Source organism: Pituophis catenifer, unplaced genomic scaffold (assembly GCF_029215685.1).
Source record: "Pituophis catenifer annectens isolate HBS135680 unplaced genomic scaffold, rPitCat1.0.hap2 SCAF_8, whole genome shotgun sequence".
NCBI lineage: Eukaryota > Metazoa > Chordata > Lepidosauria > Squamata > Colubridae > Pituophis > Pituophis catenifer.
Window position 1 is genome coordinate 62,156,692 of NW_027256888.1, and position 279,108 is coordinate 62,435,799.

A 279,108-nucleotide genomic window follows, 5' to 3' on the forward strand; every position below is an offset into this window, starting at 1 on the left:
TCTCGTGAAATATATACACAGAAATGCTTTTCAAATGCAGCCAGGCTATCACGCAGTCTGATTAAATCCATTTTTTCTCATCAGGGAACGAAAGACGGTTCCCTTTTTGTATCTAGGATATATGCGGAAGAACATTTTCAACCACTTTGTTGGCCTAACTCTGGTAAACCAGGAGGAGACAATCTCCTCACCTTGGATTCATTGTTAATTAGGATTTCCTGCATATCAGAGGTGTTCTGCAAAATTCGTTTCCTCATGCTGCCTCTCTGTATTTAGGATATAAGCCACCCAGGCAGTTTGCTCTGTGGATGAATATTTTCAGAGCTGCATTACCAGTAATTTCATGAAAAATCATTAAGAATAATGGTTTGTGGTTGACTATGTGGTTCCCCAATCAAGATTAATAGCTTTAAAACTTCACACAGCTAGAAGACATCCTGTGCCATAGCTTACAAAATCCTTCCACAGAAAGAGGGAATTTTTTGTGAACTTCAAGCGTTGTATTTTCCTGCATTGTTTTCTTTCTGTTTCAGAATATCTCTCTCATCTATCCAGGGATCCAAAAGGGGATTAAGATGAATCCAGGTGATTAGGGTGAAAGGAAGATATTTGGTATTTTTTGATATACGAGACAGCTACCTCACAAAAATAATTCATAAAGTAATTCATTCTTGATATCCCTTGAGTAAATTCACCCTCTTTAAATTATAAATCTTCGCACGCTATATACTTTTCATATTAACAGTACTTGCCATTTCAAGCAGTAGGCCCTTGAAATGAAATTCTAAATTCTGTACCTTGGTTCTTTGGTTGTTGAACATTAGTAAAAATTATTATGAATGCAGGAAAACATCAGTTTTCTCCAATCTGTCACCAACAATTAGGACCGTTCAGTGGGAATTCTGGGCACTGCAATTTTATACTTCTGGGAGATGACAAATTGTTATGAAGCATAGCATCTTCCTGTAACAGAAAAAGAACAATAATAAGGTAAACAAAAATATCCAGGCCTTAATATACAAGGGGGAAAAAAACTAAACATGCATTTTTTTATTTGTTAAGTTTCGTTATTTTTATTTGTTCATATTTGTGTGTGTGTGTGTGCATGTCTGTATCAGATGGGAAATTGTCACAAGAAAATTCTGGAATTAAACATTTCATATCATAAATATTGCATATTGAAACTCAGTCAGAACATCATATGTTATAAATTTAAAAAGTATTTAAAATTTAAATTTAAATTTAAAATTTAAAATTTAAAATTAAATGTAAAAAGTATTAAAATCCTCCAATTCTATTCATAAATCCCCTTTTATTTATTTCATTGTATGTTAAGGGCTTGGATTACTTGGATTATTTTGCTGACCTTTGACACTAGAATATCTTTAAAAAATCTACCATCATCACCTACCGATCTGGCAGGCTTCCACCCAATTAGTCTTTCAGAAGACCATTAAAACTTGGCTCTTTACCTAGGCATTGGGGTAGTGTGATGGAATCTGTGGAGACTTATTGAGGCATCATGGCAGGTTACTCAAAGCACTAAGTTTTTAGTTTTAATACGTTTTATAGTTTTATTGTTGTGACTCATTAAAGAGCTGTTTCAAAATGGATGTCAATGCAATCTTTTGAAATAAGCAAGTTTCCAATGATCATGGAATTAAAACGAATCTTATCATATTTTGGATAATTTATGGGAAGATCCAGTTTCCTTCAGAAATCACAGGAAAAGTTGAAAGAAACAGAAGAGGACAAACTCAGCAAGGTAGATGAATTCAATTACCATGGTGATGGGTGCACCATTGTGAAAGCTGAAGGGCCAAACTGGGGGCAGATCAATAGCAGAAGACCTATTTATCTGTTTGGTAAGAATTGACATTGACTTGAAGGCACCTAATCGATCATCAAACAAAATGCCATGTGGCACTAAACACCATTATTTCTGAGCTTAAAGAATATACTAGACCAATTGTGCAGCTGGAGAAAATTACCTCACACATACCAGGCTAAGATTATTGGGGTCATAGCTGCTGCTGAGGTAATAATAACAAATCAATACAGCACCTGCCAATTGGGAGGAAATATTCTGAAAATGAAATCTGTGTCAATATATGGCAAAGCAGCATGAAAATATCTAAAGGAAAGGGCAAAACATACAAACACCATGGAGCTATCAATTATAACAATACTGACTGACTGCACAACCTGCAGCATCAGTTTAATATTGGTCCTAGCAGGCAACTCTTTTCTTGTGCAATAGCATGGTTTCTGTTCCCGCAGAACGTTCATAATGTCACTTTCTGCATCCAATGAAATTTATATCCAAAGTATCATGATCTGCCAGAGAACGGCTGTTTTCTCTCTGCTTCCAGCTTTTAGGGATGCTATAAATATTACAGCAAGGACAACGGAAAATACTTCCAGCTTTCTTTTACAGATGCTACTCAACCATTATCTTATTCTTTCATAACAATGTTCCTACATTCCTGAACAGTGGGATACCAGATCTCTCTTATTTAGATGACATTTTGACACAGATTACGAAAAGCCTTCCATCACAGTAGCTTTCTTCCTCCCTGTTAAAAATAGAGGGGTGGAAATTGGCCATGCCACTAAACCGAGTTTCTAGTTGCCAAATTACTGCAGAAACTGCAATGCAGTTAATAATCACACTTTGATAAAAGTTTGAGATGCAGTTCTCCAATCAAAATGTACTGATGGTACATGCAGGTAGTCCTAGACTTACAGCCGCTTGTTTAGTAACTGTTCGAAGTTACAACAGCATTGGAAAAAGTCACTGTAGACTTAGAATAAGTTTATTGTCACTTTGAATGTACACTAATTGGCATACATTAATTAAAATGAAATTTCATTGCATGCAGCTCTCAAAGGGTCACCCTTCCAATATACACTACATAAACATGACTAAATAAATAAATACAAAATTATGCATATACCCACATATATTATATAACACAGAGAAACAACGCAGTCTAGATCAGATGTATACCCGTACATGGCGAGAAAAACAAACCTTTTTAGTTTACCAGACAGATGGCATATGGAACAAAGCTGTTACAGAATCTGGTAGTCCTGCTAGAAATAACTTCAAAACCCCTCCCAGAGGGGAGTAACAGAAAAAGACCATAAAGTGGGTGTGCTTTGAACTCTAAGCACATAGCGCTTATAAGCAGTATCCTGAATAACGGGAAGTGAGCTTCCTATAATCTTCTCGTCTGTCCTTACTTGCTTCCGAGAATTGCTGCAATTTATTCAGCAGTGTTGAGCGCCACTCAGGAATTCAGTGGTTGTTGTTTTTTATTGCTAAAAGGGTGGTAAAGCAATGGGAGGTAAGGGAAAGAGTCCCTACTGCTAAAAAAAATGCATTATCTGAAATGGGTAGGCAACCTGCAGCTCTACTGTCCTTGCTGTCATGCCCCACTGAGCTGTTTCCAACCAAAAAATAAGATTCTTACAGGTTTAACCTAATTTCATTGTAGGTTAGGTTACAGAATCTTGGTAATTGGATAATGGTAATGTGACCCTCATTTATCAGAGGGTACATTAAGTTCAAGCTTCCCAATTACCTGTGATCTTTCTAACCTAGTTTTGATTTAATGGAGAAGAAGTTAATCACCTGTTTGATACCAAACATCAGAGGTGGTATTCAGCAGATTCTGACCAGTTCTGGAGAACCGGTAGCAGAAAATTTGAGTAGTTTGGAGAACAGGTAAATACCAGCTCTTACTGGCCCCGCCTGCATCTATTCTCTGCCTACTGAATCCCAGCTGATTGGGAGGAAATACCACCTCTTACTCACCCCGCCTGCATCTACTCTCTGCCTACTGAATCCCAGCTGATTGGGAGGAATTTTGCAGTAACCTTCCCCATGCCACGCCCACCATGCCATGCCCAGCAAGCCACGCCCACAGAACCAGTAGTAAAAAAATTTGAATCCCACCACTGCCAAACATGTATTAATTAAATTTACTGGACTATTCCCAGGTCAATTGCAACTCTGAACACTGTGTAGTATATAAAATTTAAAGCAATGCCACCCACACCATATAAAAGGAAACATCTGGGGAAAAATAGCAACTATAGTTTCACAGATCAAGCAACCCGCAAGAACCCAAATTTCCCATCTAGGCTATTTCTCTCTGCTCTTGTTCTCAATATTTTGGAATCATTCAATTTCATTCTCAGGATGAATCAGAGAATTCTATCGTATTTATCCTGACTTCAAAAGTCATCTGAAAGAAAATATTCTACATCTTGTGAAATGATTTGGTTCTCTTATTTTTGCTGTTCAGAAGAGTTAGGGTGAGAAAGAAAAGGATATCAAAGAATGAAGGGATGGGAGAGAGATGTCGGGGAAAAATATTAAGGAGAAGAGATCTTGGATAACCCCCTCATATCCATGTTGTTAATCCTCCTGGGAGGTTACACGAGGCTGGCTCCAGGGGATTATAACTGCTTCTCTGAGTGAGGGTGTCTTTCCCACTGCCTTGAAAGAGGCGATGGTGAGGCCCCTCCTCAAGAAGCCTTCCCTGGACCCGGCTGAATTAGCTAACTACCGTCCGGTCTCCAACCTTCGTTTTGTGGCTAAGGTTGTTGAGAGTGTGGTGGCACGACAACTGCCCGGGCACCTGGATGAAGCTATCTATCTAGACCCGTACCAGTCGGGCTTCAGGCAGGGGCACAGCACAGAAACGGCATTGGTCGCGTTGGTGGATGATCTCTGGAGGGCTCGGGACAGGGGTTGCTCCTCTGTCCTAGTCCTATTAGATCTCTCAGCGGCTTTTGATACCATCGACCATGGTATCATGCTGCAGCGGTTGAGAGGGTTGGGAATAGGGGGCACCGTTCTGCGGTGGTTCTCCTCCTTCCTCTCCGACCGCTCGCAGTTCGTGTTGGCAGGGGGGCAGAGGTCGACCTCGAGGCGTCTCGCATGGGGAGTGCCACAAGGATTGGTCCTCTCGCCTCTTCTGTTGTGAAGCCGCTGGGTGAGATCATCCATGGTTTTGGGGTGAAGTGTCATCTGTACACTGATGATACTTAGCTGTACATCTCCACCCCAGACCACCCCAACGATGCCCTTGATGTGATGTCTCACTGCCTGGAGGCCGTGCGGGTCTGGATGGGGAGGAACAGGCTCAGACTCAACCCGTCCAAGACCGAGTGGCTGTGGCTGCCGGCGTCCCGATATAGTCAGCAGGTGCCATCGCTGACTATTGGGGGTGAATCTTTGCCCCCCACAGAGAGGGCTCGCAATCTGGGTGTCCTCCTGGATGCACGGCTGTCTTTAGAAGAGCATATGACGGCCGTGGCCAGGGGGGCCTTTTATCAGGTTCACCTGATCCGCCAGTTGCAGCCCTTTCTGGACCGGGACGCCTTGCGCATGGTCACTCATGCCCTTGTCACCTCCCGGCTGGACTATTGTAATGCTCTCTACATGGGGCTTCCCTTGAAGAGCACCCGGAGGCTCCAACTGGTCCAGAATGCAGCCGCGTGGGTGGTTATGGGCGCAACTCGTTGTGCGCGTGTGACACCCCTCCTGCGCGAGCTGCACTGGCTCCCAGTGGTCTTCTGGGTGCGATTCAAGGTGTTGGTTACCACCTTCAAAGCGCTCCATGGCATAGGACCCGGGTACCTTCGAGACCGTCTTCTGCCACCAATAGCCTCCCACCGACCAGTCCGTTCCCACAGAGAGGGTCTCCTCAGGGTGCCATCAGCCAAGTTATGTCGGCTGGCGACACCCAGGGGGAGGGCCTTCTCTGTGGGAGAACCCTAGTGGGTACATTCAGATGAGAATAGATGTGTTTAGCATAAATTGTTCCTAATCCAACATTCTATTTAGCTTAAAAGACAATGGCTTCAATTCTGTATTCATTCATCACACTAAAGGAAAGGTATTTTTTCTGCTTCTGAATAATGGTATCCAATATTGCACTGAAAAGCATCACTTTGTGCTAGAAAACTAGCTGAAATCCAATAATCTCATAAAGCAAAATTTGTATTGCATGCAACACATAGCCTATAAAAATCACATTGAGCAATTTTTTTAACAAAAGTCAAAATCTTTTCATATAACATTATACTCAAGTAATCTAATTTAGCTGAGATTGAAATTTAGAAAGAAAGAGAGGAAAAGGTTACAAAAGTTGGTATCACAATTAATAGCAATAGCAATAGCACTTAAACTTATATACCGCTTTACAGTGCTTTTATAGCCCTCTCTAAGTGGTTTACAGAGTCAGCATATTGCCTCCAACACTTTGGGTCCTCATTTTACCCACCTCAGAAGGATGGAAGGCTGAGTCAACCTTGAGCCTGGTGAGATTGGAACTGCCAAATTGCAGGCAGCCGGCAGGCAGCAGAAGTAGCCTGCAGTACTGCACGCTAACCACTGCCCCACCATGGCTGCGCCACTGTGCTAATGATTGATTCACGTAGTGTTTGCACCCTAAACTAGATAATTGTTGAAGTGCATGTTTCCAATTAAGGAATCAAATTTTCAAATGTCACATGGTAGTAAGAACACATAGCTGTTCTGAAATATTAGTAGAAAGTAAAAAAGGTGACCTTGCACAGATATGCAGGGTCCATTACCAAAGCAATTAAGTGTGAAACATCTCCTACGTCCACAGCAGACAAATAATATTTGGAAAAGGTTCAGCCAGACACCTGCCTAATTCACTAAACCATAAGGAGGAGCAGGAGGACTGCACAATTGACCTTGCAGGATTCTACTATTATAGTCAATATCAAGAAAAGTAGTTTTAGCCTTCCTGTGGAGCAGATTTCCTGGCCTGATATACCTAGTGGGATTGACAACATTGTCATAACCTTCCTAAACAAACAGAACTTTGTTTGTAATTAAAAAGTAACAATAAAAATTATAGTTATCCATTCATGTAATAGCCATTCATAGCCATTCATTCACCACACATCTAGGATTAGTTGCAGGACAATCTTTCCAAGTTTAAGAGTTTGTCTGCCATGGAGGTCCTATGGAGTGGAGTGGAGTGGAGTGGAGTGGAGTGGAGTGGAGTGGAGTGGAGTGGAGGGTAGGGTAGGGTAGGGTAGGGTAGGGTAGGGTAGGATAGGGTAGGGTAGGGTAGAATAGAATAGAATAGAATAGAATAGAATAGAATAGAATAGAATAGAATAGAATAGAATAGAATAGAATAGAATAGAATAGAATAGAATCTTCGTCACATTAAATGTACACTAATCAACATACATTAAAATGAAATGTCGTTCATTCAGCTCTTAAAAGATAATCGTTATGCATATGCACGCATATACACACATATATGACTCAGAAAAAATGAATATAAAATAAAAACAGCACAATTTCATAAGTCGGGGCTAAGTTCAGTTTGGTGGAATTTTTTCCTCCCCCAACTATAACAAAAGATGGGAGAATAGCAGAGCTGGCCTACCTATTGTACAAAGTGAAGCAATTATCTCAGGAAAATACATTCTGGAAGGGGGCAAGGTTGCTTTGGAAAAAAAATAGCCATATTTGTGTAGCCTAAACTGTCCATAGTGGGTTTGCTGGGCCATACAAAAGGTTGCAAGATAGTAAAAGTCGAATTATTTTAAATTAAATTAAATTATAGGATTAAGAATAGAAATAACATAAGGAAATAAATTAAGGAAATACTGTAAGATGTTGGTATAGCTTTAACAATAACAGTAGGAATAGAATTAAAAACAGAATCTGAAGGACTACTTTTAAGATACTGTTAGAGGCACCTGTACGCAAGTAGAATCAGCTAAGAGCACTTTATTCTGAAGACAAGAACATAAATTATTCACTGCAACCATAAAAGTCATTGACAAAAATTTGCTATGCTGTTTAATAAGTTACTATCTTTTCTATCATCTGAAGAGCACAGACTTTTGACTGATGAAGGAGCAAAGTAGACATTCACCTTATTGTTTTAGGCCAGGCCAGACTTGAATAATTGCACTAACAATGCACAACTACCAAGATAATTTGTTCCATCACACACAAGGCATATACTAATGCTGCAGGCAATCTGGCCATCTGGTACCCTTCTAATATCTTTTACAACTCACTATCAGATGTTCCAACTGTACTTGGCCATCCTTTTGCATTTTCCTGTTCCATTAGGAATGGAATAATTCTTAGAAAAGTCACATAAGGGAGATGCATCTTTACTAAATTAGATCTTGGGGGATATTCATCTGAAGAATGGTAATTTAATCTTTGAAACCATAGTAATGCCAATGGTTACTTGGAAGTGCCAACAGTTTTCTGAAGTTTCATAAATCACATTTTTCATGATTTACTAGACACATTTTAATAATTTATCAGAATGTTGTGCTTATTGTACTTAAAGATTCTATTTTCCACATGGATCATGTTTGCAGATCAAAGTTTTAGAACATCTCTGTGACAACAGCCTACATACTAAATTGAAAAAAATACACATTTTGATCTGCCTGTGTTGGGCTATTTGGGCACCATATTTCTTCAAAAGAGGGTAGTTTTGTTGTTGTTCAGTTGCTAAGTGTTGTGTGACTCTTTGTGACCCAATGGGCCATAACATACCAGACCCCTGTCCTTCACTGATTCCCAGAATATGCTCAGATTCAAGTTCATTGTGTCAATGACACTATCTAACCATCTCATCCTGGGCTGATCCCTTCTCTTTTTAATAATAATAATAACTTTATTGTGTACAGTATACCCATACAACAAAATTCACTTAACACCCAAAGACCAGAACCAACACACATAACAATCCCCAAATACACTCCCACTCACCACAGTTCCACACCCCTAAACCACCCAAACATCCACACAACAGACCAAGTACTGTCCAACAGCTCACTGATGGTGGCCCTTTGTTCATTGTTGAGTGTAATTATAGCTCTGGGATAAAAACTATTCAGAAAACATGTATTCCAAGTTTTAATTGTTCTGTATCTTCTGCCAGAAGGCAAGAGTCCAAAAAGATTGTAAGCAGGATGGGAAGAGTCTCTGACAATGTTATGCAACTTTCTCAAACAGCGAGATTCAAAGATGTTGTCCAGGGCTGGTAGTCCAATGATATTCTGGGCAGTTTTAATGATTCTCTGTAGAGCTTTTTTGTCCGCTACAGAGCTGCTCCCATACCATGCAATCTTTCCCAACATCAGGGCCTTTTCCAATGAGCCCCCTCTTTTCATTAGGTAGAGAAAGTATTTGAGCTTCAGATTCAGTAACCAGTGGTGGAATGCTGCCACTGGTTACTGAACAATCAGTTTGGTGAGTGCGTGTGTGCTTAAGGCGCTTGCGCACAGCGCTAAATATGGAGCATTTGGAAGCTCAGCTGTTTACCTTCCAAGTCAGTAGCGGTAAGTAACAGTAAGGGGGAGAATTCAGCTGTGCCACATGATTGAGATGAGCTACAAAGCAGAAGCTAAAGGACAGGATAGAGCAGGGATGGGTGGGCAGGGTCAACTGATCGTCAGAGCTACCGGTTCACTCGAACAGGTCTGAACCGGCTGAATACCACCTCTGTCAGTAACTATCCTTCCAAAGAATAGTCATGGTTGTCTATGGAGTTTCTTAGGCACCCCAGGTCATGGTTGTCCCAAACTGAAGAAGTCAGAACTGAAGAAGCTTCTTGGATGAGAAGCGAATCGTCTTCAAGGAAAAACAAAATCCAGTTACCTTTTGAAAAAGCTCCTTTAGGGAAAAAGTCAGGGTGATTTCCTTTAAGATTGACAGATTTGATATCATTTTAGTCCAAGGGAATTTCAAAAGTCTTCTGCAGAGCCCCATTTCGAAAGCATCAATTCTTCAGTGTTCAGCTTTCCTTATGGTCCAACTCTGTTGTGGCCCACCAGCGGCCTGTGCAGCTGGTAGCTGTTTCCGACAGTGAGGAGGCTGGTGTGGTGATTCGCCAGCAGCCTGTGCAGAGATGGCACCTGAGTCAGACAATGAGGAGGCTGGAGAAGAGTTGGTGCCAAAAGCGTGGATTCAGCCAGGGCCTTCAGACTTCCAGAAGCTCCCATAAGTGAAGAGGAAGAAGAGGAGGAGCCTCTTCTCAATGCAAGGGCGCGGAGAGCTGCCAAAAGGTAGGAATGGCTCCTCAGGAGGAGGTCTCCTCAAGAGTAAGGCTTGGGGCTAATTGGCCACTCCCCTAGCCTATTTAAGGAATGACTACAACTGAGGCAATTTGCAGAAAACAACTTCGTTCATATTCCTTCGCGTATTGACTCCAGAAACGTCTGATCGGCTCTTGCTTCTCTCTTATCATTTTTCCTGCAAATTGCTTCTGGGCATTCTGCCAACCACAGTAAGCTTACGGTTAACTGAAAGACTGTACCTCAGAATTGAGTTATTATTTCTTGGACTCTTGTCGGCTGTTAATGAAGTTAAATTAACAGCCCTTGTTCAGAAAAGGCTGATTTAAACTGTATTTGTGTTTGAACAACTACTAAGAAAGCTCATTAGTAGTCCTTAATTAGTAAACTAAGGTTTGTACGGACTTTGTATGTGCTGCGTTCTTTGTGGTCCGTAGCTGGGGCAAAACAAACTCTCACAGCCATACAATACTACTGGGAAAACCATAGTTTTGACTATATGGACTTTGTCAGCATCATGATATCTCTGCTTTTTAGAATGCTGTCTAGGTTTGCCATCGCTTTCCTCCCAAGGAGCAGGCATCTTTTAAATTCATGGCTGCAGTCACCATCTGCAGTGATCTTAAAACTCAAGAAAATAAAATCTGTCACTGCTTCCATTTCTTCCTCTTCTATTTGCCAGGAAGTGATGGGTCCAGATGCCACGATCTTCGTTTTTTTAATGTTGAGTTTCAAGACAACTTTTGCACTCTCCTCTTTCATTTTCATCAGAAGGCTCTTTAGTTTCTCTTCATTTTCTGCAGTTTAGAGAGTACAGGTAGCCTTCGACTTATGTCCTCAGTTGAGCCCAAAATTTCTGTTGCTAAGTGAGACACTTATTAGGTGAATTTTGCCTCACTTGACAACCTTTCTTGCCACAGTTGTTAAGTGAATTACTGCAGTTGTTAAATCAGTAACATGGTTATTAAGTGAATGTGACTTTGCTTGTGAGCAGGTCGCAAAAGGTGATCACGTGACCCTGGGACACTGCAATTGTTTTTTGTTTTGTTTTTTGCAATTGTTATAGACATGAGTCAGTTGCCAAGCATCTGAATTTTGATCACATGACCATGGGGATGCTGCAATGGTCGTAAGTGTGAAAACTGGTCATAAGTCATTTATGTCAGTGCCCTTGTAACTTTGAATGGTTACTAAACTAACTGTAGTTCATTTAGGACTACCTGTAATTAGTTAGATAGAACAAATTTTCTATACCAGTTTGTACGAAGCAGGGTTGAAATCCAGCAGGTTCTGACAGGTTCTGGAGAACTGGAAATTTTGAGTAGTTCAGAGAACCGGCAAATACCACCTCTGGTTGGCCCCAGAGTGGGGTGGGGATGGAGATTTTGCAATATCCTTCCCTCGGGAATGGGGAGGGAATGGGGATTTTGCAGTAACCTTCCCCTGGAGTGAGGTTGGAATGGAGATTTTGCAGTATCCTTCCCCTGCCATGCCCACCAAGCCACGCCCGCCATGCCACGCCACACCCACCAAGCCACACCCACATTAAAAAAAATTGGATTTCACCACTGGTGTGAAGGCAATTCACGGAGGAGAAAGTAAAACCATAAGGACACTTTGATGGACATTTTGAGGTGTTTACAATGATCCACCTTCTCTTTGACTTTTGGCAGCTTCACGTCCATGCAGAATTTTAAACATTACATTTCATTATGCCAGATTTGCCCACATGCCAAACTTTAACTCCACTGTGTACGGTCCTTGGGATACAGTTTCCCTAGACTTCATAACTGAGCTACCACGGAGTTTAAGCCAGGGAACCTGATATCAAGCGCATTGTTACACATACCTGGGCTCCAGCTCTAATGCTAGAGAATCATATTATCTGTCAACCTCTCTGCTTTAGATAAATGTGAAAAGGGTAACAATGCATTTCGTATGCCATAAAGTATTATTAAAATTACTTGAAATTATTTAAAGTGGCTCTGCTTTTTCCCAGTGGAATACTGCTGATGGTTTGTTTTGACTTCAGATTTCTTTCTTCACATTCAAATGCCTAATTAAATGCTAAACATGTCCCCATTGATGAAGCAAGTATTTGTCATCAGAGTTTCAGGGCTGTAAAAACCCTGACAGAAGTAATGACTAAGAAGACAATTAATCTTCCTTGAAGAAAGAGGAGCACATGTGAAGGTAATCAGATGATACTTTAACTATAATTTTAATATCCTACAGTCAATTTAACCTTGAAATGCATATCAAGGCACTGAAGTGAGCCCTTCTGTTGCACTGACTACTGATGGTAAAGTGGCAATACAGTATTTAGAAGGCTTATCATTTTTACTTTTTTTATTCTGCTATATTCCCAATTAGTGTATAACTCTGGCAGAGATGGAAAATCTGTGGCCTTTCAGATATTATTGAACTGCAACTTTCAGCATTCCTCATTTCCTTTGCTAGCTAGGGCTGCTGGACTTGTTATTCAACAACGGGTCATTTGCAGAATTGTATTCCATAGTTTGATATTGGATACTATTGGATTGGATTTCCAAGGGATAGTTTGTTTTTACAAATTCCATTATAATACATGCACTGATAGAGCAAAGGTTGGCCCCAATAAAGGTCCTTCTTTGGGGTAGAAGAGCTTCCATCTCACATAAGACCACATTCAAGACAAAGTGTGACCACCAAAATCAAGTCTTTATACACAAGAACAAAGGCAATTTTCTCCTGCCCGAGACGTATTAAGGAGATTATCCTATCTAGAGTACATTTAGGATTACAGTGGGATTTAAAAATGGTCAATAAATATGATCAGAGTGTCGGAAGAGGTCATTTGGACCATCAAATTGAACCTTCTGCTACATACAGGAATCCACACTAAATTATTCATTAGAGATGTCTAAAAGAAAGTCCATATTTTTCATTATCACACTATTCTTTCTATTAAACAGTTTTTCCTCGTCTTTTCAACTGGAATCTGAATCAACCATTTCATGCTTCGTTAAAAACCAGGTCTTGATCTTCTATATCAGTGATGGCTAACCTTTTTGCCGCCGCGTGCCAAAAAGTGGGGGTCGTGTGGGGGGTAGCACTTGTGCGTGCCCTAACCCAAAATTCAATGTGCCCTGCCCCCAGCACAGACACACACACACACCCTCGCTCCCACACTTTTGGCACACGATGGCATGGTGGGCCCAGTAGGCCCGTTTTTCGCCCTTCTCAGGCTCCAGAGGCTTTTTTGTAGCCTGGGGAGGGTGAAAATGGCCTTCCCCTCCCCACCCCCCCAGAGGCCCTCCGGAAGCCAGGAACAGCCAATTTCCTGACTTCCGGTGGGCCCGGAAGGCCCGAAAATCAGGTGGCCGGTGTGCACATGAATGCTGGAGCTGAGCTAGGGCAATACTCGCGTGCCCACAGATATGGCTCCACATGCCACCTGTGGCACACATGCCATAGGTTCGCCATCTATATGATATATCTTTCACATGCTACTGTATTTGTCCTAAGATTTCTTATCTGAAAGCTAAGCATTCCCTGACCCTTTCAATTCTCTTCATAGGTGTTAAGTTTCTGGAGTTCTGAACAACTTTGTTGCTGTTCTCTGAAGTTCTGTGGGAAGAGAAAGTTAATTTGAGCAATTGCCTCATTCTACACAAGTGGAAGTGTGGCTGCCACAGAATATTTCAATATTTGAAGTGATCCGATGAAGAAGTACTTTGCATTCCAGGCAATAAAACAATTTAGCTAAAATATCATTCCAAGTGCAATTTGCATATTTAAAGTTCTCTGAACATTTTTGTTCACTTGACAATCAATTTTAGTAGATAAAAAATTGACAAAAATTAAACAACCTATCCTAAGAAGGGAAGTGAAATAAATATTCTGTTTGCAGCCTCTCAGTCTTAAACTCTTGATTATCCCAGATCAGATCACAGATCACCAGTGAGAAAAAAGATTCTCCACAGATAACTGAGATCATTTATAAGCTACCTACCTACCTACCTACCACCTACCTAATACCTGGTTGACTACTATGAGAAACTGGTTTGTGCTGGGCTAAAGAGGCTTTTGACTTGGGCTAGCAGGATCATCTTAGATCAACTGTAGTTCCATTGGATTTGGAATCATACTCCAATACATAATAAAGAATCATCTGCTTTTTTCTAAATTTAATTTTCTTATTCATTCCCATTTTTCTGAGTGTTTATATAAATATTTTTAATCTTATGTTTGAAATTTCATTCACTTTTTTCTGGACATTTTGCCTAATGCATTAATGGTGATAATTATAGTCTATGGTATTCATTGCACTCTGCGGAAGAAAGGAAAGGGTCAGATACAGGAGAGGTTGTCTATAGATCCATTGCAGAGTAGAGATATTGAAGAGGATGGGATTATAAGTGAATAATCAGGCATACAATTGGGAATACCCCAGGTAGTTTGCACTAGCAATCAGGAATACACCATGGCCATGGAAACATTCAAGAACTGCTTTTCTGTTGCTGAGCTTCTGCTTTGGGATAGCACACCCCACATTGAACAGTTTGCATATTGCTGGCCTTCTATTAGCTATCATAAACCAAAGTATTTTGGAAAGCATGTGCTGTTAAGTCTTGCTATTAATGTTGTTTCTGTAATTGTTCATATATTACCTGCTGACTGCTTGTCTTCATTTTGTATTATAGATATGTTATTGTATCTCTTGTATTGTCATTTTTATTTTTATTTTACTATATTACGGGCTTGTGAATAGATATATTGTAAACCACTAACAGACCTGTTGTCTGTGGTGGACATAAATCAAATAAATAAATGGTCCATTCTACACTCCCTAAGTCAGCAGAAATATATACATGCTGGTAAAATTGCACCGACCCAACAGTTTCAGGAATAAAGCTGCAAATGGTGCCATCCTTATGGTTTTAAGGCAAGTTTCAGAAAGTGATTCTGGACTCCTCTGAGTTTATCTCTCTTTCCCATCCAAGAATTGCCTGCAACAGGATAAGCAACCATCAGTTGTTCTCCTGATGGTACCTACTTGGGGAAGCTGAGCAAATACCTGGAGTAGTGTGTTTAGCCTCTCTTCAGGTTACCCAGGTGCAGGGGTGAAATCCAGCAGATTCTGACAGGTTCTGGAGAACTGATAGCGGAAATTTTGAGTAGTTCAGAAAACCGGCAAATACCACCTCTGGCTGGTCCCAGAGTGGGGAGGGAATGGGGATTTTGCAGTATCCTTCCCCTGGAGTGGGGTGGAAATGGAGAGTTTGCAGTATCCTTCCCCTGCCACACCCACCATGCCACGCCCACCATGCCACGCCCACCATGCCATGCCATGCCACGCCCACCAAGCCACGCCCACAGAACCAGTAGTAAAAAAAATTGAATTTCACCACTGCCCAGGTGACAAGTCAGAGGTCAGCTTGTGACCAATTATTCAGATTATTTCTGAAGAGAAGTCCTGCCTTTTTGAAACAGTGCTAAACCCATATCTGAAAATAGTCAGTTCACAAGCATTGCAGATGTTGAGAAAAGGCATACATGAAGTGAGAGGGCTCTTTCCCAGCCCATCAGAAGTGTACTCCCCCAAAAATAAACCTTTCTTTCTCTCCAACACAAGCATGGCAGGCATCGCATGCTAACAGTCCTCACTAAACAATTGCCCTATTTAGTGACCGTTAAGAGTTACGATGGCATTGCAAAAGTAATTATCTGAACATATGATCAATGATGCATCCCTGATGTCATGTGATTGATATTCGGGCACTTTGAAACTGGTGGGCATTTACGATGATGAAAGGATTCCATGGTTATGTGATTTCCATTTCCATAATTCACAGTTGGTTTCTGTCAATGGACAAGCCAGCAGCAAAATTGTAATTTAAGGTCACATGATGTCTCACTTAAGCACAGATGATTTTCTTAATGAAGTGATGTTTTAAGTCTGGCACCGTCACCTGATATTTTGCTTAACAACCACGCTCTCCTGGAGTCACCAGTCTCAATTCTAGTATGAGCAGATAAATTATATAAAACTAGCAACATAGTTTGTGTTTTAAGGTCCCAATCCATTTTATCTATTCACTCTAGCAGTAGCTTTTCAAATTTGCCTAGTGGGCGTATTTTTCAGACCACTAATGGGCTGCTCCAGTGATGGGTTTCAATTTTTTTTTACTACCGGTTCTGTGGGTGTGGCTTGGTGGGCAGGGCATGGCTTGGTGGGCGTGGCAGGGGAAGAATACTTTAAAATCTCCATTCCCACCCCACTCTGGGGGAAAGATACTGCAAAATCTCCATTCCCTCCCAATTAGCTGGGACTTGGGAGGCAGAGAATAGATGGGAGCAGGGCCAGAGAGAATTTTTACTACCGGTTCTCCGATCTACTCAAAATTTCCGCTACTGGTTCTCCAGAACTGGTCAGAACCTGCTGAAACCCATCTCTGGGCTGCTCCAGCTACGGATAACTTCAGTATATATCCTACTCACACAAGATAGCCAGCTATCTAAAATAAAAATTTTCAGAGGATAATTGTCTATCTGAAGGTGTTCCCCATGTTAAGAAGTTCACAGTCCAAGATTTAAAGTTTAAAGTGCCATGGAAGGTAATGGATTTGGGGCCTTGAAGTTGCCTGACAAAGGTTTAGAGAAGATTTACTTTAATATAGTTATCAGTGATCATGGGCTTCTTTTCTACTATGATGGGGCCATGGTATTTCTATTTAAGAATTAAAGTAATTATAACATTTCATTCATATATATAAATGTACATGTACACTTTATGCCTAACCTCTCTATGCCTTGTAATATTTATTCTGTGTGGGAATGGAATGATTTATTTCCTAATTATGGAATGGCATGGTTGGCCTTGCAAGCAGTATTACTTTGAGTTCTATGTGAAAGACAGATCTAATGAATTACCAAAGTACATCATAGCACACACATAACATAGCTCTGTCCTTTCATCATATAAACAAGGTTTGCCTGAGGTAGAGATAGAGAAATCTTGAGGGCCTATAGATGATGTTTGATGGAACCAAATCATGGCATAGCAATAGCAATAGCACTTAGATTTATATACCACTTTATAGTGCTATATAGCCCTCTTTTAAACAGTTTACAAACTCAGCATGTTGCCCCCAATAATCTGGGTCTGCATTTTCCCGACCTCTGGAGGATGGAAGGCTGAGTCAACCTTGAGCCTGGTGAGATTTGAACTGCTAAATTGCAGGCAGCTGGCAGGCAGCAGAAATAACCTGCAGTACTGTGCTCTAACCACTGTGCCACCACATCTTATATATTTGTATAATCACATTATTTTCACCACAGCATGTATCATCCATTCACTTATTGTCACGTACTGACACAAGCAAAGAGGCATAGAATTTTAGGATCACCCTTAAGAGAAGGGTAATGACTGAAATCCATAATCTGAGATCATCAGATTAATTATTGTACTAATTGTTGTAATCTGTTCAGATCTAAATAATTTGAGATGTTAATTATTTTGACAGAAATTTTATAATACCTCATTTTGCAGCAATTTACCCATTAATAGCTCAAGAAAGCTGTCAGAAAAAGAAGTTGCAAAATCATTCCAATGATTTCAATCTTTAAAGAAAAGGATGAACTCAAAATATAAAAACTACTTTTGATCCTACCAAAATCTTGCAGATGACTTAGACAGGCCATTACTGGCAAGTCAATGTTCTAAAAAAGATAGATACATTTCCTTTCATCTTTCTAATTTTTTGAAAATGTTTTCTGCACATATCCTGTCAACGTACAATTTTGAGGGGAAACATTCCAACAACACTGTAAGTTATCAGAATCTTAAAAAGGAATGAATCTGATGAACTTGTTCACTAAGATAAGGAAGCGCCAGTTGTTCCATTTAACTTGTGTTGGAAGAAATATCCATCTGGTTCAGTTCCAAGCAGGGAGAAAGACACTGAAAACATGGAGGCTGGTTGGAAAGATGGTTTATTGATGGATAGGACCACAAGGCTTTGAGGTCCTGGGCAGCTAACCACATGGAGTGGAGAGTGAGGGTTATTTATACTCTCTCTTGGGCCTTGCTCTTGAGCTCCTGTTCCTGTGCAAGAAATGTATTCTATTGGCTGTAGTCAGACTCCCATGGGGCCATGTGGGGTCATGTTTATCTGAATCAAGTTTGGTTAAAGCCTGGAGAGTGATGCAATGTCCCCAGGTGATTTTGTAATGCAGTGAGCTCTGCTGCTAGATAATCCTATTATGACCTGGAGGGTCATGTCTTAATCCCATCACCCTGGATCTGAAGGTCTTTTGTCTTGTAGATAGGCTGGCCCAGTCCTTCTCAATGTGCACCAAATATCTGCTGTGGGCAGGGAGCTAAAGCTCTGAGTTTCTGTCTCCCTTAAGATTTCTATTTCTCTTTTAGGGGAAATATAATATTCTGCCTTTTTAATATTTCCTAATATTTTATGAAATATTTCCTAAAATATTTCATTCTTCTAGGAGGGGTGGTTGCTAACTTTCTACACTTGGATTGATCAAGGATTGCCAACTCATAAAATAATAATAATAAAAAGAGGGATGCTGCTAAGAAGCCTCTACATTTGTGCATGAAGGTGCAGGCTATACACACACATATCTTATACATCTCCATCAGAGGTGGGTTTCAGCAGGTTCTGACCAGTTCTGGAGAACCGGTAGTGGAAATTTTGATTAGTTTGGAGAACCGGTAAATACCACCTCTGGCTGGCCCCGCCCACATCTATTCTCTGCCTCCCAAGTCCCAGCTGATAGGGAGGAAATGGAGATTTTACAGTATCTTCCCCTGCCACGCCTACCAAGCACGCCCACCAAGCCACAACCACAGAATGGGTAGTAAAAAAAATTGAATCCCACCATTGATGTCCATAATATACTATACATTAGCAAAAAATAAATGGAAAATCAAGGAAGGTATAGATTGAAGAAATTAATAGAACTGCCTACTCAAATGTCTCCCCTGAGCACCATGTATTATTTAATTGCATCCCATTAAATTGCCATGTATCTCCCTTGTCTGAGAGTCAGAGAAAGACTTAAAGTCCTCTAGGCAACTGGCTGTGAGCAGTAAGCTACTGAGGTGGAATAAAGAGTCCTTCAGATCTACTCCAACTGACCACAGGGGGCTTCTTTTCAAACATGGACCTGCTCTCTAAATGCCGCTCAATCCCACGAAGCATAGATGGCAGATAGTTAAAAATCTAGTAACAATTAGCAAGTGAATTCCTGCCTTGAGAAACAAGCCTCCTTGTAAGGGTTGATTTGTGAAAAAGATTATCTTACTGAGTTGAAAAAAAATATATCTGGTGGCCACAACTAACTCTTAAAACTCCAGGAACTTATAAGCACTTTAAGAGCCATACCGCTTGTTTCTAGGGCAATGTTTATATGCAGTTAGATCTCTGTTCACAATGGCAATTGGGACCAGAATTCCTGTCACCAAGTCATGCAGCTGTAAAGTGCCACATGATGTTACCATGGTAGAGAGGGTCAGATCCCCAGTAAAGTGTGCAATAAAAGTTCAATTAAATTTCAGGCTGTAGGAGAAGACTATAAACTCTTTAGCTTCTGAAATTGTAACCCCGAACGTAAGACAAAGCACAAGTCATAAACAGGAAAGATTTGCACATCCTACAGCTAAAAATGTATTGCTGAGACAAGAAGTGGATTGTCCAATGGCGACGTGTACTATTGGGAGCTATTCTGTAGCCCTGCTGAAATGACACCTAGGAAAACGTTGTGATTAATTTATGTACAAGCTTGGAACATTGGTGCTGCATTTATGCTAATATGGTGAAAGCATCATTGTAAGTGGTAGGGAAGAATATCTTGTGAGCCTGTGACGTTGAATATGATGTAACTTGTGGTAAATGCTGTACATAACCCACCATTAAATAGAATAGAATAGAATAGATTTTTTTATTGGCCAAGTGTGATTGGACACAAAAGGAATTTGGAGCATATGGTGCATATGCTCTCAGTGTACATAAGAAGAAAAGATGCATTTGTCAAGAATCATAAGGTACAACACTTAATGATAGTCATAGGGTACAAATAAGCAATCAGAAAACAATATCAATATAAATCGTAAGGATACAAACATTGGGTGGGATTACACAGGATTTAAGAAAGACCTGTGTCCTTCTGCAAAGAATAATGTACAGGTAGTCCTCGACTTACGACTACAATGGAGCCCAAAATTTCTGTTGCTAAGTGAGACAATTAAGTGAATTTTGCCCCATTTTACGATCTTTCTTGCCACAGTTGTTAAGTGAATCATGGCAGCTGTTAAGTTAGATACACGGTTGTTAAGTGAAGTGGGCTTCCACCTTGATTTTGCTTGGCAGAAGATCAGAAAAGGGGATCATGCGATTCTGGGACAATGCAACCGTCATAAATATGAGTCAGTTGCTAAGCATTTGAATCTTGATCACATGATCATAGGGATGCTGCAATAGTTGTAAGTCTGAAAAATGGACATGTCACTTTTATCAGTGCTGTTGTAACTTTGAATGGCCTTGAAATGAGCTGTCGTAAGTCAAGGACTACCCATAAAACATTGTACAATTTCTCTGTGTTCAAAGGGCACGCTGGCATGGGAACCCAGTGTTGAGCAAGGACAACAACCATGTCGCTTAGCAACAACAGTTCTGGTAATTTCTAGTTCCCATTGTTAAGTGGATCCGAGCAGATAGTTAATCAAAGCCACACGTGATTGCGACTTCCAACTTTCTGCCAGTTTCCCCATTCACTTTCTTTATGGGAAGCTGCCAGGAAGTGTCGGAAATCACAATTACATGACCACAGTTAGCTGTAACAAACCTATGAGGTGGTCAGAGAGGCTGGACTGTGATCACCTGATCATGGGGACACTAAATGGCCAGACCTCTTAGGACCAATTGTAACTATGGCTCATTCAGCACCGTTATAAGTCTGAATGGTCACTAAATGAATGGTTGTTAAACTGTATTAGTTTTCTGTTATTTTTGCCTTCCTTCCTCCTACTTGTTAATCCACCAGATTAACCAGCTGTTAAGAATTAGATGGCGAAAAACAGTAAGATTGAATTGCTCCAGTATGCAGTGGTTTTGGATTTGCAAGTCTTATGATTCAGGAGAAATGCTATCTTTGTTTTCAAACGGAGCTCCACTCCCCCATTCAGAGTTTTGTTTTGTTTTGGGTTTTTTTTGCAACTTGTGGGTCCTCCTAGAGCAGGGGTCTGCAACCTTAGACACTCAAAGAGCCATTTGCACCCATTTCCCACAGAAAAGAAAACACCGGGAGCCACAAAACTTGGGTGGGTGTGGCCAACTCAACGTCACTCACTTCCACCAGTCACATGACCCCCTAGCGACGCCTACCCAGCTAGTCATTAGGACAGAGAACCAGTTGTTAAAAAACACAGGGAATCACAAAACCCTTTTGATCTCTCTCTCTCTCTCTCCCTCCCTCCCTCCCCCCTCTCTCTCACCTCTCTATGTCTGTCTCTCTCCCACTCTCTCTGTATCTGTCTGTCTCTGCCCTGGCCACTTCTCCATCTCCCGTCATCACCCTTACCTTCTCAGGCCAGGCAAGGAGTGACTGGGAGGGGACGGAGAGGGGCAGGGCCAGCCAGTGATGGAATCACTTGACATGGAGCCACAGCAGAGGGCCCAAAGAGCCGCATGCGGGTCTGGAGCCACAGGTGACACAGCTCCTGCTCCAACAACAGGAGTCAGCTGTGGTGAAGTGGGACTTTCGCAAAGTTATACATTGTGTGCAAGTTGTAGCCATTTCTGAATTGTGAGGCCTTTTTATTTTTATTTATTTGTTTTATATTATTTTATTTATTTTGTCAAGCATGTATTTGATAACAGATACAAGAGTAAACATAATTATGAATACATGAAATGGATACGAATAAAAGGAAACATTAGGACAGGGACAGAAGGCACGCTGGTGCGTTTATCCACGCCCCTTAAAGACCTCTTAGGAATAGGGTGAGGTCGACAGTAGACAGTTTAAGGGTAAAGTTTTGGGGGTTGGGGGAAGAAACCACAAAGTCAGGTAGTGCATTCCAGGCGTTGACAACTCTGTTACTGAAGTTGTATTTTCTGCAATCAAGTTTGGATCAGTTTACCATGACTTTGTATCTATTGTGTGCTATTGTGTTGTTTTGGTTGAAGCTGAAGTATTCATTGACAGGTAGGACATTGTAGCAGATGATTTTATGTACTACGCTTAGGTCAGACTGAAGTTGGTGAAGTTCTAAATTGTCTAAGCCCAAAATTTCAAGTCTGGTGGCATAAGGTGCAGAGGAGTGGAAGACTCTTCTCGTGAAATATCTCTGGACTCATTCGATTGTATTAATGTCCAATTTGCAGTGCGGGTTCCAGACAGATGAGCTGTATTCAAGAATTGGTCTGGCAAAAGTTTTGTATGTCCTACTTTGCAGTTCAATATTACCGGAGAAGAAGCTTCACAAGATTAGGTTAACAACTCTTAATACTTTTTTAGCAATGCTGTTACAGTGAGCTCTGGCACTTAGATCACTTGAGATTATTCCAAGGTCTTTGACAGAGTGAGGGTTGTCTGCTAGGTCGTATCCACCCAGCTTGTATTTTGTGTTCTGATTTTTTTTTTTTGCCAACGTGTAAGTCTTACACCTTGTAAGTATGTATACACATACTTACACTCACCCTAGTCACTTTGTGTTTGGACAGCTGTAATGCATTGCTTGTGGGGATCCTCTTAGAGAACATTCAGATACTACATCTGGAACAGAATGCAGTTTACCCAGCAGTGATGTGTATATCCTCGCATATTTGGGTGATCATATTGCTTAGGAGCTGCACCTGGGGTGAAATCCAGCGGATTCTGACAGGTTCTGGAGAACCAGTAGCAGAAATTTTGAGCAGTTCAGAGAACCGGTAGCTGAAATTTTGAGAAATTTGGAGAACTGGCAAATACCACCTCTGACTGGCCCCAGAGTGGGGTGAGAATAGAGATTTTGCAATATCCTTCCCCCAAGAGTGGGGAGGGAATGGGGATTTTGCAGTATCCTTCCCATGGAGTGGGGTGGGAATGGAGATTTTGCATTATCCTTCCCCTGCCATACCCACCAAGCCACGCCACACCACGGCCACCAAGCCACACACCCACCAAGCCATGCCCACAGAACCGGTAGTAAAAAAAATTGGATTTCACCACTGAGCTGCACTGATCACCAGGTGGCCTCCAGGTGCAAATGAAGGTTTTGTTTGTCATTATTGTGGGTACTATGTGGTTCTAGAACTGGTTATTTCAGGGATTGTCTTCTCCCATATTCATCTGCCTATCCTCCAGAGCCCATCCTTCAATCCTGCCATCTGACAGGGTCTGGAAGTGGGCTTTTTCTAATAGCCTTTCCTTCATTCTGGAATTCTTTTTCCATAGAGATTCAGCCCTGTAGACACCCATGGAGATGGCCTTGAGGAAATATTCAGAAGCTACTACAAAAAACAAAATCCCTTGAGCCCTGGGAAAGTGGTAATATTCAGAAGACACCCGGGTAGAAGGGAAGAAAATCACTCAGAATAGCAAGATGCTTTTTCATTTAGCCTATCTCAGTAAAGCTGTGTTCAAGTTTCCCTGCAGAGTCTGTTTTCCGATCCAGACAAACTTGAAAGGCTGATAGTCCCTCCTGGGATTTAGGAAAGCTGTTCAAACTCACTTGTTTTATATAACATAGGAGGAAAAGATGCTTTGATTAGAAATGGAGGTATGAGTCACAATTATTCTTTTGCCTATTTTAAGTTTTTATTCTAATTGGTTTTCTTTTGTGTTTTTGTTTTCCTTTCTTGTTTTACACAGATGTTTTATTTTCATTTGGGACTGGGCCACATTCAAATTAAGTAATTTTTTAAAAAATCTCAACCAATTTTTAAGTTATAGTCAGCACACAGAAATACCATCAATACAATTAAACAAAATTGATAAAAGATTAAAAAGGTGAATCTCTGGATTAAGTTATAATAGCCTGGAGAAGGTGTCAGATAACTCATCCAATTAAACAAAATTGACAAAAGTTTAAAAAGGTGAATCTCTGGATTAAGTTATAATAGCCTCGCGAAGGTGTCAAATAACTCAACCAGTATGCTGGTATCTGCCTTCTTGATTGATTGAATATGGATCAAACCATGGTATCTTTCAGAAACTGCAAGCTCTCAGCATAATATGAGCCAGCAGTGTACAGCAGCTGACAAAAAACCCAACACAGTTCTAGGTTACCTTCCGCGTTACTGCTGGGGAGTAACATAGCTGAGGCGTGACAATTCACTCTGCCACGCGAATCAGCTGTGTGTCAGCGTTCCAGAAAAACCCCAACTCCAAGTAAAGACTCTGAAGCAAGCATTTTTCAAAGTTCTATTTATTCGAAGAGGTAAACTGGCACATCTGGGAAAACCCGAATCTGAGAAGTCCGGGTTTTCCCTCAGTAAATCAAAACCCCCAAAACCATCCCTTCACTCCTCAGTCAATCACATGCTCCAATCAACCGCCATCCCATCTCGAGACATCACTCCGACCACTCCTTCTCCAGATGCAGGATCTCCCTGACCTTGACCGACAGGAAGAATGCTATTATGTCTACAGACACCCCCTCTGCTAAAACCCCCCTCCTACTTTCCCACACAATGAGAAGGTGGCAGCATGGAAGCTTCCGGCCTAATATGGCTTCCAAAGCTGACACTGAGAAGATATAGGTCAGTAAAGCGCAGGGGCGGGCAGGCGGGCCCACCTGATCATCGGAACGAACCGGTTCACTCCCAGCTGATTGTCGGAGCTACCAGTTCACCCAAACCAGTCTGAACCGGTAGAATCCCACCCCTGAATAAACTTTTGTTCCAATACTTGCACATTTCTTCATATCTTTTAGGAAATGTCAGTCCTATAAAACAGAGGTTGTTTACAGAGAATGAGTTATCTTTTTCATTCAGTTTGCCTACTGAGGACTGATATTCTTCACGATTCCAGATTCAATAATTTTGAAATGGGAAAAAAGCCACCCTATGCGGGGGAGGTATAAATCCTGTTGAAGAAGAGAATTCCCATGAGTGAAAGGCATTCAGAGAATGCAGCAACACTTTGTCCCTCTGGAATATCATGCAACATAACAGTCTGTGTTTTAAATCACATCAATATACGCATTATTTCAGCATGGAAATTCATTTTGTTTACTGGCCATTGTAGATAGGAAGGCATTTCAGTTTTCTTCTCACAAATCCACGTTAAAATCTCAAGTGACCTGGATTTCATTTACTAACAAAAAAACCTTGCATAATTATGTGCAATAACGCAGCTAAATTCTTTTCAGTAAATAATTTCAAAGAGAATACAGTTCACGTCATTCTCTAGGACTCACTGTATTCATTATTGTTTCTTTTTTAAAGGTTCCATGGTGAATTATAAATTTCACTCAATCTCATTCTTTTCATAGCCACAAATAATGTTGTATTCTTTTCAATTAAAAACAGTTCATTTTCCAATTGTTCTCCTGCTACATTAATTTATTAGACAATACCATTGCTATACATGATATGTTTTCAAGTTGAAAGTGCTACAGATGTTGTTCTCAAGAACTTTACACCAGCCATTCTGAAGTTAATGATAAAGAATCAGCCAGGGTCTGTGTGTGTCTTTAACAGGATACCTGAGCCAGTGGTGGAATTCAAATTTCTTTACTTCCAGTTCTGTGGGTGTGGCTTGGTCGGCATGGAGTGGCTTGGTGGGCGTGGCTTGGTGGGCATGGCAGGGGAAAGATACTGCAAAATCCCCATTCCCTCCCCACTCCTGGGGGAAGGATATTGCAAAATCTCCATTCCCACCCCACTCTGGGGCCAGCCAGAGGTGGTATTTGCCAGTTCTCCGAACTACTCAAAATTTCCGCTACTGGTTCTCCAGAACCTGTCGGAACCTGCTGAATAGCACCCCTGACCTGGGCCTGTAGGATGAAAGGTTGAAGGGTACAATGTCCTTTCCCAAGCCCCCTCCTGTGTGCATGTCCCATCTCTATGTCCTGCATTTTACTTAATGTTGCCTTCACTTACCTCACAGGGAGAGGCATATACTTGGAAAGGCATTTCCCGGGGGGGAAAAAAATATAAACATCCATTTTCAATTTCAACTTACTGTAAAACATTCATTGGTAACGGAGATAAAAATACAGAGCTCTTTCAAATGTAGCATCTGGCAAGGGTCTCCCACAGAGAAACTATAAAGGACAATGCAACTACTGAGTTCATCCCAGGTTGATAGATCTGTTAAACAGAAGCAACTTGGAGCCAAGTTTCATAAAAGCACATGAGCTTGAACATACAAATATCAGAGACAAAAATGCATTAATTAGACACAGAAATTAAACCGATAAAATACTGTTTAGAACTAAGGAGAAATTTCCTGACAGTTAGAACAATTAATCTGTGGAACAACTTGCCTCCAGAAGTTGTGAATGGTCCAACACTGGAAGTTTTTAAGAAGAGATTGGGACAATCATTTGTCTGAAATGGTATAGGTCAATGATGGCTAATCATCTTTGACCAAGTGCCCAAAGTACGCATGAACCCTCAAAATGCAATGCATTTGTGGGCCCCGTTTATGCCCCGCACACACCGCGCCCCTCCCCCTGTGCATGTGCAGCAGAGACCCAAAGATCAGCTGGCTGGCGGGAAGTGTGCATGCATGCGCAGAAGATCTGAACTGGGGCAACAGCTCGCGTGCCATCAGAGAGGGCACTGCATGCCACTTCTGGCTCATGTGTGCCTTAGGTTCACCATCATGGGTATAGGTTTTCCTGCTTAAGCAGGGGGTTGGATTAGAAGACCTCCAAGGTCCCTTCCAACTCTGTTATTCTATTCTATTCTATTCTATTCTATTCTACCCTTACCCTTACCCTTACCCTTACCCTTACCCTTACCCTTACCCTTACCCTTATCCTTATCCTTATTCTATTCCTAGTCAAGAACTATTAGTAAAGCATATTTCTTAGTCTATTCTCTAGAATAGGGGTCCCCAACCTCTGGTCCATGGACCAGCACTGGGCCATGGTATGCCAGCAACTGGACCGCAGAAACAACCAAAGTCCCATTTGCAGGATGCAGGCAGCATGCAAAACCATGGCTCCTCCAGTCCGCGGGAAAAAACCTTTCTCCATGGAACTGGCCCCTGGTGCCCAAAAGCCTGGGGGCCTCTGCTCTAGAAGAAAAAGAAAAGTTAGCTAACCTTAGAAGAGGTGTCTATCTCTGTGCCAGTTTGTTACCTGAGAAATGAAACTTTTTTCAAATTTCAGCTTATTTTTGAAACTCAGGGTAGGTTTTAAATCCCACTCATTTCCAGAATCTCAACCAGCCTGATATTAAAAGGAGAAGCTTTTTTTCTGATTAGCAGAGAGAATGTCAAATTCTTGACAGTCAAGTGTGCCCAAAGAAATGACTTTTATAGAGGCTTCTATAACCAGATTGATTAAAAGAGGGGAGGGAAGGATTAAGATACAGAAATCTTAATAGAATATCTTCACTTTACACCCAATTTATATTGGCCGCTTTGCTAGAGCATCCTTTATCCTTTTAGTAATAATCCTTTCAAAACCAGGATTGAGTTGGACATTCAATTTTCAAATATAGAAGAAGGTGTAGATGACCAGATGGAGAAAATTATGATACAGTATGCTAAATTTAAATCAAGGAGCACTTCCAAATCACCACCTATTTCTTTCACAGCTTTCAGTGAAAACGGCAAATTATTCCTGCTTTGACTCCATTGTTCCCGGAGAAACAAAATCCTTCATCTCTGTTCTGTAAAATAAAGAAATGTTTTTGTTTGCTTGCACCCTCTTTTTTTCTTTTTCCTGTACACATTTCACTAACCGTATGTTTAAAAAATCCTAGCAGCTCCTATGAAGGAGTGCCACAAAGCCATCGGTCCACCTTGCTCCTTGAAAGATCTGCTAAGGCAGTGGAAGTCTAGTAACTGAGAGACACAATAAAGCAAGAGTTGGTGCAAATAGGACAGGGGTGAAATCCAGCAGGTTCTGACAGGTTCTGGAGAACCGGTAGTGGAAATTTTGAGTAGTTCGGAGAACCGGCAAATACCACCTCTGGCTGGCCCCAGAGTGAGGTGGGAATGGGGATTTCGCAATATCCTTCCTCCAAGAGTGGGGAGGGGACGGGGATTTTGCAGTAAGCTTTCCCTGCCACACTCACCAGAACCAGTAGTAAAAAAAACTGAATTTCGCCACTGAAATAGGGTAACAGTTCATCACTACAAAAATACATGCCAGCTTCATTCAGCTTTTAATAAACCATAGAGTAATTTTTTTAAAAAAAGCCTCAGCTCTGAAAACTCTAAATCGCCAAGACAGTCAACATAAGAAAGCACAATTGTATGTTCACTTGGATTCATCAGGATCATTTAGTATAATCGAACTTTACAATATGACTTTATGATATGTATTGATTATCATTTTTCAAGACCTTCTTACCAGCTAACCTTCCAGTTATGCTGATTAAAGGAAGGTAAATACTGACACAATTGTGTTCCTTCTTTAGTGTAGTACAGTGGCTTTTACTGCGAGTCACAATTTGGCTGATTTGCATTCAAATCCTAACTCAAGTTTATTTTCAGTTCAGCTCCTGTACCAAAGCAAATGCTGCAAGAACATTTTGTTCCCCCTATGTTTTCAGGAGGAAATGAGACAATTTACTTTTGGCAAGTACTTCCTCGGCATCCTACCTGCAACTTCTTGGGAGGATTTACCCTCTTACGATTACATATTGGCTCTCTTTAGTCTTCAGGCGGGATGGTTTTGTTGCTCCCTCATAGCATTTTTTTTTCTCCTGTGAAAATAAGATAACAAAGATAGTTTTATTTTGCCTTTTCAATTCAAGAAGAGGCCCACTAGAAGACTTGGCTGAATTTTTCTGTCGGTTCTGTGGGTGTGCCTTGGTGGGGTGGTGCCACCCCACCTTACTGTGAGTGATGTCAAATTGGACACGCCCACTCAGTCACATGACCCCCCCATCAAGCCACGCCCACCAAGCCACACCCACAGAACCGATAGGGGAAAAAATTTGAATACTACCACTGATTCCAATGCTTACGGGGAACAAGTAGCTCAGTCTTGGCAGAGCTTGGTCAGCTTGTTTCTTCTAATCCAGATTCTGATTGCATCCAGATACCAATTTAGGACTCCCGCAGCATTCATCTTAGCCTGAGGCAACAACATATAATTGCATGTCATCAGCATATTGGCAACACCTCACCTGAACCAGCAGGCAGCCTCTCCCAGCACAGCATGTAGGTGTTAAATAATAAAGGAGAATCCAAACATCATGATGTCTGCTCATTTTCTTGGCCAACAGTTTGAATCTTCCCTTGAGTGTTAATCAGCTGGCCTTTCTAACAGATGGTCCAACAGCTGTGGACTTATGTAGAACCTTTGCTATGTATCAGGAAAGGGGAGGGATGTTCAGTCTGGAGTCAGAAGTCAAAATCAAAATGAGGGGGGAGAACCAGTAGTGATAAATTGTCTCTAATCAGAATCACTGGCAGTGAAGAGCAAAAGGCTCAGAGACAGCTTTGTTGTAGATTAGTGCGGCTATTGCTTCTGTCAGAGTTGCCCAAATCTACATCCTACCATCTCTATTGAAGGGGTCAGTATCTTGTAGCAAAGGTTGTCATAAGAGAAAAGTATTTTGCAGAGCAGCTGTAGAGGGGGTGACAGAACCTGGGGGCAGAGTTAAAAGACAGAAGTCTAGAATTCTACTATAAGTAGCTACAAGTGGATTAAATCAGGAATTCTAGGCTGATCCCTCTTTTAACTCTGCCCCCAGATTCTGTCACTCCTTCTCCTGTAGCACTTCTCCTGTAGCAATAATGGGTTGTGGGCTAATTAGTTTGTTTTACATTTAGAATATACTAAGATGCATTGCTTTAAAAAAGACTCTGCTATATCCCATTGGAGCGTATTATTGACTTCGGCAGTATTTGAAAACTGTCCACACAATTTAAGATTTTTATTTACATACTCTGTAAAGTGTACCTGTGTAAATCCGACTCTACTTTTCAATGATGCAATGTAATGGTTCAGGTTTGAACAAGGAATGACATTTAGGCAAAGCTTATTTTTCACTAACTGTGACGATTTAAGAAACAGGCCCTGTTGGCATATAAATCTCATTAGCCTGTGATTAGCCATATCCACTGCTAATGTTTGGAGCTGTATTCCTACAACATTAGGGAATCTAAGAGTGAATACTACTTTTATTGCAGGATGGTACATTATGCTAGAATCCCAACTTATATTCCATCCCTTCCTGTATTTACTTTTTCTTTAAAAAATAATTCAATTATTCTATTAATAATTCATCATTTGCAAGCTTATGGTTCCATGGTTTCATGGAAACCATGAAAGTAGCATATAAATCCAGTATATATACGGTTTAAGAGTAGATATTAGTACTTAGCAATAGCACTTAGACTTACCCGTGTTTCCCCGAAAATAAGACCCTGTCTTATATTTTTTTGAACCCTGAAATAAGGGCTTGGCCTTATTGCCACGCGCTCAAAAGCCCAATTGGGCTTATTATCAGGGGATGTCTTATTTTGGGGAAAACAGGGTATATACTGTTCCAAAGTGCTTTACAGCACTCTCTGGGCACTTGATAATACCAGCATATTGGCCCCAACAATCTGGGTCCTCATTTTACTGACCTCGGAAGGATGGATGGCTGAGTCAACTTTGAACTGGTCAGGATCAAACTCCTGACAGTAGGCAGAGTCAGCCTGCAATACTGCATTCTAACTACTGTGCCACCACTAAATAAATAAAAAGGTCAAGTTTTCCCTGTGAGTTGTGTCTGACTCTAGGGCATGGTGATCACCTCCATTTCTTGGCCGAGGGAGTAAACAAATAAATATAAGTCAGGTATTCAACTATGTTGAATGGTTGAATGCATTAGCAAATTAAAGAATAATTGCTTCCAGTGAGACTCAGCTATGCTGCTAATGGTTCAAGATTTTCCACAAGACATCTGGAGATCAATGGGGCATTGATCTATTTTTATTTATTTGTAATTGTTGCTCTCTATTATTCCTTATTTTGCATGATGGATATTTTAATTTATATTGTGATTTTATTCTTCTTTTCATCCCAAATAGATTTAGCAGCATGCAAATCTAATAAACTATCTAATAAAAGACAAAATAAAAATGATAGTTAAGAATGCTAAACTTGCTGACACTCTAATGTGGTACACCATGGCAATATTTCAAAACATTGTAAAAGAGATGCAGAGGAAAAAATTAACTATCTCTGTGAAAAAAATATATGTCTAATTTATTTATGTATATGATTTATTGTAGGCCATTTTGTCACTTTTATGCCATAAGCAGATATTTGTGCCTCAGCAACTTTTTTACAAAAAGTGCAGAGAATAAAGATGAGCTTGGAGTTCAACTTCATAGCATATTAAACCATGGTTCTGTTGAGAAATGAAAAACATTTTCCCCTTTCTGGCAGACAGTCAGTATGAAATTCTGGAATATGATAGACACCTTTTGCCTTATATTGGGATCCTGATAGAATTATCTTTTAGTAATGCCCCTTTCTCCCCTATGGACAACCATGATGGCTTGAGTCTTGTCATATGCACCTCTATAACTGTCTGGTTTGGTTCTGCAACCCAACAAGACAGACACAGACTTCAGAGGATAATTAGAACTGCAGAAAAAACAATTGCTACCAACCTGCCTTTCATTGAGGATCTGTATACTGCACGAATCAAAAAGTGGGCTGTGCAAATATTTACAGACCCCTCGCATCCTGGACATAAACTATTTCAACTCTGACCCTCAAAACGACGCTATAGAGCACTGCACACCAGAACAACCAGACACAAGAACAGTTTTTTTCCCGAATGGCATCTTGATATTGTTTCCTGATTGCTTATTTGTACCCTATGACTATCATTAAGTGTTGTACCTTATGATTCTTGATGAACATATCTTTTCTTTTATGTACACTGCGACTGTATGCACCAAGACAAATTCCTTGTGTATCCAATCACACTTGGCCAATAAAAAACCCTATTCTATTCTATTCTATACTATCCCACATATAAAAGGATTAAGGTTCTTGCCCCCTACTGCATGCTACCTAATTACCTGATGATTTTACACTGTATACGATTTGACTTGACAATGGAACTAAAAAGAACAAAAAGAATCATACCTATATGTTTTCTAGGGAAGAGAGTTGACCTCTTCCTCTACATTCTCTTCAACCAGAATGCTTCTCATACTTAAAAAAGAGAATATTTGTAGCTTAGGGTTCAACTGTGTGGAGTCCTGGGTGCTTTCTGAGCTTGGTTGTTTTCTTCAAATGTTTCATTTCCCAGCTAGGTAACAAAAATCAGTGCTACCTCGAGAAATTTTACCTACATACTCTGATACATTATCTAGTTGGGTGATGAAATACCTGTAAGAAAATAACCAAATTCAGAGAGCATAAGGACTTCATGCCTCTCATTATTTGTTGGCTATTCAGTTCCAGAGTAAACCATCTTTCATACAGGAAGTTAGTATGGTTTCTCTTTACTCAGCATTTTCTGGAGTCCTCTAAATGTGTTAAGACCCAGCTCTCAGAATTCTCCTAAGTAAACTCCATATGCCTTAGCAATCCCACATATCTGAAAGCATCTAAGTTGAGGATGATTGTTCTATGTAATACTGATGAGTTGAGAGGCTGTGAATTTACAGAATTGGAGAATAACATTTCCAATGGAAGACTCCTTGCTCTGCAATCAAAAGGTATTGTTAAACTCTCGCATTCTTTTTTTATAAAATGGCTTCTTATTCTGATAGGAATTACAGAAAAAACATAAGGAGGTTTCAATCAAAGAGAACATCATCTGGATCTCTTCTATAATTCCATAAATGAGAGTAGAATAACTGCATGATAAAAAAAATATTTCCAGGAATATCCTTATATTTATTCTAAATGCATCCAGATTGTGAAAAACTGATCTGCACTTCCGCAACCAAATTTCATAACAGATGCAAATCATTAAAATTAGCTTTGATAAATAAGTTAGTAATCAATACATCTGGATGTATTTCATTTCATATGTCTCCACAGCTGATAATAAAAAAACAAGAGGTGATAATGTGTCATAGTCATTTTACAGTACAGGAGAATGACCTCCATTCTAATAAATGGAGTCAATAGCACTGCAATTCTATACATATTTCATATAGGAACTCAGATAGCTGACTCTCTGAAAATGCTAAAATGCTGAAATCCAGTGAATGTTGCTGGTTGGTTTTCACCCAAAAACAGGTGGTTAACCTAAATCTCAGCAGTGTATGCCTCCCACAAATTCACCTGTCATTCTCTCTGGCATCTCCCTGACCTCAGTTGCAGAAACCTGGTTGCACTTTTTCTTGGCAAAGAATAAAAGAAAATATAGTATAAAATGGTGTTTTTACCCTTGACAACTTTAAGATGTATGTACCAGAGGTGGGTTTCAGCAGGTTCTGGCTAGTTCTGGAAAACCGGTAGCGGAAATTTTGAGTAGGCCGGAGAACCGGTAGTAAAAATTCTGACTGGCCCCGTCCCCATCTATTCTCTGCCTCCCAAATCCCAGCTGATCGGGGATTTTGCAGTAACCTTCCCCTGGATTGGGGAAGGAATGGAGATTTTACAGTATCCCACCCCTGCCACGCCCACCAAGCCATGCCAGGCCCACCAAGCCACACCCACAGAACCGGTAATAAACATTTTTGAAACTCACTACTGATATGTATTCTCAGAATTCTCCATTCAGCCTTGCTTAAAAATTGCATAAAAATTTAATAAATAAAGACCAGATACTCTAATTTTGTTTAGAGCAGGGGTCTCCAACCTTGGCAACTTTAAGCCTGGAGGACTTCAACTCCCAGAATTCCCCAGCCAGCTTGGAGAATGGTTTAGAGCCCTTTGAAAGAGAATTTTTACTATTTTCCCAAATTAAGATCAGGCATTGATAAAGACATTTATTCCATTTGGATGGGACAAAGGAACAAAGTTTTGGAGTAATTTAGACGTGGGAAAAGTACATGCATGAGGACATATATTTCCCCTGTCAGCACTTCCCAGGCTCAAATGAATGGTTTCTTGGGATTGTATGTAAACCCAGAAAAATAAGACATGTTTTTAAGGAATTACTGACAGTTGTGGTGTGGTTTCCCAAGCAAATCATCATTTTCCCCCTTCCAAACTGCATCCCTGCATAGCTCTAATAATAATGCTAGATATAACGTTTTTTATCTGATCTACAGAAAACTCTAATATGTCCATTGGGGACAATATCAGCAACACAGAATTTGGCTTTCTTAAATTTTCAGTGGAAAAATACTAGTCATCTTTTTGAAACGAAGATCTACCACTTTTTGAAAGGACCATTAATTTTGAATTAAAAATATAGGCCTTCTGGTCTTCCAAAAGAATGCTAGGCTCATGCGTGCAAAGAGATGGCATAAAGTTTGACTAGTAGCTTGCGTTTAGTGCCATTTAGATGTTACATATGCAAATGCCTCAGTGGAACTTGGCATCTTATCTGCCTTGAGCCCATAACAAACTAGCTACTATAAATAGTAAGTACCCTGTTTCCCCCAAAATAAGACATCCCCTGATAATAACCCCAATCGGGCTTTTGAGTGCATGGCAATAAGGCCAAGCGCTTATTTCAGGATTCAAAAAAATATAAGACAGGGTCTTGTTTTCGGGGAAACACGGTAGCACCCAGTGACTGGAGAGGAAGAGACATGCCTATAGCAGCTGAAAGTGGCTGATGGGAACTAGGCAAATCTCAGCAGTGATTGCATTATCACCAAAAGCCTCAAACTTGTAGAACAGGGGTGTCAAACTCAAGGCCCGGGGGCCGGATCCAGACCTCAGGGTGCTTAGATCTGGCCTGTGGGGCCGCCCTGGAAACAGCGAAGGACCATCTTGGAGTGCCACTGCCAGCGAAAACGGAACTTGTGAGCCCGTTTTCGCTGGCAGAGTGCTCGGGCCACTACAGGCACCTCCAACACAAGTGATGTTGAGCTGGCTACGCCCACCCTGGCCACACACACACACACACACACACACCCCAAGGTAAAACACAACCCTGATGTAGCCGTCAATGAAATCAAGTTTGACATACCTGTTGAAGAATATTCACAAGGCTAAATTTGTGTTGACAGAAAATGAAAAGCACTATTTTAAAACTAGAATACCATATTTTTCAGAGTATAAGACGCACCTTTCCCCCCCCAAAAGGGAGTGAAAATTTAGGTGCGTCTTATACACTGAATGTAGCCCCGCCCACCCACTGGCCCCCACCCTTTGGCCTCTGCCTTGCAGGAGTTACCTCCTTGCAAGCAAACAGCAAGAAAAAACAGCTCCTTTCAGCTTCAGCACAGCCTAATTAGCACAAGTTGATTGGATTGGCCTCCCGACTCTCAGCTGTTTTGCGCAGGGCTCTGCTGCTTTGCTTGCTGCAAAGAGGTAAATTGCTGGAGCAATTTTTTTTTCCTTGTGCTAATCAAGCTATGCTGAAAACGAAAATGAAAGTAAAGCAGTCTGTTTGCTGTTTGCTGCAACGAGGCAAAATTGCTCAGAGGCAAAGGGAGATTTCTTTTTCTTCTTTTCCTCACCAAAAAAGGTAGGTGCTGTTCTGTCCCCAACCCCACGCACATACACCAACAGACGTTCAGGAGTTAAAGACCAAACCAGCCGGCAAAATCCTTTTCCTTATGATAACGGAACTTGGCAACAACCTAGTGGCTGCCTGCCAAGAGTTTATTATTTACAAAGAGGAGAGATAACTTCTCCCCACTTCTGATACATCAAAGGAAAGCAGCTCAATAATTATGGAATTAATCAAGTCCAGAGATACTCCAGCAAAGTCTTAAAGCAAAAGTCTGGCAATGCAGAATGGCGTGGAAGCTTTCAGCTTTGTTCGTCACAAGGTTTGACTGGCCACCACACTCCCTTTTATATCCTGTGGGGTGTGGTCCAGTGACTCAGCCTAATCTCAGGCACGCCTTTTCTTCTGTTGCACGCGCTTATCTCTGCAACGCTGGCGTGGATCCAGCCAAGACTCATTACCCTCATCACTGTCCATCTGTGGCTATGTGGACGTGCTTGGTCCCGGCCCTATCTCTTGCCCTTTGGCGGACACCGAAGGAATTGCCAGAGAGGAGGGTCCTGGAGAGGGAGGCCTTGCCAACTCCTCTTCTTTGCTCTCGGAGTCCTCTCCTGCCGATGACACAGGCTCAGGTAACGGAGCCACAACAGGTGGGTCTTATACTCCGGTGCATCTTATACTCCGGAAAATATGGTAGTTAAAAGTATAGGAATGAGACAAAGATGAAATCATGGGAATAGATCCTCTAGAAACCATTCATGCAACATTAACAATCATGTGGCAGTTGCAGCCAGGAAACCTTTTTCACAATTCATCAGGATAGTCACCTAAGGTTGGGCGACAGTTCTGCAATATTCTATGGGGTCTCCTTTAATAACTAATCAGAAGCTGCAGCTGGTTCACAATGAAACGGCATTTCGGTTATGGGCATGCTGTGAGCTGTGGTGGTGCAGTGGTTAGAATGCAATGTTGCAGAGGCTCAAGGTTGACTCACAGCCTTCCATCTTTCCGAAGTCAGTAAAATGAAGACCCAGATTGTTGGGGAAAATATGCTGACTCTGTAAACCACTTAGAGAGGGATGTAAAGCACTGTGAAGCAGTATATAAGCCTCAGAGCTGTTGCTATGAGATGCCTACCTAACATTGCTCTTCAAGTCTTGCACTGGGTTTACCAATAGGCATCCAGGTACAATTCAAAGTGTTGGCTGTCACCTATAATGTCCCCTCTGGCAGTATCTAAGAGACCATATCTTCTGCCCATCCTATATAATCAGAGTCAGTATGTTTTGGATCCTATTGATTAGACAGTACCATCTGATGGGAGTCAGAAAATGTACCTTCTCTGCCATAGAATTCCTTGGAATTCATATAGCTTGGCCCTAGACACTTATATAGCTACCAAATCCTGACTCCCTTTAAAGAAGCCCTTATAACCCAACTATTTCTCTAGGTCTTGGGCTAGAGCAGGGGTCAGCAACCCGCGGCTCTGGAGCAGCGTGTGGCTCTTTCATCCCTCTGCTATGGCTCCCTGTCGCTCAAAATATGCATCACAACTGCCAATGTGCGACACCCACCGGCACATGATTTATTGAGCTTTTCGACCCCAGTAGGCCAACCATGGATAAATCCAAGAAAAGAAAAGTTTCAGAACGTTTAATTCAACTACATACGTTGTTTTTGTGGCTGCTCAGGAAATAGTCAGGCATGGGAAGGGTTTTGTTCAGGGGTGAAATCCAGCAGGTTCTGACAGGTTCTGGAGAACCGGTAGCGGAAATTTTGGGTAGTTCGGAGAACCAGCAAATACCACCTCTGGCTGGCCCCAGAGTGGGGTGGGAATGGAGATTTTGCAATATGTTTCCCCTGCCACGCCTACCAAGCCACACCCACAGAACCGGTAGTAAACAAATTTGGATTTCACCACTGGTTTTGTGGCTCCCGGTGTTTTCTTTTCTGTGGGAAACGGGTCCAAATGTTTAAGATTGCTGACCCCTGGGCTTGAGTAATTGGTGAAGTTTTTGTGGAATGTTAGTTCTGGTAATGTTGATTTATTGTTTTCCAGGGTATCTATTTTTTAGGATCTTTGTATTATTCTATTTTTAACTGCCTCATATTATTGTCCCATCCAGTCAACCCAACTCAGAGAGATAAGGACTAAATCAAGGACACCGTGAATGCCAATGTTGCCTAGAGAACCGATGCAAAAGATGGCATTCAGATCTACCTCCCCGCAAAGCGTCCTTTGTGTTCCATTAGGTTTTGCAATAAAGTTAAATGGTTAATAAAAATAAATGTCTTTCCTAAACACACTCACATCTTCACAGGCTGTGTTCATGTTACAGATTTAACTGGGCTAAACAAGAAGTACTGTGTGATAGACTGAAAAGAGAATCATTTTAGTTCAGAACAGTTCTGCAATTATGCAGGGCCGAAATTATGCCTCCTGGCCACTTGTCTCATCCAAATAAGGATTAAAGGGTGAGCAAGAGCATTAACTTTCTCTTCCTGCTGCCAAGTAGAGAGAAGAAGTGCTAGAGTAGTTTTACAAAAACATAGTGAATCTGGAAAAAAGAAACAAAGGGGAAGATAACTTCGCCAGCATTGGCCACAATGGTGCATACCCTGCTTGGGCTTTATTATTTTTAATTTTTATTACCCAAAGTAAAAAAAAGAAAAAGCAGGAAGTGTCTTCCCCGTCATTAAAGCACAGAAGAATGTTTCCTGGGACAGTTGTAGAATTGTACATGGTTCAACTAGACTTGTGGATGCTCCATCGCTGGAGATTTTCCAGAAAATATTAGACAACCATTTGTCCAGGATGATACAAAGAGTTCTGCCTTGGCCAGAGGGTTGAACTAGAAGACTTCCAGTGTCCCTTCTGGATCTCTTTCAGCCAAGGGTGAAATCTAAAATTTGTTACTACCGGTTTTGTGGGCGTGGCTGGGGGGGAGGTAATGTGACTGGGTGGGTGTGGCCAACTTTTTTTTTTTTTACTTTTAAAAGGATTTTTTCTACAACCTTAAGAGGTTGCAGAAAAAAATGCTTTTAGAAGCCTCTGACGATCAGGCAACTCAGCTGGGATCGCCAGAGGCTTTTAAAGGCATTTTTTTTCCTACAACCTCTTCAGCCGAAGAGGTTGTAGAAAAAATGCTTTTAAAAGCCTCTGACAATCCCAGCTGAGCCGCGTGATCATCAGAGGCTTTTTTTTTACTTTTAAAAGCATTTTTTTTGGCCGAAGAGGTTGTAGAAAAAAAATGCTTTTAAAAGTTTAAAAAACAGCCTCTGATGATCACGCGGCTCAGCTGCGCATGTGGGGGGGAGGTCGCAGGGATTTTTGCTACCGGTTCTCTGAACCACCTACCACCATCGCTACCGGATCGGGCGATCCGATCCGAACCGGGAGCATTTCACCCCTGCTTTCAGCTCTACAATTCTAAGCATGATTGGAGGATTAGATCTCAAGTAAATGGGAGCACATTGGCCTTCTGAAGTTCTAGGCCCGTGATGGTGAACCTATGGCACGTGCCCTCTCTGTGGGCATGCATGCTGTCACCAGTTGCTTTTCTGGTTTCCAGCACGCCCAAGCACGCCGGTCAGCTGGTCTTTCTGGGCGCCGGAACACCAGAAAATGGGCCAGAAAATGCTAAAAAACCAAGCTGTTTTTCAGGCTGTTTTCCAAGATAAAAACGCCCAGAAAACAGCTCAAAAAATGGCCTGAAAATGGCCCCAAAATGGCCTGAAAATGGCCCAGAAACGGCCAAAAAACAGGCATGCGCATGCCATCCAGCTGGTCTTCGGGTTTCTGGCGCTCCAGCACGCACTCATGCATGCACATCCCAGTTTGGGCACTTGGTGCCGAAAAGGTTCGCCATCACTGTTCTAGGCAATCCCTGTTTATACGTTTCAAAGGCCACCATGCATTCTTTCAGACTCAAAGAGAAGTTGGGTTGTTTAAAGAATAACAAAGGTATGCTGTGCTTGCAAACTGTCTAAAATGATTCTCCCCAATCATTTTGGGAAGTGATCCATAGCATCCATGCCTGCTAATGTGTTAGTTGCTTTTGCAGGTTTAATTAGGAGAAACACCACCACATTCAACTGTATTTTTTCAATTGATCTTTTCTTTCTATCTTCTTCTTGTTTTAGAGTAAAAGACAGACTAGCAAAGGATGCTATGATTTCCCCTAATTCCCAGGAATAAGTCCCATTGCTAGAGTTTATATTCAGAAGGCATTACTAGGATTATAAAATGGTGGGGGATAAGAACTGGTTCTTCTTTTGCTTTGCATATTGAACAAATTATTTGTCTTAATATTAAGGATTAGGCATCTTAATAAAATAATTAATAGGCAGTATTTAAGTTGCTGATTTGTCTGGCAGATTTTCTTCAACGAAGAAAACAGTTTCTTCATTCACTCTCAAGAAAGCACTGTTCTATGTTTCAGAGCCATAACAGGTTGCCTTGGGAACAGCCTTATGTTGCTAACATCTGTTGGAAGCAGTTCCTACTGCTTCTAGAGCCCATTCATAATTTAATAAAGAATGTAAGAATCTCAAGAATCTCAACTTCATTCTATAGAGTTGTAGGAAATTTTCAATTTTTTAACTGCCTTTTCTAGAACAAATAGGTTTTCTGAGATAAATACAGTCTAATCTAAGTTGCCCAAATGATAACCATCTATATCTATATCTTCATATATCCATCTATTAAATTAATATTAAAGGTAAATGTTCCCTCGCACGTAAGTGCTAGTTGTTCCCGACTCTAGGGGGCAGTGTTCATTTCCTTTTCAAAGCCAAAGAGCCAGTGCTGTCCGAAGACATCTCCGTGGTCATGTGGCTGGCACGGCTAAATGCCAAAGGCACACGGAACACTGTTACCTTCCCACCAAAGGTGGTCCCTATTTTTCTCCTTGCATTTTTTACGTGCTGTTGAACTGCTAGGTTGGCAGAAATTGGGACAAGTAACGGGAGCTCACCCCGTTACGCGGCACTAGGGATTCGAACCACTGAACTGCCAACCTTTTGATAAACAAGCTCACCATCTTAGTTACTGAGCCACCGCATCCCATTTATACAGTCACCCCTTAATGCATGATTCTAGGTGACTAAGAGTCAGTAAAAAACAACCACCAAAAACATTTTAAAAACAATACGTGGTACTTGGAGTGGCTGAAAAAATATACTACCACACTACCAAGACAGGATCAATCAACAACCTACCTAGCCCAATGCCCAGGGGAACAACTAGGTGTTCAGTAGCTTACAAAAGGCGAGCAGGATCCAAACTTTGGGACTATAATACCCAAATACAATTGTTTTATTTGATTAAAAATATCACAATAATCACAATACATAAACGTGTGTTATGGAAAATGCCCTAATCAATAGATAACTTGCTTGAAATAATAATACTTTACAGATGGAAAGTATCATCATAATATTTGCTAGACAGGAAAAATGTGAATAGATATTAAACTTAGATATTGTACATTTAAGATATGTACATAAAATATATACAATTTGGATGAGGAAGTTATGCAAACAGCAGAAATACAATAAGTAGTAAATCAAAGAAATTACATGCATAGATTAGACATTGTCATAAATTTTGTGTTTATTTGTATTTTTTTGTATTTGAACTGTAAGGATGTTTGGTCTGGCACTTGGGAGGGAAGGATATGTTTCTAACTATGTTTTATGGATTTATCCTTACTTTTATGAAGCAGCTTTCACATCCTCATTCCTTTTCCCAATTCCCATTTGGTTGTGAGATTAATCTACTTTGCGATACTTGTTCATACAAGATTTATACTCTCTCTTCATAAAGTCATTCCATTTTCTATTTAGCTTTTTCCTTTCCTTTCCTTTCCTTTCCTTTCCTTTCCTTTCCTTTCCTTTCCTTTCCTGTCCTGTCCTGTCCTGTCCTGTCCTGTCCTGTCCTTGTGATTGAGTAAATACCAGAACCAAACTAGATGAGATACTAAATACATTAGAACTTAATTATTAGTAATTGCAAAATTGGGATTATAAAACAAAAAGGATGAGTTAAGCCTATAGCAAGATTGTTAAAAACTAACACAACTAAGTAGTTATTTATAGAAGAAAGCTTCCATTAGTGCCAATGCACCATTGTGGGCTAAATCAGGAAGAACTAGGTACAAGTACATTTAACCAGAGCCCTGTTGGGTGACCTATGCCAGTAATTCTTTTTCAGGCCAATCATCTAGAGACAAAATATGAAGAAAATTCCATGTATACTGCCTTGGGATCTCAGAAAAAGACAGTAATTAAATATAATAATGAATGACCTTTTTAAAAAAAATAATTTCTACCCAGCCATATCTAGCCACGATTGACTGAAATAACTTCTGCATAATTCTATATAACACAAATCAGTTGCGTTCAAATAAAATTTGTCTCTATATCTCTGGAACTCTATTCCATAACTTCATTTCATAAAAATGAGACTATGGCCATAGCAAGATTGACCTTGCCTAGAGATATCAATCCCATTAGGTAGACAGACCAGGACATTAACTCCATGAAAAGACTAGAACTATATTTTATTGAGATAGACTATAAGAATCTCTCAAGTCTGATTGTGCCATACCTCTGTCCTTCTCAAAATTCCAGTGAAAAATAAAGTCATCTGCCTGAGCTACTTCCAAATAACCCTTTGAGGTAGACCAAGCTAGGAAACCAACGTTATGAACACTAATACTATTTTTTATTATAAACTTACAGTAATAGAATATTGCAAGTCTAGAAGTGACTCCCTCCTCTCTGCCTTAATCTACAAGAGAACTGATGAAGTCCTGTTTTTCGTCTTCCTCCTGTTCCTCAAAGTTATTCTCACAGTCCATTGCATTATTGTTTTCCATGTTCCAAGGATATTTCAGCCCCTTTTGCCGAAGCTTGCATGGTCTGTCAAGAAAATCTTACTCTCAACAGACATGATTTCTTTACTGTGCAAATAATTTTGCATATAAATAGTATGCCCTTTATTTTCTTTATTTATTTATCCAATTTTAGAGGCCGCCTGTTTCCTTAATGATTCTAAATGTCACAAGAGTGGGAGCTACATAAATCTCTGGGGGGACATCGTTTTAGAAGGCAGACGTGGCAATAGAAAAGGCATGCTTCCCGTTCCATCAAGATGACATTGACAGAACTGGGGTGCACTATTCTGCCTGATCATATCAGAAGCAAATGGAAATAAGCAGTCTATCAGATGGCCAGAGTCCATGAGTTGAAAGGTTTTAAAGGTAAAGGTAATAATCTTCTCATTTTCAATTCCTTCAGTCTTCCTTCAAATGAATTATCTCCTTTTACCTTAAACAACCTTCTTCCTCTTCTCTGAATCTTATTCTCCTTTTTTTTTTTTTTTTTTTTGAACCTTAAGAAGACAATGTGTGAAAAAGAGAGCTTACCAGAAAGGGGAAATATTTTTCTAATAGTTTTACACATTGCTAGATTCCAGCTGTCTGATGAAATGGACACCCAGGGTGTTAAGTGATAAGATCCCCTCCTAATAAGGATTTGGGCTTAATATACTTAATACATTTTTAGAGGTGCTGAATAAAACCCAAATGGATGAAGACTGATGATGTAAGCTAAGATTAGTTGTGGCATCTTTTAAGTCTATAGGTATATTTTTTTTTTCAATTAATGGCATAAATGTTGAAAGGCTGGCTTTATTAACGCCCACTTCTATCTTATTGATCTACAATCAGAACCCCAACTCAAAGAGTCCTATTGTTTTCATCAAGTGGGTCAGAATTTGATTTATGCTTAATTCTCCAGTTAAGCTCATTAGGAAATCATGTTTTAATTTTTTAGACACAATTGGTAGTATTTTTAAAGAGTTTTCTGTTCTGAAATATTAATGTTATTGGGCTAGAAGCAACCTCCCTCCTTTTGATAATTTAGAAAGGGCTCAAAATATATTTATTTTCCCCAGGCCTTTTAATGCCACCATTTTAGTATTTGTGTTTAATATCCATTCTCATTATTTCTCTTATTTTACATTTCTTCGAAATCAGTGATGTTTTATTGCATCTTATAAATCGCCAAAAGTTGTTAAAGGAATAGGATTTTCTAAACATATAATGCTGATGAGATGCAAATCTATGCACCTAAAAATGCATAAAAAGTAGAGTTAGCTGATGCATTGTTTCTCTTAGTATCCCAAGTTGATGGTGAAGTTTCTATCTTTTCTCCTCCACTCAGAATCAATCCAGATTCTATTCTAAATCTGCTCTTTTGTTCTAAGCAGCAGCTGTGCTGACTATCAGCCCCCTGGAGAAGAATGGCTTCCCCCCTTAGTCCTAATAGCATTTCCACATGGGGAAGGGACTTTGAGTGGCTGCATTAGTTTTTTCTATTTTCAGCTGCACCACAGTTGCCATTTAACTTCATCAGCCATTGCAAGGTGTGTATGTGTAAGACTGAGCCTGCATCACACAACTATTCTTAAAATAGGTAAGTTATGGATCTTAGCAATTCATTTTCATTAAAGCTTAAGATTCTAATTGCATTTTTGATAAAGAGCCGAGGTGGCGCAGTGGTTAGAGCAGGGGTGAAATGCTCCTGGTTCGGACCGGATTGGGCGATCAAGTAGCGATTGTGACAGGTGGTTCGGAGAACCGATAGCGATGGTGGTGCAAGGCTCCGCCCACCTATCTGGGTGTCGTTACTTCCTGCTTTTAAAAGGTTAAAAAAAAAAGGCTCTGATGATCACAGCTGTGGTGCATGATCGTCAGAGCCTTTTTTTAACCTTTTAAAAGCATTTTTTTACAACCTATTCACCTGAATAGGTGGTAAAAAAAGGCTTTAAAAAAGTAAAAAAAAAAGTTGGCCACACCCACCCAGTCACATTACCCCACCAAGCCACACCCACAGAACCGATAGTAACAAATTTTACATTTTACCACTGGGTTAGAATGCAGTACTGCATGCTCTGTACGGAGACTCAGCAGGTAAGAACTGAGGCCAGACAGGTTGCAAATAACAACAACCTTTAATGCTGACAGAGTCAACAGCTAACGGGCTAAACTTCCGTGAAGGCAACAGCAACAAGTGCCGTCTGACAGCCGCTTAAATACGAAGCTGTCAGATGGCTGAACCAATGACAGGGCTTCTGGTTTCCTGCTTTTCAGTAGTTTGTGTCTTAGCCAATCAGGATCGCCCAGTGGCCGGCAAGTCTCTAGGTGGCATCGTAGTCCCGAGGACTTAACACTGCAGGCTAATTCAGTTGACTGCTAGCTGCAGTTCAGCAGTTCAAATCTTACCAGCTCATGGTTGACTCAGCCTTCCATCCTTCTGAGGTGGGTAAAATGAGGACCCAGATTGTTGGGGGCAATATGCTGACTCTGTAAACAGCTTAGAGAGGGCAGTTTGAAGCAGTTTATAAGTCTAAATGCTATTTCTATTTCAAGTGTATCTTTTTTTTAGCAGATAGACAATATTTCTACAGCAACAGTAGCTCTAAATTTTTTTTCTATGATCTCGGGAATATAGCTGACATAATTGTTTCCCTTCATGGACAGTGCAGAATAGATTAAAACTAATATAAGTCCTATTATTAAAACAAAAAAAAACAAAACTGCCTTGTATGTCCTACTCACTTTGTGTTCCTCCCAGCAGGTCCAAAATGGAAAACTGAAGCTTTAGCCTCCAGAAAATTGTCACTTCTACTCTGGAATAATATTTGCATCTGTCTCTGGCCCAAGTTATTTTTTAATTTGTCACATTTTTTTTATTTTCCCACAAATGTTAAGCATTTCAGCACTTAATTAGGACTATCTTACAAAATAAGAAAAATAAACTTTGCTTTTGTTTTTTAAAAATGTCTAAAGCCTTTCAACCTATACCATTATAGGTTGAATTATATTCAACCAGGAAGAACCCAAATCAAATGAATTGATGTCCATTCTAAATATCTTAATTCAGTTTCTTGAGGGAATAATTTGTGGTTTTCACAAGCCGGGGTGAAGCAAGAATAAATCAAAGAAAATTGAAATCCAGACATATTATGCAAAAAAGAGATTTTATTCTCAAAAACAAAAGCTCTGCTCTCAAGGGTAGACTATGGAGAAAATGGGCTGCACGGACTTGGTTTTATAGGGGGACTGGTCCTTTGTGTAAACTTGGGGTATGGTTTGTGTACGTGTTGGTCTCAGTGTGTTGTCAAACCCCTGCAGGGGTTTGCCATACCTGGGGGGGTGGAGGCAGCAGCAGCAGCGAGAATCAACGGTGAATGACAGTGGGGTTCCCGGCCACCGAACAGCTGGCTGGTAGTGCATGCTTCAGTGTTTCCCCAGTATGGCTGAAGGCAATGGCGCCGCTTCCCCTGCGCATCCAGCCACCTGGACCAGGTGATCGGCAGCGGGCTGGGAGGTCATGATCCGACCGCCAAACAGCTGACTGGCAGCGGCCGCAGCAGCAGAAGAAGCTCAATCAAACAGAGCTACATCATGGGACTGCAAGCTGACTGGGCCGTCAAGTCGACTACCGGATGGTGGTTGAGCGGCTGGAGGCATGTCCAGGCGGAAAGAGGGCGTGGACTCCACCTACATAAGACACTGGGAGGCAGAAGCTCCCAGCACTGACTTTGCAACAAACTTTCAACCAAAGGATTCAATGAGTGCCAAGGCTCCGGCCTAAACAAACCTTGTGTCAGATGTAAATGCCTTATTCTCTAATGTGTAAATAATGTATATATGGAACATCAGGGGTTAACTTATTCTTTGGACTTTAATGTATTCATAATTTACCACTCCCATTCCTGGCTCCACCCCTTGTATATATAAGGAGCCATCCTCCCCATTTTCCTTGCTTCTATCTTGAATATTCAGCGAATATAGAATGCCTATTATGATTAAAGAGAAATATATTTAAATCTCTAACTTCTATTATCTTTATTGAGTCTGATCCTGAAAATATTGCAACAAGCTGGTAGCAGAGGATGGTTAATTGACTCAATAAAATAAACATGTATAAGAAAGAAATAGAAAGCAACAATCTCAGATCAGAGATACTGAGAATAATAAAAATACAAAAGGATGACTACGATCTCATCGCGAACCTTCAAAACTTCTTGAAAGAAAACGAAGCAGCGAGAGAAAATAGCATCGAGACAGCTGAATTCAAAGAAACAAAAACGGTGAGCAACCCATCTATAAAAGAGAAAATAACGAGAAGAAAGAACAGAGATCCCGCTCAAAATTTCGAATGGCAGCCATCTTGTCTTCAACCGGCCACTGAGACAAGCAAAGCAGAGCCAATCACGATACACCATTCAAAATCTCTGGCGCGAAAAGAATCAAACAGTACAAAAAATAGTAAAGAAAATCTTTATTCTTCAGAAGAATCAAACACGGACACAAAAGAAACATCTATTGAACTGAAAGTTGAAGCGATAAAGAAACAACTATTTAAAACTTCTAATCCAAATTTAAAAATGGCGAAAAAATCAACGGAAGCCAATGACCTAAAAGTAAAAAGACAAGCAAGCAAAAGGAAAAACCAGAACATATCCAATTCAACTCGTACAGAAAGGATGACGACACCTGAGCCCAGAGGACCCTGCAGGTTTTTTCCCACACCGCAGACGGTTCCGGAGGTGGAGAGCTTCAAGCGGAGCGGCTTTGGCGAAAAGAGGCAAGCATCAGCCATCGGCAAGAAGATCAGGATAGAGATGGAGACCGAATCGTCGGAGGAAGAACTTTACGAAGAAACTGCAGCGACAGAGGCTCCCTGTGACAGCTTCGACAGAAATACAAACTATGCACATGCGCAGATGCATTCAGAGAACTACAGAAGACATTATGATGAAGAAAAACCACTCAGACTAATGCACAGCATACCCACTCCATCCTGTGACTTTCAACACTTAAGAGACCATGGACTACCCTCCGTTGTAAGTAGTGGGGATAATAATACTGGGGACTTACCTAGCGATTTTCCAAAACTTAGAATTGATGGCATTAATTTGCAAGAGTGGTATCAGCAACTCCAGGTTGCCTTTATGAAAGAAAACCTAATGTTTTTTATCACCAGTCCCCCAAGAAGACCTTGGACTTTAAAAATAGATTGCTTACACCATAGAGCATTTTTTCTAACAATATCTAGTGTGTCTCCTGCAATGTATCATAGCATCAAACCAAATCTAACTGTATCAGAAATAATTCAATGCATGTTTAATCTATTTCACAGCGATAGCGTAGCCACAACTACAAGAATGTCTAAGGATTTCTTTTCTTCTAAAGTGAAACCAGGGGTTTCTATAAGTGAGCATTTGATAAATCTAAACAAAATAAGAGCTGAGCTGCAATTGAGGGGGGAAGTGATTTCAGATCAAACAATGAAAAGTGTTATTATCAATTCACTTGATCCATCATGGGATAGCTTTATGTCACACTTAGATACCATTAATTTGGGATATTTATCAATAGAAAGTCTATCTAACAAATTGATAGCAGAAGACAATTCAAGAAAAAATCGTTCCAGTAACCAAACAGAACACAAATCTTTTAGGAAAGTAGTCTTTCAAGATAAATATAATGAGGCCTTTAGATGCCACAATTGTGGATCCAGGGAACACAGTAGAAGAGACTGTCCCAAAGTCCCAAGGGAGAGACATAGGCCAGAATATAGGAGCAAATACAATTACAGACAATCTTCCACAGATAGACACAAATATAGAAATCCACCAAATTACAGAGAAAGTAGAGGGGGTAGAGAAAATTCAAAAGAGAGAAAATCTGGGTCACTAAATGGGCTAAATAAACAAGACAGCACCAGAACACAACAAGATGAGAACAATAATTGGCTTATTGATTCTGGTGCAACAAATCACACCACTAACAACAAAAGTATATTATCTTCATTTACAGAAGATAAGTTTGTGATAAAGGTAGCTAATCAAGAAAAGGTTCAAGTATTAGGCAGAGGAAATGTGACCTTGCCTGGTTTAGGGAAAATAGAGGGGGTATTATTAATCCCAGAAATACCTCACAACATACTGAGTGCTATAAAACTAAGCAGAGAATCTGACATCAATATAGTTTTCTCAAAGGGGAAAGCAACTATAGAAAAGAACAAAACAAATGTAGGCACTGTGATGATAAAAGGGGGTCTACCCTATCTGATAACCAAAGAAAGATGGTTACATAACATTGATTCAAATATAGAAGATTGTATTGAAGCAGATGATGAAAATGTCAGTAACAGTGACAATGATGAATGTAAAATAACTCATGATAACAAAAATACACACAATGAGAAGAAACCAAAAATAGGTAAACCAATTCATGATGAGTGTGCTCACATCTTACATAGGAAGTTAGGACATGCAAGCTTTCCTGTAGTACAAAAAATGACTGAACACGCAGAAGGTGTCAAAATAAAAAATTGTGAAAATTATTTGGAATGCTCAGTATGTAAATCCACCAAACTAAAAACCAGTCCCAGACCAAAAAAATCTAACAGATCAACTAACAATATTTTTGATTTGGTACATATGGACTTAGTTGGTCCATTAACTCCATCAATTACCTATAGAAAACGTTACTTCCTAACAATAGTGGATGATTACAGTCGCTATGGTTTTGTTTACACATTAAAGCACAAGGATGAAACCTTTCAGAAATTTAAGGAATTCTACAAACGCATAGAAACACAACATAATATCAGAATAAAACAAATTATGACAGATAGGGGATGTGAATTCATGTCTAAAGAATTCTCCCAATGGTTAAAGGATAGAGGGATGCTACATTTCACGTCCAATCCATTTTCTGCATTTCAAAATGGGATTGCAGAGAGAAAGAATTCCACACTACAAACCATGATTAGATGCACATTAGAGGATGCTGGTTTAGGCAAACAATTTTGGTCAGAAGCCTTACATTATTCAAATTACACTCAAAATAGAACATGGTCCAGTATTGTGAATAAGACACCATATGAGGTGATGTACAATAGAAAACCCAAATTAGCACACATGCACATATTTGGAGTTACTGCAGACGTACACATACCTAAACAATTGAGGAGAAAGGGAGAAAACGTATCCAGGAGATTAAGATTCATGGGATACGAAACTGGAACCAAAGGGTACAGATTCATTGATAATAATAACAAATTTATAGTATCCAGAACAGCTGTGTTCCATGAGCAGGCCAATTGGTCTAAATTGCACCTTAATGAAATATTTCCTAATAAAAGCAAAGATAATATATCTTGCGAGGAAGGAACAACAGAAAATCAAAATATTAACAAAAGTAAGAACAAAACCAAAACTTGGACAAATAGTCAGCATAAAATAAAGACAGACACATTAACAAAAAAGGAAGCCAGATATTTGCATGACAACCATAGCAAACCTGAAAGAAATATTAGAAACAATAGAAACCAAATACCAAATAAATACAAAGATTACATAATGCATATGGATGGAGAACAAATAACACCCAATACATATGAGGAAGTATTGAAACTTCCCCGTGAGGAAAGAGAAAAATGGGAACTAGCTATGGAAAAAGAGATGGAAAGTTTACAAGGATTAAATGTATTCACACCTGCGATCGCACCTAAGGATAAAACAATTATAGGTACCAGGTGGATTTATAAAATTAAGAATTTAGAAGGAGGTAATACCTTATACAAAGCCAGACTAGTTGCACAAGGTTATGCACAAAAATATCCAGAAGACTATACTGACACATATTCACCCACAGTGAGAACAGAGAGTGTCAAAACAGCTCTTGTAGTAGCATCTGCACTCAATCTGGACGTGTTTCAATATGACATACAGACTGCATACTTACACGCAAAATTAGATAAGGAAATATATGTAAGAGCACCACACAGTCAATACACTAATAAGAACGAAATTTGGTTATTAAATAAGAGTCTGTACGGATTGAAGCAATCTGGCAAAAGATGGTACGATTGTTTGGTAAAAGTACTTAAGACCATGGATTTCAACGCCACCACTGCTGATAACTGTTTCTTTGTAAAAAAGAGTAATGGTCATATTGAATTTGTATTAATTTATGTGGATGATATTTTATATATTGGAAAGCATAAAGAGAGCAGGGAAATCTTTGTAAATAAGTTAAACGAACACTTCTCATTGAAATCACTAGGTAGAGTGAATAAATACCTTGGTGTACAAATTAACAAAACTAAAAGGGGATTCAAACTTACTCAGAAAGATAAAATCATTGAACTCCTAAACAAATGTAACTTAAATAATGCCAAAACATGTGACACACCTATGCAAACTGATTTTCTTAGAAACAATGATGAATCTTCCCCTGAGTTTAAAGACAACACATTTTACAGATCAGTTATAGGTTCACTCCTTTATATATCTAATTGGACTAGGCCAGATATTGCATTACCTCTCAATTTATTGTCAAGATATGTTAGCAGACCAACCTTGTATCATTGGGAAGCTGTCAAAAGAATTTTAAGATATCTGAAAAGTACATTAGATTTTTGTTTAATATTGGAACCCAATAATGACAAAGAACCAAAAATTACTTGTTATGCTGATGCAGATTGGGCTGGTGATACATCATGCAGAAAGAGTACCTCTGGTTATGTTTTTCTATTGAACGATTGTCCAGTTTACTGGTATACTGGTAAACAAGAACTGGTAGCCACTTCTACCACAGAAGCGGAATATGTTTGCTTGTCTAAAGCTGCAAATAACCTTGTATGGTTCAATGATTTGATCACAGATGTTTGGAAGAAACCTACTTTACCATTTATTATGCATGAGGACAATAAAGCGGCCATTGAAATATCTAGATCCGATGCAATTGGACAAAGGTCCAGGCATATTGATATAAAATTTAAGCACGTGAGACAACTATCTCAAGACGGATTCATCAAAGCAATACATTGTGATACTTCTAAACAATTAGCTGACATATTAACAAAACCCTTACCTTCTAAACAACACAAATATTTAACTTCTAAATTATATGTATTATATTGTCCTGAATCTGAATGTAACTGGTGTTGTATAACGAACCGGCATTTAGAGGGGGATTTGTCAGATGTAAATGCCTTATTCTCTAATGTGTAAATAATGTATATATGGAACATCAGGGGTTAACTTATTCTTTGGACTTTAATGTATTCATAATTTACCACTCCCATTCCTGGCTCCACCCCTTGTATATATAAGGAGCCATCCTCCCCATTTTCCTTGCTTCTATCTTGAATATTCAGCGAATATAGAATGCCTATTATGATTAAAGAGAAATATATTTAAATCTCTAACTTCTATTATCTTTATTGAGTCTGATCCTGAAAATATTGCAACACCTTGTTTCTAGTTAACAGTTCCAGAGCAATTGAGCTTCTGTTTTGGCCAGATCCTGAGTTTGGACCATTGAGACGTGTCCTTCCTATGCAGTTCAGGATGCTCCTGTTTTGAGCTCTGATCCTGTGTGAAATGCGGAAAAGGTAGGAACTTTGCCTTCAAATAAGAAGACTCCATCTTTGAATGTCTATGGAGATTCTCAGTCATCCAGGTCATGGTTGTCCCAAAGGTGCTTTTTCAAGAGGCAATGGGACTTTCTGGTTTTACTCTGAAGATGTTTCACTTCTCATCCAAGAAGCTTCTTCAGCTCTGACTGGATGGTGGCAAATGGAAGGATACCCCTTGCAGCTGTCTGTATTTCTATAACAGAACACACTATTTTCACTTTAAAGCTATCCTGCCACATTCAGCATTTTGTCCATAGTAGCAGTTACATTATTTTGTTACTTGTTTGAATTTCACACCAGAAAACATCATTGGAATACAGCTGCCATCTGCTGGACACATGACTTGCTATATTTTTCTATCGGCTTCTGAGAATGTTTTCAAATCAACCTAATTGCCACTTCAACTGTATATTATGCCAACTTATCTTCATGTGCATTGTCCTCCTTGAACTTGGAGTGCATTAGTTTCCTGCCAAATGGTTAGACCATTGGTCTTAGTTGTAGAACAGGGGTGTCCAATCTCGTCAGCTTTTAAGACTTGTGGGCTTTAATTCTCAGAATTGTCTAGCCAGCATGGCTGGCTGGGAAATTCTGGGAATTGAAGTCAACAAGTCTTAAAGTTGTCAATATCTCCTCCCTGCTCTGGACTTTCAAGCAAAAGAGGAAATACCATTTCCTTTATAAATTAAAAGTACTGTATTATACTAGAAAATAGTTTAGTCTTTTCTAATATACTTACATCTGGCAGGTAACTTAATATATCATTTTATAAAAATTCTCTTTAAGTTCAGAGCATAATATAAATTTCAGTCCATTTAGCCAGGTGCTTTCTCATTGTTCCATTTGCATATTATAAGCAAAGTTTTGGCCCCTTTTATCATACATTGTTCTACTTGTTTTTCTCTCTCGTATGTCAACAAAGATTGTACATTTTAGCAATAACAGGACTCATCATTAGCGTACCCGTAGCAACTAATTCAGTATCATCATTGGATTCATAGTTGACTAGAAACTCCTTGAGGAGTTTTTGCATGAAATGGGAAAAATGCATTTGTAACTCATGGCGATCAAACCAGTCAGTCCTAGAGGAGATCAACCCTGACTGCTCTTTAGAAGGCCAGATCCTGAAGATGAAACTCAAATACTTTGGCCACCTAATGAGAAGGAAGGACTCACTGAAGAAGAACCTAATGCTGGGAAAGATTGAGGGCAAAAGAAGAAGGGAGCAGTCGGTGTGAGCTTAAATGGACTCGAGAATGGTAGAGGACAGGAAGGCCTGGAGGAATGTTGTCCATGGGGTCGCGATGGGTCGGACACGACTTCGCAACTAATAACAACAAACTGATGGCTTTGATTATTAAAAATGGACAATAGAAAACAGCGGGAGGGCCTTTTTGCAACCAGAGTCTAAGAGATAATTTTGTTATATTTGCTGCAGAAGAACTAATAAGCTCCTTCTATCTTTTTATCGTTTGTTTCTCTCTGCACTGTTTAAAATTTTCCTTCTTTCTCTCTTTGTTATATTTTCTATGAGTGTTGTTTTTATGTTTTCTTTAAAACATATATTAAAAAAAAGAAGACAATGATGCCGTCAACGAAGCAATCTGGCTTATCCAGGGCATCCCTGTCTGTCGCCCTGAATCTCGTGGGGAGACAGGCAACGGATTGTGCTCACAAAAAAAAACTCGACGATCATGGGGGAATCAACTCGATCTGACTTCAAGTTCACGCCCAGCAAGTGAATTTCAGCACAGTGGGTGACCAACGCCCGGCAAGGCCTGCCTAACAGTTTCCCGATGCTGCCACTGGCGGCGCCCTTCTCCTCGCCTCCTCCGTTAGGAGCGTCGCAGCCAATCCGCTTTCCCTAGCAACGGTGCCCGGTTGACCTTAGCAACGCTTCTGCAAAGCAACTGCGAAAGGCGACGCGTCCCTGCAAAGGCGAAGCGGCGCCGGCGGCGGCAAATCCCTCGCTCGCCCGCTTTGCCAAATGGCAGAACCCCCCCGAAGAGCAGCCGGAGCCCCAAGATCAAACGCCCGGGGACTCCAACGTGCCCGATGCAGACGGGGTCCCCGAACAGAGTCAGCCGCCGGGCCCCGGCTCGGGTGTGATTCAGCCCCAGCGAAGCGTCGCCTACCAGCCCGAGGAGCCTCGGCTGAGCGTCTACGACCAGCAGGAAAGCAGGGGCAACGTCTACCAGCCCCAGCAAGCCAGAGGCACCCTCTTTCAAACGAGGGGCGCCACGCCGGATTCGAGGGGCGGCGTGTCTTGGCAGCAGCAACCGACGGCCAGGACGAACCTTCAACAGCCTCCCAGCTTCACCGGAGGCGGCTACCTGGATCAGAGGCCAGGGAACGCTTTCCAAGCCACGACGTCCAGGAGCAGCCAGATCCTGCAGTCCGACAGTCACGGCCCTTATCAGCCCCACGAACCCGGCTTCCCGTCCCAGATGGGGATGATGAATTTATACGAAGATCAAATTCCAGATCCGGGTCCTCGGACTCTGGCGATCAAGAATGCAAAAGCCTACCTGTTGCGAACGAGCGTCAAAACGGGCGTCAGCTTGTGAGTAGCAGAGGAGTGGGGGGGGGGAAACAAAACAACAACAACAACAAAAACCTCTGGGACAAGGAAACCTGCAACCGCAGGCGCCGGTGGTTTGCAAGGGATGGGAAAGAAAAATTGCTGCCAGTGTTGGGTTCGCTTACCATGCTCCGTTTAACTTTTTGGGGTTGTGGGAAGCCGGCCATTGTGAGTTTTCAAGCAACAGCAGTTAAACCAGAGTTTAACACATGGTGTAGGGTTTTCTGCCTGGGCAGGGGGTTGGACTAGAAGACCTCCAAGGTCCCTTCCAACTCTGCAATTCTATTTCTATTTCTAACTAACCGTGCAGGCAGGGGTCCCCAAACTTGGCAGCTTTAAGATTTGTGGACTTCAACTCCCAGAATTCTCCAGCCACCTATGCTGGCTGGAGAATTCTGGGAGTTGAAGTCCACAGGTCTTAAAGCTGCCGAGTTTGAAGACCTCTGAACTAACGGGAAGCAGGGGCTGGAAAGAAAGAAAGAAAGAAAGAAAGAAAGAAAGAAAGAAAGAAAGAAAGAAAGAAAGAAAGAAAGAAAGAAAGAAAGAAAGAAAGAAAGAAAGAAAGAAAGAAAGAAAGAAAGAAAGAAAGAAAGAAAGAAAGAAAGAAAGAAAGAAAGAAAGAAAGAAAGAAAGAAAGAAAGAAAGAAAGAAAGAAAGAAAGAAAGAAGAATGAATCTAGAGTTACGTGCTGCAGAAGCCTGATAGGACACTAGGTGGCAGCAAACAGATGGAAGGAAACTTCAGCCTTTTACAGCGAGACCCTGATATTTGCAACTCGGATCTGATAAATTGGCAAAACTGCAAAACTTACAGAAGTTGATCTTGTTTACCTCTAAGCCCTTTTATTTAAAAATATTACTCCCTCACAGCTTTAAAGATTATAGAGTACTGAGCTTTTGAATACTTCCAAGCTGAATAATAGTTTCCAGAGTTGCTGTTGGATTAGTTTGCTTGAGTAAAAACCTTGAGTTGTGTGGCCTGTTTTAAAAATGAATACATTTCATAAGTCTACTATACCTGGGTGGCAAATATTTGCATCACTGCTAAATGACAGCAGAATAACTTTCAGTATCCTTTTACTGATATCTAGATTTTTGAAACCCTAAATTATTTATTTATTTATTTATTTATTTATTTATTACATTTCTATACCGCCCTTCTCCCGAAGGACTCAGGGCGGTGTACAGCCATGATAAAATAATACCAACACAAAAATTAAAAAACAATTTAAAATAATTTATTTTATTTATTTTATTTGATTTATTTGATTTGTATACCGCCCTACTCCCGAAGGACTCAGGGCGGTTAACAGCCAACAATAAAATACATAAATACACAAAATTTAAAAACCCGATAAAATCAAATTAAACTTTTTGGCCCAGACAAATTAAAATACCCCAATAATTTAAAAACAGATTAAAATTTACATATTTTAAAAAGGGAAGAGATCAGGCCAAGCCCGCTTGATGGAATAAAAAGGTCTTCACAGCACGGCGGAAGGAGCGCAGATCCGGGATCCTCCGTATCTCCGGGGGGAGCTCATTCCAGATGGTAGGTGCCCCCACAGAGAAGGCTCTCCCCCTAGGGGCCGCCAGTCGACACTGTTTGGCTGACGGCACCCGGAGGAGTCCCTCTCTATGAGAGCGTACTGGCCGGTGGGAGGCTATTGGTGGTAGTAGGCGGTCCCGTAAATAACCAGGCCCTAAGCCATTTAAAGCATTGGCCTTATTTAAAACCCCTAGCTAAAACCCCTTTAAAACCATTAAAACCCACTTAAATTAATTCATTCGGTCAGGCCGGCTTGCTGAAACAATAGTCTTCAGCGCACGACGGAAGATGCGGAGGTCGGGAATCCTTATGTCCGGGGGCAGCTCATTCCATAGGGCAGGAGCCCCCACAGAGAAGGCTCTCCCCCTGGGGGTCGCCAGCCGACATTGTTTGGCCGACGGCACCCTGAGGAGGCCCTCTCTGTGGGAGCGTATCGGGCGGTGGGAGGCATGCGGTGTCAGAAGGTGGTCCTGTAAGTATCCCAGTCCTAAGCCATGGAGTGCTTTGAAGATGGTGACTAGCACCTTGAAACGCACCTGGAAGACCACTGGGAGCCAGTGCAGCTCGCGCAAGAGAGGTGTTACATGGGAGCGACAAGTCGCCCCCATAACCACTCACGCGGCTGCGTTCTGGACCAGTTGGAGCCTCCGGGTGTTCCTCAAGGGGAGCCCCATGTAGAGAGTGTTACAGTAGTCCAGACAGGAAGTGACAAGGGCATGATTGACCGTGCGTAAGGCATCCCGATCCAGAAAGGGACACAACTGGGAAATCAGGCTTGAGGATTATGCCATAACAAATTTAGCCCACTTCATTGGATGCATCAACTATTACCTTAAGAACTGGGTTACAGACCATAAAGGCTTGTATCTCTATTTATTTACAATTACATATATATTCTGTGTTTTGTAAAGGAGTTCAACACTGTACATAATGCTCCCACTTTTTGTTCTCCTTTTGAGATTGGTTGGGCCTGGGACAGAGGTTCTGTCCGAAAGTCACCTCACCCTTCTGTGATGGAGGATGAACTAAAAGCTGGTTCTCCATGCTCCGAGCCAGGCATCTTAACCAGAATAAAGTTCATTACATCCCCAAGTTGACATAGGTGTTCTTCTTTGACAAATAGTTGGTTTTAAAACTAATGAAGTAGCATGGGAAAGAAATGTGCCAGTGATTGGTGGTCCTAATTGGTCAATAGCAATTCTTTTTCATAAATACACAGGTATGACCATCTTTCTGACATGCTGGCAAAGATTCTGGAAGAGCGGCCTGAAAATCCAGCAGATATAATTGAGAACATCAGTAAGGATATAAAATGTGCTCGATTCCAAAAGAAATTGGACACCCTCCGAGATGAATTTGAAAAACATCCAACATTTGAATTGGCTGAAATATACAAAACTCTCTTCCAAAGGGCAGGTGGTGGAGATGGTGCAGATCAAGAACCAGAAGAGGAGTTGGTGAGTCAGTCCAATAAAATAGTCCTTCACTTACAACCACAATTGAGCTCAAAATTTATATTGCTAAGTAAAACATTTGTGAAGTGAATTTTGCCCCGTTTTATCGGCTATGGTACATGAATAGAAATAGAAATAGAAATAGAAATAGAAATAGAAATAGAAATAGAAATAAAATTCTTTATTGGCCAAGTCTGATTGGATACACAAGGAATTTGTCTTGGTGCATACGCTCTCAGTGTACATAAAAGAAAAGATACATTCATCAAGAATCATAAAGTACAACTCTTAATGATAGTCATAGGGAACAAATAAGCAATCAGATCATATTAGGAAACAGTCAACCCTCAATATAAATCGTAAGGATACCAGCAACAAGGTTACAGTCATACAGTCATAAGTGGGAGGAGATGGGTGATACAAACAATGAGAAGAATAGTAATGCAGACTTAGTAACTAGTTTGACAGTGTCGAGGGGATTATTTGTTTAGCAGGGTGATGGGAGGAAAATTTCATGGCTATGTATTACTTGTGAATGAATCTTGTTAAATTCAGTGTTAAAAAAAAAAATTCAGTGTTAAATTATAAATGTATTTAGGATTGCTCCAGTAAGAATAAATGCTTATATATAGTGAAAGAGTATTCTATTATTATGCTTCCTAATTGAAGGTTTTTCTCTTTAGCCGGAAACTCCTCTACCCAATGTCATGGAGACAGCTTACTATTTTGAACAGGCTGGAATTGGTTTGAGCTCAGAAGAATACTATCACATATTCCTTGCTCTCAAACAACTGGTTGCCACTCATCCAATCCAGACATGTCGCTTCTGGGGCAAAATCTTAGGTATTGAAGCCAACTATATTGTAGCTGAAGTTGAATTCCGTGAAGGAGAAGAAGAGGAAGAAGCAGAGGAAGAAGAAACCGCCGAGGAAGGACTAAAAGAGGGAATTGAAACCAGGGATGAAGATGAAGATGAAGAAGAAGAAAAAGATGAACCACCAAAACCCAACTACAAGCCACCACCCGTAATACCAAAAGAAGATTATCGGACTGGTGCTAATAAATACACTTATTTTGTTTGCAATGAACCAGGCAAACCTTGGGTGAAATTACCCCAGGTGACCCCTGCTCAGATCGTGAATGCCAGGAAAATTAAGAAGTTCTTAGTGGGAAAGTTAGATGCTGCCATTGTGGGCTATCCACCTTTCCCAGGCAATGAGGCTAATTATCTCAGGGCCCAGATTGCCCGCATTTCAGCAGCAACACAAGTCAGTCCACTTGGGTTTTATCAGTTTGGAGAAGAAGAAGGAGATGAAGAAGAGGAAGGCGGAGCTGGAAGAGACAGTTATGAAGAAAATCCTGACTTTGAACCCATTCCTGTGCCAGAGTTGTTGGATACCCTTTCAAACTGGGTGCATCATGTACAGAATATTTTAAAACAGGTATGCTTAGCAATATCTGCACTTGTTACTAAGTGGTGTCAAGAAAAACACCAGAACCCCAGTACAGCTTTGGTCCCTATCAATTACAACTCTAGTAATTTTTATTTTCTTAACACATTCCAGGGGAAAAAACCTTTCTTTCATAATTTTTTTCCATCATTTAAATTAATGAACAAGGATGGGAAGTTTTATTGGTGGTGGCATGTCTGATAATATAAGTGCTTTACATGATCAGTAAAAACCAATTCAAAAGAACTCTTTTCTGCTTGTGTTCCCCAAGCATTCATACTAAAAAGCATCAGAAATGGTATAATGCCAGAAATAATACAATATATTTTTGTCAAAAAGCCACCAGTTCCCTAATCTGCCAGTATTTATGAATATAGATCCTTCTATTGATGTAATCTGCCTCTCACCTGTTACCTGAATTACATTGTTAATAATATGAAACAGGTGTAAGATTCTGATAGGGAATAAGGATAGGACAATCAACTTTACTTTATTTAACTATGTTATGTAGTTTTATTTAACCTCTGGGATTAGACATATGTGGATGTTCCTGGAAATTGACTATTTTGCTCTATCTTAAAGCAATGAAAATATTATCAGAATGATGGAAATGGGATCATAATTATACATCCGCAGGGTGGATAAAAATCAATGATTTTTTTTAAAAAAATAAAAAAAAGGTTTAATTTAAATCTTAAATCAAGTTGATTTAAATCAAGCCTTTTTACTAGTGATTTAAATCATGATTTAAATCGTAACTTAAATCAACTTGATTTAAATCAAATCCACCCTGTTCATCCGTATGATGGTTTTACATAATTATCCTTAATGTAGTTGACAAAGTATACAATTAGGATTTTGTAGTATTCAACGTTCGCACCACTTCGGGAGAACCGGTTGTTAACTTTCTGAGCAGTTTGGCAAACTGGTTGTTGGAAGAAATCATTAGGGCAGAGAACCAGTTGTTAAATTACTTGAATCCCACCACTGCTTACAACCATAATGGAGCCCAGAATTTCCTTTGCAAATCATGAGGGTGATAAATCTAGGCACCCACATTACCAGACCCAACTTTTTTGCAGCAATCATTAAGTTAACATTATGATCATTAATTGAATCAATGTATTCCTATGAGTGCTTTTTGCTGGAAATCAGCCAAAAAGGATAGAAATCATTTTAAAAAAAACCATTATAAATCCCGGTCATGCAACTGAAGTATGCTGCAACCAGCCATAATGATGAGCCTGTTACTAGATGCCCGAATTACGGTCAAATGACCATATGTGCGGCTATTAAAACTTCAAAACTAGTTCTTAATAGCTTGAGGGGGTGCCCATTGTAATTTTGAAGTCATTAAGTGATCAATTGTTAAGGGGACTACCCATATAACTCAATGCAGTGAACATACCTTACACTCTTGCCTCTTATTTTTCCCCACAGTCGCCACCCTGTGAGGCGAAGTGGGCTGAGAGAGCCCAAAGTCACCCAGCTAGCAGTAGGCACTTGACAACAAAAATGTATCCACTTTGAAATAGGAAGTGTGTTTGAAGATATTTCATACGCTTACCAAAACGTTCCTGATTATATTTGTCATACATATATGACCAAAAAAATGTTCCATACACTCAGGTATGGCATGATTTTAAAATACCAGGCAGCTCACTGAAAAAGCCTGATTGAGGCGAGCTAAGATAAGGCACCGGAGACATCCAGTGGAGAGAAGCGTGGCATATATATCTGGTAAATGAAAAAAGTCATCAACTTTGCTGACTCTGGTTCCTTTGGATGCAGGGGCGCTGTACCTGGGTTAATCCCTATCAAAAATCAGAGGAAGAGGAGGAAGAAGAGGATGAAGAAGAGAAACAAGAAGAGCCTGAAGAGTTACAGGAAACAGGGCCTCCTCTTCTCACACCACTTTCTGAAGATGCAGGTACCACAGCAAAAATCTCACCTGGCTGATTCTCTTTTCTTCTTAAGTTCTGGGAACATGGATTGTTTGGGCAGTGAGAAAGCAGGCGATAGTCGACCACTGAGTGATTTTGTTAAATCAACTTATCATATGGTACATAATTAAACTTTTTTAATACTGTGTTTCCCCAAAAATAAGATACTGTCTTATATTTTTTGAACCCCAAAATAAGCACTTGGCTTTATTTTCAGGGAAGTCTTATTATTTTGGGGCACGTGGAGCAAGATGGGATTCCTCTTGCCGTCCTACCTGATTTCCAGCTCTGTCTCCCTAACTCTAAAGAGAGAAAATGGCGGGGACCGGCTGTGCATGCAGTTTAATCTTTTCGGCGTGAGCTTATTTTCAGGGGGGCTTATTTTAGCGCATGCACTCAAAAGCCCAATTGGGCTTATTATCCGGAGAGGTCTTATTTTAAGAGAAACAGGGCAGAAGGATGTATTTTTCTACATATAAGACTATGGCTTCTGATCTTTTTCTGTAAGTTTATCCTGACACCATAATTTGGTACAAAATATTTCTGATATCCCAAAATCGATTTGTTCTTAACAGATATTCAAAGTATCAGCCCATGGTCTTCCGACGCTTCCACACATTTAGTTCCTCAATATGCTCTCGCTGTCCTTCAAGCTAATTTGTGGCCTGGAGCATATTCCTTTGCTGTTGGAAGGTAGGCAATAAGGTTCAATGTAGTGTTCTGATTATTTCCAATTATAAAATCTCTGTTCTGTAATTTTCCATCTTAATCAACGGTTGATTTACTTAATTTATAGAGAAGTGACAAGACACGGTTTTTATAGTTTTCACTAAAATCAAGCCAGTGAGATCTACTAAGGACTGCAAACATTTATCTTTTCCACAACAAAATTTGGAATCAAGCCAGGCAATTTGGTATCCATGAATATAATACAATGCATCCTTTAGGCCTTCCTTTTTCAAGCTATACATTGTAGCACTGATCAGTTAGAAACAAATTAAGAAGTGTGGGACTCATTCTCTGTCCATTAGCAAGATAACTCTCTGAAAACAGGACAGAATGGGATGGAATTTGCTGTGGGAATGAGAAGCCAATTTTCAAAATAGGTTGCAACCAGCCAGTGTCTACACAGAAAAAAGTCCAGGGAAAAAACTTCCAGTAAACCCAGTGGTGGAATTCATTTTTTTTACTATTGGTTCTGTGGGTGTGGCTCGGTGGGCATAACAGGGGATGGATACTGCAAAATATCCATTCCCATCCCATTCCAGGAGAAGGATGCTGCAAAATACCCATTCCCTCCCCACTCCTGGGGGAAGGATATTACAAAATCTCCATTCCCATCCCACTCTGGGGCCAGCCGGGCAGGATGTTCCTAATAGATCTCCCTTTGTAAAGTTTCTACCTATTGAATCAGCGGTTCGAATCCCTAATGCTGCGTAACGGGGTGAGTTCCCATTACTTGTCACAGCTTCTGCCAACCTAGCAGTTCGAAAGCACGTAAAAAATGCAAGTAGAAAAATAGGGACCACCTTTGGTGGGAAGGTAACAGCGTTCCGTGCGCCTTTGGCATTTAGTCATGCCATTCACACGACTACGGAGATGTCTTCAGAGAGTGCTGGCTCTTCCGCTTTGAAACATAGATGAGCACAGTCTCCTAGTCAGGAGCGACTAGTAATTACGTGCGAGGGGAACTTTTACCTTTACAGTTGTAACATTACGGGTGATCTTACTTTTGTTGGTATGGAATTGGAAAGGATTGCAGAAACCATGATTTTCCTACCTATCCTTTCCAACCGAACATACTGCAGGGAACAAATGATATAAAATGATCAGAATTATTGCCTTGCGTTCACCAGCATAACAGCCTTCTGAAAACTGAACAGAGTGGGACCAAATTTGGTGTGAAGCTGGCTAAAGAAAGGTTAGATTTTTTTAAAATGTGTCAGAATGAATTGAGAGTATGAAGAAAAAAATCCAGAAAAAAAAATATTCAATGAATCTCAATGGAAGAGACACACCTTTGTTCTAAGTCTCTCTCCTTCCCAGGCATGTGACTTAATCTGGATGAATTATTAAGAGATTGCAAAGAGTTCCCAAAGTCATTTTCTTCATACTTTCCTCAACTTGTTCACACTAAGCCCAAACTAGATGTACACCAATAATCATGTTTTGTTGACAGCTAGTTGTGTAGGCAGGGGAATACCACTCTATGTATTTTTAAAGCAATAATCATGCATCTGTTTTCTGAGAACGGATTTCTTTGAACTGAAGAAAACTTGAATAAATGTTCTGCAGTGTACACAGAATAGACAAAGGAGAAAACCTGGTAAGATACATATAGGTGATCAGTTGTTCCCATTCTGGTGCATTCGTGGTCATGTTGGCTAGAAATTCTGAGGCTTGGAAGTCCCAACTTGATTGGGAAAGAGTGATATACATTGCCAGGTGAGAGTGGGCTGGAGGAAAGAGGCTTCACTAATTAGATGTCCATTTTTAATAATGTTAAGAGTCTTCTGCTTTTTGTTTTAGGAAATTTGATAACATTTACGTTGGCTGGGGTCACAAATACAGTCCAGAAAATTTCAATCCTTCATTGCCACCCCCAGTGCAGGGCGAATATATTATTGGACCTGAAGTCACCGAAGGACTTGATCCAACTGTGGAAGAAGAGATGGCACTCAAGGCTGCACAAGAGGAGGCACTGGAAGCGGAAGAAATGGAAGAAATGGAGGAGGAGGAAGACGAGGATGAGGATGATTAAGCTCAAAAATCCTGTTATAATAGTTTTTGTTAAGGATAAAATTTTCTATAAATGTATTCTGATAAACACTGTATTGTATAATACATTATTTGTAGTACTTTTGATGAGTAAATCAAAAATAAAACTCTAAAAACTTTTTTTTTTTAAAGCAGTTTGGAATAGCAATAAACCTCAATTTTAAATTAAATTTGTTTCCAGCATTGTAATATATCATCAAAACAAAAAAGAGTAACGTTTAATAGCTTATTAACTATTTTATTTCAATAAGGAAACAATTTCTTAAATATGGAACCAGTGGCAATCTTAAAATAACTCACAAACCTTGCTTAAAATCAGATGCAATAAGACAAAAGGGTGATATCGTATGTTCATAAACCAGCTTTTCACAAATATGAGATGCTCACACATATTGTCCATATTATTCCAAAGAAAACATATTTTACACAAATCCTTGTCCTTATTTTCCAAGCTCATCATCTTGAACATATAAATCTTTGCCATTCTTCCTTTCTTCCAAATGCAATCAATCATACCCATATTTAATTTATTTCCTTACAAGGTTACTTGGATTAGCCATCTAACTGCCACAGCATTTCAGTCTGATCTGTTAGGCTGATGTAACTGATTGGGCCTTCTGGTTCCCTGCATCACACAATCCCAGATCATGCTTGATTATGCTTAGCCATGGTCAGTGTAAGTAAGCATCATGGTTTGATTTAGCAAACCATGATGCTTACACTGACCATGGCTAAGCAATGATCAATTAACACAGCCATTGTTTGTAAACTGGCAGATGACAGAGGAAGCGGAGACACTATCTGAACCAGCCCCCAAACTGGGGCATCATTAAGAGTGAAAGATAACGAGCTGGAGTCCCACGAATTTCTTTGCATTCCCTTTCTGGTCTACGCGTCGAAAGCGGCTCCTGCACGGAAAACCATCAAAAAGACCTCTCGTTTTGCAGGGTTTAACAGAAGGACTCCTTCAGCCAATCAGCACTCGCCTTCGCCTTTCGTTGGTCTTCTAAGCCCCGCCTTTTTAACTCTATCCCCACCGCCGCTTTTTTTTTTTTTTTTAAGGAAAATAATACGAAATATGTATATATCTTCGCTCATTTTTCAGGCTTTTCCTCACAGGAAGAAAAGCGATCGGAATCCATGCAACATGGATTTCTCCCATAATGATTAATGACACCCCTTTTCTTCCTTACCACCCCTCAAGAGGTTGGATCCATTCGCCCTTTGCTATACGACCCTCGCTGGAATAATGGTTCAGTCCACCTCGGGAGGAAATGCTTCGCCAACCGACCAATTGGAATCTTGCCTCTCCAACCGACCAATCGGAAGAGTCCCGGGAGAAAATTCAAACACTGAAGCTCAATTTTAAAAGATAAGTCCTAAGAAGCGAGGCAAGATGGCGGAAGAAGGCGGCGTTACCGTTTGCGTGAGAGTGCGGCCACTTATTGCAAGGTGGTTTTATTTTTGTTACTATGTTTAGATATGGGTTGCCTTTTTTAATTTGCTGTTTCGGGGTCTTTGATCGTCAGTTTTGCAGCCCTCTTTTCCTCCAGTTCAATGTAGCATTTGTAGGATTCTCCTTTCCAATTTTCCCTTGTAGTACAGAACTTATGAAAGTAAGTTAAACGGAGAGACAGAGAAAGGAGGAACTGACTTTATTCAATATTATACATAGGGAGGGAATAAATCGCCCCCCTCATCCCCCATCCAGGGGTCAGTACGGTGAAATGTTTAATATTAACTACCAGGACGAGATGGGAGAATGGGGAGTGAGCAGCAGCTTTGAGCTTTGCTCTCCTTTTTACTCTCTATTTTTATCCTTTTTAAAAAATACTCTTTCTGCTTTTAAATCAATTTTTAACTTTGAACTTTGTTCTCCTTTTTACTCTCTGTTTTTATTTTATTTTAATTTTTTTAAAAAAAACCACTTTTAAATCAATTTTTAACTTTGAACTTTGTTCTTCTTTTTACTCTATTTTTATTATTTTTACTTTTACTTTTTAAATCAATTTTTAAATTTTAAAAGCTTCAATTTTACTACTTGAGAGGTTTATCCCAACTTTTACCCCAGTTTTTTACTCCAACTAGTAAAGCATTTAGTGAATGAGAGGAGAAAGTTTTCTCTACTAAGCAAACTAGCTATCCATGGCTGCGACAACACCCAGAGAACCTAAGATAAAAGACTTTTTTCAGATAACAGACACTGCAAGTAAGTCTCCTTACTTGTAATAGCCATTCAAGAAACCTAGTTAACCGAAGTGGACGAACCAGTACACCTGCCAGACTTTCAGGGATGGGCCTCCCCAGCCCAAAAAACAAAGGGAGACCCTCTGGTGGGTTATGCATTCTTATAAAGCAAGAGTTGCAATGGCAGGGGTAGAAACTATACAATGAAGACAAGTATTCATACTTCCTAGCTGTTAAATTTGGATATGAAGGGTTCGAGTTAATACTGGTAAATGTGTATATCTCTCCAAACACATCCCAGTATTATAACTCTGAATAAAGGATGGGCTTGGAAGTTATCCTAGATCAGTGATGATGAACCTTTTTGCCGTTGCGTGCCAAAAGCGGGGGGAGCGCGGGGAGTCCCATGCATGCCCACACCCATAATTCAATGCACCCCGCCACCCCACACCTACACGCATGCATGCACGACCCCCGCTTTTGGCACATGATGGCCCGGTAGGTCCATGCTACCAAGTGGGCTAGAACAATCCAGTCATCTACTACTGACTGGCTGTCAGTCTTCAATGCATTCTCTAATCTCTCTAATATTCTGAAGAAACACCTAACAACTAAACCTGCTACAAAAAGAGCCTGGGTGGTAGACCCCGTTGGTTTGATCCTGAATGCCAGCGACTGAAAAAGTAATTGAAGGCAGCCATGAGGCTCGCCCAGAGGAATCCTACTGTTCATATACAAGCTGAGATGTTGCACACAAGAAGGGAATATTAAAAAAATTATAACATTAAAGAAAAAAATGTTTTGCCATTTCAATCTGGTCAGAACTTGAGTTGGCTGCCAGAAGTCACAACTCAGTAATATTTTGGCGCTCTGTAGCAGGTGTCCTGAAGGAACGGAGATTTGCTTTTGACATACCAATCTCTGCTGAGGACTGGGAGAATTATTATCACTGTTTGTTTGCTTCCACGGAACCTGCAGAGAAACTGTCCTTAAGCAGTGATCTAGTAAACCCTAGAACTTCCCCCACCCCCACCCCCTTGGCCACCAGTCTCTGAAAAGGAGATACAATCCATCATTAAAATCTTAAAGAGCAATAAAGCCCCAGGTGAGGATTTTTTACCAGCAGAATTATTCAGGAAATTTCCCAATTGGTGGGTCCAGTATTAGCAGGTCTTTTTACACATATAAATAATACCTGCCATATACCAGATGGTTGGAAGATGGCAATAGTTGTCCCCATATATTAAAAAGGATAGGCCCATTACCCTATCTAAAATTAGAGCATATAATTACTCCATTATGAAATGGAGACTGAGCAAATGTCTACTAGAGCAAATAAAATTGCAATCACAAATCTCCTGGATCACTAAATTAACAAATTTTGTGGCCATCCTATCTCCTATCTCTTGCATAACAGGAGAACGATTTTAAAAAAGGATATATGAGCACAAAATGATATAGCTATGCTAAGTGGGTAACTTGAAATGGCTGAGCAATCACAAACATACTTTTCAAATAGATATTTGAAATTACAACTGCCAAAACATCATAGGGAGATATTTAACGCGAGAGAGATTCGAACAGCTTGACACAATGGTCAGATATGGGAGATTCCACTCTATACCCTACAATGAGTGTCTGCATTTGCGGAGCGGCAGAGGTAGAAGACCTGGCTCACATCCTATTTGTTTGTTGCTTGTATAAGGGGGTGAGAGACAGGTACCTTGGTCTGTATACCAAACGAAGGACCCATTGGGATCCCCATATCAAAACAACTTACTTTATGTGCGGCCAGAACCTGAAAATAACATTTAACACAGCACAGTACTTAAACAAAATGGTTCAGTTGAGATCTGCATACGTGGGACCGATTGGGGTAGATTGTAAGGGTGACACCGAAATACAATTTTATGTCATTTTATTCTATTTTATATATTTATGTATTAAATTATATTGTATCTTATATTATAACTATTGTATTTTACCCTACTCTTATTTTAAATTGTTTGTATAGGATTTTATTGGTGATATGTGTTTGAACTTTGTGCTTTGATATGGCCTATAGGCTAATCAATAAAGCTAAAAAACCCACTATGATCTGGATGATTTCAATTCAGGTCTGACCTGTCTATTCTATGTAGTTTTCCTGAAAATGCTTCTCTGTCTAAAATGCACTTATTATGGAGAAAATCTATCTGGTTACTAAGAATCAGCAGACTTGATGGCACATAATCAATCTGAAGACTTCTAATTTCCATTATTCCCATTTACAATTGGGTAAAACTGAACTCTGTATACTCTTTCTCATGTTAGCTTACATACCAGCTAAGAGTGTAGTATGCATTTTCTAGAAGTTTTGACGTCAAGAAACTATAAACCTTGTGTACTTGTGTGAGATCCACCAATTTAAAGCTCATTAAGGGGCATATATCAATTTTTAGGGAAAAGGTTTCTCTTTATTCCTGAAATAATCTACTCATCTGAAAACCTTGATTCGTTCTTTCAGAGAAAATGAAGACCTTGATGAAAAAGGACAGGTTTCATGGAAAAGTGAAGACTGCACTGTATCACAAATAGATGGAACCAGGTCATTTGTCTTTGGTAAGCTCTTGATAACTCCAGAAATGTGTATTTGTGTGGTTTTCAGCATGAGTATATGTAAAGTAGAGAAGAATTTACAAATGGAATGTCTTGGATTAATTAAAAATGCCATACTAAATGTACTAATTAACCCTCTTGATCTTTGTGCATTTTATACAATAGTGGGATTCAAAAAATTTTACTACCGGTTCTGTGGGCGTGGCTTGGTGGGCGTGGCATGGCTTGGTGGACGTGGCAGGGAAGGATGCTGTAAAATCTCCATTCCCTCCCCACTCCAAGGGAAGGTTACTGCAGAATCCCCATTTCCTCCCGATCAGCTGGGAATTGGGAGGTAGAGAGTAGATGGGAGCAGAGCCAGTCAGAGGTATTTACTGGTTCTCCGAACAACTCAAAATTTCCGCTACCGGTTCTCCAGAACTGGTCAGAGCTGAATACCACCTCTCATTTTATATGTGTATAGCAGATGCATATTAATTTTCTTTAGAAGAAGCATTGAATATCATTAATATCAGTAATCTGTAACCCAATCTGTTTCTCTGGTAGCTGAAGGTGGCATATATGAAGGGAGGATGTCACTCTTCTTTCTATGCCCAGAAAAATGACTCCTGTAAATGTATGGATGAATAATATTTTGACTGGTTTAGTTGCATTGGATGCACTGGTATCTTCTGCTAATATTGTTCACGCTACATTCAATACTACCTTTCATTTTTACCTCCCAAGAAATAGCTGTTTTTTTGGATCCATTAGCTCTAAAAATCAGGAGACTATGAATTCTAGACTTGACGTGGGCACAAAAATCGGCCTTGTCACTTTTTCTTAGCTCAATCCATCTCACAGCATTGTCATTGTGGAGAAAAGATTGATAGATATATAGGATCAGTAGGTTTGCTTACTGATGACAAAAATAAAGATGAGACAAAAAGCTAATTAATGAAAAACATGAATAATTTTCTCTGTTGATGCTTAAACATCAGAAGAGCCCTTCTTGGAATATGGTAGATTTTTACAGAGGCCATTATTTTTGTGATACATTGGTTACTTTTCTCCTTGCTGGGCAACCTAGTTGTCTCTTGAGTTTTGACAGTTAACATCATAACTTGCTATGATTGTTGTTCCGTTTTCAGCAAATTTTTTAAATTACAAATGAGGTTTTCCTGTTAATTCTTTCAAGTTTATATCTCTTCTTTGGCTTTTTTGCTCTCAAACTGATTTCATTTTTTAGTAGTTCCTTCTCTGGAAATTTTCGGATCATAATTTTTGTTCTTTTATTTCTGGTGAATTTTCCTACATCTTCATTTGTCCCCCAGAGTGGAGAGGGTTTCCTCTTTTAAATTCTTGGGAGTGATCATTGGTCAAGATCTCACCTGGAAAAACAACATGTCCCTGGTGGTTAGTAAGGCCCAACAGAGACTACATTTCCTTAGAGTCCTGCGGAAAAATCATGTGGAACAACAGCTGATGACTTCTTTCTATTGGTCCACGATAGAAAGTGTCTCACATACTGTATAACAGTATGGTAAGCTGGTTTAACAGCTGTGGACAGGAAGGCACTACAAAGAGTGATCAATTCGGCACAAAAAAACATTGGTTGCCCACTAACACCACTGGATGACATCGCCAGGACTTGCTGTTTCAGCAGACTAAGGAAGATACTTAGGGATGATTCACACCCTGGCCAGTATCTCTTTTCACTTTTACCATCGGGCAGAAGACATTGAAGTATAGCCAGTCAGACAAAAAGGTTTAAAAACAGCTTCTACCCATGGGCTGTCAGACTCCTAAACACAATCACAATCACTCCACGTACATATGGAAACTTATGACTAGGTTTTTCCCCCCCAATTATGTGTATAAATTGGGAATTGTATTGTCTTGTATTTTCTGTTATGGATTACCAACAGTAGGCTAAACCAATTTTGTTGTATACATGATATATAATGACAATAAAGGCGATGATGATGATGATGATGATGATGATGATGATGATGATGATGATGAATACAGTGCATTTCCTAGGTTATATTCAGAATAAAAAACTGTATAATCATTAAACAGGATACTGTATGAAGGATAGTACTTGTGATTTAGCTTAAACCAAATAATTATACAAATGCTAATACCTATCATATAGGTCAATCTGCACTACTATTAATCTTCTCATTGTTCCCACCACTCATCTCCTTCCCTTATGACTGTATGACTGTAACTTTGTTGCTTGTATCCTTACAATTTATATTGATATTGTTTCCTGATTGCTTATTTGTACTCTATGACTACCATTAAGTGTTGTACCTTATGATTCTTGACGAATGTATCTTGTCTTTTTATGTACACTGAGAGCATATGCACCAAGACAAATTCCTTGTGTGTCCAATCACACTTGGCCAATAAAAAAGAAAAAAAAATTCTATTCACAATTGTTGCTCATTATTGGCATAATACATCCTCAAGCAATTGATTTTGGAAGGCTGCGTGTGCAAAGCTGCTTCAGCTTACAAAATACTGACAGTCCTTGCCTTACCACAATTGAGCCCAAAATTTGCTTTTAAGGAAGACAAGTTTTGCTCCATTTTATGACCTTTCTTGCCACAGTTAAGTAAATCACTGCAGTTGTTAAGTTAGTAACATGGTTAAGTGAATCTGGCTTCCCCATTGGACTTTGCTTGTTAGAAGATCACAAAAAGTGATCACATGACCCCAGGATACTGCAACTGTCATAAACGTGAGTCAGTTGTCAAGTGTCCAAATTTTTAATCCTGTGACCATGAGGATGCTGCAACGGTTGTAAGTTTGAAGTCCGGTTTTTTTCAGTGTCATTGCAACTTTATGAAATAGTCACTAAATGAATGGTTGTAAATCGAGGAATACCTGTATTCACCTGATGATTTTTCAGGGACTGGCCACTGATTAATTTTTTTGCTTTCTTTTGAAGATCGTGTGTTCCACTCTAACAACAGTACAAAGGAAGTCTACCAAGGTGTGACTGCTCCTATTATCAAGTCGGCAGTTCAAGGATACAATGGTACTTTAAATAATAATCCTTGTGCATATTTCCGCAGGTGGCTATTAATTTGAACTAATCATTCTCCTTCTTTTTAGGGACTATTTTTGCTTACGGTCAGACAGCTTCAGGCAAAACGCACACAATATTGGGTACCAAAGATGGTCCAGGTATCTTACCCATGGCAATTAATGATGTCTTCAATACCATCTGCAGTGTAAGTGATTCCACTGAATGTTTATATTTCAGCTACCCAAGGCTTTTGCAGAAATGACTGGTATTGAAACTGCAGCTGAGTTCCTAGCTTCTCATGCCAGCATTTTTCAGGCTGCATGTCATGTTTGTCATCCTAGAAGCTACAAGAAAATGAATGGAAGGTTATCAGAATGGAAGGTTATGCCTCTCGTTTTCCAGCCCCATGCAACAATATGCTGAATTCAAAGTAGCTTTCCAGAGCCCATTGTAGAAGATGTGAATGTTCTTCTGATTTAATACTACTTGTGTATCTTTTAAAGGCGTGATCAGGGAGGCTTTAATGCAAAGGTCTGGCTATCTGACCCAATCTGCAGTGTGCACAGAGGATTACTGTGGAAGAGAAGAGAGGCTGGGGGTATATCAAGGGGGCTGCCAGAGCCAAAAGCAAACTACAATATGCTCAGAGCACTTATTGGGAAGTGTGCTCTTCTGCTCACAAAAAGTTGGGGTCATAGTAGCAATAGCAATAGCAGACTTATATACCACTTCACATTGCTTTGCAGCCCTCTCTAAGCAGTTTACCAAGTCAGCATGTTGCCCCCAAGAATCTGGGTCCTCATTTTACTGACCTCAGAAGGATGGAAGGCCAAGTCAACCTTGAACCTGGTGAAATTCGAATTGCTGGCAGCCAGCAGTCAGTAGAAGTAGCCTGCAGTACTGCACTCTAACCACTGCACCACCAAGGCTCATATACAGTATAGCGAACATATTGGAAGGCTAGATAAAGAAATTTGGAGTAAAGTCATTGGTTTGCTTTCAGATGTAACTAGCCATACCTGGAAAATAATTTTGCATGAGTGCCCACGATACAGGTTGTCCTTGACTTACAACCATAATTGGGACTGGAACTTCCATTGCTAAGCAAAGCAGTTAAGTGAGCCGCCTATGATTTTGTGATCTTTTTTTTTTTTTTATGCTGCAGTTGGTAAGCAAATATGGCTTCCCTGAATGACTTTGCTTGCTGGGAAAGTCTCAGATAGTGATCATGTGTTCCCATTGTAAACTGCCAATTGCCAAGCACCGGGATAATAATGACCATGGGGATACTGCGATAGTTGTAAGTGGGAGGATGGTCATAAGTCGTTTTTTTAAAAGTGTTGTAATTTTGAAAAGTCATAAGTCAAGGACTACCTGTATGCTTTTAAAATTCAAAATAACAGCTAAAAGCCTCTTTCACCAAGTTTTTTAGTCACAGAAAGATTAGTATTTAAGTTAACTATTTAGGGGAGCACATTCTTGGGACTGTCACAAGTTGAGTTAAAAGACTCTTTGACCACAAAATTCTTATGAAGAAGGCTGTGTTGTCAATGTATAAATTTGTCTTTCTTTAGCCACGAGTCCTCTGGTGTTGGACTGTCATCACCGCTGACAGATGTCTTGATGAAATTAGAGTTGTAGTCTAACAAATAATAAGGCATGGCTGGGAATACAAATACGAAAGCTTTGTGATTAATGGCATTGTCATTAAGAACGTATCTGTGGAACAAGTTGTCTTCAAACATATTGATGAATGTAATGTCTCGTAATTTTTAGATTCCAGATAGGGAATTCCTGCTCCGTATATCATACATGGAAATTCATAATGAAACTATACAAGACTTGCTATGCAGTAACATTAGGAAAAAGAAGTCACTGGTTGTTCGTGAAGACATCAATGTAAGTACATGAGGCTGGACAAATCCACACCTCTAATGCGGTTCTCTAGCAAGCCTCCCCATTGCAGCCACTCCTTCGCTAGTCTCAAGTATTCTGGGTTCTTCCCAGGCTGGCCAGGGTTTTCTGAAGGTTTTATTCATGGTTAAGTCAAAATCAAACATTGAGCCCAGTTATGTATGCAAGTACAAAGCACAATACTCATAACTGTTAAAGTTGATTGGTATAATAATCAGATGTTTCATTCTCTTCTAGAGGACAATCTATGTTGAAGATCTGAATGAAGAAGTAGTCGTTTCTCCAGAAGAGGTTATGAGCTGGCTGAAGAAAGGAGAAAGTAAGTTTTGCTCTCTGATAATGGTTTAAATGCACCGATCATTATATGCAAATCTCAGATTTCTAGATCTGTTAAAAGTCAAGTTTCTGTATCTGCAAATGAATATATAGTACCTTCAATACACTTTTCTTTATTGGCTCCTCTCTGCAGATGAATATTCCCCCATAAATAAAATCTGTCTTTCTTGTCCACATGGGCAACATACTCCTATATGCTCACATATACACTTATAGCACTTTGACTTATGTATCACTCCATAGTGTGTAGCACACTCTGAGTGGTTTACAACATCAGCATATTGCCCCCAACATTCTGGATCCTCATTTTACCAACTTCAGAAAAATGGAAGGCTGAATCAACCTTGAGCCCGTCAGGATCAAACTCCAGAGTGTGGTTGGAGTTTGTAATACTGCATTCTAACTACTGCATCACCAGCACTCCTATATAACTTTCTTTCTCCATTCCTCAGGCATACATGCAAACATGTGCATACACATAGCAATGAAGCCACTACGCTGAATTAGCCATTAGTGGTATAGTACACTTTAGCCCTTTCCTTGAAAATAAAAGAGTAGGAACTTGCTGTGCTTCTACCCCTGTTCACAGCGGGAGTGGGGTGATCTTCTGTTGTTTGGAGGAAATAAAGGGCTGCTCTAAGAGTTCCCAGAAAAGAAGTACAAAATTGGAGGGGTTGGTTCTTTTATTCCTAACAAAATAATAAGAGTTGGAAGGGAAGTTGGAGGCTGTGTAGGAGTTCAGTGGGTATGGGATGTGGGGAAAGGGAGTCAGCTGTGTTTGCAGGCACCAACTGCTGAGGTCTATTTTATGGGAAATGAGAATAAGTAAAGAGAAAATCCAGTATAAGAATAATCTGTATCTAATGTTTCTTCTAAACAGAAAACAGGCATTATGGTGAGACAAAAATGAATGAAAAAAGCAGCCGTTCTCATACAATTTTTAGAATGGTAAGTGATTGCTAATTTTTGTGTTCCTGCCTACATTTAGTTCATGCCACAGTGTTCAGCAGCATCTGCCATGCAGCTAAATAAATAACCACATTACTCAGAATGTTGAATGGCACATATCTTCCACCAAGTAAATAAACCTGGGCTGAAGACCATATAGATTGAAGCACTTTAGTTCTTAGTGACTCCTGTAGGACAAATAAGGCCACAGGTCTGATGAAGAAAACCTGGCCTCAAGGTTTTGGAATTTATGGTGATAAATATAATGCTCCCTTGATGATTTTGAGGAGCATGTTCTTTATTTTTATTTGTCCAAACCATAAATCCTGTTCCCAGACAAATGGCTGTTCAGTTTTGCTTGAAAACTACACTGTCAGAACAGCCTTAAATCTTAGGAAGCAGGCTCGTTCAATTGATTGATAGCTCTCAAGGTCAGGAAGTTCTTCATTATTTTGAGTTTGGTTTTCTCTGTGTAAAGACTTCATCCATTGATTCTTGTCCTATCACTGAAGAATCAGTCCACATTCCTGCTGATAGTATTCCTATTATATCTGCCCTTGGCCGCCTTCAGACTTTGAATTGGGCTTTATCTTCTAACAATATGCAGGAACTGATAAAGTAATCCCTTATGGCCATGATGGTGAACCTATGGCACGCGTGCCGGAAGTGGCATGCAGAGCCATCTCTCCGGGCACGCGAGTTGTTGCCCGTTGCTCTTCCAGATTCCGTCAGCTGGTCTTCATGTGCACGGGAATGCCAGAAACTGGAAGAGCAGCAAACGGGAGCGCATGTGCGTGCTGGGAAGATAATCTTCCGGTTTCCAGCGCGCACACTCCCGTTTCAGCACTTGGTGCCAGAAAGGTTCTCCAACACTGCCTTATGGGGAAGCATATGCTACAAATAGCTTCATCGTCTTGTGACTGAATTCTGAGGCAACATGGTTTTTGAATGGTGTCCAGCTAGGAAAGGTTGCCTCCTGTCCCTTAAGGTAGGGGAAATTAACCTAGTACACATACTGCACTAAAATTAATGTGATGTGTGATTCCATTTAAATTTTTGTCTAGCTCCATAATGTATAAAGGTGTTTTTTAAATCTGGTTCATGATATTATCTTTTTTTTTTAAAGATCATTGAAAGTAAAGAAAAGCATACTTCTGGCTCAAGCTATGAAGGAGCTGTAATGGTTTCTCATTTGGTGAGTTATTTGTAAGATGTCACAGGTTAAAATAAGTGGGATATGATAGTGCACTGGTGTAACTTTATAAACATTAAGTACCAGTTATGTTCTGATTTATACTCGGGCTGGATAGGCTAATAAATTTCACCTGAATCAGACAAAAAAAATTGGGCCTGAGTACATGGGAAACCCCTCCCCAAGTCCCATCAACAGCTACCAGAACAAAGGAAAGGGGATAAAAGGGTCCTGAAGCCCACCCACTCTTTATCGTCCTTGGACCCAGACTTTGTGATTTCTGTCCCTCTGGATGGTGCCTGCCAGCCTAGTAGCATTGTAGCCAGTAAAGTTTGCTATTATTTTAAATTCAGTGTGTTCTAAAAATCAGTTTGTGCCTCAGTGTTCGCTTGAAAGTGATTTGAGTGTGGCTATTTTTCCAGTGCTGTGAATGTGTGAGTGAGTGAAGATAAGCTGAACTTGGGAGCACATGTGTAAACTCTTGCTTTTTTTATATTGGTACTTTCTGAATTTCAGCAAGTTTGACTCATCAGTTCTAATATTCGACGGTGCTCTTCAGCAAGTTCCACTGAAGGCAAAATAGTTTAAATCAGGGGTGGGCAACTGTGGCCCTTTTACAATCTGTGGACTTCAACTCCCAGAATTCCTGAGACAGCCAAGCTGGCTCAGGAATTCTGGGAGTTGAAGTCCACAGGTCATAAAGGGGCCATATTTGCCCACCCCTGGTTTAAATAAAACTAAGCATAACAAATTCTGTCTCAATATTTCAGAATTTTGTAGATCTGGGAGGAAGTGAAAGAGCCAGCCAAACAGGAGCTGAAGGTATGTGTTTACTTCTCAGTGAGATTTTTTGGTAATTCTATAGTAATTTGTTCCTAATTTATTGCCTTAAATAGACTACATTCATATCCTGCCATCTTCAAAGGCCCTCCTCAGACTGAAATAGTCATACATTAGGGTTCTATCTTTATCTTCTCCACACTCTCTAAAGTGAAAAGATTCTTCCAGAGGAATTCCTGTTTTGAATTACTGGTAGTCCTCGATTTACAACAATTCATTTAGTGACTATTCAAAGGTACAGGACTGAAAAAAGTGACTTGTGACCATTTTTTAACTTATGACCATTGCAGCATCCCCATGATGACATAATCAAAATTCAGACACTTGGCAACTGACTCATATTTATGATGGTTGCAGTGTCCTGGGGTCAGTCATCTGATCCCCTTTTGCGACCTTCTGACAAGCAAAGTCAATGGGAAGCCAGATTCACTTGACAGCCATGTTATTAACTTAACAACTGCGGCAATTCACGTAACAACTGACGAGAAAGGCTGTAAAACAGGGCAACATTCACTTAAACAAATGTCTCCCTTAGCACCAGAAATTTTGGGCTCAATTGTCGTAAGTCGAGGACTACTTGTAAACGTAGTCATGTGGGAATAGGGGGATAACAAATAATTGTCCATTCCTAAATGAACAGCTCTTAATAAAGGGCCCATATGGATCACTAGGAACTGAATGTTATATCTGCATCAAGTTACAATAGCCATTGTTGGCTAAAAATGTACAAATAAAATCACAATACAGTTATCTTTAATCTGTGCTAGATTGTGTTCTCACTTCTGTAATCATTAATGGTTGTATATCCTAAACTATTAATGTCCTGCTATCAGAATGGACAAGTTTAAAAGGAAACTAGACAAATTCATGGAGTAGAGGGCTATGAAGGGCTTCCAGTTGTGGTGCCTGTGTCATCTTTATTGCTGAGGTCCATACTCCCCAGTTCTAGATGTTGAAGAATCTGAATGGAGAATCACATTTGCCCTTACTTTCTTGTAGGCTTTAAAACAGATCCATTCAGTTCACTTTTTCTTTGTGTTAATGCTGGATTGTGTAGTCTGTGTATTTGATTCCGTACAAATCTTCCTATAGCCTTAAAATGAGAACTGATTTATGATGCCGTAAATCAATACAGCAATGACTGAAATGGTGCTTTTTATGTATGTGCTTAGGGATTCGACTTAAAGAAGGGTGTAATATTAACCGGAGCCTCTTCATCTTGGGCCAAGTTATCAAGAAACTTTGTGATGATCAGTCTGGGTAAGAAAAAAAATAATTCCTGTTTCAATTGGAGCAGCAAAAGGTTTATGACCTCTGACTCTTCCCTTTCCCAACTTCATTTTTTGACATGCATCTTTTCACATTTTTTCATCTAGATAGTTTTATTATTGATGATTGATTAGTGTTCTCACTTTGTCTAAAGATAATGAGTGGGTTGTTGAACCAATTTTCCCTGAGCTTCATTCATAATATTTTATTCTTTCTCTCATCACTTTGCATCAGAGGTTTCATCAACTACAGGGACAGTAAGCTAACAAGAATTCTCCAGAACTCCTTGGGTGGAAATGCCAAGACTGTTATCATATGTACAATTACACCAGCATCTTTGGAAGAAACTCTTAGCACACTTCAGGTAATTTTTAAATGTTCTTGCTAAAAGAACATTTTGGGTATGGATAAGCACAAGCAGTGAGGGACGCGGTGGCTCAGTGGCTAAGACACTGAGCTTGTTGATTGAAAGGTCGGCAGTTCAGCGGTTCAAATCCCTAGTGCCACAATCTCTAGTGAGCTCCTGTTACTTGTCCCAGCTTCTACCAACCTAGCAGTTTGAAAACACATAAAAAATGCAAGTAGAAAAAATAGGGACCACCTTTGGTGGGAAGGTAACAGTGTTCCGTACGTCTTTGGCGTTTAGTCATGCCGGCCACATGACCACGGAGACATCTTTGGACAGCACTGGCTCTTCGGCTTTGAAATGGAGATGAGCACCGCCCCCTAGAGTTGGAAACGACTAGCACAAATGTGCGAGGGGAACTTTACCTTTATCTCAGCACAAGCAGAAAAGTGCAAACAGCAGTTGTCACTTCAAAACTATATACTGTAGTTATTCTTGATTCTTTTTTATATATATTCCCCCCAACTATTGTGCTATGTGGAAAAGTGTGAGTATATCCTACTTTTATTTTGTTGATTTGTTGAATTTTTGTTTATCTTCCAACATCGGCCTCACTACAAATCGTTTTTGAAAGCTTATAGAATGTATTGCTACTCTTTACAGACAGACAGCTAAAAAGTATTATTTGGGGTATCAGAGTTCTGTGTACAGGATTTGTTCATAAATAGACCTTAGACTAGTACCGGCTAGGAATTTGTGGTCTTCCAGGTGCCAGTCTATCAATTAGTCTAAAGAAGTATTAGATTAATTGGCTGATTCTGTTTTGGAATTCTTGCATAGTAAATCATCAAACGGCAGCCCCCTCCCCCCCCTAGTTTTACTTACCGTATTTTTCAGAGTATAAGACACACCTTTTTCCCCCCAAAAAGAGGGTGAAAATCTGGGTGCATCTTAAACTCCGAATGTAGCTCCACCCAGCTTCTCAAACTGAGGTTTCAGAGGCTGAAAAAAAGCCTCAGAAACGAAGCTTCAGAAAAAAAGCTTCCAAACAGCTTCAGAGGCTTTTTTTTTTTTTTTTTTTTTTTAAAGCTCTGTTTCGGAGGCTTTCAGAGGCAGAATTTTTTTTTTTCTGAAAAGGAGTTTTTAGAAGTTTCAGAGACAGAAAAAAAAAGCAAGGCACAGAACTCACAACCAACGAACCTGTTGCTAAAATTCACCTCTGGGAACAGCTGATTGGGGGTATTCTGGGAGGCTGATCCACTCGCCAATCAGCTTTTTTCTTATTTTCCTCCCCAAAAACTAAGGTGCGTTTTATACTCCAAAAAATACGGTATTTCTAAATTTTGTTTACACAAAGTTCTATCAGAGGGGGAGGGGGACTCTTCATAAAGAAAGCAATATACATTAGAGCAGAAATATCCAGTAAGAATAGCTTGTTTTCAGTTTACGAATGTAATCAAACAAGGTTTTTAAAAATTATACTGATTTTTATTATATTACTGGCCTTCTATACATATTTTGTCTCTTCTAGTTTGCTAGTACAGCTAAAAAGATGAAGAATACCCCGAAAGTCAATGAAGTTCTTGATGATGAGGCTCTTCTAAAGAGATACCGTAACGAAATAGAAGATCTGAAACGCCAACTGGAAGAAGTAAGTTGCCTAATTTAAATGGATTGGGTGGGGGTTTTCCAGTCCAACAAGCCAAATCCATCAGAGAGTGGGCCCCCTGAAAGTGTCCTTGTTCTAAAACCTCGTTAATTGTCTACCCAGTTTCTTGAATGGTGCATGTCACAAACTTTCAAACTCTGAACTTCATTGCCTTCCAAGAGAATCAATGATTCATTATGTATGTTTAGATCAGGGGTGGGTTACCTTTACTACCGGTTTGTATTGTGCCCGCGCACGCGCTCTTCTGCGCATATGCAGATCACTTCTGATGACATCCGGGTCAGTGGGCGGAGCCTCCTGGTTTTACTACCGGTTCTTGAGAACCGGTCCGAACCGGGGGCAACCCACCACTGGTTTAGATGCTACCTAGATTTCAGTTGAATCTGGCAAAGGTATTAGGACAAAATTGAAAAACTGGGGGGGGGGAATGCATCTAGGGATAGGAGCAGGAGTAGAGTCTGAACAGAAATTTTAAGAACCGGTAAAGAAGCTGGACAGTTACTTCAAAACTTATGGACTCCTGATAGCCACAAGGGAAGGGAGAAGCTTCTTATTACGTTTTAGTAATCTGTAGTTAACTCTTTTTATTTCTCCTCTAGTGATTTTAATTTTATTTTTTAAAGTCATTTTTCCTCTTTGTTGGGGACATTGGGAAGCAGGAAAGTGTTGATCCACTGAACATTTGTCTTGACTTAAAAAGTGACTGATCTTTCTGTGATCTCCATCTGAAGAAGCCAAAAATATTCTTTTTCCTCAGACATCCTGCCATAGATCATAGCAATAGCACTTAGACTTATATACTGCTTCATAGTGCTTTACAACCCTCTCTAAGCGGTTTACAGTCAGCATATTGTCCCCAACAATCTGGGTCCTCATTTTACCAACCTCGGAAGGATGGAAGGCGAAGTCAACCTTGAGCCTGGTGAGATTTGATCTACCAAACTTCTGGAAGCCGGTGATCAGCAGAAGTTGCCTGCAGTACTGCACTCTAACCACTGCGCCACAGCGGCTCTAATAATTAGCAGCTCTAATAATGTTTCCTAAACTACCTTTTCCCAGATCGTATGATTGCAGTCTTAAATTACATCCTATAATGTGAATGTTCAAATTCTTCGTATTTATTTTCTTGCAGAACCAAAATTTCCATTTGATAAGCAGCCTTGGTATCTTCTTTTTTAGGTTTCATCTCATTCTCATACCAAAGATCAGTTAGCACAACTCTTGGAAGAGAAGAATTCTGTTCAGAAAGAGCAACAAGACAGGATAAGAGCACTCACAGAGATGTTGGTGACTTCATCCTCTTTTTTGCGAGAACGGGAGCTAAAGGTAAGCATGGAGATTAAATCTTGGAGAAAGTTAGAAAACGTTGCTTGTTTGTTTTGGAATTGTTATGTTTGGGAAGATGGGCAACATTTATGTAAACATAAAGAACCCCCATTCTCTTAGCCTTTCAGAAGCCATTAAGATTTAGATTTTTATCCGGACACTGGAATGCAGTGAGTATGTCTGGAGTAAGTTGTTGGGCATCCCAAAGGGTGATGAAGAAGCCAGGTTTTGTTTAGATTTTAGTAGTCATGGCTTTTATTCTTGTGATGATATAAGAAATATCATAAATCTCAAAACAAGTAGCATGTCTTAAATTCTAGATCTTTTAAATTCTAAAAAATGCCATCAATGTAAGTTCAGGGTCCATCAAAAATTGATACATAAAACATGAGATGTATTTTAAGGCGCTGTTGATTTAGACCAGGTGTGTCAAACTCAATTTCATTGAGGGCCACATCAGGGTTGTGTTTGACCTCGGGTGGGCGGGCTGGTGGTTTTCCTTTTAGTTTGTTTTGCTAGCCCTCTGCCAGTGCAAATGGAGGTTGGGGGAGCTGTGCGCTGCCTCCTGCAGCCCTCTGCCAGCGAAAACGGACTGTGGGCGCGCCCCCCCGACCCTGAGTTCTGTTTTCGCTGGCAGAGGCACCACGGGCTGGTCCTTCGCTATTTCCAGGGCAGCTCTGTGGGCCAGATCTAAGCACTAAGCTCAGCTTGAGTTTGACATCCCTGATTTAGATACTGAAATAGCAAAAATATAAGAAGTCTTCTTTCTCATCTTGGTGATAGAATGAATAGTTGCAGTTGTATGAAATGGTATTTTCGATGGGTTCTGCAACTGTTTGAGAAAATAGTAAAGACTCTTAAACTCATCTTCTGCTGTCTTCATAAAAACAGTCTTCAGTTGGCAATTCTTGTTTGTCAGAACTCTTATCTATGTTTCTCAAGCTTATACTAATAGCATATATCACAAAACTTTAGCATTGCGTGTGGGACTGCTCTGAATTAGTGGGTCATAATGTCAGGTGCTGTTACATATACATCTGCTCTACTCCTTCCCTGTCAAAGTTTTCTTTGAAATCAACATTGCCAATATTTTTGCCAAAATTCCAACAACAGTTTCTATTAGAGCTCCTGACTCTAAAGAGAACAAATCTTAAGTCCTTTTATTTATAAAAGGTATAATGAACTTATTATATCAAGTCCTTTCTCAGATCGGTACAAATGTATTAAGACTTCACGTCCCAGAATTCCTCAACCTGCATGCTAGCTAAGAAATTCCCACCATGTTTGAAGTGTTGGAAAGCTTGGGCAGCATATTGTGTATGTGTATGCTTATTTTTATTTTATTCTTAATTTAAGGCTAAAAAGAAGAGGCGTGTGACCTGGGCCCCTGGGCCTGTAAGCCAAGATGGCGGAATGCCTTTCTTAGAAGACTTTCCTGCAAGAGCTAAACGCTTTAAAGGTTCTCTATCTTGTGTCACAGAGATGGAAGAATGTAAGTTCTTTTCCTAAGAAATTGTTTCATTTGACTCCTATATCTTAAAAGGAATTTACCAGTTAATAGTGGCTTGTAGCAAATCAAGATTTGTCATTCATAGAAAATTGTTAATAGTAAATGCCATCATATGCCTCTTTAGAAGGCATGCTTAACCTACATGTTATTTGCCTGATACTGTTGAGTTCTGTTAAATATGAGATGGGACGGTTAAGGATGAAATTCCAAGCTTAAACTACAGGTGGTCCTGACTTAACAGTCTTTTATTCAGTGACTGTACTTACAGGAGATAGTTACAACCAGACCATGTACTTATGGCCATTGCAGCATCACCACAGTCACATGACCATGATTTGCGACCTTCCTTGCTGGCTTCCTACAAACAAAGTCATTTGGGAAACCAGCAGGAAGTTGAGATCAATTATGGTTCCTCACTTAATCACCTGGGCAGTCTTCACTTAACAGCAACTGGGACTTCCAGAACTGCTGTCACTGAGCAGCACAGTCACATGGCTTTTGACTTTAAGAGCTTCATTTAGCAGAAGCAGCGTAGTCACATGGTGTTTTAAAGTACATCACTTAACAGAATTTCTGGTCCCAATTAGCATTGTTAAACAAGGACTACCTATACCAAGTTCAGTTTCTCTTTTAGTTGCTCTGAAAGAAATCTGAATCTGGCAGCTGTCTCCAGAGATTGAAAAGACCCAACTTTCTAAATATGTTGATCTGACAGGTGCCTGTGCTCAAAATCTGTATCGCTCACTAGGACAAAAGCTACTTCGTGGGGTTAAACATCTTTCCAAATCAAATGGGAAGGAAAAGAGCAAGCTTAGGTTCCATAAAATTCAGTTATCTGATATAAAAACTATTTAGAGACTAATGGAATGGTTGCCGCTTGGTGAAAATTAAGGAGACCAAAAGTAGCTATTTTCTATAAAAAAAAATAGTCCATAGAATTTCCATTTCCATTTAATTTTATAATTAAATGGGGTGTTTTATGGGGGTGTTTTTAATTCTTAGCTGTCTCCTCGGAGTTCTCAGAATATGATGATCAATGCATGACAGCCAGTGTTATAATGCCTGAGGAAGAATGGATCCCAGGATCCGAAATAAACTTTGTAAGTATTAGGGGCTGATGGGGAAAAAAATAAGCAGAATTTGCCAAGAGGGTTGGATATATTGTTGAAACAATTTTTCCCATGCAGTGGCAAACATGCTTCAGTGGTGTGTAGAATTGCACATTAAGGGAAAATACAGCTTGTCAAAAACTCTTCCCCAATGCCTCTTGTTTTACTGCCTGTAAAGGAAAAAGGGGAACAGGTTCTCTTCCTATTATCTTTATTCCTAACTAGATTTATATTATTACAAATCCAATAAAATAAATATTATTTGCATATTATTATGTGTAAAAAAAAAAAGAGCTTTTTTTCCAACTGGGAACATAATTTGATGATGAAGCAGAATGGTTTTAGTCAACAATCCCTTTTAAGTTCCATTACATTTGATATTTTGCAAAACAGAAGAATGTTGTTGTCCACTGAAATGTTTTTTGTTCTAGACTTCTAAAGACTTTGCCGAGTCGGTTCAGCTTTGCCAAAGCCTCTTGGAAGAAAGGGTGAGTCATTTTTGCAGGTTTCAGGATATTCATCCAGAGGCTATGAGTAAAATATGTAATTTCCTCCATTCCTTTCTGGTCTAGGATAATGCCGTCACTGAACAGCAAACCATAAAATCAAAATTTGATAGTGTGTGCTTGGAGAAAGAACAGCTGACCTTAGAACTCTCAGAGCTGCGTGAGAAAATTTCAACCCATGAGTTTGTGGCCCTTGAGAAAGTGGTTTCTGAAGAGCAGGAGGTGAGAAAAAAGGATAGTTTGCAAATGAAACATTTGTATGCAAATGAAACATTTCTATAAGTTTTAAAGACTTGCATTGTGAAATGCAAACAGACTAAACACCACTGCAGTTCTTTTGAAACATGTAAAGTTATGAGATTTTTTTCAACTAGTTTATACAGGTAATCCTTGAGCTATGGTAGTTCATAGTCCTGAAATTACGAATGTTGCAACACAACAGCAATCGTTCACCCTCACGAACGACCGCAGAGGCACTGCAACATTCACCCTGCTTATTCCACCACCACCCCTTCAGCTCCCCACAATTGCTTCTCCCCACCCCCTCCCATCCTGCCACACCGGACTCACCTTGTAAAGATTTGTATTCTCTCTACTGCGGTTTCTTTGAGAGGGTCAGTTTTGCTTCCAGAATCCAATCGGCTTGCAAATGCTTTTCACGCACCAAGAATGAAATGTTTGGGGGGGGGGCATGATCTTGCGTGACTTGAAGTCGCCATTCTCTGCAAAAGCAGATGGATGCCTGAAATTACACGAGATCTGCGCAAAACATTTGCAAGCCGACAGGATGCTTTGTGGCAGCGCAATTTTTATCTATACTTCTAATGCTTTCCAGTTATTTAGGACTTCAGTTCCCAGATTTCCTGACCAACACATCTGAAGCTGGATAGGAAATCTGGGGGTGAAAATGTTATCTGGAAGACATAGATTAAGGCAAAGTGTTTGAGGCACATGGCACTATAACCTTGCTCTGCATCTTACTCAAGGATTATCTGGGAATAGGCGTTTTCTCTCTCCCAATTTGAAAGGAAGATGGGACATAAATGTACTAATTTTAACGGAATATAAATTACTAAAGTAGAATTAAGCTTCTCTATGGATTGTCATGTGTGTTAGGCTTGGTCTCTGGGTGTTATGTGAATTTCGTTGTATGGATATACTGTGTATATACATACAATGACAATAAACTTTACAATACAAACTTCTTGTGACCAACCATAAAATATTAATCTTGCAACCAAGACATTCTACTTTGAAAGACTGAGAAGTAATAACAATTACTGGATTTACACATCTTAGAAAGCTAAGCTTTGCTTTTGACTGAGTACATTGAGCCATGGTTCCACAACCAACCATAATGATTACAGTTTGAGATGAGCCAAACCATGGCTTATTTAATTCTGGCTTAATGTTACGTATAAACCAAGTCATTATTGCACGGTGCCATGTACAAATCTAGCCACTCTGGTACAGAGATTGAAATTTTGTTTCCTGGAATTTTTCTCCAGTTTAAGATATGCATAAGCAGTATTTCCTGCAGCAGCAACTAGATGCTTATGTAAAATTGAGTGGTTCTAACAGAATCTTTTATTGCAAAGGCTGCTTATCTTTCTTATGGTGATGGCAGGTAAACTAAACTGATGGGTGCTTCATAACTGCTTTGCTATTTGCTCCACTTGCTCCACAGATGCAACTAATGCATGAAATTACCAACTTAAAGGCTATAATTTCAAATGCAGAAATATACAATCAAGACCTTCAGGTGAGCTGGTGATGATTGCATGGCTTCCTTTTTTAAAAAAACAAAAAATGGAATGGCGATGTGAATGGGGACAATTCCTTTGTATTTAGTATAGCATATATTGATTGTGTTTGAGATACACCTTTTTGTTTGTTTAATAGCAAGAAATAAACTCAAAAGACATGCAGTGCAAGGAACAAGAGGAAAGAATCTCAGCATTGGAAGAGCACAATAAGAAACTTAAAAGTCTTGTAGAAGAGTTTAAAAAAGACAAAAATGAAACAACCATTTTAGTAGTAAGTCTGAATCTTCTTAATTAATTGTGTATTTCGTAAGTGAACTATGAAAAGCATATTTTTGTGTATTTGATTTCTTTGTTACTAGTTGAAGTTCTTCTGAATAGCTACATAGGTAGTTATTTCCCTGCCTTCTCTATCATGCAGAGCAGGAGTGTCAGACTTGCAGCCTGCGCAGGCCAGATGCGTCACACGCTGGTCACGCCCACCTCCGGTTTAGCAAAGTGGGGGGGGAGTCGCAATACTTCACGGGACGACAACATGACGCTGCGATTGACACCCCTGAAATAAATTTATCAAGTTTTCTAGGCAAAGCGAATAATTTAGTATCAAGTTACAAAAGTTACACAAGTTGTTAATAAGAGCTCTTGCCAGACGTATTTTCACAATTTCCAGTGAGTGATTGGAGAATAAATGATATTTCCATGTGGCTAAACATGCATCATTGTCCAAAGGTTTGGTTTGCTACATGGATAGAGAGAGAGATGCAAATTCTCATGTTGCTATTATCGCATTGGCCTGACTCACAAGGAGAGATAATTCTAAGATATAATATATATTTGGTTTGGGTTTAGCATATTGTGTGAAGCTAGCAAATTGTTTCTTATTTAACAAAACTTGATTTTTTAAAAAATGAAGTCTGTCAAAAATCAAGTCAGTTATCATGTCTAAACCCAGTCACATAGAAACATGTACTGCATTTTCCAAGAAGTCAGAAGAGCCAGTATTCCAATAGTTAGCTTTCATTGTCCATTTACCAGTCTTGAGACAATTTGGTAAATACAATTAGTCCTCGACCTGCGGCTTTTTGGGCCCTCTGCTGTCAGATGATTCCATCACTGGCTGGCCCCGCCCCTCACCCTCCCCTCCCAATCACTCCTCGCCTGGCCTGAGAAGGCAAGGGCGACAGTGGGGGATGGAGAAACGGCCAGGGCAGAGACAGAGAGATATGGAGAGAGCGGGATAGAGAGAGACATAAAGAGATACAGAGAGAGAGGGAGGGAGGGAGAGGAGAGAGAGAGAGAGAGAGATGTCAAAATGATTTTGTGGTTCCTGGTGTTTTTTAACAACTGGTTCTCTGCCCTAATGATCGGCTGGGTAGGCATGGCTGGGGGGGGGGGGTCATGTGACTGGTGGAAGTGAGTGACATCAAGTTGGCCACGCCCACCCAGGTTTTGTGGCTTCTGATGTTTTCTTTTCTGTGGGAAACGGGTCCAAATGGCTCTTTGAGTATTTAAGGTTGCAGACCCCTGACCTAGGACCACAATTGAGCCCAAAATTTCTGCTGCTAAGTGAGACATTTGTTAAGTGAATTTTGCCCCATGTTACAACCTATCTTGTCACAGTTAAGTGAATCACTGCATTTGTTAAATTAATGACACTATTATTAAGTGAATCTGGCCTCCCCATTGGCTTTGCTTGTTAGAAGGGTGCAAAAGGTGATCCCATGACTCTGGGACACTGCAGCTGTCATAAATATGAATCAATTGCCAAGCATCTCATTTTTGATCACATGAGTATGAGAATGCTGTAATAGTCATAAGTATGAAAAACGGTGAAGAGTCCATTTTTTCAGTGCCATTGTAACTTTGAATGGTCATTAAATGAACTGTTGTAAGTCGAGGATTACCAGTATATAAATTTTCTATAAATCGATGTGATTTTTTTTCATATAAATATAATAGCATGGGTTAGCATATTATTATGGCTGAGGATGCTTTTCTAAAGTGATTTCAATTTTCAGAGTTGTGGAATTTCTCCAAAGTATGAACATTTTGCTGATATTTTTGTCCTGTTTTGAGAAAACCAAAATAGCAAAATGGAGCCAGTGAAGCATAATATATAGCAGGGGTGTCAATCTCGCGGCCCATGGGCCAGATGCATCATGCGCTGGCCACGCTCCCGCCTAGTTTAGCAAATTGGGGAAAGTCGCAATACATTTATTTATTTATCTATCTGTCTATCTATCTATCTATCTATCTATCTATCTATCTATCTATCTATCATATTTCTATGCCACCCACTCTTCCAAGGACTCTGGGTGGCTTACACCAAAGACAGTATACTAAATAGCATATTGCCCCCTAACAATCTGGGTCTTCATTTTACCCATCTCAGAAGAATGGAAGGTTGAGTCAACCTTGAGCCGGTGAGATTTGATCCGCTGATCTGCTGAACTAGCAGTCAGCTGAAGTAGCTGCAGTACTGCACTCTAACTACTGCGCCACCTCGGCTCATATCACATCATGTGACAAATTTGACATTCCTGATATATAGGCTTTACCTCTGATTTTTGAAAATTGAAATTCATTATGATATGGCGATTGCGAAAATAAATTTATGAATCATCTGTTTTGACTTTCCTAACCCCAGTCCATCAACCTTACAAAAAAAAAACAGTTTTCATTTTTCCTTGATAGAATATTTATCTCTGCTTAAACCACACTATCACAATCTTCATGCTTGCAGCAAACTCCAAGGAAAAACCGGGACGAAGTGCAAGAGTTAAAGCAGTCTCTCAGAGATGCTGAAAATGTTGCCCTGGATGCCAAGAAAGAATCTGCATTCCTCCGAAGTGAAAATCTAACACTGAAAGAAAAAATGGTAAAAAAAAAAAAAATAGTAAAATTAGCTGCTGAAAATATGTTCTATTTAAAAAAAACTCTAGAACATGTTTGTTTATAAAATAGCTATTTGTTTTTCATTAGAAGACTGCCATTATGTGAATGGGAAGCAAACTGATAAAAAAAAGTTGAGGCATCTTTCCCCAGGATCTGATGTACATGCAGAAGAAGATAACATTAAGGAGCCTACCGCAATAGAGATTTAAGTTTAAGATCTCATATCATCTTGTAGATTATGCTGCCTTATAATTCCTAGAATGAATCTAGTGACAATTTGAAGGGTGTGTGTGTTAAGGTATTGAGTTTTAAGAGCTGACCAGCAGTAAAGCTGATGCAGTGAAGATGAATCGGCAGCCAGGAGAGGGCGTATTCTCTCTCCTTTTGTCTGGTATTCATTGCTGAGTTCTCTGTGTAGAGTTAAGAAGAAGATTGATTACTTGTCAGGTATTTGCTAACCACGTATATTTCTGTATATGTCTTGTATATAAACCACTGTTAAATGTCTAACTGTTTGTGCTGTGTTTTGCTCCTAGGTTGTCTCATAATAGTAGTCACATTGCAAACGCTCTGACTGTGTGTGTGTGTGTGTGTGTATGTGTGTGTGTGTGTGTGTCAATGCTGCCTAATAAGGTTTTCCTGTAAGCCAGAAAGCGGATATCACAGAGCAAACTGTGTTTGTTGTACATTGCCAATTCGTACTTAGATGTTCATGTTCATACTATGCTAACTCCTTCCCACATAGAATCAGCTCTCAGAGACTTACAATCAAATGGAAAAAGATCTTGGAAACTACAAAACCCAATTAGAAGCCGGAAAAGTCACCTATAAAAAAATGCAGTCTGATCTCCAGAAAGAACTACAATATTACTTGCAAGAAAATGCAAAGCTGACATCTTCGGTGGAAGTTAACAATTCAAAAGGTACTGTTCACAGAAACCACTTCCTCTGTTCTTTATAAAACCCTAAATGCTGAGAAGAAGTTTTATAACTTAAAAGTCAGTAGAATGCTGATAGGAATACTGGGAGTTGTAATTCCAGGACATGTGGATTGGGAAAGGCTGCATTAAATTAATCTGCAGTGTTTCAGGAAGGCTTTTGAGACGTCGAAATGGGAAGGTGTCTTGTTTTTTCTGTCATGTTGCTTTACTTTTACTTTTTTATGTTTTGTTTGTTTTTTATGTGGTTTTGTTTGCTGGTATTTCTTGTGCACAGTTTGAGCCTCCTCTCCTTTCCAAATTGAGATTTTTTTAAAAAAATCTAGTGAAGGAGATAGCCATTTATAATAAAACCATCAAAAGGTTTTGTTGTATTTTAAAGCTTATCAAATATACTTTGGGTTTTCATTTACCTCTTAGGCATTTGATGAGACATTTAATTTAGTTGCAGGATCTCTTTCAACAAAACCATTGCAGCTACAATGAAAAAAAATACTCTGTTATTTTTCCTCTTAAAATGGGTTGCATGTAAGAAGGATCCTTGGATCCAATTTGTACTTGCCTTCCTATATTTAACAAAAAGGATATAACTGCTGCTCTGGAGTTTCAAAACTAAAGATTGCTCTAAAAATCAGAAGGTCAGATCAGGAGTAAGAACAGGAGTAAGCTCAAAATGGAGAAAGAAAACTGCATAACTAAGAAAAGAAACAGAGAGGAAATAAACCAAACTGTATGAGCAGCAACATTTTACTTTTCAGGGATGTAAGGGAGAGTGGCTTTTGTTGTTGTTTTTTGTTTCTTTCAGCATTGTCATTTGCAAAATTCAGGATATAAATTACTCTGTATTTTAACAAGAAATTTCACTGTACCCAAAATGTATAAAAAAAACTGGGGCTGTAGCTCAGGGATAGATTCTTTACTTGTGGAAGGTCCAAGATTTAATCTCCAGTATTTCTAAATTGGGGGCTTGGTAGCTAAGACACTGAGCTTGTCAATCGAAAGGTCGGCAGTTCGGGGGTTCGAATCCCTAGTGCCGCGTAACGGGGTGAGCTCCCGTTACTTGTCCAGCTTCTGCCAACCTAGCAGTTCGAAAGCACGTAAAAAATGCAAGTAGAAAAATAGGGATCACTTTTGGTGGGAAGGTAACAGCGTTCCGTGCGCCTTTGGCATTTAGTCATGCCAGCCACATGACCACTGAAACTTCTTCGGACAGCACTGGCTCTTCAGCTTTGAAATGGAGATGAGCACCGCCCCCTAGAGTCGGGAACGACTAGCACATATGTGCGAGGGGAACCTTTACCTTTACCTTTTATTTCTAAGTAAGACTACAAAAATTCATGAAAACCAAAGAACCGTTGATGATATGGGCTCCCCGTGATGTAGCTTCCCATGTATAGAACAATCCAGTCAATATAGCACAGTTGTCATTCATTTCTACGATAAGTTTGGCCTCTCTTTTCCAGACTTTCTACCATATATGGAGTTGGAAGGGAAAATGGAGGATTTAAAAAATGAGCTGAATAAAGCTTTGGAAGAGAACGTGAGTTTAAAGGAGAAGTTGACTGATTTATCAGAAGCAAACTCTGGATCAGATCTTGAAATCTTACACAAAGAGGTAAAAACATTGCATGAATCACTGAAAATTATTCAGTACCATTTTATATAGCAATACTTACATTTTCAAGTGAAATTTTCTCTTTTCAGAATAAAGTTTATTTTCTTCACTGTTTCCTAAAACAGATTTTTAGCACTAGTGAGCTATTTCAGCATTGTAAATAATTTTATTGACTTTTAGCAGAATTTTGTGTCTACCAGTGATTAGTTGCTAGGGCTTTACACAGTGACTTTGGAACATGCTCCTAGCAAAATAAATAGTTGTTTCTTGGAGTAGCTTTCAAAGCAGTTATCCAATCCTGAAAAAAAGAGGCAGCTGCTTTTTTGATTCAAAAGCATTTGCAAATTGAATTAGAAATCACAGTGTTATTTTGTTGCATTATCTTCTGGTTTCTTTCATATTTGGAGAATGGAATTTTGGGTTTTAGAGATTGCTAAAATTGGGGAATCCAGAATTTGTTAGAAGATAGGATTGATTGGCAATAGTGTGATAAGCAGTAATAGACTTCAGCTAGGAAAATAGACCAAGTCTCTACAAGATTTCTTTTTAACACTAAAGCAAAGTAACAATAGATAACCTTTTGATTAATTTTGGAATAATGACAGACATCAAATTGATTCCCGTTAGAGAAGCATAAAACATAACATAACAACAACAACAATTTAAAACATAACAAAAACACCTAAGAGCTGTTCTCCGATATTTTGTTCATAATGTATGCTTTTGGTATTATTAACAGATTGTTGAAAAAAATGAAACAATTGCTCTGCTGATCTCAGAAAAAGAAATGTTACTGTCTCAAGTTTCTGAAAAAGAGAGAATGGTTCATGAAGCAACTCAAGCACTATCATCCAAAATGGATTTAGCAAATGATGAAATGATAAGAGGAAACACCGTAGCTTTTGAAGAACTCAGACAGTCATGTGATAGATTGGAGGAGAAATCCTTGGTTGTGGCTGAAGAAGACAAATCTACGAAAACAGAAATAGATTCCTGTTCCAATGGAAGTCTCAATACATCCATCAGTTATAATACCCAAGAGGTAAGTGCCCATTTTATAATATGATAAGTCAATAGATACATTGTCAGATCTTTTGATGCTTTATCTTTGCCCATACCTGCTTATGTTCAATATATTATTGCTCATATATTATTACACAAAGGGTTGGATTATAAATATTGCATAGTTAACAAGTCAGTCTGCAAATAGAGGTAGACCCCCGACTTACAACCCACAATTGAGACCAACATTTCTGTGGTTAAGTGAGAGATCGGTTAAGTGAGTTTTGCCACAGTTGTTAAGTGAATCACTGCAGTTGATACGTTCGTAACCCGGTTTTTAAATGAATCTGACTTCCCAATTGATTTTGCTTGTAGAAAGTCACGAAGTGGGATCACGTGACCTTGAGACACAGCAACAGTCATAAATGTGAACCAGTTGCCAAGCATCTGAATTTTGATCACATGAGATCATGGGGATGCTGCAAAGGTCGTAACTGTGAAAAACGGTCATAAGTCACTTTTTTCAGTGCCGTTGTAATGTTGAACGGTCACTAAATGAACTGTTGTAAGTTGAGGACTACCTGTACTGCAACTAATGGCACCCAGGTCTTAGCTGGAATCATTAAACTATGTTGTCTTGGCCTTTAATATCTGGGATGTCATTCCAGAAAGAGTTGTACTATTAAATTGCTCAGTGTGCTGACAATTTCAACCAGTCATGGGTTGCTCCCGGTTTGGACCGGTTCTATAGAACCGGTAGTAAAACCGGCGGGAGGCTCCGCCCACTGACCCTGACATCATGAGAATCGATCTGCACATGCGCAGAAGCAAGGCACGTGTGTGTGACCCGTTGCGAACCAGCAGTAAAGGTAAGTAGAACCCAACCCTGATTTCAGCAGCTCCAGAAGTGCATGCAGCCTTGCCTACATCAACAGAAATAAGCTGGAGTAGAATAGTATGTGATACTTAGCTAACATGAAACTGCTAATTGTGTTGTCTTGACCTAATTCATACATGCTATCATGGTAAACTATAACATAGAGGTTTCTTTTAAACCGCGACATGTTATGACAATGTAGGAACTACAGTACGTTTTTGTTAAATCTTGATTTAGGACTTGGAGTGTTGTATGAATCTGTACATTGTATCCAAGTTACAGGGAGTATTAGACCCATTATACTTTGTGTATCAAATTGCATCTGGGAACTCAGCCTATTGTGTTGGAACTTAGGTGCCTCTTGGTTATTACTGTTGTTATTGCTTCATTTAATTTTCCAATTTCACACAGAAAGTTGAATGGAATTATCTGCTGCTGCTTTGAAGGAAAAGATTTAGCAGGAAATTTCCTATGGCAAAACAATTGCCTTTTATATCCAATGTACTGAGAATTCAGGTCTAGGACCTTCAGGCTCATACCCTTGGCCATACCTCCTTCTCCTCTAGCCTCCCGCCTCAGCCCATTTATAGCCAGCTTTCCTCCTCCACTGGCCCTACTCCAGTCATTTGCCCCGGTCAATGGGCCTCCGGCACTCCACCCCGCACCCTTCAGCTAGAGGCCCGTAGGCCAGGGGTAAATGGTTGGGGGAGGACCAGCGGAGGAGGAAAGCTGGTTGTAAATGGGCTGAGGTAGAAATCTGGAGGAGGAGGAGCGGCCAAGGGTAGGAGCCTGAAGGTCCCATTCTGGAGAATTCATTAATCATGGATACAAAACAGATTGATGCATAACTTGATTTATCACCTCTGAAATACTTTTTCCGTGATCTCAGTATCTCTAACCTAGTAACAGTCCCACGTATATTCCCTGGTTCTGGATGCAATTACTATTTTTTATACTAAAAGTTGAAGCAGGGATTAAGTATGGCTCTAGCCTGTTTCAGGGTATACGCAAGGCTGCTAGTAGTCTTAAATCTTTGTCTCTCCATAGTCTCAGCCATTATACTGTATTGACTCTCCATACAAGAGGATCATTGTTTAAGAGAATATTGTTACAATACACTTAGATTGTCTTTGTGGTAGCAGCATCAGTTTTACATATATTTACATATTTTCAAATTATTTGATGGTGGAAGGAGAATGTGGAGGAGGGGAAATGATTCTTAAGTATTTGCAAGGAATTTATTAAGATTATTGGAAAACAAAGTTAAACGCAATTACAACATTTGACAACTTTTGATGCTGCATCTTCAGTATATTAAATTGTGTTTAACATATATGCTGTAATTTCCTAAAAAATCAAAGCAATCTAGCAAAACTGAAGAATTACAGGAGAAGGACTTGGAGCAAGAGGAGCTGCTCACACTTAAAGAACAACTGGATGAAGCTCATCAAAAGCTGAGTGAAATGGAAGAGCTCAAAGATCAGTTGAAGGTTTGGGAGTCTAAAATGGAAGCCGAGGAAGCACAAAAGTCAGACATCATAGAAAGACTTCAGGAAGATCAAGAAAAAATAAGAACCTTGACCCAAGAAAGAAGTGACTTCAAACAAAAATATGAAGCCCTTGAGAAGGAGAGAGATCAGCTCAAAGAAGATATACAAGATACCATCTCGATGGTAAGTTAAACATGGCAGAGAAACAGTAGACAAAAGTAGGTGACTTTATCATTATGGACCATATTTATTCTTTTGGAACTTTTAATTGATGGTTAGGAGTCAAAGGATTGTATTTGATGAAAACGGCCCGTTTGCTGACTTCCAGTGGGACCAGATGGCCCGTTTATGAGCTCGCGTACCCATCGATATGGCTCCGCATGCTACCTGTGGCAGGGGGTCAGTCTAAAAGACCTCCAACTGTGGTGCCTTCCAACTCTATTGTGCTGTTCTGTTCTGTTACCACATGTAACATCAAATTGTCCATTGTTGTATTAAGAAAACAACCAAGTTTAGGAGAAAATATTATTTGCACCCCACAATATATTTTGTGATAATTCTAATGCATGCATATGTATATTTTTCTGTCTTTTTATGAAAGAATATTGAAGCCCAGGAGGGGTTCAGGAATGCTCAGAATTCTTTGAAGCAGTGTCAGAAGCGCATTAAAGAACTTGAAGAAACCATTTCAGAGAAAGACAAACAGATTTCAAGAGTTCAGGAAACTTTAGAGATCACAATTGATGATCAAAAACAACAGGTAAGAGATCTGTAATTGAAATGCATTGACAGAATGAGGTTTTGGTTAAATTTCTTGATCTGGGATGTAGATTTTCTGTTAGACCAAAGGCTGTTTATTTATTTCCTTCAAAGATCTTTTGGAATAATATATTCATTGCAGATATTGCAGATTCTGAAATTAACGGACGACTTGAAAGACGTCTCAGTAAACAAAACTCAAAATGAAGAAGATACAAATCAGATTGTGCTTGTTGTTGTTAGTTGCGAAGTCATGTCCGACCCATCGCGACCCCATGGACAACGTTCCTCCAAGCCTTCCTGTCCTCCACCATCCTCTGGAGTCCATTTAAGCTCACGCCAACTGCTTCATTGACTCCATCCAGCCACCTCGTTCTCTGTCGTCCCCTTCTTCTTTTGCCCTCAATCTTTTCCAGCATTAGGCTCTTCTCCAGTGAATCCTTCCTTCTCATTAGGTGGCCAAAGTATTTCAGTTTCATCTTCAGGATCTGGCCTTCTAAAGAGCAATCAGGGTTGATCTGGTCAAGGACTGACCAGTTTGATTGCCTTACAGTCCAAGGACTTGCAAGAAAGTCTTCTCCAGCACCATAGTTCAAAAGCCTCAATTCTTTGGCGCTCAGCCTTTCTTATGGTCCAACTTTCACAGCCATACATTGCAACTGGGAAAACCATAGCCTTGACTATATGCACTTTTGTTGGCAGGGTGATGTCTTTGCTTTTTAGTACGCTGTCTAGATTTGCCATAGCTTTCCTCCCCAGGAGCAAGCATCTTTTAATTTCTTGGCTGCAGTCCCCATCTGCGGTGATCTTGGAGCTCAGGAAAATAAAATCTGTCACTACCTCCATTTCTTCCCCATCTATTTGCCAGGAATTGAGAGGGCCAGATGCCATGATCTTAGTTTTCTTAATGTTGAGTTTTAAGCCAACTTTTGCACTCTCCTTCTTCACCCGCATCAAGAGGCTCTTTAGTTCCTCTTCACTTTCTGCCATTAGAGTGGTATCATCTGCATATCTGAGGTTGTTGATGTTTCTCCCGACAATCTTAATTCCAACTTTTGATTCATCTAGTCCCGCCTTTCTCATGATGTGCTCTGCATATAAGTTAAATAGGCAGGGCGACAGTATACAGCCTTGCCAGACTCCTTTCCCAATTTTGAACCAATTAGTGGTTCCGTGTCCAGTTCTCACTGTTGCTTCTTGACCCACATATAGGTTTCTCAAGAGACAAATAAGATGGTCTGGTGCTCCCATCTCTTTAAGAACTTGCCACAATTTGTTGTGATCCACACAATCAAAGGCTTTAGCATAGTCAATAAAGCAGAAGTAGATATTTTTCTGGAACTCCCTAGCTTTCTCCAATTTGATCTCTAGTTCCTCTGCCTCTTCGAAATCCTGCCTGTACTTCTGGTAGTTCTCGATCCACATACTGCTGGAGCCTAGCTTTTAGGATTTTAAGCATAACTTTACTAGCATGTGAAATGAGTGCAATTGTGCGATAGTTTGAACGTTCTTTGGCATTGCCTTTCTTTGGAATTGGAATGTAAATTGACCTTTTCCAATCCTGTGGCCACTGTTGAGTTTTCCAAATTTGTTGGTAAATTGAGTGTAGCACTTTCACTGCATCATCTTTTAAGATTTTGAATAGCTCAGCTGAAATATTGTCACCTTCACTAGCTTTGTTGTTGCTCAGATTTCCTAAGGCCCATTTGACTTCACATTCTAGGATGTCTGGCTCTAGGTCAGCGACCACTCCATCGTGGTTATCAGGGACATTAAGTTCGTTCTTGTATAGTTCTTCTGTGTAATTTTACCACCTCTTCTTAATCTCTTCTGCCCCAATTAGGTTCCTGCCATTTTGGTCCTTTATCATGCCCATGTTTGCATGAAACGTTCCCTTCATATCTCTAATTTTTTTGAAGAGATCTCTGGTCCTCCCTATTCTATTGTTTTTTTCTATTTCTTTGCACTGTTAATTTAAGAAGGCATTCTTATCTCTTCTAGCTATTCTCTGGAATTCTGCATTCGATTGGGTGTATCTTTCTCCTTCTCCTTTGCCTTTTGCTTCCATTCTTTCCTCAGCTATTTGGAAGGCTTCCTCAGACAGCCATTTTGCTTTCTTGCGTTTCTTTTTCTTTGAGATGGTTTTAGTTGCTACCTCTTGTACAATGTTGTGAACCTCTGTCCATAGTTCTTCAGGCACTCTATCAGATCTAATTCCTTAAATCTATTTGTCACGTCTACAATATATTCATCAGGGATATGATTTAGTTCATACTTGAGTGGCCTAGTGCTTTTCCCTACTTTCTTCAATTTAAGCCTAAATTTTGCAATGAGAAGCGAGCGATCCGGTAGCAAAGGTAAGTGAAACCCACCACTGATGTATATCATTTGATAGGTTTGATTTCATAAACATTCTTTCTCAAATCCAACAGCTACAAACAAAGTCCTTTGACCCGCAGCAATTGCTCCAGATGAATCAGAATGCAGAAAATTTTGGTGACGCAGAGCAGCTCAAAATTAGTCTTGAGTCTCAAGTGGAAGTCCTACAGAAGGAGAATGCCGAGCTGGTTCAGAAGCTTCACAGCACTGAAGAAGATATCAAATGCATCAGCCAAGAAAAAGAGCATCTGAGAACAGAGGTAAAGGTTCTTCAAGCTGAGAAGGATACCATGACTCAAACTGTCCACCATCTAACCTGGAAGGACCATGGCTTGGCCAGTTCCTGTTCATTTTTCTTTCCATAAGTGTTATGGTGGTTCACTTAGATTTAACTTTTTAAACATATCTCCTTTCAACTTTAAGCAGACACATGAGCACTGGTAGCTCTGGTTCAATTTTGCAGGGAGGATCATTTGGATATAAACCATCATAGTACCAAAATCCTGTTATTTGCCAGAAGACCTAAGAGAAAAATGAGTTAAATTCTTGGACATTTTTAAAAGGGAGAAACCTCCAAATTACTGCCTTCTAATTAATCCTACAATGCACATGGAGGAAAAAAAATCCTGATATCTATGACATTGTCCCATTCCATCATCAACCTGTCTTCTGTAAACCTTGTGTAGATAAAAAATGTTATCTCTGGATTCTGATTATTTTTTTAAAATACCTCTGCTTTTACACTCTTGGTGCCTTTCTTCCCGTATTTCTAAATAATCAGACATTTTGGACTTGTTCCCAAATAATCAGGAGTAAATAGCCCAATTCTTCATCAAAATCATGTTTCAGATCCAACACCTAGAAAACAACTCCCTCGAGCTGCAGCAACTGCTCTGCCTGAAAGAAGAGGAGAGTCAGCAGAAAGTAGAGAACATGAAGGATGCAAAACAGCTGGACAGTATCTCTGAGTCCCAAATGGAAGCCCTGCAGAAGGAGAAAACTGAGCTGGTTCAGAAGCTTCAGAGCACTGAAGAAAACGTCAAATGCATCAGCCAAGAAAAAGAGCATCTGAGAACAGAGGTAAAGGTTCTTCAAGCTGAGAAGGATACCCTGACTCAAACTGTCCACCATCTAGGTGAGACTCTAGAGAAGCTGGTTCCAATGGTAAGAATTCAATTGCTTCCACCTTTGGGGCGATACTTTTTATTGGATTAGGATTTAATTGAAATGTGGTTTTATTTCATGTGGCTTTATTTTTCGTTGAAGAATTTGGAACTGCAGGAACAATTGAGGGAGGCTAATAATTCTCTCAGAGAACATAAGGAAATGGTAGAAGAACTGAAGGGAAAAACCATAGCCATAGATTCTCAGACTTCAAAAATTGACGAGGAATTGAAACAAAAGGTAGGGAAATGTGTGACATTTTAAAAGCATTATTATTATTATTATTATTTATTAGATGTAAAGGCCACCTGGTTCCAGAATAATTTTGTTTAGCTTATAGTTTTTAAAACAGAAAAACAAAGAAAACATCTGAAGCATTTAGAAAACTATATCCCATATGATCCTCCCCCAAAGTAAAAAATATTCCACTACCGACAAGCCTTCTCAAATCTCTTACTGTAAGACCTTTCAAGATTCTTGGAATATCATCGAATATGGCTAGAGAAACTGACACAGCAACATATTGATCTTAAACTGGAGCTGTTCCTGTTGGGTATCTTACCAGAGAAGTTTAGTAAGGAAAATATATATTTGATTATACATATAATAATGGCAGCAAGAATGGTATTTGCACAAAATTGGAAAGCAGAAAAAATTCCTACAAAGGGAGAGCTAATTAAGAAAACATTAGAATGTGCAGAAATGAGTAGATTAACATTAGCAATTAGAGGGAAGGAAGAATTGGAATATTACAACATATAGGGGCAATTTTATTAATGGATAGAGACTGAATATAGACAATAGGCAATGTAAAAATAAGAAATATGGGGAAAATATGTTGTAATACATTAAGTTTAAATGTAAGAGGAAAGAAAAATATGTACTAAGAAAATGATGATAAATGTTGAATATGATGACACAAAAAATTTTTGTACCCAGATGTTATACTGATTGATTAATGATGAATTGTTTGTTTAAAAATTAAAAAAAAAACCTATGGGAAAAGAAATCAAATCTCTTACTTGGAATATCATCAGGGAAGGAACTACATAGATCTCAGAAACAACAGGCAGAAACCATGAGAGATATGCAGATATGGCTTTATAGTTTATAAACAACATCTTGAATTGCACCTGGAAACTCACTGACAATTAGTGTAGCTTAGTTAGCATTAGTGTTCCATGGACTTTGCAAGGAATTCTCAGCAATGCCCCACTGCTGCATTCTGAAGCAACTATAGCTTCTGATTGGTCTTCAAAGGCAGCCCGACCTAGACTGCATTGCAGTAATTCCACCTTTAGGTGACTAGGATTTGAGAAACTATCTGAAGGGTTTCCTGATCCAGGAAGGGATGCAACCAGATGAAGTTATGCAAAGGTACTCTTATCATAGTTGCTATCTGCTCTTCAAGTAGGAGCAACATGTACCAGATAACCTACAGATTAAACACTAGTCATGAACAGGGGAGTGTAACCTCATCCAAGACTAAAGATGGAATGAACCCAGATCTGGTGTGCTCAAAAGTCCAGAGGCACCTGGTTTTGACAGGATTGAGCTTGGTGCTTTAAACATCTGCCATTTAAAGTTCTCCAGTGCCCTGGACAATAATTTTTATTTTAAAGTTCACAATTATTCTAAAGTTCACAGTTATTGAAACTCTTGCTGTTTTCCTGAATTGCATAATAGAAACTGATGTGCCAACTGATTTTATTTCATAATGTAATGAGTTTTTCCTTTTTCTCAATATGTACTTTAGGCTGAGGATACTCAGTTAGAACTGGAGAAATTGTTAGCATATGTAAAATTGCAAGAAGATGAGGTTCATACACAGAAGAATTTAGTTTTTGAGAAACAACAAATGTTTGAGAAACTTGAAGAGGAATTTAAAGAAGAAACAAAAAAACTAAAAGAAAAGGTGAGTAAATGACAAGTAGAATTATGTTCAAAAATATGGCCTAAAAATTCAAACTGATTTTTTTTTAAGTAAGCTCAGGAGTTTTTTTTATAGTATGTCCCTTTTATTTCATGATGTAATGAGTTTTTCCTTTTTCTCAATATGTATTTTAGGCTGAGGATAGTCAATTAGAACTGGAAAAATTGTTAGCATATGTAAAACTGCAAGAAGATGAGGTTAATACACAGAAGAATTTAGTTCTTGAAAAACAACAAATGTTTCAGAAACTTGAAGAGGAATTTAAAGAAGAAACAAAAAAACTAAAAGAAAAGGTGAGTAAATGACAAGTAGAATGATGATCATAAATATTGCCTAAACATTCAAAATGGTTTTTTTAAGTAAGCACAGGGTTTTTTTGACAGTATGCCCCTATTATATTTCATGTTATTTCTAAAAAGCCTCTAATTTAAAAAATTCAAGATAGTACAGATGAAAAGGAACTCTTTTGCCAAAATTGCACAGAACATATTCAGAAAGTAGAATTGATTATCAGTTGCAATGGTGATAGCTTTGAAAATGGGATTAACCAAATTAATAGAGGAATGGAGCATTTTTTCAAATTACCAGAAGATGAGCATGTTATCTTGCTGTGAGGAATCGGTCTTAAGGGAAGAGGAAGCTGAACTGGATAGGACTGCTTTAATCCACCATGATTCTTTCACATTCATTGAAGTTTGAATTTTTCTTACAAAATCTATAAAATAAATTAAAACTTGGGGAGGGAGGTGTATTGTGTTTCATATTTGGAGTTTTATTTCTGTAAGCCACCCAGAGTCATCATAAGTTAGTTGGGAAGCCATATAAATTTATTTAATAAACAAATTTCAATTTTGTCCTGATTCAACTGATCAATTTTCAGTTCGATCTGTATTGAAAATTCTGCTGCCAAAGTCATTTATAAAGCAGAGTTCTAACCTGGAAGGACCATGGCTTGGCCAGTTCCTATTCATTTTTCTTTCCATAAATGTTATGGTGGATCACTTAGATTTAACTTTTTAAACGCATCTTCTTTCAACTTTAAGCAGACACAGGAGCACTGGTAGCTCTGGTTCAATTTTGCAGGGAGGATCATTTGGACATAAACCATCATAGAACCAAAATACTGTTATTTTCCAGAAGACCTAAGAGAAAAATGAGTTAAATTCTTGGACATTTTTAAAAGGCAGAAACCTCCAAATTACTGCCTTCTAATTAACCCTACAATGCACATGGAGGAAAAAAAATCCTGATATCTATGACATTGTCCCATTACATTACCAACCTGTCTTCTGTAAACCTTGTGTAAATAAAAATGTTACCTGATTCTGATTATTTTTAAAAAATACCTCTGCTTTACACTCTTGGTGCCTTTCTTCCCGTATTTCTAAATACTGTATTTTTCAGAGTATAAAACGGTCTGGACTATAAGACGCACCTACCTTTTTTGGTGAGGAAAACAAGAAAAAGAAATCTGCCTCTGCCTCTCAGCAATTTTGCCTCTTTGCAGCAAACAGCAAATAGCCTGTGTTACTTTCATTTTCAGCATAGCTTGATTAGCACAAGAAAAAAAAATTTGCTCCCAGCAATTTACCTCCTTGCAGCAAGCAGCAGAGGCCTGCGCAGCAATAGGCAATGGCAATATCTGCAGCCTGAAACAGCTGAGAGTCGAGAGGCCAATCCAACAGACAATCAACTTGTGCTAATTAGGCTGTGCTGAAGCTGAAATGAGCTGTTTCTTCTTGCTGCTTGCTGCAAGGAGGTAAATTGCTGGGAAGCAGAGGCCATAGGGTGGGGGCCAGTGGATGGGCGGGACTACTTTTGGTGTATAAGACACACCTAAATTTTCACCCCATTTTAGGGGGGGAAAAGGTGCGTCTTATACTCCGAAAAATACTGTAATCAGACATTTTGGACTTGTTCCCAAATAATCAGGAGTAAATAGCCCAATTCTTCTTCATCAAAATCATGTTTCAGATCCAACACCTAGAAAACAATTCCCTCGAGCTGCAGCAACTGCTCTGCCTGAAAGAAGAGGAGAGTCAGCAGAATGTAGAGAACATGAAGGATGCAAAACAGCTGGACAGTATCTCTGAGTCCCAAATGGAAGCCCTGCAGAAGGAGAAAACTGAGCTGGTTCAGAAGCTTCAGAGCACTGAAGAAAACATCAAATACATCAGCCAAGAAAAAGAGCATCTGAGAACAGAAATGAAGGTCCTTCAAACTGAGAAGGATAACATGATTCAAACTGTCCACCGTCTGAGTGAGACTATAGAGAGGCTTGTTCCAGTGGTAAGAATTCATTCATTCATTCATTCATTCATTCATTCATTCATTCATTCAATTTATTTGCCGCCATCTTGTTTCAAAGCGACTTAATTTGCTGCCACTTTTAAGTGAAATCCACTTTTTTATTGGATTAAGATTTTCTTTAAATGGCTGGTCAACTTGATTGCATGTGACTTTATTTTTTGTTGTTGTTGTTAAAGAATTTGGAACTGCAGCAAGAACTGAGGGAGGCTAATAATTCTCTCAGAGAACATGAGGAAATGGTAAAAGAACTAAAAGAAAAAATCGTAACTACAGATTTTCAGACTTTGAAGATTCATGAGGAGCTGAAGAAAAAGGTAAGAAAATTGCCATTTTTAAATGTTTTAATATTAAAGAGTGTCTGCTGCTTTAAATTCTCCCCCCCCTTCCCCTGGTCAATATTTCTTATTTAACATAAAAGAATTGGTGGAATTGCAATTGTACGAACTCTTAATATTTCTTTGTTTTATACAAAAGGAAATTGCAATTGATGTCCTCAATAATTGTATCTCATGACATCATCATCATCTCTCTCTCTCCCTCTCTCTCTCTCTCTCTCTCCCTCTCTCTTTCTTTCTCTCTCCCTCTCTCTCTCCCTCTCTCTCTCTCCACACACATACACATTAAGAGTGAGCATAGTCAACTTGAACTGGAGAAATTGTTGATGTATGTAAAATCACAAGAAGATGAGGTAAATATCCAGAAGAATTTGGTTCTTGAGAAACAACAGATGTTTCAGAAATTTGAAGAGGAGATTAAAGAAGAAACAAAGCACTTGAAAGAAAAAGTAAGAAAATTACATTTTTTTAAAAGCTTGGACCGATAAAAAGGAACTATTTTGTTAATTTATACATATTCATACTATGAAATTGGCTATACAAGAAGCAGGATTAACCAAATTTGGAGGAATGAGCATTCAACAGCTATTAGAATGTAATAGTTTTGTGCCACCTCCCATTTCAACAGTAGCTTCATTCTGAAGACCAGTGTCAATGGAACATATTGTCCTGCTCATGTCGTTCTTGTAGGCTTGCAAGGCTTTAAGAGCCTTGGTGGTGCAGCGGACTAAGTGCTGTTATGTAGCACTTAGCTGCCAGCTGCCTGCAATTAGTGCGAATTCAAATCTCATCAGGCTCAAGGTTGACTCAGCCTTCCATCCTTCCGAGGTAGGTAAAGTGAGGACCCGGATTGTGGGGGCAATAAACTGACTTTGTAGAAACACCGCTTATGGGGGGCCAAAAGCCCTAATAAGCAGGTATATACAAAAAAATGAAGGCTATTGCTATAAGTGCATTGTAAGCCGCCCTGAGTCTTCGGAGAAGGGCGGCATATAAATTGAACTAATAAATAAATAAATCACAGTCTAATTGGTTTTCAAGCGACTAGATTTGAGTTTGATTTGATTGGTCTGGACTCTTTCATGCTCTTAAAAGTTAGACCAAATTATAAAATATATAACTTATATTAAAAGTAATTTACATTTTTGTCCTGAATTTGGATCATGCAACTTGAAAAATCAAGTGAGATCCTTATCTTACGAATGTTTTTGGTCCTGGTTCGTACCAAACATTCTTCCCCCAGGGGTATTTATCTAGGATGTCAAACAACATTATTTACTTCCTCCACTCCTGTTTAACTTTTTCATAAAGTTCAAACTGGGCCACTAGAGGAACCTGGACTTTCACACGTCCGCAAACATGCACACACCATGTTGTCAGAAAAACACATGCCTATTTTGCGTTATGCAGACAACTCTCTAATACACTTAGATTAGAAATTCCTGTAGGAATCAAAAGATGACTGGTGGCCCTTACTCAGTATTGCAAGGATGATATTGTGAAATAAAATATCTTAAACCAAACTCATACCAGGAGATCAAGAATATACTTCAGTTGTTCCCACTATCACCCTGCCAGTAACTGTGCGAACTAAAATTAAAGGATTTATTCATTTTCAGTATTTTAAAGTTACCCTTTTCTGAGCAATTTAGAATTGCTTCTTTATTTTGAGTTCCTGTGATTTTAAGGGAACTTAAGTCAGAATTCTTTAATATTGGCTACATTCATACTAAGCCAATGATTTGTTTTAATTATAGCTTATAAAATGAAGCAGACTAGAATAATTTACACAGCATGCTAAATTGAGATGGGTATAACTGCACAGGACAATAAAACAGAAAAAAATATGGAATAGAATTATCTGGGAATGTAGGTTAAATACCTGTATCAGACCAGTGCTAGTGTGATTTAACATAAGAGTTAATTTTTACTGAATAAAATGGAAGGACTATTTCAGATATTGACTAGCCATTGTTTAATCTTAAAGACTGTCTAATTAAAACGTGGCTTCTTGTTTAGGGAAAGTCTTAAGAAATAGAATGAAAGCCAAGTTTATTCTGATTATACAGGTGACTGGTGGAGGATATGGTCAAACATGGTGGGTGCAATTGTGCAATCATGGCACACACAAAAAATGTAAAGCTTTAATTGCATAGTCACAGCTTCCATCTTGACTTTTAAGAACCTCTGCCAATAACCCAGAAGGGCTGAGTTGCAGAAGGGAAAAATTTTGAAATTCTAGAAATTTAGAATATCTGGAAACATAGGAATGGAACGTACTGTATAATCTAATTAGACAAGCGATTACATTTTGAAGACTGCCAATTTGTGAATTAAAGTGATTATAGTCATGTTTATGTTTATACATCAGTACAGTGGTACCACTTTAAAATATTTACTGCACTCGAAAGTTAAGAAAATAGCATTTTTTGTGAATCAAAAATAATTTTAAATATTTAAAAAGAGCACTCTAAGGGCTTCAGCTGTTTAGGGAAACGAACAAATTTCAATTTCGTCAATATTGTTTACCATAAATCTTGACTTTGATTTACAGTAGTTTTCCCTAACTATGCATCCTCCATATTTTGACCTTGAATGATGGGGATTTTTAAAAAAACTGAATTTATTCTCAAAGGGATTAGCTGTGGAAGGCTGCTTTACTAATGGTGTAACCTTTAATTTCTTAGATAATAAAATCAAATGAAGAGGTAAGCAGCCTTACTGAGGAAAAGAAACAATTGACAGCCAAACTGAGGGAACAGGAGAAATGTGTCCAACAGCTACAGAAAGAGAAGGCCTTGCTTCAAAAAGAGAGAGAGGACCTTCAGCAGGTTATGCAGAACATTGGAGACGAAACACAAAGCCAACTTCAGGAAACCTTATCTGAAAAAGCTGCAAAGGTACGTGATGCTTTCCGGTGAATGGAATTATGTTTGTACATTAGTATATTAAATATTTTTAAGGGGATGTGGTGGCTCAGTGGCTAAGATGCTGAGCTTGTTGATCAAAAGGTTGGCAGTTCAGTGGTTCGAATCCCTAGTGCCACATAACAGGGTGTGCTCCCATTACTTGTCCCAGCTTCTGCCAAAGCACGTAAAAAATGCAAGTAGAAAAATAGGGACCACTTTTGGTGGGAAGGTAACAGCATTCTGTGTGCCTTTGGCCTTTAGTCATGCCAGCCACATGACCATGGAGACATCTTTGGACAGCGCTGGCTCTTCAGCTTTGAAACAGATGAGCACCGCCCCCTAGAGTCGGGAACGACTAGTACACATGTGCGAGGGGAACCTTCACCTTTTTATATTAAATATTTAATGAATGAAAAGTTAGGAAAATAGCACTTATGAATCTAAAATAATTTGAAATGTTTAAACTGAGTACGCTAAGGAATTCAAATGTTTAGGGAAAGAAGCAAAATTTAATTTCCTTAGTATTCCATTACCTTCCACTGAGGACCTGAATACCACATGGGTCAGAAAGAGGGCTGAGAAGTTACCTACAGACCCCCTCACATCATGGACATAAACGGTTTCAACTCGCCCCCTCTAGATAGCGTTATAGGGCATTGCATGCCAAAACAACTAGACATAGAGACAATTTTTCCCTCTCTCTGCTGAATACCTAATTCTCATAGCATTGTCTTATGTCTAAGGATATTTACCCATGTAGTAAGTCTGTATTACTATTATCCTTCTCATCTTTCCTACTACCTCCACCTATTGGTATCTTATGATTATATTACTTTGTTGTTTTTAATGAACACTGAGAGCTTATGCACCAGAGACAAATTGCTTGTGTGTCCAATCACATTTGGCCAATATGTTTTGTTTTGTTTTAGACAAACTTGATGCTACACAGGCTTTGATTTAGTTTTCCCTAACCGTGCATCTTCCATATTTTGACACTGACATATAAGGGTTCAAAACTGTTGTTATCTGTCAAAGGCGCTAGCTGAGAAAGGCTGCTGTACTAATGGTGTAACCTTTAATTTCTTAGATAATAAAATCAAATGAAGAGATAAGCAGCCTTACTGAGGAAAAGAAACAATTGACAGCCAAACTGAGGGAACAGGAGAAATGTGTCCAACAGCTACAGAAAGAGAAGGCCTTGCTTCAGAAAGAGAGAGAGGACCTTCAGCAGGTTATGCAGAACATTGGAGAAGAAACCCAAAGCCAACTTCAGGAGACCTTATCTGAAAAAGCTGCAAAGGTACGTGATGCTTTCCGTTGAATGGAATTATGTTTGTACATTAGTATATTAAATATTTACTGAATGGAATGTTAGGAAAATAGAATTTGTGGATCTAAAATAATTTGAAATATTTCAAAAGAGCACTGTAAGGGATTCAGTTGTTTAGGGAAACAAGCCCATTTTAATTTCGTTGTTATTTTTGCCATAAATTTTGATGCTACACAGAATTTAATTTAGTTTTTCTTAACTGTGCATATTTTGATCCTGAATGATGGGGGTTAAAAAACTGCATTTATTCTCAAACAGATTAGCAGGGGAAGGCTGATTTAGTAATGGTGTAACATTTAATTCCTTAGATAATAAAATTAAATGAAGAGGCAAACAGCCTTACTGAGGAAAAGAAACAATTGACAGCTGAACTGAGGGAACAGGAGAAATGTGTCCAACAGCTACTGAAAGAGAAGGCCTTGCTTCAAAAAGAAAGAGATGACCTTCAGCAGGTTATGCAGAACATTGGAAAAGAAACCCAAAGCCAACTTCAGAAGACCTTATCTGAAAATGCTGCGAAGGTACGTGATGCTTTCCAGTGAATGAAATTTCATGGATATATTGTTTCTTATTCTGTAAAACGATTAGTGCCAGATGTGTAGGTGTAGCTTTCAACCGAAACATCACATTGTAATTTCCCTTAAATCTTAGCTCTAATTAAGGCATCCTTGGGGGTGGGGGTTTGAATGCTTTATGTCAAGGTTCAGCACCCTTCAGGTAACCTTAACATTATTAACATGAGCTGAAGATTGATGTTCAGTAAAACTATATCATGCAACCAAGTAGGAATTGGATTTTCTGGCAGGAGGACATTCCTACATTATTGAAATTTTACATTAAAGGATAGAAAACAGTGTCACTGTTTCTTCAGCCTTTGTCTGGTCATACAATGACCTGTTGGAGTATCGTGTATATTTTGTTCAGAAATTCTATATAACTATAAAGTATAAGTTTATCATTTGCCTAGCTCTTTTACACCAATTGGAGAAGAAGTTGGAGCAAAATCAGACTTGTAATACTTGTTTTTAAATCCATTTGATTCGACAGTGCCAATTGAAAAGAAATTAAATTAGACCTTCTGAATTCTGATTTATATTTAAAATTTGTTTGGTTGGTAGATACAGAAAGTAGTTACTGAGTCGTCAAATGTGATCAATATTTACTAAGGGAAAAAATAACAATGGAAATAACATCAACCATGACAAAGCAAACCCAGCTTGAAAGTAGCCAGCCTGTTTCCTATTTCAATATCTGCTTAAAGTTTTCTTTAAGCACATTTTTTAAATGTGGAAGTAAAGTCTGTTGATTCACTGTTTAATCAGCATCCCTATTTTAGGCAGCCCAAAATAAGAAATTGAGCATTATCTTTTCATATGTGAGCCTTCCTGTCCTATTTTTTTTTTCACCAAGGATTAATGCATGTAATAAAAACTTGCAGATAAATCTGGGATCCCTGTGACCTTGAAAAACCTTTAAATGTTGTCCACACCAACTAATAATCAAACTCTGGGTATGACTGAGATCTTTTTTTCGTTCATATTTTTATTAGTTTATCAAAATATAAAACACAGAAATACAAAGAAAAATGAAAATAGTGAGGAAATAGGGGAGGAAAAAAAGGAAGAGGAAAAAGTGTAGGATACAGGGGAAATGAAAAAGAAAAGCATTGACTTCCAATTCCTTTTGGCACAGTATAATAACATGCAACGTCAACTTTTTACTTCTACATAATAATATACAGTAGCCAGGAGGCCCAATTGCTCAGCAGTTAAAGATGCTGAGCTTGTCAGCTGGAAAGCTGATAGCCCAGGTTTGAGACCTGAGCGCAACGCTACGGAGTGAGCTGCTATTATTTGCCCCAGCAACTGACCATCTAGCAGTTCAAAAGCCTGCAAATGCAAGTAGATAAATAGGTACCACTTTGGTGGGAAAGTAACTCATTCTGTGTGCCTCAACATAGGGTCATGCTGACCACATGACCATGGAAGTGTCTTCAGACAATGTTGGCTTCCTCAGCTAAGAAACAAAGATGAGCCTTTGTTTCAAAGATGAAACCTTGAAATTTATATACAGTACTAGCCATTTCTATAACAACAAACCTATCTAATCAGCAAAACCCAAATTCAAAGTTTCATATATTTTTTTCCATTTCAAGCACAAAATCCAAAAGCGGTTTCCAAATAGAAACAAAACTAATTGTATTCATTTCTTTAATCAATTTATTGATTTAATCAATTTATTGATCAATCTATTTAGCCATCTCTGCTAACTCCGCCCATTTTTTACAGCCATTCGTCCATTGCAGGAATCAAAGTGTCTTTCGGTTTTTAGAGTTCTAATAAGTATCCTATTTGGTTGGACATAATCTGCTCATATTGAGATCAGGGTGGATTTGATTTAAATTGAGTTGATTTAAATCACGATTTAAATCATGATTTAAATCACTAGTAAAAAGGCTTGATTTAAATCAACTCGATTTAAATCATAATTTTTAAAGAGCAACTGTCATCTCTGCTACTCCTTTGACTCACCGATAGTCCCAGTGTTGCAGAATATACAGCCTCATGCTACATAACTAAGCTCCATTTCATGCTGAATAAACTAAATCATTTATGTATCTTAAATAGAAAACTATCTTAAATAGATTTTTACCCCAAAAGTTTTTTATTAAAATAAATTCGATAAAAATCAAAAAAATCCGATTTAAATCAAAAAAATCTGATTTTTTTGATTTTTTTAAAAAAATCATTGATTTTTATCCACCCTGATTGAGATAATAGTTTACCACTGAATATATATTCTCTTCTTTCCAGGATTCTGAAATGAATGTCAAACAAAAGATGCAAGACTGCTTTGAAATCTTGGAAGCAAAAATATTCAGAATAATGGTAAATGCTGTCACTATTTTTCTCTTTTTCCCATTGATTAAATCTGCATTAAGTGGAGTTCTAACTTCTACCTTTTATCCTTCTTCTGCCATTCTCACACAATAACTGAACTCCATTTCCAGTTATACCCAATCTATCTGTGAATTTCTATATTATACCAGAAAATAGAGGAACATCCGTTTGCAATCCAGAAGTCTTGATATAGAAAGATAAATTGTAAATCAAGTGGTTTCCTTAGAATAACTGCTACCCCAAGAACTCTTCTCTTGTGCTGCTGTTATCAGGGGTGTCTTCAGATTATGGTTAAAAAAACCCCAAAGCCCACACCTCACAATAGTAGTAGTAACAGTGTGATCAGAACTCCATTTCTTTTTTGGAATATTGCATTTAAAAGATGGACAGTGTTAATCATGCCATTGTGGCTGCCATTTTGAGATAGTTTTTTTTTTTTAATCACACCCTGCAGATATCTCCTACAGCTACTTTTCCCCAGCTGTCTGTAAATGTATAATGTATGTTCTAGTGAGGGGGAGGATTACAGCAAGCACAAACCTAATGTTCAAGAATGGGTACAGTAGCTTGTTCACATGAATGCAGTTCCAAAAAATGCACATTTCTGAATAGCACAAGATAGTGATCTCTTTGACTATGAGATTTTATTTTATTCCTGCTATGACTTTTGTGATTTTGAGAAAATCACTGATTTTAAAAGATGAAAACCTTGGTTAATTTCAGCCTGTTTCTTTTTTTTATTTCAGGAGGCTCTGAAGAAATTTCCAGAGCTGGAAAAAAGATCTGAATATTTCATAAACATCTCTCTTCAGATCAAGAATCAGTTTAATAGCAAGAAAGCTCTAATAGCTAAGTGGCTTCCTGGCATTTCTCTCCAGGAAGCCAATAATATCAAAAGGCTTCAAATAGAAACTGAGCGTATGAGCAACAGCCTCTATAGCCTGTTGAACAAACTCCAGGTACTAGCTTTAAATAGTAGTTTGTATCACATGCTAAACTATTAAGTGGTTTGTTTAGTTGTAACAGTAACAGGGTTGGAAGGAAGGTCATCTAGTCCAACCCCCTGCTCACGCAGGAGACCTGTACTAGGGATTCAAACCGCTGAACTGCCAACTTTTCTGATCGACAACTAAAACTAGTCAGACTTAGTTTTAGTTTTGTATGTACAGGTGGATCTCGACTTAGAACTGTAATGAAGTCTGCCCATTCAGGTCATAAATTGTGACCGCCATAGAACAGGTGATCACATGAGTGACCCAATTTTACAACGTTTTGATGCAGTTCAGTAAATCACCATGGTCAGTAAGTGAATCTGTGGCCATTAAGTGAATCCATTGTTGTTAAGTGAACCCATTGTTCATTATAGGGCGTTTTTGCCCAAAACCCAGAAGTTAATGCTAGTTGTCAGCACAAAGTGTGATAAATCCCAGTCATGTGACAATATAACACTGGGAAATGGCTGCAAGCATCTGAAATGTGGTCACATGACTTCAGGGTGGCCACAGCCATCAGAAGTTCACAACAAGTTTGTAAGTACCATTGGGGTTTTGTCTGTGGTAACTTTGATCACTAAGCAACCGGTCATAAATCAAGGACTACCTGTATCTAGATCTATCCTTTGAGGTTAAACTATGATTCATGGCTTAGTGGGCCTTACAAACTCAGTTATGGCTTGATCAGTAAATTTGGTTAGATAAATTCCTAGATTAAAGTCACGTGTGAATCTGTTAGTTTGTTAGTTCTTTTGTACAGTTTGCATTACAGGTAATCCTTGACTTGCAACCACAATTGAGCCCAAAATTTCTATTGCTAAGCAAAACAGTTGTTAAATGAGTTTTGTCCCATATTAAGGCGTTTCCTGCCATAGTCAGAGTATCACCACAGTTGTTAAATTCATATTACAGTTGTTAAGTGAATCTGGCTTCCCCGTTGACTTTGCTTGTCAAAAGGTCGTAAAAGGTAAACACATGACCCCAGGACACTGTAACCGTCATAAATATGAGTTAGTTACCAAGGGTCTGAATTTTGATCACATGACCATGGGGATGCTGCAATGGCCATAAATATATTATAACTTTGAAAAGTCACAAAATGTAAATATGTTCGGATTTTAAGGAAGATCTCTCTTGGATCTCAGGAAAGAGCCTGTAGTACAGTGGACTAAAGCACTGTTATTAACATCTGCTGCTTGCAATTACTGCAAGTTCAAATCTCACCAGGCTCAAGGTTGACTCAGCCTTCCATCCTTTCAAAGGTAGGTGAAATGAGGACCCAGATTGTGGGGGCAATAAGCTGACTTTGTATAAATATACAAAAGTATGAAGGCTATTGCTTAACGCATTGTAAGCCGTCCTGAGTCTCCGGAGAAGGGCGACATATAAATCAAATTTAAAAAACAAACAAAACAGAGGTCTGTTTAGCTCAACCTTCCCCAGCTTAAGGCTCCTCCAGCGAGAAGCACTTCAGCTCCCAGAATTCCCTAGCCAGCAATCCTTTGTTGAGAATTTGAGACAATTGTCTATATATCTGGAGGGCACCCAGGTTGGGAAAGATTGAGTCAGTCCACAATTATGTTGTTCATAGACTAAGTCATGTCTTGAGAATGGCTGTTGGTCGGATTCCGAAAGATCTCCTGTATGGAGAATTAGTGCAGGGAAAGCGCCTCAGAGGGAGACCACAGCTGCGATATAAGGATATCTGCAAGAGGGATCTAAAGGCCTTTGGAATAGACATTAACAACTGGAAAACCTTGACCTCTGATCATTCAGTTTGGAGGCTAAAGACACAGCATGGCCTTCTCCAATTCGAAGAGACACTTGATTGGTAGGCTGAGCCAAAAAGGCAGTCCCAGAACCAGCGAAATCTTGGGGCTGGGCAGGGGACAGAATGTATCTGCCCTTAGTGTGGAAGAGATTGCCACTCTCGAATTGGCCTTTTTAGTCACACTAGATGCTGTTTTAGGACCTCTTTCCAGAGCACATGCTGGCTGAGGAATTCTGGGAGTTGAAGTCCACAAGTCGTAAAGTTGCCAAGGTTGGAGACCCTTGGACTAAGTGGTGTCTTAGGAACAGTCAGTTCTACACCTCAGAAACAAAACATCACAAACTCTCTTCAACAATGGGCAATGTAAGATTCAATAAGTAGAAAAACAGGCTGTTGGAGTTTTTAATAGAGATGGTAGCCCACATTAAACAAAACAAGTTTTGTGGCACCTTTGAAAGCTGACTAAACTTATTGTAAAGTTAAAGTTTACTTACGGAGTAAAGCTAAAATGGTGTGCAGCTTAACCCGAGATAAATGACTAAACTCAACGAGATTTTGAGCACTTATGTTCGGTTAGTAATAGCAACAGCAATAGCACTTAGACTTACTGTATATACCACTTCACAATGCTTTACAGACCCTCACTAAGCAGTTTACAAAGTCAGCATATTGCCCCCAACAATTTGGCTCCTCATTTTACCGACCATGGAAGGATGAGTCAACCTTGAATCGGTCAGGATCGAACTCCTGGCTATGGGCAGAGTCAGCCTGCAATACTGCCGTTTAACCACTGTACCACCACGGCCCTTAATTAACTTCTTCATCTTCAACAGTACTTTTTTACCTGCTTGTGTGACAAAAGAAAGGAATACTACACAAACGTCAGCAAGTACACAAGGGAGCTGCTTGATGAGCGAAGAAATCAACATGCACTGCTAATGCAAATTCAGCAACTCGGAAAGCCTCACATGGAACAGCAGGGAGCTGGATCGCAGCAGTCTGGTGTCTTGGAACTGATACAGAGCTTGGATGGTCTCACAAAGGTAATGCTTTTCCAAAGGTTGCCTGCTGGGCTGGGGCTGGGGCTGGGGCTGGGGCTGGGGCTGGGGCTGGGGCTGGGGCTGGGGCAAGCAGCATTACCAAGACCTTGCTATATCTCCAAGGACCATTTCCAAACCCCTCCCTCCGTTAAATTACAGTTCAAAAGAATCAAATGGCCAAAATAACATGCGTTTGGAAAAATCCCACACAGCCTCACAACATTTGGATGGGGAAGCATCTTGACCATCGCAGAACAGAACCTGAAATATTTGCCACCCTGTGTTGTAGGCTGTGGTAATAATTTCCATCATCTGCTGTTTTTTGTTTTTGTTTTTATTTATTTAATTAGAAAATGTGCATTTGTTGGTTATACAACAATAAAAACAGTAACCCCACAGCCCCCTGGCAACAGCAATCTAGTCAAACAAGCTACTTGATGGGATCTATCCCACTCCGGGTTCCCCAGGCCAGAGGTGGTATTCAGCAGGTTCTGACCAGTTCTGGAGAACCAGTAGTGGAAATTTTGAATAGTTCAGAGAACCAGTAAATACCACCTCTGACTGGCCCCGCCCCTATCTATTCTCTGCCTCTCGAGTCCCAGTGATCGGAGCTGAGCAGAGGAACTGGGGATTTTGCAGTAATCTTCTCTGGGAGTGGGGAGGGAATGGAGATTTTACAGTATCCTTCCCCTGCTATGCCCACCAAGCCACATACGCTACGCCACACCCACCAAGCCACACCCACAGAACCGATAGTAAAAAATTTTTGAATCCCACCACTGCCCCAGGCCCATTGGAAAAAACAAGGTCTTCAGAACCTTGTGAAACAGTGTCGAAGTGGGGGCCAGTCTAACCTCTACAGAGATGATGAGTTAATAGCAATATCACTTAGACTTATATACGCTTCACAGTGCTTTACAGCCCTCTCTAAGCGGTTTACATAGTCAGCATATTTCTCCCAACAATCTGGGTCCTCATTTTACCCACCTTGGAAGGATGGAAGGCTGAGTCAACCTTGAGCCTGGTGAGATTTGAACTGCCAAATGGCAGGCAGCCTGCAGTACTGCACTCTAACCACTGCACCACCATGGCTCCGACTTAAGGTCAGTCTTTAGAGCCATTTCCTGGAGACTCGTGTTCCAGAAGCCACTAAGACCACTAAGGCTGATGCCACAAAGATTCTGCCTCTAATCCACAATGATATTGTACAATGCCATTCAAAAGCCAAGATCTTTCAGAAGTCAGTGAAGAACCAAAGAGAGCCACTGGCTTGTTTATTTTTCCTGTTACCTTTCTCATCTGGATTTGAAAGGAAAAATACCTATCCTTCATGGAAGACAGGTTATTAACAAAGTTAAAACTTTTTACCTTGATGTAATAATTGATGCTGCCAATACTGCTTTTCTTTCCAAGAGGGCTCAGGGCAGTTTCCCTGAGCTCTCCCCCCCCAAAACACCCCCTCCCCCCAAAACACCCCCTCCCCCCAAAACACCCCCCCTCCCAAAAAAATATAAATGAAATCATCAGATAAAAAGTTGAATATTCTGTTTGACAAAAAAAGATGTGCATTTACATAATTCAGCGTGTGGGCTACTTTGCCAATTATATTCGAGATGGCACAGCAGAAGAGGAAAATACTAAACCAGAGTTAAGAGTTTTTCCTAAAGGCTGTAATTCAAGGTAGAGCATTTTACAAAGTCAGTCCTTGGCGTGTCCAATTAAAACTTGTAGGAAGAAAATAATATATCTGTTGGAATTTCATTCCTGCTATGATGCTCCTTTGAACAGGTGGGAAGATAAATCAGATTAAAGGTTTCCTTTCAGTGTTGTTAACTGAGCTAGAAGGGTTAATACTGCATCTGTGTTAAGTGGTTTCTGCATAAAGTTCTTCCCGGTTACTGTGCTATGAAAAAAATAAGTCATGGTACATGTCTTGACCAACCAGATCATTTTTATGTATTTCTTGGCACAGCAAATTTCAAAAGAAGTTTCTGAAATGGAAGAAGAACTCGGTAGCACAGAGGTTACGTTACAAGAGTTGGAATGTGAGAACATAAAGATGGAACGGTATTTGGAACGGTGCTCAGATTATTTTGATTTGCAAGGCTTTGAGGCAACAATAAAGCAAAATATTGAAAAGTTTCGGTCCATTAATCAATTGCTACAGCCCAAAGCTCAGGTACGAAATGCAGGTTTAAAATGTGTAGCACAGTATTATTGTTTATGTCTTGTTAAGGGGTGCGCTTGGAGATACGGCTGTACATGTAGTTGCGTGTTTCTTATACCTTTAATAATCCAAAGCAACTTGGATTATTGGACATGTTGATCTAGAGTTTGCAGAAACTGCGTTCTGATGTAATTGGAAGACTCTATGTAAGAGATAGCAATGTAACATACCTGCCCCAACATCTATTGCTGCCTTTATATTACAGCCCTATTTTCAAGCTAGATCAGCGCTGGAAGCCATAAATGCCAACTACTGCAAAGAGATTGATGCTACTCTGAAAGCATGTAGAGAAGAAACAAAGGAACTGTTTCTACAGTTAGATATGTTAAAGAAAGAGCAAAAATCCTGTGCTGTTCCTAATATGGCACTAGAAGAAGAAAACCATAAACTAGAGTATAAACTGAAAGCAACAGAACAAGATACAAAGGTATGTTTTTGTTAAACTCCTGTATGGCACCTTAGTCTGATATCTCTTCGTTTGTCTAATTTGATTAATGCTTAGTTCTTTTCCATGCAACTTTTCCTGGTATGCCATTTATTCAATTTCTATTTAAGTCTCTGCTTTCCCAAATAGATGATGTTCCCAAAACCAAATCTAGTTCTTGAACAGGTTTCCTGACAGAATAAGTTTTATCCAACTTTTCTAAGTTAAGAGGACAGATGGTAGAAAATTTGGTTCCATCTGTGTGGTAGACTTTGATAAATCATGACAATTTGATTTAAAAGAAATCTATAGAATGATGCCTTTAAAGCAATGGTTGCAGGAAACATGATATTGGTAATTTCTGCCATGTAAAAAACAAAAAAAGAGTGTTTTCCCAATAGATGCATGAAATGGCACTGGGTTATTTTTTATAAATGAACAAGTGTAGTTTTGCAGTTAGTTTTGCTTATATTCACCCCCCTCTTTGATGCTGCAGCTCTTACTATTCTAGTAGAAACAGTCTGTTTTTCTGATCATTTTCACTGTTTTCAGGCCACACTTTTCTTATAACGAGCCGAGCATTCAAAATATTGGAGTTATTGTGAATGATCTTCAGAGCTTCAGTTCCAATTAACTGCAAGTTTCAGAGTTATCACCAATAACAGCTAAACTTTTTCTCCACCTTTGAAAATAAATGTCAGGGTTCCAAGGAACATCCCCAACAAAATAAAGCTCTGAGGCCTGAGGTTCCTCAAAGTTCCCATTTATTAGAGATGTCATGTTGGCACATCTGGGAAAACAATTTTCCCAGAAGACAGTTTTCTTTTTGCTTCTAAACTGCCAATAAAATCTGGAAGAGGTGTTCCATTTTCTAATAACACACTTTCTTTGTTCAAAGAATCTACAGTTGAAAATACAAGAACTAGAAAGCATAATAAATGAAGGAAGTAAAAATCTCCAAGAAAAAGAGAAAACAATAGCCACACTACAAATGAAACTTAAAGTGAGAGGTTCCAGGAGTGAAGTCATCAAGCTTCAAGCTGCATTAGAGGAAAAGGAAAATTGCTTAAGAAATGCATTAAGTGAGAGAGAAACACTCAAGGTATTGTTTGGATTAACATAAATGACTTCTTTGCTTTGATGTTTCATGTTGGGAGTAAAATATTTATTCATGGGATTCACACAAATGCCTTAGACACACTCCTCCTTAAAGAAAATGAAAGTGCTCTACTGTGTTTCCCCGGAAATAAGACATCCCTCTGATAATAAGTCCTCCCCCATAAATAAGCCCTCCCTGAGAATATTTAAATGCATGCACAGCCGGTCCCCGCCATTTCCTCTGGTTAGGGTGACTGAGACAGAGCTGGAAATCAGGTAAGACAGCAAGAGGAGCCCCGTCTTGCTCCATGTGCCCCAAAATAAGACCTCCCCGAAAATAAGGCCAAGCCCTTATTTCAGGGTTCAAAAAAATATAAGACAGGGTCTTATTTTCAGGGAAACACGGTACAACTTTGGCCTCTAGTATTCTCTAGTATTTTTTATGCAATTCAGTCATTTGTGGAATCAAACCATGGAAGCACAATTTCCTGCAGATCAGTTATGGCACCAACTGATTTGACAGGGTGCTAACTAACTCTGATCTCTTGCTGGATCCAAACCTCCATTTGAGAATGGTCCTGACATTATTACTTTGATCTGAAGAGAGATGTAGTGTTTTTACTAAAAAGTCTATTATCTAACATGTACCAGTAAATATTATTTCATTTTCTAAAGTGCCTATTGGGCACTTGGAAATATACAGCTGTTGTTTTCTCCTTCTCAAGAGATTGTGTTTTGTTCTCTTACTAGGCCCAGGTGGATAAAGGTGTTGGATTATATAAGGAAGAAATTGAAGACCTGAGAACTCAGCTTGCTAAAGCTGATATGGCAAGAATGAAGCAATCCAAATTGTTTGATCAAGAGTAAGTTCCATTTCATTGAAAAGGCAATTCTATAGAGCAGTGGACTCCATGTTTAGACAGACCACTAAGGCATGGAACATTAACCCAATACCTCTTTTCATCCTGGAGAGATCCCTTGAGATGGCATCTCTAGGACTTCAATTTTTTTTAATGCATGCCTATGTTTTTTATGGTTTTGGTGTTCTCGCCTTCAATTTCAAGTTAGAACTTTCCAAATCTCATAAGATCTACGCTATTTTAAAGGTTTCTTTTAATTTCTGAACTCAGTAGCCACTAAGTATAGGACCTTTGCAGACCATGTGTTGGGAATCAAGAGCTTAGGGCTCACCTGTTCAAGAGTGCAGGAACAGCTTAAGAGAAGTATTGTGCTACTATGTTAATAATTCACAGTTCCAAATTGTTTTGCATCCTCCATTCACAATCATTGTAGACTATTATAATTGTATAATTTTAAACTAAGATCATTGATTAATTCGATTTAAAACTGAATCTTCACTGTTCTAGAATGGCAAATGCCAAAGCTCTGGCAGATCATCGGGAACAGCAGTTAAGAAAGTTGAAGGAAGAACTTCGTAAAGCACAACAAGAACAGGATGTAACAGGTAAATACAAACCAGAGTGTTATCTCCTGGCTGTATGAAATGGACTTTTAAGGTACATCATTACACAAATGATAGCCAAACAGGAAAATATTTTCATCTTTCATACTCATTCTTTCATGTGTTCCAAAAGTGCTAAGAAACACTTTCAGGCAGAGGTGAAATCCAGCAGGTTCTGACAGGTTCTGGAGAACCGGTAGCGGACATTTTGAGTAGTTTGGAGAACCGGCAAATGCCACCCCTGGCTGGCCCCAGAATGGGATGGGAATGGAGATTTTGCAGTGTCCTTCCCCCAGGAGTTGGGATGGAATTGACATTTTGCAGTATCCTTCCCCTCCCGTGCCCACCAAGCCACACCACACCCACAGAACCAGTAGTAAAAAAATTTGCATTTCAACACTGCTTTCAGGGCTATTTTGACAAAGTCCTACTTGAATACATTTCTGTAGATAACATTTCCATTAGTGCTACTCCTTTTAATCTCCTCAGTCATTTACAATCATAAAAGCTGGAAGCCTCAAATCCTGTGATAAAAATCCCCAACCCGAACCACGGTCTCTTGAACGTGTGGTCCCAAATTATATCATGTCATGAAATGAGGTGATTTTGAAAAGGTTGTGATGTTTGGATAGCAATGTTGTCATGGCAAAAGGCTTACTGTCCTGGATCTTCTCATTTTCAGTAATGTCAAATAAAGACCTTCCTCAGCCATTTCTACCAATTACTTGTGGTGGCGGTAGTGGAATCGTACAGAATACCCATATACTAGTGTTAAAATCTGAGCATGCAAAGCTGGAAAAGGAATACACTCAACTCAAGAAAGAACATGAGCTACTGTTGACGTAAGTCGTCATATTCTGCCTGGAAACATAGCTTACAATGATTGTACACGTTTGAATTTTTCAGACAGAACAGGTAGATATGTCTAAAAGAGCCATCGTTGCTAGCGAGGCCCCACCCTAGCTCTGGCGATAAAAGGCAGGGGGTGGAGATGAATAGATGTGACAGACAACTATTCATCTTCCAGCAGGCCGGACTTGTTAACCTGCATTGAGAGAGAACTTTTTGCCGGGGCTCCCAGCACTCCTAATAAAGGAAACTTTTGAGTTCACTTCAGAGGGTTTGTTGTGTTTGGGGAGCTGGGTCAGAACAATTTGCTAGAAAAAGAAAATGAATGGGCTCTGCAGAATAAGGGGGGGGAAAACATCATCAGGACATCAGGTGATTAAATGTATCTAATGTGTGTTTTAAGAAACGACCTTTTCTTGAAAGAAGAAATCAAGAAATGGAAGGAGCGAGCTGTGAAGAGGAGGGAGCGTGCCTTGGGAGATACAGCTGGAGATCATAAAATAAAATCTCCAAGGAAAGCGCCCGCCTCCTCTCTTTCGGCATTGCCAGCCTCTCCCTGCAAGGAGCGCTCCATGCAGCCAATTTTGCCTTTGGATACGCCACAGTTGATGCCGTCGAACACCCAATCAAGTTTCTTTGATAACTCATGCTTAGGTATTACTGCAAGTAAGTAACAGCATTAACGCATTCTCAGATGCTAAGACGAAGAGCCTATTTTAGAGTAAGGCTGTGTTGTGATCACAAAAAAACTGCTGTGCTTGCCAGCTTGTTTTGAAAGGGTGGGTTTCTGATCCATTTGCTTTTTCTATGGATTGCCAAATCCTACAAAATGAAATGACCAGTAGGAAAAATAATTCAGAAAATCGTAGGATAGTTATTATTTATTTATTCATGGCATGAAGTAGCCAAGACGTCCCAAAGGTGCTTTTTTTTCAAGAGGCAACTGGACTTCCTGGTTTTTCTTTGAAGACGTTTCGCTTCTCGTGCAAGAAGCTTCTTCAGCTCTGACTGGATAGTGGGGATCCTTCCATTCTTTCCATTCCCTGCCATCCAGTCAGAGCTGAAGAAGCTTCTTGGATGAGAAGCGAAACGTCTTCAAAGAAAAACCAGAAAGTCCAGCTGCCTCTTGAAAAAAAGCATCTTTGGGACAACCATGACCTGGATGACTGAGAATTTCCATAGAAGTAGCCAGGAGTTTCTGATTTTATGAAATAAGGCCCGGGGGGTTTATATGAGGTTTAGAGCCTGTCCTGTCCTCTCCTGGCATCCCTCACCTGATAACTGATGATTTTGCATGATAACCTCATGTAACTGAAAGCAATAGAAAAAACATAACAGTACAAGACAATTCTTGCACATAGTAAGATTGGATTGTCATAGTCCTCCTGACCAACTTGATGGTGGTTAGGATGCCAGGCTGACAATCGACAGGCTCATGTTCGAGACCCGGTTGCTACTGCAGGATCGGGTGAGTTCCAGTCACATACTGCCGACCCAGCAGTTTGAAAGCAGGTGATCATGAGTAGATGGACAGGTATCACTTTGGTTGGGAAACCTAACAGGGACATGAAAGGAGTCCCCAACAGGGTGCCCCCTCCCCCGGCAACAGTGTTGTCACAGTTCAATTCTTTCAACACAGAAGCACTTTAGTGCTCCCGACACAAATGTATAATAGGTCTAAGAAAGCCATAGTTTAATTTGCCATTTAGTAAATTACATACCCAGGAAGTAGTGTACCACCATGTTATTTAAAAAATCATCTCATCTAATAAGGTTATTAATCTCCAATTCGTGAGAATTAATAGTGTGTGTTTTAAAAATGGAAAAATTCCAAACATCTGTAATCTCTAATTGATCTATTCCCATGTGGTTATATTGTGTTACTCAAATATTTGTAGTTATTTATATTAACTTAACTAGCAACTGTTCTTTCTAACAGACACAAAATCTGGCAGAACAGAATCCGAAGAAAACAACATTAGGAACTGGCTTTCATCAGAAGATAGAGGAGATGTTTCTAATTGCAAGACTCAGTAACAGTCAGATTCTTTCATAGATGATGGACAAGACTGACAGGCCACTTCATTTTTCCTTTTCTGGCAAGATGAAACCGATGCTCTTTGAACATACGTTCCATCATACCCATATGTATTTCTTACTCTTGTTTAGTATATCTCCATTAGAAAATTTATTTTGTATTTTTTAACGTATTTTTTATTTTTAAATGTATAAATAAAATTAAAACTCGGACCACACGTTTTCTGAATAGTTTTTATCCCAGAGCTATAACTGCACTCAACAATGAAGTAAAGGGCCACCATCAGTGAGCTGTTAGACAGTATTACTTGGTCTGTTGTGTGGATGTTTGGGTGGTTTAGGGGTGGGGAATTGTGCTGGGTAGGAGTGTGTTTGGGGATTGTAATGTGTATTGGACCTGGTCTTTGGGTGTTAAGTGAATTTTGTTGTATGGGTATACTGTGTATACACGTACAATGACAATAAAGTTATTATTAAAATATCTCTACATAAATATTTCTATTGGTTAGCAGTGTAATTTTCAGTTTGTTTGATTATAAGTGGGTTTTGTTTATTTGCTTTTGTGAAATAAAGTCTATCAATTTAATACTTTCTATTTGATCCCTAGAATTCTCCCAGAATCCAAATAAGGTTAATATTATTAGATCTCCACAGTTGGTAACATCTTTCAGGTAGACACATGTCTATATGTACAAAGATATACAGTATATGCATCGATATGCCCCCACAAAATGAAAACTGCCTGATCATGACTATAGCTGAAATAATCTTGATAAAATATGAACAATAGACTCAAGATCCTAAGCAGACATTTCACTGGATAGATAACTTATGAGTATGGAGTCCTTAGTGCTCTCTGAGTTTGGTTGTTTTCTTGCAGATGTTTCATTACTAAACTAGGTAACCCCTTCAGTACTAAAATGGGGTTTGTTCTCTGTTTATATACGGTGTTTTGCCCTGTCAGTGTTGATGAGAGTGTTGTTTTCTAGGTAGTTTCTTGTTTGGGGGTTGTTTACTTCTTAACTGTTGGTTGTTGGTCTGATATTAATCCTTCTTGCTTATCTGGGTTTTGATTGATGATTCACTTAACCCCATGATGGCGAACCTATGGCACGTGTGCCACAGGTGGCAAGCGGAGTGATCTCTGCGGGCACGCAAGCTGACGCCCAGGTCAGCTTCATTGCGCATGCCCACGCACTTCCCGCCAGCCAGCTGATTTTCAGGTCTGCCGGGAGACGCACACACATGCATGTGGGTTGCACACACATTCGCAGGGGTGGGGGATGTGCGCGCATGCGTGGGGGATGAAACACCCCCCACACCGCATTTTTGGTTCCAGGAGGCTTCAGGGAGACCTGCTAGCACAGAAACAGTCGCAGGGGGAGCACGGGGGGGGGGTTGTGTGCGCACATGCATGGGGCGGGGCCTGTAGGGGACCATTGCATTATGGGTATCCCACGCGGTATGCACGCATGTGCTGACACGCGCTTTCGGCACCCGAGGGAAAAAAAGGTTCACCATCACTGACTTAACCATAGTAAAAAGGGTCATTAAATTTGGCATGATTCATTAACAACTGCCTTGCTTTAGCAACAGAAACATTGCACCTAATTAAGATCATAAATCGAGAACTACCTGTAGTATGTCAGACTACTGTTAGAATGTTTAGAAAGAATATTCTATTTTACACCAGGGGTGTCAAACTCAAGGCCCGCAGGCCGGATTTGGCCCACAATGTTGTCAGATCCAGTCCACATGGCTGTCCTGGACTACCAAGTGGGAAAAGGAAAGATCAGGCCAGCGTAGCTTCAGCCTGGTCTACCCAATGCGAAGAGGAAACATGGCAGCAGTTTGGGGAGTGGCGTCAAGCTGGCCACGCCCACCCAGTTGGTCACACCACCCAGTCGGCCACAGCCCTGATGCGGGCCTCAATGAAATTGAGTTTGACACCCCTGATTTACACTCTTATTAAGGCTCAGAAACAATGCCTCATTTTGTTTTCTTTAAAATTAGTTGGCCTTCTCACTCTTCACAGGCCTTGAAAGTAGCTTACAGTACCTAAGGAAGCTGGATAACCTGTAAATAGCTTTTCATTAGATAAATATATTCTCAGAAAATTTAATGAGGTCTTGCATGGGAGGAAGGAAGTTCCTTATATAGGATGATGTGAGAATGGAATTTGGTGAATGGGTAAAGAGGTGATATTGTAAAGGAGGGGCTGATTGTAATCTATATAACCTGTGCTGGATGAAGGAGGCTTTTGCAGTCACACATTAACAGTTTGCTGTCATCCTTCTTGGGTGATGAATAAAGGAACAATTTCATACAGTTGGCTGGTACTTCTTTTTTTTTTTTAAATCCCAGCTCCGAAACGGACTTGGGTAAGGAATAAAAATATTCCAATACTGCAATCGCAGCCAGGGAATTCTGGGAGTTGATGTCCATATGTCTTCAAGTTGCCAGATTGAGAAACATTGTATTAAAAGAGTTTGGGAGCAATGATTAAGGAACTTGTAAAAGGAATCTAGCAAACTGTAGGAAGGTTGCTATCGTGAAAATCAAGAGGAATAGCACTCTTGGTGATGCAAAAAAAAAGGGAAACATTGTTTACATATAAGGACATAGGTATACAAGTGTCTTTGTTACAGTGACATGGGAACATGTCAGTGCCACGATACACTGCATCTCCTAATTTTGTCAACTGCCAAGAATTCCGAGCAGGATACTTACTGCCTGGGAACTCCAGGGATAGTAGTCTAATGTACTGTAGCCTGAATACAACAGTTTGAAAAAGGCTGGATCGAGAAAATGGGAATAACATTTTTAAACTGGCATCTGAGAGTTCATTTCTGTATGAGGGGTGAAGTTCATTCTCAGGTATCCACCTCTTTCCTACTTTCATTAAGCAACAGCTTTCCTCAAACAATGAACGTCGATGCAACCAAATAAGTTTGTAATCAGCACTTCGCTAGATGGCAGTATATACTCTTGCCGTGCGGGAACGCTAAAATAAATCTGCCACCTACTGCACTACAAATCCCATCATGCTTTAGAAAATCGAAGCCCGCCTCCTGGTAAAAAGTTCTTGCTGGATTGCTGCGGTGAGTATCTTCTTTGCAGTCGTGTTGTTTTTGTTTTTGCTTTTTAGCGTTAAGAAACTTATGAAAAGCATGCGAGAGTAATTTTGGCTGCCGGGGTTGGTTTTTTTTTTTTTTTTTTTTTGTACTTCCTGAGACAAAAAGAAGTTTGAAAGAATTTTTAACTGCATTAGGCTTTGCCATGTAAGATATTGGAAGCCAAAGCAAACCGATCCACCCATACTTCCTTATGCCGAATCTACGCGTTTTCTCCGAAGAGCTGATGGAAACCTTGTTTCCAGTCTTGTGAGAAAGATCCCAAAAGATTAAGTTCCATAATGAATTGTGTCATGTCATCAAAGACAAGTAGATATTTTAAATCCCCACGTGATCTTTCAAAGGGGCAAGCAAAATGCAAGCAATTTAGATGTCCCACTGTGTTAAGAGTTTGGTTAACAGTTTGTTAACTAAACTCTACTCCCTTCAATCCAATTTACGGTGTCTGCTAATTCATAAACTAAAGGAGGCTGACTAACCAGAAATAACATGAAACTTTAGCTCTAGTTTTGTTCAATTTGCTTCAGCCCAGTCCCATCAGATTTCCATTCCTACATTCATTCTTTTAAGGTTTTATGAGAGGGGGAATGTGGAGGACATCAGATTGGAGAAGATTGTTTCAAAAAATGTTGCCACATTAGTTTGCATTTCTTGGCTGGTCCTGGGATATGTGAACTCGAGAGTTTGAGAGGGTTAATATTTTTTTAATTTTATGAGCATTCATTCATTAAAAGTTTTTCAGTGCCTTTAATTAAGGATACTGTGAATCAGCCAGGATTCACAAAATAACAGGTATCTGAAGCAAAAGCAAACTTGAGAGGAATAACTTTTGTCATATGAAGCAAGGATAGGAAATGGGTTTGTTTTTTTAAAACCAGAGACAGAATTTAAGAGAAGTCGATGTTTCTTCCTTATGAAAAATAATTCCATTAACAGTTTATCTTGTAGTGCCTCATTCTTTGAACAAATAAATCCTCATCCTTTCTTATCTGAAGAATAAAACTCCTTTGACATTTTGATCAATAACTGCCACAAATATTTGAAAAGTTGCTTTCAGTCAGGAAGACTAACTGTAATGCTGCAGGTCTCAGTTATGTATAATGTACATCATTGGTTTACTACCTGTGGTCCGTGAACTCTTGAGGGCCGTGATGTCACATGGGGTTTGCGAAGATTTGAAGAAATGTTATGATTTAAATAGGGATGCAGTGGCTAAGGCGCTGAACTTGTTGATCGAAAGGTCAGCAGTTCAGCGGTTTGAATCCCTAGTGCCACGTAATGGGATGAGCTCACGTTACTTGTCCCAGCTTCTGCCAACCTAGCAGTTCAAAAGCATGTAAACAATGCAAGTAGAAAAATAGGGACCACCTTTGGTGGGAAGGTAACAGCATTCCGTGTGCCTTTGGCATTTAGTCATGCCGGCCATATGACCATGGAGATGTCTTCGGAAAGCGCTGGCTCTTTAACTTTGAAATGGAGATAAGCACCGCCCCCTAGAGTCAGGAACGACTAGCACATATGTGCAAGGGAAAACTTTATCTTTACTATATTATTTGGGTTCAGTTTTGTTTCTGAGGAAACGCAATGGAAAAGATTGTACTTTTTTTTGTTCCCTTTTCAAGGACTCAGGTCAAGTAGTAACCCTTCAGAGCATGTTTTCAAACTTAACAACTTTAAAATGTGAGGATTTCAACTCCTAGATTTCCCCAGCCAGCATGTTATTATTTCTTAGAAATCCCCCTTTAAACTTCCTTGCCAAATATAAAATTCAAAATCAAGTGAGCATAAAAGGGCTTTTTGGAGATAACTACAGATTAAAGAGTGGAGTGATCTGCTTCATATTAAAAAGAATTAGGTTATGCAATTAGATGCTTAAGTAATCCATTCTCAGACTCAAAACATTCAAATAACGTGCAGATAAATGAAGATCTGGATTGTTAATGTGAAAGTTATCTTACTATATTAATAGTATTCCTCTAATAAATCTATTTATAAATTAAGTTCTAAAATCAGCTTTATAATCATAACAAGTATAAAAAAAAGCATGGAGATCTATTGGGCTACTATGCAAATGGCAATATAATGAACATATGTTACCTTGTAGCTGTAATCAACACCAATCCATAAGGCCCTGCAATTGATCGGAGCTGCTTCTAAAATGGGGCGGCTTGAGGGGAAAGTAATAATACTTTCTGCTGCAGCCCAAGGAATTGGCCAAGCAGTGGCTAAAGTAAGTGCAGAATTATTTATTGAATATCATCATGGGGTTGTGTAATTGATTTTATAAGTTTCAGGTATAAAAGTACCTTTTAAATGTGAAAGCTAAAGACTGGAAGAAGTGGTGAAAATAAAAACATGAAGAAAAAGGATTTAATATTATCAGAATTATAGTCATGCTGCCTATGTTTCATCACAATCGGATGCCAACTTTTCATGACTGGCTGAGCTTGAAAAAGCTAAACAGTATCAGGCATGGTTATTTCTTGGATGGGAGACTCCCAGGAAATCCTTGGGCAGATTTTCTTGGCCAAAGAAATCCTTGGCTGGAATCCAAGTTAAAAAATTAGTCTCAGAAGAAAGCAATGGCAAATCACTTTCATATTATTGCAAAAAAAAACCACCTGTGCCCATGTCCATAGATAGGCCCCATAAGTAATCTTCATTTAGAGAAATTACAAATGATGTAACATATATAAGTTCATTCTTTTTGAAAGTAAAAGTGTATTGTGTATGTGTTTGTGTTTGTGTTCTTTGATTTAAGAGGTGGGTATTTCAAGCTACCATAGGCATAACGTTCATAACTGTAAAAAGTAAACTTTAAAGGCCAGCTTTAGAGTATATACAGAGTCATTTACTGAGGTGGGCGGCTATAGAAATTGAACAAATAATAATAATTGCAAAAGGCAGCTTTACTCAGAACAACTTATATCCTGCAACAATACCTCTAACACCACAAAACACCAACATCTGGGAAGGACTCTATAGGTCAGGGGTCTCTGATGTGAAAACTGTCATTTTTCACATCAAGTAGATTGTTAGTTTACAGGATGGCTTGCAGAAGACATTATTTTTTTCAGCAAATCATTTTTTCAGCAGTTTCAGAACTTTTCACTGAACATATATCAGAAATAGCAGTTTCAGAGTTGCCAGAACTCTGGGAAAAAAATAGTTCCTAACCAATTTTGTAAGGCATAATTCTATATAATTGCTGTAATCTTTGATGGTATTATTATTATTATTATTATTATTATTATTATTATTATTATTATGGTTGGTTGTTAGCCACTTTTCCAGTGGAACCCAGAATAATGCACAGAAGAACATGATAACAATTTAAAATAAACACAACTGCTATTAAAAATACAAGAAAAAGAATGTGCTGCTTTTATCTGTTTGGCTACAGTTTGTAAAAATGAACATATATATGCATATTTTCGATTTTAAAGGCTTTTGCAAAAGAAGGAGCTCAAGTTATTGCTACAGATATCAATGAGTCCAAACTTCGAGAACTGGAAAGTTATCCAGGTATTCCTTGAATTACTTAGAACCAGAGCTTAGTTTCTTAGCTTAAAATTAATTATTCTAATACTCATTTTATTGTACTCATTTCCTGTGTTCATGTCCATGTTTATACTTATATCTGTTATCTTGTACATGTTTGACAAACTAAATAAATAAATATAAATAAATAAAAATAAAGGGTATCATGTGATCCCTCATTCTTGTGATGGTCCCATCTCCAGTCCACCACCTACAGAAGGCAAGTAGAGAAACAAGTTTGTTATGTTTTATCCCTATGGCTTATCTATAGTAAGTACTAGTTGCTCTTTCTCATATTGTATGGGGTAGGGAATTCAGGGTAAAACCTCAGGATTCAGGGTAGCTCTGGGCAATGAGCAAAGCATTAACATGAGAAAACAAGGAAGCTACCATGGCCTTCACATTTGCTATCTCCTCTCTCTTATAGCTCTATTATGCGGCCTAGAAGGCCTACACCGAAGGCTGCCATGCAGATAAGAATCTCTGGCAGCTTCTGTTCATGGGTCACCCGGCTATTTTGAGAAGATAAATGAGCAGCTGTCAAAAGTTCTAAAATGAGCAGCTGTCACAAATAAAGCAGCTGTCAAAAGTTCTGAGGGTGTTCTGCCCTCTCCACCTGGCACATTCCAGATGTGTGGCTGTGACATCCTAGTTGCCTCAGCAGAATTTATGCTGACTGAGAATTCTAGGAGTTGAAGGCCAAATATTTGGATAGTGGATAGCGAAGATTGAACTTTAGATTGAAGAAGGCCATCATAAACGACTCTCCCAAAGTCCTAGTTCTCAGTAATTGTCAGATGTCATTAGTTTAGAATTGTCAGGTCAAGTTCAGGTTTTCTTCATTCCATTAGATCATTTTAATTTAAGTTTCCAATCTTGTGTTTATTTAGCAGTGCTGCCAAGGCTTGTTTTTAGCTATGTAGGTCAACTGTATCTCTATCATGAATCTTCCTTCATTTGCCTCTGATTTCTCCAGACGTTCCTTTCCTTTCCTAGATCCTCAAGAAAGTTCCAGAGTAGTTAACCTGAATGGACTCAGAGCTGACTTCAACTGACTTTAAGTTTAATATCCTATTCTTCATCGGTGTTATTGTTAAAAAGCTTTTATTCAGGCATCTGTAACAAAACTGAACACATAATATAGTAAAGGTTCCCCTCACATATATGGGCTAGTCGTTCTGGACTCTAGGGGGCGCTGCTCATCTCCCTTGCAAAGCTGAAGAGCAGCGCTGTTCGAAGACGTCTCCGTGGTCACGTGGCCGGCATGACTAAATGCCAAAGGCGCACGGAACACTGTTATCTTCCCACCAGAGGTGGTCCCTATTTTTATACTTGCATATTTTACATGCTTTCGAACTGCTAGGTTGGCAGAAGCTGGGACAAGTAACTGGAGTTCAGCCCGTTACGCGGCACTAGGGATTCGAACCGCTGAACTGCTGACCTTTCAATCGATAAGCTCAGCTTCTTAGTCACTGACCCACCGCGTCCCTTTTCAGGCAGCTGAGTGTGGTCCAATTACTTTTGAATTTGATTTTTAGTTCCACAAGTCAGAAAATTATTCAGTGATTCAGTGGAAGATATAAATGTGTCTATGATTCTGGGTTATAACTGCTGGAACATAACATGTTACTCAGCAAACAGAAATAACTTGTAAGTCAAACATTAATAATGTAAATTTGTTACTGAAAGCAGAACAACTTTAACATTTATGATGTTTTGTGTATGCTTTCAAAGAAGCTGACACAGATAGTTGACTTTCGACCATGGTTGGGAGCAGAATTTCCATTGCTAAGCTAGGCAATTGTTGAGTCGTGTCCAATCTTACCATCTTTTTGCCATGGTTGTTAAGTGAGTCATATGGTCGTTAAGTGAATCCAATTTGTGCCACTGGCTTTGCTTGTTTGTAAGTCAGCTGGGAAGGTCACAAATGGCAATACGTAACCTTGGGACACTGCAATTCTAATAAATAAATGCCAATTGCCAAGTGCCTGAATTTTGATCACATGATTGTGGAGATGCTGAGATGGTGATGTGCAAGGACCAATCATAAGTAACTTTTTTTCAGTGCCGTTGTAACTTTGAGTGGTTGCTAAATGAATGGTTATAAGTGGAGGACTATTTGTATCACATGTAGGCAATCTCATAAAGAGATAGATTCATGTAAAAGAAAACTTTCCAGGGATAAATTAATGTTGAGGACTATGTCAGGCTAAAGCTTGTAGGTTGCTATTTCTTCATAATTCAAAGAAGGAGAACCAGCATCAGTAACATTTGGGTTCTCTGTGCAGAGCTACTTCCTGTGATAAGAAAGTATGGACAGTTCTGCTCTACATCCATCCATTCATCCATTCATCATTCATTCATTCCAATATCGTGCAGAGTGCTGATGTCAAAAGACATCTTTTTTTTCGTCTTGCTTCAGGAATTTGCCTAAACATGTGACTATCAAATAGGAATAGGTCTGCAAAGGCTGGTCCCAATTCTTATCTCTCCAGAACATACCTGCCTCCAAGAATTCTCTTTCATTAGATAAAGCAAACATCTTGGTTGCTAGATGGTAGAGGGTAGGCGTGACATCTTCCCCTCTGTTGTTGTTGTGGCCCGTCAGCAGCCTGTGCGGATTGTAGCTGATTCTGACAGTGAGGAGGCTGGTGTGGTGTTGCGCCAGCAGCCTGTGCAGCTGGCACTCAAGTCAGACAATGAGGAGACTGGAGAAGATGTGGTGCCAGAGGCAGGGATCCAGTCAGGGCCTTCAGAACCTCCAGAAGCTCCTTTAAGTGAAGAGGACAAAGAGGAGGAGCCTCTTCTCAATGCACGGGCGCGCAGAGCTGCCAAAAGGCAGGAGTGGCTCCTCAGGAGGAGGTCTCCTCGAGAGTAAGGCTTGGGGCTAATTGGCCACTCCCTTAGCCTATTTAAGAAGGAACGCCGACTGAAGCAAGTTGTAGGGAACAACTTAAGTTCATTCTCCTTGTGTCTGGATCTCTGAATTGCTTCTGGGCTTTCTGCCAACCTAGATTGTGATTACTTTATCTTTGTTTTCTTGTAGGCTGTTAAGGAAGTTTCTTAACAGCCTTTGGAAAAGACTGAGTTATTTTAGTAAATTTAAGTTTTGTACAAACTTTGTGTGTGCTGTGTTCTTTGGAGTCCGTAGCTGGGGCAGAACAGTTGTCCTCTTTTGGGGGAGAGAAAGAGAAACAGGTTTTGTATTTCTGAACCATTCTTAGGAATCTTTCTGGTTCTGCAAGAAGAAAATTGAGTGGGGGCCATCTTGTTTTTTTCTCTCAGGCAGCAGAATATTTTGAATTGATTCTGTCTGTCCCCCTTCTTCTTTGACTTTGCCTTGCTAAGTTAACATGGGCCAAAACCTTTTCTTGTTTGAATGGAAATTGAATTCATGAAATGGCTTTTGTTTTTGGAAGTAGTGTATAGTCCCTTTACTTGTGTGGCTCCCTATTTTCACCTTTGTAATACTGCTGCTTTTTTAATTTTGAGAACATAACACACACTCATCACAGCATAGATTATGTTGATCTCTTTTAACAGGCATTCAGATCCGGGTGCTCGATGTCACCAACAAAGAACAAATTGAAAAATTGGCCAAGGAGGTGAAGAAAATCGACGTTTTGTGCAATATTGCAGGGTAAAATGTTGCCAGATTTTAAGTGTTTTTCTAATGTTTCTCCTTCCTGCAATCTGGCTTTTGTTTCCACTTAGGTTATTAATAATCTAAATCAAAGATGATTTAGCAATGCAAGGTTTAATGACTTGTGCTGCCGGACTGGTTGCAATCCCACTCCAGATATTGCTTCATTTTGGGTTATTAAATTTCATCTGATTTGAAGCAACACTTCGATTTGGAAAAGTTGATTTGCTTTGAATTGCCACATGGAAGTAGGTCCGTTTGCTTCATGGGTCTTTTGCGCATGTGCATATCTTAGACTCTTTGATCAAGATAGCATGGAAGTCTAATGAAACATTTCATTCCTGGATATTGATTCACTTTCAATGGTACTTCGTTCAAAAACCTTGTTGAATTGAAATATCATTCCAAAGCTCAGAACAACCTGCATAAAAATAAGAACAAGTGTCAGTTTGATTAATAACCCAGGAAAAGAGAATATCAAACCCCTTCTTTATTGCCATAGTCCCAAAGCTTCCTGCCATTAATTATATGTCCTCCTGTAATTAATTACTGTATTTTTCAGAGTATAAGACACACCAGAGTATAAAGCACACCTTAGTTTTTGGGGAGGAAAATGGGGGGGGGGAATTCTGCCTACCAAGTATTAATCTGGCTAGTCCCAGCACATCAGTTCACTCGCTGGTTTTGAGGTTGAGGCTGGTTGGGACTGTGCTTCTAAAGCACAGCTGATTGTCAGAGGGAGCAGCAATTAGAAAAGCAGGCAAAGCACGGAAGATCGCTTTGCTCAGGTTGAGGCTGAAAAACAGTTGATCCTCAGAGGGAGCTTCAGTGACTAAAGCAGGCAAAGTGCAGAAGAGGTAAGAGAAGGCAGCAGTTTGGGCACTGTTACATTTGGAGTATAAGACACACCCAAATTTTCAGCCTCTTTTAAGAGGGAAAAAAGTGTGTCTTATACTCCGAAAAATATAGTATATGTATATTAGAGACCATGACACCTCTGCAGTGTCAATTTTGTGCTGGTGTGTTTGCCAATACATACAAATTAACTTCTCAGAAAATGTAAATGTGATTGTCCACTTTGTGGATCCCACATGTTGTGCAAACTCATCATCTTTGTAGTTCTGAAACAACAGTCATGATTTCAGCATACTAGGACTTGCCCTGAATTTTTAATTTATGGTTTTATCTTGTCATTTTGACAGTTTATGTGCTTCAGAAAGTAAAATAAAACAGTTGTTTCTTCCGCTGTAGTTTTGTTCATCATGGGACTATTTTGGACTGTGAGGAAGAAGACTGGGCCTACACAATGGAAGTCAATGTTCGTAGCATGTATCTCATGATCAAAATATTCCTGCCTAAGGTAAGATTGAGACTTCTCATGTCTGTAGAGCAACTGGGTAAGATGAAAAGAAATTTGGAAGTTGAAAAGTTCTCAAGCACCCTAATATATGTTATCTTTTATAGAGGTAGGCAACCTTGGTACTTTGGAAGGATATCTGGAATCCTCATAATAATTCTGTAATGCAGCAGCAGTTGATCCCTTTCATATTTTCAGTCCAAAAATTTCATAATGTGTTGCAATTGGCCATGGTGGCTGAAGCTAGTAGAAGCAGAGATAAAAAAAAGTCTGTGATTATTGGCACAAAAGCTTATGAGATTAAACCAAAAACATATACTGTAGGTTAGTCATTCTGAACCTGGACTCTCATATGTTTTCAACTACAGACCTGATGAATCTCAACCAAAATGCTGGCTGAGAATTACCTAATTTGTACTTGAAAATTGCGGAGTATACCAAGCTGGAAAAAGCTTGCATTTCTGTCAAGTATTTGTTATGCCTTCTATGATTCTTGTACATGAAAACAACTCATTCTTCAGATTACATAGTACTTTTAAATCTCTACTTGTAAAACATTTTAAAATAAGATACTTAAGTAATTACAGCTTTTAACATTTCAATTTTTAAACAGATGCTTGAACAGAAATCTGGTAACATTATCAACATGTCTTCTGTGGTATCCAGTATCAAAGGTTAGTAGCTGATAACAACTGGTTCAATCTAGCATGAAAGGAAGTAAATATACCGTATTTTTCGCAGTATAAGACGCATTCCCCCCCACCCCCAAAATGAGTGGAAATGTCTGTGCGTCTTATAGAGCGAATATTGCGGCAGGGGGAGGGGGGTTGGTTCTCTGCTGCTGGGGAACGTTGGAGCCTTCACTGCCAAGCAGCTGATTGGTGGTTTGATCGGCCTCCCAGAATACCACCGATCAGCTGTTCTAAGTGGTGGTGATTGCCGATCGCTGCTGCCCCCATTTGATGCCAAACGGTGCTGCCAATTGCCAGCACCGCCATTTGGCAGCAGCAATTGCCAGCACCGATCGGTGCCAAATGGCAGTGATCAGCGGCGGCGATCAGCTGATGCAGCAATTGGTGGCGGCAATCAGAGGCGGTGATCAGCGGTGAATGGCGGCAGCGACAATCAGCAGCAGTGGTGAACGGTGACGGCAGCAATAGGCAGCAGCAATTGTTGGCGGCAAACACAGGCAGTGATCAGTGGCGAGTGGCGGTGGCAGTGATCGGCAGTGGCGGCGAACGGTGATGGTGGCAATAGGCGGCAGATATCCCCGCCACCTAGAACAGCTGATCAGTGGTATTTTGGGAGGCTGATCCAATCTCCAATCAGCAGTGAAGGCTCCAGTGTTCTCCGCCAGCGGCAGCAGCTCAGCCCAGTTGACTGGTGGTGGGTGCAACAGAGTGGAACCCTGATGAGCCATGTGGTGGGGCTGCAATAAGATGCTGAAGCTGACCAGGCTGTTTGCTTTTTGTTGCAAGGACATTAGCCAGAGGAATACCGGATGGATGCTGGGAGACAGAGGCAGATTTTTTTTTCTTGTTTTCTTCCTCTAAAGCTAATGTGCATCTTATGGTCCGGAGCGTCTTATAGTGTGAAAAATACTGAAAAAGATGGACTGAAAAAGAAAATATGGACAACAAAAAGATGGACAACAAAAACTTAGCTAACATTTGTATGTGTAGTTTTCAACTACAGACCTGATAATTCTCAACTAAAATCTGTCTGAGAATTAATGTAATTTGTTTCCTTCCCGAAAAAGGAGGAAAAGGGAGAAAACAAATAGAAATGTGTCCATACAATTAAAATGCAGAAATTTGTATAAAGCAGAGAATTGGTCCATCTACAAAATATTCCTTGTAAAAGATAACCAAACAGATGTCTGGAGCAGCTCAAGACTATTCAAAAGAGCCATTATGGAGATGGGGGCCAATACTGAATGGAACATAATCTCTCTTTATTATTTAATATGCTTTAGTTAGGTATCTGATTGCTAATCCTTTCTCCCTCAGGTGCTCCCAATAGATTTGTCTATAGTACTTCAAAAGCAGCAGTTATTGGCCTCACCAAGTCTGTAGCTGCTGACTTCATTGAGAAAGGAATCAGATGCAACTGTGTTTGTCCTGGTATGCAATATTCTACAATCTCTGTTTTGATTATTTTTGTCCTTCAGAATTGTGCAAAACAATTCAAACTGTAGCTCAAAGTTGAAGATCTCTACTATCTGAGGGATTATGTCAGGGGTGAAATGTTCCTGGTTCGGACCAGATCATCCGATCCGGTAGCGATGGCGGCAGGTGGTTCAGAGAACCGGTAGCAAAAATCCCTGCGCCCGCACCCCCACCATGCCCAGTTGAGCCGCACAATCATCAGAGTTTTTTGTTTTTTTTTTTACTTTTAAAAGCATTTTTTCTACAACCTCTTCCGATGAAAAAATGCTTTTAAAAGTTTTTTTAAAAAGCCTCTGATGATCGCGCGGCTCAGCTGGGATCGTCAGAGGCTTTTCAAAGCAATTTTTTCTGCAACCTCTTGGCCCGAAGAGGTGGTAAAAAAAAATGCTTTGAAAAGTCTCTGACGATCCCAGCTGAGTTGCCTGATCGGCAGAGGCTTTTCAAAGCATTAGAAAAAATGCTTTGAAAAGGTTTTTTTTTAAAAAAAAAAAAAAGTTGGCCATGCCCACCCAGTCACATTACCGCACCACCACCAAGCCATGCCCACAGAACCAGTAGTAACAAATTTTACATTTCACCCCTGGATTATGTGCTTACAATGTATCAGCTACCTCTGATTTATAGTACTAAGTACTTTTTTTAAACCTCATCAAGAGTCTAATTAGAAAATGACCCATCTCTCTTCATGAACCGAGTGGTGTCATTTTTAATTATGATTTTCTTATGTTTTACAGGCACTGTTGACACTCCTTCTCTAAGGGAAAGAATCCAAGCAAGACCTGATCCAGAACAGGTATATAATGCATCTTATTATAATATACAAGTGCACAACAAAGGAACACATATAGCAGCTAGTTCTAGAAGACTTTCCCAAATATTTGCAGGAATTTTTGCTGGGAAGTTCCTATGCAAAGACACCATGTTACCATCCAGTGGGACATTTGAAAAGGCAAACAAAGTGCAATTAGAAAAATAAATAGGACAATTATTAAAATGTTTTCCTTAATTATATGCCTAATTATAGGCCGCCACGAGCCCAGATGTATTTGGTAGCATACAAAACATAATCAAGAAATGAAACTTCAGACAGAAATCTAGTTTAGAGTCTTCCTGGTATTTTCTTCTAGATAGATCTAATAAGCCAAATATATAGGTAGTTGCTGTTGATGAGTTGACAATCAGCCTTTCAGGTGGCCAAAGAGGAGAGGTCAAGAAGACCACAGCAAAGTGGAAAGTGTATGCTGCCTTTCATGGTATTAAAAAAGGAAAAGGGAGTCCCTGCAGATTTTACTCTGCTAGTCATTGCCCACTATAAAGGGTGGTGCTCACCTTATTTCAAGGCCATTGAGCCTGCGCTGTCTGAAGACATTTCCACAGTCGTGGCCAGCATGACATCACAGAACATTGTTGGGCGCTGTTGGGTGACATGGTGGCTCAATGGTTAAGATGCCGGGCTTATTGGCTGGAAAGCTGGCAGCCCAGGTTTAAGACCAGACTTCCACACAATGGGGTGAGCACCTGTCCTTGCCCCAGCTCCTGCCAACCTAGTGGCTCAAAAGCATACAAATGCAAGTAGATAAATAGGTACCACTTTGGTGGGAAGGTAACAGCACTCTTCCTGGTATAAAGGAAAACATAAATCGATTTGCTTGAGCTGCCATTCCATATCATTACAGAATTACAGCATGTTTGTAATAGTACTGTCTTCAACCGAGATCAAATTCTTATACTATGATGGTGGTAGAGATGTCTTCTTCTGTTATAGGACTTTATGGAGGCCTACTAGACTAACTGCATCATTAGAATAAAGGGGTTGCTTTCAGTATGCTGACTTTGAGGTATCATGAAAAGCTCAGCCAATCATTACTACAGTTTTCTCAAGGAGCTGTGCTAATGGCACATCTTCCCACAAGTGCCAAAATAAGCTAGATAACTTTTTAAAGTCTCAAAGGATTTATAATTGGCCCTTCTAATCTTTTTGGATATACAGAACAGGCACTAGAGACCTGTTCCATTTAAATAAGTTTTTAATTTATGTGGGTTTCATTGGTTATGCTAATTATTTGCTACTGTGCCTGGTGATAACATTGTATACTGTTATTTTCTAGACCTTGCAGTATTTATCTATGCACTATGGATGTACAGTATTACATGCTTGAGAAGATGTTTCAGAAAGAGAGCTGGAAAATGTTTTAAAATAAATACATCTTGAATTTTGAAGGATGCAACTGTTATTTTCTATGCTATTTCAGTTAGCAAATTATTTCAGAGTTGATATTGTTTATTCTTTTAACCAAAGAACAAATGTATCAAATGTTCCATGCAATATTTTACCATAATTAAACTTTGTTAATTTGCAGTCTAGATTTTGTAGGTGTACTACATTTTTTTTGAATAATATATTGGAAGCAACATAAGATTTTGACCCTCATCAGATCATTTGTAGGGAGTGTTAGAATGCTGATCTGTGACCTCTGATGATGAAAAATCCTAACTCCAGGGCTGAATATTTACTGCCAATGGCATTTCACCCCCCCAGGCACTAAAAGATTTTCTCACCAGGCAGAAGATGGGCAGACTGGGTACCGCTGAGGAAATTGCCCACCTCTTTGTGTATCTGGCTTCTGATGAAGTAAGTTTCTTGGATCAGCCATATGTTGTTTGAAATAGAACCTTCCTGTTGTTTTAAGAGATTGCTGTTAAAATGGGGATTTTATAAGAAGAAATATATAAAATATATAGGAGATATTTTTACAAATAATTATAGGTAAGAGCCATGGCGCCATGGTGGTGCAGTGGTTAGAATGCAGCACTGCAGGCTAACTAATGACTCACTCCAGGAGTTCGATTCTCACCGGCTCAAGGTTGACTCAGCCTTCCATCCTTTCGAGGTTGGTAAAATGATCCGGATTGTTGGGGGCAATGTACTGACTCTGTGAACTGCTTAGAGAGGGTTGTAAAGCACTATGAAGTGGTATATAAGTCTAAGTGCTATTGCTATTGGTTAATGACAAGTTGCTTAATCACTTTTGGGCGTCGTTCTTTACAACAGACCCCCCAAAGGTATCTATGACCCAATTTTGAAGTTCTGAGGGCTGTCCCCAGCAGTCACATGACATTTTGGGTGCTTGGCAACCAGCCGACCACAGCGTCTCATGGTCACATGACCATGATTTTTTACATTTTTTTTTTTTTTTTGCTGGTTTCTGGCAAAAAATGGTCATTGGATAAAATGTATTTAATTAACCACCACCATGTTCACTTAAAGACTACCATAAAAAAAGTAATAAAATTGGAAATGGTCACATAGTGACTTACTTAATGACTCATTGATTTATCACCATAATTACAGGCTTAATTACATTCATAAGATGAGATCTACCTGTATAGATAACTGCAAATATGTGCAATGGAATCTGAATCCCAAATTATCATTGTACCATTTGTTAAGATCCGATTTATATTAGAGTTTCTTTCTTAAATATTTACTTTTATTGTCCTGCTTTTTGTAGGTCAAGGAATAGGAAACCAAGAATAGGGAATCTGAAGCCATCTACTTCCAGACATTGCTGAGTTCTAGCCAGGGGTGAAATGCTACTAGTTCGCACCAGTTCTGACAAACCGGTAGTGGCGGCGGTAGTGGTTCAGAGAACTGGTAGTGGCTTCAGCATGAGGCTCCGCCCACCCACCCGGACGTTGTTACTTCCTGGTTTTAACCAGGAAATAACCTATTTTTTACCCTCTGTGCATGCGCAGAAGGCTTTGCGCATGTGCAGAGGTTCCAAAATCACACACGATGCGCACACGCACTTCCGAAGCGGTAGGGAAGGTAAGTAGATTTCACCCCTGGTTCTAGGTTCTGGCCATCTCAGATTATATGGCCAGTTGTGAGGGTGTTGGGGAACCATTATAATGTGAAGCTCCATTTGGTTTTTATGTTGATTTTTGATTTATGATGTTTACCATAACCTATAGAGGTCTGGGAACTGTACTTTAATTCAATCATCAAGTACTACAAGTTTCCCACTCCTAATTTAATGCCAAATTTAAACTTCAGAAGTTGGTTCATGCAATTAGCAGTTTTAATAGTAATAAAACTTTAATAGTAGCACAAAGTCACCAGTTCAGCCTGAGGCCCCTAATAGCATAATGATTAGCACAGTAATCTCGATCCGCACCAATGTCCTTCTGTATTATTGCATTACAGTCCCATTTAAGAAATGCATTAGGCTGCATGACTAATAATCCCCCCCCAAAAAAATCTGAAAACAGTTCCAAATTTCTTTCAGAAGATGAAAGAAGTATGATATATGCGAGAATTATATTAATAGAAAAATCATGTGCTGTATGGGACATTATGGTTATAGTGAACTTCAGCCCTTATTTCCTTGAAATATAAATCAAGCTATATGTGGTAAATGTGCCACTGGAAAAATGTCATGCACATATTTATTGCCACAATAAATACCAGGCAAAATGGGTTATTAAAGAAAGGGGATGTGTTCTTCAGCCAAATAGTAGTTTTAATTCTGGCACCAACTACCCTGTGTATTGCAATTGGGAAAAAATACTTTAATATTTGACAATCTAAATCTATCTGAAATGCAAAATAATTCATCTGTAAAATTTTGCATTATATGGCTACATCCCATAATCAACCAAGGCGGCATTACAATATTTTGGGATTTATGTATAGGATTTTAACACCATTAAAAATAACATTATAACAGCGATTACATGGGGTTCCCATAGTACATGGGGATAAGTCAGATTCAATTGGCAAATAGATTTCCTTAAACATGAAACTATTTTCGCAGTGAAACTAAATAGTATTTTCCTTCAAATATTTTTAATGCTTTCCTACCCAGTCCATCACAATGAAACAGGGAAAGTTTTCCTCCTCTGTTCCAAATTCCACCTACTGCCATTGGCTTCTAGACTGAATAGTAACACAGAATGAATATATGACAACTAGCTATGGTCTGTAGGTGTCTGTTTGAAGCTTCCTATTGCTTTTCTCTTTGCTTGAAGTTTAAATGCACATCGACAGCAGAGTTTCCTATTTTCCTAAGAGCAGTGGCTGTGATTTTCTTACAGAGGGGTCTTCTCAGATTCCTGTTTGCAGCTCTATCCCTGTCTACCCCCAACTCTGCCCTATTTGCAGAAAATCATCAGCCAATCAGGGCTTGCCCATTGTGGCCTGTAACTAGGTGCTTGCTTCAAAATCTGGCTGGCATCGCCTTTATCATACGCTACGTTCTACGTGGCTGTCGGTGCTTCAGACTAACTTTGTGCCCTTGAATTAAAAATGCTAAACAGCTTTAAATATGAGGCATTGATCAATTCTACAGTTCTATCTGCTCTAAAACCATCTTATTACTCTGGCAGGAGGCGTTTTGAGTCTCACCTGTGTAACAGCTCCAGGTGCAGATGTTTGCCAGAGATTTTACTGCTTGGGTGGTCTCTTAATTTTCATCAAAATCACAATAAATATTGCTGGTCCCAGTCATTTGGAATTCTAGTTGAACTGTCAGTAGACATCAAGGTTGGTCCCCACCAATCAAGATTTATTCAGCCCACCCAGTGGAAATGGCTCTAGGTGTTTTACTAGTTTTCAGCTAGTTGATCAGTTTAGATATTTTGAAGCCATAACCAATGGCCATAATGATAATGGCTCAAAGCTGGGGAGCTCCCTGTTGCCTTTTCAAGTGCCCCTCCCACATTGCTGCTGGCATATGACTCTCTGCCAGTGATGCTTCATTGTTCAGACAAGCCAAAACCAACCTCGGTAAGAAGGTGGAATCAGCAAATTAATTGCTGCAGTGAATCCTTTGATGTTCTCTTTTGTGTGGCTTACAGTCTTTTATTTTGTGTTTTAAACTGGATGATCCCTCTGATTGGGAGTATGTAAAGGAGTCTGCCATATCGGCATAAACTCTATTTCTGTACATTTATTCATGAACATTTGTCCAGTTTGACAAACATTGCCAGAAGCCATTTTAAGAGTGAAGAGGTTGGTTGTTAAATATATAAACAAATGCAATTAAAAACCCTCAACAGTTTTCAGGATTTTATGCATTTGGGGGAGGTTTCCAAACTCTTTACCATCCTTAGTGTTCTGCATGAGGATACACCATGTAACACACTTGTGCATATTTGTTTTCTAAGTTGTGCTTCCGGCTAGTTTCTGGAATTATTAGCCCAGCAGTTTTTATCACCCTCTTGGTAAATTGTGCCAATACTGTACTTCTGCTGGTGTAGAATGTGGCAATTGTGGACGCCCAAAGGAGGGTGCATGTAACACTTTTTCTCCGTAAACCTGCAGACCGCCAATTTGATTCCAGATGCAATTCAAGGTGTTGGTTATGACCTACATGGCATAGCCAAGCTACTTATAGGACTGTTTTTGTCCCATTACATCTGCCCATCCCACACTATCAAGACAGGAAAGGAATGTTGCAGCCCCTTTTGGTCAAATGATTCCAATTGATAGGGTTCAGGAAGACAACCTCCTCTGCCATTGTCCTTGCCCTGTGGAACATTCTCCCTCCCCCGAAAATGAAACAGCCCCCCCCCCACTTGCTGGCCTTGTGAAAACATGGCTCAGCGGTCTTGCATGGGGAGTCCAGAGGAGAACCTAACCATGGGGCTGGTTGCCATCTTGAGAAGCCCCCTCTCGCCTTTCAGTTAATTTTTAATACATGTTTTAAGTATCTTTGCCTCTTTTGAATTTTTATTTTTTTTTAATGTATTGTTTTTATATTATAATATTTTATTGTACATCACCCAGAGCCTTATATATAGAGTTTGGTTGTATGGTTAAGGCATTAAATTAGAAATCAGGAGATCATGAGTTCTAGTCCTGCCTTAAGCCCAAAGCCAATGGGTTACCATAAACCAGTCACTCTCTCTCAGCCCAAAGAATCAGGCAATGGCAAATCTCTTCTAAAAATCTTGCAAGAAAACTCCAGGAACTGGTCCAGATAGTTGACTGACAGAGATTTGATTGTACCAAAAAAACAAAGCACCACTTTTTTTTAGATTATTATCCCATCCTTTTTTTTTCATATACAACACAAGGCAGTGAACATACCAATACTTCTTTTTCCTTTCATTTGCTCTGTAACAAAAATCTTGTAAGGTGAATTGGCCCAAAAATCACCCAGCCGGTTTTCATGCCTAAGGCAGAACTAGAACTCCCAATCACCTGGTTTCGAGGCCAACAACTTAACAACTGCACCAAGTTTATGTCAGGCACTGAATCAAACTATAATCAAATTATATTCCAAGCCAGACTGGTTTTGTAAAAAAAGAACTGTATGAATAGGGAAACAGGGGTAAAAGAAAATGTTATCGATTATCAACATAATTTATTTCACTTCCTTTTCTATTTCTAAATGGATCCCTAGGAACTTTTTCCCACAGATGGCTTTATGACGAAGAGATACAATGAGATACAATGAAAATTAACTTCCTCTTTTATTTAAAATAAGTATTTACAGAAGCAAAGTGAAAATCATTTCAAAATTACAGTGCAAGATGGTCAAAGCTTATCTTAATTTCTTTCAGAGATTTCAATCTTCAGTTGTAGATTTTTATTAAATATGTAGTTTGATGATCCAGACAAACATGAAGAGGAGCGAGTGCAAGGAAATTTGCAACATTTGGACTCAAGTCACCGAAGTTCATTACTAGGTTCAAAACCAATTAAACCACATTATCAGTGTGTGGATTAAATCTTATTAGTGTTTCCTTCTATTATATTAGAAATCAAATTCATTTCTGAAGTATTTTAGTATTTAACATTTATTTCTATGATTGCTATTTATCATTTGAATGCCAGGTTTGTTTTTATTTTCTAACTTATTTTTTTTCTCCTAAATTTCAGTCATCATACATGACTGGCAATGAATGCATCATTGATGGTGGATGGAACATATGACCAGCTTCTGCAGATATTCCACCTGCAAATTTGTGTCCTCAGTATCCCAGAAGATAAAAAGGACAAACTACGTGCACATGTAACATGTAACAATCATCAAATTAATTATCATAATAAAAATTCATACAAGTGTTTGATAGAGGCTAATCCATCAATTTCTAAAAGACTGTTCACAATAGATTTATTGCTCATTTTTTAAGCAGTTGTATCCAACATCATTTGAGCCAGTTCTTCTATTGTTGGACTGGCAATTTGGTGTAGCGAGCCAGCCTGATCTAATGCTTAAGGCACCAGGCTAGAAACCAGGAAACTAAATTCTCATTCCACTTTAGGTATGAAAGATTGCTGGGTGACTTTGAGCCGGCTATTCTCTCAGCCCAGCTGACCTAACAGGGTTGTTTTTGTGAGGAAAATAGGAAGAGAAAGGAATATTAGGTATATTTCCCACCTTGAATTTTATCAAGATAATAAAGGAAATAAATAATTAATAACTAGAATTAAATATAAATATATACTACTTTTTTTTTCTTTAATTTGATTTATATGCCGCCCTTCTTCAGAGACTCAGGGCAGCTTACAATGCATTAAGCAATAGCCTTCATACTTTTGTATACAAAGTCAGCTTATTGCCCCCACAAACTGGGTCCTCAATATACTTACCTTAGAAAGGATGGAAGAATGAGTCAACCTTGAGCCTGGTGAGATTTGAACTTACAGTAATTGCAGACAGCTGGTGTTAATCACAATGCTATCAGTCTGCTGAGCCACCAGGCCCTGGTACTTCATAATGAAATTAAGGTAGTTTTTCTCAGTACATTTGACTTCTGATAACTTGGTCATTTCTATATTGTTTTTCAGATAAATTGCCACTGTCATCCTTTTTTACTTTCAAGTCCAGATTACAGCCACAGTATTCCTTAGGTCTGTGATGGTGAACCTGTGGCACGCAGAGCCATATTGGTGGGCACATGAGTTCAGCTCCGGCGCGCATGTGCATGCCGGCCAGCTGATTTTTGGGCCTTCTGGGCCCACCGGAAGCAGGGAAACAGGCTGTTTCCAATCTCCGGAGGGCCTGGGGGGTGGAGAAGGCCCGTTTTTTCGCTCTCCCCAGGCTCCAGAGCCTTTCTAAGAGCCTGGGGAGCACAAAAACAGCCTTCGCCCCCCCACCCCCCGGAGGCCCTCTGGAGGCCGGAAATGGCCCATTTCCTACTTCCAGTGGGACCGGAAGGCCCGTTTTTGCTCTCCCCACCGTGCCGTTGTGTGCCAAAAGTGCGGGGAGCGCGTGAGTGTAATGCGCGCATGCATGGGGGGGCGGGGCACATAGAATTATGGGTGTGGGCACACACGCAACACCCCCCCTGCTCCCCCTGCTTTTGGCACATGATGGCAAAAAGGTTAGCCATTACTGCCTTAGGTGATATTTTGTTTCTAAGATCAGACAAGATCATTCAGATGCTGCCAGCCGCAAGAGTTCTCTGAAATGTGAAAAACATTTATCAACCTTTTCTCTTTGCTTCTTTCAAGTCCAAGATTCTTTCAGTTGCCAAACGTTAGTGCCAGAATACTCACCTAGATTTCACGTTTTATTTTTAAATGGCAAGCAACCACAATGCCTTTCTCTGTGCTTACAATAGACAAACAGGTACACGGCAATGTTTTACAATAAATACAAACACTGAAGGGGATGAACAGTCAGGATATTTCCATTAGGGAAAAGATAACATGGTGATATATTTATAGTGTTTAACCACTTTCCTGGACTATTCGATCATACATATGAATGTATTAATACAAGTTCATTTTTTAAAAATGGGCATATGAGATAAACTTTCACTTGGCTTTTCTATACCATCCATGCCTGCCTTTTGCTGATTATATACAGTTCTGTGGCACCACTGTTTCCTGTTAGAAGTTTATAAATACATTTAAAATAAAGCTCTGTTTTCTTAGCATAAGGTTTTCAAGACAAATTATTAAAGACATAGTAGTATGCCACTCTTTAGCCATAGACTAGTCTAACCTTTATTGTAACAACACAAGAAAAGGACTCAAGAATTTACTGTGTGTGTACTAAATAAGAGCACTTTGAAGATACCAAGGTGAATTTTAAGAAGACAACAGGCACCTGGAATTTCAACATAAAATAAAACAAAACAAAATGATTACATTCTCGAACAGAATTAGGAGAAAAGATGATGCACAAATTTTGTTACAGACATAAAGGACAAAGAGTGTATAGATCTAAGTGCAGTTTAACAAAGGATGCAACTGTTTGGATGCCTGATTCGTTTAAGCTAAATGAATAGCTCTACAATACAAATTCAGGCTTTCAATAAACAATTGGATGAGAACTCCAGTATACCCAGGACACCTGTACGTAAGGGATGCTTTAACCTGGCAAGGATACTTTGAGATCAGATCCTGTTTCCGTCCTACCAGAACTTTGTCTTGGCAGCAGGATTCGGATTATAAGAAATCAGAAGAATATTCTGATTTATTTACAGTTCTCAAGCATACTGCAGCCATGAGAAATGCTAGTAATAAAGTCGTTATAATGGACCATGCTGGCTGCCTTGGATGTTATGTTCACGGCCCACATGTTCTCTGAAAGCAAGCTTACCAACCTGAAGTATGAAAACTTTCTCCCTTTCTATCCATACCATAAGCTTCACTGGTTTATGCTCCATTTGTATCCAGTCCCAATGTAGGAAAATTAACAGGCACAAGTGAAAGCCTCCGATTTTTGGCAGCAGATCCCCAGCAATGATCAAGCACAGATGAAAGACACTAAGCATCTTTACAAATAATACATCCGCTGTAGTCATCTCTAACACAGCTAACACTAGTGGCCAGAATTCTGGAAACCTTTTGGGAAAAGTGTATTTTCTAAAAATAGCTAATAACACCACTTTTTTTTGGAGTAATACCATAAAAATATATATCAATGGAAAGATAATTTAATCAAGAATGTAATGCAATAACTTTTATGAAGGATTTGCTATTAGAATAGAAGTTACAGTATAAAGAAGAAAAGTGAAACACATAGAAAAAAACGAGATATACAAAAATTATCACCATAGAAAAAACGAGAAATTTATCACATCAGTTAATACTTAGCTGGGTAATCTTTAGCATGAATTACAGCCCTACAACGTCTTCCCATGGAGTGAACCTTTTAGTTCTGCAGCTGTTATAATGTGAAACCAAGATTGAATGATTTCTTCTATTAACTGGGTTTTATTGCTGGGTTGCTTCTGACTAATAAATTTCTTTAGTCTGCTCCATAGATTTTCAATTGGGTTAAGGTCTGGGCTATTCCCAGGCCATTTCATCAACGGAATAGGATTATCTTGAAACTCCCTGCCCCCCCCCCAAAAAAAGTGGTGTTATTAGCCATCAAACCTCAAAAATACATTTTTCCCAAAAGGTTTCCACAATTTTGGTCAGTACTGTATATTTGTATTACAGCGGCTTGGCATTATACCAAGCGGCAAAATTACTTGTTTAAATTTGGCCTGGATCTTGCCCAGGGCTGTTTATCAATCCCCGTGTACTGCATGATCACCATTGCCGACGCAGCGAGGGTGGCTTGTGCCACAAACCACGCTGTGCAGGCCTGCTCCAGAACGCCACGCGGGTATCCTCGTTGCGTTTTTCCTCATCCGCTTTTCACCGTCCCGTGTACAATAATGTGTTTTATTTCTTTTTTATTTTTACTCTCAACCCCGGTGGAGCAACACGCTGGCTGGCGCCCCCTAAACCACGTGGTCTAAAATGACACAGTCCGCCGGCAGTCTCCCATTTTCGATCCTCCGGGAGGATCGGCGGGTTTTGGGACGACAGAAGCGGATCTCCTTTTAACCCGGGTGAGGGAAAAATCTCCCTCTAAGCGCGGGCTGCCGCCATGACTCGTACAGCTCATGTTTTCCTCGCCAGCAGAGAGGCTCTTCCCAGCCGCTCCTCCTCCCTTTGCCACACAGAAGGGAGGGGAGCGTTACTAATATCGGCAGCTCGACCTCGGACCGCGGAACCAGGCGAAGGGTTACTTAGGAGGCATCGGCGCCCAAGCAGTTAGATCTGCAACCTGCGGCTGCAGGTTTTTCACCCGCCCGGTTTGAATGGGTTGACAATCGGGACGGTTCATCTACTCTTGACAAAGGCGGATAGCCAGAGGATCAGCCTCCGCCTCCGTTGTAATCTCTGAAGGTTTCCTGCAAAAGGATCAGTCGCTCTCCGAGAACTGCTTTGGACTAGGTAGGTTTTAATCTCAGAGCTTTTCGTGCTATCCGGACCGGGCACATACATTCACTGTGGTGCATCACTGAGCTACTTACTTCGGTCCCCGCTGTTTCCATCCTTGCTCGTGAATCGATCTATAGCATCGAGATGGAGAGCAAGGTGTGTTGGAGACGTGACTCGCCCGTGCCCACTCTTCGCGCCCGCCCCGCGAGTGGAAAGACGGACAGTTGTGGCCAAAATTGTGGAAACCTTTTGGGGGAAAGTGTATTTTTGAGGTTTGATGGCTAACAACACCACTTTTTGGGGGGAGTTTCGAGATAATCATATTCCACTGCTGGAATGGCCTGGGAATAACCCAGACCTTAACACAATTGAAAAGCTATGGAGCAGAGTAAATAAATTTGTTAGTCAGACTCAGAAGCGACCCAGCAATAAAACCCAGTTAATAGAAGCAATCATTCAATCTTGGTTTCACATTATAACAGCTGCAGAACTAAAAGACTTGGTTCACTCCATGGGAAGACGTTGTAAGGCCTTAATTCATGCTAAAGGTTACCCAACTATTAACTGATGTGACAATTTTTATATATCTCATTTTTTCTATGTGTTTCACTTTTCTTCTTTATACTGTAACTGCTATTCTAATAGCAAATCTTTCATAAAAGTTATTGCATTACATTCTTGATTAAATTATCTTTCCATTGATATATAATTTTATAGTACTACTCCAAAAGAAAGTGGTGTTATTAGCTAGTTTTAAAAAATACACTTTTCCCAAAAGGTTTCAACAATTTTGGCCACTACTGTATTTGTCACTTCCCGCTGTCCAAGACTTCAGATGTACCCTCCTAAGAGTGCCTAGATTACAGGTAGACCTCGACTGACGACCACAATTGAGCCCAACATTTCTGGTGCTTAAGTGAGACAGTTGTTATAAGGGAGTTTTGTCCCATTTGACAACCTGTCTTGCTGCAGCTGTTAAGTGAATCATTGCAATTGTTAAGTTAGTAACACAGTTGCTAAATGAATCTGGCTTCCCCATTGACTTTGTGTGTCAGAAGGTCACAAAAGATGATCACATGACCTGGGACACAGCAACCATCATAAGCATGAACCAGTTGCCAAGTGTTTGAATTTTGATCACATGACCATGGAGATGCTGCAATGGATATAAGTCTGAAAAATGGTAATAAGTCACTTTTTTCAGTGCCATTGTAACTTCGAACGGTCACTACGAATGGTTGTAAGTCAAGGACTGTCTGTATCGTAACGCGCTAGCTCTTACTGTATATATTTCTTGTCTTAACTTGTCCAGAAGAATCAGCCTCTCTTCTTCCGCTCTACCGGGCATCATTTATTCATTGAAAGCTTGCCGGTAGTGATCTGGTTAATATTTTTAATTATAAACTTTTATTTCTGTGTCTTGACACTAATAAAGTACTCTCACTTTAGAAAAGGAGTTTTGAAGTATATTAGGAATAACACTGACACAACTGCTTATAGTCTGAGGGAAAATAATAAATTTCTAGTAGGTACTGTCTAGCTAAGCACTAAACTCAATTGGTTGCATAGATGTCTACATGGGGAGGAGAAAAGAGAAGGTGAGCACAAAGACAGGAAAATAGCAAAAAAATTTCAGGGATTGGTCAACACAAATCACATCCATACTTGTGGTCACAGCTTGCACTGTGACATAATACACATTTTGGCATCATGGCTAGGAATTCGAAAATGTTAACACACACATACAGTTACAGTTAAACACATACAGGTACACATGTACCTATACAATTGCTATAATTCACAATACTAGCAAAATATTGTATATCTGATCCTGATTTTCCTACAATTAGAATAATTCTGTCCACCAAGGAGACTGATTCAGATTTTCGTTATTATTTTGGCATCAATAGAGTATCTCCAGGTGAGTCAAAAAAAGTTAGAAAGACAGCTGCACCTTTTAAAATTAAATATTGTATATATTCTGTGTGTGTGTGTGTATTGTATATGTGTGTGCATTGTTAAAATATAATTTGTTTTTAGTTAATCCATAGTGGTAAAGGATCCTGTCTTGAGTGGTCCTTGGTGTTCTCTGAGCTTGCTTGTTTTCTTGCAGACATCATCATCATGATGTTACCTGCAAGAAAACAAGCTCAGAGAGTACCAAGGACCCCTCATTTCAACCCCGTGCGAAAAATATTCTCCTGCATTGGATCCTGTCTTCTCCCAAGTAATATTTGCAAAATAGAATCCATTTCTTCATTCTTGGAGCGCCTTTTTAAAAACCCCTATGATACACAATTTTAAACAACTACCATGTTGAGGCACAATTAAGCAAAGGATTCAAGTCCTTAAACTGTGGAAATCTGTTCCTGTTCTGTGAGTTGAAGATACTTTGTTCTAAACCTTACCTGATAACAAAAATATCACCAGAAGTAGATTTTAGCTGGCAGATCTTTCTCTGATTATTTAATACCACAAGCTAACTCTCCAATCCACTACATTGTTACAATTCCATTCCGCTTTTGGATGTCACCTCTGCAGCATTCTCTCCATGTGAATCAGCTCTGGAGTTTAGCTTTGAACTACAAGTTGCTTGTCATGCCTGTTACACTAAAAGCAAAAACTGAACCATCTGCCTTTGTAGAAATCTTCACTGAAGCTTCCTTGGTGCAGATGAACAAGCTGGTGGATATTTGCAAAAGTTTTATTTGCCTTCCATTACTTGTCTTTTCATATTATTATTATTATTAGAAACTCATGTACTATATTTTACATTAGCTCAGTGGTGAAATCCAAATTTTTTTACTACCAGTTCTGTTGATGTGGCTTGGCAGGTGTGGTGTGGCTTGGCGGGTGTGGCAGGGGAAGGATACTGCAAAATCTCCATTCCCACCCTACTTCAGGGGAAGGATACTGCAAAACCATCATTCCTGGGGGAAGGATATTGCAAAATCTCCATTCCCACCCCATTCTGGGGCCAGCCAGAGGCGGTATTTGCCGGTTCTCTGATCTACTCAAAGTTTACAGTACCAGTTCTCCGAACTATTAAAAATTTCTGCTACCGGTTCTCCAGAACCTGTCAGAACATGCTGGATTTCACCCCTGCATTAGCACAAATATGTATCAAACAGGCATGCTCTTCAGGAAATTAGGTTTAGCCATTTCTCCCTGACATGAGCAACAAATAGGAAATGTTCCTTTGATTTTGCATACTACACAAAGCAGAATAGCCACTAATGCTCACTCAATTGTGTGCTTTTACACATGTTTCAGCACTTGACCTGGTAAAGCAAACTTCATTATCAGTCCAACTAACAAAACCACCTTGTTCTTTATGAGGAGATGAAAAGATTTTTTTTTTCCAATGTACAAATAAAAGGAACAATTCTAGGCTTAGACAGATCATTGCTTCTACCAAGCATTAGTAAATGTGGCAATAATTTTAGTAGTTAAACTGACATTTGGAAAAACTTCTTTGTACTATATTTTTTTAAAAAAATCAGAACTGGTAAACAAACTGCTAATGAAAGTAATTGAGTTTCAAGTTGTAAATATACATAATTGTATTTTGGGAGTCACGCACATATATGGAAAATATGGAACATTATTTTAATCAGATAGAACAAATCTATTCTGAACATTTTCCAGAGTTCATGCACAAATTGGTGTTAGTCAGCTTGATCATATGGATATATTCATTACACAGTCATTGTGCTTGTGACCATATCACATTTTTGCACCCAATTCTAGCATCTTCATCAAGAATGTGTTCATGTGACTAGTGATTCAGGATAAGCTGACCCAGAAGTAACCCCAGCAAAAAATACCAACTCAGTTGAAATATTCCTCATCTACTATCATCAACAGGTTAACCGTTAGAATTGGCCTTACGAAGAGTTTTGATAGACATCTACCCAAGGTAAGAGCAAATGCTCACATTCTTTGCATCCTCACAGCCATGTATTTCCCAACCAGTGGTTCACTGCTCAAACTAATTTGTGTTATCCCTGCATGGCGGGAACAGTGGTAGAAAACTGGGAAGCGAAATTAATTGACAAATATATTCTGAGGACCAATGTACATGTGCATATACACTGCTCAAAAAAATAAAAGGAACACAAGCAGAAGACATCCGAGATCTGAATGAATGAAATAGCCTTATTAAATACTTTGTTCGTTACTTACAGTAGCTTTGTATTCCCTTTAGTTGTTTGAGCAGTATGTAAAGAACAAAGTATTTAATAAGGCTATTTCATTCATTCAGATCTCGGATGTCTTCTGCCTGTGTTCCCTTTATTTTTTTGAGCAGTATATATGTATGTATGTATGTATGTATGTATGTATGTATGTATGTATGTATGTATTAGGAATGTGAGGAAGAGGGAGAGAAAGAGAAAGTGCTTAGATGAATTTCATATCGGAATCCATTTAAAAGTATTATTTCAGGGGATCATATTCAATTTAAAATAGTCTTTTGGTTTATGTTGATCACATCACATATGTAGGCCCTCACTGGATGTTGTAATGATGATCATGTGTCTATGAATGCTACTTCATAGCTGGAGATACTATTTTTTATTCTTTTTTTCTTTTGCTTTATTTGTTTTTCAATTAGGTTGATCAAAATGGCAGAAGACCCAGTGTCAGGGAGTTGGAAACCAACAACACTATCTGAAAATGCTAGCAATAATGTAATTCCCATGCATGAAGCAACTCAGGTATTTTTTTATTGCTGTTGTTATGGTTGTTGTTATTTTACAACTATGTTTGTGATTTGGTTACTTTCATATATCCATAACAATCTTCCCCAGTCTGGTGAATCTTCCATAAATATTGGACTTGAAATCCAGTGGAATATTCTAAAATATGGAATTCTCCATCCAATTTACTCTACAGTGACCAATCCAATGTACTGTTGTTTTATTAATTTTGCGCAGAAAAGAGAAGGGTTGAGCTTAATCTCTATGACTTCATGGACACTTCTGTATAGTTTCTTAGGAAGTGTAAAGAAATATGCAGCGCTTTTAAAGAAGGTGAATTTTATGCTTTGGATCATTAGAAAACTGGTTCTGATAACAATGGCCTCATATAAATCTATGGAGTTGTTACATCTAGAGTATTGTGTACAGTACACTATTCTAGTCACCATATCACAAGAGGAATATCATGTTGCTGGAAAGGTGGGGAAAGGGTAATCTAGGAGATGAGGGGTTTGAACATCTTCCCTGTGAGGATAGGATGCAGTGACTGGGACTGTTTAGCTGGGAGAAATGACACAAGAAGATATGACTAAGGTGCATAAAAGTGTGCATGGTTAATAGGAAGAAGTTCTCCAAATCCCATAATACTAGACTAGAGACTGTTCTATGAAAATGCCTAGCAGAAGACTTAAAATTGATGCTTTTCCATATGATATATAATCAACTTTTAGAATGTGCTGCTTCGGGACATATTATTGGCTGCTAGTTTCCAAGTCTTTAAAATGGCTTTAATTATTGGCTGCTGCCTGTTAACATACTAGATTCATGGAATTGACAGTGGGAGAAGAGACTTGATACTCTTATTTGTGGGCTTGCCATAGATGCTTCTTGTGAATCGTTCCTGAGATGGAATGTTGGCTAGATGGTTTTCGTGATCAAACATTGCCATTTTCCAGGATGCGTTTGCAACTTCCCAGTCTGCTACGGAACCCTGGAATTCCCATCAGTCTCACTAACAGGCCAGATTATGTAGTGATTGGTTACTTTTGAGTAATGAGTTATTCCAGGGTAATATATATGCTATGAGCTGTGGTGGTGCAGTGGTTAGAATGCAGTACTGCAGGCTAATTCTGCTCTATTGCCGACTGCCAGCAGTTTGGTAGTTCGATTCTGCCTGGTTCAGCCTTCCATCCTTCTGAGGTCAGTAAAATGAGGACCCAGATTATTGGGGGCAATATGCTGACTTTGTAAACCTGTTTAGAGAGGGCTGAAAAGCACTGTGGATGGTATATAAGTCTAAGTGCTATTGCTGTTGTAGCAGTTTAAAACACATAGTCCTCAATTTACGACACAATTGGTACTGGAATTTTAGTTGCTAAGTGATGTGGTCATTAAATGATGTTATGACCATTTTTACCACCATCATTAAGCAAATCACACATTTAAGTGAATCACATGATTGTTAAATGAATCAAGTGGTTCTTAAGCAAAACTGGCTTCCCCAATTGACTTTGTCAGAAGCTAGCTGAGAAGGTAGCAAATTATGATCATGTGACTACAAGACTTTGCAAGCATCATAAGTATGAGCCACCTGCCAGGCTCCTGAATTGTGTATCCCTCCTGAAGTTGGGAAATTCACAGCTTGTGGGTTACCCACTTCTATCTTGAATGGATGGGGGGGAAATGATCTTCATGTTAAACTTCCACATCAATAACACTTAATTCCTGAAGCTAGCTGTGAAACTGATTAGTGATAAACCCAATCCTGCTCCATGTTATTAAGCAGGAGTAAATTGTATCAAGACAAACTCTTAAATTGCAGTTATAAACCACAAAAACTCCTTGTCCTATCACTCTCTAAAGAAATTGGATTATAACTTATTTTGTCCCTTGTATGAGCATAGACCAGAAGTGAGCATAAAAGTCAGACGAAAGTATCTAAAAACAATTTTATTAGAACTAAAATCATAAAAGACCTACAGACTTCATAAATCAGCATATTTATCAACCACTGTTCTTGTCTGGACATAATTCAACTGTTAAGCTACTCTTGCTCAATTTGGTGCCATTATTAGAATTAAGCTATGGAACAATTTTCTCCAGACTGATACCCATCAGACAAAATTTTATTTAGAATTAAATCTCACTGAGTTTATAACTTTTCAAAAGTGAAAAAATTAGGACTTAAAGTGCGACGGATGGTTGTTACTAATATTATTTCTTGATTTCTACTCAGGATGCTTTGGATTCTGGAGTCACCAGTGGCATTGTACAAACAAAAGAAACAGCTCCGTTGAACAGAAGTGAAGAACACACTCAGGGACCTCTGGCCGAATTAAAAACTTCAGGGAGACGAATATGTGCTTGTCCTCCTCAAGGCATCCTTGCCAGAATAGCAACAAATGGTGAGGAGAAAAAAATGAGTGAAGAAAAAAGTCCCCGTTTTCTGTAGAGCATATTTATTTGATGTGTTGTATTTTAATCTGTTCTAGAATACATCAACATGGGAAAATTGCTCTGGAGAAAATGTGACTTGCCCTTTGGCCTTCTTAGAATTCATGCTGGGTGGTGCATGCAGAAAAGTGTAGGAGTAATGGAATATATCATTCCAGTCCCTTTCTTCCACACCCACTTCTTGCCAGCCTTATCTTCCTATTAGCTGTCTGACTTACTCATAGGTTAATGAGTGACTAGTGAAATTGTAAATTCGACCCAATAGGGAAGTATTGATTATTCACAATGCTGGTTCCTTGGGCGATGAAAATGGTCCCTAACAAATCAGACTCTCTTGAGTCCCGTTCTGTTTCACAGAGTAGAAGGGGTTATTTAGGCTACTGAGTCCAAGTAGTCATGGAATTTCACTTTTGCAGCTCCCTGCCTCTGTCCAACTATTCTGCAAAGGTTGCTAATCTGACTGATGAAAATCAACATCATATATTTTTGCAATTTGAGAATGGAGTATTACAACATATTGGTTCTGCGAACTCTAAAATCAGCACAATACTATGGAAGCAGGGGGGCGGTGGAAGGTGGAACTAATTGTTAACACTTCCCAAAACAAAGCTTGCTAAATCATACCTCTTATTTCACATTATTGTTTCACACCCTTTGTGTCACTGTTAGATATATTTCAGCCTTTAGACCCCCTAATATATTCAATAAGTATATCAGTCACCACCATCTTTCCTCAATTTTCTATATTACATATTCTGATTAATTTCCTTGGGTAGACATGCACAGTGTATTCTAGGCCAAGGCAAGGGTGTCAGGATAGATTTTTAAAAATCTTCACCTATGAAGCCTTGCCTTCTCTTTTTGTGTGTCACGTGGTCACATCATGACTCCCTTCCCATGGATGCCTCTGGCCAAGGGCCGTACTTGGTCTCTTAATTTTATGATGAAGAATTTTTTTTTATTTATTTGTCGAGTACATATTAGATAATATATATAAGTATAAACATGATTATGAATACATTAAATGGATATGAATAAAAGGGGAAATTAGGGCAGGGACGGTAGGCACGTTGGTGCACTTATGCACGCCCCTTACAGACCTCTTAGGAATGGGGCGAGGTCAACAGTAGCCAGACTAAGGTTAAAACTTTGGGGGTTTGGGGATGAAACCACAGAGTCAGGTAGTGCATTCCAGGCATTGACCACTCTGTTGCTGAAGTCATATTTTCATATTCCATATTTCATATCCATATTCCAAGAAATAATGGATAATTAACACAATTACTCTCAAACATTTAATCCCTTCTGCCACTTTGAAAATTACAATTTGATAAAAGTTACATTAGTCTATGCTCCAAATTCCATCATTTGGTTGCATTTTGTGGCATGTCTGATTGATAAGAAACTTACTGGATTGTGCAGTTTTATAGCCACAAAAGGGAACATTTAGCAAAAATGAACTGGTCTTAAGCGCAGCTTTGCTTTTTCCAGTTTTTTGTTTATGTCATAATCCAGATGCAATTTAGCAATAAATAATTAAAAAATAAATAATAATCCTTTATTCATTAATATAAATTCTGAGAAATATTTTCAATATGCTTACATATTTTTCACTTTTTCTTCTTCCAGTGGCAGCAGTAGCATTGATCTGGGCTGTGATCTGGTCTATTACAACCCACGAAAGTCTTCCTGGTGGGAGCCTCTTTGGATTTTTATTCCTCTATCTTTTTGCTGTAATTGGTGGTAAAATTATGGGCTTAATTAAATTTCCTGGTCTGCCTCCTCTCCCTCCTCTTTTGGGTAAGTATGTTTTTAGATAGGCTGTATCTTTTCACATTTAGATTGGTTAGTGAAATAAAGAATCCATTGTGAAATTGCCACATAGTACAAATTTATATCATTAAGCTCTAATTTTTTTTTTTTTTAAATTTGATTTATATGCCGCCCTTCTCCAGAGACTGAGGGCGGCTTACAATGTGCTCAGCAATAGCCTTCATCCTTTTGTATACTTATACAAAGTCAGCTTATTGCCCCCACAAACTGGGTCCTCAATTTACCTACCTTAGAAAGGATGGAAGGCTGAGTCAACCTTGAGCCTTGGCGAGATTCGAACCTGCAGTAATTGCAGGCAGCTGGTCTTAATAACCAGCTTAATAACAGGGTGCCTTAGACCACTGTACTACCAAGGCTCTTTTTGATTGGAAAACACAATATTACTTGGTGAATATATTTTAATTACTGAGAAAGTCACTTAAGGTAATTTGTTTCTGTTTTTTTTTTGTAATTGAGTAAAATGTATTTGAATTTGACTAATTGTATAAAATAAGAAATGACCAACACTCTGTTCAAAAAAAAGAAAGAAAGATGTGGGTGAAGGTGGGAGAGGAGAAAAGAAAAAAAACCAATAAAATTTGTTAAAAAAAAGTTAATTTGTTTTTATTTATTTTTAATGTATTCATTAAATTTATATGCTGCCTATCTCACTAGCCAAAGGAATGGATAGTGACTCTAGGTGGTTTTCAGTTGCTATTTGATTTTGTGTCTTGAGATGAGATGAAATTAATTAGAATGACTCCTATAATAGGGAATGTGCAGCCTGCAGATTATTTAAATTAATTAGCATTTTTAAATTATTCCTTTGTTCTGAATTCACTATGTTTTGGGCCTAGGGATGGTTCAATGCAGCAAGTACTTCACTTTTCAAATTCCCTTAAGTTTTTGAGTTCCATTTGATTTTTTTTAATCTTAACCCTAACCCAGTTATTAAGGGTTCACACAAAATATTGACCCATAAGCTAAATTAAGATGTAGGTTTGCATATGAAACTAAATTAGACACACACAAAAAACGATTCAAAACAAAATCCCTAAGATCAGCTTACTGGGTAGTGTGCTATTCTAATTTAGTCTGTTGTGTGAATGCAGTCGTTTTCATTCAGCTCATCCTGTGATAACAGCTTAAAAAGTTTGATATTACAACTCTATGTATGATTGATTCATAGTTTTTGATGATTAGGCTCTAATCATCAAAGAAATGTATGTTCATACAACATGCAAATCCATGCTGCTAACCATAGTTTTCTGAATAATACACAACCATATTTTGGCTTATCATGATTAGACTTAGCACATTTACTTCCTCTCAGAATGTGGATGATGTCCCAAATGATGCTAAATAATAACTTATTTAACCATAGTGCATACACTTCTATTTAATAAAGCCCAATGGCTGGTTCTACATAATATGTAGTACAAACCAATTATTGTGTAGTACAGTGTCTGGATCAGACAAAATTGGTTTAACATGCTCAATATCTTTTCATCTAATTAGCTCTGTGAGATTGTTAAATTTATAAAAGAAATTTGGTGGAATACAAATTTGTACATATTTATTCAGGAGGAAAACATTTTATATGGCGTTCAGAGATCAGGAAACGGGACTCTATAAAATTGCAGGAGTATGATTCTTTAACTGCATGATCACAGGACAGCTGTTGCCTTTTTAGATGTTTGGTTCAAGTGGTGTACAGAGAAGGAAAACATCCTTGAAGACCAGAGAAGACTTCATAGCAAATGTTTCAGACTTTGTAGCTGCCAGTTGTGTCAATCAATAATATGCACCTTTTGCCTCCTGTTTAGGAATGTTGCTTGTTGGATTTCTTCTAAGAAACATTCCATTTATCACTGACATAGTACTGATCAATGTGAAATGGGGAGCCACCCTAAGAAGTATTGCTCTCGCGATCATCTTGGCCCGGGCTGGCCTTGGCCTTGATCCAAAGGTGAGGTATCAAATGGTCCTTGCTTAATAAATGCATAGCCAGGTGATAAAGTTGTGACTAAACTCTGATTCATGTATTGAACTAGGTCACCATTTGGTTAACCCTTCTTTATTGAGAAACAGACGTGGCTCGAGCTGCAAAATAGATTAAGGCATAGAACATTCCTAAATTGCATTTTTCAAAATCTCTGTAGACCTCTTGTAACATAATCACCCACTGGCTTGGTTCCCAATGAAAACAATGGTGCCATCTCTAAAATTGGCTTAAAATTGTTTTAAGAAACAGAACACACCCTCTTTCCTTAGAAAGCCCCACCCAAGACTGAAAGTCCTAGGTTCTCTTATGTATATTTGATACGGCTCCATCCTCTTTGCGTTGTTTCCTCACCCAATGCAACTCCAGTTCTCCCAAAAATTCACTCACGTTTTGGCTACCAAATCCACACCTTCAGAAAACCGTAAATCATAATTTACAATTCTACCAATTGGGTTTATATGGCATACATGGTGATTTAACTAATGAGATATTCATATAACATGTGACCCAAGTCCTCATCTCAGATTAATTTGGAACTATTTTTCCTCTGGTGCAATGACCAAATGGTCTTTCCAATCAAACTTTCTTTGTGACATCTGGCTTTTTAAAAAAATGTGGAAGAAACATTTTGTGGAGATGTACATTTAACTGCAAGGAGAACCTAAATGTCTCACTGTTCCCCATCTAGTGTTTTCCTGAGATGTTGGGTATAATTTCCAGGATTCCCAGCCAATGTATGTAATCCCAGGACATGTGTAAGAACACTGTTTCAAACCTGATCCAGTTTATCATTGGGTTGAGAGCTATAAAGCCCCCCATAGAGCAGGAATATTGTCCTTAAGTGCAAGAAGTGAACTGTTTCTCTTATAAAAGATTTATGTGGGAATTTTGACTTAGAATGTGAGGTCTTGGAAAAACTTTGTGAAGAAAACAAAATTAGGTTTCCTTTCAGTTGATCTTGACACCTGACACATCCTGATGGTTTTCTTTGCAACAGATTGCTATTATTCTCTTCTGGTAGAATATGCTTGTGGTATTTATTTGGGGTTTTTTTTAACTTAATTTTGTTTTGTTCTGGGATTTGTCGACATTACTTACTTTCTGAGGTCAGCCAGAAATATCAATGTGAAACTTAGTTTGGTCATCTATAGTGATCTTCAGAGTTATGATCAGTTTTGCCTTTAACTGAATTTAGTCTGCTTCTGATCCCTATTCACATAGAATTTTTTAATTTCATTCAGAGGTAACACAAACTATGATTTATAGTAATGAGACATAACTAGTTTGATGATTAGATATTCCTACCCTACCCTTTCTTCTTTTCCTGGATGATTGTGAAAAATCAGAAACTTCTGCTTTTCACTGAGATTAGCTGTCATTATCTGAACCCTGAACTATGGCAACCTCTACTATATTTAGCTCCTAACATTATATACACTATATTTAGCTCATAGCCCAGTTTCATAAATTTATAAATTAAAATTGACTTCTGTCAGTCAGTGATAAGACTAATTTGTTTTAGAACTTTAGCAATGTAATAGATCTAAAGCTCAAGCAGATTCTTTGAAACTCCATCTGTTAGTCATGCAAACTGGTAGGAGTATACCTAAGCCTTTTTAAGGTTCAGTATTGCCATGATACTAAGGCTGTGTCACTTGTTTGATAAAACAAGTAGTATACTATCTGAATCTGGACCATGGATCCAACTGTAGAGGCCTTAACCCATAATCAGTAACCAAATTTACAATTAATGCATCTTAATCTAGGTTCCTCATGTCATCTAAACCAATTAATCTGTACTGAACTTTTCTTTTCTGGCTTCTGGTCAAAAAGATTGGAACTAGAATAGATGTAAAACGTTGGGCTCCTTTTTCCTGAATTTTTTTTTTACTTTGTTATATAAAATTGAGACCATATGCCAGATTAGATTTAATGCATTATGCAAATACATTAAACCTGTGGTATGTTAAATATTGCCATATTATAGTTCTTAGCATCTGCAATGGTGAAGGAAGCTGAAAACTGTAGTTCAGCTATATCTAGAGTGCTACAGTTTACCTGTTCCTGCTTTTTGCACTAGCAAAACCATTGTAAACTCATCATAAAGAGAAAATCCTCAATTCTACCACCTATTCTAAAACAGCAAGCTCACTAGGTAGGGCTTTCATACACAGGTGGTAAAAAGCCAGTTGGGATCTCTGTGTTTATTTGCTGCCATCTGGTAGATACCCAAAAATTTTTAATGGCATTTCCATCACTGTGCAGAGCCAGTTTGGTGCAGTGGTTAAGGCATCAGGATAGAAGATGTTCTAGTTTTGCTTTAGGCACAAAGCAAGCTGGGTGACCTTGGGACAGTCGCTTCATCTTACCCCCCAAGAAGGAGGCAATGGCAAACCACTTCTGAAATCTTGCCAAGAAAACTTCAGGGATTTATCCATGGAATCTCCAGGGCTCAAGAGTGACTCCAAGGCATAAAATAATAATAAAATAAAATGTAACATTTTGATCCCAATACCTTAACACAGCTTGGCCAAGAGGGAACATAGATGCTAATCCCCAGGTTTCTGATCTTGAGATCCTTAGTTCCATGTACCCTTTTTCTATCTGCATTACTTCTTACTGAGTAATTCAATTTATATGCCCTCCATTAGATACGTACCTCAGTGCAGTGTACATGATTAAAAGCAATGAATAGCCAACAAACATACACAGCAGAAAAGAAATTACTAAAACGTAGTTCTTAGGAGGCTATTCAGATAACCAGAACAATCAAAAACTGTCTTATAAAACCTCCTGAAGCAAATCCTGGACCATAGCCAAATAGAGCAAATCTCATAGGGTTTTCTTCCATGGTCTTCAAAACATTTAAAAAGCAATTCCACTGACTTGCAAATGCATTTATCTTGCAGGCGCTGAAAAAACTAAAGGCTGTCTGCTTTAGATTAAGCTTGGGACCCTGCCTAATAGAAGCATGTACAGCGGCAGTCGTATCTCATTTTCTCATGCACCTGCCATGGCAGTGGGGATTTATGCTTGGGTAAGTCCCTCTTCCAACTCAAAAATAGCATCTTTCCTTTCCTTTCCTTTCCTTTCCTTTCCTTTCCTTTCCTTTCCTTTCCTTTCCTTTCCTTTCCTTCTTTCCTTTCCTTTCCTTTCCTTTCCTTTCCTCTCCTTTCCTCCTCTCCTCTCCTCTCTCCTTTCCTTTCCTTTCCTCTCCTCTTTCCTTTCCTTTCCTTTCCTTTCCTCTCCTTTCCTCCTCTCCTCTCCTCTCTCCTTTCCTTTCCTTTCCTCTCCTCTTTCCTTTCCTTTCCTTTCCTTTCCTCTCCCCTTTCCTTTCCTTTCCTCTCCTCTCCCCTTTCCTCTCCTCTCCTCTCCTCTCCTCTCCTCTCCTCTCCTCTCCTCTCCTCTCCTCTCCTCTCCTCTCCTCTCTTCTCCCTTCCCTTCCCTTCCCTTGGCCAAAACTGTCTTTCCTCTTCCATGAAGTCATGAGTACAGTGTGGGTGTCACATCTGATTTAGTTTGATTATGCTGTAAAACATATGTTCTTGTCATACCACAGAGGATTAGGTTAGGATTTGAAGCCCTGATCCATAAATACATCTGGAATTTACAAAGTTGCATATTTAGTGAGAAAATCTAGGTTAAATCATCGTTAATTCAAAGGAAAAAATTAATCCTGTTCTGAAGTCTTTAAAAACATTTTGCTAAGATGTATCTTTAACAACAATTTCTTAATGAACCATGACTGGATGGTTCACGTAACATGCAGTACCACAAACTAGTGTAGTGAAACGGTGAAGCGCTTAGATTAGAATTGGCAAAATTCAGCTTTTAGTTCATTCTCAGCCCCAAAAGCACTCTGGGTGATCTTGGGATAGTCATCTCCCTTTCAACTCAATTTATCTCACAGTTATTTTTCTGGGGGGAAATAGAAGAATGGATGGTTATATATAGCAGTTTAAGCTTCTGAATCAAAGGTAGATTACAAATTATCAACTACTTTGGTTTACAAAATCCAATAGTGGTCTCATACATTAAACGAGAATAAACAATTATGATCTACAGTACTATATTCACTAAGTCTGCATTACTATTACTATTAATCTTATTTATTTATTTATTGGTTCGATTTATATGCCGCCCTTCTCCGGAGACTCAGGGCGGCTTACAATGCGTTAAGCAATAGCCTGCATACTTTTGTATATACCTGCTTAGCAGAGCTTTCGCCCCCCCCCCCCCTAAATGGTGTTCTTTTTTATACAAAGTCAGCTTATTGCCCCCACAATCCAGGTCCTCATTTTACCTACCTCGAAAGGATGGAAGGCTGAGTCAACCTTGAGCCTGGTGAGATTTGAACTTGCAGTAATTGCAGGCAGCTGGTGCTACTTAACAGCACTTTAGTCTGCTGCGCCACCAAGCTCTCCAAGGGTGATAGGAACGATCTTCTCATCGTTCCTATCACCCATCTCCTCCCACTTATGCCTGCATGACTTATATCCTTATGATTTATATTGATTGTTTCCTAGTATGATTTGATTGCTTATTTGTACCATATGACTATCATTATTTGTTGTATCTTATGATTCTTGACGAATGCATCTTGTCTTTTTATGTACACTGAGAGCATATGCACCAAAGACTTCTGTGTCCAATCACACTTGGCCAATAAAGAATTCTATTCTATTCTATTCTGTCAATCCAATGTGCTTCAAGGAATCAACCTATATTAACATAAAACAGTTCTTATTAACACTTTCCATCTTGACTATTGCAATGGTCTACATGGGGCTGCCCTTGAAAAGTATCTGGAAGTTTCATTTAGTTCAAAATGCAGCAGACCACGTGGTTTTGTGCAGGCCTACACTTGCAGATGTGTCACGTCTCTTGTGGGAGCTGCATTGGCTGCTGATTTGGTTCCAGATACAAGTCAACATGCTGGTTGTCACCTTCAAAGACCTACACGGCTTGGGATCAGGTTATTTTGCCAATCAGATCTACCCAACCCATCAGAGCAGGGAGGCAGGGAATACTTCCTAAGGAGGTCCATCTGATGGGAGCAAGAAGGGCTTTCTCTGTGGTGGCTCCCTCCCTATGGAACATTCTTGTAGAAATAAGATTGCCCCACCACCACCTTGACATTCTTTCACAAGGCCCTGAACAAACGGTTCTGTCAACAGGCCTGGGGACCCAGAATGGCATGGAGCCCATCAAATGGTTTAATTGTTGTCAGGAGGGTAGGGGTTATTGCTGTTTGCATTGTTTATGTATTGGGATTTTATCCTTGTAAGCCTCCTGGAGTCACTGAGGATAAGTTGGGCAACCATATAAATTTTCATAATTATTACAATATCCAAAATAAAATTAATACTTTTATACTGTGTTTTTCAATTCACAACACAGTTCTTCCGTTTTCCCTTTCTCTTGTAAATTGCAAATCCTACTCTGACTGTGAAAAGTGGAAGAAATAACTACAAATTGATGTAACTAAAAGTTGATGTGTGTGTATGTGTTCAGATTTGTCTTAGGTGCTGTGTCTCCTGCAGTTGTAGTCCCCTCAATGTTGGTTTTACAAGCAGGAGGATATGGTGTTGATAAAGGTGTCCCAACTTTACTAATGGCTGCAGGAAGTTTTGATGACATTCTGGCTATCACAGGTTTCAACACCTGCTTAGGGATAGCATTCTCTTCAGGTACCTGCCTATTCTATTGATAAGCTGCATCCAAGCCCCTGTCTTCTTTGTCATAATGCTACTTTCTCCTATACAAATAATATTCTTTGTATAAAAAAAAAACTTTCATGCTGATTTTATGCCAAAACCTTTATTTGTGACACAATAAAATTCATAAAATTGGAAAACTGGTCAGGATGAACCTGAGACCTTAGTGCAAGTATTTCTTTACTATCTGTTCTATATATACCTATGTGACATATACTTCACCACCTAGTAGAGCTCAAGCTTTCAGTGAAGAAGAAATGGTTTGTATTACAAATTGTGTTACCAAGTTCTTATTGACAGCTATTGCCATTAAAAGGCATAATGCAGTGATTGTGAACATATTATAAGCATGTGACAGGTGACACCCCATGCCATTTTGGTAACACTGGAGGCCTCTGAACTGCCTAGAACAGAGTTCCTCAACCTTTCCGGCTTTGTGGACCAGCGTAGTGGGGAGAGGGGATGGTTCCACACAAGCGGTGGATAAGTGCGCACATGCACACAGCTCCACTTGTCCGAGTGGCGTGCGTGTATGCCCGCCGTTTGTGCAATTGAAGAGAATGTGCAGGTGCTCACTCACTGCTCACGTAAGATTAAAAATGCTCATTATCATTGCTCACATAAGATGGTTATAAATACTAGCTGTGGGGACTATCCAACAATCCATTTGAATCCTCTTTTTCTGCTTTGCCAAAACAGGCTCCACCCTTCAAAATGTCTTTCGAGGTATATTAGAAGTTGCAGTGGGTATAGCAGCAGGTGGACTTTTAGGCATTTTTATTCGTTACTTTCCAAGCAAGGATCAGGTAAGAAGAGAAAACCTTTTGAAATGTAGCACTCTTCTGTTGAAGCATGAGAAGAACCAACACATTTAAAACGAACTCCCTGTCACACTTTAGCTGGAATAATAGGTATAATAACAACGTATCTGGCAAAGTTGCAAATGCTTTGATCAGAAGAGTGCTTTGGACCTTGTGCAAATATCAGCACAACATCACTACGCTATTCATCGAAGTTGTTAATGAAAATCACACTAAGAGTTAACGCTTTAAAACAGTGGTACCTTTTTTCAGATTCAGACACCTGAAAAAAATTGGGCTCCTTTAATGAATAGAAGAGAGGTGTTATATAGGTAGATCCTCAACTTGCAACCATTTGTTTAGTGATTGTTCAAAGTTACAGTGGCTCTGAAAAAAGTGCCTTATGATCAGTTTTCAAACTTATGACTGTTGCAGCATCCCCATAGTCACAATCAAACGTTGGATCTTGGCAACTGGCATGTATTTACGATGGTTGCAGCATGCCAGGATTCTGGGATTGTCATTTGCACTTTGTAGGGAGCTTCTGACAAGCCAAGTCAATGAGGGAAGCCGAATTCGCTTAAAAACTGCATGATTCATTTAACAAATGTAGTGATTCGCTTAACAACCATAGCAAAAATGTCATAAAATGGGGCATGACTATTTGTATGAGTTTCAAATTAGTTTTTCCAATTTATTTTTCAAGCAAGTACAACTTAGATTTCTAGTATATTAATTTTAAAGAAAAAGTAAAGATTTCATGAACTGAATTGAGGACCTATACAATTTCTTTGCAGTATTCTGAAAGTAATTTGCTATTGTTTTAATTCAGTGATTTTTCCCCCAACCACTTCTCTATCCAGAGGTAACCCTACTTAACTTTATATATTAGTCAAGGTTTACAGAATTTGCCAAGTATTTACATGGTCCAAAATATTGTATTCTCTTCAAAGATTCTTGTCAAGTTTGGATTGACATTTATGAATCGTGTCTCTTGCTTTCTTTCCCTAGACATATCTTGTATGGAAGAGAGCATTCTTTATTGTAGGATTATCAATGTTTGCAATTTTTAGCAGTCTGTATTTTGAATTCCCTGGATCTGGAGGACTATGCACAATTGTCTTGGCATTTCTGGCTGGATTATCATGGTCTGATGAAAAAGTGAGTACTTAATTATCATGTAACCAGAAAGTCACCTTGGTTCCAAAATATGAGACTTTATGAAATATTTTGGGCAAGTTAAAAGTGTAAAAAATATCTTTCAACTTTGGTTCCATATTTTAGCCATTTCTTTGCAAGCTATTTTGAAGTTCCCTGTCCTATGATTTATGGGTATTTAAAAAATATATTTCTACAGATTTGAGGGTTTCTTTGAGACTGTCACCTTCTTCCTCTAAATGTATCCTCCTGAGTAAATAAGCAGTGACGTTCAGTTTCTGAAAAAAAGAGGAAATGGTGCTAATATTGCCTCACAGTATAAAGTCATTCTTAGTTTACTGGATTATTTTTTCTCCCCAGTCAACAAAGCAAATGTTCTTTTAAAAAAATTATGAAGCTAGTATATATCTTTATTGAGTATTATGGTATTATGAATAAAAGTGAATGGGATTAGATGAGAACAGTGTGTTTTAATGAAAAAAGGAGAACCCTGGAAAAGAACTACCATCTTTTTAATTACTTCTATAACGTTATAGAAATAAATAAAAGATGGTTTCGCCTTAAATTGTGTTTGTGGTGAGGGTATTCCTCCTAAAATGGGGAATATTTATAATTTCAAAGTTCCTATTAAGTTATTAGAAGAGTCCTTAATATCTTAATATTTGAAAGAGGCGATGTCATCTTTATAATGATAGAATCACTCTTCCTAAAATGAGAGCAAGAACACGGCACATTTACGATAATTGGATTACTTAATTTTTTGAAAATGTTATTTAATAATATGAAAGTAATTGAGTTTGTGTTATATATCTTCTGCATGAATGTACAGTACTGTGCAACAAAAATGCATCGCTTTTCTTTTCTTTTTTTGCAGAAAGAGGTAGAAAAAATTATTAAGGTTGCATGGGAGATTTTCCAACCTTTTCTTTTTGGTTTAATTGGTGCTGAAATATCTGTTGCATCTCTTGACCCTCAAACAGTTGGTAAGTCTTCTACTAATGTGGGCATTTATGCCTATTATCTTTGGAGGGGTTATCTTATCAGAAGGAAAATTATGCCATTCAGTTGTTGAGATGATTCTTTTTTTAATACCAGAAATAATTAAACTTATTTCTTTGTTGCAGGACTTTGCATTGCTACACTGGCTGTTGGATTGATAGCCCGAATTACAGCTACTTTTATATTGGTCTTTTTTGCTGGTTTTGAGCTGAAAGAGAGAATATTTATTGCATTGGCTTGGATCCCCAAAGCTACTGTGCAGGTACATTGCATTTTTATGGCAGAATTCTGTCTTCTGGAAATAAAACTAATTGAACACATCAATCCTTCCAAGAAGTTGAATGGAATGGAATGGAATTGGGTTGAGCTAAGTTAAATACTTTATTTGGCCAAGTGTGATTAGCCACATAAGGAAGCTGTTCCCAGTATAGAAGCACTCAGTGTACATGCAAAGCAACAGAATACAGGTAGTCCTCGACTTAGACCAAAATTTATGCAGCTCAGTGAAACATTTGTCAAGGGAGTGTTGCCCTATTTTACAACTTTTCTTACCACGTTTGTTAAGTGAATCGCTGCAGTTGTTCTTAATACGGTTGTTAAGTGAATAAGGCTTCTCCATTGACTTTGCTTGTCAGAAGGTTGCAAAAGGTGATCACATGACCCTGGGACACTGCAACTGTCATAAATATGATTCAGTTGCCAAGCATCCAAATGTAAATCATGCGACTATGGGGATGCTGCAACGGTCATACATGTGAAAAACGATCATAAGTCACCTTTTTGCAGTGCTGTTGTAACTTCAAACAGTCACTAAACAAACTGTTGTGGACTACCTGGAATAATCATTATACCAATAAAAGGGGGGGGGGAGTAAAGAAGATAATAAGGATAAATAATAATAGTATAGCCACACATTACTTACACATGGGTAAGTATTGACATTAGACTCTGAGAATTACCGCATTTTTCGGAGTATAAGACTCACCTCACCTTTTTTGGTGAGGAAAAGAAGAAAAAGAAATCTCCCTCTGCCTCTGAGCAATTTTGCCTCCTTGCAGCAAACAGCCTGCTTTACTTTCATTTTTGTTTTCAGCATAGCTTGATTAGCACTAGGGAAAAAAAATCTGCTCTAGCAATTTACCTCTTTGAAGCAAGCAGCAGAGCCCTGCGCAAAACAGCTGAGAGCAAATCAGAGTCGGGAGGCCGATCTAATCAACTTATGCTAATTAGCCTGTGCTGAAGCTGAAAGGAGCTGTTTTTTCTTGCTGTTTGCTTGCAAGGAGGTAACTGCTGTGAGGCAGAGGCCAAAGGGTGGGTGGGGCTACATTTGGTGTATAAGACGCACCTAAATTTTCACCCCCTTTTAGGGAGGAAAAAGGTGCGTGTTATACTCCGAAAAATACGGTAAGCGTTCAGCAGAGTGATGGCACAAGGGAAAAAAATGTCCCTATGTCTTAGTTGTTTTGATATACAATGCCAATCCTGAGGGAAGGAGTTGAAACAATTTATGTCCAGCTCTTTTCCCTCTCCTTTTTTATTATATTCTTTATTCACATTTTTTACTGAACAGCATAAACTTTGTTGTCCAATAAAAACTCCACGTCTTCTATCCAGAGCTGGGAAAGGGGATGTTACTGCAAGCATTTTATCTTTATTTCAATGCAAGCCAAATCATTTGTAGTCAGAATTTGCAATCCCATTTTCAAATTTCCCCTTAGGAACACAATTTTTGATAGCACTAATGCAACAGTTATCCTACAACATCATCAACATTTCCCTAAATGTCGTGAGATGATCCACCTATACTAGAAAAGTGTATAAAACCCTAGCACTGTTGAGATGATCACAAGGCTAGATCTTCCATGGTGGTGCAGTGGTTAGAATGCAGTACTACAGGCTACTTCTGCTGACTGCCGGCTGCCTGCAGTTCGGTAGCTCAATTCTCACTAGCTCAAGGTTGACTCAGTCTTCCATCTTTCCAAAGTTGGTAAAATGAGGACCCAGATTGTTGGTGGCAATATGACCCTGTAAACTGCTTAGAGACGGCTGTAAAGCACTGTGAGGTGATATATAAGTGCTGTTGCTATTGCTATTTAGATACAAGATTTTCCAGGAGCAATAAGACTGATTTTGGACTGTGAACATCATCATCATCAACCTAAGGTGTAGGCTCTTTGTAATTCTAGGATGTTTTCAGGGTTGTCAGTATGAATGTTAAATCACTGCAAACCAATTTTGCTATGTGTATAAGAGAGAAAGAGAGTAGGCTGACAAGAGAAAAACTAGCCTTCACACTTAACCTCTACTATTTCTTGGCATCTCAAAATTACCATTCTCTATCTTAACCTCAGGCAGGAAAGTCCAATCCAGCTGAACTTCAAAAATATAAACAGTGGTTAATAAGGCCCTTAGTAAGGCTCTTAAAGAAACTATATATTCTAAACCATTACTTTACTATAAATATAATCCTAGATTTGCTACTATACTCATCAAGTATAGCACTCAAATGCTTACTGACTACAGGAAATCAAATTTTGAAAATATTATATGAAGGAAGAGCTAATCCCAATCAAAACAGTAATTTACCATGCAGTCCTCTTCCAAAGCAGCAGTAAATAACAGAGTAACAGAGTTGGAAGGGACCTTGGAGATCTTCCAGTCCAATCCCCTGCACAATCCGGAGACCCTACATCATTCCAGACAAGTAGCTGTCCAGTCTCTTCTTAAAAGCCTCCAGTGATGGAGCACCCACAACTTCTGAAGGCAAGCCATTCCATTGGTTAATTGTTCTGACTGTTAAGAAATTTCTCCTTAGTTCTAGGTTGCTTCTCTCCTTGATTATTTCTTGTCTTTTTTTCTGATGCTTTGAAAAATAGGTTGAACCTCTCTTCCTTGTGGCAGCCCCTCAAATATTGCAACACTGCTATCAAGTCACCGCTAGTCCTTCTTTTCACTAGAGTAGACAAACCCAATTCCTGCAACTGTTCTTCATATGTTTTAGCCTCCAGCCCCCTAATCAGCTTTGTTACTCTTTTCTACACTCTTTCCAGAATCTCTACATCTTTTTTATAATATGATACCAAAACTGGATGCAGTATTCTAAGTGTGGTCTGATTAAGGCTTTTATAAAATGGTACTATTAAATAATAATAGAATAGAATAGAATAGAATAGAATAGAATAGAATAGAATAGAATAGAATAGAATAGAATAGAATAGAATAGAATAGAATAGAATAGAATAGAATAGAATAGAATAGAATAGAATAGAATTCTTTATTGGCCGAGTGTGATTGGACACACAAGGAATTTGTCTTGGTGCATACGCTCTCGGTGTACATAAAAGAAAAGATACATGATCTTGATTCTATCCCTCTGTTAATGCAACCTAGGATTGCGTTGGCTTGCTGCCGCACACTGCTGCTCATATTTAAGTGATTGTTAAGTGAGCCAGGTTTCACCTAAGCTATACCTACAAATCTTACTTTTCTCTACTTTGAATTTCATGTAGAGAATCATTTAAAATAGTCATAAAATTCATTTGATTAGATGGACACCAATTTAGATACTTTTGAAAGGGGCAATTACAAATTCAGTGAGAACTGGTCTCTTAATGGTTGCTAGTCTTATATGTAGGTGTTATCACCTGAAAACTAGATAGCATAGCTTAAATATCAGCTGCTGGGGAACAACAGCAGGAAGGGCTTCTTATCCACTAGTTAGCTGCTGTATGGTATACAGAGTTTAATGAAACAAGCTTTTGTGCTGTATTTTTTAAATGTTCTTTTGCTGTGTTATCTATTATTTCTTTTCTCTTGACAGGCTGCAATTGGCTCAGTTGCCTTAGATACAGCACGGGAGCATAAAGATGAACAATCAGAGAAATATGGCATGGATATTTTGACAGTTGCTTTCCTGGCAATCTTAATCACAGCTCCTATTGGAGCGCTAATAATTGGGCTGGCAGGGCCCCAACTTCTCCACAAGACTTCTGATACCAACAGAGAAAGTCATATATATGAAGAAAGAGAAGAAATAGAAATACATGGGCCTGAGCCAGCATAGGGAGATATGAAGTGCAGTCCACAGATCACCTGAATTGAGACTGCTTATGAATCATGGTATCCACAAGTAACATACAGAAGTTTAAAGGCCTATGAGATACACTGCAGATCTTCCACATATATGTACATATTTTTAAGATGACATCAGTTGGAGCTGTTTAGAGCCAATCTTAGCTCTTAGTGGCTTGTAGCTTTTCTTTTAGTGGTTAACAGTTTATTAGGTGAAAAGAAGATTAGTGGCTGCTGAATTAGAGTATATTTAAAGTACTGAAGAATAAATGAAGCTGTTGAAGTTAAACATACCTGGATTAACAGAAATCTTTTAGATGCACTGCCTGGTTGAGAACTAGGGATTACTGATAAAGACTTCCACCCCTTCCTCTTGTGGTAGGAAAATAGTTAGGATTGAGATATAACCTGACATTTTCTCTGAAAGACTCTGGTAGTCTGACGTCTTCTTTGAGGGATAGGTTGGAAAGAGTGAATAGGTACAGTTAAAGTCGATTTTATACATATAGTGTAGAGAATTGGAGTGTTAGATATGTAAATAGTGGATGACAGGCTAGAAGTGTCCTTAAGAGATAGCTTATGTTTGTGGTATGTATGTTGAATGAGAGAATGGCAAGATAAATAGAGGAAAAGAATGTTGTGATGGGGACCCACTGTGGATTATGACAGGCAGAGATAGGTATCACCAGCTTGACTACTACAGGAAAAGGGAGACCCATATATTTGTATGGGTCTAAACCAGATATTCCAGACCTTAGCCCAGGTGGCTGAACTGCTGGGCATATTGGCCTCCAGTTACTACTTGAAAATGGTGAGTTGGTTCAAAATAAGACCACATTCATTTTATAGCATCTAGTAGATGAATGTGGTGACTTGATGTAAGTTATTGAAACATGAATGGGAAAAAATGGGGATGTAGCCCTGTTGTAAATTTACCCTGCCAGTTTTCAGATTATGCAGCAGCTATAGCAATTTGGCCAAGGAGAAGGAGTTGCTGTGATGTACAAGACAACTTTGCAGTGATGAGGAGCACTGTTATGACTGGATAAGAATGTCTCAAAGGGTACTGAGTTATAGAGAGCCCTCCATGAATATCTGGATATCATCTTAGAGATAATGTTGGGCCATCCCAGGATTGATTGAGTATTTGAGGAGACTTTGATCTTCATTCCCTGGAAAAAGGGTTCAGTGTGCTCCATGGGTTTATGATAACCTTGGGCCTGTCCCAAATAATCTGTGCCAATAGACAACAGCAAACACCCATTATACCTGGTCTATACTTGGAGCAAATAAGACAGAACTGGAAATGGAGGACATTGATACCTATCATCTGCTCTGATCAGTTTACTTCCTCTTCAGATTCATAGACAACCAAGGATTTCATATGAATACTGAATTCTTTCAACTGGTATTCTCCAGAACCTGGATGAATTTCAGTGGACTTCAGAGGACAACCTGGTGGATTATTCTGTTTTGTGTCTGACTGATTTATGGATCCAACTGTTTCTGACAACTGGGGAGAGGGTACTAATATTTTATATGTTCCTTTTTATGTCCTGCACTGTTTTACATTGCCCAGAATATACGTACATATTGAAATGGGCTACAAAATTTAAAATAATTAGTATAAAATAAAATATGATTTTATTGAATCAACATCCAAATGTGCCTTAATCCATCCTCCCACTACACAGTCTCAAATGTCAGTACCTATCCTTCCATCCCCCCTGCCATTACAACTGATGAAGTATATTGGATGAAAAAGGAAATGTTTTGTTCTTCTTCCTCAAAAAAAAAACAAAAAAACAGTCCAGTTGCTTTTTGAAAAAGCACCTTTGAGACAACAATGACTGAGAATCTCCAAAGACATTTATCTTTTCATATATTTCTATTATATAGCTCATCTTTTTACAAGGTTAAGCTTCTTCACATGGTGCATTCTCTACTCCCCTTCTCTGAACTGGTTTTAACTTCTCAAAATTAGTATGCTGCACAGGGTTGGACAGAATACTATAATACTAAAGATGAGAACTGACCAAGGCGCAGTGAAATAAAACAATACTTTCTATGATTTGAGAAATAAACTAATACTGATGCAGCTCTTTGAGTCCAAGATCTTTTTCACAAATACTTATTAAGCATCAATCTACGTATTGTGTTTCCAAAATAAATACCTCTGTACTTGTCTCTCTTAATTTGTACGGTGTAACTTCCTCCCCATTTCACCACCCTGTCAAGATAATTTTGGATTTTGTTTTCTAGAGAAGTTTCTCAAGTTCAGAGAACTTTAAGATGTGTGGGCTTCAGATGTGTGGCAAGCTGCACGTTTATGCATTTAAAAGTCCCTGAGATTGAGAAACACTGTCAGTATGCACCACTTCACCACTCCATTTTATATCATCCGGAAATCTAAACACACATCCCTCTCATTCTCCAAATAATTCATGAAGAGGACCCAGGACTGCCCGGGCCCATTTGATATTTTTCTCCACTCAATCTACAAATCACTAATGGGAATAGAGTAGAGTAGGATAGGATAGGACAGGACAGGATAGGACAGAACAGGACAGGACAGAATTCTTTATTGATAACGTTGAACACTACCTATAGTGTGGTGCTCTTATAAAAATTGCTCACTTAATTTCCAACTCAAATTCTTGAACCTGTGCAAATGTGTGCACTTCCTTGATGAATAGAATAGAATAGAATAGAATAGAATAGAATAGAATAGAATAGAATAGAATAGAATAGAATAGAAATTATTGGCCAAGTGTGATTGGACACACAAGGAATATGTCTTGGTGCTTATTCTCTCGGTATACATAAAAAAACAAGATACCTTCGTCAAGAATCATAAGGTACAACACTTAATGATAGTCATAGGGTACAAATAAGCAATCAAATCATATTAGGAAACAGTGAATATACATCGTAAGGATACCAGCAACAAAGTTACAGCCATACAGTCATAAGTGGGATGAGTACAATGTTTGAAGTGGCTGCAATATCCACTTACTGTACTTACATTTCCCTCTTTTGCAAAGGTAGGAAAAAAAGCGAAAGAAGGCGATGGCTGTTACTATTTCAGCCCTCTGGGTCCCCGGAGGGTAAGGGCTGAGCTCAGGATCTCCTCCAACGATTTCCTTGCGTGGAAATACGAAGGAAAGCAAACGGGGACAATTTCTTGCTGCAGGGCAATTACAGAGCTTCCCTCCCCCGCCTCACTGCTAAGCGCCGCAGAACCAGATGCCCTTCGGCGGCAGGCAGGCACGACCGTTATTTGAGGACCGTTATTTTCTCTCAGAGCGGCCCTGCGAGGCAGCTTTTCCGCTTTGGAGAGCGGCGGACCGGGAGGTGGAGCTTGTAGTCCTCGGCCGTCCCTGCGCCTCCCACCTTTCCCCGGCTGAGGACCAGCCTTAGCGAGAGGCTTCCTCAGTTTAAATGCGCTTTTCTGTCCCATAGTGGTTCGGGGAAGTTTAACGGGTCAGTGGCGCTATCCTCGCCTTTTGTAACCGACACTCCGGGAGGCAGACTCGGGTCTGTTCAGAAGAAACACGCCCTGAGTTTATTGAGATTTTTCTCAAGAAAATATATTTAGGAATGTTAGTTGTGGCAGAGGTGTTGCTATGTAACCTTTTTATTTTTTTAAAAAAAGCAAAGAATGTGAACTAAAGCAGACAATTACCCACATTGTTCAGAATTTTTTGCCTAGTCTGCCCTAATATCGCATAAAAATAGAAGTTCCCCGTTTTTTTAAAAGACTGGTTTAGTTTTGGTGGTTCATACTAAAATTTTGTGCAAAAAGCTAAGCAAAACCAAGTTCTTTTGCTTTTTGGAGTATTGTCCAACTCATTCATAGCATTACATGAACTCTGGCACATACTCTTGGCTAATGATTTAGAGGATATCACTGATGGTGATATTTTTGAAATTCATGTTTTTTTCTAAACTTAATCCAATTTTATTTGGGAAGTAAAAACTAAGCAAGATAGTTTAAAATTTAAAAATAAAAAAGTTCCTATTTTTTAAAAAAAGGGATGGCTTGGATACCCAAAAGTCAATAAAATAAAAAAAATGTTTTAAAATAAAATACAATTTATTTTACAAAATTAGATTGTGAACTATGTCAGAGAGAATACCTGGGGCAGACAAGAAAAACATATCTTCAAAATCAAGAAATGAAGTTTATCCAATCCAGGTAATAATAATGGCAGTTTTATAGTTGTTTGCCAAAGTTATAGATAGTTTAAGAATTAATAAAAAAATAAGACATGTTTTTCTTCTACATGGGGTTGAATGGTCAAACTTTAAGGTAAGTATTGTCATGTTTCCTTTTTTCATGATATAGTTATGACAAATAAAGTTAGAGAAATGAAATGATCCTGCATCTAGATATTTAATTTCTGTTAAGCCAAATAAGCAAAATTTATACTGAAGGAGGCCAAACATTATCTGTGGGAATTTGGATGATTCAAACAGAGGACAGTTAGCATGCAACTTTATTGCTTAAAGGGCACCTATTTAGGGGCAATACATTGCACTGGATTTTTTTTAACGTCAATAACAGTGCTTGTCCCAATGTTCAAAAACCTCAATGTTTGTTTTTCTTTGAACCAAAAAGCTTATGATTTCTGTTTATTTACAAATAATCACACTGAGATGAGGAACAATTTAAAAGTTCCAACAAACAAGTCCTTTCTTCCTTTAATTATGAGATTTATCTCAATCTATCGGGACTCTGGGAAAGTTCTTTTTTAAAAGGTAGAATAATAATATTAAATTACAATGGAAACCAGAATAAATTACAGATTCTTTGGGAATGGGAATATAGGAATATTCTTTATTGGCCAAAATGATCGGACACACAAGGAATTTGTCTCTGGTGCATAAACACTCAGTGTACATACAAACAATAAAGTGCTAAGTCACAAATCATAAGATGTTATCATAAATTATAAGATACAAATAACAAGTGATAAATCATAATATACCAATAGGAAAAGATAGCAGGAAAGATGAGATGATGAGAAACATAAAGATGAGACGATGAGAAGGATAGTAGCAATACAGCCATATTACATGAGTAATATCTTTAGGCATAAGACAGTGCTGTGGGAATTAAGTGCTTAGCAAAGTGATAATTCCTTTGTAGAACTGTATAAGTAGCTTAACAGCTGTATTAAACAGATTTTTTAATATCTATTCTTTAGATTGACTAGTGTAAGTACCAATGGTTCTATAACTAATCCCCAAAAGCCAGGTTTTTGCCAGATTTCAAAAGACCATAAAGTGGGACCCATCCTTGTCTCAAAGCTGGCTATTCCACAGAAAGAATACTCCCATGGAGAATACCTGCATGGGGCTTCCTCTGACTGCACCTCCTAGTAAGTTCTACTGTGGAATCAGTAGGCTTCTAAACTGACAGGCATTGCTTCTTGCTTGCTAATTCTTTTCTTCCCCATCCAGACCTGACAACCTGCAGGTACCAAGTCAGAATTCCTATTGCATTCCCAATTGATCATAGGGCGAAAAAGTACAGCTAACTATTATCATCTTGCGGGTGATAGTTTATTATAAACTAACAATTCTGCAACAAGATCATATAAATGTTAAATAGATGTTATTATTTGTTTTTTTACTGTAAGCCATCTAGAATCACATTGTTTGAACTGGTGGCCTATAATTCCATTAAATAAACATATAAAAACCAAAAGAAAAACCTGCCAGCAATATAGAACATCTTCTATAAAAGATGTTTCTGACATTTTGCAACCAACAACTGAGAATATTATAGCAGTTTTTCTATGGAATTTAATTCTGTTGAGAATGTTTCCTCGTTTCATTTCAGGAAGCTGGTATTTTGGATTCCAGTGGAGAACAGGTACAGACTGAGGCCAAGATTCAAGAGAAACTGAAGGAGCTGTGTACTTGTCCTCCTCAAGGTGTCATTGCCAAACTAATAACAAACGGTATGTAAAACACAAGTCAAGGGCAAAAATAGTTCACCCCCTCATTAGTTTCAATTAATTGCCTTAATTTTAGAGCTTTCTTTTTACTTGCATTAAAAGTTCTTTGTTTGAGCGCCAAAGAATTGAGGCTTTTGAACTATGGTGCTGGAGAAGACTTCTCCGAGTCCCTTGGACTGCAAGGCAATCAAACTTGCTTAACGCATTGTAAGCCGCCCTGAGTCTCCGGAGAAGGGCGGCATATAAATCTAATTAAAAAAAAAAAAAAAAAAAAACTGGTCAGTCCTAGAGGAGATCAACCCTGACTGCTGTTTAGAAGGCCAGATCCTGAAGATGAAACTCAAATACTTTGGCCACCTAATGAGAAGTAAGGACTCCCTGGAGAAGAGCCTAATGCTGGGAACGATTGAGGGCAAAAGAAGAAGGGGATGGCAGAAAATGAGGTGGCTGGATGGAGTCACTGAAGCAGTCCGCGTGAGCTTAAATGGACTCCAGGGATGGTAGAGGATAGGAAGGCCTAGAGAAATATTGTCCATGGAGTCATGATGGGTCGGACACAACTTCGCGACTAACAACAACAAAAAGTTACAGTATTTAAAAATAGACTTTATAGTTTAAAATTTTCATCTTATTGTCCAGTAGGAAACATGATTTCCATGCTTGTTTTTATGAAAGAAATTGAATCAAATAATTAAAAATAATTTCAGTTATTTTGCTCTGACATCCATTAATCCTACAATACTTGAGATTTTATATAGGCTAATGAAGGGATTGTTTAAAGTTTCCTTTTGCCTGATGGAACATTCTGAAAAATTACTCTGAAAAAATGTAAGAGAACTATGGAGAAATCTCAAATTCACTCCAGGAGAAACGGATGATAGAGGCGAATGGGATTTGTCAAGACTGAAGTAGTGGGGGAAAGATGAAATCACATGTCTCACCAGTTTGAAATTCTATCTAGTTTTGGCTTTGCATGAACCGTGGTCTTGTGAGCAAAACATCATGTCTTAATAACATCATTATTGCACAATAACAATAAAAATCAGCATAGTATGATGTGTGAATCTGTATTGTGTGAGTCTTCAGACTAGAAGGTAGTTAATATGTTGGAATGGTCAACACAGATTTATGTATCTTACTTAAATGCATTAACTATTAGCAAAGAAAAAAGAAATCTAATTACCCTAAAGCAACTTCTGGATTGCAGCCCACTAGTGCGCAGTGAACTGTTTGCAACCGGGCTGCTGAAACGGTGGCTAAGTGCACACACACACACACGTGCCGCCACCATGTGCACAAACAGTAGGTGAGCGCATGCATGCATGCATGCTCCATTTGCATGAGTAGCCGGTGCGCATGCATGCTGCTTGTGCAAATGGAGTTGTGCAGGCACGCATGGGTGCGCTTGCTGGCCACTCGCACAAAATGATCCCCCCCCTGCCCCAAAGCTGGAAAGTCCACAAAGCCAGAAAGATTTGGGAACTCTGTCCTAAAGGACATTTTATGACTTTAGTGCCTTTCTGATGCACTGTGATTATGACTCTTAGGAATTGTAGAAAACAGTCTCAAACTCCCTGAAGGGCAGAAGGCTAATGGAGCTTGTTCTACATTAACAATAGTTTCTCAGGCTGGATTCCCACTCCACGGTTAATCAGAGCACATGGTTAACTTTTAGAGTGGTAGAGTTCTCATTTCAGCTGTTCATGTGGATAGGGCACAGAAAAAAATATAGTCATGACATCATGATGCAAACTAGCCAACTGACTTATATACATTCAACTCTGGAATGGAATAATGCATTAACTTTACATGGAGATATGCATGAGTTGCCCTTAGTGTTTTTTTTTTTAATTCTCCCCCCCCCATTTCTACTTTTCAAATAAATACTCCCATCGCCCCCAGAAGAAATAAACAATAATATTTGAAAAAAACTAAGTGAAGGTAAGGCAGAACATGTATAACAATATTAAAAAATAGTATCACAAATAGGAAAAAGTACTTCCATATCCTACAGATGTTTTTTCTCTTTTCTGAATATTGATAAGGCTCATAACTTAACATTTCTTTCCTTCCTCTCCACCCCACTTTCTTTTCCTAGTGGCAATAGGAGCAGTGATCTGGGGCCTAATTTGGAGTTTAACAGGCAAAGAGAGTCTGCCTGGTGGGAGCATCTTCGGAATTGTATGCCTCTATTTTTGTTCAGTAGTTGGTGGCAAAATTATGCAGCTAATTAAAATACCAGGACTGCCTCCTCTCCCTCCTTTTCTTGGTAAGCATCATGTCAACAAATAGTCTACCAATTTCATTCTCATTAGGGTGACTGGGTTCTTCCAGACTAGTATTTCAAATTATTAAACATTACTTTCAATTTATAAAGAAGTATTAACCATTGTTATGAAAGCTTCCTTCGTGGATCACTCATGTACTCAGTCTTTCAGAAGGCTGCCTGAGAGGGGTAATAGATGTTGATAATTATGGATCAATTTTGCTTTTTGCAGTTGGTTCTGGGTTGTAATGAGTAGACTGTCAAACAAGCCTGGCTTATGGAATTGCTGTCTTAGACCCTCAATGCCAACTCTTGTGACCAGCTGCAGAAAGGGGGACCTTAACAAGAGCAGGGTTTTCTAACACAGTTGCATGAAGGGAAAAACTTAATCAGCTTAGCTGTTGCTTATCAAGCTAAGTATTATTAAGATGACTTTTGCTTGTCTACTTCATTGTATCACGTTGACATACGAGAGGGTACAACTTCAGCTTTAGAATGGGATCCCCAAAGGCCAGGAAACAGGTCTGTGGTTTTATCCTTGAACCTGTGAATTCTTGATTCTTTTTATTGGTTTGTTGCATTTATTTTTCCTGCAATATTCTCCGTCTGTCCCTCTCCTTCTCTCCCTCCCCATTAAACTTTTGTAAAAGATATTTATTTGTGTAAACAAAGAAAATGAAGCATCATTGTCAGATTTTATGTGGGTCTCTGAAAGAGTTAATCAAATGGTTATCACTGTTCCATTTAGGTATGTTGATTGCTGGATTTCTCATCAGAAATATTGGATATGTCAGTAAGGTGATCGTGATCAAAGTAAAGTGGGGAATTATATTCAGAAATATTGCCCTCTCGATTATTTTGTCTCTAGCTGGTCTTGGCCTTGACGCAAAGGTGGAGTATTAAAGGCTTCTTAAGAAATTCAAAATTCCCTGTTACAAATAGCAAAACACTGTGAAAACCTGTAACATGTAGTACATAGCTCCATTTTTTATTTTGAGTCATAGAGGACACAGATGTGGGGAGAAACGGTACAAAATATGAAGAAAGAGGAAGATTAGCATTTCCTAGTGTGATTAACATTAATTACCCTTGGAATAGTTCTCAGTGCCACCCAGGAGGAATTTTTTTCCTATCTACTATGCCTGTGAAAGAGAGAAAAATTTAGATAGGATCATACTGTGCGGGGTGGGGGTGGGGATAAGTTTCCATCATGCTTATTAAAAGTTAAAATAAAAACTGAAACTTAGCTAGATTAGGTATAAGTGTGTAGAGTGTGTGCGTTTTCATACCTAAACACACATTTAGAAACAGTCCTTAGTGCTTATCTAAGTCAACTGATTAATTTCCTTTCCCAAACACCTCAATTTTTTTTAAAAAGAAAAAGTGCTTTCACTAATACTGTTGCACCATTTTCCTTCTTTTAATTGGCATGACTGGAAGCCTTTGAAAGGACCTTGAAAGCATGGAGAATAAAGACAGATTGCTTTCCTGTTGAAATAATCCTGAAAATTGTCTTTGTTCACTATGAAGGAAGATTTTTATTGTTAATGATAAACACTCAAGGCAAAATTAAAGGCTCCCTCAAAGTCAACCCCAAGATTGGGTGACTTCTACAAACATGAGAGGCTTTTGGCCATGTTATAGAAATCAGGCCTAAGGTGGGAGTGGGAAAAGGCCTATGGAGGCTAAGGAGTGGGAAGCAGAACATGGGGTGTCTCAGGAGATGGAGAAGGCATTGGAAAGGCCAGGGCAGGTGGGTCTGGGTTTCTGCCTGTCTTCCAAGGGTCTCCCCCACTCCCGAGTCATCCCTTGCTTGGCTTAATGACCCACACATTCCTTTAATGATACATTGGGGAGAGCAGGGATAGAGGGGTCATTAGGTGAGACACTTTATCTAATGGCATAATTATATAATATAATAGAGCAGGCTCTATTATGGTCATCTCTTGAGAAATAGTTTGCTCTTGCTTCTTCCAGAAGGTACCTAGGGCACAAGGAAGGGTTTTGGATTTGGCTCAAAATGCCCTTAAACTTCATGCTATGTTGACAATTACATGAGAATTTTTACCCTGCGGTATCCCTTTTTAAAGTTTTTGCTAATTAAATTAAGAATAAAAATGGGTACCCACTCTTTATTAGAATAATAATAATAGACTTACCACATTTGATCCATTATATATTTGGGGGGGGGAGTACTGTTTAAATCTAGTGACTAATTTCAACTAATTTGTGACTAAAAAGTACTTTTTAAATCTTGTTCTAATTTGAAAAACTCATATATTATGTCTCCAATAGAGCATGATTTATAACCTAGTGCAAGGGGGTTATTTTAGAAATTGTGGATTTAATGCAGAAAACATGGTTTAAAACATGGTTTATGAGCCACGGTAGTGCAGTGGTTAGAGTGCAGTACTGCAGACTACTTCTGCTGCCTGCTGGCTGCCTGCAGTTTGGCAGTTCAAATCTCGTCAGGCTCAAGGTTGACTCAGCCTTCCATCCTTCCGAGGTGGGTAAAATGAGGAGCCAGATTGTTGGGGGCAATATGCTATGTAAACCGCTTAGAGAGGACTGTAAAAGCACTGTAAAGTGATATAAAGTAAAGGTCTAAGTGCTATTGCTATTGCTATTGCTATTGCTATTGCTATTGCCATTGCCATCGCCATCGCCATCGCCATCGCCATCGCTATCGCTATCGCTATCGCTATTGCTATTGCAAGGGTAAACCCAGTCAATGTATTAACAAATCTTGAATTTTTTTTTCCTGGCACTAAAGATGAGTAATATTAATTGTACAATATTTTTGAATTTCAGGCTCTGAACAAGTTAAAAGCTGTCTGTTTCAGACTATGCCTGGGACCCTGCATCACTGAAGCGTGTTCAGCAGCAGTCTTATCTCACTTTATAATGAAATTCCCATGGGTATGGGGGTTTATGTTAGGGTAAGAGGTGACCCTGCTTCTTTTTGTGCCAAGTAGTTCTTTTCCTTTTTACTATACATGCCTATCTTCCATTCATAAATACAGTTGGTGTAAACCAGAGCCCAGTACTTACAGTTTCTTTGTTAACACACCCAAAACCACTTTAATGTTGGGACGAAACAGGCAAAGGATGTTCTCTTGCTTGTACTGATGCATCTGCATCTTTAGTCCTTTTACAGTTTTAAGACCCCATTTTCCTCTTCCTCCTATCCAGTCATATTGGGCTACAACTCCTTTAATCCTCAGCCAATACAAATTGGGAAAGGCCCATTATAACCATTGGGGATGATAACAATACTTGGAATGTTCAGAGTATTTAATGAATAGTGCAGTTGTGATAGGAAACCATACCCACCTCATTTTTGTTTATTGTGTATTTGTTTTCTAACATTCTAAAGTAAACTTGTGGCCTGCGGTTCAGATGCATCACACGCTGGCCACGCCCATGCCCGGTTTAGTGAAGAGAAATTTGTGATATGTCACGTGACACCACCATGACAACGCAAGTTTGACACCCCTGTTCTAAACTCTTGTGGGAAAGAGAATGATCTTTCAACCAATACATTATTTAACCATCTATATTCTGCTGTCTCCCACAAACCTTGACATATTTAACAATGGCTGAATATTATTTCTTCAATTGATGAGCCCCAATAGTGTGTACATTTTTCAGATTTGTTCTAGGTGCTGTATCTCCAGCTGTTGTGGTCCTTTCAATGCTGATGTTACAGAGACAAGGTCTTGGTGTAGATCAAGGAATTCCAACTTTACTAATAGCTGCTGCCAGTATAGATGACATTGTAGCGATCACAGGCTTTAACATTTTCTTGGGCATGGCGTTTTCCTCAGGTAATGTTCCTACACTCTAGAACTGATGAAACAGAACATGTACCCATTGAAAGGTGGGAGGTGAATTATTAAAAGCCAACATTGGCTGGCAGTAAGATTTATTTGTAGCATCTTTATTTCTTAGGAGAAGGCAAAACAATAACTGAATTAAAATAAATCAGTAGAATATTAAAATCCTAAGAAAGATACCACTTTTTTATATATTGTGTTGATATTTATATGTAACATATGCCAAATCAGAAATGCAAATAATCGTACACACATAATTCAGTGGTGTAACTCATGATGTTCCCAAGTCCTCACCACTCCTTTTTGTGGTCTCTGGAACCACCACATTTTCATGATGTAATTTTTCAAGATTGGTTTATAAAAATTAGAAAATAAAATGGTCTCTTGTATACAGTACTTAGGTACTTGTATACAGTACATTATCTTTTTTTACACACAAACAAAATGGCTGATCTCTATTATGATAGATTCAGGAATGTATAGTCTGTCCCAAAATGTAGATGCAAATGTGAACTTTTGTAGCTTGATTTCACTAGTTTTCTACTTTATCCACTCCATTTGTTTTTGTTGAGTGGCTGTAAATAGATGGCTCATAATGATCAGAAGCTGGCTTTTCCAAAACCCAGCAACTCCACCATGATAAAATGGGAGAGTCTTCCTCAAAATCTAACAGAACTTCTCCTGCTTTGCTGTGCATTTGATCAATTATTTAGCAGGCTCATGTTGACAGTGTTTTTAGTTGTCATTCAGAGTTTCAATTCTGAAAGCTCAGTAAGCCCACATTCACAAGAAAACTATAGAACACGATCAACAGCTGGGAACTATGTAATAAAGCAGAAGAATGTCCTGCAGAACTGAAGGGATTTCCCTATACTATAGCACTGGCAGTTCTGCCCAGTTATTTCCCCCTAGGGAGCATAAAAAACCAATAGTAGCAGAGAAAAGTATCCAAGACCCAAGAAACTGGTCCATGGCTGTACAAGTGGCCAGGCTGTCCTTTCCAAATGGGGTGAGGATGAGAAGACGACAATCTACTGGAAATGTGACACAATCCAAAATGTTGCCAGAGCATATTCATATTGTGATTATAAATCAGTGGGGAATTATTTTTAATAAAGAAATATCTTTTAAGCCACATTATTATGGGACTTGAAAAAGAGAAAACAGCATTTCTTCAAGTCTGAACTTGAAGGCTTTTCTTCAAATCTTTTGAGCCCTCTGATGCTGATTGTTTTACTTGTCATGCATCTGGTTTTCAGATGCTGATTAGAGGCAATGCTGCCATATCTTATGGGGTTGTAATTTGATTGCTTGCCTAACATTATTTAATTATTTTTACCATTTATATGGTCACCTATCTCAGTTGCATGACACAACCTTTGGTGGTTAATCAATATTTTTTCTAATTTTTGCAGAAATTGTTTACTTACATTTTAAAAATCACTTAAAAATTACATTAAAATATCTCCTTGACTTTTTTCCCATTTCTTTTTCATAGGGTCCACCTTTCGTAGCATCTTGCGTGGTGTGGTGGAAGTTGTTATTGGTGCAGGTGCTGGTTGCCTTTTAGGATTTTTTATTACATATTTTCCAAGCAAGGATCAGGTAAAAACAATACTGTTGGGAAAATATTCTGTGACAAAGCCCATATTTTTGTAGGCTGCATTTACAGTAAAAACATCTGAGAAACTGAGCATATTCTGAGAAACTGGAACTGAAGAAATTGAGTTATTCCTTCCGAAATGTGTTGTAATCTTATTTTTACAAAAGCAAAATTGGTGAAAAGTAGACAAAAAGATCCTATTCCAGCAAGGACTGAAAAGTAGATTTAGCACCCAGTTAAACTCTATTATGCCAGTTAGACCTAGGATATTACAGGTGGGATAGTGTTTTTGAAGAGGCAAAGCAATAGTAAGTCCCGACAAAGTGGCTAATGTCAGCTATAAAACTGGGGATGACTAGAAGAGGGAGAGAAAAACAAAGAAAAGAATAAAGGAGGAACAAAAAAGATCTTTCTCCCTAAAAGAGGTCCAGATGATCACTCTTCAGAGATCTGCTCTGCAATGAATATGTCCTGAAACCTAAGAACTTATTTTAGGTAGGTAGTAATTAGTCTTTAAATTGAGCAGTGTGGTGGCCTAGTGGTGAAGACAGTCACTTCCCACTTGGAAGGTTGAGAGTTCAATCTAGGTAGCAGCAAATATTTCTCTCCTAGGGTGCTAAGAAAAAATATCTGCTGTGAACTCCACATAGTGTCAGGAAGGGCATCTAACCAGTAAACGCATAGCTCCATCTAATCGCCCCAACTTTACCCTGAATTAAGGGATGACAGGGTCATACAAAGGAAGTTTTTTTAAAGCAGTCATTCAATGGGATGATTGTATTGGTTTATAAAAATGAAGTATGTATATGTGTGTTGCCTTCACTTATTTTCCATGTTACATTTTTTTTAATAGCTTCATTTTATAAATTTGCCATGAGTAATTTTTAAGGGAATTTTTCATTAAAACATTCCCTACATGCAAGACTGCAATTACATAGCTACTCTTGAGGTTCAGGATTGGCACAAAACTGTGTTAAATTTGGTATTTCTGCACATTGGCTAGAAAAAATCCCTTTTTTCCCCTAGACCTGGGAACAAGAGTAAGAGGGCTAAGAATTTGCCAGCTGGGCAGATTGAGAGACTCAGAAGGCCTTAGCCTGACTAATGGCAGGCTATGATTATTATCATTTATTGGGGAACTTTGGGAGAAAGGTTTAAAATTATCAGATGTATTTCTTATGAAGTAGGAATGATTGAAAATTGATAAAGTGGAAATTATCTGTGTACTACCTTAACAACTTTTAAGATAGGTGGATTTCACTCCCAGAATCCCCCAGCCAGAATGCTGGGAGTTCCAGTCTAGCCATCTTAAAGTTGCCAAAGTTGAGAAACACTGTCCTAGAGTACTTCCAGAGGGACAGCTTTTGATCAAAAACATTGTGTAATTGTTCTGTTTTACTGAATATATTTTCTTCTCTGGGAAGAAAAAGCAAACCACTGGTTAAAAAAAAAAGGCATATGATTGAAGAAAAATGATGACAAAATAAAAAATATCCGGAAATGTTGGTCACTTCAGGAGCCAATAATGTATGTAATACTCAAAAGATGCAGAGCCATTGTAGTATTTAGGTGTTTTTTATCATTGGTGATAGGGCCCTGTGAAAACATTACATTTTCTGATCCCTAAATTACCGGTATTTCAAATGCAACACTGTATCATGTCATTATTTTAAATACTAAAAAGAGAGCTCTACACTGCTTGTAGCTCAGTACCCACAGAAATAGTATATTTGAACTTTATGGTTTTTCAGTTTCTCTGCACGTGAATAGCAATAATTTAGTAAATTATTACTGAAAATTTGGATTTCCTGTCAGCAAGCAAGTAAATATTATCGCTATCTCATTTTGAGTTTTATAGGAATAATAAAGTGTATATTATATATTATAATATATATTATAGTATATTAACACCCAGACTCTAGAAAGAAAGTTGGAATTACATCATGAGCTCATTGCCCAGGAGGGGCAGCCTATTTCATTATACCAGTACATTCCTTAGATATATGCTTTACTTGACCACTGAGAGGCAGTGTACAACATGTTTTGTCCTGCTCCACTTCAGCAATTATAAATTTTTCCATTTTTCTTCTTTCAGAAATCCATTGCATGGAAAAGAGCCTTCTTTGTGATTGGCTTGTCAGCATTTTCTCTTTTATGCAGCAAACGTTTTGGCTTTCCAGGATCTGGAGGACTCTGTGTCATTGTTTTGTCATTTCTTGCTGGAATGGCATGGTCTAATGAAAAGGTGAGAATTCTCTTACTACATATCAAAGTCCCGATTCTGATTCTGAAAATCAGATACTTTAGGTTGTCTGTAGTTTTTAACACAAACTGATCAGTCTCAGTTTTGGACGAAAGTAGGTAATGTGATACCTATGGGTATCAGTGTGGGGATCGAGATATATTTCTTCAGATTCTTGCAGTTAAAACACTGAATGGAAGCTGTCAGTTTCCTAGCAGTGTGCCAACCCAATATTTCTAGGAATCCCTTTGGGGCTCATGTAGGAGTCATATTATACTGAGAAAATAACTGTGGTTATTAACCGTGGTAAGTGGCCTAGTCCACTGCTTTGTGGTGATGGATACAGAAAAAAAAAGATAAAATATCCTGGTTTACATCACATCCTAGAGATTGTAAAGAGCAAATTTACTGTTTGCCTTCTAGTAAACACATACATGTGATTGATCATGCCTTCTGTGGAAGCTGTTTTGTCGGAGCAAATCTTCCAAATGTATGTATACTCCAAAAGTTGGGGTTAAAGCAAAGTTGCCTTTTTCTTATTTTAATATTAACTCTTGTAGCAGGTAAAACTTGGGCAGGTAAATGCTTCACATTAAATGACATACAGCACACAAATAATTTTGCTAAGCCAATTTTATTGGTTAAATTATAGTCAGGCTTCACACACACCATTTTCACTCATTCTCCAAGTCCTACCAGAGTGGCTGTGCAGTATAGGGACTGGAAAAGATGAAGACTATCTTATTTAATCTTCAAACAATTTGAGCATTTTTATTTGAATTGATAATGAATGGCAGGTCAGGTAACAGTTATAGGTTTTTTTTCCTAATTACATATTGTGTCCTTATGGTCCAAAGCGTTATTAGGTATTTGTTTGCTGCCAGGACAACTTGTGCTATTTCAAGTTTCAATCACAGGCACACAATGCTGTAGAGATTAGCAGTTTTACTTCCAGGCTGAAGAGATAAAACAATGACCAAAAATGTAACCAAATCAGAAATTTGCCTGAAGATTTTGTTTTTTTTTTTAACAAGAGAACACAGAAGAATAGTCCAAATCCATTCCAGGGTTCTGAGAAGCACATCAGGATTGTCAGACAGTTGAGAAGTCAGAGGTTCAAGATTTCTTATACAAATTCACAGGAACATTACACAAGACTCCCCCTTATCCCCATGTAAACTATTGAAATCATTTGCTATAAGGCAAGGAAGGGTTTTGGTTTTTTTGTAGAAGTGAGGTTTTATTTATTTATTCAATTTCTGTAGCTCTCCAACTCAAATAAATGACTTGTAATTCTAAAATTATAAATCAATTTAAAAAACATCAAAACAATAAAAATATCCACAAAATAAGTAAGTTCAAAAAGCAGCTCTAATGATCAATAAACTAATCGTAAAACTAAGTATCTGGGCACTTAATACATTCTGAGCCCCAGGCCCAGGTACATAACCAAGTTTTTAAAGCTTTACCAAAAGCCAATAGGATTGGGAACCGTTCTAATCTCCAAGAGCAGAATATTCCATAAGGCTGGCTGGATCTTGATGCAGATGAAGTCATAATTTGTTAAAATTGGAGAATTCCAAATTGAAGAGATGAAATGTATTTAATTAAAAATTGATACAAAGGCAATCTATTTCAAACATAATAACTTTGGCCTTTGAGATATTTAAATATTGTTTCTAGTGCTACATTTTTAATATTCTTGTTAATTACCATAATGGTTTCTTTAAGTCCTTGAAACATGATGGTACTTCTTCATAATTAATGGCAGAATCCAATTTCCTAGCGTTAGAAAAAGGAAAGTGGTATCTTGCTTGAACAAATTAAATTTAAGTATTCCATTCTTCTGCACAAGTACTATCAACACTTATTGGTGTAAAACTGTGGGGTTTTTGTTTTGTTTTGTTATATCTTATAGAAAGCAGTGCAAGATGTTGTTACTTTTGCATGGCAAATTTCCCAGCCATTTCTATTTGGACTAATTGGAGCTGAAATCTCAATTTCTTCCCTTGGATTAGAAACTGTTGGTAAGTTTGCACACAAGAGGTATAGCATTCCGAAAGATTGTGCCTTATGGCTTCCTTATGAGTAGAATGACAATCTTACTCAGATTTGATTGCATTCATAAAACACAATGGGCCCTGAACCATGGTTTAAAATTATATTATGATTTATAGCAATATATTGTATATTGAGTGCCTCTTCCAAAACAGAACATGCTTATATTTCTCCATGCAGAAAACTCTAAAAAAATGTTACTGGTTATGCAACTAAAACTCTGTTTATACACACTCTTGCATTCAGATGAATAACCAGTTACAATTATATATAATATAATTATATATATTATATTGTGAATATTTTAACTGAGGCAACTAAGAATCCCAAGATGAATGTTTCTTTAAATTTTATTCTTCAAGTAGTTTTCAGTATATGAAATAGTTTTCCAAGACAGGTATGACAATGAAGATTATAATTGCCTGGCAATTGCTCTTACAAATATTATCCCAGTCCAAGTGGAACAATTAAGTCTCTCTCTACTACAGGGCTTTGTTTAGCCACTATGTTTTCAGCTTTAATGATTCGAATTGTGGCTACGTTTTTGTTGGTGAGTGGCTCTGGCTTTCATTGGAAGGAAAAATTATTTATTGCACTGGCGTGGATCCCCAAAGCAACTGTCCAGGTAGAGTATTTTTGCTTATTCAACCCAAACCTTATGTAAACAAGGGAGTTGCACCAATGAAGACATATAAGCATATTTAAATAGGGGGTAGGATGCGTTGGTGTGGGGTAAGAGAGAAAATACGAGAACGGCTCTCTTTTACTCAGAAATACCGACTCCTGACTGATGATGAAACTTTAAAAGCTTATAGGCCTTCAATTGATTTTGACATTAAAGTCAGCGTAGATCATCTCTGCTCCTCCAAATGTTGCTGAACTTAGCTTCAACTATCTTATATCTCTGGCTATGCTGGCTACAAATCTATGGGGTGGGGGTGGGTTATAGTTCCATAAGATATGGAAGGCCAACTGCTGTGCAATTCTGATCTCCAGAATAAAAAAGTGAAAAGTTCTTACCTTGAATTGAAAACAACATTTCCCTGCCTGGTATTCACTGGCAGCACTGCAGTGTGTGTATATGTTGTGAATGCTGGTTGTTTGTAAAGAAAATGGTCCACAGAAAACTCGTTGCTATGTGTCAACCTGCTGTCTTCTGGCATATATTTTCTGCCTGTCCACAATATACCCCCCAGCCCTGCTTTGGGATGCAAACGTTTCTTTGCCCCTGTTCCAATATAGTGGTCTTCCTTTTGAATTCCTGCGCTTGAGTCAGGTAAGGCAGCCTGGTATCAAGGAGGCCCTTTGGAGTATGGCAAAGACATTCTTGGGAAATTCCACATAGATTGTTTCCTACGTTTTATAGACCACCTGTGACAACAGTTATTTCTTCCAATATATCAATGCTTACCATTCGCAACAGTTAATCCTTTACTGTTTTAGGGTGTTTCATAGCATTTTATGTTTTTTTCATGCAAATATGGGAGTCATATTATTTATCTATCATTTTTATCTAATTGTTTATCAATGCTATTAAGAAAATATATTTAAATATAAATGCATCAATGCACTTCATCCACAGTACTGCTTAGAAAAGGAAACTCACAAGAAATATAAACATTCAATTTCAAGGAAATTAATTTATCATGCAGTACTGATTAAAGGAAAGTGACATAGCCTTTGAACTTGAAAGTAATAACAAAGAAACAACTATGCCCTTCAGTCCTAGGTATAGGCAAGAAGAAATAATGGTAATGAGATAGACAGTTAAAGCTCTTTTTCACTATAATCGATAAACAGTATCATGACTCTTTCTGCTAAAAACTGAGGTTGTATAACACATTTATTTGGAAAAAGTACCATTGATCTTAGTAGTTTAAAATTTCTGAGTAGACCTAAAAACCAAAGAAGTCTCAAAGCCTTCTGTAGCCGATCAATTTTTTTTGAAGAATCCCAAGTAGATTTAAACATCCTCAAAAGGTATTGGTTTTTTATGGCTCTTCAGATGGCTCTTCAGCTTAGAAACGGAGATGAGCACCGCCCCCTAGAGTTGGGAACAACTAGCATGTATGTGCGAGGGGAACTTTTACCTTTAAAAGGTATTCACATAAGGGCATTTGGGAGTCTGATACAGTCATGAACTTTAGCTAATTGGATTCTTGTGGCAAAAAAAAAAATAAGTATGCCTTTAAGAACATATCATTATGTCCATAGGGCAAGAACACTGATTACCCTTACTTTTTTCAAATAAAGACATGTCCATTATAGCTTTTTTTTATTTGATAACTGAGGCGACCAGAAATACAATACTTCTCAGGAGTAAATACACTGGTCTGAAACATAACATATATAAGATATTCCTTTGGGTTGAAGCATCAGAATACTGAGTTTATTTGGGGTGTTAGATATTTAAAATGATGCCATGCTGCATGTTTCCAAATACTCTTGATGAGTAGAGAATACTCTCTGCAACAATCTGGATGCCCTCCAAATCTGTGGAGTTTAATTCCTAAAATTCTCAGAAATGGCCATGCTGCCTGGAGTATTATGGAAGTCAAAGCGCACACAAAGATATACTCCAGTAGTGAGTTTCAATTTAGTTTGCTACTGGTTTGCTCGTGCGCGCGCACACATGCACAACACTTCTGCGCATGCACAGAAGCTTCTGCGCATGTGCAGAAGTGTCTGGGTGGGTGGTGGAGCCTCCCGCCACTGCCGTTACTGGTCCCCCCTATTCGGGGCGAACTGGTACCAACCCACCACTGGTATACTCCAATTGTGAAATGCTGCGCTAGAACAATATAGAATACAAATAAACAATGAGATGCTGTCTGAGAAAAATCTGAACCGAGCAAACAAGATTTGAGGCATGGGTCTCCAAAAAGGAGAACTTTGAGGGATGTGGCTGGCTGACGATAGAAAGAAAAAAAAAGAAAGTTCTCCCATAAACTTAAGCCGCAATGGAGGAACCTGCTTTACTAAGTATGCTGATCTATTTTGTCTAGGTTTTTGTTAGCACAATAGGTGAATTCAGATATTGTGATTTTTCTTTATGCCATAATGTGATGTTTGAATCCTAACAACTGTACTTTCTTCAACCAATCATGGCTATAGAAACCATGATTTAGTGCAATATATGAGCTCAGATCAGTGACTTTTTTAAAAAAATCTGTCTGCAGGCTGCAATTGGTTCTGTTGCCTTAGATACAGCACGAGGTAATAAAGATAAAATGCTAGAAAAATATGGCCTGTACATCTTGACAATAGCTTTCCTTGCAATCTTGATCACAGCTCCTACTGGAGCTGTGATAATTGGACTGACTGGACCCAGACTTCTCCGCAAGACTACCAAAGGCAATGAAGATGACTTAACAATGGACAATTTTTCATCAGCAGAGATAACTTAGACTTTATTTTAAATTCAGATTTAACTCTCTGATGTTTGAGATTAAACAGAAAAGAAATGGAAATACAATTATGGATCAAATTAAACATTTATTCCTTGTGTGAGCAACAATGAAATCATAGTACTGCATGATGCTTTGTTTTCAAACCTGTGATCAACTCTGTATTTTATACAATAAAAATATACTTTGTTCTCTCAGCATTTCTGGCCGGTATCTATGGACTCTCCTGGTGGATGAAAAAAAATCAATTTCAAAACAGAAGGCTTGGATCTTAAATTTGTTTCCCCAAACAAAATAAGTAATATTCTTGCCACTGGGTTTTCTTGTGCATTTTATTTATCTGTCTCCCAGAACTCTTGAAGCTTTGTTCTGGTGGTTTAAGAAAGTTTACAGTTAGCACTGAAAGTGACATTTATTGAAACTATTCTCTCCTTCAAAGGAAAGGAAAAATATCTTGGGACCTTTTTTTATGAGACAACTCACAACTCAGTTTTACATTATTATGTATCATCTTATACTACCTGATTTCCTGTTATGTTGGAGGAGAACATTTTCAATGATAGTAAAAATCATAGTATGTAAATAGCTCATTGTTTTCTCACATAGATCAGTGTTTTTCAACTTTGGCAATTTTTTTATTTTTTTATTTTCAAATTTAAAAATTTTATTGGATTATAAAACAGAAATACAAAAGAAAATAGTAAATCCTTGGCAATTTTAAGATATGTGGACTGGTTGGAGAATTCTAGCCATTGGCCCATATTTGTTTATTTTATTTGCCATTTTGTGGGCTCCTGAAATTTCCTCCAGCTCATGGTTCATGTCATTGTATTGTATCATACATTTCAGGAACAAGCCTTGGTCTCCATGACCAAAAATATAAAAAATGCAAACATTGCTTCTTAAAAAATAAAGTGATCATAAAAAAAGAATAAACAGTTGTGCTATTTTCCGTAAGAAGAAATGCATTTTTTTCCTCTAGAAAGAAACTGATAATATCTTTACATTTCTAGCAACAGTGCATCCCTGGTTAAGTATACAGACAAGGGACTTACAGAATTAATGGAAATATTTGGGACACCAGATACAGAATTTAAGTTTTACAAGCAACCCCTTCACCAGATAGGAAACTAACAAAGTAAACTGTTTTGTTAAAAAACTGGATTCTGCTCATGAAGAAATCTCTGAGATTCAGGAGGATGGAGAAAAGGAATCTATTTTTTTCTTTGACTGAAGATTGGAAAATATGGGGGAAAGTATTAGAATGTAGCATAAGCAGATTGGTTTGAGGGGAATAGCAGGTTTAGTAGCAAATAGGCTAATTTACTGTAGTTTGTTTAATGCATTCAGTAATTACTCAACATAATGAATTGTGCAAATAAAATAGTTCTCGGTAATTCTCAGATTGAATTGTTATATATTTCAAAATATCAATACATAATGCCATAATTTCTAAATCATAGATAAGCCAAATTAAATACAATCTCTATCACTTCTGAGAAGCAGAAAACACTCTGTTCCTAGTTTGTAGATCTCTTTAATCATTCTCAAAGAAGGCTATCTGGAGTTCTGTATAAAAGTGATTCCTATACATACTCAATGTTCAAACTGAACTACCGTCTTGCATGCAAATTTCTAAACCCATTTAAGACCAAACTCATGACTATCTTTCACAACCTCCAAAAATAACTTCCCAGTTTTGTGGCGATCTGGCACTACAGCTGATTTAAAATCTGTTAAAACTGTAGTATAGATGGCACCTGTAGTTAGAATAAAGGTGTCTGTCTGTCATCTATCTAATATTTGTTACAATTCCTACAGTTTTAAGGAAAATAGCCCTAGTTCTGGCAAAAGTTTAAAATAGGTATTAATTCTTTTCTAGTGATAAATAGTCTGCAGGAACATTCTACCCGAAAGTGTACAATCGTGACTTTTAAAAGAAGTGAACCACTCTGTATCATAAGAAACAATGGCCATAAGTTAAAAGAATACCACAAATAAATAGAAGAACTCACTGTTTTAGACCCCCAGCATCTGCAGTACACTACCTTAGTGTAACATAGGTCCTTAATGTTGATTTCATTTACTACTTCGGGATTCTCCTTCTGGATCTTGAGATTAATCAAGCTGTCCTTCTGCTGTTTCTTCTTGGGAAGGAATGGGCGAAAAGCAAGATATCCCTGCAGAGCAAGGACACTCAGGAAAGGCAATAACAGCAACCATTCTGGAACTGAGCACATGCCACAAATATAGAGTAATATTCTGCAGCAATGTATTTCAGCCTCATCCTTTATTACCAAATGTTTTGCTCTAAGAACAGATTACAAACCCATGCAGCAACTATTAAAAGTACTTTCCAGTCTCACACTAGTCTTATAAGATGTATGTAATTTGCAGTACTAAGTGCAAAACAGTGACACCCAGTAGAAAACCAGGCTGTGATGAGAGGAAGCCTTGCTGTTATGTTCATTCCATAGTTATTTGTAATGTGGATTTATTATTTTGTTAAGTCATCCTCTTATTAGTTTTTCTTTCCTAGATGGGTTTACATAACAAAAAGAATGCAACAGGCTAAAATGTGTTGGGGAATTTGGGGTTGAACATGTTAAGAGAAAATACATCCTAGCATGTTGTGTTAAGCAGACTATCCATATTAATGTTTATTAGTATTAATAGACCTTCTATTGTGATGTAACGTTAATTAATTTTAATCATCATTACAGCCAGTACATGTTGTCTTATGCCTGATCTGGTTTTTTCTTCCCTCCCCCAATTTACAGAGTGATAGACTGGAGGGAAAGGGATTACAAGAGAGTAAACTACACAGTGGGAAATACACTGGGATGTTTTCATAGCATGCTTATGGCTGTTGGAACCAGTGCATTGCTTTCTATCTGTATTCCACATTGTGTGCCTGTTTATTCTCTCGTAATCTCTTCCTCTCCAATTGATGTATATACAAACATTAATTCCCTTGTTAATTATCCCAGTGCCAGGTCTAGCATTCCAAAGGATTGGGAATGGCTAGGAGTGAAACACATTAATCTTGTCAGTTTTGAGCCAGAAAGCACATTTTCGGTCCCATAATTTCGTACTGTGCAAACTGCTTCGCTTAATGAAAAAGTGCTGGTCTCAATTGTTGTCACTAAACAAGGACTACTGATACATCTAATACAGCATTTTGAATGGAGACAGATATTTCCCTCTGCCAGGCAGTCACATCTCTTGTGCAAAGGATAGATACAAATTGCAGAATGATAGCACCAATTTTAGTATCCCAATATAAAAAGCAGAGTCATTTGAGGATGATATGGTACATTGCAGTAGAATTCTTTGGAACAGAAACAGGAAATGAGAGCAGGAAAATATAACTATAACATAGTGCAATGCCAAAACTAGCAAGTCTTTCCTGCTTCTTCATCTTGCATTCAAATGAAGTGGAAATCAATTTTTGCATTTTTGGTGAAGCCCAACATTGATAAACAAGGAAGAAGTAAGAAAGGAAAATATAAAAACAGATAATCAAAGTTGGTTTGTCATACAAAGACACTCTATATAGTATGTCAAAAGAAGATGCAGCATGTTCTTCCAAGTTGTATTTTGCTGCTGTTTTCCTTTGGTCCACATAACATAATAACAAAGGATTAAGCTAAAAAGGGATCAGGTAATTTGTGATTTAGCATATTTTTTTGTTTCATTACTTTAATATGTAAACAAAATGGGGAAAAAGCAAAGGGGAGACCCAAAAACAGATCAGAAAGAAGAAAAGAATCAAAACCATGTGACATTTCACATAATAAATCATTCCACTTAAATTTTATACGTATCGTTACACCCTAACCTCACAGAATAAAGATTAAGTTTTTCCAAGAAATAGATAAAAAGTGAGTTTATAAATAGAAAGGGAACAATATCTTTCCAATAATGTCTTTTTCATTCTTGTTCAATAATCTATAATTATATAAAAATACATTCCAAGTTTTTGGCATGATTTAAGAGTACGTTTACTCCTTTAAACCATAACAACTTCCCAAAAACTCACTGATAATAAAACCAAAACTGGGCTATAGTGAGTCAAGCCCATATCATTAAAATGTCCCCTGACCATTTACATCAACATAATCAAGTTGACAGCGAAACCTTTTAAAACTGTATCAAGTAAAACTCAAAAATTTTGTTGGAATTGTCAGATTTTACAGTAAAAAAAGCATAATCAATATTCCTTTAATCCTTGATTTGTTAATATAGGATACTTAAATTCTTTTATTTCACATCTGTTCCAAAGAATAGAATAGAATAGAATAGAATAGAATAGAATAGAATAGAATAGAATAGAATAGAATAGAATAGAATAGAATAGAATAGAATAGAATTTTTTATTGGCCAAGTGTGATTGGACACACAAGGAATTTGTCTTGGTGCATATGCCCTCAGTGTACATAAAAGAAAAGATATGTTCATCAAGAATCATAAGGTACAACACTTAATGATAGTCATAGGGTACAAATAAACAGTCAGGAAACAATATCAATATAAATAAATAATACCAGATACTCTGTTTATAAAAATCACTATAGATCTAGACCAAACTAAAACATATTTAAACACAGATAGTAATTTAGAAGTTTTAGATGCTGCTAATGCATCCAGAGCAAATTGTGATAGCAAGGGAAGTTTTAATTGAACATTCTGCATCTTTGTAAGATTAGATAATCCAAATTCCTCTTGCAGTAAGTGAAATGGTTTAAAAACCTGATAAGCAATCAAGCAATCTGAAATATTAATACATTTTCTCATATAATTCTTTGTTTCTTTGAAGACCTTTCATTTGTCATCCAAGAAGCTTCCGAAGAGCTCTTGGATGAGAAGTGAAACGTCTTTCAAAGCAAAACCAGAAAGTCCAGTTGCCTCTTGAAAAAAAAAAAAAAATCACCTTTGGGACATACTTGTATTAGGAAAAACCTGTTTGCTGCAGATAACCATGCTTGGCCTGTTGTATAACTTTCACCTCCATATTCATTTTTATCAAAAAGCGCTGCCTCTGAGCCTTACCGCGCTCATTTGATACTTTTTCAATCGATCGGCGAATCTCTCTCCCCCCCATCTTCTAAATACACACATTTAGAAACAGTCATCAGGACTTATTTAAGTATTACCATCAACTGATTAATTTTCCATCCCAAATACCTCAATTTTTTAAGAAAAGTGCTTTCACTAATGGTGGCATGCCATTTTCCTACGTTTAATTGGCTTGCCTGGAAGCCTTTGAAGGAGCCTTGAAATACTGTATATAGAGAATGAAGACAGAATGCTTCCCTGCTGAAATAACGCTGAAATTGTTCTTGTCCACTATGGGGAAAGATTTGTTACCTATAAACACTCAAGACAAAGACGAAGGCTCTCTGGGTTAAGCCCAAGTTTGGTTGACTTCCATAAACACAAGGGGCTTTTGGCCATATTACAGAAAACAGGTCTAAGGCCCGGAGGGATCCAGTGTTAGTGGGAAAAGGCCAATGGGGCTCAAGGGGCGGGAAACAGAGCATGGGGCATCTTGTTTGGACATTGCATGCTAGAGGTTATAATGGGTAGTAGAGATCAAATTTATATTTTTTCTTCTAGTAAATAAGTGCCTGTGATTGATGATGCCTTCTGTGGAAGCTGTTTTGTGTGAGCAAGACTTCCAAATGTGTGTATACTCCAAAAGTTGGGGATAAAGCAAAGTTGCCTTCTTCTTTTGATATTAACTCTTGTAGGATCTTGGAAAGATGTCTCACACTAAATGACATACAGCGCACAAATAATTTTGTTAAGCCAATTTTATTGGTTACACTATAGCAAGATTTTACTAACATATACACGTTCCCAACTACTCTCCAAGCCTTACCAGAGTAGCTGCTCAATAAAGGGACTGGAAAATATGAGTTGAAGACAAGTCTAAGTGGGAGATAAGTAGACAACAGCGAAAGACCTAAAAGCCAAGTTGAAGAGAAAATCATTTGGGGAAAATCTATCCATATAGTCACTAGGAAGTGACACATGATTTGATAGCAACAAAACAATTTCTATTTTTATTAATTTAGACCAAATACATACTGTCAATTCATTTCATGCACAGACAGACACACATTTTATTCACTATCTTATTAAACCTTCACACAATTTCAGCATTTTTATTTGAATTGATAATGAATAGCAGATCAGGTAACAATTATACAGTTTGTTCCCCCTAATTACATATTGTGTCCTTATGGTCTATAGCACAGTTGGGCATTTGTTTTGCTGCCAGGACAACTGTGCTGCTTCAAGTTTCAATCACAGGCCACAATTGCTGTGGAGTTTAGCAGTTTTACTTCCAGGCTGAAGAGATAAAACAGTGACCAAAAATGTAACCAAAACAGAAACTTGCATGAAGTGGTTTTTTTTTTTTTAAACAAGAGAACACAGAAAAATAGTCCAAATCCATTCCAGGGTTCTGAGAACCATGTCAGGATTGTCAGACAGTTTAGAAGTCAGAGGCTTCTAAACTTTTGCAATAAAAAAAAAAAAAAAAAGAAGTCAGAGGCTCAAGATTTCTTATAAAAATACAGGAACATTACACAAGACTCCCCCTTATCCCCATGTAAACTGTTGAAACCATTTGCTATAATAAGGCATGGAAGGGTTTATTTTGTTTTTTTTTTTGTAGAAGTGAGGTTTTATTTATTTGATTTCTGTAGTTGCCCAAATCAATTAAGTGACTCTGGGTGGCTTACAATTCTAAAATTATTAAACAAAACAATTTTAAAAACATTAAAATAATAAAAATACCCACAAAATAAATAAGATCAAATATCAGTTCTGATTGTCAATAAACTAATCATAAAGCCAAGTATTAGGGCCCTTAATACATTCTGAGCCCCAGACATAACTAAATTTTTAAAGCTTTGCAAAAAGCCAATAGGGTTGGAAACCATTCTAATCTCCACTGAAGATGGCATTTAATTTCGTTGTACGAGGTGCAATGACAACTAAACTAAGCTAAACTGAACTGAACTGAACTGAATACCCCATAAGGCAGGGGCTACAGCATAAATACTATCTGCAGCATGTCCAATCTGTTGGACCGGATTGGACGGATGGAAAACCTTGGAAAAAGATGGTAATTTGGTTTTTTGCATGTAACTCACTGGCTGGCTGGCTGCTAAATGTAGATAGGAGTCACTAAAAATAAGTAATATTCTTGGCACTGGATTTTCTTGTGTATTTCATTTATCAGTCTCCCAGAACTCTTGAACCTTTGTTCTGGTGGTTTGAGAAAGGTTTGTAAATAGCATTGATGGTGGCATTTCTTGGAATTATTCTCTTCTTCAAAGGAAAACTATATTGGGACCTTTTTTATGAGACATCTCACAACTCAGTTCTTCATCATTATTTTATCAGCTGAAAATTATCTCATTTCCTGTTATGCTGGAGAACATTTTCAGCGATAGTAAAAATCATAGTAGGTAACTAGCTCATTGGCTTAGCTACCTACACTTTTCCCCTCACATAGATAGATCAGTGTTTTTCAACCTTGACAATTTAAAAATGTGGACTGGCTGAGGAATTCTGGGAATTGTTACATATTTGTTTACCTTATTTATCATTTTGTAACCTGAAATTTCCTCCAGTTCATAGTTCATATCATTGTCCAATACAGTGGTGGGTTGCTACCGGTTCGCCCCGGATTGGGGAGGCTCCGCCCACCCGCCCAGACGCTTCTGTGCATGCGCAGAAGCAGCAGGTGCAAGTGCGCACATACGCACAAGCGAACCGGTAGCGACGGGTTTTAAAACCCGCCCCTGATCCAATATCATACATTTCAAGAAAGATCCTTGTTCTTCATGATCAGAAATATAAAAAATGCAAACACTGCCCATGTCTGACTGCCGTGACAGCCAGGCAGGAGAATTTAAGTTTTACAAACAACCCCTTCACTAGATAGGAAACTAACAATGTAAACTGCTTTGTTAGAAAATTGGATTCTGTTCATGGAGAAATCCTAGAGGGTCAGGAGGATGGAGAAAAGGAATTTACACTTTATGTGACTATACAATGTCTAAGAATGTTTTGATTTCAGCCCATTTCTTTAACAGAATAAATAGTTGGTATACACTTTAATCTAGCATCATTTGCTGTACCCTTGTTTGTTTGCCTGGGTCCTTTGGAGCAACTGATATTTTCTAGCACATACAGCTTAATACTATGTAAAATGTGGACCATGACCACCTAATGTTACTCTTGCACATGGGAATCTGAACTTAACTATGTACAAGATGTATAAGTAGATTGGATACACATGCCAAGAAGAATTGGAAAATATGGGGGAAAGCATTAGATTATTTGAAGTTCAAAGTGCTATACTGTTCATGTAACATGAACTAATTTGTTTAAGGGAAGAGCTGGTTTAGTAGCAAATAGTTTAATTACTATAGTTCATTTAATGCAGCCAGTTATTACTCAACATCATGAATTTTGCAAATAAGATAGTTCTCAGACTGAACTGTTCTATATTTCAAAATATAAATACATAATGCTATAATTTCTAAATCACAGACAAGCCAATTATATACAATCTGTATCATTTCTGAAAAGCAGAAAACACTCTACTCCTAGTTTGTAGATCTCTAATCATTATCAAAGAAGGCTATCTGAAGTTCTGTATAAAAGTGATTCCTGTACACACTCAATGTTCAAACTGAGCTACTGGCTTGCATGCAAATTCCTAAACCCACATAAGACCAAAATCATTACCATCTTTGACAACCTCCAAAAATTCCCAGTTTTGTGGCAATCTGGGAATACTCCCAACTTGTTTAAAATCTGTTAAATCTGTAGTGTTGATACACTGTAGTTAGAATAAAGGGATGTCTGTCTGTCTGTCTGTCTGTCTGTCTGTCTGCCTGCCTGCCTGCCTGCCTGCCTGCCTGCCTGCCTGCCTGCCTGCCTGCCTGCCTGTCTATCTATCTATCTATCTATCTATCTATCTATCTATCTATCTATCTATCTATCTATCTATTTATCATCTATCTAATATTTGTTACATTTCCTGCACTTCTGGGAAAAATAATTCTGCTATGATTACAAAGCATAGATATAGTACATTTTTGTTATATAAAACACATTACCAAACATCTAGCACAAAGTATAAATTTAATATAATCTAAAAATATACTAAAATATAACCCTATGATTATTACAAGACTGAAAGCCCGACATATACATATACAAATGGACTTCCTTTTAGTCACAGCATATTTAGGAGTTTGCTAGACTTCTTTTTTCCTGAGTATTAAAGGGCCCACATTATCTCCAGTTGACTCGTTGTGTTTGTTGTGAGAGCCATCACAGACAGGGAACTGAAACAAAAACAAACAGAGAAAAAGTAGGTGACCTGCAATGTTAGTGGTTTTAGGACTATAATTGAGATTAAGGGACAGGTTACTCTCAAATACATTAATAAACACAATACATACTCAGGTGAGGTTGGTAGCTAGTGTGGGTAATAGATCACCAAGGATGAGAAGTATCCAAAATGTAAACTGAAATCTAAATGATACTCTTGGTGCTTTATTCATCATCAATACTAAGACCCATTGAACAAATTCAGCATCTAATGTGTATGCTTTAAAACAATGGCTTATACAGGAGTTAGAAGTGGTCAGAAATGAACAGCTACAAAAATATTCTGTCCAAATTCTATTCCTATTTAGTTTAACCTCAACAATTAGCTTGGCTTGGCATATGTTAAGGTATAAAGTGTGGTTTACAAATCACAATAGGCTTGGTTTAAAATAATCTTCATTGCTAAACCACATTACTTTGAAATTTCAATTGGTGGATTCTGCTTAGTGTAATCCACATGTTAAAAGAATTGAGTTATAGTTGCCAATTTGAACACGTTAAATCATAAATAACAAGATTACATTTGGCTCTATATCCAAATTCAATTATGGTTTATGATCACATGGCATAACAAGACATGATTTATAACAATTGTCCTAACTATGGAATGGCATGTTATCCTTAGCTAGTTAAATAAAATGGACAAATCATATCTGTATCATAGCTGTTGTTCTTCTCCAGCAAATTCACCCTTGCAGTTCAGCAACATGTCAGAAACTAAATGAAAGCAAAGAGCTTTAAAATCATGGTGAACACATATGAATTTGCCAAGCTACCAGGGCCAAGCTAGATGTCCATGCAATTTATGTGCTCACAAAAGCATATATAAAGCTCTCAGGCATCACTTTCCCAATGATCTTGGAGGACTATGGACAAAAATGTTTTTCTAGCTACAGAATAGATTTTAAAATGCAGGTCTTTAGTAGTATATAATCAACACTAGTTTTGGCAAAAGTAAAAAAAAAGTATTAATTCTTCACTAGTGATAAACAGTCTGCAAGAGCATTCTACCCTGAAGCGCACAATCGTGACTTTTAAAAGAAGCAAAGCACTCTATATCATAAAAGACAAGAATGATCTTAAGTAAAAAGGGTATAGCAAATTCAATAAAACAACTCACTGTTTTAGAGCGCCAGCATCTGCAGTACACTGCCTTAGTGTGACATAGATCCTCAATGTTGATTTCGTTTACTACTTTGGGATTCTCCTTTTGGATCTTGAGATTAATCAAGCTGTCCTTTTGCTGTTTCTTCTTGAGAAGGAATGGACGAATAGCAAGATATCCGAGCAGAGCAAGGATACCCAGGAAAGGCAATAACCGCAGCCATTCTGAAACTGAGCACATGCCACAACCATATTATAGAGCAGTATTCTGCAATAACCATTATACAAACATCTACAAATATTTATTCTCTTGTTAATTATCCCAATGCCAGGACTAGCATTCCAAAGGATTGAGAATGGTTAGGAGAAAAAAAAAACAATGTGTGAAACACATTAATCTTGTCAGTTTTGAGCCAGAAAGCACACTTTCAGTCCCATAATTTTGTACTGTGCAAACTGCTTCACTTAATAACAAAGATGCTGGTCTCAATTGTGGTCACTAAACAAGGATTACCTATACATCTAATACAGCATCTTGAATGGGGACAGATATTTCCCTCTGTCAGGCAGTCACATATCCTCTGCAGAGAACAGATACAAATTGTAGAACAATACCACCAAAATTGGGACACTTATAGGCCTTCAGTTGATTTTGATATTAAAGTCAGAGTAGATCATCTCTGCACCTCCAAATGTTGCTGAACTAAACTTCAACTATCTTATACTCTGGCTATGCTGGCTACAGGGATGCAGTGGCTCAGTGACTAGGATGCTGAGCTTGTTGATCAAAAGGTCAGCAGTTCAGCGGTCCAAATCCCTAGTGCGTGTAACGGGGTGAGCTCCCATTACTTGTCCCAGCTTCTGCCAACCTAGAACATAAAAAAGCACATAAAAATGCAAGTAGAAAAATGGGGACCACCTTTGATGGGAAGGTAACAACGTTCTGTGCGCCTTTGGCATTTAGTCATACTAGCCATATGACCACGGAGACGTCTTCGGACAACGCTGGCTCTTTGGCTTTGAAACGGAGATGAGCACTGCCCCCTAGAGTCGGGAATGACTAGCACATATGTGCAAGGGGAACTTTTACGTTTACCTTTTACCACCAAATTAAGCATAAAAAGCAGGGTCATTTTGGAATGATATGGTATATTAGAATTCTTTGGAACAAAAATAGGAAACAAGCAGGAAGGTATAACTAAGAGCACAATCCAAACGAAGTGGAAATCATTTTTTGCACTTTCTGCTGAAGTCAAACATTAATTAACAAGGATCTAGTAGAAAAGGAAAATATAAAAACATAATCCAAGTTGGTTTGTCAAACAAAGACACTCTATATAGTATGTCAAAAGAAGATCCAGCATATCCTTTCAAGTTGTATTTTGTGCTGCTTTCCTTTGGTTCCCCATAACACATTGGATTAGGTAAAAAAAGTACCAAATAGTTCATGGGCCAGCATATTTTTTGTTTCATTACTTTAATATTTAAATAAATGGAAAAAAGAGCTAAGTGGGGGGTAATCACAAAGACAGACCAGAAAGAAGAAAAGGTTTTGACATGATTTAAATATAGATTTAGTTTTTTAAACCATAACACTTTTCCTTTTATGTCCTAATGTTTTCCAAAATGAATCTTAACTGCAGCCTTTACTACAGAAAATACAACAGAACTATAGCTAAAAAGGGAGCCAAGGTACTGCCTTGATATGAGAAGGTAAAATAACAGCTTTTCTAAATGAGGTCAATGTTGTTGTTTGACTTTATGATTTTTATTCTATGGAGAAATTAATGTAAAACTACAAGCTCAAAGAGAATGCTGAAGTCAAGAAAGCTGAAACCCCTATCATGATATGATAGGCAAATTTAAACAAAGAAATTATAGGGATTGATCATATATAGATATAAATATAGAGGGAGATAGAGATATAAAATCTTCCTACAATAACAAGATAGCAATAGCACTTAGAATTATATACCGCTTCACAGTGCTTTACGCCCCTCTAGCGTGGATAAAAATCTATTATTATTTTAAAATCAGATTTTTTTATTTAAATCAGATTTTTTTACATTTTTATCCAATTTATTTTAATAAAATGCTTTTGGAGTAAAAATCTATCTAAAGATAGTTTTCTATTTAAGATACATTAATAATTTATTCAGTATGAAATGTAGCAGTTATGTAACATGAGGCTGTATATTCTGCAATATTGGGACTGTCATTGAGTCAACAGCGGGTCAGAGGAGGAGCTGATGCGGGACAGAGATGACAGTTTAACTTTTTAACTTTAACTTTTATTAGATTTCTATACCGCCCTTCTCCCGAAGGACTCAAGGCGGTGTACAGCCATATTAAAACACAAATAAGTTACAAAATTTTAAAAAACCGTTAAAATCGAATATACAAAAATTTGGCCCACAAATTTAAAACTAACATACCCATTTAAAATTCATATTCATGTTAGGCCAGCCTGGCTTGTTGAAATAAGAGGGTCTTCAGTTGCTCTTTAAAAATTATTATTTAAATCGAGTTGATTTAAATCAAGCCTTTTTTACTAGTGATTTAAATCATGATTTAAATCGTGATTTAAATCAACTTGATTTAAATCAAATCTACCCTGCAGCCCCCTCTAAGCGGTTTACAGAGTCAGCATATTTCCCCCAACAATCTGAGTCTTCATTTTACCAACCTCGTCGGAAGGATGGAAGGCTGAGTCAGCCTTGAGCCGGTGAGAACTGAACTGCCAAACTGCTGGCAGCCAGTGATCAGCAGAAGTAGCCTGCAGTACTGCATTCTAACCACTGCGCCACCGAGGCTCATAAAATAGTACAGGAATGCTTCTATGTAAGAACAATAGCCTTCAAGTGATATTTTACATAATTAACTACAGTGGCATTTTAACCATTTGTTTGTTGAGATAAAAATACATACAAAAACTAAAATCCTGGTTATTGTCATTTGCACAGAAACATTAGAGCACATTAAAAGTACTTAATCTTGATAAATTACAAAATTTCTACAAAATATCAATATTGGTATAGAAAATAATTATAATTTGTATATAACAACTTGTATTCATCTCTTACCACTGTTATACTTAAAACCTCTATTTCCATAATAAAAGATGTAATGGTTCCATTATTAAATGAAAAATAAAATAAAAAAGGATATATTGAACACTACATATTGATCCAATTAATATAAAGAAATGAAAAGCTAATTTCAGTTACAATTCAAAGCTCTTGTCCACTTCCAACAAAGCCATAAATTCTGATTTTGATTTTTTCCAAATGAATAAAGTATTTTTACAAAAAGTTTTAATCCCAATTTTATACTTTTTATAAATAACTTACGGTGGCAAACATCTAATTCTCCTTTGTCATCTTGTTTTTTCCACAACAACCCTATTAGGTAGTTTGGGCTGAGAGACAGTGATAGGTTCAAAGTTACCCAATTAGTTTTCTTGCTTAAAGGAATTAGAACTCAGTCTCCTACTTTCTAGCCTACTAACTTAACCAATAGACCAAACTGGCTCTCAACAGAGATCAATCAATATTATCAAGAATTTGATGATCTTTTATACAACCAGATTGGGTAGGATGGATTATTAATCTGTCTTTAACATATGTGCCAGGAACATTAAATGTTCAACAATATAAAATCATTCATGTTGTGTTTTACTTAATTACTTCATACACCACCTCAGTTTAGGTTTTTGACTAGTTGCAGGTACAGAATATTATGGGAAGTCAATCACTGTTTTACAGTCAGCATATTGTGTTATCCAGGCCATTGTGTTAATTCATCAAATTGTTCATTAGTTTTATATAGCATGTTGTATAGTCCAAGACACAATTACTGTGTCTTGAAACTTTTCCATTATTAGTCAAAAATCTGTTCCGCAAAGTAACTGCACAATACTTTTTTTAGAAACATCCTTCCATGGAAGCATCATCTTACCTCATGACCATAAGAAAACACCATATTCATATAGAGAAGCAGGGATGGGCTTCTCTGTCTACTGTAACTGTATCAACAAGAGATGTCTAGCCTGATGCAACAGCACATACAAATGGAACAGGAAGAGGCATAAAATTATGGGCCTGAAGGTGACTTTCCCTGTGAAATTGCTATAGGAAAATCCTCTGTTCTTCACAATTTGATAGATAAAATTTCCAAAGCTGCTCTGCATTCAGTCAAGACAGGCAGGTTGAACAAGATTCCTTTTCTCTCAAAGCATTTTATCCTCTACCCCATATTGGCCTTTCAACTGTGTTTATCACTTCTAAATAGTTTTTAAATGTGTAGTCATGTAGAGTCTACAGAATCAACACACTCATTTGAGTGAAGGTTACTTCTCTCTCCAAACCTCTGAATTTATTAGGCAACGACTTGCCTTCTGGGTACTCTAATTCGGGAGGTTTTAAAGAAAAGATTGGACAACCATTTATTTGAAATGGTATGGGGATTCCTGCCTGAGCAGAACTAGAGACCTCCAAGGTCCCTTCTAACTCCGCTATTCCACCGGCTTCGTGGATTGTTCCAAGCCAGTCGTGAGGAACCAGCCACAAACGAACCACGTGTGAACCCGAGTGACATTCATTCTTTCTGCTTCAACGCCAATTCGTTCTGCCTTCTTCCCAGCCCTGGAACCGAGCCAGCAAAGCGAGTAGCCGCAGAAAAGGGGGGGAACCAGGAGGCTGCGCGCCCGTCTCGCGTGTGGGGGAAAGGGGGGACTGTGTAGCCCAAGGCAGCTACAGGGCGCAGGCGCAGGAGGCTGCCCGACTCGGTCCCCATTGAATCCGACGGAGCTCTTTTCCCGACTGACTTTCTGCAAGTGTCCAGCGAACGCGGGGTTGGCGAGAAACTGGGACCTTCCCTCAGACGTCGGGCTTCTCCCAAAGGGACGGGGGGGGTTCTCATCACACACACACACACACACACACACACACACACACACACACACACACACACACACAGAGCGCCCTCCTTTAACGAACAACCCTGCGCAGCCCGCTAACCTGAGAGTCTCAGGAAGCCGCCGACGCTCTCCGGCAGCGGCAGGCGCTTGAGGTAAGCAGGCAGCTGCACTTTGACGATGCGGGCCAAGCTATCCAGCACCATGGCGCCGGGTGAGGGTTCCGCGGGGCGGGGCGGGGCTGGACGCTGCTGGGCTACCTCCGGTTTGCGCGGCGGACTTTCATGCCAGCCTCGGACTTTGCCCTTCTTTCTTTCCCCGCACAGAAGCAGTGGCTCTCCCGGCCACGGAGCATGCGCGTCACCTGCGGGGGGGGGGCAGGAGGGAGAGGCCTACCAAGGAAGGAGGGCGGCGCCTGCTCGACCTCCCTCCCGCGATGGATCCTTTGCTTGTTTTCTGGACATTATATAAATATAATCTCTACCTGACAAAGACTTAGTTACCCTTCCTCAGCCCAGCTAACAAGCTACTGCTAGCTTGGAGTTGAAGACCAGTCTCTTCCCTCTTCTTTTGGAAGGTGGGCTCATTATAACTATTTTGTCTAATAAGGAGTTTAACTCAAATCTGAATTCTCGCATAATTCCAAGAACCCTACTATAAAATATTATTAGTAGATATACATATGCATAAATGTCCATAACAAGCCGTACAAACAACGGCATGCTGATGGTGACATCATGAAGTAAAAGACCAGGTTTAGTGAAGACTTTAGCTCAGAGGTGTTCAAATTTGGCAGCTTTAAGACTTGTGGACTTCAACTCCCATGATTCTCCAGCCAGCGTAGCTGGCTGGAGAATCATGGGAGTTGAAGTCCACAAGTCTTAAAGCTGCTAAGTTTGGGGATCCCTGCTTTTTAAGGCGTCTTCTAAGGTAAATCTGATGAGTCGCGCGTGCGCAAATCTTCCAGCCCGCCTTTCGTTCCCCCGAATGAGCGCGAGGAAGCCTCCTTTCCTATCTCGGGCGGGAGACATCCGCCGATCGAAAGAGGCGGCGCCGTTGAGGTCGCGGCTGGTGTTCGGTGCGGGCGGGCGCCCCCGGCTGTTTCCGGAGGAAGGAAAACGCAGACGGCGGGCGAGCGAGCGGCTCCATTCCCCCACCTGCAGGGAGGGAGGGAGGGAGAGCGGCAGCGGCGGCGGCGCAGACAGGCCCGACGAGGCGAAGGAGGCGCAGTTCGAGTGACCCCCGGCCGCGGCGGCCACCCACCACCCCCACCACCCGCACCGCCACGCTCTCCCCGCGCAGAAGGCAGGATGGCGCTGAAACGCATCAACAAGGTGAGCGGGGGGCCCGACGCGGCCTCGGCCTGCCGGCTTGGCTGAGCCGCCGGGCGGAGGAAGGAGCCGGGAGGGAACACGGCCTCCTTTCCTTCCTTCCTTCCATTCCGCGGGGCGTCGGGCAGCGGCGCTCGGCGGTTCGGCCGGGCCCGGTAGGAGCGTTACGGGAGGTTGGATTCCCGGCTGCCCGCAATCGCGCCCGGCGGTGGGGTTGAGGGGTGGAAGGTGCCGGGACGGACCGTTGGGGGCTCAGCAGGGATCGCGGAGTGTCCGGAGCCGATTCGTCCTCCGCCGAGTCCGGCCGAGGCCATCGGGCTGCCGCGACCCGCTCTACCTGCCTTTCTATTCATAGTTCATGTTGAATTCTATATTTTTCTTGTTTTTGATTCTTCCTGTGGATGTTCTAATCTGTGCTTGTTCTAAATAAACTGCTAAAACTTTATTTTGATTCCAATACCATATTAGTATGTAAAATATCGCCAGTAATCTTATCTTTGCACATTTTGTTACTCTGGGCTGTTCTACATGCATGTTTTCCTGCCAATTTTGCTTTATGTGCTAGATTTGCTTTCCTAATCTTTGCTTCGGGTAAAATGATGTTGATTGAAATATTGATGCATTTGATCCTGCCTTCAGGCTCAGCCTAGTCATGTTGGGCAGAAAGGTGGATCCATCCATATATTGAATGGATCAATCTTCCCTTATACATTTACAGGTATCCTCAAGGTACATATGATGATTGTTTAAAATTACAAATGCCATCCCAAAACTGTACTTACAATAGGGGTTCAAAATTGCAACCACCAAGACACCTTTGCAGTCATGTAACCTGGATTCAATCACTCCTGATGATGGCTCTCCTGATGATATGCAGCAAACGTAGAATATTTTTAAAAATGTCAGTCATACAACTAAAAACTCTGTTTATACACTGTTCACTCAAATGAATATCCAACTAAGATTTTATATAATGCATGTGTGTGTAAACACACACACACACACATATAACATACATACATACATACATACATACATACATATATACATACATATATATAACTGAGGCAACTAAGAATTCCAAAATGAATGTTCATATAAATATTGTTCAAGTAGTTTTCAGTATATGAAATAGTTTTTCCAAGACAGGTATGACAAAATGCCTGGAAAGCCACAAATTAGTATTATTATGCAGGAATCTTATTTTGCAGTATTGCAAGTACAGACCCTGTTTGCAGAAGAGATCTGTACATCTCAACAAGATTCTTCTCCCATTCCCCTATATAGATGTTGTTAAGTAATGATTGCCTTTGGGGGAGATCTATAGATCTGCTCCTAGTCAGTTGGGGGTCATGGCTACAAATAACGTACCTTATTAAAAAAAAAACTACAAATATTTGATAATGACTTAATAAGCAAATACAGTCATGGTTAATTGGTTTCAGAAAATGCACTGGCTCCATCTGAGAAATACTTAGCTACATTTTATCGATCAAGATTGTGATTGCATGCCATTTGCTCTTACAAGTATTCTCCCAGTCAAATGGAAGTATTAAATCTCTCTCTCTACAGGGTTTTGTTTGGCCACTAAGTTTTTTGGCTGTAGCAGTTCAAATTGTTGCTACCTTGATGATTGGCTCTGGCTTTCATTGGAAGAAAAAATTACTTATTCCACTGGCATGGATCCCGAAAGCAACTGTCCAGGTAGAGTACTATCTTATACAGTACCTCTGGCTATGCTGCCTACAAATCTATTGGAGGGTTTATAGTTCACTAAGATCTGGAAGGCCACATATAAACAAACAAGGGAGTTGCACCAATGATGACATGTAAACATATTTCAATAGGGGGTTGGGTGCGGTGGTGTTGGGTAGAGAGAAAATACAAAAATGGCTCTCTTCTACTTAGAAGTACTGACTCCAGACTGATGATGAAACTTTAAAAGCTTATAGGCCTTCAGTTGATTTTGATATTAAAGTCAGAGTAGATCATCTCTGCTCCTCCAGATGTTGCTGAACTAAACTTCAACTATCTTATACCTCTGGCTATGCTGGCTACAGTGGCTCAGTGGCTAAGACACTGAGCTTGATCGAAAGGTCGGCAGTTCAGCGGTTTGAATCCCTAGTGCCGCGTAACGGTGAGCACGTAAAAAATGCCAGTAGAAAAATAGGGACCACCTTTGGTGGGAAGGTAACAGCATTCCGTGCGCCTTTGGCGTTTAGTCATGACGACCACATGACCACGGAGACGTCTTCAGACAGCGCTGGCTCTTCGGCTTTGAAACGGAGATGAGCACTGCCCCCTAGAGTCGGGAATGACTAGCACATATGTGCAAGGGGAATCTTTACATTTCTTTACATTTATGCTGGCTACAAATTATTGGGGGCGGGGGGAGGTTATTTACAGTTCCATAAGATCTGGAAGGCCAACTGTTGCGCACTCCTGATCTCCAGAACAAAGTAGTGAAAAGTTCTTACCTTGGATTGAAAACGACAGATTTCCCTGCCTGGTATTCACTGGCAGGACTGCAGTGTGTGTATATGTTGTGAATGCTGGTTGTTTGTAAAGAAAATGGTCCACAGAGAACTCGTTGCTATGTGTCAACCTGCTGTCTTCTGGCATATATTTTTTGCCTGGCCACAATATACCCCCCAGCCCTGCTTTGGGATGCAAACGTTTCTTTGCCCCTGTTCCTAGTGGTTTTCCTTTTGAATTCCTGCCCTTGAATCAGGTAAGGCAGACTGGTATTGAGGAGGCCCTTTGGAGTATGGCAAAGACATTCTTGGGAAATTCCATACAGACTGTTTCATACATGTTTTATAGACCACCTGTGACAACAGTTATTTCTTCCAATATATCAATGCTTACCATTCGCAACAGTTAATCCTTTACTGTTTAGGGTGTTTCATAGCATTTTACAGTTTTTTTCTCATGCAAATGTTAGAAATAAAAATAGTTATAGTCACATTATCTATCTTTCATTTTTATGTAACTATTGATGCAATTAAGAAAATATATTTAAATACAAATGCATCAATACATTTCAGCCACAGTACTGCTTAGAAATGGAAATTTCACAATGAATGTATTTAAAATTGAATTTCAAGGAAATTAATTTATCATGCAGAACCGATAAGATGAAAGTGACATATCCTTTGAACTGGAAAGCAATAACAGAAAAAAAAACCCTGCACTCCTCAGTCATAGGTATAAATAGGAACAAATAAAAAATACTCTTGGTTATGAGATTTTTATTTATTTATTTATTTTATTATACTTATATGCCGCCCTTCTCCCAAAGGACTAGGGGTGGCTCACAAAAATTAAAACGATGAAAACAATAAAAATAACTACTAAAATAATCAATTAAAATCTCCCAATTAAAAATCACCCATCAGATCAGCAAATTTGTTGAAAAAGCCATGTCTTCAGGTCACAGCGGAAAGAGCGGAGGTCGGGGGCCGTCCGGAGCCCCGTGGGTAACCCATTCCAGAGGGTCAGTGCGCCCACAGAGAATGCCCTCATCCTGCCAACATTGTCTGGCCGATGGCACCCGGAGGAGGGCCGTCCTATGTTAGCGCGCAGGGCGGTGGGAGGCAGGCAGAAGGTGGTCCTGCAGATACCCCGGGCCCATGCCATGTAGGGCTTTATAGGTAAGTACAGCACCTTGAAGCGGATCCGAAGGACCACCGGTAACCAGTGCAGCTCGCGCAGGAGAAGTGAAACATGGGAGAAACGGGAAGCTCCCATAACAACCCACACGGCCACATTCTGGACCAGCTGGAGCCTCTGGGTACACTCCAAGGGCAGCCCCATGTAGAGGGCATTGCAGTAGTCCAAACGAGAAATAACGAGAGCTTGGGTGACTGTACGGAGGGCATCCCAGTCTAGGAAAGGGCGTAACTGGCGCACCAGGCAGACCTGTGCAAAAGCCCCCCTGGTCACGGCCGTCAGATGGTCCACTAAGGACAGCCGCAAATCCAGGAGGACGCCTAGATTGCGAGCCCTTTCAGAGGTAGTAAGCAACTCCCCTCCCATCAAAAGTGATGGAGCCACTAGACCATGAGCTGCCGGCAACCACAGCCACTCCGTCCGAGATAGATGATTAAAGTTCTTTTCACTATGATCGATAAACAGTATTATGACACTTTACTAAAAACTGAGATTGTATTCACATTTAGTTGGAAAAAGTGCCACTAATTTCAGTAGTTTAAGATTTCTGAGTAAACCTAAAAACCGAAGAAGTCCCAAAGCTCCTATAGAAAATCAAATTTTTTGGAGACCCCCAAGTAGGTTTAAACGGCCTCAAAGGGTATTCAGATGAGACCATTTCCGAGTTCCATATAGTCATTATGAACTCTGGTGAATAGGTTTCTTTTTTGCCAAGAAAACAATACAGTTTAAGAATATATAATTATGTCCAGCGTGTCACTAAATGATCACTTTTTTTTTTAAGTAAAGACATATTCATTATAGCTCTTTTGATTTTATAACCAAGGCTATCAGATCCTGTGACTGCCCTTTTTTGCCTACAGTTCCATCAGACAATTTCCGAGGCCGAGGTATGATCAGCAAGTGGTTTTCCCCCCTGGTCACATGATCAATCAAAACCATGGATTTATAGCCTGCGCATGGGGATTTCTCCTCATTGCTGCCAGGTAGAAAACTGAAGGAGTGAGTTTCTCGTTGCTGCCCTTGTTGCTTCTCGTAGCTGTGGTCTTTCGGATGGAGCACTACAGTTGCCTTTGTAAGTATTTTAACGTTTTTGTTTTCATTATAGCACTACGCTTGTTTATAAGTACTTCATAAATTGCTGTGCTTATTTGTAATTACTTTGCAACCTACTATGTAAGTACTATAATGTCTTTTTCATTACAGCTTTTGTTTGTGTTTACCTTGCAATTGCTTGCAGAAATAGAATCCAGCATCTATAGAAAGAAGATTTAGTACTTGTAAAGTTCCTTTGCATTCTACTGTGCTGTTTCTTTGTTTGCATGTATTGCTTGCAGAAAGTTCCTTTTTGTACTGTGCTTGTTTACTTTTGCGTTGAGGATTAGTGTACCGTAGATTGCTTTTAGAACAGCTGATGGGCCAGTGGTATTCTACCCAGATCCCTGAAAATTAACTCCCTACTTCACCAATGTAAGTCCAGGAACCTGCCTGGAGGTGCTGCAATTTTCACCTTGCCAGAAAACTGATTAAGTGGTGGTAGCAAGATAGCATTATTTAAAATTTCAATGGATTATAGTTGTGGGTATGCATTGCACAGTAATGGCCCATCAAAATTCAACAGACCTGTGCTGCTGTGCAAAACCTATTTACATATGCTGTAACTAGAGGTACTTCTACGAGCAGCATCTGTGCATAGGCTGAATCTGGACCACCAGGGTATCTTCTGATCAGAAGAAGTATGAATCTACTTCAGATGTTTCCATAATGGGAGCAGTGTAGAAGGAGATTGTAGAGGCATTGTTTCTGCTTCCCCAAAATTAAAGGGGCAAAGCCTTTCAGTGAACGGGACTTATATTTACAGTCCAATACTGAAGTGGAGGGGGATCATAGCATTGGGCAGCGGAGGAAGCTTTCTGATGGGTAGGTGTTTCCAGCTGGGCAAGGTAACTGGCAACAGTATCAATGTATTAGTTGTGTACTGGTCTCAAGGAGATTGGAGCTTTCCCTCAAATTGCTTGCCTCTCTGTATTCTTTAACCTTTAGGGATTGTTTTGCCTGATCATATTCCATCTTAAGAACTGTGGAAGGAGAACTTGACTTGAGAGACTAAATTCCACAGCCTTAATCCATGAAGGATCAATGGAAGCCTTGAGGAAAAAAGGTGAGCTTTCGCCAAAGGTTTATAGAAACTAGACACACTCTGGACTCCACTTTTATCACGCCTGGTTTCCAGTCGCAGATGTGTGTTTGAGACATGGCATGATAACTGGATGAATTTAGATTGTACCCTTTGCACAAAAAGTAAAACATGAAGCTGGGGGCCCAACCAAAGTCCTATTGAGGAGCTGGGCTAAAGGCTTAGCCAGAAAGAGCTTGATTAGAACATAATATCCTCTCTTGGATCAGAAGAATTTGAGGATGTCATTAGCAGATCTTTGTCAGGCAGCAGCCACAGCAGCATATTCACAGTGGGCTTTTCTTGAGCCAGTGACATGCATGCATGACTACTCCTAAATACTTCAAGCTAGTCACTTGTCCTATTTTATGACCATTAATGCTCCATAATGTGGCATTTGCCTTTTGGCAAAAACCATAATCTTATTTTTCTGATAATTTATTTCCAGATTGTCATTATTGCAATATTGGATCAAAGATTTTGGAGCTCTTTTAAGGCTGTTGGTGTTCTGTGGAGAAGTACAATATCATATTCATGAAGCAGCAGGCCAGTTTAGGGGGATGGAAATTGGGTTCATTTAGACATCTCACTATGCCATTGATGTAGAAGTTGGAAAGCAGGAGGGACAAATACAACCCTGTTTTACCCTGTTTGAATTGTAACTTGTTTTGAGAGGAATGCCGCCAATTCTTAAGTGTATTGTGAAGGTGCTTATTGTAGAGTTTGCTGATTGCATTGAGCAAGGTAGTTAGCCTGCACTTTGCAGTCATCTCTTTCCCTTCTTATAGTTGGGACTATAATTGCCAGACTCCAATCCTCAAGGATGCATCCAGTGGTGTCAATATAAGTGAAAAATGATGCCAAGCTTAGAGCTCACCATTCTATGTTCTTCAGTAGTTTTGCGCAGGGTGGATTTGATTTAAATCAAGTTGATTTAAATCACAATTTAAATCACTAGTAAAAAGGCTTGATTTAAATCAACTCAATTTAAATCATAATTTTTAAAGAGCAACTGTCATCTCTGCTACTCCTTTGACCCGCTGTTGACTCACCGATAGTCCCAGGGTTGCAGAATATACAGCCTCATGCTACATAACTAAGCTCCATTTCATGCTGAATAAACTAAATTATTTATGTATCTTAAATAGAAAACTATCTTACGATAGATTTTTACCCCAAAAGTTTTTTATTAAAATAAATTCGATAAAAATAAAAAAAAATCCGATTTAAATAAAAAAAATCTGATTTAAATAAAAAAAATCTGATTTTTTTTTTATTTTTTTAAAAAAAAATCATTGATTTTTATCCACCCTGGTTTTGTGGGAATGAAGTAGCTCAAGGAGCCTTCCCTCTCCTGAGTTGGCTGATCAGGGACTTAATTTCGGACCAATAGTGTTTTGGCTGCATTACAGAGATTCTGTGATGTCATCCAGCCACTTTATGATGTCAGTCTGATGTGACAGAGCACTGAAGTAGTTAGTTAAACTTTGTCCTAGTTGTTCATTAAACAGCTGTGTGGCTGTAAGTTGAATAAGTTGTTTAATTAGACTTCCCTTGCAGAGGCTGTATTGGTAAGGTATCTTCGAAGTCTGAGTGAGGAGTTTTATTTTTATGTATTAAAATGCCAGTACCCTCATAGCTGCACTGACTTAGAAGATAGAAAATGCTCAAAAAGTTCTCATTTTGAAGAGCACACTGGGGATTACAGGCTGTACAATGTCAACAGGACTAGAGTGTCTCTAGGTGGAAGCCATTCTACCTTTTGTAAGTCCATCAGTTGTCTTTCACAGTGTAGTAGCTGGTGTAAGGACTGGGTGATGGCTTTTTTAGACCCTCATCTACTTCGGTTTACTCTGTTGTTTAGGATTTGCAACATTATCCTGCTAGCTTGTAGGCGACACTTGCTTTTTGAAAGCTTTTCATCTTTCTCTGTAGTTATTAATATTTTTCTTTTTTATCCATCACTTTCACCCTGCTCGCTGGCTGTTTGCAATTTGAACAGAGACTGTTTGCTTTGGCAAAGTGAGCGATTTTATTTGATTGAATTTCAGTAATTCTTTTGAAGGAGTGTTTTAAGAGAATCTACTTTGGTCAGCAGTTCAAAAATTGATAGAAGAGTGTATTCTATTAATAGACTCCTTAGTTATAAAGTCAAGTGTATTTTTTTTTCAAGGATTTGAAAGTAGAGCCCTCCTCTCTCTTTTGTATGAGCCTTTTGGTGGCTGAACAAGCAGCAGCATTTTGTGAAAGAGAGCATTTTCCATCAAAGAGGTGGAAAGTTCTAGATGTTGCTGACTCTCACTCTCTGCTTTGTAAGTCCCACTCTAAGGGGTCAAATCTGTTAAAAAGATGAAACAGGATGATGTTACTCACTATGGAGGCTTGCTTGCTTCTGATAAATCCACCAGCTTTCTGCTGTTTTAGAGGCTCAGCAAAGTGATGTATTGCAAAAGGTGTTCTGTGTTGCTTCTTCCTTCCATGACTGCAGTGCAAATATGCTTTAGATAAATAGGGCTAGTCAGATAGTAGCAATAAAAAAAGTTTTAAAAAAATGATAAAATTGTAAAAAGTAATTGTTAAAAGAAGTCAGTTGTTCAAAATAGATGTTGAATGAAAATTCAAGTTGGATAAAAAAGTTTTTTTTAGGAAGGGCTCATTATGGGGATTGTAGTTACTGTATTTTTTGCACTGTAAGACACCCCCCCCCAAAAAAAAAGTGGGTGGAAATGTCTGTGGGTCTTATGGAGCGAATATTGTGCCACAAACCAAGCTGTGGGGTTTGGTGTGGCAGCGGTGATAAATAAGAATAAGAATAATTTTATTTCTATACCGCCCTTCTCCTGAAGGACTCAGGGCGGTGTACAGCCTATTAAAAGCACAAAGACAGACATCAATTAAAATAATTTAAAATTATTAAATAATTCGGCTCAATTTAAAACCCCAGAAATTTAAAACACCCAATTTAAAATTATTATGTTGATAGCCCGGCCTGGCGGAACAACAGGGTCTTGAGTGCACAGCGAAATACCCGGAGGTCGGAGATCTTACGCACGTATAGTAGATGAGAACTGAGAAACTATATAAACTATGTCTGATGCTCAATAAAGTTTCTGTTGATTCTGCTATCCGTGGATGTTTTCCTTTCACTCATCTCCAGCCTCCGGGAAACAAATGCAACAGTATAACAGCATGTTACAAGAGGCAACCGAAGATAAGTCTTAAAAGGTTTAGACAAAGCAGTGCAAAATGTTCGTGGCCGAAACAAATTTTTTGTTTTCTTGTTTTCCTCCTCAAAAGCTAGATGCTGGTCTGGAACATCTTATAGTGCAAAAAAATACAGTATATTGCCATCTTGGAATCCTCCCTCAAATTTCAGAGTATTTTTTTCTAAAATCCCCATCTTCCAAGTATCTTACAGGTTTAGGTTTATTTCAAATGCTCACATTATATAGGAATCATTTATCAATATATTGATCAATTTCTTTTACACAGTTAATGCAGTTAGTTGAATATGTTATGATGATGCTTAAATCATTTGGAGTCTGCCAAGAGAATGGATTAAATTATAATAAGCAAACAGATATTACATGCCCACAAAGATTCAAACTTTTGGAATGTTGCGGCAAAACCATTCCATACACTCCGGGTGAAGATTTCTTCTAAGATTCCTCTCTCACAGGAAGAGAGGAGAGACAGACAAAGAACGATTATCATTGAATTAATTATAGTTGTAATAATTATGCTATATCATGGGCATATGTTCTGTTTCAATCTTAGATAATTAGACTGAAAAAAACAGCCTCTTCTCCTCTTAGGCAGAACCCCAGGATCAAATCCCAGGAGTGCCTGGTTCTTATGTCTACCTTGACATGAAATAGATCATATCACTGACCACTATTGACTAGTCAACCAATGCTGCTGTCAAGATTAACAGCAAAACATAGTTCAGGTTTCTCATACTAACAAAATCTAGGATTACAGCAGCATCAACAATGCCAGCATAATATAAGTTTGGTTACAATGAGGGAATGAGAAAGTAGTCCAGAACAATGTCTTTTATTGTTGATTCTTATATAGAATTTAGAGTTAATGCTTTACTATGGTTAGACTTACTATATTCCTGAGGTTTAACAGGACTATATTCTTAAGTGGTTTAAGAATACCAATTAGCCACTGTGGGTGTTGATTTGGCTGAACTATTTCAGTTCAGAAATCTGTGTCAAAAGTGTATTTCCTTTTGAGATGCATGAGACAGGTACCTGTTAATGAAGGCATTCTGTCACGCCATCTCAAACTATCTATGATGTAAGTAGAGAAAAAGAATCTGCCTAAACTTTTATAAGTCAAATATGTGGAACATATTTACTCACTGTGAAGTAAGACAAGCATTTTATTATCTTTTATTCGCCATTATATTGTGGAAACATGAAACCCTTTGGAAAGTTGTTCAAATATCTCAAACACAGTTTGTAGAAACTATATTGAGATATCATGAAATCTTAATGTTGATTATGGGATTTAGCTTCCAAGTATTAATGAATATATTAAAGACTGTTCCTTTATTATTAGTTTATAAAAGAAGAGTGAAATAATGGAAATGAAATTATATTAAAAACTGTTTGGTATTAAAAAATATTTTTTATATTTCCGGATGTTCTAAGTAGCATTTCATAAATTTTGGTTATCTTGTGGAAATCTCTGACAATCAACTATATTAACAAGAAAACAATGTTTTATTTTTTTTTCCAGCCGTTCTTTCATTTCAGTTATCATCATGGGTAATTTACTGGATTCAGAAATATCACAGCCATCTACAGAAAGTAGGTGTGAAGAAATTAGTTGTTGAATTACTTAATTATTTATACTGCATGTATTTTATTTATGTATTTTATATCACACAACTGTTTCACATTTTTTTATTCAATCCCTTTTATCTCCTAACCTTCTGATATTTTTCATTCACACATGCACATATTCACACACACATTTTACTGTGTATACATACACATTTGTGAGTGTAGATGTATGTCAGACAATACATTGTCATTGTATTTTACTCATTGATCAAATATATGTATGCATTGACATTATAGATGTAAAACATGCATGTACATAATTAACACCATATATCATAAATGAAATAATGGCATTATTATTATTGTAAATCCTGATAGAAACCATGTATAGATACCTCTCAGAACCATTTCTCTCTTAGAAAGTCAAGGTATATTGAGGTACATTAAGACTCGATGGAGGGATTTTTCAAAAATTTTAATCAGCTTAATGTAAAAATAGAGAGGTTAATATTTTCCCATCTTTTATAACATTTAATAAAAAAGGGCTTCTTCCATGGCAGCTCTATCAATTTCTAGTATTTGGTTTAACTGGAGCTGAAATCTCCATTACTTCTCTTGGATTTGAAATTGTTGGTAAGTTTGCATAAAAGAGCCATAGCATTCTGGAATATACTGCCTGGCTTCCTTATGAGAAGAACCAGAATCTTAGCCAGAATAGGTGGCATTTATAGAACAGTGGGCCGTGAACCATGATTTAAAATCACATTATGGTTTATAACAATATATAGATTGGCAGTTGAGTGCCTTTTTCAAATCAGAACATTCTTATATTTCTCCATGCAGCAAACTTGGAATTTTTTTAAAAAAAGTTGTCAGTCATATAACTAAAAACTCTGTTTATTCACACTCTTGCATTCAGATTAATAACCAGTTTTGATTATATGTAATCATTATATTATAAATATTTTAAGACATAAGGAATCTAAGATGTATAAATATATACATATTATTGTATATAAGTAGTTGTTTTCAGTATATGAAATCTTTTTTCCAAAACAGGTATGACAAAATGCCTGGAAAGCCACAAATTAGTATTATTATGCCAGAGTCTTACTTTTGCAGTATTGTGAAAGCAAGAGACCCTGTTTGCAAATGAGATCTGTACATCTCAACAAGATTCTTCTCTCATTTCCCCTATAAGGATGATGTTTAGTAATCATTGCCTTTGGGGGAGATCCATACATTTGCTCTGGTCAATTGGAGATCATTGCTACAAATAAAGTATTTTAAAAAAGAATTTTTGATAGTTAATTAATACACAAATTGTATTATTAGCATGGCTAATTGGCCTCAGAAAATGCACCGCCTCCACCTGAAAAATGTTGTTTTATTTAGTTATGTTTTATTGATGAAGATTGTCATTGAAAGTATGCAGATAATACAACAATAGTGGGCCTTATTCAGGAAGATAAGGATGCTTACAGAGAGGAGGTAGGGGGTCTGGTGGACTAGTATAATAAGAACAGACTGGTTCTAAATGTAGGAAAAACGAGATCCATCATCAATTTCAGAAAAGATAGGCGTATTAATGATTCAACTGTGAAGCTGGTTAGTAAGTTAGCTGGGTGTGCAGCTAACAAGTAGATTAGCTTGGTCATTTAACAGTGAGAAACTGGTGAAGCGGGCACAGCAGGGTCTGCATTTTCAGCGTCGTATGAGAAGAGCACATCTTCCTTCTATTCTTAACTACTTTCTGTAAAGGGATGATTGAAAGCATCCTGTCATATTGTATTACTGTTTGGTTTGGAAGTACAGGTAGTCCTCGACTTAATAACAATTTATTTAGTGACTTCAAAGTTACAACAGCATTGAAAGGTGACTTATGATCCCCATGTTCATGTGATTAAAATTCAGACACTTGGCAACTGGATCATATTTATAATGGTTGCAACATCCCATATGATCAACTTTTGTGACCTCCTGACTAGAAAATTCAATGGGGAAGCCAAATTCCCTTAACAACCTGGTTACTAATTTAACAACAGATTCATTTAACTGTAGCAAGAAAAGTTGTAAAATGGGGCAAAACTCTCTTTAACAAATGTCTTACTTAACAACAGAAATGTTGGGCTCAATTGTGGTCATAAGTCAAAGACTATCTGTACTACTGTTTTGATAGGAAGGCTATGCAGAGCATAGTGAAGACAGCAAAAAATATTATTGGAAGTTTACTTCCTTCTATCCGTGATATGGCATACAAGCGGTATTGTCAGAGATGCTAAACATCCGCTCCAGTATTCTTTGTTATCTTCTTGGAGGAGACCTCATGGTATCCGAAGCAGAACAACTAGATTCTGTAAACTTTTCTGTGAGTGTATAGGTCTGTATATATGTGTAGATACACAAACACACATTTTCTTTTGAGACCAGGCATCAATTTCATTTTTAATGTGTGCCAGTATGTACATAGAAAAAGTGATAATAAAAGTTACCTTAAATACAATCTGTATAACTTTTGAAAAGCAGAAAACATTCTGCTACTACTTTGTAGAACCCTTTAATCATTCTCAAGGAAGGCTGTTTGAAGATCTGTATAAAAATGATAGTTATTCACACTCAATTTTCAAACTGACGTACTGACTTGTATGCAAATTTCTAAACCCATTTAAGACCAAAATCATGACTATCTTTGACAACCTACAAAAATCAGTTCCCAATTTTGTGGCAATCTGGCAGTACAGCTGGCTTTATATCTGTAGTTTAGATATATTTGTAGTTAGAATAGAGGTAGGTATCTCTAATTTTTGTTACAAACACTCCAGTTCTGGGAAAAATAATCTATGATTACAAAGCATACCTGTAGTATATTTTTGTTATATAAAATATACAACACGTTACCTAACAACATATTCTAAAAATATACCAAAATTTATTTCTGTGATTATTACAAGATTGAAAGCCTGACATATACATATACAAATGGACTTCCCTTCAGTCACAGCATATTTAGGAGTTTGCTAGACTTCTTTTTTCCTGAGTATTAAAGGGCCCACATTATCTCCCGTTGACTCGTTGTGTTTGTTGTGAGAGCCATCACAGGCAGGGAACTGAAACAAAAACAGAGAAAAAGTAGGTGACCTGGAATGTTAGTGGTTTTAGGACTATAATTGAGATTAAGGGAGAGGTTACTCTCAAATACATTAAGAAACACAATACATACTCAGATGAGGTTGGTAGGCTAGTGTGGGTAATAGATCACCAAGGATGAGAAGTATCCAAAATGTAAACTGAAATCTAAATGACACTCTTGGTGCTTTAAATTATGTACTATGTTTATTCATCACCAATACTAAGAGCTATTGTACAAGTTTAGCATCTGATATGTATGCTTTAAAATAACGGTTTAAACAGGAATGAGAAGTGGTCAGAAATGAACAGCTACAAAAATATTCTGTCCAAAATCTATTCCTATTTAGTTTAACCTCAACAATTGGCTGGCTTGGCATATGTTAAGGCAGTGGTCCCCAACCCCCGGTCCGCAGACCGGTGCCGGGCCGTGGAGTACCTGGCACCGGGCCGCGCAGCGGCCGGGTGACATGAACGCTGCAGCGCAAAGGCTCCTGGGCCGTGCGCAAAAGCTCCTGGGCCGTGCGCAAAGGCTCCAGGGAAGAGAGCCCCGCGCAGGTACGCACGTGTGGCCCAAAGCCCCCACCCTTGCGCGCGCTCAGCGGGCCACGGTAAAATTATCAAAGGCTGATTGGTCCGCGGCGATAAAAAGGTTGGGGACCACTGTGTTAAGGTATAAAGAGTGTTTTAGAAATCATAATAGGCTTGGTTTAAATTATCTACATTAATAAATGCCATTATTTTACTTTGAGAATTCAATTGGTACTAGCTGTACTTTGCTTAGATCTTCACTTTCCTCTTAATTTCAACTGTCTGGTGGCAATCAAATATTAAATGTTATATGCAATATGTAGAGAATTCTGCTTAGTGTAACCCACGTTAAAAGAATTGAATCATAGTTGCCAATTTGGACACATCAAATCATAAGTAGCAAGACAACAATATTTGGCTTTTTATCGAAATTAAACTATGGTTTATGATCAGCTGGCATAATATGTTTTATAACACTTGTCCTAACCATGGAATTGCGTGCTATCCTTAGCTAGTTAAGTAAAATAGACAAATCATATCTATATCATAGCTGTTGTTCTTCTCCAGCAAATTCACCCTTGCAATTTAACAACTAAATGAAAGGAAAAGAGTTTAAATCATTTGGATTATAAATCATGGTGAATATATATGGCCTGGTAGCTTGGCAAAGCCATATATGGGTTTGCCAAGCTACCAGGACCATGTTGGTTTACAAAAGCACATATCACACATCACTTTCCCAATGATCCTGGAGGACTATGGACAAAAATATTTTTCTAGCTACAGAATAGATTTTAAAATGCAGGTCTTTAGTAGTATATAATCAACACTAGTTGATGGCAAAAGTAAAAAAAAAAAAGTATTAATTCTTCACTAGTGAAGAATTCACTAGACTTCACTAGTCTGCAAGAGCATTCTACCCTGAAGCGCACAATTGTGACTTTTAAAAGAAGCAAAGCACTCTATATTATAAAAGACAAGAATGACCTTAAGTAAAAAGGGTATAGCAAATTCAATAAAACAACTCACTGTTTTAGAGCGCCAGCATCTGCAGTACACTGCCTTAGTATGACAGAGGTCCTCAATGTTGATTTCGTTTACTACTTTGGGATTCTCCTTCTGGATCTTGAGATTAATCAAGCTGTCCTTCTGCCGTTTCTTCTTGGGAAAGAATGGACGAATAGCAAGATATCCCAGCAGAGCAAGGACACCCAGGAAAGGCAATAACCGCAGCCATTCTGAAACTGAGCACATGCCACAAGCATGTTATAGAACAGCATTCTGCAGTAACCATTATACAAACATACACAAACATTTGCTCCCTTGTTAATTATCCCAGGGCCACGAGTAGCATTCCCAAGGATTGGGAATGGTTAGGAGGAAAAAAAAAATGTGTGAAACACAGTAATCTTATCAGTTTTGAATCAGAAAGCACACTTTCAGTCCCATAATTTTGTACTGTGCAAACTGCTTTGCTTAATGACAAAGGTGCTGGTCTCAATTGTGGTCACTAAACAAGGACTACCTATACATCTAATACAGTGTCTTGAATGGGGACAGATATTTCCCTCTCCCAGGCAGTCACATATCCTCTGCAGAGAACAGATGCAAATTGCAGAATGATACCAATTTAAGTATAAAAAGCAGAGTCATTTTGGGATGATATGGTATATTTCAGTAGAATTCTTTGGAACAGAACCAGGAAACGAGAGCAAGCAGGTATAACAGAGAGCACAATGCAATGCCAAAGAAGTCTTTCTTGCTTCATCTTGCATCCAAATGAAGTGGAAATCAATTTTTACACTTTCTGCTGAAGCCCAACATTAATTAACAAGGAAGAAGTAGAAAAGGAAATATAAAAACAGATAATTCAAGCTGGATCTGCTGAAAGAAGATCCAGCATATCCTTTCAAGTTGTATTTTTCTGCTGCTTTCCTTTGGTCCTCAGAACACATTGGATTCGGCTAAAAAGGGACCAAATAGTTTGTGATTCAGCATACTTTTTGTTTCATTGCTTTAATATGTAAACTGGAAAGAAAGCAAAGAAGGGACTCGCAAAGACAGAACAAAGGGAAAAAAAGCACATCATGTTTCACATGAATCATTTCACTTAAATTTTAAACGTATCATACCTAATTTCACAGAATAAAGATAAGTTTTTCCTATGCATCTATATAAAGTGAGTTTATAAATAGAATGGGTCATAGAGATCCACAATTATAAATTTGGGATTGCAGTATCTTTCTAATTACCCATTCTTTCTCCAAAGATAAGACCCTGTCTTATATTTTTTTGTACCCCGAAATAAGCGTTTGGCCTTATTTTCGGGGAGGTCTTATTATTTTGGGGCGTGTGCAGCAAGATGGGGCTCTTCTTGCCGTCTAACCTGATTTCCAGATCTGCATTTAAATATTTTCGGGGAGGGCTTATTTTAGCACATGCGCTCAAAAGCCCCAATTGGGCTTATTATCAAGGGATGTTTTATTTTCGGGGAAACAGGGTATGTCTTTTTCATTCTTTCTCCATGTTCAATAAATCTAATTCTTTATATAAAATACATATTCCAAGTATTTGGTATGATTTAAATGTAGATGCTGCTAACGCGGAATTGTGAAATGTTTTCATAAAACATTCTGCCTCTTTTTAAGGTTAGATAATCCAAATTCATCTTGCAGTAACTGAAAGTTTAAAAACCTGATTATTAATAAAATAATCTGAAATATTAATACCTTTTCTCATAACTCCTCCTTGCCTTCCCAAAGTGATTTGCCTGCAATTTTTAGATTGGGTTTATCATATATTAACATTTATTTTTAAATGTTATCTAATTCTGGGTTTTATTTAATTGACCAAACTAAGTAATAATTTTAATTAGCAATTTTATGATGTTTGTGTGTCTATATTTTTCTTGACTGTACACCGCCTTGAGTCCTACGGGAGAAAGGCGGTATAGAAATAAATAAATAAATAAATAAATAAATAAATATATTGTATGTGGATCATGTGAGTAAAGGCTGAAATTATACTTTTCCTTGTATATTCTAATGTTTTCTAAAATGTATCTTAACCGCAGCCTTTACTATGGAAAACACAATAGAACTATGGGGAAAAAAGGAAGCCAAGGTATTGAGATGGTGTGAGAGTCAATAAATAACTTTCTAATGTGCTCATTGTGGTAGTCTGATTTTGATTTTTTTCCAAATGAATAATCAAAATATTTTTATTTTAAAAATCCTACTTTTATTATTTTTATAAACAACTCAAGGTTGTAATCATATCTAACTCTCCTCCTTCATCCTGTTTTTCTCACAATCACCACCCTGTTAGTAGTTTGGTCTGAAAGACAGTGACAGGTTCAAAGTTACCCAGTCAGTTTTCATGCCTAAAGTGGATTACAACTCTCTCTCTCCTGGTTTCTAGCCTAGTAACTTAATAGACCAAACTGGCTCTCAACAGAAATCAATCAATATTATCAAGTATTTGGGGAACTTTCATAAAAACGAGATTGGGTAGGACAGATTACTAATTATGTCTGCAATATATATGCCGAGGTCACTAGTTTTTTGTAAATGTTCAACAAGAATATAAAATCATTAGTGTTGTGTTTTACTCATTTTACTTCATACAACACATCAGATAAGGTTTTTGACTAGTTGCAGGTACAGAATATTGTGGGAAGTCAATCACTGTCTTACAGTCATATTGTGTTAGCCAGGCCATTGTGTTAATTCATCAAGTTGTTCACTGGTTTTATACAGGATGTTGCATGAATCCAATTTTCATGATCTTAAGCATATTTAAAAATAACTGAGTTCACACATTAATAGTTGAATATGTCACAGTTAGTTTGCATACATAATGCCATAAAACATGGCTTCCAGATCTTAGGGACCAAGTTCACACAGCAAACTATATCATAATTTGATTTAATTCTGATTTAGCAGTGCTTATGAACCCAACAACTGCTTATTTGTAAAAATAATAAACACAGGGTAACTAAATATTCCACAAACCAATAACTAAGCAAACCACGATTTTTGATTCCGTATGTTTATTTACTGTATTTTTATTCATTAATAATTATGTCTTCATCAGAACAATAAAACCAAACTCAGGGTTAGAATACACAGTTTGAAGGAAAATGTGGATGAAAGTCCTTGAAAGCAGAAGCAATTAAGACAATTTTATGAAACCACATCTAATATGAATGTACAAAGTGGAGTGAGAGCAGAAGCACTGATCCATCTGCCTCTAGAATGCATAGATCTTCCTCCGGCATTGCTGGAGCTGAGTATATTAGAGTTTTACAGGAAAATCTGTTATATGTGGTCCCGCTTTTTCTGTGTCTTGAAACTTCTATTGTTACCCAAAAATTTGTTAACGCAAAATAACTGCACAGTGCTTTTTGAGATGCCTCCATGGAAGCATCATTTTACCTCAGGACCAATTTACTTGGCTAACATAAGAAAACACTGTATTCTGGACACGGCATGTCAGACAGGAATGGGCTTCTCTATCTAATGTAACTGTGCATGTAAATGTAACAGATATCTAGCCTGATGCAAGAGCACACATGAATGGAACAGGAAGAGGCAAATAAGGCAATAAAATTGTGGACCTGGTGACCTTCCATGTGAAATTGTACAAGAAAATATTCTGTATCTCACAAATTGATAGATAAAATTTCCAAAGCTGCTCTGCATTCAGTCAAGAAAGGCAGGCTGAACAAGATTCCTTTTCTCTCAAAGCATTTTATCCTCTACCCCATATTGGCATTTCAGCTGTGCTTATTACTTCTAACTGGTTTTTAACTTTGTAGAGGCTACAGAGCCAATGCGCTCATTTGAGCTGAAGTTTACTTATCTCTCCAAACCTCTGAATTTATTAGGCAGCTCAGCCTAGGAACAGTTCATAGCTGGAAGCAAGATTTCTTTTAAAAAAATGAAATAAAAACAGTTAATAGATATGCCATGTTTATTGAGAAAAATAGCTCTGGGTAAACTTTCAAAATAAAATTAATCTGCTGACAGAACTCATTTATGAGTTTGCACAATCAAGTCAACTGAATTCACACAATAAACAAAATGACCTCCTCACAAATTAACCAAGGTTAAAAATAACCAACTTTATTATGCTTTGTATATACAGCTGTTAGATCTTTGATAGACCTACTTTGGCATTTTGTATACATCTAACCAGTCGGTTTAAGAGACAGGAAAACAAGATTAACATGCTATTTGATAGATATTTACACAGAAGTATCCGTGTCTCATGCAGAATCAGGAAAATTTATCATGCTGACGAATGAAAGAGAATGATCCTTCCTCTATTAACACAAGAAAGAGAACAAGTGTTTGCCCTATTTTCCCAAGAATAAGTTCACATACCTTTCCTCTCCAGTTACTGTCACAAGGTTTATATTGCTCTCTTGTCTGCAACATGCATATTCCATTATATGCTATGATTGAGGAGGTTGAAGTACACTGATGACGTTACCTAGTTTGGTAGTGAAACGTCTGCAAGAAAACCACCAAGCTCAGAGAGCACCAAGGACTCCACAGTTCATGCATAATTATTCTTTTATTGGTATAACTCATTTCAGTGATGATTTAGAAATATTAGAAATAACAATATCACTCAGGACAGAAACATGCACAGAAACAGATCGTTGGCATAATTAGCCATTCATATAACCCACCATTGTAGGAATAAAAGATGAGTTAATATAGAAAAAGTCACTTATCCCCACTGAAGAATGTTGGCTATACTTCATGGCATGGGTTGCCCGAAGGACCGCCCATCTGCAATTGCATCTGCCTGTCCCCATTAGAGCTGGCAGAAAGAGCAGGCATTGTCTGCTTGACTTGGCTGGTCCAAGAAAGTGGGCCTTCTCTGCCCAGATGCCCTGCTTGTGGAACATTCTCCTTCCAGAGTGAGGTTAGTTCCATCACTGCTAAGGTTTCATTAGTCTGTCAAGACCTGACTTGCAGCTCTCTTAAGATGGTTCTGGCATTGTGTTTAATCTACTCTCTTCTCTACTTGTATGCTTGTCTTAATTTTTATACATTTATTTTTATTTAATGGTTGTATGCCACCCAAAGCCACTTCATGGAAAGTGGGTGGCCATATGTACTAAATAAACAGTTCCTTGCAAAAACGGTTGTATAATGTTATCAATCATCATTGCTTATGTACCTTTTTTTACTGCACTACATACAGTTTCCCGAGTGGCTTGAATGAATCATCAAAACAATTTAGATACACACATAAAACTGTCAAATCAAAATCAATATAGACATAAGATGCATGATTCAATAATCTTGGTTTCTACAAATACAATTTCACTATTTACCTTATGTTTATAAATACACACTGGAATGATAGAGGACAAAATCTAAAGAAATTTATTTTAAAATCCTATTACCATTGAAGAAAAACATGAATGGTAAAATTTCTATACATTTCTTTTACATGTTATATAAAGGTTTTCTCAAGAGGAAACTCCTGGTGATTTTACAGAGGGTTCTGGTAACAGCATGGAACTGGTTTGCATTTGCCTTTCAGGATACTTTCCCATTTTCTACAGCCTATAGAATTTCTATAGAATTAGCTAGCATTTTAATTAGCTTACATTTTAAATCAATAATTTATTGGGTTTTGAGGTCACCCGACTCCCAAAAGACACTGAGTGCTTACAATATATAAAAGACATCAATTAGGATACATATGGCCTAGATTAAACTACATCAATAACTAAAAAAAAATTGATCCAGATGCTGTCATCTTCTGGGAAACTAAATTATCGACAGCAGCATTTAAATGCCTAAAATTGCACTGTAAAACAGACCTGAAATATGAAAGTAAAGAAAATAACTAAACTGTTATTTTCTGTGGATCTAAACTCTGGATCTAAACTGTTTTAGGATCTGACTTTTACAAGCTATTGTTACAAACCACAATGATGAAACAAGCACCACAACACTACCATTCAAACAATCTTTTGCATTTGCATTGAGATAGTGGATGCAAGTAAATTAATGTCATGTTTTTCTATCAAAACGAAGCTCGTTTTGACATTCTCTCGCCCACCCCCACCCCAGCATGAAAGACTAAAAGCCAACCTGGCATCTCTCAGGTATTGATTTATCCACCATGGTAAACCAGTGTATAACACCGGCTTCGTGGATTGTTCCAAGCCAGTCGTGAGGAACCAGCCACAAACGAACCACGTGTGAACCCGAGTGACATTCATTCTTTCTGCTTCAACGTCAATTCATTTTGCGTCCTTCCCAGCCCTGGAACCGAGCCAGCAAAGCGAGTAGCCGCAGAAAAGCGGGGAAACCAAGAGGCTGCGTGCCCGCCTCGCGTGTGGGGGAAAGGGGGGATTGTGTAAACCAAGGCAGCTACAGGGCGCAGGCGGAGGAGGCTGCCCGACTCGGTCCCCATTGAATCCGACGGAGTTGATTTCCCGACTGACTTTCTGCAAGTGTCCAGCGAACGCGGGGTTGGCGAGAAACTGGGACCTTCCCTCAGACGTCGGGCTTCTCCCAAAGTGTGTGTGGGGGGGTTTCTCATCACACACACACACACACACACACACACACACACACACACACACACACAGAGCGCCCTCCTTTCCCAAACAACCCTGCGCAGCCCGCTAACCTGAGAGTCTCAGGAAGCCGCCGACGCTCTCCGGCAGCGGCAGGCGCTTGAGATAAGCAGGCAGCTGCACTTTGACGATGCGGGCCAAGCTATCCAGCACCATGGCGCCGGGCGAGGGTTCCGCGGGGCGGGGCCAGACTGGACGCTGCTGGGCTACCTCCGGCTCGCGCGGCGGGCTTCCATGCCAGCCTCGGACTTTTGCCCTTCTTTCTTTCCCCGCACAGAAGCAGTGGCTCTTCCGGCCACGGAGCATGCGCGTCACCGGGGCGGGGTGAGGAGAAGCAGGAGGGAGGGGCCTACCAAGGAAGGAGGGCGGTGCTGAACGAGGAAGGCTGAGGCTGGATGGGTGGGTGGCTGCCCGACCTCCCTCCCGCCGCTGCTCTTCCCAGAGGCTTTTGTGGCGTTTGAACAGCCGGTAGCCAGAGAGGAAGGAAAGGAAACCCGGGACCTGCTGCGGAAGGCGCCAGGAATTCAGCCTTCCTAGTTAGAAATTGCAAAGGAAAGTAGGCCAGACTAGGAAGCAGAAAAAGCCCTTAGGAAAAAGCTTCTGATGCGTTGCTGGATTGAGAGCGTTGAGCTGTTACCGTTTGCTCGGAATAAACATTTTGCAAATAGAGAGATGCTAGTCTAGGCTGCCGTTATCCGGAGACCGCTGGAAGTAGGAGGGTTCCCATCTGGCGGTTGTCCAGTTTTATTTATGTGGATGTCATATGATGACCCGAGAAGCTGAGCAAGACCCCGGGACATTTTTTGTTTATATAGAAGTTTTACTATCAAAAAATTATAACCAAGTCAGGCTGCAGCCTTAAACTGCTTCCACTAATCTTCATCACAATGGCAAAAACAATTTCTTAGAAAAAAATATTTAGGTTGGAATCTTGGAACTGTAATTGTGGAGGAGTAGCACTTTTGATCCAGTTAGTAGGGCTCTCCCTGCCCCCCACCCAGCCCCGTGGATAAAATGTGGCAGTCGAGGTTGACCTTGGAGTAGCAATAACACTTACTTATATACCGCTTCATAGTGCTTTTGCAGTCCTAAGCGGTTTACACAGTTAGCATATTTCCCCCAACAATCTGAGTCCTGAGTTCTTAAATTTTGTATGTGATGTTTTTATTCTTGGCTGTTCACGGCCCTGAGTCCAGTAGGAGAAGGGCGGTATAAAAATCTAATAAAATAAATAAATAAATAATTTTACCTGGGAAGGATGGAAGGCTGAGTCAATCTTGAGCCTGGCCAGATTTGAATTGCAAAATTGCAGCTAGCAGTCAGCTGAAGTAGCCTGCAGTACTGCACTCTAACCACTGCACCACCTTGGCTTGTTCCTTCTAATTTGTGTATGTATATAAATGCACAGTCTAAGATCTGGGTGCTTATATATGGCTGCTGTTTAGTTTTTTAATGTCCTGTTTTCAACCAAAAAAGTGGGAGGAGAGGAGCATTCAAGATCATTTGTTTCTTCTTTCTGGAGAGTCCCTAATATAAATACCGTCTCTACCTGACAAGACTTAGTACACATGCCTGGAGGCCCTTCGTCACCCCAGCTAAGAGGCTAGTGCTAAAGATCAAGGGGTTAAAAATCAGCCTCTTCCCCTTTGTCTAATAAGGAATTTAACTCAAATCTGAATTCTCAAAAGTGATACTAATTCTAAGAATCCTAAGAATGCAAAATACTATTAGTGACATCAAGCAAATGACACTGTAGTGTAATTACAAACACTAATTCCAATTGCAGTTGCAATCATGTCATTTGCTTCCTTGATCTCCTATGAACACCCATGATAACAATGTTTAATCTTCACTCAGTATCTCAAAATGAACTTTGTATATAACTTTATGGATTCACAAAATTTGGGAAGACAAATGGATTACGTTTTTACTATATGAACCTTATTACTTTTGTATAACATGAAGTATTAATGAATCACGTGAAGTATTAGTACCACTTTATAAAGCCTTAGTAAGGCCACACCTGGAATACTACATCGTTTTGGTCACCACGTTACAAAAAAACAACTAATATGATTAAAGGCCTGGAGACTAAAACACATATGAAGAACAGTTGCAGGATTTGGATTTGGCTAGTCTAAAGAAAAGGAGTGGCATGATAACAGTATTCCAGTATTTGAGAGGCTGCAGCAAAGAGGAAGGTAGGCAATTTATTTTCCAAACCAGAGGATAGGACAAGAAACAATGGATGGAAACTAATCTAGGAGAGAAGCAACCTGGAATTAAGGACAAACTTCTAATGGTGAAGACAATTAACCAGTGGAACAGCTTGTCTTCAGAAATCATGGTTACTTCCTCACTAGAGGTTTTTAAGAAAAGACTGGACAGCCGCTTGTCTGAAATAGTATAGAGTCTTGCTTGGGCAGGGAGCTGGAGTAGTCTTCCAAGGTTTCTTCCAGCTCTATTCTGATTGGTTGGTTGGTTGTAGTAAATATGGTTTATGGTTTAGTATGTTGTGCAAACTCAGATTTATTCAACTTACCATAAGTAAAGGATGAGGCAAATCAAATTAATAAAGTCTTTGGCTGAATTCACACATTTTTTAAACCTTAGAGCACAGTAAACTACAATGAAACAATTACATTATGATGTATTATGCATAATACCTGCCTATGCAGTTCTGTTTTATTAATAATTCTGATAGTTGTCTTTGAATTCTGAAATATTGTTTGCTTTTCCTCAAAAAAAAAATTGCCATTAAATTAAAACACACAGGGAGAATTGTTAAAACCAGCCGTGTATATCTTATTTCAGCCCATTGCTTGTTCTAGAGTTTGTTGTAAAAGGCTAATAGTCTGGACATTGTAATTTAGAACCTAGCAAAGTCTTCATCCCAGTCAATGGATCTTCCATATTTTTATTTTCTCTTTCTCTTACTCCTTCTCTGCTCTTGATTCTACATCCCAATGAAAATGCTTGAAATAAATTCCTGGAGCTACCCAATCTTGGCAAGTTCTCCTTGATCTCAACTTCTCTCTCAGCACAGGGACACACGGAACATCCTGAGCAGAAAGTTTCCCCCACCACACCACTTTTCCATTCACTAAGTTTGGGCTTATATAAAATGAAAGGATTTGTTGAAGAGACAGAAGTTCTAAAATCAGGAAATACGATAAGACTTAGCTAAGGAGCATTATTACATTCCTAATTAACTTTTCTAGAGGGTTAGGTTTTCAAAGCATATGAAATCAATGCAGGAAAAAAAAAACTAATTATATTGTAGAATGTAGTGTAGCCTGTGCAACATCCAAAATTCCTATTCTATTCAATATGGCCACAGAATGTGCCATCTTATTCATGCAGCACTTTAATCAAAGGTTACGTGAGGTCATGTGTATCATTTGAACTTGAACCAATTGTCATTGATGGTTTACACCAGATTTGGAAAGCTAAATGTACAAAAACAGTCAGGCAGGCAAGTGTCCATTTCTTTCTACAGTAAAACAAATACAGTATTATATTACTACCAGCAGGTGGTGTGATTATAAATATCTTAGTAACTCTCATATGCAGTGAAATAATATGTAATTTATGTGTGTGTGTGTGTGTAAAATTATAAATATAGTATTTTAAATGTGTTTTTAAATTTAATTATGTACTGCGACAATATAGCCCATTGAATTAGGAATGTATTTTGAAAATAAGTGGAGAAAATGAACGCATAAAGTTGCTACCTCCATTATTTTCCCTAAAATCTGCACCCAATTTTTGCACCTGTGCCCTGAACTTATTTATCTGATTTTATTTCACTTACATGGCCATAATATTGCTACCTGGCATATGAATATCTCAGTCAATTGCAATATCTTCCTGTATGGTTTCAGAAATTGAATTCCAGTTATTTAAATCACCAAAAAATGTAATTTAGCAATTAAATATATCAGTAGAAATACAGGCCACACTGAATACTGAATTTTAATGATACAATTTGGCAAAAAAATCTTTTAAACTGTATTCTTGAAGTGATAGCATCTATGAAGTTGTCCCTCTGATGCTTAGTCTATTGGTGAAAACCTATTAAAGGACTGTAGCCTTTTATGATTTTATGCAATAGTGGAGGAGAATTAGCAGGGAGACTTTTTTCCTTTTAGTGATATATGAGGAGACAGACCCCATAATTGCAGACCACTTCTGTGGTCCAAATACCATATGAAAACTGCTGTTCTGTCAGTTGAAATAAAATTAAGTAGAAATATGTAGGAATGATAGACAGACAGACAGACAGTCATAGACATATAGGTATAGATAGATAGATAGATAGATAGATAGATAGATAGATAGATAGATAGATACAATGACAGAGACACCAACATTTATTTGCTTTAGTGTGATAATCTAATGTGTTAGGCTAGATAGAACTAGAACACCCAGTTTCACAGGAAACTCACAGTGGGCCTTTCAATCCACATCCTGATCAACCTCACAAGGATGACTGTTCCTTGGAAATAAGTGAGAAAGAATTTTTGCATCCCACCTTGAGTTCTTGGAAGAAAGGTCGGGTGAAAGTTTAGCAAATGATAGATAATACAGAGTCCACTGAAAACCTCCATTTTTGCCCACCAATTACATTGCCACTTTCCAGTTTTTCTCAGAGTTTAAGTATAAAAGGGAAACAGCACCTATCAGATTAAATAAAATAGAAATAGTGGCCTGTTCAAAAATTATCAATTTTTCAAAATCATGCTACAACAGCTTTGAATTAAAGGTTATTCTACTAAGAAAAAAGAAATCAAGAATATATTTTTAAAATAGTTTCCAAGCCATAATTTGTTGTTTTACTCTACCAAATATTTTATTACCTTTCCAGGATGTCTCTCAGAGCATTGCCTTGCAGATATGTTTTGTTACATAAATCCTTCTTATTTTAGGTACGTCATAGTCAAGTAGCTATGCCCAAGGACCACATTCCTGCAAAATGACATCTCAGTCACAAGAAAAGAAGTGGCTGCTTCAGAGTCTCTCTGTCCCTTATGTAAATGATTCAGTGGGTGGCATTGTCCAGGTTTGGAGAATGAGTTACTATCCACATCACTCCCTTGAGTATCAGGCAGTGATTGCTGATGTGTATTAGTCAGCCAAATTTAATGGGAGGTAGGCATGTTCTTGGACATTAGAATTGCCATTCTTGACATGTGTATACCTGCTATACTGCTAATGTCCTGACAGCTAAATGATTATGAACATTCTTTTGAATATTACTCTTCCACAATTCTGTTATAATGTAGAATTAAACAAGACACATGACATCATTTATAGGGAAAGGTTGATGCAGGGACTGGAGGATGTGCTACACTATTCATTGTACACACCAAAAGCTCATATAAAAAATATGTATTTTTTATATAATGTATATAATGTATGCCCGATTTGGGCCACATGGCTCCAAAATGCTTCTTAGAAAATTTGATCAAGAGATGGATAATAGTATTAGACTGAATCCATAAGGTAAAATTGCTGGTGTTTTGTGGGAAGGAGATTGAGCTTTGAGTGGGATTTAAAATAACAAAATGGGTGCTTTAAATTTCTTTATTAGATATCTATTAGGTATCTATTGTGCCCCTAACTTTTTAAAGAAAACAGGAAAATCTTGTTCGTTCATTCATTCATTCATTCATTCATTCATTCATTCATTTGCCCAACTCATAAAATGTGACTCATTATTTATGAAAATGTATGGTTTTGTTTTCAAATGCACTGGGGCTGCAAAATGAGTGCTGGACTAATTTATATGCCAATCTTTTCATTAGCTTAAACAATTATTCAGGTCTGGGGTTTGCCTGAAACCTCTAAGGCAGGAATACATTCTACGTTGGGTTGGTGAACATAGTAGGAGCACTCTGATAAACTAGTTGCCATAGGTTACATGACCAGTCAGAGTACATTTGCGAGGAAGCAAAGTGGTGAGGTTCCTTTCTCCCATCCCCGGAATGTTCTCTATCCCCCAGGTTTACCTTTCTTTATTTCTTCTGAATATACATATAATTTCAAACACAGAATGAATTGCTGCCATCCAATAATTTTAACTTTTAAGAATGCTATGTGACCCATGAAGAGCCTAGAGGCAGTCTTCTAAATAAGAATGAAAGTAGAGAATTTTTAAAAATTAAAATAATTTCAAAATTATTCAGGCCAGATGACGCAGTTAAGTAGGTGGAAACTCAAAAAACTAAACTGTATAACTCTGTAGGATGTATCACCTTGAGGAGGATGGGTGGGGTCAGCTGAAAGATGAGTAATGGCTGCCTAACTTCTACATCTATATGTATTTCAGGAATTAGTGGTATTCACCTTGCCTGCCTCATGATAAACTTTTTTTCAGAAGACATTTATTGCAAATCATGCATAACTTGAATCTTGAATCTTCACAATTGAATTGCTTATGTACCATTGATTTCATTGTAGAAAAACTTAAAGGTGTAAATGTTTTATTTATTTCAAGAGTTAACTTTTTCTTTGTTTTTAGTTGCGAAGTCGTGTCCGACCCATCGCGACCCCATGGACAAAGTTCCTCCAGGCCTTCCTGTCCTCTACCATCCTCTAGAGCAGTGATGGCTAACCTTTTTGCCATTGCGTGCCAGGAGAGGGGGGGGCGGGGAGGGTCGCGCGCGCACGTGCCCACACGCATGTGTGCGCAACCCCCTCCCCCCCACCGCTCCTGGCACAGGATGGCCTGGTAGGCCCGTTTTTCTTTCTTACCTGGTTCCAGATCCTCTCTGTGTATCTGGGAACGGCAAAAACAGCCTTTCCCACTCCCTTGGAGGCCCTACGGAGGCTGAAAGGGCCCATTTCACTCCCGATGGGACAGGAAGTGACATTTTTTGCTGTCCCCAGCCTCCAGAACCTCTCTAGGAGTCTGTAGGAGCCTCTCTAGGAGTCTCTGGAGGCTGGGGACAGGAAAAAACGTCACTTCCTGTCCCACTGGGAGTGGGGAAATGGGCCCTTTCAGCCTCCGTAGGGCCTCCAAGGGAGTGGGAAAGGCTGTTTTCGCCGTTCCCAGATACACAGAGAGGATCTGGAGCCAGGTAAGAAAGAAAAACGGGCCTTCCCCACCCCCCCAGGCCCTCCAGAGGCAAGAAACAGCCTGTTTCCCTACTTCTGGTGGGCCCAGAAGGCCCGAAAATCAGCTGGCCGGCGTGCGCATGCGCCCCAGAGCTGAGCTGGCGTGCCCACTAATATGGCTCCACGTGCCACCTGTGGCACGCGTGCCATAGGTTCGCCATCACGGCTCTAGAGTCTATTTAAGCTCACGCCTACTGCTTCAGTGACTCCATCCAGCCACCTCATTCTCTGTCATCCCTTTCTTCTTTTGCCCTCAATCGTTCCCAGCATTAGGGTCTTCTCCAGTGAGTCTTTTTCTTTTTCTTAATAGCAGTTAAAGAAAAAAAAATGGCTACAATCATGAAATCAGATTTTAAAATAATTAGAATTGGTAGAAAAGTGTTTTGAATATAATTTACAGTAATCTTATGTATCCTTGGATCGCCAAAATATAGGCATCATGATGGTTATGGAGTGATGAGGAAGTACTGTATATTATATATTTTCCTTCCATGGGTTCAATCCCAGGAATGAAAAATTGATATGTAGGGATGGCCAAATTTCCTCACCTGTAGCGATGGGCTATTGGGTATGGCATACTGAGTATTGTATTTAAAGGGCAGAAGACAGAACTATAACCTAGAATGAATGGAGCATGCCTACTTTCATCTGTCTATCCATCCACAGGCTGCCATGGGAAGGAGACTGCTGTTGGTAGAAATCTAGATTTAAACTAAGGCTTACATTTTTGCCTACCCATTTTAGACAACAACCAAGCAAAATATAGGTCTGCCTCCATATTTGGAGTTCACATATATAATCATAACAAAAATTATGTAAAATGTTACAATAAATATATCTGAAACAGGAAGTTATATTTAGGGTTGTCAATTAAAAAAAAAAACTGGAAGGGTTTTAGGTCACCTTATGTAACCTGCCACTATAGTCAAGAAATCTACAATAGCATTTAAGATAAATCAATATCTATATTTTGTTAAAATAACTTCAGTAAGGGCCTAAACCCAATTTATTTTCATCAATTATCAAACTACCATATTGTTAAAATAGGTTTTTTAGTTTTACTTGGAACTTATTTTACTATTTTCTTTGTTTTTAGAAAGTCTAGAACTCTGTAATCTGGCCAAATAACCTCAATTACTGATCAAATTAAAAGCAAAATAACATCCTACAGGAAATTCATTTGATCCAATAGAAAGATGGTAAGGATTCTAATAACAGTTGGTGTCGTAATAAGGAAACTTTCTCCATGATAAGTTAAAAGAGGGCATGATGCCACCAGCCTTGAAAGAAACTCTCTCTTGATTCAACTTAGGCAACCATTGCCTATTATAGCTTTCACCTTGGGGAGGAAATTGTACAAAAGATCAAGGTGGTTCAGTTTCAGAAGATAAATAAAATGAATTACTTGTATCTAGTATTCTTTTAGATTCATAGCTGAGCCTGAGATGGAAACTGTGATAGTTTTATCTATTAGAAAATCTCATTAGCTTTTTATATTGTTGAACATGGATCTTACTGAACTGCATACATGGTTGGGAGTTGGAGGCACCATTTGGTAGTGGCCCTGGTTTCAGAGTGTGTGTTTATGTATACATAATCCACATACAGACGGGAGGTTGAACAACTAGCCTCGTGGTGCGACCGGAACAATCTGGAACTGAACACACTCAAAACCGTAGAAATGGTGATAGACTTTAGGAGAAACCCTTCCATACTTTCACCTCTTACAATACTAGACAACACAGTATCAACAGTAGAGAACTTCAAATTTCTAGGTTCTACCATATCGCAAGATCTAAAAGGGACAGCTAACATCAAAGTCATCAAAAAAGCACAACAAAGAATGTTCTTTCAACTCAGAAAGCTCAAACTGCCCAAGGAGCTGCTGATACAGTTCTACAGAAAAATTATTGAGTCTGTCATCTGCACCTCTATAACTGTCTGGAACCCAACAAGACAGACACAGACTTCAGAGGATAATTAGAACTGCAGAAAAACAATTGCTACCAACCTGCCTTCCATTGAGGACCTGTATACTGCACAAGTCAAAAAGAGGGCTGTAAAAATATTTACAGACCCCTCACATCCTGGACATAAACTGTTTCAACTCCTAGCCTCAAAACGACGCTATAGAGCACTGCAAACCAGAACAACTAGACACAAAAACAGTTTTTTCCCGAATGCCATCACTCTGCTAAACAAATAATTCCCTCAACACTGTCAAACTGTTTACTAAGTCTGCACTACTATTAATCTTCTCATCGTTCCCATCACCCATCTCCTTCCACTTATGACTGTATGACTGTAACTCTGTTGCTTGTATCCTTACGATTTATATTGATATTGTTTCCTGATTGCTTATTTTATCCTATGACTATCATTAAGTGTTGTACCTTATGATTCTTGATGAACATATCTTTTATGTACAGAGTGTATGCACCAAGACAAATTCCTTGTGTGTCCAATCACACTAAATAAATAATAAATAAAATAAAAAATTATGTTCTATTCTATATGTTGTAGATGTAGTTATGAGACTACTAGATACACTACAGCTCATCAATCTTTCTATTTAAATTTGTGTAAATCCACTTGGGAGAGGTCACCCATCAGTCTGAGGTAAGCTATCATTTTGCTGATATCAGGCCAAATCAGAAGTGCTGTTGGCATTTCATTGGTATCTGGAGGCTGTATCATGATGGGTAGAAACAAGTGCAAACTAAAGTCCAGCAAATATATTTTTCTAGAAATAACTTGTTCTTGGTGTGGATTGTAGATGGGGCTGCTCTCCTGCTGAAGGAGCAAACGGGCAATTTGGGAGTCTTCCTTCTGCAGTTGAAAACTGAAGCAAAAAGAGCTTTCATCCAGCTGAGGCTAATATACCACTTTCAGTCCTACCTAGACCAGGATACCCAGGCAACAGTAACTCATTACCATATTACTATATGATTAGATTACTGTAACAGAGTCTCTGGGGGCAGCCTTGGAAATGATTCAGAAACTACAGTTGCTACAGAATGTAGTAACCAAGATTATAGCAAGTAAGAGCTGATCATCAAACATAGGGCCTATTCTTTGGTTGATGCATTAGTTGCCAATTGGCTTCTAAGTCCATTTCTAACTGCTGGTTTTGACTTACACAGCATTAAATGCCTTGACTCTAGGATACCTTGTCCAGAATCTTTCCAGCCTGTGTGTTCAGGAAGGGAAGGGAAGGGAAGGGAAGGGAAGGGAAGGGAAGGGATGTTGAGAATTCAAGAGGCATGGGCCTAAAAGCACTCTTTCCCTGTTTTGTGCCCATTCTTTGGAACATGTTCACAGAAGCTCTGCTGGCAATTTTTTGTCCGCAGTTCTACATAGGGCAGACTTTTATTATTTGAACAAGTAAGTTGGCATTTTACTGGTATCATTTGGCTGATCGGGCAGCCATCTGTATTCTACATATATTGATTTAAATATAATTTTTGTATTGTAAATTTTCAGGGATATGTTGATCTAGACAGTATAAAATTGCAATAAAAAATTGAGAGCAATTTTGGTGAAGTGATTAAGGGGTGGGGAGAGCCACCTTCTAGTCCTGCCTTGAGCAGAGAAGTCAGCTGGGTGATTTTGGGCCAGTCACTCTCTCTCTGTCCTAGGAAGAAATGGGATGAAAATTGAAATAAATATAGCCAAATAGCTTGGGCTAGTGCTTTAAATTTCAAGGTCCTATACAACCCAAGGAAGTCTTGTTGAGTAACCCATGGCTAAGAAAACCATGGTTAATGCATAAATACAACATATGTGGATACTAAAAACTGACCGATATTTTGGGGGGGTGGGAGAAGGAACATAGGTTATCTCTGTCATGTTTGTTTCTTGGTAGCTTAGCATGTTTTGTGAGGCCAGTCAACATGGTTTCTAAATCAAAGTTAATTATTTTTAACACGTAGGAACCCAAGTGTGTTTTAAAAGATTTTTATCTTGTTTTTTTATATAAAACTCATGGTGGCCAACCTATCAATATTCCTTACTCCTCCTATTTTCCTCACAACCACCAACCACCCTGTGAGGAGAGTTGGGTTGAGATTCAGTGACTGCCCAAAGTCGCTCAGCCGGTTTTTCATGGCTAAGGCGGGAGTAGAATTCAAGTCTCCCGCTTTCTAGGTCAGCACCTTATTCTTTCAGAGTATAATCTATCGTAAGGCTCAAACGTGTATAATTTTTCAGAAATTCAATATGTTCGAGTCGGGGTTGAGAAAAACAATTCCTTGCTCTTAAAAAGGGGCAACCTAAATTTCGGTCACTTCCAGACTCTGAACTTCATTAAGGTTCAGTCAAGTCAACCAGCTCGTGAACACTCTGGGCATACCGAGAAGCGTAGCCGTCAGCAGGTAGCACCCCATTTGGGGTGGGGAGGGCGAGGGGCTGATCCAACGAAGCGACGGACGCCCCCCGAGCCCCAGCCCAGCTGTGCGGAGGGATACAAGGCCAGACCTTCCTCGCTAAATAGATCCGGCGGTGACGGCCATTCAGCTAGTGCGCAATCCCGAAGAGGGGCCGAGCGGCGTATTTGCGGGAGGCGGCCGAAAGCGCGCAAGCGCTTCATCCCGATTCTAACGGCAGCAGGATCGTAAGTGTTCGAGGAGGCCGTGGCTACTGTCGCGCAGGGAGCGAGTGGGGGGGGGAGGCGGAGGGGCTCCAAAAGAGGGAAGAAGGTGGGGGTGGGAGGGCTGTGCGCGTCCACGTGCTCACGTTTCGACGCGCGCATTCCGCGTTCCCTGGTGATGAGCGAAACCGGGCATTTTTCCCCTCCCCTACCAGGGGACAAGCGCTGTTTATCTCGCGAGAGGTTTAGCGGAGACGTTTGTGCGCCTCTTTTTTTTTTCGCTTAATGCGAAGAAGAAGAAAAAAAAGTAAATCTGACGAAGGGCGCGTGCGCGAATGTTCTAGCCCCTTTTTATCTCTTCCTTTCGCTCCACCGAATGAGCGCGCGGGTCTCCTTTCCTATAGCGGCAGTTGAGCGTTGCCGGCTTCCACCAATCGGAAGGCCCTCGGGGGGCGGGACCTCACGCGGCCGCGCGTTCTAGGCCCGCCTCCGCCCCAGGGGGGAGGGCGGTGGCGGAGGAGGCGGGACCTATATCTAGCTCCGCCCTTTTCTTGGCCTCGCCGGCGGCGCGGCTGCTGCGCCTGAGTTTAACCGCGGTCTTCCCCCGTTCCTGTCCGAAGGAGGTAGTCGCGGGCCCCTCGTCACCTTTTTGCCGGAGAGGCCGGTCGGGAGACATCCGCCGATCGAAAGAGGCGGCGCCGTTGACGTCGCGGCTGGTGTTCGGTGCGGGCGGGCGCCCCCGGCTGTTTCCGGAGGAAGGAGGAAAAGGCAGGCGGCGAGCGAGCGGCTCCATCCCCCACCCGCAGGGAGGGAGTGCGGCAGCGGCGGCGCAGACAGGCCCGACGAGGCGGAGGCGAAGGAGGCGCAGTTCGAGTGACCCCCGGCCGCGGCGGCCACCCACCACCACCACCACCACCACCCGCACCGCCACGCTCTCCCCGCGCAGAAGGCAGGATGGCGCTGAAACGCATCAACAAGGTGAGCGGGGGCCCCGACGCGACCTCGGCCTTGGCCTGCCGGCTTGGCTGAGGAAGGAGCCGGGAGGGAACACGGCTGTCCTTCCTTCCATTCCGCGGGGCGTCGGACAGCGGCGCTCGGCGGTTCGGCCGGGCCCGGTAGGAGCGTTACGGGAGGCTGGATTCCCGGCTGCCCGCAATCGGGCCCGGCGGTGGGGTTGAGGGGTGGAAGGTGCCGGGACGGGCCTAGGGGACCGTTGGGGGCTCAGCAGGGATCGCGGAGTGTCCGGAGCCGATTCGTCCTCCGCCGTGTCCGGCCGAGGCGATCGGGCTGCCGCCACCCGCTGTACCTGCCTTGGTTGAAATGACAAAGCCCCCAGTTACCGTAGCTCCCCACCCGGGACCGGGCCTTTAACTCAGGGAGCCGTGGAAAAGTAACCCGCACCGCCCTCTGTGTGTGTGTGTGTTTTATGTGTGTGTGTGGCGTCTGCCTCCCCTCCGTCGTTTCTCTGCTCTGGCCGGGAACTTCTTTCCCGCATTGTAAGATGGCGGCGGGCTTGCCAGTTCAGGCGCTCCCCGGGATCTCTTTCTCTTTCTCTCTCCCTCTTTTGCCTCGCTAGCTTTCAGCAATAACAGGACTGACACCCGCACGCTCGTCTCCGTCCTCGGCCGCCTCCACGGCAGCTGCCGATCGGCCTGGCCCTGGCGATCTCGGGCCCCGCAGCCCTTTTTTGTGTTAAATGCGGAATCCTTGTCTTTTGCCTCCGCTTCTGACAAGGAGCGGAAGTATGTGGTGGCGGCTCTGTGATGCATCGAGAATGTCGGTTCTTGCACAATCTAGAAGGAGGGTGGAGTAAGGAGCTTAATGTGAACTGAGTGTCGTTTGTGAGGAAGTTGGTTCCTATTTTGAGTTAGAGGCTCACTTGTTCTGGCAGAGGGTGCGGTTTAGGTAACTTTGTCACCCAGTTTCACTGGTGACGGTTCCTGTAAACTGAGGGTCAGTGTGTTTTTACAAACGGCTAAGGTCTTGGAAGTGCTACTGATCTGCTTAAACCTTTTAGCTATCTCCACCTTTGGAGGGTTTTCTGGCAAGTTCGGCTTGGTGGTATTCCAGCCCAATAAAAGCTGTTTATAGTTAGTGCATGTGAAGCATTAGATCAGTGGTAATAGTTGCGCCACCTTTTAGGTTTTACTTTAGGTAGAACTATAATCCTTTTACTTGCCACGTTTTCTAAAGTTTGGGTTCAACCTTAAATCTGAAGAGATGTGAGCTTTTGTCTAAAACTTGTTCCCCTGCAGTAGAGAGAATAACAACTGAAGGGAGTCACCCAGCATTAATTAGTTTTCACAACAACATAGGCAGAATATTTAGCAGTTTTGAGTCTTGAATGTTTTTATTTCTTCCTAATGTATGTAAATGCTAAAGAATTGAAAGATAATCATAGCCCTGACAAAAGACATTCCCATATTATTTGCATTGCATTTCATCTTATTCAGAAAGTCAGATTTGATTTAAAGTCTACTTGTAGATAGTAGCTTAATTTATTGAAGCTGGGATTCTATAAATAATATAGTTGTAATAACCAAGTTCTAGAATTCAGAGTTTGTATGCTGTAATAGCATTATCTTTGGTAATGTAACTAACTGATGTTAACTGAAATCAATACATCTGAAATGTTCTAGAACTCTCAGAGCTGATTTCTCACTTCTATCTGGTTTACTTAGATTAGTTATAATGAATACATTTTTATCAGTTAACCCCCTTATAATGTAATATATAGACTGCCTGAGAAATGCTTCCTGGCTTTTTTTTTTCAAATGGCTGAAGGTTGATCTTATGGCCAGAGCAAGAAACTAGTAGTGTGCAAAATATTTTCAATTTAAAATAGTTATTCCAGATATCCTGGAAAAGTTCCAAACTTTTCTCAACCATTCTAGAAGTATTCTAAGCTTGGGACAGTTCTGGAATGATCAGAACTAGTCTAACAACAGCAGAACAAACTATTCCAAACTTGAAACAACTGAAGTTTGAAACATTTTGAATTAGAAAACATTTTATATACCCTTACAAATTATCAAAATGTGAATCAGTTGAAATAATGTTTGCCTACCACATAACCATTATTTAAATATTATCTAAGGATCTCTGATATTCCTGTTTGCTACTTTTTACTGTATACTTTTGTTGCAGTTTTTTTTTATAATCTTTGAAACCACTACAAATATCTCTTCATGAAAATCCTAAAAGCAACCCTTGCATGCTTAGTTAAAAGTGAACAGAAACAACTGGCTCACATTTATATGAAACAACTATACTATTTATCTAGTAAACAAGTAATTATGGATAGGAGTTGCTGCTTTAAGTAGATAACCAGGTACACTCAAGATTTCTTACTCCCCAACTTATTCAACAGTCAAGATGCAATAATTCAAAATATTGTCAGGCCTTGCCCATGGTTACTGAAGAAATAATTCTCCATTTTCTTTCAATATATTGGCCAAATTTTAGAGATTGCATACCACTTACAAACTGAACATTTGTAAAATTACTTCATAATATAAATATGTTTTGATCTTCAGCTATAAAAATGAGAATTATTTACTAATTGTCTTGGTTTGTTTAATTCAAGGAATACTTTTTTGTAAAGTGTGTGGTATATCCTACTTTATTACTTTTGTTTGTTCCTTCATCCCAATGGGTGTGGTTAAACCAAGCAATCTATAATTAGTTTTTGTATTACTTCTGAGTACTGGTTGTTTGGAATTTATAAAATGCCAAATAAATATGATAGAAGTTGCTGTCTGTTTAACTATTCTCTCAACAAAAGTATCCAAACAGAATTGAGCAAAGTACATTAATATACACATTTAATACACAAAAAATTATATAAAACAAAGAATAGATGTGTAACCATACTGATTTATTATAAAATGAATAGTTTTTAGTTAAGGCAGCATCAATAGAATGGCAATTGTAGTTCCTGCCACCTGTCCTGTTTATGAATGTGACAGAAAATTCAGTTACCTGCTAATTGTTCATAGTGGTTTGCTTAGTTTATAGAACTCAGTTTAAAAGATTTAGCTAACAGATGCTAACATTTCACCTTGGGCAAGTTAGCCGACCAAAGGTTTTATAAAGAAAATTAAATTTATTAGTTATATAGTACAATAAATAAATATATTCACGAGTGTTTAGTGAAATAATGTTTTATGTAGATAATGACCAGTCAATATACAATATACAGCAATACAAAGACATTATACAGCATTGTGTGGTTTTTTTATTTATTTATGACAAACCAGAAGATTGACAGATTGTATGTCTCCTGAAGTATAATAATGTCATAAAATATTGCTGATCAGATAGGTGAAATTAGAATTGAAATTGGTGTAGCCATGATGTAAAAGAGCACATAGTAAATTGATAACTTAAAACAATTATAGTCCATTGCATTACTAATTTTTTCATGGTTCATTTTGTTTTTCTTGGTTCAAGAACTCATGGCAACATGATTCTGTCTCCCATTTTATTAGCGTGCAGTCTGCATGATATCTTAGAAAACAGCTTAAACTAGTCCCGTAAAGATTTGGATGAGTTGCATCTATAGCTTTCCTAGTGAATAGATCACTGTTACTTGATATGCATGATACTTAACTAGCTGTTCATACTTGGTAAAATGTCATTTTGCATATTTTACGTTTGCATTTATGCTAAAATTCTGTTTGTTTTTACAGAGCCTCATTTTTTTATGTAGTCTTTAAAATCTTCGAAGGTTTCTTTATTGTACTGAATGATCCTATACCAAACTACCTTTTAATAATTGTATGGTTTTGTATTCCAAGATATTTAAAATGTTTGTCATTTGAAGCCTCTAATTTCAATTAATATTTGTTTGGAGGAAATAAAAGTTACAAAAAATCAGGAGAACTACTGATGTAGCTTCCATTCAGCTGTATATTTTACTGGATATTTTTGAATCAGTTGCTATCCTTAGCTAATCTATAGGATTGTGACTATAATGTAGTGTTAGTAAATCTATTGCCTCCTAAAGAAAATATTAGAAATGTGACTCAATTTTTATGTCTATTCTCCCTAATTTTTTTAGATCAGGCTTTAAAATAATTATGAATCTGATTTGATAATACTAAATTTGGTATGTTGTACAGAACATAGTGCCAAATTGTTCCCTCCAATAATTCATTTTAGATGTTAAAATTTATCTTGTATTGTAAATACTGGATTAACTAATTTTCTTCTCATATTGGTTATATCAGAAAAGAAAATATTTTTTATCCTAATAGGATGCTTTGTCTCCACAGCCCCAACCCTGTTCTTTACCATATTGATAGGAAACTCACAGCAATTTGATCAGTAGGTCTATTGTGTTTATATTATTCACTATATTAATTTGATAGAGGCGGAAAATTGAAATGTTTTAAGTTTCTTAAATGCTATTACAATTGTTAAACATTAACTTGCTGACATTGTGGAACAGCCCCATGTAGAGACCAGACTGATTCCCTTTTTGTTGCTATTTCAGAAGCTCTTAAAGACCAGATTGTTTTACAGAGTTTTCCCCTGCTGTGTAAATGTTGCTATGTTTATTTTTAATTATTTTTATCTGTAATTCATGTACTATATAATGTTTTGTACTTTTATTCCTCCCATGGATATTTCAATCTGTACTTGTTCTAAGTAAGCTGCTGTAAATTTCTTTTGATTGCAATACCATAGAAATATGTAAACTATCATCAGTAATCTTGCCTTTACAGAGTAATTTCATTACTCTGGGCTGCTCTACATGCCATTCTACTGCATATTTTCCTGTCAGTTTTGCTTTATGTGCTAGATTTGCTTTCATAATCTTTGTTTATAATAACATCTAGGTAGATCTGTCAAAGACATCTTTGTTTGCAATTCTAGTTCAGGATGTCTTCGAAACTTTCTTGGTAACACATGTTAATATTCAGTGTTATCTTAAGAATTCATCTTTACACATAACAGCAAATCAGATCAGTTTGAATTGTTCTTTATATTTGGAATACTTAGTTTTTCATTTGCACAGAGATACTTACCACATCAGAATTCTAGCCTGCATTTCTTTCCAAATAATTTTTAATGTTCAGAAATCTCTATGGACAGATTAACAAATGAAATATCACTCCTTCTCTGCATGATAGTATGGCGTAGCTGGTGTTTTGTTTCTTAAAGTAGCTGGAGAGTTGCAAATAAAGTTTTTTTCTTGGAAATTGAAGCTAGGTTATTTTACATTGATTTATGACTCCTGTAGACCAAATGTTTATAATTTGTTTACATTTTGGTTTAACTGTTGAAAGAAATCCCAAAGATGCTTTAAAAACAATGATAATGCTGGTAATGATAAATCATTCACATCTTAACAAAATTAGTTGTATCTTTATCTTGCAGTTATTAGCCATGAGTGTTTGGTCCCTACTTGCTCACGATTGTGTTGGAGAAGATCTATAATCCAAAATATTTTATCGCTAAGATTATATCACTAAACTAGTTCTCTGGAAAGAGTGGAGTACAATATATGTTTCAGTTATCTTTATTAGCAAGAAATTTTACTAGGCTGTTAAAAGGGGGTCTTTTACATGCCCTCATGTTTGCCCTTGTCATCCTGCAGTACTGGAGAAATTTGGAATATTCTTTGAGTACAATATGACAGGGATTAATTCTATTCTAAAACTAGCTGCAGTGATGCTTTTGGTTTGTTAAAGGAATTGTGGAGTTAACTATATTTGTGGACCTTGGGTTAGAAATCATGGAACATGATCATTATTAAAATACCCTTAATGAACATAGGGGAATTATATGTTTCCTTAAATTAGTATTTAAATTTCAGATAGTACAGGTAGTCCTCGATTTAGAACCACAATTGAGCACAAAATTTATTGTTAAGTGAGACTTTTCTTAAGTGATTTTTGCCCCATTTTGCAACCTGTCTTGCCACAGTTGTTAAGTGAATCACTGCAGTTGTTAGGTTAGAACCCAGTTGTCAAGTGAATCTATCTTCCCCATTGACTTTGCTTGTCAGAATGTTACAAAAGGGATTGCAAGAGAATAAGCTGTTTGCTCTTCTACATATCAAAAGCAGTGTGACCAGGGCTGTGAACACACTATGTGAACTACTTATATTACTCTTTTGAAATTGTTTCCTCTCTGATCTCTTTGCAGGGGAATGGAGGAAGCAAGCCATTTCTGTAGGTAATCTTCTGACACACACACTGCAGAGGAAGCTCCAGGCAATTGGTGCAATCACATTGTTTTTGATATGTACAAGATAATAAGCAGGTACCCAAGCATTCTAAAGGGCAGAGGAGTGGTTAGCAGGCAAACAAACCAAAGAAGTGAAATAATGCAGGTAGTCCTCAACATACAACTGATTGCTTATTGGCGATTCAAAGTTACAACAGACTCAAAAGTTACCTATGACCTGTCCTCAAAGTTATGGCTGCTGTACCAGTTCCATGATTACATGATTGCATTTCAGGCATTTGGCCACTGGCTTGCATTTATGAGTGGTTGCAGGATCCCACAATCACATGATAGTGCTTTGCAACATTTTCTGCCATTTTCTGGTAAACATCCATTGGATAAACTGGATTTGGACTTAAAACCTTGTCATTCGCTTAACAACTGTGGTAACTCGATGATTGTTATAAAGAGTCATAAAACTGAGCCTGGCTATGTGGTGACCTAACATATAATAGTAATGATTTAAAACCAAAATTCTGCCTCAGTTGTGATCATAATTTGAGGACTTACCTATAGTCTTATCTCTTTCCAGACAGAAAGCACAGTTGCACTCACATGATTTCCAATTTAGAGAACTGACTGGAGTAGTTAGCCCCAATTATGGTAGCTGCTTGTAGTACAATATATTTATACATTGGTTACACATAATGATATACTGGTTGGATGGTGATGTTTTCTTCAGAAGTCAAAATAATAGGTTGGGAAAGAGACACTTGTAAAATAAAACATTTTATTCCTCATTTTCATTATTGAATTACATATCTGGAAGGTTTCAAGGTATTTTGTATTGGCACTATTTTAAATAATTGACTTGCATAGCTTTCCATGTTTTGCTTTGTTTAACTTTGCAAGACCACCAAAATACTTTGGATTTGAAGGTAAAAAGGCACTTTGGATTATGTAATTATAACTTCTTTCTGCAAGTATTTAAAGCAGCCTGTGCAATTCGAGGAAAAGGTGTTGGCACCTGAACCCACTTCTAGACAGATGCTAGATTGCATTATTCAAGGCACTTTTCTGTCTTCAAATAATTGAATGCTGTACAGTTTTAATCTATATGTTTTTTTTATATTTTACATGTACATGTTGAGGTTCTTTGAAAAAAGAAACAATACTCTTTATTGCAAATTCCTTTTAGCTAAAATGTCTGACTTTTGCATTAATTTTGATAAAACTTCCACAGTGAGTCTTCATTACATAAGAAAGGGCCAAGAACAGCAGAGCAGAATTTCCTAAACTCTTAATTTGATTTCCAAAATTCTGTTTTGGGTTACATCCTTACAATTCCAGAATTACATTTTAAATTTTGTAGTAGTCATTTACTTAATTCAGTGTGGTTTAATAAATGTCACCTATGAAGTATTCAAGACTTGTAAATCTTGGTTGTGATAGAACTTTATCTATCTATCTATCTATCTATCTATCTATCTATCTATCTATCTATCTATCTGTCTATGAAAGCGAAAACCACTCACATTAATCACAAAATCTCCAGAACCGTAAAGCCTAAAAACTTGAAATTTGCCACATATATTCCTCTTGGCTTCTAGGTACTCAATAAGAAAGGATTTTTCGAAATGACCATCAGAGCATTAGTATTTCCTATATTATTATAACACGCTCTGATGCTAATTAGTGAGACGTTATATTCTCCCTCCCAACTTGAAAATAACTGGAGAGAATGGAATAGCATAGAACAGGCTTCTGTGGGGCAAGCCTCATGGAGAGAAGGGTCTAGACAGCCTGAGGGAGATAAGGGGATAACGATAGGAGACGTTTCTGTGGGGCAAGGCTGAGGGAGAGAAGGGGATAGGATAGGAGAGGATTCAAGCTGTAAGTGTCCATTTATCTAGCCCGATCACATAGTTTCATAGTGAAGCACGGGGATCCAGTTAGAGTGTGTGTGTGTGTGTGTGTGTGTGTGTGTGTATAAAAGTAACAAATAAGTCATGACAATGGTGATAACAAAGAGCACTGTGTTTATTAGTCGAATTAGTAATTCAGTGCATTGTCTCCATTTTTCTATCACCTATCTTTAAAGGGTGGTTTTGTATTTTATGTAAAATGTGTGGCACTAAGGAAGAGAGATCATAGTTCAATAGTAGTTAATTCATTTTATAAAAGTCGCAGACTTGGTATTCCAGAATGTTTTGTTAAGTAGTTCTCCAAAAGCAAGGCCATTAATATTAGAATACATTACATGCATATACACATACACTCCACACTTCTCAATTTTAATTGCTACTTGGAATCTTAGGTAATGCTGATTCATCCAAATCTAGTTATTCCTGATTTGTTTTGCAGGACAGTGAGTACTACCTTAGATTTTTTTCCTGTCTAGCCATAACACATTTCCACTGCCTATTGCCTAACTCAAGATTTTATGTTGCTGAAAATAGAGATTCACAGAAAAAGTGCTGAAGTGTGCTATGATGTATTATACCATCAATTTTTCTCAGTATTGTACTAGTAAAAGTAGTCATTCTTGGTATGTTCCCTGTAATGATTATTGAGAAAGAACTGCCAAAATACCTTAAGATTTGTTGACTCTATTACTGAAGTAGTTTATAACCATTTGTAATTGCCGTAAAGAAAATACTCACATCATGTAGTTCCATCAAGATGCAGGATCTGGAAGCAATTGTCAAATATTATTCCCCGATAGTTAAAACATGGGGTGAGTAAAGTGAGTTCCTCAGCAGAACATTTTCACAATCTTCATTTAATTATGTAAAATGACTTTTCATCACCTAGCTTTCTGGTAAGAGTTACTTTGCTCTAGTTTTGTTTTGCTGTGCATAATATTCAGAATGGCAGGAGATCCTTCCAGTCTATTTAATCTACTCTATTTAATTTTATTGTTTTACCCAGTCTATTTAATTTTATCATTACTAAGAAATGACAGAAAACCTAACAGTCTTTAAGAATACTCAGACATCCTAGAAATGGCGGTATTATTTATTCCAAAAATTGTATACTAAAGATTAGGGCTAGAATTAGATAACATGCTCATGTTTCGTAAGCAATGTCAAAGTTGGCTAACACAGGGGTGGGCAAATGTGGCTCTTTTACAACCTGTGGACTTCAACTCCCAGAATTCGTGAGCCACATTTGTAAAAGAGGTTGTAAAAGAGCCATATTTGCCCACCCCTGGGCTAACTGGTAATTTTGTTCTCAAACATTCATCTTTATGATAATGCTATAGTCTCAATTTTCTGCAAACATATAACTTGGACTTAGACTTTTTTATAGGTCTGTGCAAGTGTTGAAATATGCTTTGGAATTTGCATGACCGTAAGTGCAGCACATTTTGCTACTCATTAAAGCAGTCTCACTTTTTCTCATTAAAGCTAAGGTGGCTTTTAAAGCATTTTTTTTTTACAGGCTTGTAAGGGAATCTGAAAAACGTGGGCTCTTTTAAGGAATAATAGAAGATGTGCTTGCATGAGATCCAAAGCATTTTGAAAATGTATCTGTGACACAGTTCTTCAAACTCCACTAGTGAACAATGTTTTCATTTCTGCTGATTCTTTTTCTTGCCTTTCAGAAACCACTGTTGGAATTAGCATCTTTTAAATATATGTGTATGAAGCATTAGTCTTTCTTTGACTACGATAGCTAGTTTTTATGAGTCAAGAACTGTTCATTGCAAATATGTCTGAAATAATTTGAGGCAATAATAGATAAAGATTGAATTTAGTAGCTGGAACAATAAAATGTACAATAGGCCAGAACACACAGTTGTAGTTGATTAGTTAGAGACTGCTGACTCATACATGAGGTAATCTATGCCATGATTGGTTGCGTAAGTATAAAGGGGGCGTTTTCCTTTTTCCCGCCTTTTTCTTCTGGATGTTTCTGTATACTGTTTAATTTACCTTGTGATATTCCTGTGTTCCTGACTATCCTGTGTTCTTTCTGTATGATTACAAAGATTACAAAGTTGTAAGTTTGAATATTAGATAAACAGACAGACAGACAGACAGACAGACAGACAGACAGACAGACAGACAAAAAAGACTACAGGTTTGTGTTAGTGTCTCTGACTTCATCTGGACAGCTGCTGCACAAGTCTTCGACATAGATTGTTTGTGGTTGTGCTGAATTGTTGTTTGCAATTACTGGCTGACTGGCCTTCCCAGTACAGTGCTATCTATATTCAGGATGCCCCTATTGTAAGTCCCTTTTTCTTTCTAGTATGAATGATAGAGACAAATTTTTCTTCCCCTGTTATTTTATCTTAGGGTTTTATTTGAAAATTTACTGTTTCAACATACAGTAGTTGACAAGAAATACATATTATAAGAAAAACATTGTAGGAGTTGAATTCCACACAGTTTCCTATCCCTCTAGTTAGAACTGTCCAGAGTTTCCTAAACTTTTATAATTTTTTCACTCCTGCCACCTCTGCTTACATAGTGTTTACAAACAATAACAGTCAATCAATAATATGAGCCTCTGTAAGAAGAATAGCATTGCATGATTTTTAAAATTCATATTATAAATTGGCACCTATCAGTGCACTGATGATGTTGCCTAGCCTTGTGTAATTCCATTATCCTTACCCCATGCTACATCTTGATAAACGTGAGCCTGCACACCATTTATTGGAGAAATTGACTACTCTAGATATTTTAAGGTGATTGAAATTAGAAATAACTTTAAGTGCATAATGCTTGTAAGAGTGCAGATTTGAAAGCTGTTTTTTTGACTAATGACAAATAAGTGCTAAATTAAAGGCTGAGTTAAAGGTGGGGAGAGATCCTTTGCATTGCAATTAGTGTTGACATACTCAAATTAGGGTCATCACAATTTTCATTTGCTGATTGAATTGACATAAGATGATTTACTACTTATTTAAAAAGGAGCCTTTGAAGATTTCGAAGAATTAAAGACCTGTCAGCATATTTGTTTTACTAGAATTTCTACCATTTGTGTAAAAAAAAGGCTGATAGGATAACCTTACTGAAGGAGAAAGCAATATTTCCCCCCACCTTTATTATTTCATATGTAACTAAAATGGTGAACATTATAATAATTCCTTCCTCCTCTTATCCCCCCCCCCCCAAAAAAAAAAACCCCAATCCTGTGAGGTAGGTTGCTGGGAAAGTGTGTCTGACCCAAAGTTACCCAGCTGGCGTTCATGCTAAGGAATAGAACTAACACTGCATGGTGGTGCAGTGGTTTCAATGCAGTATTGCAAGCTAACTCTGCCCACAGCCAGAAATTTGATCCTGACCAGCACAAGCCTTCCATTCTTCTGATGCCAGTAAAATGAGGACCCAGATGGCAATATGCTGACATTATAAACTGCTCAGAGAGTGCTGTCCAGCACTAGGAAGCAATATATTAGTCTAAGTGCTATTGCTAACAGTCTCCTGTTTTGTTGGCCAGCACCATAATCACATTGATAGATAAATTGGTAAATGCTGTTTCACAAACCAAGAGCTTTTGTCAAGGGGAGCTTGGATTCTTGAAAAGTCTTTCACAGCTTTCTCATAAATGGCAGTTGTAGTAGGTTTAGAGCACCTATGTTTTATCAATCTATATATTGCCATCTACCCAATCTAAGGAGATTCTGGGCAGTGCAGAACAATAGATAAAAATGAAGATATAAAAAACAGCTATGCAAATATAAAAAAAAACTTATATCAGTGCACTGATGATGTTGCTTAGTTTGGTAATGAAATGTGTGCAAGAGAATCACCAAACTGAGCTTGCAGATATTCTTCAAGGATAAGCCATATAGATTACAGAAGCCCAAGGATACCAAGATTGATATCAAAAGTCATTGAGAAGTCAAGTAGGATAAAGATGAATGTATTACCCGTAAATAAAAGTGATGAAAAGGAAACTTCTTCATATAACATTTGATTGAGCTGTGGAATTCCATTACTGCAAGGAGAAATAATGGCCACTAATTGGGCTGTCTTTAAAAGGAGTTTAGATAATATTTCATGGGGAGCTGTTGAAGTCTTGAAGGGTGAATGCTACTTCTGTGCTGATGGGATCATTTCTCCAAATACCAGTTGCAAAGAACAGTGCGTGGAAAAGTGGTGTATCCTGTCTTCTATTTGAAGGCATTGCAGATACAGGTAGTTTTCGACAGTCCTATAAGTGATGGTTGTGTCAGTTGTGTGGCCAACCCAATTTTACTGCGGCCATAAAGCAAATGCTACTGTCACTAAGTGAATCAATGGTTCATTTATGGGCACAATTTTGTTGAAAACTGGAAGTAAGTGTTGATTTTTTGCAAAAGTAACGTAAAATGTCATATGACTATAGAATTCTGCAAATAGGCATAAATGCATCTGTGTTGTCAAGCATCTAAAACTTGATCATGTGACTGTGGGGAGGGTCTGGCCATCAGAATTTCTAATCTGAGTCAGAGTTACGAATAATAGAGTTTTAAAGGACCTTGGAGGTCTTCTAGTCCAACCCCCTACTTAAGCAGGAGACTTTATACCCGTGATGGCGAGCCCTCTCTGTGGGCACAGGAGCTGTCACCTCATGTATATGAAATCTTGTTCTGTTCACCGCCCTGAGTCCTTCAGGAGAAGGGCAGTATAGAAATTAAATAATAATAATAATAATAATAGTAGTAGTAGTAGTAGTAGTAGTAGTAGTAGTAGTAGTAGTATGACTGATGAGCTAATGCATGCGCGCAGCACTATTCATGTGAGCAGTGGGTGCCAGTGCACACAGCCCCACTTGCACAGACGGTGAGTGCCGGCACTTGCAGCCCCGTTCACACAAATGAAACTGTGTATGTGCATGCAACTGCCCCTCATACAAAAACACCTGTCCCCCGTGGGGGGGGGGGTGAGGCTACCAAACTGAAAAGATTTGGGAATGCTGCTCTAGGAAAAATGCATCTATTCAGTGTAGGGCAGTGATGGCAAGATTTCTCTCTCTCTTTCCCTTCCCCCCTCTCTGTGTCTCTTCCCCCCCTCCCTCCCTCTTTCTTCTTTCTTTCTTTCTTTCTTTCTTTCTTTCTTTCTTTCTTTCTTTCTTTCTTTCTTTCTTCCTCTTTCTCTTTTTCTTTCCCTCCTTCCCTCTATCTATCTATCTCCATCCATCCTCTCCTGTCCAGCTTCACATGTCATGTGAATCCAACCACTTGGGATGTGGAGGGGGAGTGGAGGCTGGCAGGCAAAGCCAAGCATTAGGGATCCACACAAAATAAAGCAACTCCAACCTGGATCCTGTTGGGGAGAAAAAAAAAACCCTTCCCTCTCCCCCCATGGTGGGGACCCGGGCAGCCTGAGTGCAGCTCCCTCCTTGGAGTTGACCAACAAGCAAACAAATGTGGCACTCTGGCTGGGAGGCAGCGGTGTGGAGCCAGCAAGAGTGGAGCAGGCAGGGCAGGCATCTTCCCCCGTCGCTACTGCGGCACTGGCCGGGAGGAAAGTGCGAGCTGAATGTTTAAAGCAGCGCTCGGTGGAGTTTGCAAGCGGGCTTGGCAGGGCCACTTAGCGGGGAGACCCCGGCCCGTTTGGTTGGCTTCAGCATGGGGTAGGAATGCAGAAAGCAGAGGAAATCTGTGCCTCTTGGCATTCAGCCCTCAAAGACTCCTTTGGGGTGACTTTTTCTGCTTTTGAAACATTACGTTTAGCAACAATAAAAAAGAAAAAGTTTTGTAATATTTCTCTTTTCTTCCCTCTCTCTTTCCCTCCCCTCCCCTTCTTTCCTTTCCTCTCTGCCTTCCTCTGTTTCTCTCCCCCCCCCTTGCGGGAGGGGGGGACTCCTGAACTGGTGCTGGGTGGTGGGAATGATGTCCGAAAGCTGACGAGCCCAGGAGCAACATGCCCACACTCAGCTGGGGGTGGCATCCCAAAACAGGCAGCTCTGCAGGAAAAGTAACTGCTTTTTTTTGGGGGGGGAGCCAATGCAGGGTCGCATTTTGTCTCCGCATTGTAATGGGCTTCAGGAGGAGGACGGGACCCTGTCTCCCCCATTGTGAAGCGCATGAGTGAAAAAGTTCAGTCAATTCCAACTTTGCGAGATCTTTTTCTTTTGCGAGAAGTTGGAATTGATTGAGTGAAACGTGATGGAGAAATGTGATTGGAGCTGGGCTGGGGCGACCGCGCACATGTCCACAGAGAAGGCTCGTGTGCTAAATCTGGCACACATGCCATAGGTTCACCATCACGGGTGTAGGGGCTAAACATATTTAAGCATAACTGCCTAAGATAATGGCAGTTTTGGAAACTCATGCAGTAACTAAAAGAAACATACTGTAATGTGATACTGATTCCCCTTTCTTTTTCACTTTATAGCAGTGGATTTGATTTAAATCGAGTTGATTTAAATCACAATTTAAATCATGATTTAAATCACTAGTAAAAAGGCTTGATTTAAATCAACTCGATTTAAATCATAATTTTTAAAGAGCAACTGTCATCTCTGCTACTCCTTTGACCCACTGTTGACTCACCGATAGTCCCAGTGTTGCAGAATATACAGCCTCAAGCTACATAACTAAGCTCCATTTCATGCTGAATAAACTAAATTATTTATGTATCTTAAATAGAAAACTATCTTACGATAGATTTTTATCCCAAAAGTTTTTTATTAAAATAAATTCGATAAAAATCAAAAAAATCCGATTTAAATAAAAAAATCTGATTTTTTTGATTTTTTTAAAACAATCATTGATTTTTATCCACCCTGCTTTATAGCAAATTGCCTGAGGGTGCATTTTGAGCTGTATTAATAAATGGAGACCAAGTGTTACCTTAAAGAATGTGTATTTTCTAGACTGAAGGAAAGTATATATGTAGATTTTTAGTAAACAAATGTTTTTTGTTATTTTTCCAAAGCTAACAAGTTTATGTAACTACTGTGAGAAATCAGGGAACCATCTTGTTAGCAATTATTCTTCCCTGTATTTTTCAATAGAGAATATATTGTAATTTTAGCAGCCTTTTTTCCTCAATTACTCAAACCAGACTTTAAGTTAATGTATGCATCTGTATAGTTTTTGTGCCTCCCCATCTTTTATCTTTTTTTTTTTTTAAATTTGATTTATATGCCGCCCTTCTCCGGAAACTCAGGGCGGCTTACAATGTGCTAAGCAATATTTTGAGCTGATGAGATTGCTTCTAGAGTATTTTTTAGGAATGCTGATTGGACACAAGGACCTCCTTTTAAATAAGGATGATGATGAAGTTTTGCAGTATGCCAGCTTTCTACTTCATAAAAGTTCTTTTAATTTAAAATAAGTGGGTCAAAGCATGGTATGTGTCAAAAGACATGTTGACAAATCCCACATTGGTAATTCGGCATATCTTAGTTTGGCATAGGCACGTAAATGAATAAGTATCTGTCTATTCAGATATTTAAAAAATAGCATTACATCATAGAAACATATGATCAATATAAATTCTGAACGCCATGGTCAAGGATTAAGATTACTAGAAATGAACAGTATTTAGAGGTAGATTTTTAAAACATCCTAATCAAGATGTTACTAAAAAATAAGTGATGGGAGAGGACTAACTGACTTTAGGCTGAAGATGTTAAATCTGCTTAATTAGAGGCTTCAGCAAAAGAAATACTGCATATCTCTACTTTCTGCTAGGTATAAAATTCAGATTATCTTCAAAGCTTTGGGCTATGAAATGAGTCTTCAGTTCTTAAAAGAATTGAAAACCATTTTTGTACAGAGTTTTTAGGCAATTTTTAAAATCAACAGTTATTACTGAATCTTGAGTTATCCAGTAGATAAACATCTGCAAGAGGAAACATATTTTTTCAATTTTATTAAAATTATTATAACATGGTGGGAGATATTGAATATGCAGACAGCTCTGTGCCTAGTTTTGGTTATCATGACCAAGTGCTGATTTGAACTTAATTAGTTGGTCTATGGAGGTGCTGATGGTCAACCTGCCTGTGTTAGCATGTTTAAAGCAAAAGAAAATTTTAAAATGCTGTATATATAGTTTATTTTGCAAAATATTTTCTGTGGATTATCACTGTAATAGGACTTCCCAGCAAGACTACTTTTTTAGGGCAGATAGACAACTTGCAGACCAAAAAAAACCACTGGTTAATAGCTGCTCTTAAAAGCCTATAGGTCCTTGTGGAATCCAGTGCATTATTTGAAACAATTAAATCGGGAGGCTGATACTTTGTTTTACAATATGTCTTTTTAAGTTCAGATGGAGGAAGTTAGATGAATAATTTAACTTCCTGAGGCCCTGCTTCCTTCAATGTTTCCTATAGTTGATGTTATATACAAACCATGACTAACTCTAAAGGATTTGAGATTAGGTTATATGTTGTACAAGTCCACACAGACGGTATTTTTATACGCAGGTTGTATAAAGATCATAGGGCAATTACAAAATGTTTTATTAATATTTTTAGAGAAAATATTATTGTACTTAGACACATGTTCAGAGATCATGTGTCAAATATATAAGTGTTTAGAAGAAAATTGCAGCTAGTTTGAACATTTAATATAATTTATATAATTTTCAGTGAAGCCTGACTTTTGAGCATTCTATGTGTTCAGACAAAGTGCTGTGGCTTTAGGAATGTTATTTTGAGTTGTCTACTATATTTACTTCTCACCCATGGGTAGACATCATCCACAGTTGCCTTTTACTTTCCTTTTTAAAAGTTTCAGAAGTAGACTTTGACTTCGAACCATTGGAAATTCCATGGTGCTGAACAAATGGTTACAATGGTCTTCAGATTTCTTGCTGTCACAAACACCCATGTGGGTGTCATGTGATCACAGTCTGGGTGCTTGGCAAAGGGGTTTGTACTAACAATCAGTTACAACGCCCCGTGATCTTCAATTCCTTTCCTCAACCATCATAAGTGTTAATATAATTTTAATATTCTACCATACACTGCCTCGGCAGAATTTATGAATTTATGAAAAATTCTAATTCATTCAAGAATTCTAAGATAGGGCGACAGAATTTAAAATATATTTCAGGTCAAGGTTGACATTCTTGAAACAGAAGGAAAACTTTTCTGTGAGAAAATATGAATTTTCCTAGGTTTCATTAAGATTGCTGGAAAACTAAATTAAAATGTAGCTCCTTTTTACTTGTAGAGCAGTGGTCCCCAACCTTTTTATCGCCGCGGACCAATCAGCCTTTGATAATTTTACCGTGGCCCGCTGAGCGCGCGCAGGGGTAGGGGCTTTGGGCCACACGTGCATACCTGCGCGGGGCTCTCTTCCCAGGAGCTTTTGCGCACGGCCCAGGAGCTTTTGCGCACGGCCCAGGAGCCTTTGCGCTGCAGCGTTCATGTCCCCCGGCAGCTGCGCGGCCCGGTGCCAGGTACTCCACGGCCCGGCACCGGTCCGCGGACCGGGGGTTGGGGACCACTGTTGTAGAGTACTTGTAGTTCCCCAATAAGTGCCTATGATAAAATTAGGTGGCAAACAGAGCTTTTGTTTCTCTTTGCACTATATCTAGAATGGTTGCACTATAGGATTTACCATGGCTTGGGTGTACAAAAGTGTTTCAGCAAGCAAGTTTCAGACTTCCCTTGATTCATGGGTGTAAAATGTTTGCAGTGTTTGGACCATTCCACAATGCTTTCAATATTTATAGTTGCATTGTTATACATATAATTAGCTTATTAATGTGAGATCAGGTTTGATTTCTTTTGATAACTGGTGTATAAAAGCATTTGTCTGGACTTGATGCTTTGGAGGGGCAAGGGGCAGAAATATGTAATTCTCTGACAGTATTGTTTTTATTTCAGGAACTTAGTGACTTGGCTCGTGACCCACCAGCTCAGTGTTCTGCAGGCCCTGTTGGAGATGACAGTAAGTTGTTAATAATAAATAGTGGTTCTTTTAAACAGGTTCTTGTAAACCAATATGGTTTGGGGGTTTTTTGGAGGGTGGGGAGAGAGAAACCTTTAAATAACAGTTTTTCCTTTTTCTCTTCCCTTCTCACTCTGTTATTCAGTGTTTCATTGGCAAGCTACAATTATGGGTCCTGTAAGTACTGCAGTTTTATTAACATTCATTTTAAAGTCAGCTATTTAAAAGTTATTCTGGAAATACATTATTATGTTCTTATGTGTGATATAAAGTTTACAGATTTTGGCACGTTTTCATTGGACTACTGTTTTTCTCATTGTACATTCTTTAGAATGTGCTAATATCATGATCTTTGATGTACAATTTTCATGGAAATACTTTTGCCTAAGATTTCAGACATATTTACTTCTTTAAAACACTTTCAGTAAGGTAGTTCCTCTATGTAACACTGTACCTGTGAAAAACTATAATGGCTTCTTTTGGGGGATTCATGTATATCATACTTTTTATTTAAGTCAGAGTTTATTCCTTATGGCAAGTTTGCACATCATGATAAAATAAACTATATTATAGTCTATAAATATTAATATTACAGATGAAACTGATCTGTTGGCTAGATTTAATATTTATGAAACAATATTGATACTGGCAAAAGCGGTCCATTAATGTCATGATTGTCTTCTCTAGTATGTCGGAACATGTAGCTATATTCTTGAAAATTTCCAGGAATATCTATGCAGAAGGAAATGTTGAAGTTAGCCTATCATCATATGCATCCGATTGTTAATGTTGTTAAATGTGCTTTTTAAGTGTTAGTACATGAGTCATTTTGCTACAGATAGTTTTACTTTTAGTTAGCTACTATAGCTCTTCAGTGTCTCCTAAACGGTAGTTCCTACAGAAATTTTTAATTTCTGAATTTTCTTCTTTGTCAGAATGACAGTCCATATCAAGGCGGTGTTTTCTTTCTGACAATTCATTTCCCTACAGACTACCCTTTCAAGCCACCTAAGGTAAGTAAAAATGGAAACTTAATTTAAAACATAGAATCTCTGCATGGATAGGCAACTGTGACCATTGCTAACGCATTTTGGCTTGCCAAAGAGGCATAAAGAAATAGCTTCTTCAGATCTCTACACCAGCAGTCACTGGTGGTCCGTAAGAAAATTTTGGTGGTCCGCAGAAATATTATTTGCATTTTTTATATTGCACTAAATCAGGGGCCATCAAACTACGGCTCCTGGGACAGATACATGCAATGAATGTTCGTGTTGCTGCAGAGAGTCTCCCCTCCCGGGGTCTTTTTGTGTGGGTTGGAGGGGGACAGAAATTCCAACTTGGGGTCTGCTTCGGCCTCCTGGTACAGAGCTTTGGGCAAAGGCTGGAGGGAAGTGCTGCTGGTGGCGAAGAGCCGGAGGACCTTATTCCAGTGGGACTGCATCATGGCCTGGAACTGGCTGACCATCTCTGCCTGCTGAGCCTCCAGGCTCCTGTACCTGGCTTTGCACTCCCGCAGGTCTTCCCTCTGCTTGGAAAGCCTATGCTCGTAGTCCTCAGTGAGGTGCTTCTACTGAGCCGCCTCCTTGGTCAGATCCAATTTGAACTGAACTGTTTTGCCAACTCTTTCTCGTGGTGGCTGCTTAGCTCCAACAACTGCTTCCTGTTGGGGCCCTAAGGAGCCCAGGCAGGGAGGTGCCCTTCGACATGAGTGACATCAAGTTGGCCACACCCACCCAGTCACATGACAACCTAGCCACGCCCACCCAGCCGGTCATTAGGCAGATCATATTAGTGATCCATGGGATTTAAAATTATGAATTTAGTGGTCCCTCAGGTCTGAAAGGTTGGTGATCCCTGCTCTACACTGATTTACCCTTTGGGTTACAGATCTACTACATTCAAATAATTACAGAATTTCTTATATTTGCTTTATGATTGTAGATGCAGTTACTGAACATGCTTTCAAGCCGTTATAATATATATTAGTGACAAACATTATACAGCTACAATGTATTGTGGGTTTTTAAAAAATATAGTAGCCATTTTTCACTGTTTAGACTACTGACACTTCTATATTCTTTGAGTCTCTCATGTGTAACATCATTGTGAATTTTTCTTACCACCCTGAGAATAACAAAACATTGTAAAAATAGTTCTGGGAGTTGATTGAAAAGATACATATTTCCAAATGATAAAAATTGTAAGTTTTATTTTTGATACTTCCCCCAGTACTAAATAGCTCACACCTGCCCATGCAGTTTCAAATACCAAAACTAGAGAAAGGTGATGTGATATAGCTGTGATGACGAACCTATGGCACGCGTGCCACAGGTGGCATGTGTAGCCATATCAGTGGGCATGCCAGCTCAGCTCTGCGCGTATGATATGCACGTCGGCCAGCTTATTCTCCAGCGCGCTGCCTGGAGAATCCAAATAATAGGGTAGTTCCTCAGCTTCATTGCTGGACTGGGTGACTGTTTCTTTAAGAAACATCCTTGGCCACTCCTCCTTTGCCTGGCTAATCTCCAGTTCATTCACTCAGTCGAGCGAGAGACTGGGTTTTTCCTTGGCTCCAGCAATTTGGCTGATGAACTATCACAATATTTGGATTTTTTCACCTCTTTACTACAATTAGCTTTCCTGAGCGGTGTGGATTTATCAGACTGTGACAGCCTTTTCTCAAAGGACTATCCTGTTGTCTCTGCGGAGGGTGAGTTAGCCTGGGGCTCTTTCCAGGGGACTCCCCTCCGTTACTTATATTCTCTTAGTCCTTTATTCCTCGGAGCTCTACCCATGGCAACTCCGGGTGATTAAGTTTGCCGCCAGGTGCTGCGTTGGGATCCGGATAGCCGGATTCCCACCTTCGCCTCCCACACCGCTCCAACGATTTGCTGTGGCGGCCGGGGGTCCCTACATTCGGACCTTCTGGGCCCACCAGAAGTAGGGAAACAGGCTGTTTCCTGCCTCCAGAGGGCCTGAGGGTAGGTGGGGAAGGTGCGTTTTTCTTTCTTACCTGCCTTCAGATCCTCTCTATGCATCTGCGGATGGGACAAGAAGTGAGCCTCCCTAGGAGGCTCTGGAGGCTAGGAACAGCAATAAACGTCACTTCTTGTCCCACCGGGAGTTGGGAAATGGGCCCTTTCAGGCCTCCGAGGGAGTGGGAAAGGCTGTTTTCGCCCTTCCCAGATGCATAGAGAGGATCTGGAGCCAGGTAAGAAAGAAAAATGGGCCTACCAGGCCATTGCGTGCCGGGGGGGGGGGTTGCGTGTGCATGCGCAGGGGGGGCGCATAAAACTATGGGTGTGGGCACGCACACACACAAACCTCTCCCACCCCTCTCCTGGCACGCAATGGCAAAAAGGTTAGCCATCACTGTGATATAGCATGCATTAGATTTTACACAAACCCTGAATATATTTCTGAAGAAACTGACAGAGTGGTTTTTCTTAATTAGAAAAATAGGGGTTGTACAGAACTATTCCACTTGTAGAATTACATTGCAAGCTATGTATATTAAAAAATAACTTTATATGAAGTTTAACAAGCAGACATTTTTCTCTTTGATATAGTTAAGCAGAAATATGTATATTTTAAATATTGAGAACTAGCATTTTTAATCTGAAAAGGATCTGAATATTGATTGCAGATTGATCTTAATTTTTTAGGTTGCATTTACGACACGAATTTATCATCCAAATATTAACAGTAATGGCAGCATTTGTCTTGACATTCTAAGGTCACAGTGGTCTCCTGCTTTAACTATTTCTAAAGGTAAGTGCATTTGGATGAATGTTGCTATTAGTTGATATAATTGATTTCTTTGTATTTTATTGACAAAAAGCAGCTTGAATGTGTGTGCTTTATATTTAGATTATATAAAATTTGTCATTCCAGGAACAGAATATTCTAGAGAACTCCTGAATCTTTTGTTTCCTCCCAGATCATGTAATTCCAAGGGCATGTTAGCAAATTGAAATGATTCAAAATATTCTGGTTGAAAGAACTATGTTTTGGGTTTGGACAACCTATGGAATTACCCTGCTTCTAGATTGAAGAATTTATTTCGGTAGAATTTAATTAGGTAATTCTGAATTGCCCCGGAATATGGTTTGAAAGGATTTGTTTTTGAATTTTCCAGAATGATCTTTTCCTACATTGATAAATTTTGCACATTCTTAGTACTGTATGTACTAGAATTTGTCTTACTTTCCTTTCTATTTTAGCATAATATTTGACTGTTACTTTGAGGCAACTGCCCACCAATACTTTTTCCAGCCATGCAGTTGCCCCACAGATTTCTCTCCATTTTTTCAGAAAAAGATCCTGAAAAATATTAATATTTATTTATTTATTTATTTGTTTAAATTTCTATACCGCCCTTCTCCAATGTAGGACTCAGGGCGGTGAACAGCCAAAGTAAAAACAAGACATACATACAAAACATACAAAATCTAAAAAAGAACTGTTTAAAATAATTAAATAATTTTGGCCGTAATTAAAACATTCCAATTTAAAATCCCTTTAAAATTTGACTCAAGCCAATAGGAATAGAGTTATATGAACAAAGTGGAATTCAATTCAAGGTTGATGCTTCAGTTAATGCTTGAACTGTGCAGTCACATGGTGAGGCTGTTGTGCTTTTTGTAGTTTCACTTCCCTATCACGTTGTTGTTATTAATTTTATACAATTGTTCCATGTTCTCACTGATGTTAAAAACTGCCAGTCCCTGTTGAAACAGAACCAGATATCTCTAAGGGTTAAGGCTCAGTCATTAAAGAGAAGCTAAGTGGCTTCTTGCAAAGCAATTAATTTTATTTTTTACACCTACACGGCTTTAACATTTCTAAGAAGCCAAAGAATCTTGATTTGGCACACAGAGCAGTAAAACCTATGAATTCAAACTCAAACAATTTGGTTTATCAGAATATTCAGAATAGTATGGTGCAGGGTTACATAGGGGCATGCCCAAACAAACTAAGTATAAAGTTTCTGGTGACCAAATTAAGCTTTTTTCTCTCTCTCTCTCTCAATTAGAGACAATCTTTTTGAAGTAAAATAAATTGGACTATATGTTCTACTTGCACATGCAAAAGTAAATAACTTGTTCTTTGAATTATTTACAATTTTTTATATGCTCTTTTCTATTTGTTTCAGTTCTCTTATCCATTTGTTCACTGTTATGTGATCCAAATCCAGATGATCCCCTAGTGCCAGAGATTGCGCGCATCTATAAAACAGACAGAGACAAGTAAGTATAACTTTGTGTTTTTTTGGGGGGGCGGGGAAATGATACAGTGATGAAATGTGGCTAGAACAGTTGAGTAATTGCTGCTATTTAAAAAAAATGGATAAAATATTTGCTTTTTAATTTAGAATGCTTCAATAGCATGCTAGAATAAAATTTTTACACTGTACAAAATTACTTTCAAGTTTCAAATTGCTATGGACAATTTATAAATGAACTCTCTGGTAATAGTTTTGAGTTGGGTAGAACAAAAGTTGTGTGCTCCTTTGATAATTTCAATATTTCTGTTTCAAAGTAAACTAGTTACATCAAAATTAGTAGTTCTGCTTTGTGTTTGCAATTAAATCTGCCCTGATAAATTTAATAGGGCTGTATTGGCTTATCTTACTAAATATACTTATCTAATTAGGTACAATAGGTTAGCAAGAGAGTGGACAGAGAAATACGCTATGCTGTAGGGTAAGATTGCACTTCATGGTGCATTAATGATGTGGGGACTTCAGCACTTGAGTGCAGCATGCTTAAGGCACTGGATTAACTAACAAAAGATTGTCCAAATTATTAAAAATACAAAGTTTTAATTGCTTGATTTGTATTCAGCGTGGGAAGCCTATCTGCATGACTAGATTAGTATAGTCAAATATTTAAAAGTTTTGTAGATATTTCTTGGTTCTGGAAAAATGCACTTAGCTGGTAAGTGTTTTGGGTCCTATTCAGCACAAATGTGACTCTACTTATAATTTAAATTATTTAGCAGATTAAATTCAGAAGTAAAAAGCCTATAGGCATGTATAGGTAGACACTAACATAATAACGGAGCATGTAAATTAGCACTGACTTGATTTCAGTGGAGTTCTGCACAGTTCTCTTAAAATCCCTGCTTATGCGAGAGGCTGGCTATATTTGGTATCTAAAGGTTTGTTTGTGATGTTTGTGTGAAGTTTTGCTAGAAAAAATATCCTCTTATACTTGCATATTACGTGATTTCTAATATGCAATACTGTGTACTTTTATATACTATATCAAAATTGGCAAGGGTGCTTTGTCCAGAATCTACTGCAAAACTTTTAAAATAGCGGCAAAACTATTATGTTGATGATTCACACTCTTATTAATGCTATCCAAATGACCAAGTGAATACTGGAGTTGATACCAGTTAGTAGAATTGTTTTGAATCATAGGAAATTATAGGAATACTTCACATCAAGAATTCTGATTTCCTGGTTTTTATATTCTCTTTAAAACTTTTAATCAAATAAATTGAGTAGTCTCATTCAAAAAGCAAGACATAAAATTTGTCTTGCTTTTTGGAATGAATTATTCAATTTATCCTAAAATTTTGAATAAGAATATTATGTACTAAGAAAGCTAAGTAGATTTTAGTTAATTTTTTAAAAAATTGAATTTATTAAAATTTTTAAAGAGAATATGGCTTTTTTACATGACCACTTGGTAAAACTTCCCTTCACATTGTTCACATTTCCAGAAAGCCAAGTAGATTTTCTTCATTGGTAACCATTTTCAAAATGATTTGGGGAATTCCTGTTATTGACTTACATATTGTTTCTGTTTTAGAAACTAACTTTTTTCCAGATTTCATTGGAATAAATTAAATATTTTGTAAAGTTAGTATAAGTGATTATGTTCAGGAGGTACTGCAAAGAACTATGTCATGTCAGATCAAACCTTTATTATAGTCAAAGGCCATAATGTGTTACATTTTTATTGCTGGCTCTGGTTTTTCTGATATGTTTGTCTATATGTAAAATATATATAATATTTTTAAAAAATTTAAATTTTTAAAAAAGAATTTTTTCCTTTTCCAGGTACAACAGAATATCTCGGGAATGGACTCAGAAGTATGCCATGTGATGCTACCTTAAGTCAGAATAACCTGCATTATAGCTGGAATAAACTTTAAATTACTGTTCTTTTTTGATTTTCTTATCCGGCTGCTCCCCTATCAGACCTCATCTTTTTTTTTTTTTTTTTTAAATTTACCTCTATCCATTCATGCACATGCTCATCTGAGAAGACTTTAGCTCTTCCAGCTTTGGACAATAACTGCTTTTTAGAATTTGTAAAGTAGTTATACAAGAACAATTGCCCAAGATTCAGAATTCTTTAAATGGAGCATGTGTGTTGTGGCCAATGTCTTCACTCTAACTTGGTTATGAGATTGAAATCATTCCTCACTGCTCTAACAGTTCTTCTGAAGATATCACCCAAAGGGAGGGGAGATGGATGTTCAGTTTGCTCACATCACAGGAAATAGCATTGCTGTAGCATCATCCATCTTGTTTTAAAACCTTCCAGTGTTAGAGACTGAGGTTTCATGACATACTTGTGCTCATAACTGGTATGGCTGGAGAATTGGTACAGAACTTGTAGCATCATCAGAACAGAACACGTGATGTATCTTATGCATGTCAATAAAGGAATGACCAGTTCTTGTTCTACAGAGAATGGAGATTGGAAGTCCAACATCCCTTGTATTCCAAAATAGGGTCTCGGAACATTTTTGTAATTCTCATTTAAATTTTGTTAGGATGCTTGGAGCTATTAGTTAATCTATCTTCCACAGCAGTTTAATATAGCACTGAATAAACGATGCAAGTTGTCAATGGATGAATGATCAACTAATAGCTCTCCTAGTAATTGATTTTATTTTCTTCAATAAAGTTACATAAACCAATGAGTTAGCTGCCTGAATTAATCAGTATGGGAAACAAAGTCTTTTGTAAAAGCAAAGGTGGTTTTTGTATATACTTGTTGGGATTTGCCTCATTGTTTGACATCAAATAATGATGTGAAGTTAGTAGAGTGAACCTTTTGCCATGTTCAGTTATAATACTTGGTCTGTGTTCAGGTTGACACATTGATCAGCCCTGGAATATGCAGAATTAATAAGCTAACCTAGTAGTGTAGACTTTAGTGAGCTACACAAGGTCCTGGGAACCAAGTTTTCAATTACAGACTTGGAATCCAGCTGATGTATGTACAGGTGTATTGTGGAGACTTCACCAAATGCACCCAGCTTGCTAACTGAGAAGCATTTCTTCGCCTTGTATACTTGACAGCTGAAAGATCTTTTTGTGGGAGTAAAGAGGCAAAATTGCAAAATAAAGTACTGTTTTGATGTGGGAATTGTCATGAGGTTGTGTTGAAGTGACTTTTCAATGTGGGATTTTGCTGTCCAATGGATTATCATGCTACCACCTATATTAACAAACATTTTTGCTGCAAGGGTCACTATTTCAGGGTGACTAAAAAATTAATAAAGTCATTGCTACAGTGTTTTCTGTTTTAAGAAGCACTGACTTGTGCCACTAATTCTTGTTTGATAATTATGGATTTTCTGCATCATAATTTTGTCTCCATCCAGGTCTACAGTTCAGTATTTGCTAGTCCTGTGCTATGAGTGTGTGCTTCTGCCACTTCTACTTCCACCTTTAGCACTGCTGTGTGCATCCTAATGTTTTTTCCTCAACATAATTTTGGAAATATCATTGTAAAATAAACGTAGACTATACATATTATGAAAGGGGAACAGGTTTGGCCATGATTTGTTTCAACTTTTTTTTTTAAATCACATTTTGGTGAATTCAGTTTTGTCAGTATGGTACACTGAGTTCCCCCCAAGTGCTTTGGATGTATTACAATGTAAGTAAAAACAATTTTATACAGGGTGAGGAAAGATTACTTGAAGAATCAGGGCCAACAATTAAAATAAGGCTCCTTTGTTAAGTTTGCAATAAACTCCTTAATTATAGGAAACGTGGCATTTTTACTAAAATGTTGCTAAGGTAGCCTTCTTCAACTTGGTGCCCTTTAGATATGTTGAGATTATAGCTTCCAGTGTAACTGGAAAGCCTATTTCTATTGCCTTCAGATGATGTAATTTACATGTTAATCTCATAAAAGCTGACTTCTAATATAACATTGCTTATTATATAATCTGCACAACTTCGATAGAAAAACATTTCACAGTTCAACACTGATTGCTTGCTAGCTTGAACATACAAGACTTGATTCTCATGTAGTTGTAATTACAGAAGAATCTTTGCCTTTCCTGAAGCATTTTAAATTCTATGGCATGCTATATAAGCCTTTTTTCCCCTGCTTACACGCTCAACAAAATAACAAAACTCAAAGGTTGAATAAACAATATTAATAGGTTACAGTTGGTTGGTCTGCTGTATAGTCTTACTCATAAAGAACAGGAACGTGCGTGGATTAGATTTTCTGTATAAATGGCTATTTCAGAATTCACTGCTTTCCTACACTCAGTTTATAATTCCAAGACCTTTGTACTGCTTAACCTTTATGTTTGGAAAAGTTTCAACAACTTACTTAGCCTTGGAAAATAATTGATTTGGCTCTATTTGATTCTATCCTATCAGAGTGTTTAATAAATATAAAGAGTGTCATGACATCTACTTTTCATCATTGACCAATGCTTAGAGGATGGCAAATAAGACTGCTATCCCCAGATAATTTTGTCTTATCAGTGCAGTAGTGATCTCAGGTATGTTGATGAGGTCATGTAGATGTAGTTCTGCAATACATCAAATGAGGCATCTGGCTTTTTGGCATGGCCCTAATCGGTCTTGGAATCATGTTATAGTCCTAATGTATATGTCAACCAGGCAAGCAAAATAGAATTCCACTTTGCAGTGCAAATATAGATAATCCTCATTTAGCAACCACAATTGGCATTGGCAACTTGGCCGTTAAACAAAGCAGTCATCAAATGAATACAGTGTGCTTTTTATCTTCAGGATCCCAGATTCCAAAGTTTTCTTTGCTTTACACAGGTTGTCACAGATTGGTCATAAAGTTACTTTTTCATTATAGTCAGAACAACAGAACAAAACAAGGCAGTTACTAAACAAGAACTACTGATATTTTAATTTTTTTCTGGATGCTATGAACTGAAAATAGATTGAATCTTGGACTTGAACCCTTTTTCTCACAACCTGATGTTGGGATATAGTTGGTTTGTTTGAACTTAACACTTATACACGCACACCAGGCATTGTTATTAGAAGTAATAATACATGATTTTTAACTAACTTTATCCTCTCATTTAAGATATTAGTATAGGTCTTAATTCAACTCCTGCATTCCTTGCTCTCCTATTTCCTAGAAATAACTTGGCAGAGTCAACTTTCTTTTTATAGATGAGGCTAAATTATCTTCAGTGCCATGTTACATGCTTAAGTAGTTTTCAGTAACTAAAAGAAAACGGACTTTCTGTTTACAATATAATACAGTACTGGTTTGACTAGCTTTAAATTTAACTCTAGTATTGTGGTTTTATTGACTAACCTGTTAAGTGGCTTCAGAACATTTCATAGTAGTTGACCACTCTTTATTTTTGTCATTAGTCCTGAGCTGTATGTCTGTAGCACTCCTGCAACTGTTCACGTTTTTCTACTGATTAGAAGTTGCCTTGCTGTGAAGAAACGGGGGCAGTTTTTGTTACATCCTTATGCTATTTAGTTAATGCTGGAGTATTGAAAATTGCAGGTTTAGGATAAAAGTGATTACTGACCATGTCATTAGGCCTATAAGCCATCTATAAATCTTAGGGCAGGTCTGAACTTTTGAGAGTAGACTGCATACAAAATACACCTTGAAGTTGTCCTTAATTTTTCCAAGTTGAAGCACGACTGTTAGAATATTAATATAATGTGGGATGTTCTGAAAGCAACTTCCACGCATGATTTGCCTTTCATTAAATGTCCACGTTGCTTTCTTGGAATAATCAGACCTGTTAAATCTGGATACCTGCATCTGAGAAACCGAAAAGTACTCACTCCAAATTGGGTGTTGCTAAATCAGAGCTGCCAGCAGCCTTGGCTTCTGTGGTCTGTAGGAAGGGATGTTGGCATTTGTATAGCTGACTTCAAGTATCCTACTGATCTGTGTAACTGCACCAGGCAAGAAAGTTGCTAAATGTAATCAAGATAGAACCCAATTTAAGAATACTTGGATCAGTCATTTCATCCATGGAATTAAACTTTAGGCTTGTTTTAGAGCCTCAAGTGGAAAGGACAATGGTATTTTACCCTAATTAGAGTTAGAAAAATATTTTTTTGAAGTGTAAAATTAAATTAATTATGCTTCCAACAGTTATTTTTTTTAAATACCACTCTAATACTGCAAAATGATGTGGCTAAAGTTCTCTCTAAAACCCAACGTGGCACAAGTCAGGATGGCTTGATCTCTTTTCCCAAGAATAGCCATCCCACTCATTCTAATAGGGTGGGCAGACTTGGGGTTCCTCCCTTGAAGTGCCACCAGGCAGGACCCAGAAGGGGTGCCATTTAGATAACAGTGCCTGCCTTTTGGAATAATTCCACATGTCCAATGCTTCATTGGTCATGACCCTGCCAGCCTTAGAAAAAATTTGCAGTCTTCCCCCCCTCCCCCCTTGAGATTTATCTGGGGTGATCAATGTCCCCCCAGGAAGAATGTGTGAATATAACCTAGTTTGCCTATTATTCTCTCTTCCCTTCTCCCTCCCTCTCTCCCCCTCTCTTTAAATATGAAGGCCAAAGGGAAAACAATATTATAATGTGTGGCTACTATTTTTTGCTGGCTGTGGAAATTACACAAATGGTTCAAAAAAGATGTTTTGATCTAGGCATCTGCTAGAACCACTTCTGGTTGATTGAAACAGATTTGGGAGATTTACTCAGAAAATTAAAAAGCTATACTGCTGTGAACAACATTTTCACCCAGGGCTCTTCAAATTTCTGGAAAAAAGCATTTGGACCATGTACTTTTCAACCAAGTTGTGACGTGAGAAGATATATACATGTGGTCAATCCAGTGGTGAAATCCAAATTTTTTTACTACTGGTTCTGTGGCGTGGCTTGGTGGGCATGGTGTGGCTTGTGGGCGTGGCTTGGTGACATGGCAGGGGAAGGATACCACAAAATCTCCATTCCCACCCCACTCAGGGGCCAGCCAGAGGTGGTATTTGCCAGTACTCCGAACTACTCAAAATTTCCGCTACCGGTTCTCCAGAACCTGTCAGAACCTGTTGGATTTCACTCCTGGGTCAATCTGAATCCTTATGAGTTACTTCTCCAAAGTATATATAGTGTACCAAAAGACTGGCCCCAATAGACAACTTACATTAATTGCATTAAATGTTCCAATTGGCAATTTTTTTCTCAACATTTATTTTCTTGACATCTGTCCTTGGAATATTCCTACCGGTAAATACATTTAATATGGAGGAAAAAGCTATTGTGATTGGTCTATAGGGGCTGAGTCAGTCTTCGGTACTCTAAAAGAGACATGTACTTAATGGATTTTTTGTTAGTTTTAGTTTGGTCTATTCTAATCAAGGACAGAATATTAGCTGGCCTTCTGTGCTTATAAAAGTTCTCTGACAGCAGTAAGCAATGGGTGTAGCCTGGCAGGGCAGTCACTCCAATTACATGTGTATTTAGGATGTGTTGAAATTTTCTATCCTGAGTACGTCACAAATTTAACAAATAGTAGATATTTGGGATACTAATAAATAGGATTGCAACACAAAAAACCTGGAATTTTGTGCTGAGAAAAATATGAAAAACTACCCAGATAATCATGCTATAAATCTAGAGACATTTTTTTGTCCTGCAGATTTTAATCTTTCACTTCTTCATAAAAAAACCTTTTTTCAGAAACAGCCCGTCACTTCCTGTTTTAATAGCCACAAATTCTATAACTAATTCTGTTAGCTTTGTTTTTCCATTAAAAGCACTACAAAGTGTTGGTATGTGCTCTTTTGGTGCTTTTTTCTAGATTATTGCCATTGAAATTAAATGGAAAATAAAACCTTGATAATGATTGGCTTTAAAGATTATGGAAGGATCATATAGATTTTCATGGGAACTCAAAAGCATTAAAACACAGTTCTGATTTTATACAAAAAGGAAAATCATTTGACTTGCACATGAACAGTCCATCAAAGCAGCTTCTTAAAATTTCAGGAATGTTGTAGTTGGAGGAATAAAACTATTTAAGATGGTGTTATTTCATACATGTATGAAGACTGACAGATAAAACAGTATTAGTTTACTAAACATGACATTCCTTAATGGTATTTCAGATCATTTTACAATATAAATATAAATGAGAGAAACTGTTTAAAAATCCATAAAATGATATTAAATAAAACCCAATTATATCATAAGAATTATAAAAATTAAAGTTTGTAAAACACAGTCCTGGGCTATAAGTCATTTAAAAGACCTCTATAAATAAAAATGTACTGAGCACCAAACAGATAGCAATGGCACTTAGACCTATAAACCGCTTCACAATGCTTTATAGCCCTCTCTAAGCAGTTTACAGAGTCAGCATATTGCCCCCAACAATTTGGGCCTCTCACTTTACCTACCTCGGAAGGATGGAAGGCTGAGTCAACCGTGAGCCTGGTGGGATTTGAACTGCCAAATTGCAGGCAGCCGGCAGTCAGCAGAAGTAGCTTTCAGTTACAGTACTGCACTCTAACCACTGTGCCACCAAGGCTCATCATAGGGTGTATGCAAGTAATGACTCTAAAGCTTCTGCATAACAAGCACCATTACCAAAAAGTCTCTTTCATAGCTACTTCCTATCCAATTGGCTAGGAGCACTCAAAAGTAAGCCTTCTGAAGATCTTGAAAGTTTGATCATATAGATTAGACAGAAAAAATAGGGTATATTTGTGGTCATGTTAAACAGAATGTTTAAGGAATGAGTTGTTAAAGTTTCTTTGTCTTCATAATGCCCTGCAAGTAAAGTTGAGATGTTTTTTTCTGTATTTCAGATAATTTCTTGCAAAAAAAAAAAAAAATTGAGTGGATATGCTTAAGAGAATAAAGTGCTTCCCACACTGCACATGACTTTAATCATGATTTGCTAAATCATGATTAGCTATAGCGGCTGAACCACCAATCACTAAACTACAGATATAGTGGCTGGATTAATACACCATGTGTAATGGTGTATTAGCATAATGTCAATATGCAGTTTAAGATGTCTACACTTAGTGAACTGTTATCCTCCAACATTTATGCAGGGATAACTGACTATGGGGATACTGGGTTTTTAACAAGCTACTGTATTGTGCCACCAATTCAGCCAAACCCAGATTATTTGCAGTTGCATTTCCTTGGAGTCCTTGTCTTAAGAAACTACTGGTATACAAAGACAAGTTGGGTGAAGCAGAGTGTGCTCTGTCATAATAGAATGAATATTATTAGGAATCTAATAATAAGACTCGCCAAAACTCATATCTATGATTTCACTCAAACTCTCAATCTTTGTATTGCTACTGTGTTGAATGGGTACGTTTTCAGCAGCTTACTTTATCACACATTTTGAACTGAACAAGTTTGGCTCTGTTCACTTATTGCAAATGGTGAAGGGAGTTGGGCGGACCCTTAACATGGATAAGTAAATCCACATAAACAGGTTAGCTTAATTTTCACTTTATATGTTTACTGATAAAAGACAAAAAGCAAGCAGAAGCTTAAAGTGCTTTAAAGGAAAATACAGACTTTGCTGCTTTTCATATAATTTTTGGGAGTGGGGGGAGTATTTACAAAAATGATGTATTCTAATGTCCAACGGACATGATTTCAGTTGGAACCTTTTGAGCACAAGCTACCTAGTATTAATTTAATTTAATTTATCGCATTTCTATGCCGCCCAACTCCCAAGGGACTCTGGGCGGCTTACAGCAAAAATAATGCGAACAATGAACATAGAAAAATATTTAAAAATATTATAAAAACATTTTAAAGACATTAAAAGCCCATGCTTACATATTATAAAAACCTGTTGCATGTTTTCATGGCCTCTGATTTGCCTCTATCAATATAAATAATAGCAAATGACTTCAATGTTTCTTTTTCCCTATAAATTAATGCAACAAAAATGTAAAATACAACAGCAAAATAAACTTGTTAGAA

The 279,108-nt window shown here is 38.7% G+C and overlaps 8 protein-coding genes and 1 long non-coding RNA gene across 12 annotated transcripts; 7 read left to right on the plus strand and 2 right to left on the minus strand.

Moving 5' to 3' along the window:
• Positions 1 to 47,283: 47,283 nt before the first annotated feature.
• Positions 47,284 to 64,069, plus strand: RSPH6A (radial spoke head 6 homolog A). Its single transcript, XM_070949160.1, has 7 exons — positions 47,284 to 47,678; positions 54,223 to 54,894; positions 57,680 to 57,917; positions 58,598 to 59,356; positions 61,157 to 61,295; positions 61,884 to 62,001; positions 63,838 to 64,069. The coding sequence occupies exons 1-7, from the start codon at positions 47,284 to 47,286 to the stop codon at positions 64,067 to 64,069; spliced, it is 2,553 nt and encodes an 850-aa protein (XP_070805261.1).
• A 1,413-nt stretch (positions 64,070 to 65,482) lies between these two features.
• CENPE (centromere protein E) lies at positions 65,483 to 123,567 on the plus strand. The gene is made up of 47 exons (XM_070948765.1): positions 65,483 to 65,538; positions 68,780 to 68,874; positions 71,810 to 71,899; positions 71,977 to 72,095; positions 73,667 to 73,789; positions 74,042 to 74,123; positions 75,021 to 75,088; positions 76,215 to 76,283; positions 77,051 to 77,102; positions 78,293 to 78,380; positions 78,624 to 78,753; positions 80,267 to 80,386; positions 81,584 to 81,730; positions 83,087 to 83,222; positions 84,243 to 84,340; positions 84,781 to 84,837; positions 84,922 to 85,077; positions 86,543 to 86,617; positions 86,758 to 86,892; positions 89,362 to 89,496; positions 90,259 to 90,436; positions 91,915 to 92,066; positions 92,806 to 93,108; positions 95,307 to 95,618; positions 96,037 to 96,195; positions 98,627 to 98,833; positions 99,423 to 99,737; positions 99,840 to 99,977; positions 101,494 to 101,652; positions 101,805 to 101,963; positions 103,645 to 103,959; positions 104,157 to 104,294; positions 104,606 to 104,764; positions 107,003 to 107,215; positions 108,312 to 108,524; positions 108,863 to 109,075; positions 111,368 to 111,442; positions 112,201 to 112,413; positions 115,051 to 115,260; positions 117,230 to 117,436; positions 117,690 to 117,911; positions 118,807 to 119,010; positions 119,757 to 119,869; positions 120,374 to 120,471; positions 121,151 to 121,310; positions 121,721 to 121,983; positions 123,257 to 123,567. The coding sequence occupies exons 1-47, from the start codon at positions 65,483 to 65,485 to the stop codon at positions 123,352 to 123,354; spliced, it is 7,227 nt and encodes a 2,408-aa protein (XP_070804866.1). The 3' UTR covers positions 123,355 to 123,567.
• Positions 123,568 to 126,405: 2,838 nt separating this feature from the next.
• On the plus strand, positions 126,406 to 145,270 carry BDH2 (3-hydroxybutyrate dehydrogenase 2). 2 transcript variants are annotated; one of them, XM_070948390.1, is made up of 10 exons: positions 126,406 to 126,455; positions 128,593 to 128,718; positions 129,935 to 130,013; positions 133,572 to 133,668; positions 134,923 to 135,031; positions 135,642 to 135,702; positions 137,038 to 137,151; positions 137,931 to 137,989; positions 139,736 to 139,828; positions 145,085 to 145,270. In XM_070948390.1, the coding sequence occupies exons 2-10, from the start codon at positions 128,647 to 128,649 to the stop codon at positions 145,136 to 145,138; spliced, it is 738 nt and encodes a 245-aa protein (XP_070804491.1). In that variant the 5' UTR covers positions 126,406 to 126,455; positions 128,593 to 128,646; the 3' UTR covers positions 145,139 to 145,270. The 2 variants fall into 2 exon arrangements, with proteins under 2 accessions (XP_070804491.1, XP_070804492.1); XM_070948391.1 differs by lacking the exons at positions 126,406 to 126,455; positions 128,593 to 128,718; positions 129,935 to 130,013 and adding an exon at positions 132,826 to 132,902.
• An 8,735-nt stretch (positions 145,271 to 154,005) lies between these two features.
• LOC139320286 (sodium/hydrogen exchanger 9B2-like) lies at positions 154,006 to 173,088 on the plus strand. The gene is made up of 11 exons (XM_070948533.1): positions 154,006 to 154,098; positions 156,317 to 156,485; positions 158,164 to 158,334; positions 160,173 to 160,315; positions 163,261 to 163,388; positions 165,866 to 166,041; positions 166,768 to 166,874; positions 167,880 to 168,029; positions 168,901 to 169,009; positions 169,151 to 169,287; positions 172,846 to 173,088. Exons 1-11 carry the CDS (start codon positions 154,006 to 154,008, stop codon positions 173,086 to 173,088), a joined length of 1,626 nt encoding a protein of 541 aa, XP_070804634.1.
• Positions 173,089 to 177,219: 4,131 nt separating this feature from the next.
• LOC139320767 (sodium/hydrogen exchanger 9B2-like) lies at positions 177,220 to 194,474 on the plus strand. Its single transcript, XM_070949210.1, has 11 exons — positions 177,220 to 177,294; positions 178,945 to 179,065; positions 181,161 to 181,331; positions 182,077 to 182,219; positions 184,140 to 184,267; positions 184,980 to 185,155; positions 186,663 to 186,769; positions 188,863 to 189,012; positions 190,928 to 191,036; positions 191,556 to 191,692; positions 194,247 to 194,474. The coding sequence occupies exons 1-11, from the start codon at positions 177,220 to 177,222 to the stop codon at positions 194,472 to 194,474; spliced, it is 1,545 nt and encodes a 514-aa protein (XP_070805311.1).
• Positions 194,475 to 203,474: 9,000 nt separating this feature from the next.
• Positions 203,475 to 210,271, minus strand: LOC139320768 (CDGSH iron-sulfur domain-containing protein 2A-like). Its single transcript, XM_070949211.1, is given in 4 exon segments — positions 203,475 to 203,851; positions 205,018 to 205,232; positions 210,020 to 210,220; positions 210,223 to 210,271. Coding segments are annotated over 4 exon segments (555 nt in total). The 3' UTR covers positions 203,475 to 203,761.
• A 722-nt stretch (positions 210,272 to 210,993) lies between these two features.
• Positions 210,994 to 224,394, plus strand: LOC139320105 (uncharacterized). Its single transcript, XR_011600677.1, has 6 exons — positions 210,994 to 211,250; positions 212,820 to 212,951; positions 215,783 to 215,994; positions 216,963 to 217,080; positions 221,845 to 221,915; positions 224,071 to 224,394. It is a non-coding gene; the product is annotated as an uncharacterized lncRNA (long non-coding RNA).
• On the minus strand, positions 223,714 to 233,466 carry LOC139320104 (CDGSH iron-sulfur domain-containing protein 2). Its single transcript, XM_070948253.1, has 3 exons — positions 233,214 to 233,466; positions 226,578 to 226,792; positions 223,714 to 224,998 (listed from the first exon to the last, which is right to left on the minus strand). Exons 1-3 carry the CDS (start codon positions 233,464 to 233,466, stop codon positions 224,909 to 224,911), a joined length of 558 nt encoding a protein of 185 aa, XP_070804354.1. The 3' UTR covers positions 223,714 to 224,908.
• An 11,326-nt stretch (positions 233,467 to 244,792) lies between these two features.
• Positions 244,793 to 271,841, plus strand: UBE2D3 (ubiquitin conjugating enzyme E2 D3). Of its 3 annotated transcripts, none has more exons than XM_070948189.1 (9): positions 244,793 to 244,891; positions 245,488 to 245,845; positions 263,837 to 263,900; positions 264,046 to 264,077; positions 264,836 to 264,913; positions 267,566 to 267,671; positions 269,056 to 269,149; positions 269,556 to 269,605; positions 270,973 to 271,841. In XM_070948189.1, the coding sequence occupies exons 2-8, from the start codon at positions 245,822 to 245,824 to the stop codon at positions 269,602 to 269,604; spliced, it is 447 nt and encodes a 148-aa protein (XP_070804290.1). In that variant the 5' UTR covers positions 244,793 to 244,891; positions 245,488 to 245,821; the 3' UTR covers position 269,605; positions 270,973 to 271,841. The 3 variants fall into 3 exon arrangements, with proteins under 3 accessions (XP_070804290.1, XP_070804292.1, XP_070804291.1); XM_070948191.1 differs by lacking the exon at positions 244,793 to 244,891 and adding an exon at positions 252,023 to 252,052 and having other exon boundaries at positions 245,425 to 245,845; XM_070948190.1 differs by lacking the exons at positions 244,793 to 244,891; positions 269,556 to 269,605 and having other exon boundaries at positions 245,427 to 245,845.
• The last annotated feature ends 7,267 nt before the right edge of the window (positions 271,842 to 279,108 follow it).

What these genes read in the sequence shown, in the direction of transcription:
- RSPH6A (XM_070949160.1), top strand. Translation starts at nt 47,284, where the DNA reads ATGGCGAAAAAATCAACGGAAGCCAATGACCTAAAAGTAAAAAGACAA. An exon ending in GTCAAAACGGGCGTCAGCTT is followed by an intron (nt 54,895 to 57,679) that starts GTGAGTAGCAGA and finishes ATAAATACACAG; the next exon opens with GTATGACCATCTTTCTGACA. An exon ending in ACCACTTTCTGAAGATGCAG is followed by an intron (nt 61,296 to 61,883) that starts GTACCACAGCAA and finishes TGTTCTTAACAG; the next exon opens with ATATTCAAAGTATCAGCCCA.
- CENPE (XM_070948765.1), top strand. Translation starts at nt 65,483, where the DNA reads ATGGCGGAAGAAGGCGGCGTTACCGTTTGCGTGAGAGTGCGGCCACTT. An exon ending in GCTTGGATGGTCTCACAAAG is followed by an intron (nt 115,261 to 117,229) that starts GTAATGCTTTTC and finishes TTCTTGGCACAG; the next exon opens with CAAATTTCAAAAGAAGTTTC. An exon ending in ATGCTTAGGTATTACTGCAA is followed by an intron (nt 121,984 to 123,256) that starts GTAAGTAACAGC and finishes TCTTTCTAACAG; the next exon opens with ACACAAAATCTGGCAGAACA.
- BDH2 (XM_070948390.1), top strand. Translation starts at nt 128,647, where the DNA reads ATGGGGCGGCTTGAGGGGAAAGTAATAATACTTTCTGCTGCAGCCCAA. An exon ending in GTTTTGTGCAATATTGCAGG is followed by an intron (nt 133,669 to 134,922) that starts GTAAAATGTTGC and finishes CTTCCGCTGTAG; the next exon opens with TTTTGTTCATCATGGGACTA. An exon ending in TGTGGTATCCAGTATCAAAG is followed by an intron (nt 135,703 to 137,037) that starts GTTAGTAGCTGA and finishes TTTCTCCCTCAG; the next exon opens with GTGCTCCCAATAGATTTGTC.
- LOC139320286 (XM_070948533.1), top strand. Translation starts at nt 154,006, where the DNA reads ATGGCAGAAGACCCAGTGTCAGGGAGTTGGAAACCAACAACACTATCT. An exon ending in CAGTGGGGATTTATGCTTGG is followed by an intron (nt 163,389 to 165,865) that starts GTAAGTCCCTCT and finishes GTATGTGTTCAG; the next exon opens with ATTTGTCTTAGGTGCTGTGT. An exon ending in AGGGATAGCATTCTCTTCAG is followed by an intron (nt 166,042 to 166,767) that starts GTACCTGCCTAT and finishes TTGCCAAAACAG; the next exon opens with GCTCCACCCTTCAAAATGTC.
- LOC139320767 (XM_070949210.1), top strand. Translation starts at nt 177,220, where the DNA reads ATGTCAGAGAGAATACCTGGGGCAGACAAGAAAAACATATCTTCAAAA. An exon ending in TGGCATGGTCTAATGAAAAG is followed by an intron (nt 189,013 to 190,927) that starts GTGAGAATTCTC and finishes TATATCTTATAG; the next exon opens with AAAGCAGTGCAAGATGTTGT. An exon ending in CCTTGGATTAGAAACTGTTG is followed by an intron (nt 191,037 to 191,555) that starts GTAAGTTTGCAC and finishes TCTCTACTACAG; the next exon opens with GGCTTTGTTTAGCCACTATG.
- LOC139320104 (XM_070948253.1), bottom strand. Translation starts at nt 233,466, where the DNA reads ATGCTCCGTGGCCGGAAGAGCCACTGCTTCTGTGCGGGGAAAGAAAGA. An exon ending in CGGCTTCCTGAGACTCTCAG is followed by an intron (nt 226,793 to 233,213) that starts GTTAGCGGGCTG and finishes GCATGTGCTCAG; the next exon opens with TTTCAGAATGGCTGCGGTTA. An exon ending in GATGCTGGCGCTCTAAAACA is followed by an intron (nt 224,999 to 226,577) that starts GTGAGTTGTTTT and finishes TTTTTGTTTCAG; the next exon opens with TTCCCTGCCTGTGATGGCTC.
- UBE2D3 (XM_070948189.1), top strand. Translation starts at nt 245,822, where the DNA reads ATGGCGCTGAAACGCATCAACAAG. An exon ending in AGGCCCTGTTGGAGATGACA is followed by an intron (nt 263,901 to 264,045) that starts GTAAGTTGTTAA and finishes TCTGTTATTCAG; the next exon opens with TGTTTCATTGGCAAGCTACA. An exon ending in ACCCTTTCAAGCCACCTAAG is followed by an intron (nt 264,914 to 267,565) that starts GTAAGTAAAAAT and finishes TTAATTTTTTAG; the next exon opens with GTTGCATTTACGACACGAAT.